The 266,189-nt window shown below is 32.6% G+C and overlaps 4 protein-coding genes across 11 annotated transcripts; 2 read left to right on the top strand and 2 right to left on the bottom strand.

The window, feature by feature from the left end:
- Nucleotides 1-6,211: 6,211 nt before the first annotated feature.
- Nucleotides 6,212-41,003, bottom strand: LOC127703265 (beta-1,3-galactosyltransferase brn-like). The gene is made up of 2 exons (XM_052207783.1): nucleotides 40,862-41,003; nucleotides 6,212-9,638 (listed from the first exon to the last, which is right to left on the bottom strand). Exon 2 carries the CDS (start codon nucleotides 9,555-9,557, stop codon nucleotides 8,502-8,504), a length of 1,056 nt encoding a protein of 351 aa, XP_052063743.1. The 5' UTR covers nucleotides 9,558-9,638; nucleotides 40,862-41,003; the 3' UTR covers nucleotides 6,212-8,501.
- A 21,125-nt stretch (nucleotides 41,004-62,128) lies between these two features.
- On the bottom strand, nucleotides 62,129-71,187 carry LOC127703264 (uncharacterized). The gene is made up of 4 exons (XM_052207782.1): nucleotides 71,064-71,187; nucleotides 65,641-66,003; nucleotides 63,683-63,709; nucleotides 62,129-62,839 (listed from the first exon to the last, which is right to left on the bottom strand). The coding sequence occupies exons 1-4, from the start codon at nucleotides 71,119-71,121 to the stop codon at nucleotides 62,775-62,777; spliced, it is 513 nt and encodes a 170-aa protein (XP_052063742.1). The 5' UTR covers nucleotides 71,122-71,187; the 3' UTR covers nucleotides 62,129-62,774.
- Nucleotides 71,188-89,483: 18,296 nt separating this feature from the next.
- On the top strand, nucleotides 89,484-261,659 carry LOC127703261 (TPR repeat-containing protein DDB_G0287407-like). Of its 8 annotated transcripts, XM_052207773.1 has the most exons (34): nucleotides 202,015-202,106; nucleotides 208,260-208,319; nucleotides 208,663-208,945; nucleotides 212,544-213,812; nucleotides 214,786-214,959; nucleotides 216,904-217,046; nucleotides 218,756-218,860; nucleotides 219,539-219,668; nucleotides 219,842-220,035; nucleotides 223,544-223,717; nucleotides 224,767-224,847; nucleotides 225,372-225,498; nucleotides 227,748-227,863; nucleotides 228,503-228,599; nucleotides 228,985-229,172; nucleotides 229,824-229,937; nucleotides 232,850-233,020; nucleotides 237,177-237,287; nucleotides 237,623-237,751; nucleotides 238,323-238,518; nucleotides 239,582-239,711; nucleotides 240,881-241,044; nucleotides 243,612-243,700; nucleotides 245,322-245,516; nucleotides 246,189-246,322; nucleotides 251,378-251,462; nucleotides 252,840-253,037; nucleotides 253,449-253,586; nucleotides 254,326-254,429; nucleotides 255,223-255,394; nucleotides 255,645-255,764; nucleotides 256,284-256,430; nucleotides 258,161-258,402; nucleotides 259,123-261,659. In XM_052207773.1, the coding sequence occupies exons 2-34, from the start codon at nucleotides 208,296-208,298 to the stop codon at nucleotides 259,289-259,291; spliced, it is 5,913 nt and encodes a 1,970-aa protein (XP_052063733.1). In that variant the 5' UTR covers nucleotides 202,015-202,106; nucleotides 208,260-208,295; the 3' UTR covers nucleotides 259,292-261,659. The 8 variants fall into 8 exon arrangements, with proteins under 8 accessions (XP_052063734.1, XP_052063737.1, XP_052063735.1 ...); XM_052207774.1 differs by lacking the exons at nucleotides 202,015-202,106; nucleotides 208,260-208,319; nucleotides 208,663-208,945 and adding an exon at nucleotides 89,484-89,814; XM_052207777.1 differs by lacking the exons at nucleotides 202,015-202,106; nucleotides 208,260-208,319; nucleotides 208,663-208,945; ... (5 more) ...; nucleotides 219,842-220,035; nucleotides 223,544-223,717 and adding exons at nucleotides 89,484-89,814; nucleotides 102,295-103,559; nucleotides 104,165-104,338; ... (3 more) ...; nucleotides 108,301-108,494; nucleotides 118,661-118,834.
- Nucleotides 130,324-158,080, top strand: LOC127703263 (TPR repeat-containing protein DDB_G0287407-like). The gene is made up of 18 exons (XM_052207781.1): nucleotides 130,324-130,490; nucleotides 131,216-131,326; nucleotides 131,719-131,847; nucleotides 132,974-133,169; nucleotides 135,201-135,330; nucleotides 137,560-137,723; nucleotides 139,276-139,364; nucleotides 145,337-145,531; nucleotides 146,042-146,175; nucleotides 146,698-146,782; nucleotides 147,980-148,177; nucleotides 148,640-148,777; nucleotides 149,735-149,838; nucleotides 151,852-152,023; nucleotides 152,244-152,363; nucleotides 152,886-153,032; nucleotides 153,577-153,818; nucleotides 154,824-158,080. The coding sequence occupies exons 1-18, from the start codon at nucleotides 130,353-130,355 to the stop codon at nucleotides 154,990-154,992; spliced, it is 2,661 nt and encodes an 886-aa protein (XP_052063741.1). The 5' UTR covers nucleotides 130,324-130,352; the 3' UTR covers nucleotides 154,993-158,080.
- Nucleotides 261,660-266,189: the final 4,530 nt, after the last annotated feature.

Below are 266,189 nucleotides of genomic sequence, written 5' to 3'. Positions count from 1 at the left end.
TTGGTCTCATGTTCTCTGAAAGGCTAGCAGATCCTCCTCCATATGGGACACCTGTTGTGTTAATCCTATAAAATAAGTTGATTAAGTTGTCAATGTTAATTTTATTCAGTATTGACTGAGTTTATAGAGTTATTGACAAAATTCCTATAAATATAGGAAGGCATGATAGTTCGAATCATTCTTCAGTTTTCTGAGTTATTCGTTAAGGTATTATTTTGTTACGTTGTTGGTCTTTAGAGATGTGTAATTTTGATTTGGAGACAACAATTCGGAGGCATTCAAACATTACATTTTATTTCTCAGTACAAAGTAAAATAACAAAACAAAACAAAAATCAAAACGGAAAGTCCTTTATCAAATCGCAAAATCAAAAGCTCAAAAACATTAAACGAATGGAAAACACCTGTCATATTTCTGACTTGGTACAGGCATTACCTTATGTAGAAAATGGTGGATTAAACCTGTTTTTTAGCTAGCTAAACCGTTCACTTGGACTGCATATTGACAACAATGTGTGAGCAAAACAAGCAGATATAATAGGTAAAAATGACACCAATTGCGGTACAGCAGTCAACCGTGTGTTATAATCTTAATCACTATAAAAAAAAAACCAACTATGTCAACAAAGAAAAACAAAATGGCATACAGACACTCTATGGACAAAGCACATAGGCAAAAATAAAAGACAAGAATACAAAAATGACCATAACACAATAACACAATGACGGGATTTATAAATACCGAGCCACGCCAAAAGGATCAAAAATGGATTAAGCAGTAAAAAAGAGGCGAAGATAACTTAGGGACATTCAAACTTACAAAAGTCGAAAATAAACTATAAACGACATGGCTAAAACACAAAAAGACAAACAACAAACAACAGTACACAAAACACAACAAAGAAAACTAAAGACTGAGCAACACAAACCCCACACCAAAAACTGGGGATGATCGCAAGTGCTCCGGAAGTGTAAGCAGATCCTGCTCCACATGTATGTAACACCCGTCGTGTTTCTCATGTTAGTACAAACCCGATGATCAGTATAATTCGGTAGGTCACATTCGGGGGAAAGGGAACGGGATTGTAGTTACGATAATTGGAACATATCCGTTGTCATCTGTGAAACAGATATTCCATAACGGTCAACCAACTCGTGATAGCGCCCTTAAAATTTACGAGGGGATGAATTCAACTTCACCACTTGGAACTCTTGGGTTAATAGTTTGGTTTAAAGGTTAAAAATATACAACGACAAATAAAAAGAACACTGTAACACTTATTAAGATGATAAACCATGTCAGTTCCTAGAATCCATACGTCAAAACCATCATGTTATTTGTGAAGTTGATACGGAATATTTATCAACAAGGTCTTGGTATCTTCCGATGAACTTGTTTAGAAAAAGGACGAGACGTTCGTTGACATAACCCTGTTTCATCAACTTTCTGTTCAGACACTGGTGACGTTTTGTAAAGTCTGAGAAGCAGCTGCAAGCTCTTGAATACCGAATGAGTTGGGAAATGTATATCCCATATGCAGGTGAAGTTGGTATATTGCTAAGGTTGTGGAAATTATATAATTTCAAAATTAAAATCGTCTCGTTTGTCATATATTATTGTACTGAGATGACCGTTAATGTCAAATTCGAGGTATAAGTATAAAATGAGGCGGAGGAAGCCGTGTCTTTAATTTTAGTTCTGAAGGATATATTAATGGAACCAAATCAGAAAATTCTGGATTTTTAAGGAAAAGAACATCGCCAATATATCTGAATGTGAAATTAAAGGATCTGGCTTCTTTGATCTTCTTGTTTTTGACGAGTGTCTGAAGGAACTACGACTCATATGTAAATAAGAAGAGGTGAGCAAGGAGAGACGCACAGTTCGATCCCATAGGAATGCCGAAAAACTCTACCTCTAACTATTTTAATCTTGCTGTCCTGTCAGTAGTACAACCATTCGTTGACACGGTCTTATGAAATATTGACAGCATAACTATATAATTGAAACAAGTGTTCTTTGATAAACATTACTGTGCGATTTACGTGCTTTTTTTTGTTCCACCGATCGTGAGATTGGTTGATTGTTGGTTGCTTAAAGTACAGTGGCAAATATTGCATGCATGTTCAGGACTATCCTATCGTGAGAAAAGGATCGATTGATTTTTGGTGTTTAACGCCATTTTCAGCACTATTGGCTATATCGTGGTGGACAACTTTCATTGATGGACGAACCCGGAGTGCCCGTAGAGTAACAACGACATTAGGCAGGAAATCTGGTAATCCTTGTCAATGAAGATTAGAGTCGAACGCACCTGCCACGTGCAGACTGCGAACATGGAACCTATGTTTTGACATGCCTGTGAGAAAAGGAAGGATGGGTACTAAACAAGCAGTTTACTCCACCCCCAAATTATTGTGCTTGTTTTAAGTCACAGTGGCGTAAACGATTATTGCTATTTGTTAATAACGGTTTTGAAAATTATTTGTTTTGGTTTTACTTTTACGGTTGTGTTAATGGCAGATCTTTGGTAGTCTCTTTAAATTTATTTCCCATATTACCGAGCCGGACGTCTAGTTTGGATTACCTGTTGACCACTAAAGGCTAAAATTAAGTTGACCTCCAATTGTGTTTGTTGTATACGTTGTTGGGTGGTTGTCTTGGGTTGTCTGGCCTACACATTGATGATACAGTTCAATAAATAACAACGTTGAACATACTTTTGTTCGCTATCCTTTTCATTGACATAACTATGTTTTGGATAGTTTTAAAAACTCTAATTTAACTCTTGTAGTCTTACACATTTTCATATGTGATTTTGGGGAAATTTAGATGAAACAATAGCCGTTTAACTTGAGTTCTATCTTAACCAATGAAGATCAATACAAACTGATCAAAGATACCAGACACAATATGGTACTCTTGACGCGTGTATCGTCTACATAATACTCATCAATTGCAGGTCAAATCAAAAACAAAGATGAAGATGAATTGCAAACCAAAATTTCGAAACATCGGGCAAATTCTATTTATCCCTTGAGGTAGAAAAACATTAGTGTTTAAAGTAATTTAATATTTAAGTTAGTTTGCATAAAACAAAACGTAGAAATGGTAGCAACACAGACGTGCTGGCTTATTGGCTAGTGAAACCCTTGGAGAAGAAACTTCCACCGCCAGTATAAAAAATGATCAAGCTTATATTTGGCTCGCCAGACGCGCGTTAAGTCTACATGATAAACATCAGTGGTACGCGAATCAATAACAGTACATTACTAATTAGCTATAGATCAGTAGAAAAAAATAATTTTTGGAAAGGAATAATTCGCTGCTTAATCTGTATTAAATGTTTGATATGCAATAACAATTAATAAGAGGGGTTGTTGTCTCACGACGTTAAACACTACACATCCAAATATATAACACACTGTATCACTTAAATTAATTTTGTAATCCTCTTTCAAGTTTCCACATGAGGCCATCACTAATTAATGACCGTATTACCTTTAATACACGAAATATATGCACTCTCATTATGAACTTTTACCTTCGATGGAACAAATTACAACTTCATCTCAACATGCAAAATAAATTCTAAATCTAATAAAAGATAAGCTATTAACAGTAGGTTTCTTTTGGTTATAATTAAAAACAATTGTCGGTTATCAGTAGTCCCGCAATGTGTGGGTTGGGAGTGTACTTGTTTAATATTCATTCATTATGTTCATTAATATATTGCATTTTAAGCATGCTGGAAGGTTGGGACTTGATATTAGCATGGTCAAAGTTTTTTCATTTCAAAGAAAATCACAACGTTAAATCGTACAACTCTGTACATTTTTTCTTTGCTTTTAGGCTTAATGTGGTCAAAATGCATTAACAGGAGCTGCAATATACGACATTACAGGTCTTACATTTCAATCTCGGATAAAACTTAGTGATGAAGGGAGATACCGAGAAACTCCATATTAGAGAAGAAACAATAAAGGTGCTGATGTGAAACGCAACGGTGGATGTTAGGCTGTTATGCTTATTTAACCTTGTTTGAATGGAATGATATTTCTTTTCTGAAATGGTTGAATGTTTTCAAATTACCGAGTCGACTTGAGAATATATCAATATTTATTTAAGATAGCAACGGTAGAAGTTACCATATCAGATTTAAAATATGTCGATGTATTTAATAAATCGAATAACAAACAATTTTAGATTCCTTATTGCTTTTCTTATCAGTATCATTCCCCATTCGTTATGACATTCTTTAATTTGATCAATGATCCGGATGCTAGTATTATATATTGATTTTTATATGTACTTCCTTTTTTGGAGCTTGTTTAATATGATAAAATTGGTTAATGTAAATTAAAGCATAGTTCCAATCATATTCAAAATTTAAAGGTTAAGACGATATGATATGCACATAAAATATCATAGAAGGGCGAAATACTGCCTTTATATTTCGCAAATCATTCTGAGAAAAATTACCTTAACGCTAGACCATATCCTATAAAAAACATTACACAAAAACTGACCTGTACTGTTTATCAGGCTCTGAATGATTCTGTTTGTACAATGTAGTTTTATTAGATGTCAAAAGAATTCACCGCAGCACATGGTGTACATGTATTTATATGAACCCTATATAACTACAAAAAGGAGGATGCAGTTCTAACAATAAAGATCATCTAGATGAACTTTATAACCAGAAATTAAAGAATTAAAACTAACTTTCATTCTACGTTTTTTTTTGTTTTAAGTACTGTTTCGAATAATATTTTTTTGTCAAGAAAAAACATATTAATCATGAATTATCTTTGGACAAAACATCGGTTAAAGAGCTCATCAGAGTTTATGATTTTTTTCTGTTATTGTGTAGGCCGACTTTAGAACATAATTTACTACATGTACAAATACAACTATCACATTGAAACATCATGCGGCTGTTGTCTGTCAATCAAAATGATTTAACCCATTTGAAATACCCTTATAAAGTAACTATTTCCCTGGACTGTCCACAATGCTCAACATCAAATAAATCTTGTTTTTCACAAAGTTCTTGTTTCCACTGAGCCTATTTACATATATGTAATTAAAGAATTAAATATATGACTTCGTCATAGGTGTGAGGCAAAGTTGACCTTAAATGGATTTGGCTATCATTGTAGTTTCTTTTTGATTATACAGCTCTTCAACTGTTTCGGTTCTTATACATCCTTAACTTTCAAATATTCGACATTGAGCGTTTCTGATGAAGTAAATCCAGAAAGCGCTTTGGACGGATGAAATTAAAAAAATGTTGTTTTCATTGTATATAGTTTATACGAAAAATATTCGTAATTCCTTCTTTTTTTTATTCCTTTACAAATACTCATGGATATGTTGTTCTGCAATAGATAATATTCTTATAATATAGACGGAAATAAGATCAACTATTGCAATCTGGCAGCATTTGCCTACTGGTTTGACAGAAAATGTTTATGTACAGATGTAGAAGGTTAACAGTCACGTTTGGTTATGTTTTAAGTAAAAAAAAAAGAAAGAATGACGACTATGTCTAGATTGTACTTATGTTTATTTATATACTAAATCTGTTCTCCTAACTACAAGGCACTGCGGATAAACATTCATACATATTTACTTTTCTAAAAACATATTTCTGAACTTTCTGTTGATTAATAAAGAAAGTATACGAAATAAAGATTACAACTCCCTCAGACAAATTTGGCATAAGACGGTTTTGGCTATTTCTTTTATGTTTCTTTTTGTCATATAGCTCTTCAAGTGTTTCCGGTTAAATTGTATAATATTTATATGGGGGTCACATGAATTGTTTCAATTTTAGTAGAAACCAGGTAGTCTCGGTATGGAGAGTAAAAAACCCGGCTTTTATCAAAGATGATAATGATGTTCACTGGTAACGCGATAATGCACTTTCAATAATGTTTTAAATTGCTACTAGTTATGATTACGATGTTGTCGTATAATAACGGAATCTGCAACAAGGCAAACATTCGAAAATTAGAACATTGCAAAACATTCTGCATGGCATTAGTTGCAAACAATTGATGATTTATCATTTTGAATAATTAAAAAAATAGGTCGTTTGTAAACTTTTCGAACGCTGAAAACGATTAAAAACACTGAACCTGCATCTAGCGACACAAAATTTCAGGAAAAGGTCTTGAACGTTATTAAAATAAGCCTAGTAACACAATCTCTTTCTTCATATATTTATTTTAAAAGAAAACAACAAAAAGCCAATTCATATAAAAATATTACAAAATGAGAACATAAAAACCTTATAAATACTAACTTAAGGTTGGCATAATTTACCATTGTTGCATTGCTTGAATAATAATCAAGATTTGAAATGAAACAGTCTGAATATTGCCGACATGTTATTTTATTTTTACATGATGCACATTTATGACTAATTTGCATATTTTGTGCCCAAATACCAGTTTTAGAAAAATCACAAAATATTACAACAAAATTACCTAAATAATCAATTCCGAAAAGAAGAAATATACACGATAAACTTTGGTGTATTTAATGCTTTTTCGAGCGAGGGTTGACCCTTGTTCGACAATAAAAATACTCTCCAATATATTTATTCAATTGTTCCTGTAGATGACATATGATGTCACATGTTCATTTTCTTAAAACTTTGTTTTAAGAAATCTATAAAAAAAAAGAAAAGTAACAAATATCAACTAGAATATCATCTTTCTAAACTCATTTGACTTTAAAGGATATAAGCTTATAATATCATCTTTACCATAACGTCATATACGTTCAACAAACTTATTTAAAGACAATTTATAAATATCAATGCCTTGGCTTTTCACGTTAATGTTATTCTGTAGTCTTTTTGTTTATTGTCGTATAATTTACAAAAGGATAATTGATTCTTCAAATTATTAACGAAACTAGTTGTTTACTTACGAATATTTTGATATATATGCATAATTAAAAGCCATTAACAGAAAGATTACTGGAGATTTGGATGTTACTGTAATCATTTTAATTTGATATTCCTTTATCATAACTAATGCACCTCATCAAATCGTCATGTCATACCTCGGATTATCGAATCATTGGAGCATTTTCTGATCATGATGAATGTCCCTTTTGAATATTAATTACAATAATTACTTAGTGAGTATTTAAATTGTTCAAAATGTATGTGTAGCATTTACGTCAGAATAAAGAATGCCCCTCAATACTAAGTCATTTCAAAGGAACTTTGTATGGAATTGCATGGCATTTGCAACTAATAAATATGGCAGTGTAATACTTTTGCTGGACTCTTGAATTTTACTCATATAAAGTATATTGGTCTGGTGAACTTAAATCGGCTGAAGAGTTACAGTAACTGGACTTTGGCATTCGGTATGGTCTACAATGGTATCTTGACTAAACTAAGATCTATCACAATGTTGGTTTCTCAATCAAAAAGATCAACTGCAAGTGAAATTTGATTTTAACTGACAGTATCTTATTTTCTTTGCTTTATCAAACCATTTTTTTTCAATTAAGCTTTGTCTGCTGTATCTACCATTTAACGACGGTTTCCTCCTAGAAGTGACCCAATCAGCCTTACACTTGCATGTCATTCACTGAGGGTACAATTGTCTGAATAAACAGTTACGTAGTAAGATCATCTTCCTAAATATGTTTAAAAAAAATTATTATATTTACAAAACGTAAAAAAATCACTTATTCAAATGGCCCACTCTGAAGTCTATATTCAATTAAAAATTAAGGTTTTTAATATCAAATACACACATGCATTTGCTATGGACATTTAAAATTTTCTATATCCGTCCCAATATTACAATTTTCTTACTTTTTGAGTTAATGAAGCACTGCAGGAAAAAGCTGAAATAGCCTGATTTTGAGATCTTGCCATTTATGTTTATATATATGTCAATGGGTAACCCCAAAAATATATTTCAAAACAAGATGTTTTTACATGAGGGCAGATAATTACTTTTATTTTATACTTAGTAGTAAATACATGTAAATTGTATGTGTAACACGACCAATGGGAATCGTGCTGTAACAGACATCCGTGATGATATCGACATCAGTCAGGTTGCAAAGCCTTAATCATCCCCTAATCTATATGACGTCTCTTCATCGATATCAGTCACGGTTGCAAAGGCTTTATCAAACCCTAATCTATATTACGTTATGTCACGTGAAAAAAAACATCTACTTCGGTTATATAATAAAGTGTATATGATATGTTTTTTTTTTTCAATATCACACACCCTATCAACCCTCAACCAATATAATCCCTCGAGCAGAGCTCTTGGGATTATATTGATGTCTCTGGTTGATACAGATGTGATATTGCAAATGCTATATAAAATTCTCCATCTATCCTTCCTTTCACCTTAAAAAAGCAAAAATATGCGGGAAACTGTTATAATATCAATAATTGCTATGAAGCTAAAATTGCTGACAATATCAAACTGAATGCTATACTTTATCAGTCGTTATTTGATGTATAAAATATCCTTCATCTGTTGTGAATAGATATGAACAGTATAATCGTAATGCCTCCGGAGAAAGATTTTCCATTCCTGAATCAAACTATCAGGTGATCCATAATTATGGGCCGCAAGACAGCTGTCAAGGTTATCACTCGCGAAGGTCAATACGAAACGGTCACTATGAGTGAGATTAATATTAAGTAAATAAGCAACTATACCAATGTAAACATCGTCCACATACAAATATCTGACGTATGCTAATGAGTTCTGTAAAATCATTGCTGTTTTCATCGATAATAGCATTGCACCGCCACTAATATATGGTGGATAATGAAGGAAGGGATATTCTGGTTTTGTCATGTACCATTGCGATTCGATATATCGGAATACCCTTGCATTGTCCACTCGGAAGCCTACGAATAAATCACTTTCTAATGTGGCATTTACTTTCAGAAATTCTGTTACTGAGTTTACATTAACGAAATAGTCATCATCGACAAATAATACATATTTTGTACCAGGACAAGTTCGTACAGCCCAATTAAATGCCATAATTGTTTTTATGGTGTTATTTCTATAGGCGTCGACAAAGTTTTCTTGCACTAAATCATGGTATTTGTCATTTTCACTTTGAACTAAAGCTTCTATTGTTGAAGAGTATCCTAAGAGAAATACGAGTTTGAAGGAATTAATGGAAAAGTTTCCCCATGTTGATCTAATGCCCATTCGATAACTAAAATGCGTAACATCAGACTTAACTAAAATCAACAGTTCTGGATCTTCTGAATTACCATTTGCTTTGCATATTTTTATTGGAGAATGTATATAGTGATATTTGTGAGGATTAATTTGTGTAACATTATGGAATGTACTTAGGAGGCTTTCGTAAGTGTATTCTTCAAACTCAGGAACACTTCTTGTTTTTCGACTAGGCATTTCTCCTGTAGCTCTCGCAAAAATTAGTATTGCTACTCCCATCAACAAGAGTATTGGAATGACTAGGCGACGACGAGGTACAATATAGCTCAGGATGATTTCGATTCGACCCCTTTCTTTCATTCTCCTAAAATGATGTACACCGTTTTCTCAACATATACTTCAAGTAGATTTTGGAAACAAATGTCCTATTTCGCTTTTAACCTGAAATAAAGTCTGCATTTAATACCATACAATGTAAAATAAGAAAATAGTTAACAAAGTCTCACATCCACATCAACACACAGTAAGGTTAAACTATGACTTTGAGTAGGGAACATGTGTGTAACACATAAGTACAGGAGACCAAAACATCAGATTAGCCAAACAAAATTATTTGAGGAAGTAATATACTATTACTTCGTTTTACTTAACATACATTAGGCCCGTCGTGAAATTTGGAAGTTTACGGTACATTGGTAGCATGAAAATAAGGATATTGTATCATTGAAATTTGTCGTTTCAAAATTTCGGAAATTATTTTTTTTAAAAAGGAAGATAATCCCGTCCTGCCAAGCTCTGATTCCTTGCTCGGTTTCAATAATATTTTTATTTTTTTCGGTTAAGGAGCTCTTCAAGATTTGAATACGATTTTTTTCTTTCAAATATTTCGCCTCGAGAATCAATGAAGAAATATTTATTGTCGAAATACGAATAGTATGCATCAAAATTAGTAGCGTTTATGTAATAACACTAGTAAATGAATTTTAATCATAAACGGTCATTTTGATCTTAACATCATCTGAAAAGCCCGAACAATAAATTATTCAGTCTTTCAGTCAATTATCAGACTTATCCACTGCGGTAAATTCATGCATAAAACATCTTAACTTAAGTGTTCCTTAAACTTAGATTTCACTAAGAATTCCCTTAGTTAGGTAAAATTCTTAAGTGGTATGCATAAAATTACTTAAGTCATCACTTAACTTAGGAATACTTAAATCGGAACCTTTCTCTAATTACCGTATGATATATGTTAGCTCATCGCATGTACTCATCCGTGTAAAAGTTTGTTTTGATTATTTACATTGATTGAACAATACATACTTTTATTAACTTGGTTTAAATGGATGTTGGTGTGTAAAACAATTAAAAAATACGTAACCACTTTAAATGTCCAAACAAATAAAAAATTGACGCATAAGAGAAAAAATATTTGTAATGCAAAACTTTCCCCTACTGTTACTAAAGGAGAGATGAAACGGGCTTGACAGGAAATTGATTGATGTATTGATGCTTGCCCAAAGTGAGTCCAATGGCAAATATATCATGCATCATCAGGGCGAGAACAAATAACCAATACCAATCTCTCTCTACACGATCCCAATCTGACCGTACGTGGTTGCGTACTTATACATCCTGGAAAAACGGACGCCCCACTTTGACAAGAGTTTTACTGCCGGTCGGAAATAGACCAAAGTGACCGTATTTCTATTTGTCAGTCACTCTTAGGGATAGGAGAAAATAACAAATATAAAGCAATTTAATAAGTAGAGAACATTAAATGAGGAGAGATTGTTAAGAGATCCAAAAGAAGTGGGACAACTTATGCATGGCGTGATAAATGTAAAATATAAAAAAAAAATCGAATTATCCACTAGCAATTTTTTTTATTGCAAACAAAACTTCAATTACATGAGGAGTCTCAAAATGGATACTCAACATTATCTTGTAGCAAATCATCCATCTAATAATGATATATGATAGTAAAATCTTCATTTAAAAAAGGTTCCAATTTGTCATATTTATTAAACAGATTTGTTCCATCTCTAAGGCACCGACCATTCATCTTTTATGGGTGTTGCTGGATGGAAGGCATGTTTATTTTCTAGAGACAACAATATATTTTTTAGTCCTAAAATATATTGATAAGATGTTTTGAAATCTATTTCGATTTGAAACTTTTTTCACTTCCTTTTTATAACAATAAAAAAAAGAGGGTAGGGTCAATTTTCCACGAAATCATAGCAAATCAGGGGCCTTTTTCAAAAGCCCTTCGATTTTTTAATAAAACACACATTATTAGATTCATATGTTTACTGTAAGGTATTATCAACATTTTTGCGTATTTCTGAATATTTCACTTTAAAGTTATCAACGCGTAAAGATAACTCAAAACTGCATGCATTCTGGCCAGATTTTAGAAAATTTTAGCAATTATCTAAAACTGACGAGAAGGATTTTCTTAACCAAAACCAAAATTTATTGGAAGTTATAACATACATTTCTTTCAGATACACCATAATTTATTTAAAGTTAAAGTCTTCCTTCTATGCAAAATTTGCAGAATATATAAGGAAATACAAAAAAATATTGAATACGGATTAAGTATAATGAATATATCATATATATAAACTTCGAATTCCACGGAGTAGGTCTTAAAAAGTTTTGATTTTGTCCCAGTTAGTGAAACAAATTTAGGGGAAATTTGCCCAATATATGTAGAAAAAAAAAAATTGAAAATTAAACCGATGTCCCCCCAAGAAAACTGGATTTTGCATGCCTAAAGACTTTCTTACAGTTTTTTACTAAAAGTTACAATCGATACCAGGCGATATATTTTATCAATCTAACATTTAATGTTATTTGTGTAAGCAGGCACGAACAAATCAAAAGAAAAATAAATGCATGAATTCCATGCGTGTAAAAACTGTGAGCACTTTTCGGAATACACACCAACGAGATTGAGAAATAAGGGAAGAATGAAATTATAAAACTACCCTCTGTTATCTCTTGGTTTTGTTGATTATAGGAGATCTTTCGATAATTACAATGATCGTTAATATTTAGCAATAAACAAACGAAATATCACTGAATATATTTATTATTCAATTAAATGGGAGCTAATATATCCATATTTCTGCAAAAAAACGCATACATTCGACTGATTTTATATATTTTAGAAAAGTTAAGGTAGCTCTATAGGTACCTTATACTTAAGTATAATCTTAGGCGTTTTCTTAGTATAAGGGGTTTTATGCATAACACTTAAGTTGTGTGGGCGTGACTTAAACCAACTAAGAATTTACTGAGGAAATACTTAGTTTAAGATTTTTTATGCATACCACTTAGGTAAAAAGGGCGGAGTTTCCTTAACTTAAGTGTTTACTAAGGAAAATCTTAACTTAAGTAGCTTTATGCATACGGGCCCTGATTATTCGATTGAGGTCAATTCAATAATGTTCAATATTTTTTTTTTGGACAATTTAGAATGATGTTGATTTGTACAGGTAAATAACAACTACTGAGCCTTCTGAAAATAGACTGAAAAATCTTAATTGACCGCATGCAAACTCTCTAAACAGTATTGAATTCACCGCATTAGGTAAGTCTCAATATTGACTGAAAGACTGAAAATGACTTAATAATTCAATGTTCAGTCTGTTAAAATTATTCAGACCATAATTACTGTTTCAGATCAAAATTGGTTTACTAGTGTTTCCACCATTGGGTCGATACCTCTGCTGGTGGACTCTTAGTCCTCGAAGGTATCACAAATCCAATAGACAGTACTTTGTAATTGGTTTGAGAATACGGATATTGAAATTTGCCGTTACAAATATATTTCCCTTATCGAAAGCTCTAATAAATTGCCCGGCTTTGGGTATTTTTTAATATTCTTTTCAGTTTTATCAGCTTTTGAATAAGTGTTTGATTTTCATATAATTTGGCCTCGAGTTTCAATGAAGAGACATTTGTTGTCAAAATGCATATCTTGTGCAGTAGAATTCTTGCCGTTTATGTTATTAACGGGTGGATACATCATTACAAGGAAAGTTCAAAGCGAATATATCAATGAATATTTCACTTTATGTACGGGGTCGTACTAATGGATGTCTATTATGAACTTCAACTATGGATGTATTTCAACTTTACATTCAAATAATGTGTAGTTACATGAGTGAATTATGCATATACAGGACATTCGGTGGTGACTTTTTGAAAAAGAAAAAGTGTAGCATAGAAATTTTGCAGATGAAATACAATGATAAAAGTATTTGTTTTGGTCAATAAAAATTCGAAAAAAGTAGAATCCATAATGACATGTATTAAAGACTCTTAAAAAGACATACGTGTTGACCTCCTCTGTAACCTTTAATTGAGACCGAGCACGAAGTTGACTACACTATGAAAAAGAGCTGTGTGCCATGTATAAAAAAAAACAACCTAGGTATTTATCATAATCGAATATATATTTATTGTTCCTTTTATTTTGACTGGCTGGAGCAGAATCTGCTTATCCTTCCAGAGCACCTGAAATCATCCCAGTTATTTATGTAATACTGTTACCCAGTTTTCAGTCTTCACAGTATGGTTGTGTAGACTGTTGCTTGTCGTCTATTTTTGAGTGTCATGGTTTGGTCTTTCCATCGACTTAAGATATCTGACAGTCCTTTTTTTACAATGTTTTAGACAAAAAACTATCTCGAATATACAACATTCATTGATGTTGGAAATTTCTGAGCTAATGAAATTTTAATTGCACTTAATACATTTTGCTATCGTTTTTGATTTCAGTAAACAAAAAATGAAAAACAAAAAAAGTTTTCGTTTTTCATTTTTGATTTCTCAAAAACCAAAACGAAAAAAAAAAGTGTTTTCGTTTTCGTTTTGATATCTTAAAACAAAATATGAAAAACAAAAGTGTTTTCGTTTTTGTTTTTGATATCTTAAAACAAAAAACTGAAAAATGAAAGTGTTTTCGTTTTTGTTTTTGATATCTTAAAACAAAAAACTGAAAAACAAAAGTGTTTTCGTTTTTGTTTTTGATATCTTAAAACAAAAAACTGAAAAAACGAAAGTGTTTTCGTTTTTGTTTTTGATATCTTAAAACAAAAAACTGAAAAATGAAAGTGTTTTCGTTTTTGTTTTTGATATCTTAAAACAAAAAACTGAAAAATGAAAGTGTTTTCGTTTTTGTTTTTGATATCTTAAAACAAAAAACTGAAAAACAAAAGTGTTTTGTTTTTGATATCTTAAAACAAAAAACTGAAAAATGAAAGTGTTTTCGTTTTTGTTTTTGATATCTTAAAACAAAAAACTGAAAAACAAAAGTGTTTTCGTTTTTGTTTTTGATATCTTAAAACAAAAAACTGAAAAACGAAAGTGTTTTTGTTTTTGTTTTTGATATCTTAAAACAAAAAACTGAAAAACAAAAGTGTTTTCGTTTTTGTTTTTGATATCTTAAAACAAAAAACTGAAAAAACGAAAGTGTTTTCGTTTTTGTTTTTGATATCTTAAAACAAAAAACTGAAAAATGAAAGTGTTTTCGTTTTTGTTTTTGATATCTTAAAACAAAAAACTGAAAAATGAAAGTGTTTTCGTTTTTGTTTTTGATATCTTAAAACAAAAAACTGAAAAACAAAAGTGTTTTGTTTTTGATATCTTAAAACAAAAAACTGAAAAATGAAAGTGTTTTCGTTTTTGTTTTTGATATCTTAAAACAAAAAACTGAAAAACAAAAGTGTTTTCGTTTTTGTTTTTGATATCTTAAAACAAAAAACTGAAAAACAAAAGTGTTTTTGTTTTTGTTTTTGATATCTTAAAACAAAAAACTGAAAAACAAAAGTGTTTTGTTTTTGATATCTTAAAACAAAAAACTGAAAAATGAAAGTGTTTTCGTTTTTGTTTTTGATATCTTAAAACAAAAAACTGAAAAACAAAAGTGTTTTCGTTTTTGTTTTTGATATCTTAAAACAAAAAACTGAAAAACGAAAGTGTTTTCGTTTTTGTTTTTGATATCTTAAAACAAAATATGAAAAACAAAAGTGTTTTCGTTTTTGTTTTTGATATCTTAAAACAAAAAACTGAAAAATGAAAGTGTTTTCGTTTTTGTTTTTGATATCTTAAAACAAAAAACTGAAAAACAAAAGTGTTTTCGTTTTTGTTTTTGATATCTTAAAACAAAAAACTGAAAAAACGAAAGTGTTTTCGTTTTTGTTTTTGATATCTTAAAACAAAAAACTGAAAAATGAAAGTGTTTTCGTTTTTGTTTTTGATATCTTAAAACAAAAAACTGAAAAATGAAAGTGTTTTCGTTTTTGTTTTTGATATCTTAAAACAAAAAACTGAAAAACAAAAGTGTTTTGTTTTTGATATCTTAAAACAAAAAACTGAAAAATGAAAGTGTTTTCGTTTTTGTTTTTGATATCTTAAAACAAAAAACTGAAAAACAAAAGTGTTTTCGTTTTTGTTTTTGATATCTTAAAACAAAAAACTGAAAAATGAAAGTGTTTTCGTTTTTGTTTTTGATATCTTAAAACAAAAAACTGAAAAACAAAAGTGTTTTCGTTTTTGTTTTTGATATCTTAAAACAAAAAACTGAAAAAACGAAAGTGTTTTCGTTTTTGTTTTTGATATCTTAAAACAAAAAACTGAAAAATGAAAGTGTTTTCGTTTTTGTTTTTGATATCTTAAAACAAAAAACTGAAAAATGAAAGTGTTTTCGTTTTTGTTTTTGATATCTTAAAACAAAAAACTGAAAAACAAAAGTGATTTGTTTTTGATATCTTAAAACAAAAAACTGAAAAATGAAAGTGTTTTCGTTTTTGTTTTTGATATCTTAAAACAAAAAACTGAAAAACAAAAGTGTTTTCGTTTTTGTTTTTGATATCTTAAAACAAAAAACTGAAAAACAAAAGTGTTTTTGTTTTTGTTTTTGATATCTTAAAACAAAAAACTGAAAAACAAAAGTGTTTTGTTTTTGATATCTTAAAACAAAAAACTGAAAAATGAAAGTGTTTTCGTTTTTGTTTTTGATATCTTAAAACAAAAAACTGAAAAACAAAAGTGTTTTTGTTTTTGTTTTTGATATCTTAAAACAAAAAACTGAAAAACGAAAGTGTTTTCGTTGTTAGTTTTTAATATCACAAAACAAAAACGAAAAATGACATATGGATTCAATTTCTGTATTTAATTCGCAGTATTTCTTGTTCAAACATCACAAATGTTTTCATTCTTTGATTCATAGTCATCGAATTAGAATTATGTCAACGTATTTTGATTACATATACGCAATATTTACAAATAATTCATTTTAAATGTAGGCACAATAGATCGCCTGACTTATAAACTTATGAATCGAAATAAGATAATTAATGAAAAAAAAAGACTTTCTGCGCCTGTCCCAAGTCAGGAGCCTCTGGCCTTTGTTAGTCTTGTATTATTTTTAATTTTAGTTTCTTGTGTATAATTTGGAGTTTAGTATGACGTCCATTATCACTGAACTAGTATACATATTTGTTTAAGGGCCAGCTGAAGGACGCCTCCGGGTGCGGGAGTTTCTCGCTGCATTGAAGACCCATTGGTGGCATTCAGCTGTTGTCTGCTCTATGGTCGGGTTGTTGTCTCTTTGACACATTCCCGATTTCCATTCTAAATTTTATTTCAAATTATCAACAAATAAACTTGTATTATTTAAATATTTAATGGATTACAAATTTAAATTATACAATGAAATGTATACGCAAACGTTCTTATAATCAATACAACCTCACCATGTATTCAATATAACATGTATGTGTAGCATAGGAACACCCAATAATAATAATAAAGTTATACACATTCCATACAATAAGGCATACAGTCTTACAGGTTTTAAGGGTTGTATTTGAATGCAAGGTTAAATCTTTTTTCGACATGTTCGAGTTGATTATTTTATTATAATGTTTTTTTACCATCTTTTATACGATATAGTTTTTCATTTGTATTAATATCTGACTTTTTGAACTGAAGAGTTAAGCCCTTTTAACTGCTTTTTATAGTTTGTTCTTATGTTGTACTGTTACACCACTGTCACATGTTAAGGGGAGGGTTTGGCACAAATAAACATGTTTAGCCATGGGCTATTTCTGCTCTTTGGTCAGGTTGTTGTCTCTTTGACACATTCCCCGTTTCCATTTTCTATTCATAGTTCAACCTAGCCACATTCTGTATGTACCTGTCCGAAGTCAGGAGTCATTTTGGAGCCTTTTTTAGCTTACTATGTGGTATGGTTTTTGCTCATTGTCAAATGCCATACGATGATCTATAGTTGTTAACTTCTAAGTCATTTGATCTCTGGTGGAGAGTTGTATCATATGTATTCATACTACATTTTCTTATTTTTATAAATTCAAAGGCACTAAATACTCCCCTCCTATCATTTATTATTTTCAACGCTTTTGTCTACATAAATGTGTCACGAAATGTCTTAAAAGCAAAGGATTTGAAGAAAGAATATGCGTTTTGGTATAAAACGATTGACGTGAGTTTATGCGATATACATATACAATACTCCATTAATCAGTAAACAGAAAAAGCCAGACAAAGTATTTATCATAAAAGTCCAAAGAAGTCGTAAGATATGTTGCATGGTAGATTAAAAGTATATTAGTAATTTATTTTCAGTTGCGGGTCTAGAATTTTGAAAAGGGCGGGGTATCATGGCAACGTTAGGAGTGGCATTTGAAAAAAAAGTTTATGCATTTACCATATATTTAGCTGCGGCCCAGCACCCCCCCCCCCCCCCCCCCCCCCAAAAAAAGAGAAAGAAACAGAAAGGAAAAGAAACAAATATAAAAATCCGCCTCTGACTTCATAAGTTGAAGCCCGGTAAAAATGATATATAAGCTGAAAATAAATCAATCATTTACAAATCTATAACTGTTTTCAGATGGTTTATTCAATTTCAAAAAATATTGTATTTTAAATAATACTTCAATTGAATAATGTTTAATTGTCATTTCGATGTATTTGTGAAGAAAAGGATTAACACTTTACCTTGGCTTCCTTGTTTGCTGGCAACTGCGTTTTCATTTGGAGTGAAGATTATTTGAATCTACATATTAATGGATAAATAAATCAAAATTCTCTGCTCTATAGATTTTCATAAATGGAGTCTAAAATATAATACAGCAAAGCGCAACAGTTTATAAGCAAAATAAAATGTCATTTATGCATTTGATTTTATACGGTTACGGTATCAAATGCATATATGAGATTTTATTTTGTGTTGTGAACTACTGCTTATAAGCTGTTACACTTCACATGCTATGTGATGTAGTGAAAGACAAATTCAAAAACAAAATTAAAAAAAGTTTTCTTTTAACAAATTTTATACTAATTCTATTCAAACAAGTTTAAATTACATTACATTTTCTGAAAGAGAGAAATAAGACCTGTTTGTATTACATATTCATTTTGAAATTTGTATTCAAATATGCTGTTGGAGATTACTAAGCGCAAATAAAATACAATAATTTTGAATTTCATGAATTAGTGCCTTCGATAATTAAAAATCGTCATCGAATACACTTATCATTATACCGATATTCCAAAAGACTCATTTCATTAAAAGTATATTAGTAATTTATTTTCAGTTGCGGGTCAAGAATTTTGAAACGGACGGGGTATCATGGCAACATTAGGAGTGGCATAATAGGTCATAATGACATGGCAGAAAACCACTATGTTTAATGTTTTATTATGATCGGTCTTTTCCTCCATTTTCGAGAAATATAAATTATTGACACCAGCAAACAATTTTGAATAGCATATTATACCTATGCGTCTTTTTTGTTTTTGAAATCTTAGCACTATGCCCGACGCGCTAGACCACTCGACCACCTAGGCTCTATAATAATAAAGCTTTCGGTGGCCGGGTGTTACCTTTCCTCGTCAGTTTTTATCTAGCGTCGTAACACAGTACATGATATATAAGGCATGAAGATGGAATTGTTACAGATCAGCTGGATTATCTATATATACAAGTCTAAATTGAAACAACGTTCAAACCTATGATTGCACTAAAAAGGTAAATAAAATATTATTTGACTTTGTTTATACATTTTTTAAACAAGTACAATGTTTAACAGAAAAAAAAACTTGAAATTCAGATTGAATCAGACAGAGTGTACATGTTTGTACAAGACTAACCTGCATTTTGAACATATATATCATGTTCTGGAGGTGTATTTGCAAAAATAAATATCAGTCAAGAGAATGTCAAATTTCTTCTCAAGACTGGTAATTTTTTGCAAATGCCCTTCCAGAACATAATATATCTGTTTAAATAACACTATATATCAAAAGAGATAGTTAAGTCAAACATTTAAAATTTAATTCCATTTTCCTTTGGATTTAAGATCTACGTCCCAAAATTAATCGTGGTTGTTGTGGAGGATCCGATGGGAGGCACTGAATTAGATAATTTTGTGTGTTTGTATTTTCCATGTAAGATTTATGAGTTAAATAGAAATGTATATTATGTATGGTCGTGGTCTTAAAAAAGAGCTTCCCATGCCCCCCTGCCTTTTGTTCAGGAATAACCCTTTTCTTAATTCTTTACTTGACTTGATTGAAGTTCTAAATAAATAGTTAATAGTAATACATGCAGATTCTCAATACATTGTAGATCTGGAACAGAAGAAGAATACACTGAAAAACAACAACTTCTTCAAGAAATTCCGTCTAAGCTGAAGAAGAAGACAAAGAACAGAAGGAAAAAGTTCAACAGAAGGACAAGGATGAACAATCTGCAAAACTTATCAGAAAAAGGGCAACGGAAGCCCTCACCCCAGTTAAGATCTCAAATGGTAGGCTGTATACATTGTAATGTATTTAGAATAAAACATGCAAAATAAAAAGAAACTCATCAATTTGTAGTAGGTATATATAGCAGCCTGAAATGATATAAAATAATATAAAAATAAGATGATGTGGTATGATTGCCAATGAGACAACTATCCTCCAAAGTGCAAATGGAGTAGATGTAAGCAATTATAGGCAACTGTATGGTCTTCAACAATAGAAAAACCCATACCGTATAGTCGGCTATAAAAGGCCCCGACATGAAAAATATGAAACAGTTCTATTGAGAAAACAAACGGCCTAATTTATAACAAAACAATTTACGAAAAACAAATATGACAGACATGAACCAACGACAACCACTGAACTACAGGCTCCTGACGTGGGACAGGCACATAAAGTTTGTACAGTACTATCAAAAATCTTATCCCTCACTATAACATTGAGAAGGATACAGTAACGATTAAGATTGTAGGCGCTCCAACGTTAATATTTGTTGTCACATAGAGTTCATACATGTATTTATATAGTGTACACAAGCTTAAGCTTTATAATATAAAAGGTTACATTCAAAGGAGTAAGTTTGGTAAAAAATTTGAAGTTGGTGAAAAGACTCGTAAGAAAGTCGATTTCTACCAAATTTAGGCTTAGGAAACAGAGCGCAAACTAAATATTCAAATCAGATAAAAAAAATCTTTCTTGTCGACGCATGCACTCTATTTGTCCAGTCCAACAAATCAATGGAAACTTACCTGTTTTCTTGAATTTGGTGGAAAATCAAAATGTGTGCAATTTGTGACGTCATGAAAAGAATGCTAATACGTAATTTTTCAACAAAAAATATATTTCCTACCTAGTCATTGTGTTAACTTATGACTCATTGAAATATTGGCCAATAAATCATAACTTGAAATTTTAGCTAGGAATAGGGGCCATTTTAGGGCCTTAACGAACCTACTCCTATGAATTTGTGGTTGGTCATATAAATTTTCAATTGAAGCAGGAGAATATCTGGCTACAATATATAAACCTTGTTTTGATTAAAAAAAACAAAATATACTAGTACTATTAGGTTATGTAATTGTAGATAGAAAGTAACGGCAAATGCTTTAACAATATCATGTTGAAAAGTAAAACTGTTACATTTATTTCTTCTTGTAGACAGTGAAGGTGTAACAGTAACACCCAGTAAGATCACCAAAATAAAGGGTAATGAATCCTTTATGTCGTACCTTAAAGATAAATGTGAAGTTGAAAAAGTTGAAAAAGAAATCAAAATGGAAGACGTTAACCTAAGGAAAGTAGAGTTGAATCTGGAGATGAACGGGAAGAGGGGAGACAGAAGATAGAAAATGACAAACAACAACAGCTATTATTGATGGAACTTATCAAAACTGTAAAAGAATCTTAAACGAAGCAAAATCAACTGCATCTTAATAAAAGAAATTGTTTTACTAAGTAGTCTATGTGATGATAAGAATGGATTGGAAATTGTTGAAAATGTATTATTTTGAAGAAAAGAATGACAATATTGTTACCTTATTTAGACTTATTTAATTGCCCATATTTAAACCACCGGACAGTCATCACTTTACGTCTGGTATAATTAATTTTAAAAAACCAAGATGGCCACTGTTGCTGAAATTTTTTTTTATTAAAGTTATATGTTGTAGGATTGCCAATGAGACAACTATCCACCAGAGATGTAAACAACTATAGGATAATATACTGCCTTCAACAATAAGCAAAACCCATACCATATGTCAAAGGCCCAGACATGACAAAATATGAAACAATTCAAAAGAGAAAACTAACAGCCTGATTTAATCTAAAAACTGCAACAGAAAAAAAATACATGTAAGGCAGGAAGCAACATATGTCAACTACAGAATTACAAGGTCACGACTTGGGATAGGCACATAAAGGGTTAAATTTGCTTGTGAGCATTGAACCCTCCTCCTTATTTAACCATTAAATAACAATTTCTAAATTCTCGTCTTAATTTCTTTATCAGGGGATGGAAGGGGTGGGATTTATTTAAGTTTTTCTGATTTTTTTTTGAAAAATTAGTAAATTCTATAAATTCAGAAATTATTGAGAGTAATGGGACAAGATGACTATCAAATTAATAAGAACTCTCATTCTGAAATTATATTAATTATAATCTTGCATTATGGCCAAGTAATGTCAAAATTATCGTATTAAGTGGCGTCTTGTTTATATTTTCTTAATCTATCAGGACAGAAACTAAACGTTTTGATCGGAAGTCTCACAATTTGCACTCATTTCATCACATCAAATAATAAAGATAAAAAAAAACTTTCAAGGAGACTTCTTTTACAAAAGCTATTTATTAAGATAATGGAATCCATTCTACTGATCAATGAAAAAACGCAAATGTCCATATACATTTATGCCTATTGGAGGTACTCTTCTAGGTTTGGTGGATTTAACCCAAAGAATGTTCCTGTTTCACTGTCATATAAACAAGTATGACAGTTGGTGAATATAGTTGCTACAACGTAATATTTGCCAACTGGCTGCAAGTACAACTTGAGGTTTTTCTTGAAATCAAGAAATGCAAATAAGGAAAGGACTTTGTCAAATATCCATTCAACAGAGACACGGACTGCTGACATGAGTTTATTAATTTCTTGTTCTTCAGCAGTAAGTGCTGCTCCTTTGTTTGTCGGAATCAAAAGGGACCTCAGAGGATACGCTCAGTCACCATAAAGGGAATATGGAGACCGCTCTCCTGCAGCATACCCGAGTCATGTCTCCTGCCTTCTATTGGCCCAAATAAATTCGCCACTAGTCCATTTGGTGCAACAACTGACTAGAACTTCAATTCATGCACACGCTTGTGACCGCTATACACAATTCGTTGATGCTTGGTTGGTCTACATATTGGCATTACTGTGCCATCAATGAATTCCCAACAGTTAAGAAGATGTGCCCCTCTCTCATGAATGAAATCTGCAAATGTACGAAGGTACTCTCCAGACAGCCACTCTTGATCAAGTGAAGTTAGATTTTGACTGGTATTGTCATAAATGATGTCTAGTGTCTTGGAAAGAATGTAAGATAATTTATACAACGGCCTTTAAAAAACTGGAGAGATATCTCTAAGTCTATTAGGATATGAAAGTCTTCTCAAAACTATACAAAGCCCTTCTGTGCCACTTGCCACGGTTCCATTGTTACATACAATTTTTGGTTGGATTCCCAAAGCAACACGCAGTCTATCAATGTCCTGTTTCTCAAATCGGAACATAAATCTGCATTGTTCATTAGTGAGAACCTCCAAATTATTTTTTTCTCCATTGTATACATTGCCGTGAGACTAGTTTATTTCAGTTGAAAATAAGGACCAACTCGTCGTCATCTTCAATAGCAGATAAAAAGAGAATCTCGGCAGAAGACACATTGAGCTAGAAGAAAGTGAGGATATAAGCCAGCCAATGAAATTGTTGTTTTCAAGACCGCAATTCAGTCCTACAAGTATCCGTACACGTAAAAAATAATCTCATGCAAGCACTAGATATTTATTCCGTGTACGTCTAGGTACACGTACCAGTACACGTGCGACAGCAAAATCTCAACATAAAATCTAGACGTTTCTTCGTGTACGTGTGGCTACAAATACCCGTACAAGTACAAGTTTCTAATCTCAACCTCTCTACTATTGGGAACGTCGTGTAACTAGTACTAACATCGTGTGCAATGCCATAGACTAAGTGAGGCAAACAAAGTCTTTGTAGTGTCAAGGCTAGATAGCTGCAGTTTTGGAATGGCAAAAGACGGAGACAACGGGTGTCATTCGGTATATCGAGGAAAGTAATCGTGAAAGAATATCTACATACAATACCAGCATTGCGATCGGATCGTTAATGCCATTAAGTGTAATTCTACTTCAAAATCTGTGAAAAATCTGCTGTATTTTCAAAAGGTGGAACAAATCAAAAAGAAGAAATGTGTCTGTCAAAATGAATCAACTTCCTTAATAATACTGTGCACTATAAAATGCAGTACTTTTTAAGAAAACACAAAGGGCGACACACAATCCTATGAAAATCATTAAAAAAATCACGTTTTGTATCTATCATGGTCACAATTCAATATATCACTGTATTTTGACACTTTATCTTTAGTGTATCAGAAAGTCCAGTAAGGTAAAAGTATTACTTGAAAAAGTTCACCTTTTTTTGAAAAAAAGTATAATTTTGTTGATTTTTAATAAATTGAACGTGAAAGACCAGGTGTGACCAAACTTAATTATTAGAAAACAAGATTCCTTGTACCAATTATTGGTCAAAGCGTGTAATTACCATATTTTGACCTGTTTTTATTTAAGTGGCAATGCTACACGTAACTAGGCATCCAAGATAATTAGACCGCAAGGAGCGTAAATTGTCGAAAAGTTGTCTTTGTATATATGATGCTAAACGCATCCACGATTGAGCGAAGCGAGAGGGGATCTGGTGGTTTTCCCCTGGATATATCTTAATGTGTACGTTTTGTTTTTGTACGGGTTAGATTAAAAAAGCTATATTATTTAATCTTACATGCAGGTGGATTGAATATGTTCTTTCCGTTAACAATATAAACTTTTCTGATTGGATCCCATTAACACCTCGTATAACCCCAATACAAATGAATCCGGACGTTGGCGCGTTCGAAGCGATAATCAGGACAACATTTGGGATGACAACAATTTCAAATGCCTTTCTAGAACTTACGTGAGTATATTTCAAAGTGTACATGAACATGGTTGTTTATCTAATCAATTATAAAGTTGTTGTAAGTTTCAGATTTTGTAAAAAACGTTAGATAAAAATGCTAGTTTTCAAACGCACAGGCATGTTGCAATTTTCTACATTTTATGAGGTAAACGTTGCTCAATATCTTTTCATACATTAACTTTTGTGTAGCAATACTTTAAGCAATGATAAATAACTACACGTAAAATTACCATGTGCCTCCAAATGTTCCCTAAAAGCCCAAATAAAGACGATATCGTTCTAAATACGTTCATCTTATACTGTATTGTTCGTTTCACCAAATATGTCAAGTTCGTTGCTCTCTTACAAATAATTACTGTACAATTCGTTGACAAAAACCGTCACAAATCCCTGTCTTTTTGATGTATTCGTGATGACAGCAGCACATTTTTTCTGTGTTTTATTGTAAATTTGTATCTATAACTCTTGTCAAAGTAGTCAACAATGAAATTATCACTCATCAAAAGCCATAATTGAAATGTTTTATCCAGCGCACATCTGAAGGCAATTTTTTATTGAAGACTAGGAATTTCCAAGTTATTCCAGATGAAATAAAGTTAAAAAAATATATATTACAGCCACTAAAACTTCAATATCTCTTACTTTCACGATTTTGAGCCTCTCTTAAATGCAGATGATGATCCAAGTTCGCCTAAACGAAAACAACCAGATGAGCTTGCTGTCCATTGTTTGCCGAATGCATTCGATTACGAGTCAAGTCCTTTCCAACTATTTTATAGTCAATTCTTATCTTGTGTTTTACACCATCGTATTAGGTTGGGTATAGGATTGACTTGCAAACATGTTTAACACCCCCGCATTATATACCGGTATCATTGACGGGGGGACCCATATTTTTTTTAGGGGAGTGTCACCAATGCTAACTTTCAAAACATTTCATTTTTTCTTTGATAATAAAGGTCATGAAGGTATTAACAAATGGGTAACCCATACGTTACAAAATTGATTAAAATTTCAATTTTTCTTTGATGACTGCGAGCAAAAGAGTAAACGAGCCCATGAATTTCTTAGCGTAAGCATAATGCAAGTGCAAACCAAAAGGGTTGACTGGGTTATAGGAAAATGGTCATATCTTGGTCTTTTTCCGAACAGAAATCCGATGGCTCGATAAGAGAGTGCCACGCCCTCTAAACGGTAAGAACCCTTTCAACAACTCTTTGAGGGGTCCATAGGGGCATGTTGCGAGGCTAAATTTCATTTTCTAAAATTCACCCCGACCAACCCTTATTATAGGACCTACATATTGTATTTATTGTTAATTTGTTCGCATCCTGAACATTCATGAAATGTTTGCCATTGGACACTTAAAAAAACAACGACCAGTCAATCATAATACACGTGCATCAGTGCTAATCCTTCTTGTCATTTCTGTCCTATTTTTGTCTTGCCTGCGACGAAAGCAGTATGCGAGACATAGGTATTACTATCCGGCGGCGGCGTAAACTATTTGTGTAAAGCTTTATATTTCAGAAGGTAGAAGAACTGGATGCTTCATATCTTGTATGCAGATACCTTATGTTACGAAGTTTTCGTCAAACATATGTCCATTGTCCTTGTCCATGGTTCGGCGACTGCTTGAAAAAAAATTGAGTTTTTTGTCATGTGAATTTGTCACTTATTATGAGTAATAGGATAACTATATTTGGTATATGGGTTCCTTGCAACGTCTACATGCCCATCAGGCAGAGTTCACCTGACCTCGACCTCATTATATGGATCAGTGATCAAGGTTAAAGTTACGAGATTAGGTCCGTTTCTCAAATACTATAAGCAGTAGGTCAACTATATTTGGTGTATGGAATGATTGTAACAGGTACATGTCAGTCTTGCAGGTTTCATCTGACCTTGACTTCAATTTCATGGTTTATTGGTCAATGTTAAGTTTTTGTGTTTTGGTCTGTTTTTCAATTAGCACACGCAATAGGTCAACTATATTTGGTGTATAAAAAATGTAAGGTGTATATGTCTGTCTGACACGATTTATCTGACCTTATCCTCATTGTCATAGATCTTTAGAAATGTTAAGTTTCTGTAATGCTTCCAGTAAAACCTTTATCTTTAAGACTTTCAAAATAACAACATTGGCCAGTAAAGCAGGCGAGACATTTCAGCGTTTGCACTCTTGTTTAAAATAAGTTTTAAAAAAAGCTTCCTTTTTAAAAGCTGAAATACTCAACTGCATGGTTACCCTTATCGTGCTGACTATTTTAAATATGGCACAGGTTTGGAAAGTCAAACTTGTTGTGTTTCTAAATACTTTCAGTTGCTGACTTTGGTAATGTTGGTTTTGTATTTGGCCAGAAATACAACCACGCTTTTACTTCGAATGATAAAGCACTCGGGTTATTCAAGAAAAAGTTTAGGTTTTCGATTACGAGACAAACGCATGCGTCTGTGTTCTTGATATTCACACGAGAAAACAAGAGCAATAACAAGTGTCCATTAAGAGTAGTTGGTTCTTCAGATTGGTGCTTATGATTTTTCATGAAGAAAAGGGGGTAAAATAAGTAAGAAGTCAAAATTTGAACGAAATTAATATACTGAAGAATGGGTATAGGGTTAAGATGCTAATAATATTCTGAACGAATGATGAATCATTTTGATTGTGGCAATACAGTAGTAAAACATTATAATGTTGGGGGAAATTAAGCAATTATGTTTATATCTTGCGCCCATTGCCATTACATTTGCGCGTAAAAATCATTACATTTGTGCGCAGATTTCTATTACATTTGCACGATTCATTTTACAGGTAAAACAGGGAAACCAGATAATCCATTTCTTTACGGTCATAGGTTTACCATAACTGTTTTCAACACCTAAGTTAGATAAGGTACCACTCATCGAATTTATTTTTGGACGGACATTTTCGGTGGTCAGTATGTAAAGAAAATTGTAGGCGTGCTTGACCAATGTGGCGTTCGTAACAAGAAAATTAGGACATACAAGATAGATTTGTATACTATTCCCATCCCATCCGACCCAAATAACCTTCATATATACTACGTGTACTTCCTCAGTTCTACAATAATTGTGCATATTGAATTTTGATGCATATATATATATATATATATAACTAAAAATTTGCGAAAGCAAATTTACAGATCTAACATTGTTTGGCTGATGTTTAGACGAGTTGTATATATATATATATATATATATATATATACAAGTCTAAATTGAAAACAACGTTCTAACCTATGATTGTGTTGGATAAAAACCGCAATTTTTATACGTGTGCATGTCAAACAAATTTTTTGGTAGAGGGGTCTAAATACAACACAAACAACATTTTCCAAAAGACCAAAAAAAGTGAAAAGTATATTTTAACAAATCGCATTTGACTAACAGGTCGAACAACTGATGTTCTTAAACCCTGCTGACTGCCATTGACGATTGCCAAATAAATTGATCACGAGATGTAACATGGATCTTAATTATTAATTTAATACCAAACAGAAAACAATAAACTTGCGGAGAAAGTATACCGCAAACATGAGGTGCAAAAATGTGTACACCATATCCGGATTTAGACAAGTAATGTCTTTTCAGTGATGTTAGGGATCGAAACGGTATTAGGAAGGCCATATAATTTACCTCAATTTAGAATAGACTCTTGAATTTAAAAGAGTCGAAATAGGATGAACGGATCATATAAACCCGAAGGAAAATATAATACAAGCCCAAACTAAAAAATATAAACAAGTCTAAATTGAAAACAACGTTCAAACCTATGATTGTGTTGGATAAAAACCGCAATTTTTATACGTGTGCATGTAAAACAAATTTCTTGGTAGATGGGTCTAAATACAACACAAACAACATTTTCCAAAAGACCAAAAAAGTGAAAAGTATATTTTAACAAATCGCATTTGACTAACAGGTCGAACAACTGATGTTCTTAAACCCGGCTGACTATATATCTATATAGAAATGAAGAAATGTGGGGATAGCAAATGAGACAACTATCCTCCAGAGTTAAAAAATTATGGGCCACCGTACGGCCTATGACAATGAACAAACATTTCGTATTGTCGGCTATAAAAGGCCCCGACATGAAAAATGTGAAACAATTCAAACGAGAAAACTAACCTCCTCATTTATAACAAACTAATTTACGAAAAACCATATCTGACAACGACAACCACTGTACTACAGGTTCCTGGCTCGGAAGAGGTACACATATAATTTCAAAGGCAGGATTAACGTGTTCTATCGATATGGAAAGGAAATCCTTCGTTCATATATTTATATACCATTATATTTTTTGAGATGTGCGTTGACGCAACTTCACACCATGACTTAATTTATATTCAGTAAAATTATGAAACAGAATACAATATTCGCAATTAGATTAGAGAATGGAAACAGGCCTAAGGCCACCAATGGGTCGTCAACCCAGTGGGAAAATCTCAGACCTTGAGGTGGACTTCAGCTAGCCCCTTAATAATAATGTATTCTAGTTCTGCGAAATGAACGCCACATTAAAGTCCGAAACATACAAATGAACTAAAACTTAAAAAAAAACACTAACAAAAGATAGGTTCCTGACTTTATTGATTATGACACTTCTTACATGTACTAAAGAGCTCTAATACTTCCAAGTGTATTTCAACTATGCAACGGAGATCGTATGTTGGCTTATGGTGGTAAATCATTTTTTTAACATGTATATTGTTATCGACATATGACAACATGTTTTAATACATGCGAAATTCATATGAAAAATGCAACTGCAATGTTTTCGCAACGAATCGTACAGTATAAAAAAGTGTACAAATAACGAAGCTTACACAATTTGAAAATAAACCCATGTGACAAAATGCATTTTTTGGTTTCTAGACAACACAAAAAACTAAAGTCTTAACAAATTTAATAAGTCTCAACTATAATATTATTCAAAATGTATGTTTTAAAAGATATGAGTCACGGGAAACCTGAAATTTTTAAGTATAAAAAATAGTGAGCATGCTTTTATCAGTGGCAAGGGCGTGCGTATTTTGATATTTGCCTATAAAGAAATAAAATATTTAAAAAGCCTTGCAGTACGAGATAGGTGATACAGCAAAGAATATATTGACGCAAAATATCCGAAGAATAAATATTGGAATTTCCTTAAAATTATAAATTCTTCTCTGTCTGAACTCCGTGGTACACGGTGCGTTCGATTCGAACGCGTCAACGTCCGGATTCATTTGTATCGGGTTATACGGGGTGGTTAATATTCCTGAGCGATAGATTAGACACCACATATACAGCTTACTCTGTCTCATTTTTATACATATACCGCGAATTTGACTACAGCGGTCATCTCAAAACCAAAGTTTACGACAAACGAGATGATTTCAATTTTGAAATTATAAATTTTCCTAACCTTAGCAGCAAATTACCAACTACATCCGCGTATCCAGTATACATTTCTTAACTCATACGATTTTAAGGAGCTTGCAGCTGCTACTCAGAGTTTGTAAAAGATTATCAGTGTCTTTGCAAAAAAATAACGAACCAGGGCTTTGTGAAGAACGTCTCGTCCTTTTTTTTTAAAAGTTCATACGAATGTATCAAGACCTAATAGATAAATATTCATTGTCTACTTAAAAAATAATACAGAATAGTTTTCAGTTATAGATTCTAGGTGCTGACTCTGTGTAGAATTTTATCTACTTCACAGTTTTACTCTTTTTGTCTATGTACTATTATGCTCCATATGGTCGTATGACTCTTGACGTGTTTCGGTATATGTGCATCCAGATTTTAGGTTTTTGGCTTTTGGTGTTCCCTACGCGGGTGGTTACAGGGTGTTATTCGTACACATGAGTTTTTTATGGTGTTGTTTTCATTTTGTTTACCCTTGTATTTATATTTTATTTATTTTGTATTTTATACGGAAAGTGTATATGTCATTATGCTTTACTATACTGACTGTATTATCAACTACAAAAACCCTTTGTTGACGTCTTTGTTTGATTTAATTGTATGTGTGTTTGAACGTTAAATTCAGTTGTGTTGTATGTCTGTTATGTTTGTATACACAGTTTTGGCTGCTGGGTCATAGTAATGGCCCCGTTAACCAATTATGTATGTTGGGGTCGCTCACCCAATTTGGCAATATTACGGAACATTAAACAACTGACATACAAGTGGGCATTTTAGTTAGTTAGAAACCAGGTTTAATCCACCATTACTTAGGTAAATGCATGTGCCAAGTCATGAATATGACAGTTGCTTTCCTGCGGTGTTTTTAAAAAAAATACGATATGAACTTACATGTATATGCAGGACGGACAAACGGACTTATACTGTTATAAGGCAACTAGTTGGTGTGGTATTATCAAATAATCTGATCAAGATCCTATAAATATCTTTCACGATCCAATCGCAATACTTGACCACCGTTACCTATTCTTTCACGATAATTTTTTTCGATAAATTGAATAACAGCCGAGGAGACGGCGAATCAATTCATGAAAGAAAATTGATAAGATAAAAACAAAAGGAAAGGAACGGCGTTTTCATTGCCTTCTTCATCTAATTCATAGTCCAATTAGATCTTTAAGGTGGAATTCCCTCACTTTAAGTAGAAGACGCCTTTAGCTCGGTTTGAGCGGATTTCTATGCTTTATTTCTATAATTCTTGTACGGTACAACGGTAGAAAACCACTGCTGGGTTATATCAACAAATTACAAACTGGCAAATAAATCTAACAAATTATGTCAAAAATTGCCAGACAATCTCAATGTAACATACAAAAACAATCCAACAGTTAGACAATCACGGGGCACCTTAATTTATTTCTTAGATATCTTAGATACATATATTCTATTTTACAATTTCCAATAAAGCAGCAGTTCATGTTTCCCAGGGACAAAGCAAAAGGTGTGCTAGAACACGGAAGTCCATTTAGGATCACGAATTCGAGTTATAGAATTTAAAAATCGAGATCAGAGATTAAATCGTTATCATGAATTATATATTTCGTTATCAAGAATAATGACTCGTTATGACGGTTGAATTCGCTATAACATACTTTTGCAATTCGGGATAAAGGATTAAATTCGTTATCACAGGTTTTTATAATTCGTGATCACGGATTGATTTTGTTCAATATTAAAAAAGATTCGTTAACACGGATTTGAAAATATATACATGTGATAACGGATTTAATTCGTGAAGGAAGAATTACATAAATGTGATTACTACGGAAGCACATTTAGGACCTCCAGAAAATATAATTCGAATTCGATATCACGAATTTAAATTGTTATCACGAATTCTAGAATTCGTTATCACAGATTAAATTCGTTATCACGAATTTATGGAATTAGTTATAACAGTTTTTGAAATTCGTAATAACGGATTAAATTCGTTATCACAGTTTTTTGTAATTCGTGATAACGGATCAAAAACGTGATAACGAACTTTATAATTCGATATTACGGATTAAAATCGTTCTCACGAATTTGAGTAATTTGTTATCAAAGTTGTTTTTGTAATTCGTGATTACTGATTAAATTCGTTATCACAGATTATTGTAATTCGTGATAACGGTTTAAAATCGTTATAACAAATTGTATAATTTGTGATAACGGATTAAATTCGTTATAACAATTTCTACGAATTTGTGATAACGAATTTAATCCGTTATAACTATTTATGAAATTCATTATAACGATTTTAATCCGTAATTACGAATTACCAAAAAAATGTGATAACAATTTCTACAAATTCGTGATTACTAATTCAACGTATTCGTAATCATTGATTTAATCCGTGATCACGAATAACAAAAAAATTGAGGTAACTAATTCCTCAGATTGGTTATCGCAAATTAAATCCGTGATAACGAATTACAAAATAAGTAAGTATGATTTTAATCAGTGATTACGATTCAAATCAGTGATCACGGTTTTTTAATTCGTAATCAAGAGTTGAAATTATTTTTTTTTTCAAAATGGGCTTCCAATCTAGATGGGTTTACAAAATGTAACAGTTGAGAATATATCTCTGGTATTGGGTTGGTTATCTACGGAAGCCCATTTAGGACCTCCCGAATATATAATTCGAATTCGATATCACGAATTAAAAATGTTATCACGAATTCTAGAATTCGTTATTACGATTTTAATCCGTTATCTCGAATTACAAAAGATTGTGATAACGAATCTAATTCGTTATTACGAATTACAAAAACTGTTATAACTAATTCCGGAAATTCGTTATCACGAATTTAATCTGTTATAACGAATTCTTCAATTCGTGATAACGATTTAAATTCGTGTTTTCGAATTCGAATATATATTTTTGGGAGGTCCTTAATGGGCTTCCGTAATTATCTGAATCCGTTTTGTGATATTCAACAATTTATCACCTGAGGTGTAATGGGCATTAAAATCGGGGCTATACTTTAAGGCGCAATGCATAGGTCTTGACATGGTAAGCAAGTATACTTATTGTTTTGTGGTCTCCATTAGTCGAAGGGGGACTTTAAAAAGAATAAGCGAATAACTAAACAGTAATAATGTGTTTGGATATTAGCAATAAGTTCTCTTCACTCATGCTTGGAAGAAAAACTCCAATGAAACTGGAATTTTTTGGCAACTTTTGAGTAATTATCGTCATAATGAATAAATAAGACATAGTTAAAATTCTTTAAAATAATATATATATATATAGTAAAGCTATTATATGTATTTTCTTTCGGATACAAATTAATTCATTTTGGCTAGCGTCGTCCGCGGATTTTATAAAAGTCAAGAACATGTAAAAAGGTAGGGCCGATTACCCCTCAATTTATTTCACACCAGGACCATTTTCAAAAAGTCTATCAATCTTTACTTCGATTCATGGTACCACAGCTCAAGTGGAATAAAGATATGAAAAACAAATATAGACTCTGTTAGGGAAACAAGTATTGGGGAAATTGGCTCTATTCTACCCATTCATAATTTTGCATCAAAATGCCTTCAACAGCAACATATAGCACTATATATTATTTTGATTTTAAGGGAATATGTAAAACTGTGACACAATGTATTACGTCATCTTAAATTTTCAATTTCCAGACAAATGTTAGTGTTTGACTCAATGAGTGAAATAAATTCTTGGGAAATTGGCCTCCCCCTACTCCCCTCTACCAAAAGGAGAAAAGGGTGCATACTCAAGGCTCATGTACCTCTAGCGTCTGTGCTTTTGGTTATTTCTGTGGTTGACACCTAAGTTTACCTAACCAAATCATGCATTTCTGCTCAAAATATCAAAAAGAAATTTTACAGAAATTATCTTCGATGACTTTACATTCACATAAAAGCAAAAAAAGGGGGGAAAATTCAAAGGAAAGGCAAAAAAAAAAATTAAGAAAAATATACTGAAATTAAAGGGAACTATATTTGTGGACAACGAAAATTGAGGGAAGATAACTGTGTACCCGGACCAATATACGTACATATTCGATTTGAACGGTATGATTTTGAAAAAGAACGGATATTGAGCAAATATAGCTATTGTGGATTTTCTGTGTTTTTTCTCTTTCTTTCATAATACTTATTATATGTATACATTTCTCTTTCAATTCTATAAATCGAAAAAGAAAATAAAAATCGGCAATCCATATTTACATCCGAATCAATTGCTTCTTCGGTAATATGATTATTAATATTTAGTAGTACGAGTTTTCGATGGAAGATCGCACCGCTTGCCAATAGCCATTAACTCGTTTTTTGGAATGTTATTTTCAGACTCTACATTTTATCATCCCAATAGTAATTAAGCTACGGAGAGGACATTGTAACTGGACTATCTGTCCATCCGTAACGCGGTCAAAACACACTTGTGAACATTGTAGAGGTTGCGTTTCTCAACAGATCTTCACTATACTTGTTGTACGTATTGAATAAAATTGACTGTTTTAAGTTGTTCCTTTGTTATTGATACATTTTCTCCGTTCCCGGGCATAACTGTTATGAAAAACACGTCTACAAAATGTAGTGTCTTGTCAGAAGCTAGAACTTGCTTACCCTGTCGGAGCATTTGTGTTAATCCCAGATTAACGGAGTCAGTTTTTTTCTATTCAAGCTTTGGTTTTCTTTGAGAAAATTACCCTTTTTCACTTGTCCCCGGATTTGTTTAATTTTGTTTCTTGATTTTCCCCTTTTGTTGATCTACGCTTCGGGTTTTTACTCTTATCTAGTTTTACTATGCGTCCCAATGATTATGTTCTTTTTTATTTCACCTCTGATCAAACATAGGGGGGTGTTTTGGATCCAATTATATCAGTAAAACCCCCGCCGCATTTGTTATGCGCCTGTTCCAACCCCGGAATATGTTGGTCAATAGCATATTATTTTCTCGGAATAATTCTTATTTTGCAATACTATGCTGCGGCATTAGATTTTATCTCTTTTTTTGTCGGGGCCGATCAGATCTCGCTGCTTGGTAATGACTACCCGACATAATTGAAGATCACGCGGTAACTCTGAATGTTTTTTTATGTGTTGCATTTTGTGATTTTATGCTTTATTTTTGTCGTGTCCATTGCCCGTGTCTGCTTTTTCTCAATATTGTCAAGTATGTTTTGTATTGGAATTAAAAACAAAATATAATCAAAATATGAAATAGGACTTTCGCTTTATCTAAAAAGTAAAATCACAAAAATACTGAACTCCGAGGAAAATTCAAAAAGGAAAGTTTTGTACAATTTGTAACTGAATACAGATTTAAATTGAACATAGCATGAAGTGAATTAAAAAAACTACCAAGTATAAAGTACATTACGAAGGAATCTGAGGCCAAATATAAAGGACTTTGTATAGACTTTTGCCGCCCTTGTCAATAGATATAAAACAATTGTCTGTTTAAATATGCACTACTTAGTTGGTGGTCCCTCAATTCTCCCTCTTTTTAAGCCATTTTCTCTATTCTTTATTTAAATTGCCCATTATTCTCTTTTCTTTACAAATAAGCACCCATTGTGCTATATTCTGTCTATTCTGTTAACCCTATCCCGACCCTCATTCATAACTAATTCAAACTAAAATTAAAGAATTTAAATCAGTAAATGGTTTACAACCAAAACAAGAAAAATATCGTTGTGGTAAATACATATAGGGGAAAAAATCCTTTCAATTCAGTTACTGGTAAATATTGTATAAAACCATTAATTACTACTTTGAGACGACCACTTACATCTTACCTGTCGTAGTCGTTGTCAACTGTAGGTGTACACAATTGTTGAAAAGGTGTATTAGACGTGTAAGGAAAGGAATGTAAATACTGCGCAATACCAATTCAAGTGGGGACTTTCTCAAAATGCAATTGCATTGAAAAGTATCCCGGAGTAGTATAGTTTAACTTTGTGGTGTGTTTGATATGAAGCGAACGGTTAACGTCGAATCCAATGTTTTTAAGACGTGCATTGGCCTTACATAGATCTTCACACATTCATTTGTATTTGTTTGATTTGGGAGTGCAAAATAAATTCACAAAAAATGTATTTAAGGGTCAAGAATGGGAATGGCGGATTTTACAACCACACGTCCAAATATATACATTAAATAATATGAGTAGAATATGTAAGGTTGTCTTGCTGCGCATCGTTTTAATGTCCAAGAAAACAACTTTCCACGAGCCGTATGTGATTCGTATTGTCTACTACTATCTGGGTATGAATGCAATGCATGGACAGAAGAACGGACGGATGGACCCATCCAACCATCACTATATACCGTCCAATTAAGAAAGCAGAGAGTATAGTGAATATTAGGTAGAATAAAATGAAGGAAATCGAGAAAAAAAAATGCCAGACATACAATTTAGCAAGCTTTGCAAGAGGTAAAAACGAATATTCAATTTTCAAAATATCCTTCTGACCCAAAGATAATAAGATTAACTTCTCCATATGAAACTTTAACGCCACTTTCAACAATATCTCAATTTAATCGTGGTGTTCTTTTTTGTTGGTGGAGGAAACCGTGATACCGAAACGTAAATTTAACATGCTTGAATAATGCCCAAAACTTAATTTACACAAAGCTTTTTAAACTTAATTCGATAACTCTTCTGTCCGAAAAACTAACTGACAAAAGTTGATAGAAAGAAAATGTCAGTATAAATGTGAATAAGAATAATTAATTCACACATTTTAACGGGTTTTTTTTAGGTTTTGTTCCTTTTCAGCATTACATTAAATTGCCAGAGTGAACTTCCTAGATAAAATAAAAAGATAAAGAGTATCAAATTGAAATAGCTTTTGTTTCATTCTTTTATTTTCTTTAATTGTCAAGTACACAAATTGCTAGATGTTTTTATTAGCATTTTAAGCTACACATTTCTCTAATCTAGAAAATAATATAAATTAAGGAGATGTGGTATGACTGCCAAAGTAGACAACTATCTACCAGAGACCAAATGACGCAAATGTTTGCAACCATTGGTCACCGTATGCCCCCCCCCCCCCCCCCCAAAAAAAAAAAAAAAGAACCCATCCCGTATAAATGCTACGAAAGGTATATCTTAAATAAATTTCAAATAAACGAACATTTTGAACAAAGATTGGCGTAGTGTAAAAAATCGGATTCGGATGTATTTTGAATGCAGTGTTTTTTTATTCATTTATTTTGATCACTTTGCAGATTTTCCTTGTAGTCGTTCAACAACATAGTAAGAAATGGGGGAACAACGATCTTAAACTTATTCGATCATTACTATGAACCAAGTCAATTTTATGATTATATTAATAATGATTGTTTTGTTTTGCTGGATCCTCCTCGGTGTAAATTGTTATTACTTAATTGTATAAAAATCATCTCAGCATTATGATCCATTATCAAACAAACCCATACAGGTAACTATAATGAATGACTACCTGGGCTTTTTGAGATAGTCCCCACAATAGCCTGTAGTGGTATTGGTATTTCACATCAGCGTCAAAATCGTATTGACTTTCCTAACACGTCTAATAGACATTTTCGAAAACTTATCGACACTGACGCTTACACCTATGCCTAGGACTACAGGTAACCGTTTTAGGTGGGGTCATCTCAAGGTGTAAAATGAGCACAGGCATTTATAAAAAAATATATACATAATTTACACTTTAATTAAAGGGGCACTAGCTGTCAAATTCATGTTCACCGATTTGACTAAAATTCTCATATTTGATTTATAAAATGTAAAACATTTATCCAAACTATTAAAAGTCTAAAATAAACAGTTAACATGACATGGGTATGATAACACGTAGCTTCGTTTCGTGTGTATTTTAGTCTAAACGCCATCTAATTAACTATCGAGTTGTCCCCCAAAACAATTCACGTGTTATCCATCTCTAGCTAAGGGGTTAAATTAAAGTTCACATGAATACGGATTCAATGAGGTCTAATTATTCACTTGCAAGTGAATAATTCATCATCAATGTTTCTTAGCTTATTTTGACAAAATTGAACCATACTGGCGGCTAAAATCGAATAATTATTTCACTATTTCACTTTCATTAATGATTGAACAAAAAAAAAAATCATATATTAGATTTTTTATGTATCTCGTAGCTAGTGCCCCTTTAAATACTGTATAAAAAATATTTTCAATGATTTGTTGATTTATTGGCTCTGCTTAGAAGCTGAGAATTGACCGATCTTCATATTATATTTTCTAAAAAATGGGAAGGCTTTGTGTAAATTAGTAGAATTTTCCACAGAAAGTCAGGATTCTACTTCGTCAAAATGATCTCTCATTAACGCCGATAATTTTTTCAATCGTGAAAATGGAAGCCATTGTAGAGATGACCCGCGCTGTCAACTTAGCTCTTGAAAACCGATAAATTTATCCACTTGGCATAATAACGATCCTTACATGACAGTTGTGTTAAAAAAACAAATGTATCTACTAGCTATAAAGCATCTTATGTACTTTTAGGACTTTAGAAACTATTGTTTGGTTGGTTGTCAGGGGGACATTTTGAAAGTAAATAAAAACATTAAAAAAATTTTATTTAAGTATTATGTGGAAGGGCAGACTAAACATTTGCAGAGGTTGAAGAATAATTAACCTAGATTACACACACAAAAATGTTTTTTTTTCAGTTATGCATTTTTAAGATCCACTTATAAAGTCATGGACTTTTTGTATAAATCTAAGGAGGAGTTAGTGAACAACATTTGTCCCACTTTTTTTTTTATACATTTCATAAATAGAATAATTAATATGCCTTAAGTTTTCACTAAAAAATGATTGAACGAAAGTAAAACAAAATACATCTAAGAAATACACTTCCAGTTTTAACATTTGAAAGGTATTTCACTTGACCCATATATTTCCTGTTTTGGTACTGTGATTGTGTAATGTTATTATATCAAAATGTAGCCTAAATCTATAAATGGATCTGAAGCGAGACTGATGTATCAATATTTTTGCTTTATACGTATTCAGGACAAAACAGTCAACTCAAAAACCGCTTGGACGTAAAAAGGTGTACCCGATTTTCTCTTTTGATAAGATGAATACCCATTTTGGTTATTTTACCCCAAAAAATACATGAAATGTAATTTACTGCTTGAAAAAGACCAATCAGTATAATTCGACAATTAGAAGAAAACAGTTGGAATATCACAAATCATCACTTAAAGAATTCAAAAACTGATGAGAGCACTTTGTGTTTTTAGCTCAGATTTTGAATAAACAATTATAGAAAACCAACTAACGAATAATTATAGAAAACCAACTAATGAATAATGAAGTATATTTTTTTCTACCTCTGCTGAGTCAAACAAAGTTTTACGAGGGAGGTTTTTTTCTTCTATGGGATATCCATCCTATTTGCAGGGTCGCCATATTAAAAATATATGCGTTTATTTTTAAATATAATTTACCTCGTTAATATAGTTATAAAATGTTAAATTGAATTCATTTAGTATATTTTTCCATTTTGATACGGTCCCTCTATTTTTATAGTCAGTGTAGGTATCGGTGTCGGTATAAGTGTCCGTGAAGATGACTTTTCGAAAATGTCTATTAAGATTGTTTATATCTTTTTCATTCATTGGCTTTATCTCCGTTTAAAAACTATTTATCTGATAACCGATGTGTACATGTATTATGATACTTCAACGGCCGGGCTAGTTTTCTTATCATTTAAGTAGTAACCTACCTTGTTAATGGGATATAGTAATGAAATATTTACATTTTAACCATCTTTATAGTATATTTCATTGTATAATCTAAATTTGTAATCCATTTGATATTCAAATATTACAATTGTATTTCTTTTTATAGATAAACGCAAGAATATTATAAAGTCTTTGTTTTACAAATAACCTTATTTCAATTCATAAGTCAGGCGGTCTATTTTGTCTACGTTAAATATAATACTCAAAAAAGGAGATAAAGCGATAATAAAACGCATTACGTGGACATGATACATCATTCTCGACGACTATGAAATGGAAACTTTGTTCATATTCAAACGAGAAATACCCAAGCTAAATACATTAATTGAAGCCAAATGTCGTTTTTCGTTTTTGATAATTGATATCGAAAACAAAAAACGAAAACACTTCCGTTTTTCATTTTTTGTTTGAAGATATCGAAAACAAAAAACGAAAACACTTTTTTTGTTTGTTTTGGTTTTTGAGAAATCAAAAATGAAAAACATAAACACTTTCGTTTTCCGTTTTTTGTTTTTGATATCTCAAAACGAAAAACGAATGGACGCAAAAATACACGAACCAATCAGGCGGTATATGCATTTACCGAAACATGCATGCACACATTATATTGATAATTGCAAAAATGATAATGTGACAAAACTTAAGATATTATTAAAGTAAACTATGAAAAATAAATCACTTTCTAAATTTTATAAGTTCGTAAGCGCTATAAAATACCCCCATGACAAAAAGTGAAATAATTCAAGAGATAATCAAAAGCCTGATTTATTTGCAACAATTAAAAAAATCAACTGCCGACAGAACTTAACTCAAGTAAAACTTATTTCAAATCTGTTACTAACGGTTATATATAAATACCTGCTTTTGAAGTCCTCAAGTTCTACACATAATATACGTCCTGAAATATGATCATTGCGCACACATCTAAAACAAGCTCCTGAAAATAATTACTTTACGTCTATCATTTACATCATCATCTTTAAATATATACGACTTAAAACTTTAAAATCTCAATAGAGAAAAAATGCATATTGATATTCTTTTAAACTATTTGTGACAAAACTAGTAAGAGGATGTACAAAAGTACGAATGTATAGATATGTGGGCATACATATTCAGGAAATAATTTACACATGTGACAATCAATTGAAAAAAAGCAAAGTATGTACATAACTGTATAAGTGTACTTAAGGAAATGAGAGATAATTAAAATTTCTTCACCACTATAATTTTTACAAATAAAATTGAAACAAATCCGGAAAATGCTTATACATGCGGAATATATACTTTGTACTTTTTAAAAATAGTTTTATAAACACATCATGTTTAATTCGGAGGTTTTATTCGGATATTTGAACCTTTACCTTAGGTCTAATCTACACGGTTACTTATTTCTTGTAATTTTTAAAATTCTTGTTTTATTCTTTTCCAATAACATTATTTGATACTATCAAATTTGCTCGATGAATAGTTAACAAAATTATCAATTATATATATATATATCTCGACCTTGTGACCATTTTGTGACATATATTGGTCATGAAACTTCCTCTGTAAAACATTTAAAAAAATAAACCATTGATTTTTTCTTCCTGCAATGTATTTCTCCCCATTTTTGAAACTTAATAAAATACATATTCATTTTTCAAGGATATCATTATTTTAATAACAACATTTTTAATCTATAATGTTTTTAACAGCTAACAGAACTTTTTCACTTAGGAAATACAAACTGCTTTTAAAAATATTCACATAGATATGAAAAAGTAAAAAAAATATATTAAAGAAAAGAAAAATAACTACAAAAAGATGAAAATAAAACACACACTTACACATTAGAAAATCAGTAAGTAAAAGAAATAAAAACTATCTTTACCTTTCGAAATTTATCATTGTCCTCTGCACTTAAATATTCGGCTCTGAGCGTTCCTGATGAAGGTTAATCGTATAGCTTGCATATGTCAATATGGAGTATGTATTTATCATCTGATGCATGTATACAACTAATATATATTGAAATCACTATTTATATTCCTACTCTTTTATTGGTTTTAGCTTTTCCGTGGATTTAATTTAATCTATAAACATGTTATTTATCGCAACACCCTATAAAATGAAAATTTAATATATCGTGAAATTATTTGTATATTATTTGATCTTGAGTTTACAAAAGCTAAATTGTTAAGTATCTATACAGTGCATTTATATACAACATGCGCTAAGGAACAGTGACTTTGCAAATCTGTAAAAGTCAACGCACGGCCTTCAACAATGAGCAAACCCATACCGTATATACAGATATAAAAGACCCCGAACCTTGATTGAATTAAAATAAACAATTTTAAGAAAATGCTTAAATTTAGAGATTAGCTAGATTACCTAATCTATCTAAGATTATATAGATTGATTGAGACGAAAATGCCGATTATATTGCCTTAAATAAAAGATTATGATACAGATAAGTAGGTTGACGCTGTTGTTACTTTCAACAACTTTGGCAAACGTAATAAAAGGCGAAAGACCAACTCCAAAATCTTCAATCCTAATCTTTATTATTTTGCAGTAATACCAAAACTTTAGATTTTTATACACGTTACACTACTATTCCCATGATCAATTGAAAGATCGACTACATGGTTTCTACAAACGTTGGGAATCGTAGATTCACAATCCTTGTTTTAGGTCATGAACAATCTTACTTTGTAAAGAACAATACTGATTTCATCAACAAATATATCGAAGATGATATCAAAATGCTGGATTTTTCATATCCGTTTCATATGAGTTAACACCTATTTGTGATGGAGTTCGATATCTACTTTTCTGTCAAAAATTTGTGAGCTATTTGTGTGGTAATAGTGTCGTATATCCTTTGAGATTGGATTAACCATTGTGCTGTCTTCACATTTTATTACATACTGCGGCGATATCTCAGTCTGTATGTTTTGTCCATATCATTTAGACCTCGGGAGAATATATTTAACAATTTTGGTTTTATTTTATTTTCCCCGGGAACAATATTGTCTAATACAGACCCAATGTATTTCAATATATAATAATTTTCATGTGGCACAACTGATAACCTCATTTTTGGTGTGTTTTCGATATGTTATTTTTTTCCATTCATTTGGTGTGTTTGAGCTTTTGCAATTTGATAAGGGACTTTCCGTTTTGAATTTTCCATGGTGTTCGGTTTTTTTGTTATTTTACGTTTTATCTCTATATTTTTTAAACCTCATGATAAAACTTACTATTAAATGATAGATATGATTTGTTCTATATGTTAACCAAAGAGAAAACCATTTTGGTTTATATTCTATATCCATATATCATACGTTATTGCTGCCTGTACCAGATTTCTAAAAAGGTAGAAAAACTCCTACATGTAGTAAGAAGGGAAATCGATACAGTCACGTCTGCTTTACCAAAACAGACGCATTTTTTAAAATTTTGTATAGTCAAGTTTAATGACATACATATTATTTACATTGTACGTGTATCCGAATTCCGGGTGTGAATTTGCATTGTGGTTGATGCGCATGCATGCATAGCAGCTGACGTTTACCCTATCGACGCAACCGGTCTCGCTCCTTTGGAGTTCATGTAATTCCACCAGGTTTTGTTTGTTACCTATTTTTGTCTCTTCCTAATCGATTTAATAGACTTGCATCTCGTTAAAAAAGAGAGGCGAAAGATACCAGAGGGACATTCAAACTCATTAGTCGAAAATAAACTGACAACGCCATGGCTAAAAAAGAAAAAGACCATCAGATAAACAAAAGTACACAAAACACAACATAGAAAACTAAAGACTGAGCAACACGAACCCCACCAAAACTGGGGTTGATCTCAGGTGCTCCGGAAGGGTAAGCAGATCCTGCTCCACATGTGGCACCAGTCGTGTTGCTCATGTAAGTACAAACCATGTAATAAGTCTAATTCGGTAGGTCACATTCGGGAAAGGGGACGGGATAGTAGTGACGACATTAGGAGCATATCCGTTATCATCTGTGAAACGGATATTCTATAACGATCAACCAACTCGTGTTGCGTCCGTAAAACTTATGAAGGGATGATTTCAACTTCACCACTTGGAACTCTTGGTTTAATAGCTTCCTCGTGAGCAGCAACCCTCTATCAAGGAAATCATGATATGAAATACAAGCCCTGGAATATCGTATCAACTGGGAGATATATACTCCGTATGCAGGCGCTGCTGGAATGTTGCTACATAGAACTATTAAACTATTGTCACCTTAATTCCGCAATAATGACAAGACGATAAATACCGAACTTATTATGTGTGACCGTAACTACTTGAAAGACTTTGTTCGCTTTACAAGTGAAGACAAATATACCTTCAATATGAATTATCTTCATAATTTGAAATGATGCTGCAAAAAATAAAAAAAAATATTATTTGAAATGATGTCGACATGACAATTTTTAACCGCCAAAATTAATTCTTACAGTGGCCGATATCAAATACTCAGATGATATGACTTTTCTGTATATTAAGTATTTTAGATAGGTTTCAGTAAGAGAAGCATTCTTTGGCAAAGTATTATCAAGTATTTTTTTTCAATATGCATTTTTTTTCGTTGACTGCTATACTTAAATTATTGAAGAAATTAGCTTTTCCTAGTCTTATCTAACTTTGAATCTTACTGTGTACATAATTTCATTTTGCACTAATCAGCTGATTAAGGATGTTTCCTTAAAGAAAAAAACAGTTAACACGCCCCCAAAAAATAAAGTGCCTCTTTGAGGTAGCAAAGTCGTAACTGGTTATTGTTATTTATAACTGAAGGTTTTGGGGCATTTTGTGTTCGTGTTTAATGAAAGGTCTGTGATGATGGTAGTATTTTTCTCTCAAATTCATCCACAGATTGTCTAGACGCACATCAATTTAGAGTGGTCGATTATCTTTCATGTCAGAAAATGATTATTATTACCTCTATGTTGCACATTCAGTTTGGGTATTAATGTTGTTAAATTATTGTTTTACTGTCATGCACCCAACATCGCCATGTTTTATACTACATTGTATGGAGACGAAGACCAAACTAGGATAAACATATTGAACTCGTCTTATTCCCTTTCTGGCGACAATTACATTAATTCCCCCAATTTATTAAAGCTTTTAAAATTTTTAACCTTAAATTTTGTAGTCTTGTACTCTTTTCTAATGGTCTTATGGGATCTTAACATTTTTACTTTCTTATCTTGTACCATTGCAAATAAGCAAACAACTCTGTATTTTATATTAATTTCATACGTCATTGTGGATAAATTTGGATGAGACACCAAGTGTTTAACATGAGTTCTAACTAAATCCAACAAAGATCAATAAAAGTGAAGTGCTAATTAAATCACAATACATGTCATTTGTTGAATAAAACAATTTGTTTCTTAAACGGTATTGAATGTTTAATATGTCATAAAAACTAATAGTCTTAGAGTTATTTTCTCACGACTTTTGACACGACACATCTCCCTACAGTAATCGTTTTATCACCATTTATAGTAAAAACAATGCCTGGACTTTTAAATTCTTGTATTTCAACATCCCAATTCTATATTTTCAAAAATTTTAATAGAAAAATAATAAATCTGAAAGTTATAATTCAAAGCATTGCTAGTAGTAGAGCCTAAGTATATTATCTGTTATTATTCCATCATAATATTTTGATGAATAAACCTACTAAACAAAATGATTTACAATGCAATGTAATTTCAGACATGATTTTACATGAAATAACTTAAATATTGTTATCATATCTAACAAGTATATTAATTTTCATTTGAAATTAAACAATTCAAACGTTATTCAGAAATATTTTGATCAATGATAGATGTTTTGTTATTTCTGAAATTGTTGAATATTTATGGAGTTGAGGAATAGACAGTTAGCATATCAATATCACAATATACAGCCTGGGAAACGCTGTCATCATATTTGAGATACTTTGATATATATATGATATTAGACCAAATAACAATCAATTTTAGATTTCTTATTAACTTTCATATCAGTATCATTCCATATTTGTAAGGTTCTTTTGTAATGTATTCAACGATTTGGATATAATATATTGATTTCAGTTGACATACCGTCTCGAAATTCATTTAATATGATACATGGTTATTAATGTTTCCCCATATATTGAAACTTAAAGATGTTCAGATGTTATAAGATATACATATAACATGAAAAGCACTTCATTACTAAACTTCATCTTAAAGTCACACTGAGGCCGTCAACATAAGGCGAAAACTTTTAGCTCACTGCATGCGATCCCTTCATAGTCTGTCTGAATCGATTGGTCAAAAAATCAGTGTATATTTCATTTCTTTCATTCGAAACAATAGAAGGGAAATTGGATTCAATACGATGCAGAAATGAGGAAACTTTTCTATGTATGCGTTAAAAGCGTAATATGACCTCTAAGTGTCTTTTCTGTTGTTGCTGTTACGACATACGCCTTTTTATCTACATTCAAACTTGACATACTTCCGGTTCTTTAAAATTCAATTTCAAAGTCACAAAAGGAAACGCTTTGCACCAAATCCGGAAGAGGTTATTTAATGTATAATCAAACTAAACAAAAAATGCATAAATAGAAATTAAGTAAACTGCTTCAACATTCATACATTTATCTGGGTTTCTTTTTTAAGTAAAATGCCTGAGCATTTTTCTTCAAATGACATAAAAACTATATGGATTTGTCAGATGTAGATTAAAATGTTAAAAATACATAAACTATGAATAAGATTAAGATTAAGCATGAAATGTTGTATAAAAATGAAAATTAAAGTCTCTCAAGAGTTAATAAAATTTGAACCTTGCTATAACCTGTAAACCATATAAACCTGTAAAACATACAAAAAAAAAAAGATAAATAACAAAAATACCGAACTCCAAGGGAAATTCAAAACGGAAAGTCCCTTATAAAATGGCAAAATCAAAAGCTCAATCACATCAAACGAATGGAAAACAACTGTCATATCCCTGACCTGGTACAGGCATTTCTTTATGTAAAAATGGTGGATTAAACTTTATCAAAGGAAAACACCAATGAATAAAGAAATAACAGATGCTCTAAATTAAAGATTGATTTACAGGAAATTACTGAAAACTGAGAAAAAACTCTAATTTAAAAATTAACCATGTTTCTAGTTTGATGAGCAGCTTTAATGAAACTAGTATAAAATATCTAAAGTTCCGTAATGTATGTGTTGGTGCAAGATAATGTCTTCAATCCATTTTAAATAAATTGTCACTTGTTATTTTAAAGCTATATTAGGTTCTGTCTTTAGAGAGTTAATACGGAAAGTTTTATCATTTTTTGTTTTGATTTACTTCATATAAGTATAATTGTGATTACTGCGTCAGTGCTGTAACAAATGTTGCTTCCTGAAACATTCAGAACAGTTTTTAACAGAAGCCGTTCTGTCGTTAAACAGTTTATTACAGTTCTACACTGGAACATATTTGGACAGATATATCGTAGAACAGGTAAAACAGGTTTCATCTTCAACCTGATGATATATCAACTTAATATATATGTAAGGAAAAATACTATTCACCATATTTAAGTTATTATATCATTGATAGGGCATATCCACGTATCGATCATCACGATGAGTTTAAACTTTTGTTTATAAAATCAAGCATTTTGTTATTACAATCTTTAACATTAACTTTGAAATTAGACTAAATCACTTAGAAAGCTTTGAAAAGTTATTGTCATTTAACGCCCAAACACTATTCAAACTCTGTTGTTAACTGAAGTTTGTAAAAAGTGTCATGGCTCGCATTTTACTATTTATAATCAAATTATATTACCTTTATAAATTACCGTAATGTCTCAAATGGAAGCTTAAAACATATACGATAGGATGTACATGTATATATAATATTACAAGAATGATGATTTAAAAGGGAAATAACGAAAAGAATATTGTAACCTCTAATATTCTTATACCGACAATGTATACATCGTGAACAAGAACATGTACAAATTAAAAACCAATTGTTCAGAGAACAATTGAAGGTCTTTCCACCCGAAACGATATATTTTGATATGAAAAATATTAAAACTCGGTTAGAAATGTAATTTTCAGCGCCATATGAGAGCTTATTATACGCTGAGTTTAAAAATATATGGTTTCTATACATTTTTGTGTGAAATAAGGGAGATAATTTGTTACTTCCGGTTTGAAAAAGGCCCTTCCGGTATCATTTGATAGTTTACTTGACACTGATTCAAAAAATATATGGTTCTATGTACTTTTACATTAAATATGGACAAGAAATAGCTACTTCCGGTTTACAAAAGGTTGATTTTTTCAAGGTCATATGGCTTGCAACTTAATGCACAAAGTACCATAGCTTTATCAGGCATACATTAAAAGTTAAAGCAAAGGTCAAAATCTAGAACGTCAAATCAAACTTTGACCTTGACCCCAATTTCAAGGTCATGAAACAAGGGCCTCAAATCAAAACACTCTAGGTCTCTACTATATATTGTTAATGAGTTATATTACCATACAGCTAATATTAGATATAAAAGGGGCGAAAACTCCCATTAAATGTCTACGTACCCTTTCAACTAAAATTTACGTGTTACGACATGTCGCAACTAACAATTCTGAAAAAATATTTTGTCGATACCTTTTATAATCTCAGAAAATAAGTGATAACAAGCCAAAATCAAAATTTAGAATATGACCTTGACCTTTGACCTTGACCTTATTTTCTTTTTTTTTGACCGAAGACCTCAAATCAAAAGACCTCAGGTCCCTATATGTTATGGTTTTTCAGTTACAAATGCACATCACTTATATCAAATGCATAAGGGGAAATAACTCTCATATGGAATCTCCGGATAGCTTCGGTCAAAATTAATCAAATCATCCTGAGGATATAACGAGCAATTTGGTAAAATAAATTAGTCGGTTTCTTATGCGGTTGCGACATATAAGTAATAACAAGTAAAACAGTGTTCGGGGAGGTAACTCTTACATCGAAAAGTTTTTGGTTACGCGGTGTCAGTTTCAAAAGCGTATTAACTGTTCGATATCATATACCATATGTCTAAGCGACATCTTGCGAAACAAAAAAACAGCAAAGGAAAAAAAATTAGGCGGAAGAAAAAAAATAATAATAATAATCAGAAGAAAACCAATAGGTCTTTCCACGGAAAAGTGGAAAGACCTAATAATAAAGATTTAACTATATGAATGATATTTTGGAAAACTCTCTTTCAAATACGAGTCTTATCTGAAAGTAGAATACATTCAACGGAAAGTACATAGCATTAAAAAAACAACACTAGACGCAATTATGGGGAGCAGTAGTTTACCGATGTTAAACTAGCATTAATCGATTGAGGAGACAAATCAAGGCAACATGTAAAAACTGAGGGAATCACATGAACTACAAAAGGAGCGAGACCAGGTGAGTCGATGGGTTAAGCGTCTCCTGTTATGCATGATGCATCATGCGCCATGCGAACCGGTCGAAATGTCACAATCTGTAAAACTACGTATGAGACAATTTTTCTATTATCTAAAGATCTAAAATTGCAAAAACATGTTGCTAATTAGTTGAGACACAGACATATCTTATCAGTCAACCAATCCATGATAGTGGCCGTAAAACTTCTGTAGTGTTGATTTCAGTCGTGCTTCCTCATAACTAACTTAAAACACTTTTATTGGAAGGAGTATACCCTGATGATGAGGTTCGTTTAGTATAAACATGGAAGAGCGTAAAAGAGAGGCGAAGGATACCAAAGGGACATTCAAACTCACAAGTCGAAAATAAACGGACAACGACACAGCTAAAAAGAAAAAGACAAACAAACAACAGTAAACAAAACACAACATAGAAAATCAAAGACTGAGCAACACGAACCCTACCAAAAACTGGGGTTGATCTCAGATGCTCCGGCAGGGTATTCAGATCCTGCTTCACATGTGGTACCCGTCGTGTTGCTCATATTAGTATCATATAAGGTATCAATTTAGATATTTAAACGTCTTATGGTGGATCAGAGGATATGCCACTGCCAAGAAATTGGAATTTGATAACATAAAAATTGAAATCAACACGTTTGTCATAGATTCCATTTGTGTCAATATCGAGAAAAGATCAAGATATAAAAGAAGACCTTCTAGTTTCATAGATATGAGGCTTATAATTTAAAATGTCAGACGCGCGTTTCGTCTAAAATCTGACCCCGTGAGGCTCGAATCAAAGAATTTAAAAGATCAAATGAAGTATGAAGGTGAAAACCATTGTGAACCAAACATTCCGAAAGGTATGTATGTTTAGCGTTTTATTGACAAAAATGAACGCTGCTGACTAAAGAAATAGATTTTCGCGTTGCCAAAGAATTACATTTATCTTATTCTATTTGGAACCGTTTAAATTATTACATTAAAAATCAATTCAGATATGAAAGGCATTTGATCGTGAATCGCAAGTTGGGTACTAGTATTTCACAAATATATCCGCTGCCTTCTGTTTGATAGTGTATAACTGTTTTCAAATCATACCAAATGGTCACATTTATAGAACATGTTGAATAGGAAAATGTACAAAAAATAATTTATTTATTTCTTTAAACTATGACATGCGCTACTTAGCCCTTATAACAAATTTAACGTATGGGATAGAGGGGAAATGGTATCATATTCTCTTTCATAACATTTTTACCGAGTCTAAAATCGCATGGCGGGTGGTGCATGTATGGTAGAAGAGGTTCGCCACGTGGACGAATCAGGTCTCGCTCCTTTTCGAGTTCATGCAGTTTTCTCAGTTGTTTTTACTTTGTTTGTATATCTTAAATGGATTGTTTCAAAAATCGGTAGATTATTGTTTATCTTATTTAAACGATATAATACAAAATATATACAAATCATATATAAATCGAAATGCGCATTTGTTTTTTGTTTTTTTGTTTATTATATAAGTTATTGAGGCGAGAACAAAAGTGATGCACTGTTTTCAAATTGAGTTTATCAATTGGTTTGATGTGTTTGAGATTTTGATTTTGCCATTTGATAAAGGACCTTCCGTTTTGAATTTTCCTTGGAGTTCGGTATTTTTTTTATTTTACTTTTTTATGTACATGTACTTATACGTTACTACAATTCAAATCTGTCTGTGTGTATTTGTTGTTATTTCAGAAATATAGCTCAAATTATAAATAATGGTTTTCTTTTGCAAGGTTTAAGATATCATAGTTTTATTGTGTACCATAGACAACGGTATCTGTGACACGAAGACTAAGGATTATCAATGAAATTAAATCAACACTTTAACAAAATGGTTAGTTTCAAATGTAAAATTCAAGGATTAAATGTGTACTAAAATAGTGGAAAATGTATTAAATTTTCAATATAATGTTGGTTGGTGTGACATGTGCAGGATTAAGAAAAGATATCACAGGTACAGAGTTGTCATGTAACGATAAACATGTCACAATTCTGTCGATCATCGCGCTTACGTTTTTGCATTAGAATTTAAATAAGTAAGTCGTACTCATTTTAAAATATGCTAACAGAATCAATATCTGCAGTGGTCCAATAGTATTTAATAAAATATTCTTTTTGAGATTGAGTCAACATGTTTAACGGGTTGGGGACAACCCGCCAAATGGGGAATAGTTTCCTAGATTACGAACTATCCTTCGAATGAGGGATACTTTCTAGCGTTAAAAACCTATTTTTTTTTAAATACACATTTTATACATGAAATGACACAATCATATTCATGAAAAATGCAGCAAATGTTCGATAGAATTAATAGCTTTGACCTGATTTACTAAGAAGTAAAAAGCCCATAAAATTTTCAAAACTACAGAAGAGTTTGGATAGCATGGGTATACTCAAATAACATCTTTATGTTTGAAGGTATTATGCAAAAATTAAAGTAGATCTCTAAAATTATGTTGTTACTATCAGGTAAGGTACAATATTTTCACAAAGGAAGCAAAAGGTTACATGTGGTATCGTGCTAAGCATCCCCCAATGGTGATTCAAATCAGGTATCGGGAAACAGGAAAAGTGATCCAACTTTACTGTCAAGCTGAAGACCAGATATGAAGTCATTCTGTTCAGTTAGAATGGACAAATGTGACAAATGTGTAGCGAAAATATTGAGTTCAATCAACTATGAAAAAATTCAATGAATCAACAAACGGAAATATGGGTCGACGGATTCGAAAAGCGCTAACACGTTACAACTCGGCATTGGTAAGCTTGCTGACGAGATGAATAGTTATTCTGTTCAGTGGTTCTGGGCATTTGTTTGAAGAAATTATCAAGTTCATTTAAAATATTGAAAATTTAAGAAATCAAACAAGTAGCAGCTGGCTGCAAGATCCAAAAAGGGCTCATATGTTACAGTTAATCACTGTCAAGCTACTGACCAAACATGTCATTCTGTTCATTAGTATCCTAAGTATAATGTAAAAATATGAAGATGCGGAATAGTTGTTACTGAGACAACTATCCACCAGAAACCAAATGACTCTAAGCAACTGCAGGTCACCGTATTGCCTACAAAAATGAGCAAAAACTCATACCGTATAGCTATAAAAGACCCCGAAATGCCAAACAACGAAAAACGAAAAACGATTGATGTACAAAACGATAAAATAAAAACACATATGATTGACACCGACCAATTACATCCACTGATTTAAAGCCACCTGACTTGAGAGGCACATACAGCATGTGGCGGGTTTTACATGTTAGCGAGCACTCATCCCTACCCTAATCTGGGATAGTAGGACATATTAAGATAAAACTATATAAATCAGTTAAAAATGGCTTGACTCATCAGATCGAAGAAAGCAAAAAAGAACACCAAACAAAAGACATAAATTACCGATCTAAGAGTACTCGCATACGTAAAGAAAACCATGATCTTGTGCAATGCCAAAATATAAGTATCGACAGGACGTTGAACCGTAAGTGTTCATAACTGTTTAAGAATCAGTTAAGTTTTAATACACCTTATCGCTATTTGTCCGCCATTACTGGACATCACAAAAGTTCCCGTAAAATTTTGACGTCATAATAGAAAATATCTGACGCCACAATGGAAAAGTGATTGTTGTATGACGTCAAAAGTTCAAGCGGGACAGATTCTCGGGTCAAGCGGGACAGCTTTCCAAATAGCGATAAGGTGTATTAATTTACAAGGCGTTAACTATTAATTAGACAAAACAATAGATGATGATTTTTTGTTTGTTTCAAACTTTTATAAAAAGGGAATAAATAAATAATATTTCGTTATTAACAGTCAGTTTTGTTTAATTTCTTCAAAACAAGCTAAAAGAACATTGCTGATGTACTATCTTGATCATGATGATTATAGGCTTGCAATTCAATAATTGGTTGTGCATGTGTTCAGTTTAGGGTTCATTCATTACAAAGATAAGAATGTCAAAGGAAACACCAGGAATTACCATTTCACTGACTTATCCGGTCCACAAAAAAATCATTCTTATACAGTTTAAACGATGGTATACATATACTTTTAATCTAAAACAAGCAATCACACACACCTAGAAAAATCGTCATTTTACGATCACACGCGCTTGAATGTTGATTTATATTTACATTTATGCTTATATCGGGTTTTATATGGCCGTCGGCAGTCTTGGGGGTCATTTAAATGTTTGATTAAATGGCGCCTAGTGAATTTGCCTTTAATAAAAGAACAGAGTTTCAATGTCCCCCGCGTTGCACATATTTTATATATCCAAGGTCAATAACTAAAAAAGTACTTTTTTGGTTCTTTAGAATAATTTCTAAATATCTTAGGAAAATGATGGCTTCAGAGCAAATGCAATGCGATTTCCGTTATGATTAATTTTTCCAAAGGCCATAACTCGTTTTAAATATTTGATAAGCACTTATTTTCGAAAGTGTCGAAGAACTTGCTGATATAAACCTATGATATAAGTTTCATAAAATTCTGGCAAGAATTGTACACATGAGAGCGCTAACAATGCAATTTTCCATATAATCAATATTTCCAAGGGGCATAACGCTTTAAAAAATAATTAATCGGCACTGATTTTAGAACTCATCATAACATTGATGATATAAACCTATAATATAAATTTCATAAAATTCTGGCAAGAATTGTACACAAAAGAGCGCTCATAAGGCAATTTTCCATGTAATTATATTTCCAAGGGGTATAACTCTTTTACAAATAATTGATCGGCACTGATTTTAGAACTCATCAAAGACATTACTGATATAAACCTATGATAAAAGTTTCATAAAATTCTGGCAAGAATTGTACACAGAGCACTAACGATGCAATTTTCCATATAATCAATATTTCCAAGGGGCATAACTCTTTTAAGGTAATTGATCGGCACTGATTTTCGAATTCGTCCAAGACATACATTGCTGATATGAACCTATGATATAAGTTTCATAAAAATTTGGCAAGAACTGTAGACCTGAGAGCGCTAACGATGCAATTTTCCATATAATTAATGTTTCTAAGGGGCATTATAGCTCTTTAAAAATAATTAATCGGCACTGATTTTCGAACTCGTCCAAGACATTGCTGATAAAAATCTATGTTATAAGTTTCATAAAAATCTGGCAAGAACTGTAGACCTGAGAGCGCTAACAAGACCGTACAGACGGACGCACAGACGGACGGACGCCCGGTATTTCCATGTCCCCCGCAACGCGTTTCGTGGGGGACAATAACAAAACTTAAGTTAGTACCGATGAAAACAATATTCAAAGATCTTTTATATAAGTCCGTTTGTGTTCTATCATGTCTATAAATCTTTAAAAATAAATTATAAATGGTACAAACCAGATTTTATACAGTGTATAAAAGTAGTTTCTTTTGCAGTGTATCTTAAACGTTCTAGCATATTATCCCTGAGAAAAGTGTGCCGAAAACAATGGTTTGACGAATGATTACAACATATCCTCCCCGCCTACAGTTGCGTTATAAAAAGGATAGAAAACTGCATAAAATCTGTGTTCAATACCTTCATATTCCTGGGATAAAAGAGAGCCTTATTGTCCTTCCTTTTTGTTCCTTCGTATACTGTTCACATGTACATACTGTTTCCTGAATAGCATATCATAGCTAAATTACTGAATATCCCAAAAGTTTGATAACCATGATTAAGTTTTGCTATTCTTTACCATGATATTTTTGTTGTATTTGTTGGTGGACATTATATATGCAGAGACAACAATTAGATTAATCAACCTAATTGATTAATTAACATGTTTTTTTATGGAAAAATATCATTAAGTTGCAAGTATAAGTTCGTATGTTACAACCATTTTATTTTTGAATTTCTTATAATCAGCGTTTTCGTTTGTCATTTTCAGCATGTACTGAAATGGGGGGAAAAGAGAAAACTTACAACGCGTTTTCAGTTTAAATAGTGCTTTTTTAATTAGGGTCTTTTGACACATTCATACGTAAAGAAGGCATACACGACTCGAATATTTCCACGCACATCAGTTGTCATAAATCCTAACAAAACTTTTAAATATCATTTAACGTGAGTGTACATGTTTTTGATAATGTGTGAGAGAATTTAGTCGTATCATGCGAAATATCAACCTTGATTTGGAACGGCGGGATTATGAACTCAAAATTGAAATGTTAGCTCTGTCAGTAGTCGTTATTGTACCTATCTATAAATGTTATAATATCATGCCTTGAGCTTTACGAATAAAAGGTCTACTTTACAAAGGTATATTTTAAATTTATCTTTTCTCCGTATTTATTATTAGCCTTGACTTGGAAGTAATCGGGGTGTTAATAAGGACCAACCACATATTTGATTGCTAGAGTGGTTACCATGGATTAAAAGATACGGGTTATAAAAACATATTTTATTTTTCACCCATATAACATTTACCCAGTTACATTCGAGTTTCATATTCATTGATATAACTTTCAGTAACTGTAATTAGATTAGAGTAATGTAAAAGAAAAACAATTCGTAAGATGAATTGACATTCAACTTTGTGTCATTGGTTAAATATCTAACTGTATCAAACCTAATTCGGTATTTTCACCATTAGTGACGTGGATGAGCCTCTTGATTTTGTTTCTGAATACAAGTATGCGATCTATAAAGTATTCAAATATCTTGATTGGCATAATAAATTAACGACCTTTTGGTGTTTTCGTCTTCGATGGTATTATATAACGCCATAACTTATCAAAATTAATAGTATTCGATTTTTTTATTTGACACATAAAGTTTCTTGATAAATAATATTAAACCCTATTCAAATCACTATAGGTTTTATCTACAATTTGCAAATATCTTAGAATCGCCCAACGTAAAGAAACGAAGAAGTATGTTTGTACAGACATTTTTTCGTGCATTCTGTGGAGTTTGCACCACGTTTGAAATATTTTAATGAATCATAGACATTAAACGAAATATTTTATGAATTACTTCCTTTTGAATATCTATCAACTGTGAATAGGTTTACTTCAAAGGTCAGGTGTCATTTCAACGTTCAACCTTTTCAAGGTATCAAGGTCTAATGCCATTTCAAGGTCATCATTATGTTAAATAGAACGTTAAAAAGTTTTAAAACGGGGATAGAAAATTAGGCAAGATAGAAAAAGTCAAAATACTTTTATTGGAGTTGTTTTCTTTAACATGGCGTGAATAACCTTTTTTGCGGTGTTGGCTTTGTTTTAATAGATAGAGAATAACTACAACAAAATGGTAATAGTGATCTGCATTACAAGATCTACAAATAAGTCAATTGACCGAAATCGTCAATCGACTTTTTATATGAGTTATTGCCCTTTGAATGGCGATTCTTTTCTATTTTTGTGTATTTGATAAAACTATAGTAGATGATAAAGAGGGTGGATGGCAGTTAAACTTCAAATGGCAAATCAAACGCATAATCGAGACGAGAACACGATAATGTGACATGAATATAAACCCTGCTTGTTAATAGACCAACACGTAGTCCACAGGAAGAAGTGTCACCCTACACATTATTCTGATTCTGAGCCGACAATCTTTGATCTTTATATACATGAGGTGTGTTTAACAGACAAGCAGCACATATCAACTTTTATGTCTGGTGTGACCTGGTCAGTGTTTGAACCCACGACCTCCCGCACTCGAGGCGAGCACGCTACAACGAGACCACCAACTCCTAAAATGTGTAAATGCCCTTGAATGATTATTTTACCCAAATTGTGTTTTAAAGAAACCTAAAGTAGATACAGAGAAACTATATACTACATAAATGATAAACAAAATAAGATCTTCATATAAGTCAACATAACGCAATCATCAGTCAACGCCCATAACTTCGCATTTTTGTTCGTTTTTTCTTATTATCTTGAAAACTAAAATGTATAAACAGTACCTAGGTCCGGCATAAATGATTAGCAAGACCAAATTTTGGCCTACACAGTTTCCATTCAACACAAATATACATGTTATTATTGAATTGTATTTTATGCAAAAATAAAAGGTGAAAAATAACCGTAACGGCTCCTTGGATCCTCTTGTTCTTAAATTTCACAAAAAGCACTTATAGGTACATATTTTAGATTAATTTGGATGACTTTTTATGAATTGAAATAACTATTTAAAATTACATATAAATTTTAGTTTACATGGTACATTACGTAACTAACAGCTATTTCCAAATTGAACGTTAATTGCACAACCGAGTTAAACGTTTCAGAATCTAAAGGATTGTGGTTAATTTCATTGTCGTACTAAAAAATGAAAATAACGTCACGTCATTGGTTGAATTAACATTGTTTAAAACGCTGTAAGCCAATTATAATCTTTCTGAGTACTCTTCTGAAAATACTAACCAGAACTCATGAAATTCTGAAACGGCGAAGTATGATAATAGAAGATTTGTCTGCTAACTTTTGGAAATTATATTGCACATTATTATCAAGGAAACAATGTTTATCGTTATGCATAATAAATTTGATTGATATATATGTCGTTTTAATAAAAAGTCGAATTTTAAATTTGCAAAATTGAATTAAATTTACTAGTTTAAACCTCCTTCTTGATAAGCAAATCAAAACAAACAATACTTTTGGAACATTTTATTAAAAAAAATGCAATTTTATTCATGTCATACAAGAATATATTGAAACATTGTTTGATAGGTGGTGCAATATTTTTATACAGAAAAACACTTTTTTACTGAGTTTCAACGTGTAAGTCAATACCTATATTTTGCCTTTCAAAAGAAACCAGTGTCGTCTTATGATTTACATACCAAAACCAATTGTCCTAAATACACTGAAAAGAGGACAGACAATACAGATGAGTACCAACCTGACACGTGTTTGCTCCTATGCGGTCGTGTACTTGGTTGAAAGACAGAAAGTACTAACTTAAAGTAAACTTAAACGTTTTAGATAAAGATTATCCACCAGTTTACATATACTATTTTTGACAAAAACAGATGTTCCAACATCCATAGGCCAATTAAACATTAAAATCCAATGCAAATTAATATTGGACAAATTAAAAAATAATCAAACCCTCGCCATTTTAACAAGCTTTTGTTATATTTACTTGAAGTTTATAATATATCAATACGTCACAAGGGTTTAGTGCGTGGGTTTTACCTGCTGATTCTTAAATAACATAAGTTGAATAAATACATTTAAATCAATTTAAGATGTCATATTGTACTTGTGATAAATGAGAAATATCTAAATGAGTCATGATTTTACCATTAAACATTTATATGGGTCATTTTTTTTCCCAAAAACTTCAATATATGAACGGTGGTGATTTTAAAATCCCAGTTGCACGGCTGTACCCAAACTCATTTTTGAGAACCCCCCTAGTGCAATACGTGCGAAACTTACGATAATAATTATAGTATTTACTTTAAACGGACATAAAATACACTCACAAAAACACACGTCCGTAAACTTTTAAAATATGTAACGTATACGACGCCATTTTTAAAAACAAAAATATTCTTGTTTCATAGTTTTATCTACCAAACTACACACTATATAATGTTTGAACCAAAAAACAACAAAAAAATGATTTAGAATATACATATGACTTTCGTTCAAACACATGCTAAAAATTCAAAATTTTAATCCAAAAGATATTGTGTTTTTTTTGTTTTTTTTTTAATTTGTTTTTTACTTAAGAAATCCAAAACAAACCAGAAAACGGACGGAAAACAAGACAATCAAGTTGGCCTAACTATGTACTTACATGTGAAGTAGTTGTATTCTATAAAGTTAAAATGTAACAAAAATAATAAAACAAAACTTTAAAACTAAAAAAAAAACCTACGTCTTCGGGATAGGTCTTACATTTTTCAGCTCTTTTATCAAAGTTATCCTGGTTTAAACTTTAAAAAGTCAGAATGTAATCTATATAACCTATTAATTTTAGACCTGACAAAGCTTCACCTTAAATGTAAACAATAAACTAATCATTTACATCAAATTCTTATCATTTCCCAAACCCACAAATGTCAAACTGTTACTTCTTTTATTTTTTAATAGTGTATTAGTCAATACCGACCAAAACTGAGACATACAGCAACATGAACCAAAGACACCCGGGTCTTTAATGTGCAAAAGTACGGACCAGAATTGGAGATGAAGGCAAAACGCTGTCATTGTAATCTAAAATTTGTACAAGGGAATATTCCGTTTTGATAATCCGAGATAACTTCTGACACAAAAGATAAAGCTCTATTTTTACAGGTAAATAAAAGTTGTAAGGTCACTCCTATCATGTAGGATAATAGCAGGAAGAAAACGGACAAGTACACAATTTTGACTCCTTGTGTGACCCCTTATATTAAACTATTAATGTCATTGAAACGTAATGATAAAAGGGTTAATACTAAATCTCTATATTTCCAAATGCTGAAAAATTGTCTCTGTGCCTGTCAATGACAAATCTTTATATTTTTTCTGTTGTTCTCAAATGACCTTTAATGAGGGTGTGGTAGGTAGTTTACAGAGAAGAGAATAATGGGCAAAAAATATAAAGAATAGAGAAAAATGGACCAAAAAAATAAAGAATTCAGAATAATGAGGTGCAAAAATATAAAGAATAGAGAAAAATGGGCAAAAAGTATAAAGAATACAGAAAAATGGCCTAAAAAACTAAAAAATACAGTAATAAAGCCCCCCCCCCCCCCCCAAAAAAAAAAAAAATCCAGACCTCTTTAATGTTCAAGTTTCTTCAAACATGTTCCAGGAGTCCTACTGGAAGTAGAAATAAAATATGGTTACATTCTGATATTCATGTCTTATGGGAATATCTCAATAATGATTTAATAAAGACTATTTACAATATTATATGACTGTGTTAAGTAAACAATAAATCACTATAATCAGTCGTTTTGACGTTTTCTAAACAAACATCCATAAATTGAACTAAACACGCATCCTACACAAACATCCATCAATTGCACTTAGTATTTGTATTAAAGAATTGGGGAGGGGGGGGGGGGGGGACACAACCTTACATTCTGTCTCAATTAAATGTTGGAATAATGCATTCATTTTTACTTTTTCACAATTGGCCACATTTAAAGTTTAGAAGATATATCTGTCTAAATGCTGCTTAATGTTTTGTGTGTTATCTTGATGAAAATTGATTAACAAATGAAATGACGTTTATAAGAGAAAAGTCGTATAAATCTAATTCATTATTTTGATCAATACACTTGTCTTACAACCGCAATGTATTTTTTATTGATCGAAAGACAATACTTTAGTGTTAAAGCAAGTTTCATATCGTGCATCGTGGTTGACCAATGACCAGAACTCTAAAAAATAAACTTGCTTTTAAATTAGCTTGATATTTGTCATATTATAATAACTTAATATACTATGATCGCAGACCACTTTTGGCTCTAAATTTGATTTTGTGTTCATACTGACCAAAACTTGTATCATTGATAGATAACATTGTAAATAAACTAACTAGTAAATAAATATGTAAAGAGAAATCTTACCTGATACCAAGTATACCAATATGTTGATAATTTTAGAAGTATTCAGGTTATTTCCTTAAAGTATTTTCACGCATGTCAAAAAATGTCCTTTAAAGTATTACTATTTGTTATCTTGTGCAGGACGCCTTGCAGAAAGTCTTGTTTTGGCAACATTGAATGTTTGTCTCAGATAAGATATCAAATCCGATGACATTTAATAAATCTGAATATAATTTGAAATAGATATGGAGTTTATTGATAAAAAATGGAATTTCCGCAATGTTAAAAGATTAAAGTGAATGGTTCTTATATATATATTTACTTTTTTCAAGGGGAAGGGGGTAGAAGTGCTTCCTGTCTTCATGTTTACAAGACATATTATGTTTCTGTAATTGCAGGGTAAAAAATCAAAGTAAAAAAAACAACAGTTTTTTGTTCCGTTTAGGAATAATTGAGAAGCTTTGTGTAAAAAAAAGTTAAACAAAAAGATTCGGAGTTTTTAATCAAAACGTAACACATCTTAAAGCCCCCGCCCCGCCCACCTGAAAAATGTAATAAAAACAAGAAGTAAAAAAATCCTGCAAATACACAAAAACACACAAAAAAAGAATAACAAAGAGCAGGAAAATAAAACGTATGTTTGGACATTTGAAGTAAGATAGCCAACTTTAATTTTCTTGTTTTTCCATGAAATTTTGATAACTAGCAACATGTCTATAGTTATTGAGAAATGATGTAATTCTTATTCTCAGTTACGGATAATAACCACGTGACTGTTTGTTAATTTCAATTTTATAACATGTAACGTCACAACATGCTCTCAACGCTGGACTTTTGTAAAACAAACATAAAGATGAAAAATATTCTACAATATAAAAATTATAAGATATAAGTAATACATTATAGAACCATATAGCTATAATGAGGTGTTATTATCGGAATCTACGAAAATTTTATCAAATTCAATAAAAATAAAACAACAAACAAGATGTGTCAGGGCCACACAATTTTCACCATTTGGTGCCTAATCAAATGGACCGGGTTCTGTAATAAGCGTGGGTTATTTGAAAGGAAACGCCTCGAGGGAAACGCAAACGAACTCGATCTGATACGCATCTTTTATTCAGCTCTATAACTAAAAGCAAAATGCAAAACAAACCAACTCGAACAGTTATAGATGTCGGAATTTGTATATGCCCCTAGTCAGTGACTGAGATGAAGATAAAAAGTAAACGTGACAGCTAAATATGATGAACCTTTTTGATAGAGATAGACTTCTATAGATTTTAACTAAGAGACTACGATTGTATAGGGACCTTATATATACAATTATGAATTAATGTAACCAATAAAATATAGTAATGCATTTTAACAATATGTACATAATTAAAATGTCTTTAAACGTTAAGGTTTTTTTTCACATTCAGTAATTAAAGACATTTTGAATTACAATCATCTGATGTCACATCTGGTGCTATAATAAAGTAGATGATGAGGACTAATGAGGGTGTGGATGGGGTTTTACAGAGTAGAAAATAATGGGCAAAAAATAAAAAGAATAGAGAATATTGCACCAGAATAATGAGGTGCTAAATTATAAAGATTAGAGAATAATGGGCAAAAGGTATTAAGAATAGAGAAAAATGGCCTAAAAAATAAAAGAATACAAAAATGAAAGACCCTCCATCCAGATCCTCACTGACGTGTTAATTGTCAAACCATACACCACAACACAGCGAGTGTGATTCTTTTACAGTTGGTGTAACAGCAAGTTCATACCCATTATATACACAGCAAACTTTAAGGATGCACAGTCTGAAAAAGGTATACATGTATGTCAATTATAATTGATATGTTAAAAACATATATTATATTTACTATTAACTCACTTGAATAAAGATCTTTATTTGTTGATATTCAAAACATGCTAATCAATAAATGATTCATAATAAAAGGATAATATTAATAATATCCTGTTCGATTTTTTTTCATTTTTGTATTATTCAAGCTAGAATCAATACTACACAAAGTATACATTTTCTTTAAACCCTCTGTTAGATGAGACAGTTAACTCTTTATGTTCAAAGCACACGTTTCTAACTGTTCCATTATTTTCTAAAGGGCTAAACAATACACGAATTATCTTGTTGCAGCAATGGTATTGCGTTCAATGCTAATATTATTTTACGTTGCTTACATTCGCATGTACACATATTAAGTATTTTTTTAATCTCCACCGAACTGCTGAATGTGTAAATAGTCATACCAATAGAGGACAAATACAGATTGACTACTCAATACAGGTATGACAATTATACTTCTCTAATCCTTACACACAAACAAATTAAAACCCGTATTGGCAATTTCGAAAACTTAATTCAAACGTTGAACAGCTGCTAAATCCAAAAGGTACCAAAAGTAAAGCCAAACCGGACAGAGAATCAAAGCTATGCATGCGGGAGATACATTCCTTAATTTAAATAAAACAATGCCCGTATTTGCATGCCAATACCGAAGTACTGGCTACTTGGCTGTGAGGCCATTGGAGAATGACAGTCCACCAGCAAACATGTAGGTATCGACCCAGTGGTACAACCCAGACAATTTAAAAAAAAACACCAAAAACTGACAACTTAAGGAAATATAAATGTTTCTTACCAATATTGTTTCCAGCGTTGACGGAACCTGAAACAACATCAAAAAGTCGTGATTCAAATATGTAAAAAGAGAAACACATACTCCATTAATTAGAAGCTTAAGGCCACAGTTAGATTTAATCTTCTTAATACATCTTTAATGATACAGATATGGAATTGCATAAACAACACAAAGGGCCAAATATGGTGCAGAATCTTATTACACTTTCGGAGCACCGGGGTTCATTTCGGGACCGGTTTTCGGTGGAGTTCGTGTAACTCAGTGATTAGTCTTCTTTGCAGTGTTTTATGGACTTTTTCGTCTTTTCGTCGTTTTTCGTTTGTCACTTTTTTTTCTACTAATGCCTTTTGAATGTCCCCTTGGAATCTTCCAAATCGTTTTTATCATCGATTTCCTATTGAAGAAAAGTGTAAGATATAAATCTTTACTGCTTATTACTCAAAACACAATATATATTACCAAAATAAAACGTTATATATACATGTAAAAAATGATACATAAATAAATTTAAATAGATAAATACATATTATTACTTTTTATTAGTATGCATCATTATTGTTAAATTTTTCGAAAGAAGATGGGGAGAAGAATTTGTGTATGTCTCTCAGAATTATGATTTTCTTCACAATTTAAGCAAGAAAACTATTTACTGGGTAATAAACTTTGAGTTATACACATGTATTATATATAATATTAGTACTGTCTCTGTAAAGATATGCAATCGGTCTTTGCATCGGAAATAAACACATTTATTCTAAAACCAGTTGTTGGCATGATACGGGGGACATTATGGGCGCCGCCATTTTTTCCCAGAATTCCCTGTTTTTATATGATGACGTCACCTCCGGATTGGGGCCATAGTCAGGTACTATTACTTTACATTAGCTAGAGGTATAGGGTGAGGGTTGAGATCTCACAAAACATGTTTAACCCCGCCGCATTTTTGCGCCTGTCCCAAGTCAGGAGCCTCTGGCCTTTGTTAGTCTTGTATGTTTTTTAATTTTAGTTCATTTATATGTTTTGGAGTTTAGTGTGACGTCCATTTTCACTGAACTAGTACATAATTTTATTTAGGGTCCAGCTGAGGACCACCTCCGGTTGCGGGATTTTCTCGCTGCTTTGAAGACCCATTGGTGGCCTTCGGCTGTTGTCTGCTCATTGGTCGGGTTGTTGTCTCTTTGACATATTCCCCATTTCCATTCTCAATTTTAATCGTTATTTTCTGACCTATTTGTCGATTACGTACTTTTTATGTTGATTGTGTTTTGAATAGCTCTGTAGTTAGTCTCATGTTCTCGTTAATTCTATACTTGAAGTACCAAAATCATACTTTGCAATATATACACAAAAAAACCGGAAACTATAATAATTCTACTTTTATTCAAGGAAATAATGTGCTTCTATGTTGCGACTTAATTACAAAGTTAATACCTTATTTTATTTAAATATTACGTTGCCAATATATGGCCTTTGTGTGTTGAAGTGGCTTATTAAAAGCAAGCACCAATCAATCAATCAATCAACCAAAAATAGGTGCGCTCGACTACAATTTCAATTGACAAGGATTGTCAGTTTTCCTACCTCACGGTCGGAGGTTCTCTCCGAGCACTCCGGCTTCCTCCAACCAATTAAGCGGACCCCCAAGAAATAGAACAATAGTGCTGGAAGTGGTGTTAAACACCAATCAATCAATCTATCAATCTAATTACGAGCGTCTCCTAGGTTAGCAGGATCATAAGGTATTTATGTTTAAGTTTTCTACTAGTGTGCTATCAGTACGCTCAGCACTTTTTGACATCATTTACCCACAAGAAGGTTACTAGTATTTTATTTGTTGGAAATTATAAAATAAGGCTTTAAGATAAAAGAAACATAATTTCTAGTTTACGGAGACAGCTCAAAACGATTGTTCACTTAAATTTATCAAGTGATTCACTAAATTCCTGTACTACACATACCTGTTACCTCAATATACGCCTGTTCCTCCAGCTTTGATCCATCTGAAAGTTCCAAAGTGCCTTTATATATACCAGTATCTGTATAAATAACCTTATCTTTCGGTATTTGGATATCCATAACCTTTGCACATGGTCCCTCCAATACTTCTGAACAGGATCGTTCTTGCATCTTACTATCTTTCCACGTTATGCTGTTGAAATCTGTTTCTAGGATGTCAACAAAAGCCGATGTAGTGTTTCTTTGTACAATCAATCTGTTGACCGTGGCTGTTTTTGAACTTTGCACTGACCGGAACTGGATATATAGATAATCCTGTCCATACGTTATTTTTTTTGTCGAAAATATCTTTAAATCAGAGGCCACTGAAACACGACAATGGATATAAATACAATTTGATAATAGAGAAACTGAATTTAAAATTGCCAGTAAGGTTAAATTGTACGTACACTTGTATTGAATGACTGACTGAGCCTTTGAGAAAGTCACTTACAGTTCTGCACGGAATTTTTTGTGTTGTGCAAACGAGTGGCTATTCTTAAGATGACTCCAGCCAGTGTTTGCAAAGAGACAGGGTCAGTTTCTCTGAATTTATTTCACATTTTGTCCACTTTGCTAATATTTCTATCATACTAAAACTCAAGTCATCACAAATAAGACTTTTTTCAAATTTTTTTTTAGAACAAACACTGGAGAAACTGATCAATGTTCTTTTATTAAGATAATTATTTAAATTGAACCGGTATATGTTATAGAACACATCATTATATCTATAGAATAAAAATAACATAAAAACCCCGAATAGGCCAAATTCGACATATTGAAGACAAAAAATTCCAAACCGATTAAAATAAAGGAATAAAGAACACATATAATAAAGGCAGCAAATAAATAGCAACGATGCTTGGCTTTCGGCGGTACTATAAGCTGTGACCGGTAGTCGATACGTGTATCTAAAGATCAGTGAAAAAAATTACAAGAAATATGAAGAAAAATTATAACACTAAATAAAGATTTACATGACTGTATCTATGCTCCTTTTATGGAGATCAAGACTAAAGAAATATTTGTATGGGTATTGGAAAATTTCTCAATTGGGTAGAAGAATGCTAGAGAGCTCATCAATGCATTGTGCAAGTAAAACAATCATTTTTCTTTTTAACAAACACAGAATTGTTATCTTCTCTTTTGAAGATGTCGTAGAAGTCTATTGAAAGATGTGGCTAAACGAAATGTATATAATATATTATATTGAAGTACAAAATCGACAAATTGTATTACCATATATACATTGTAATGACTAGTGGAAAGAGTACGGAAATTTATGTCAGACAATCTATAGCACAATGATTCTCTTGCCGGACAATCTATAGCACAATTGTTCTCTTGCCAGACAATCTATAGCACAATGGTTCTCTTGCCAGACAATCTATAGCACATTATCGCACCGCGGGTAAATTATCACGTTGTGATTGGTTTAACTCCGTCACGTGGTGACCCCCTATGGATCCGTAGGGGGTTAGTAAATTCCATAGTGGGTTCATGACGTCACGTCTACTGTTAATGGTGACGTCATCTATTGATGTTTTTGTATTTCATTGTTTGTTTTTCTACAAAACGCTGCAGAAAAAGTATCGCGTGCGATAAATTCGTTATACAGTTAACTACTGACCCCCTACGGACCATAGAGGGTGAATAAAATCCATAGGAGATTCGGCCTCATGGCCTCACCCCTATGGATTTTACTAACCCTCTATGGATCCGTAGGGGGTCAGTAGCGAACCATATAACTTATAATAGTTCTCTTGCCAGATAATCTATAACACAATGGTTCTCTTGCCAGATAATCTATAACACAATGGTTCTCTTGCCGGACAATCTATAGCACACTGGTTTTGTTGCCGGACAATCTATAGCGCAATGGTTCTCTTGCCAGACAATCTATAGCACAATGGTTCTCTTGCCGGACAATCTATAGCACACTGGTTTTGTTGCAGGACAATCTATAGCACAATGGTTCTGTTGCCGGACAATCTATAGCACAATGGTTCTCTTGCCGGACAATCTATAGCACACTGGTTCTCTTGCCGGACAATCTATAGAACACTGGTTCTCTTGCCGGACAATCTATAGCACAATGGTTCTCTTTCCGGACAATCTATAGCGCAATGGTTCTCTTGCCGGACAATCTATAGCACACTGGTTCTGTTAAGAAGTTCGATTCAACTAGATATATAACAGCTTAAATCAGTTACCGATAAAAATGTTAACCTTGTTCAGTAACAGCATATCATATATACTAGTATCACATAGAATTTCGAAAAAAACGCGTTTTGTATGGAACCTATATTTCAGCTTTTAACCGATTAGAATCTAATTTCATACTGTAATAAAAAGAATTAATTTTAAAATTTCATAATAATTATTAGTTATGAAATTAAAAATCAACAACCCACCCCCATCTTAGTGAAATAATCTTGCACTACTTTTCCTTGTTTTGTTTTAATGCTACACTTGTTACCGTTTTTATTATAATTATCCACTGACACAATAGTATCAATACGATATAGAATGAGTATTAAATTCTGCCGGTCTGGTTTGAATTTTTTTAACAGTAATAATACATTGAATTGAGCATAGAAGTACACGTTCAACTTCAGACCATGGAAGTAATGTATATATACATGTAATACACCAATGTTCATACCAATTTCATAACTTACGATTATATTCACAGATAAGAAAGATGTAATTAAACCATAATATTTTGTCATCGGATAAATATCTGCATGATGCAGAAAATTAAAACTGACAGGTGAAATTATCAAAAGGAAAATGTAAATTGTATACATACGCTGAAGGCCAATGGCGTGTTAGCGCTATCAAACGAGAAAATAAGAAAACCAGTGGTATCCACATTTTGGTCACGTACACGAGTGGAATTCAAATTGCCTTCATCAGTAAAAGAGTAATGTGAATGCTCAGAAAAAACACGTTATGTCTGTTTTTCATTAGATTTTTAAGCATAAGTTCTTTTGAATAAAGGGGTACATGTATGTGTGGTAATGGTCTTAACTGGCCCTCAATACCAAGTCCATTACAATGCATTACGTTATATAGTTATTGACCAAGCAAGTCGGTATATGTCATTTAATCTGCACGGCTCGGGTGACCCTACTTGACCCAAACGACTTAGGAGTCCGGGTTAATGGGTCATCCCGACCGTACAGATTAAATGACATATACCGATTTGATTGGTCAATAACTGTTTTAACACATGACACCATCAACTTACATAAACGTTTTGGAAATATTCGGACGATATTCAATCCCTGGCTTCTGGGAAAGTTTGTTTGTGGGATAAGGAAAGGAGAAAATACGCATTTTAGTAGTAAAATGTTGGTAACTTTTAAACTATAACTTTTTTGATATTCAGGCTTTCTCCTATATTGTTACAGTATTTGGAGAATTGTCTCTTTGATTGTTTCTTCAACTTACTAGTTTATTTTTGTCTGTTTTGGCACATACATGAATATAAATCTGTTTGAATTCGATCCATTACAATGCATTACGTTATATAGTTATTGACCAAGCAAGTCGGTATATGTCATTTAATCTGCACGGCTCGGGTGACCCTACTTGACCCAAACGACGAAGGAGTCCGGGTTAATTGGTCATCCCGACCGTGCAGATTAAATAACATATACCGATTTGATTGGTCAATAGCTGTTTTAACACATGACACCATCAACTTACAAAAAATTTTGGAAATATTCGGACGATATTCAATCCCTGGCTTCTGGGAAAGTTTGTTTGTGGGATAAGGAAAGGAGAAAATACGCATTTTAGTAGTAAAATGTTGGTAACTTTTAAACTATAACTTTTTTGATATTCAGGCTTTCTCCTAAATTGTTACAGTATTTGAAGAATTGTCTCTTTGATTGTTTCTCCAACTTACTAGTTTATTTTTTTCTGTTTTGGCACATACATGAATATAAATCTGTTTGAATTCGATCCCAAACTAGTCACTTAAAAGGAATTAATATTTAAAAAGTCGTAATAAATTCCATTTTGAATATTTTGAGAAATTACAAAAAACATTAACTTTTTGACGTTGAAAGATTGTTTTAAGATTTAAATTGTACACATACAGTCGTGAAGTGTTTTCGGGAATGAGAAGCACTTTCTATTTCATAATTTGAAAGGACAGTGTATACACAAAGTTGTTAATTGATCAACTATGCCGTAATTGCCAGGTCAGTGGCGGATTCAAAAGGGGGCGAAGAGGGCGTACGCCCCTCTTTGATAATAAACAATGATTAATCCTTAAAATCGTCAAACTTTTTTAAAGGACCACCCCTAAAGATAAGAGTACATTTGAACTGTGAAGTATATCGTACATCTGATGTAGTTAATGCACACTTTAGATGTGCATTATCCAGATTAAAGCACAGTAAAAACAAAGAGAGTTTGCATTTGTCATGTGTTAATAGATTGATGAATAAATATGAAAGAAAGTGAAACAGAACGAATTTTGTCCAACGTTTGGATTATAACGTTGAATGTTTCACCACAATGAGGCAAAATAAAAAAAAAAAAAACAGTTTTTGGTAAAAGTTTACAAAATCTTCTCGTTTTCAACCAAATTTAGGCTTGAAAATCAACAAGCTCAGTGTTCGACAACTAAATAATTTAGTCAGATATGAAAGTAATATTCGGAACACCTAAAATCACCCCAATTTTTGGTGGGGTGTGTGTTGTTCAATCTTTAGTGCATGTAGTGTTTTGAAGAGATTTTTTTTTTTTCGTCGCTTTCCGTTTTTTTTCCCATGGTTTTGATAGTCTCTCTTCGAATTATAAGTTTTTATTGTTTCTTTGGTATCTTCCTCTTCTTTTTTTATCTGCTTTTCACAATTAAGAACATTGTAGGGGTTTCTGAACGCTTCCTGTTATAAAGGGTTTGACGTTGATTATAGAAGGCGGCATTGTACATTGAATTTATTCACAACTTTTTAACGGGGCGATATCTAGACGATAAGTGTATTCTGACTTTGAATGTCATTGTTAAACTCTATATATTGCTACCGTTTTGTGGGTTTTTTTTCTTTGGGGTAGGGGTGGTACTGAAATATTGTTGTTTAAATCCCATTTGCTACTAATATATACTTTGAAACAAATTATCTGTCCTCTCCATAAAATTGAGAATGGAAATGGGGAATGTGTCAAAGAGACAACAACCCGACCACAGAGCAGAAAACAGCCAAAGGCCACCAATGGGTCTTCAACACAGCGAGAAAATCCCGCACACGGAGGCGGGCTTCAGCTGGCCCCTCAACAAATATGCGTACTAGTTCAGTGAAAATGTCTCTCAATATAACTGTTTCTGTTAAACAAAAAAAAACAAAAAAACACATGCGTCACTTACCTCTTCCAAAGAGAAGAACACACATCAATGGGAGAAAGTTGGTAATATTTGTCGCCATATTTCTTTGTAACCTGTATTTTGTAATAACTTAACTTAGATACTGTAAGTCACGTCATATTCAGTACACAAATTATTATCGTCTGCTGTGTAACCTTGTAGAAGATGTCTGTAATTTCTAGCACATTTATTTATCATGTTGCTCATGTTAAAGTAGATTTTAGATTTAATATTAGAAAACATTGTATTCAGAATGTCTTTCATTTACATTTTTCGAAAGTTGATTTTTCAAGAGGTCACCACGCATAAAATAATATTTGTTGAAATTAGATTTCTATCTTTAATTCATAGGATCATAGCTGGAATATGCAAAATTACACTGCATTTTCAAAATGTAAAAGTTTTTTTTTTTGCAGTATTCAATTGTGGATGTTTCTCCCTCATTGACCCGTCCGTTTGTCAAACTGACTAGGTGATTCTGTACCAGAGCTGGACAGTATAGGTCAAATAAATTTTCAAATTGTAAAACGGGATTTCCCCCAACTTTATTTACAACATGGTAAAATGTAAAAAAAACATTTTCAACTGAAATACCAAAAATTGCAAGGGTTTCAATTTTGAAACAAAAATGGTTGGCTCGAAAAGTTTGACTTGTGCGGTTGAAAAAAACCATTGGAAAATCATTTTCACATTTTATTTGAAATGAAGTGCTGCAATTCAACAGGTTAAATGTGCAATAAACATTCATGTAAATGGTTATTGTGACCCCCTCTCATTAAAAAACAAACAAAACAAAACAAACAAACAAAGAAAAACGGCAAATATTTCTATTGAATTTTGGTTATTTTCCGGCAAATATTTCATCATGACTAGAAAGTGAAAAAAAAAACAACAATAAATATTTCTGTCGGAAGGACTAATTAACAAGTGTCATTGTGGGCGAATTAGAAAGGGTCAAGCTCAGGACCTTGGAATATATTTGAATGCAGTTCTTTACATTTTAGAAGAGTAACAGTCTCCTGTTCTGTCTATCTGATTAAACTTTCACTATCAGAGAGGACATGACTGAGCACACTCAGAACAGTCAAATGCAAACCGTCAAACGGACGCACTTCAGTAAGTTCCACGGACAAAAAAACCAATAAGGCATTAAAAAGATAATAGGATTTGCCAAAAACATAGGACAATACAACAAGATACATCAAACCAACAACGTAACACCTGACTCCTCTTGAAGATAAAAGTTCAAAGTAGGACAGACGACAATGAACAACAAATGGTCCAGAAATCCAAGCGTGGGTACACAATTTGGTGGGATGAGATTTTGCGTGTGCAGAGACCTCTCCCATTCTTATATCTTGACAATATATCATGCTTGACGGCGACCATAACACTTGTGTTGTGTCAACAAAATACAAAAAAGTGAACAATTGCAAATTGTCTGTTTGTCATTTAGTTGTATTTTGTTTTTCTACTTGATATATTGGGTCTTTTCGACTTATGTTGTTTTATTGTCCTTTTTGTATCTGCTGCCTCTTATTAACAGGTCACTGCATTATTTGACCAAGAACATACTTAGTTTTCTCGTTTGAATTGTTTTACAATGTCATTTCGGGGCCATTTATAGCTGACTGTGCGGTATATGCTTTGCTCATTGTTGAAGGCCGTACGGTAACCTATAGTTGTTAATTTCTGTGTCATTTGGTCTCTTGTGGAGAGTTGTCTCATTGGCAATCATACCACATCTTCTTTTTATAATAACCCATACCGTATAGTCAGCTGTATAAGCCTCCAGGATGTCAAAATGTGAAACAATCTAAACGGGAAAACTATCGACCTGATTTATAGAATAACGACACACAAACAAGTATGACACACAACAATGATCGGAAGCCACTGAAATACACTGGCAGGCTCCTGCATTGGAACAGGCACACACATATTCGACAGGGTTAACATGTTTGAGAGCACTCAAACCTCCCCTAACCAGGTACAGTGGTGTAACAACAGAACATATTAAGAACAAAACTATAAAAATCAATAGAAAAGGGACCGACTTAAAAGATTGGTACTTAATACTCACAATGTTTTTTAAAAACCTTAAAATACACTATGTACTGATCTTAAGGTATACTCGCAATTACTGAAGGCTTATCCAAAGCACAATTTCCACACCATTGTTCTCCAAGACTAAAATAGTGATCAGTTCATAGTGAAAAGACGTTATAAGCAGTCTGAGAAATGCATGACCTTATGCAAAAATGCAAAAATATTGTCCAATTTTTCTTGACTTTTATATATATTCACAGTCACACTTTTCTTTTGTGCAATCGATAGTGCACAATTTGGACAAAAAATGATTCGGACTAGCGCATTAAACACTCTCGCTTTTGAATATATGACGTCGTCCGGCTTTTGAAAAAGGATGCCTGTTCAAAACATTTTAATAATAACTACGTTGTTTAGAGAACCCTTTACTCGGTTCCGAAATTCTTACTTGGTGTCAACTCAACGGAGAAAGAAACTTTGATATCATAGGCTTGAATGAACATCAAATATCGATCACAAGATAGCTATATATTGTATTTAGCATTTAAATTTCTTAAGACTAATTTAAATCTGTTCAAACAAATCTGCATGTGTAATTTTCTTATCTGTTTATCGTGAATCCTGTAAAAGAAGATAGTTTGTTTCCCTCTAAATTCCCCATACCATTAATCCTAACCCATATTTTATCTCCTATATCCATCGATACAACACATGAAGTTGACGAAGAAACAGATACAACTGAAGATGCTACAATCCGCCCATTCTTTACTAACTCCGACTGCAGAGGTGTATTTTCGTGTGACTGGACTGTCCAAGAGAAGAAATTGAGACCAGAATACGCCGCCGTAAACACTCCAGTCCCACCATTATAGCAGTGACCAGTATTATCATCAATATTATCAAACCGTATTATTTGTTTATTGCCGTAACGAATGTCACCTGCTGTTAACGTACAGTAGAAGGAACAGATCCCTGAAAATAGATTCAGTGCATAATAAATATGGTGCTAAATACCAGATTAATCAATATACTAGTCTACTTCAAGATGTATTTTATAATTACTGTCACACAAGAAAACCAATTAGATATCAATGAAGCTGTACTGCTTGTTTGCAACTGTATGAGCTACATTGAAGTATCCGATTAGATCAGGGGACGTAACAACTTCAGTATTGGTTAAAATTAATACCCTTTCTCATATAAATTCTCTTTCAAATTTTCAAATTGATTTATCTTATAATGTCAAATTAATGACCGAAGGAGATGGTACGATAATAGACATTTTTTATTAACTGTGTATTTGCGTTCAGGTGTCACAGGTCAAATTTATTCGTTCATTGTGTGTTAATTTACGTTTTTTGATTGAGTTAAGCCTTCCAATTGATATTTTATAGTGTGTTTTTCTATGTTGTGATGTTATACTATTGTTTCAGAAAAGGGAGAAGGTTTGGTACCATTACAACGTTTAATCCCGCTGCAAATGTTTGCACCTGTCCTAAGTCAGGAATCTGATTACAGTAGTTGTCGTCTGTTTATGTAGTTCATACTTGTTTCTCATTTCTCGTTTTTATATAGATTAGACCGTTGGTTTTTCCGTTTGAATGGTTTTACACTAGTAATTTTTTGGGGCCCTTTATAGCTTGCTGTTCGGTGTGAGCCAATGCTCCGTGTTGAAGGCCGTACCTTGACCTGTAATGGTTTACTTTTATAAATTGTAACTTGGATGGAGAGTTGTCTCATTGGCACTCATACCACATCTTCCTATATCTATTAATACAAATTGCTAAAAATGGAAAATCTTTGAAAACTTTGTAATATATGTTAATTCTAATGATACCTGGATGAGATGATAGTGTTTGGTCACTTTAATGCAGAAATTTCAGTTATTGTGAGAACAAATAAAGGTCACTATAGTCACATTTCACAAAATAAATTATTAACAGAGAGATATGTCTCGTATGTCTATAATTTTGTTAGTTTAATGCAAATATTGAAATTAAAATGGCAATACTTTAGCATGCAAACAATGCAAAATATTCAAACATGTCAAAGACAACAAAATATCTATGACTGAAGGTGCAGGGGCTTATAATCTCCGTTGAAATGAAGAACGAAAATGATAATACAACTTCAAACCATATACCACTGCTTTATTATAAGTGGTTCTCCTTACACTGACCTAAACACGTCAACTTTAACATATAAACTATGCGAAATTTTAAAGGCAATGTCAATGAACATTGACCTAGGGAACGGGACCATATAATCTCCATGGAAATGAGAAGTGCAAATCATACAACTGCATACCAAATATCATTGACTTGCCAATCGTAGTTTTCCTTAAACTGACCTAATCACAAACTTTAATATGTAAACTACGCAAAAGTTTCAAGATCAAAAGACCACGACTGAGTAGACTGGGCCAGATTTGCATATGCTTATACAACATCATGCCAAATATCATTTCGCGTTTACTAGGGGTTCCTTTTAAACTGACCTAATCGCAAACTAAAATAAAGATAAGAAGAATATGTGGTATATTTGCCAATGAGACAACTCCCCACCAGAGACCAAACATAGAAGTTAACAGCTATAGGTCACCGTACGATCTTCAACAATGAGCAAAACCTATACAGCATAGTCACATATAAAAGGCCCCGAAATGACAAATGTAAAAAATTTTCAAACGGGAAAACTAACGGCCTGAGTTATGTACAAAATAATGAACGAAAAACAAATATGATATACAGCAACAAACGACAACCACCGAATTACAGTCTCCTGACTTGGGACAGGCAAATACAGAATGTGGCGGGGTTAAACTAGTTTGAAGGCGCCAACCCTTCCCTAACCTTGGACAGTGTTGTTACAATACAACATAAGAATAAACTATAAAAATCAGTTGAAAAGGGCTTAACTCATCAGATCAATACAAAGCAGAAATACATCTAACAAAAACACAGACCGGACGTGGCAGGGTACTTATACATCCCCACAACAAAAAAGACACTAAGTACAGACCTTAGAGTACTACATGTAAACTGAGCAGACAACTTACGTGATGTATTTGAAGCATTTTGATTGTTTTTTAAAGTGACAATGCGACTTTTCAATGTTTCATTTTCAATAAGTAAACGAGTAATAGTTTTGTTGATGACATCCCCAGTCTCCTTGTATCGTTTATTCTCCGTCATAAGTACAGATATCAGTTTGGATAACTTTTTGGTTTGTGACTCAATTTGTTCCTGAACTTCTTCAAACAAACCTGTAATATAATGTAGTAACTACAAGTTTTATCAACAACATCCATTCATTCGTAAATGTGTATGAATGCTATATTTTGTGAATTTTTTTTTTCTCAGGAGGAAATTTTTTATTTCACTATAGTATGAACAATTTTGATTGTTTGATTTATTGCTGTCAGCTTGACGTCCAGTTGCAAATATTTCATGCACATTCTGGACGATAAGAAGTAACTGGTAAACAAAAAATAAAGGTGTATAGGTTTGTATGGAATATATTTTGAAATTCGACTTGAGAGTGGGAATTTTTAGACTATCACTAAACAAGATGTTGTTATGTTGGGTGTTGGGTAAGAACAGACATGTATATCTCAAATGCCGACTTTCGCGAACATCAAACTTTCACTTATAGTCACTACAACGGCCACCATACGTTTGTAAAATGACTGTTCTTGATTCGCCAGCCCTATCCCTTCCGCCCTTGGACATCCGGGTGCAACGTATTTGATCAAAAGTCCGATTATCTTGGTTTAAAAGACAAGTCAGCTCTGACTTCCAAGTCTCTAAGGCTTTTGAGTCTACGAATTGATGGCAAGGACTGCTCGGGAAGATCATGGATAGCTATGATTGATTTTCTGTTTTGTTTGAAAATAATCCATGTTACCAAAAGATGTATTTGGACTATCTGTTTGAGTTTTGCTGGTAAGTCAGTACAAATATGTCTCTTTTGTTTCAAATTTATTTTATTTTTAGAAATTTACCTGTGAAAATATAAACATCACAAAAAATACGTCACTTTTTGTGGCGTTGATCCATTCATGTGACGCGCAGTTTATACTTTGTTTAATTTGTGGTGTCCTTGTGTGCTGTGGTAAAGTCATGGGAGGTGTCCGTTGTTATTCTGCGGTTTACATGTTTACATGTTGACTGTTGTAATGTACTATTATATTATTTATTTATGAATTTTTTAACCTGAGTGTTCTTGCGTTTGTTTGTACTGTATTCCTGTCAATTAGTGTTGTCATTTTAGAGGTATTTTTAACATTGCCATATAATCGGGAGGTTTGGCTAGCCATAAAACCAGGTTCAACCCACCATTTCTTCTTAAAATGCCCCGTACCAAGTCAGGAATATGGCAGTTGTTATCAAATAGTCCGTTTCTATGTTTGTTGGCATTTGTTTTTGTTGCAGTTCAGTGTTTCTGTTGTTTCGTTATTTTCCTCTCATAAATGATTGTTTTCCTCGGTTTTAGTTTGTAACCCGGACTTGTTTTTGCTTATTCGATTTATGACTAGTGAACAGCGGTATATTACTTTTGCCTTTATTTGTTAACAGTTTATATTTATCTCGGCTGATTTCGGTCGTATCAACGACTTTTCTACTGTGGAACCGGCAAGATAAGAAGCAATTTATGTATTTTCCTCTGAAGCCTCGATTGATAAGGCAACGATCTTAGAAAGAAAAGACAGTGATAGGAACTTCTCTTTGTATTGTTTACTTAGAAATATTAGATCGTTTGAACTTCTTTATACAGATAACGGGATATCTCTATATATGATTTAGAAATGTTGAATGTGAAGAAAACATTTTCAGGATCTGGAATATCCGACAACAAAATTTGGAGGTAGGGATATCGAATAGTGTGTTTATTTGCCTGTTTACACATACATGTCGTATGAACAACAAATATTACGGACTCAGTTGTGTAAATAAACATCTACATACTTGTTCTTGCTTGAATTTTGGCAACGTCCTGTCCCAGTTTCCCAAAGAACTGATTTAGGGAATGTGCCTGATTTTGTGTCCATAATGAAGTTGAAAAGTTTGACGCTCCAGCTGTGACGAGCACCGTAACAAAAACGACCAAATACGCCATGTCAAAGTATAAGATTCCTCTGCATGTGTGTGTTTCTATGGTTCTTATGACATTATGAAACATTTTATCATTACAAGTTACAATATTTGCATTCAAATGATAACAATGTTATAGTTACTTTTGTTTTTAGGTACACTATAAAAGGGTTATATTAAAATGCAAGTAAATATAGAATGTAATACTATAATTACATGAATTATCCCGCTTTTCACTTGCATTTTCTCAATACCAAACGCACTATTTCTTATGATATTTTACCATTTTAAGCAAATATCAAATATATCATCTTGAAAATTTGAATAATACACAATTAAGAATGTGTAAATTCGTTTTAGATTTAAGAAAAATTAAGATAGAACCTTGTAATTATTTTCAGTAGCTAACTGCTTTACCCACTAAAAGCGGAATAAGGAATAATAATAAAACAACTACAAATTGACATTGGAACAAAAAAGCTTGAACCTTATTCATCAGAGTAGTAATGCTGGATTTTCAAATCCCAAAACGTCTGGTTGAAATAGTTACGTTAAATCCGATGTCCGATATATGGAGAGTGTCACAATCTCAGCACGTTACATGAACCCTTACAACAACTATTTGAGAAATTCCTGCATTGCCTATGTTATATATAGCGATTTATCCCCCTGGCATGATCTCATTTTTGTATCATTGCCATTCTTCCCCCGCGGAAAGTTGACAATACGTATGCATATAACCACTTTTCCCCATGCCCATATTTCTCCCACGATATGGATTTCACCATATATATACATGTATACATGAAAATTGCACGGCCATTTATTGTACATATATTCCGTATTTTCTTCAGAAATGACTAATCTCTGGAATGCTAAAATAACCTGTTTTTGGCTTGAGTTGCATAACATCTCATTGTCTACTAGATATTTCACTTTGCATTAGCTTTACGTATCCGATCCTCTACTCTGTTTATATCTACATGTTTGTGCAGCTGTCTGTGTCCACTAGCCTGTGCATGCCAGATAATATGGAGACTTCATCACATATCCACAAATCTGAGTTCATGTCTACATCGCCACTCGTCTGTCTAAATATCCATTAGTCTATACTCATGTCCAGCAGTCTGTTAACATGTCCACCAATCTGTGTTTATGTCCACAAATCTTTCTATATGTTCACCAGGTTTTGTGTATACTCACCAGTCTGTCGACATCCCTACAAGTCTGTATACATGCCAACCAGTCTGTCTGTGTGTGTCAATTTTACACAAGTCTGTCTACTTGTCCACCAGTCATTCGACATGTTCAACAGTCTATCTATGTGTCCACTAGTTACTATGGGGGAATAGGCATGGTCCTCGTTCCCTCCATCACGCTGAGTTGGGGACAGTTGTACCTTAGTCGTATTTGGCACAACTTTTTGGAATTTTGGGTCCTCAATGCTTTTCAACTTTGTACTTGTTTGGCTTTATAACTATTTTGATCTGAGCGTCACTGATGAGTCTTATGTAGACGAAACGCGCGTCTGGCGTATTAAATTATAATCCTGGTACCTTTGATAACTATTGTATCAATGATTGATCCAGTCCCCCTCCCCCCGGAAAAAATAGCATGGGAGATGGCTATAGGACACCTTTATGCTAAAAGTCTGCCCCTTAATAACAATCGTTTCGCCACTGGGTGTTAATGAAACAATAAACCAACGTAATCACACTTCAAGTTTGTTTGTTTACATGTGCATGTCCCCTTGTTTTGAAGTCGGATGTAGGCTATTCAATTTTGGGAGAAGCTTTCAACTAGACTAGAAGAGGGTAATCGTGCATGAAACCGATGGTTTATCAAACAAAAATAAATCTATAATTTATCTTCTTGAGGTACAAGTTTTCCAGCAATATAAATAATGGTGAACAAGTAAATTTAAATTCACTGCTTCGATGATAACAATAAATATGTTAAAACAATAAATCTTTTCTAGAATTATTTTAAAGTTTGTCTTTTATGTTTTCGATCCATTGCTTTTTGTATTTTTCTGTTATTACATTTGTACCTATTACATTTGTAACATGTTCGGATTAATAAACCTGGTCATACCGACAGCAGTTGGTAATTAAGATTTAAATGACCAATTACTCAATGTAAACATACAGAAGCCGATACCGGTTTTATATACATGCAATATTTAATATGAATTTTGATTCAATTTTCATACCGATTTAAATTAAAAATTGTAAGTAACTTATATAATTATAATTGTGTCAGTTTTCCAGCTTGTGCCTTTTTTAAATTAAATTAAAATTAAATTTTATATAAAAACAATATCATATGTACATGGTTGTCAAGCAATTATATACTGGTTTGTGAATATTAATAATCACAAATCACTAATCCTGTTCTAATATCAATGACATTTTCACATATTTTTTTTTCACTAATAAAGGATAGATTTTCACCGTAAAATATAACATACGGATCAAAGAAAATCTGGATGTAAACATGTAAACTCAAACAATATTGATATTTGTATAAATAGCTCACAGGTAAGTCTATTTTCTGACCTGTGAAAGAAACCATATAAATCAGTATTGATTTGGAAAAGGTTATCGGCAGGATGTTGCAGTAAATGTACTTCGTCAGAGAATGTAATGATTTTCCAAGTTTATTTTAGTCCATTCTTATTTGATTTATAGGGACGTTACTTTATTTTGTTTAAAAATTCTCAACAACGGTTTTTTATCAAACTTTTGACTGTAATGGTTCAGTGATGCGTCACTATAATAAAGTTATTTTAACATTCATGAAAGACCAATCTACTGTCATTTATTCTTTTCTTTTAATAATAGGTATACACTTTACCATGATCCTTTATTTTATTTTTCTAATTCATAATTTGTATACTATATTTGAGTCGTATTAAATTGTTTTAAAATTTTAGTTTATTGAAATTGACATGATTGCTCAAAACACACGCATAGTCTTTTCTCCCAAAAAATTTAGTTATGTTTAAGCCATTCCACATAGAAATATTAAAATGTAGTATTAATATTGACGAAATGTTATTTACATCATTATTAGATGTCATTTTGATATTGAATTTAGGAATTTGATCGGATTGAAGGAATCTTGCTAGTGTTTTGATTTCATCCGTAAACCCTTTAAAACAAATGAGGAACAGTTTGGGCCTCAGATGGTTGAATTTTTTAAAAATACTTTTAGTTTTATGTCAAATGTTAAATTGATAAATATATAGGCTACACGTAAGGTTCATAAATGATTTTTTATTTTAAAGGATTGATCTAAATATTGTGTAACTTTTTCTAGATAAACGACAAAGTATACTTCAATTTTATAATTATTATGAACAAATAATTGAAAGTACTGTAATTTTTATATTTCTACATTGTTCTCAAATTCATATGACACTTTACCTAAACTCAATACTCATGTCATAACTAAGTATATAAACATTTGTGTATTACAATTTATGGACAATAATTTTTGAAAGATTTGGAAGACACTATAGTTTGTTAAAGAAAAACGTAAAAATTGGATATTAATGCTCCGCCAACAATAATACGGGGGTATTCGTATGTCCAAGGGTGACTGGGGAATAGAAATCTGGTCTCTTTGATCTTTTTGCGAACGGCAGTCAATCCCTTGCCAAAGTGGGGCGTCCGTTTAGCTGTGCTGGATGTACATGTTCTCAACCATTCTTTCAAACCTGAATTTCAAATGCAAAAATAGTCCTTAAACACTAAATTATATATTATAAAGCAAGAGGGGCAGGATCTGCTTACCTTTCTGGAACACCTTAGACCACCCCGGCTTTTCGTGGGATTCATGTTGCCCAGTCTTTAGTTTTCTATGTTGTGTTTTGTAAACTGTTGTTTGTCTTTTGGTCGCTTTTCGTTTTTTTTATCATAGTTTTTGTCAGTTTGTCTTCGATTTAGAATATCCCTTTATTATCTTCCATCTCTCTGTTATAGAAGTTATAAAGAATATTTTACTCTTGAGAATTATTTCAATATTCTTGATGACAGAGATACATGTATGTTCACTCTCTGCAAGTTTAGAATGATCTATCATAAGCTACCCCTTAAAAATAAATTTAAAGTTTGCCAAACTTTGTAGCAGATTAATTCGAAACGAGAACTTGTCAATCCAGCAAGCTTTATGATATTGGGGATGCATTTCACTTCCTTCTTGAATGCCAAATGAGGAGTCGCGTGATATATATATATATATATTTTTATAAAAATAGCAAGTTGACAATCTGAACGCTTTTATCCCGTCAGATTTTGTCCTTCTATTATGGTTATCAGAGATTAAGCAACATCTTGCATTTCATCCCAATGTTCTATTTTTAGCCATGACAGACATGTTGGTTGATGGACCAAAAATATAATGTGTATCCTGGTATTTATGATGAATTTATTTACCACCACTGGGTCGATGCCACTACTGGTGGAGGTTTACTCCCCGAGGGTATCACCAGCCAAGAAGTCAGCACTTCAGTGTTGACATGAAACATCATTGATAAAGTCATAATTATAAGTTAACTGTTTACCAAACTTTGGAAATTTTTCGAAATACCAAGGATTTTCTACCCCTAGGAATTATATATTACCTTAGCTTTATTTGGTAGTGCAGGTCCTCAATGATCTTCAACTTCGTACTTTATATGTCCTTAATCACTTTTTTTTTATTCCAGCGCCACTGATGAGTCTTTTGTAGACGAAACGCGCGTCTGGCGTACACAATTTTATTTCTGGTATCTTTGATGAGTTTATTGCTAACTATAATAAAAATTTACAAAGCTTCAGAAGGTAGATGGTTATATGATTTTTTTTTAATATGTGATTTTCTCACTTATTATGCGTACAGTGAGATAACTTGTCTATAATATTTGGTGTATAAAATTACTGCTAGCTCTACATGTCTGTCAGACAGAGTTCATCTTTACATTACCTCATTTCATGGATCAGTGAACAAGGTTTTACTATGTCTGGTGAATAATTGTAAGGTGTACATGGTTAATCTGAATTTGACTAATATACATGGATCATTGATATTATTAAATTAAATGATATAACACAAGGAGATGTGGTATAATTGCCAATGAGATAACTATCAAACAGTCTAAATGAAGCAGATCTTAGCAAATACAGGTCACAGTACGCGGCTTTCAACAATGAGTAAAATCAATACCGTATACCGTATACACAGCTATTATATGACCCGCCATAACAAAATATGAAACAATTCAAAACGATAAAAGCCAACGGCCTGCAATGATTTATGACAGTTAAAACAATAAAAGATAAGTATGGCAGACGGCAACCAACTACAGCCAATGAATTACAGGCTCCTGGCTTGGGATAAAGCGCATATAAAATGTGGCTCGGTTAAACATGTTTGGGAGCGCCTAATCTCCCTCCTAACCCTAGACAGCGGTAAGAAAAAAACAGTAAAAATCAGTTAGAAATAGCTGACTCATCAGATCGACACGAAGCAATTAACATAAAGACATAAGACACAAAGTGCCGACATGACAGTACTCGCAATTACTTAAAGCTAGTTCAAAGCAACTAGTAAATAAATCATGGTTTCCTAAACTTAAATATCAATCAGTACACACCAAACGGTTTTGTGTAAAGACGTCATAAACACCGTAACGTACAATACCAAAATATAAATACGTAATATCGACAGGATGAAGGACCATAAGTTTTCATAAATGTACTGCAATACATACATTAAAAGTTAGGTTTTAATTTATCAAAAACAAAATAAATGTAAGTACCGATTAAGTTTTGTTTTACCTCTAGTAATTTTTTTTTATCTTATAAACTTTCAACATAAATGATTATATGATCAGTAAAGTAGGCAAATATATTTAGCGTGTATGCATCCTTATTCAAATGCATAAGGCAATTGGTTGTCACCTTACTTTACTTTAACTTTGGTTACAAAAAGTTTGTTAAGCCGTCCAGTGTATCAAATTTTACATAAGACTGGCTCATTGGACATATCTAAAGATTGATTGTTTGAAAATAACATCATTTCAGAACGAAAACAAATTAACAATTCGTACAAAAGATAGATTCTGCAGGCTAAGGCGGCTATCCAGTAGACAATATAATGTGCATTGAGTATTAACGTAATGATTCAGCCAGCCAAATATTGATATTTGATATTTGCAATAGACAGTTTAAACAGTTATAGATAGTCCCTTCTTATGTTGGAGAATTCTTAAATAAAGTTTGCTATTAGCATTAAAGATTACTGTACTTTCCTCGTTTGGAGAGGGTTAATCAATATTAAGTGGGTGAATAGATGAAAACTCGCGAAACAGTTTGTTTCTTGCAATTTAACGCTCACAATAGACGAAGAAATGTGTTTCGTCTTTAACCGAACACACAGGTAGATTAACTGAAAAGTTCCTTTAATGACCCAATTCAATTTCTAACGGAAAGGTTCCAGGGCGAATCCTTGCAATTGCTGAACGTTGTACCCTTGATAAATATCTTTTCATATATGGTTCCGTTGAGTATTCAGACTTAAAAGTTTTATACGTTTACAGTTTTGGCACTTCTGTTATCCATCTATCTTTGAAGTCATCCACACATTTTACGTTTGACTGTTTTTATTACGTAGTTTGTAAAAATGTTGTCGCTTCTGTTGTTAATCAAATTAATAAAAGTTACAAGTGTTTAGAATTGTTTGTATGCTGTTAAACCAAGCGTGTAGAGGCGTCACCACAAGCTTATCTAATTACACTGTGCATGAATATATACAGGAAGCAATTCCATATCTCCGAAGATAGCAGGAATCGGAGAGCATTTACTAATACCAATGAATGTCCTTATTGCTCTGTATTATAGTCTCTCCAGTGAGTCATAGCGCTTGATACCCCATATTCATGACGCATAATCCATATCCGGGCTGATAGTGTTGTCATATATTTTTGTGTATATATCGAAGTCCATATTTCCCATATGCAAGAATTTAGATGTTAATGACCCCTAATGATTTGCTAGCTGCCGCTGACGGCTCATGAACAAAACATAAAATACAATGTTTTCCGATAATGTAAGACCTGAATAACGGTATTTACCCACGTAATCTAGTTCTCTTTGCCCAGTCTAAAAAACAACATCAGATCTACTGGCAGACGTCTTACAAACGTACAATGGTTTTGGTTTTTTCAATGTTCACATTAAGAAGACTTTTCTTTGTCCAATCATGTAGAACGTTGAGTTGAATCTGTAAATCCTCACTTGAGTCCGAAATGAGAAAGACGTCATCCACTTAGAATTAACAACATTCTCTAATCATGTCGTTTCCAACAAACACTCTATGCGAAAGACCTTTGATAAGCGGCACTAAATAGCCAATGAATAACGCAAACAAAGTAGTTTCAAGATTGTCTCCTTGACATTCACCAGAATCTATCGAAAACCAGTCCGTGAACATCATTGGTGAAAGTCTAATAGCACTTTTCATATTTAAGTAGTACCCACATTTTATAACTTTGAGCATGTTCCCATGAATCCCCGCACCTCGTCCGACCACAGTTCGTCCGATAAAACAGCGAGGTTTACTGAATCGAATGCCTTGCTAAAGTCAACAAAACATAAATATGTGTCGAAGTTCATTAATTTTCTGTTTCTCAATATAGTACATAAAGAATAAATGTGGTCAAGGGAAGATCTGAGAAGTCGTTCAATAGTTTATTGTTTTCAAAATACTTCATCTGTCAACCAATTAGTATTTGACTGAAAACTTTGGCAACAGTTGACATAAGACTAATGCACCTGTAATTTAATGGGTCACGATAGTCATTTCTCTTTTTAAGTAATGGCAGATTATAATTTGGCACCAGGCATCAGCCTTTTTAAGTAATGGCAGATTATACTTTGGCACCAGGCATCAGGCACTATGCCATTGCATTCGAAAAGCAAACTATGTAGAGTTCAAGAAATACATAAGTTAGTTTCTCACTTTTCAAAAATTCATTTGGCAAATTGTCTATTCCGGTTGCATTCCCGTTTTTCAGATTAAGTAGTGCCCTTTTAATTTCTTCCGATGAAATTCACTCATTTACTTCCGTAATATATGCCCGACACACACAGGATATACAACGTACGAGAAAAGGAAACGTACCGGACAGAACGGATGTCGAACGTACATCCAACGGACGAGTACCGCATAAAACAGACACCTAACGGAAGCGTACCGGATAAAACGGATGAATAAGATAAGCGGAAAATTAAAGGCGGCAATAATAATACATGTTAATCACATACACGTGACCTTAAAATAATTAAAAAGTTTCCGTGTAACTGGTTTTAGTTTATTCTTCAAAATGCCGCCAAAGGGTAGGGGTGGAAAAGGAAGAGGAAAAAAATGTCAGAGAAAAATGCCAATAACGCCGCCTGACCATAATTCAGAAGTCGTGCCAACATTCATGACACTCAAGAAATCTGACATACCAATAATTGGCATTACTGACGCGAAATTTTCAATTGGCATTTATCCGTTTTACATTAGGTACGTATCCGTTTTATCCGTTATCCTTCCGTTCATGTCCGTTTCACATCCGTTCATCATCCGTTTTATTCGTTATACGTCCGGTAGAAGTCCGTTGGTGAATTGGTCTACCAGACCTCCAACGGATGTATACCGGACAAGTAACGGATACAAAACGGAAACGGAACGGACGAGTACCGGACGTTCAACGGACACTTCATCCGTTGGACGTCCGTTCAAAGTTTTGAACATGCTCAAAATTTTCCACCGGACAGAACGGACGTCGACGGATAAAACGGACGCTAAACGAACATGGAACGGATATGGACGGACGTCTAACGGATAAGAACGGACGTCTAACGGACATGAACGGATTGAAAAAAAGGTTATCCGTTCGGCATCCGTTCGCGCTATCCGGTAAGGTGTGACCGGGGCTTTTGTAAATAGTCAATTACCTTATCAAGAATTCTGACGCAACGTTCGGTCGAAAATATCACTAGGAATGTTCGATACATTTTATTTTCGAAAGTGTTTTTTTTTTTATCTCCAGAAGACAACAGAAATTGATTTTCAAATAGTGTCTGAGGATCTCTCATGTTTTCGTATTCACAATACTCTAACGGTTGCACTTCTATAAATACAGACAATGCAATATCCCATAGGAACTCCTTTTACGGCTAAAACTGTGCCACTATCACTATGAAGTTTCGTAAAAAAAATAATCCTGGAATGGAAAGTCCATATGCGCTACTGTTTTTTGCAAAGGTCAAATAACGTAGTCTATAAGGAGGTCTGATATAAGCTTTACCTCAAAATCGATGTTTCAATCAGTGTTGCTGTACTGTATAATCATATAGTCAACCATGGACTTTCCGTGGGTAGACACATAGGTTAAATTGTCTTTCGGAGGATCTTTGCGACCGTTAAACATGCAACAACTTGCATCTGGCAAGAAATCTAGAAAATGCTAACCAAACGCATTCTTTTGCTTATGTACGTATGTTCGTTTTGGTAAATTATCTAGCGAATCGTTAAAATCCTATCCGTCCGTTGAAATAGCCACAAATGAAAATGGGGTTCCCTGTGTTATAGAGATACAATTGCGAGAGTAAATGCTCATAAAACTCTTGAGAAATATTTCCTCTACCTAATCTCTAAGGTTGCAATTAGCATACACAAAAGTATAAGACTAAGTCCGGATCATTGTAGATTTTAAATATATCCCAAGTATATCATCTCTACTTTTGTCGAGAATGTTAATTTCAAAATATTCAAGCCTTATTCTCATTCCTGTTATTACCTATCCAAGTGTAGCCATTCATATTTATTGTCTGATTATCTCTTAAATGACTTTCGCATATGCCAATAATGTCACAGTTTAAAATGTATGTTTTCCCTTTAAATTCGTCTATTATCATTTTCACGTCTCACATTACAGCTACTAATTTTTAATTTTGTGTCATCTCTATTTGACTGGCGTTGCTATTTTTTTTTTCAATAACACGACCATTTCTGAGTTGTAGATTTGGAATAGATTTTACTAAGCGTCGAAAATTTGCCTATTGCAATCGTTCCTGGCGAGAACGATCGGGTTCTACATATTGTTTTGAAATCATCTAAGTACTAGTATATCTTTCAGTTTTCTTTTATTCTTTAGCACGTCAACTCGATGCTTTTCCTCTTGAAATGACACAATTAACGGTATTCGTTCTAGTTTGATTAACCATAGTTGGCGTACCGTCTGCTGATTGAGCATCAACAACGTTGAATTCTTATCCAATGGAATTTTTGATACCGTTAACGTATGCCTTCAGGCTCTATTGATCGTTATTTTCAAATTGGAAATGAAGAGAACATTTGCCTTGCAACATGCCACCTACGGATCCCTCAGAGAGTTGTTGCAAGGGTTCTTTAACGCGCAGAGTATAGCAGTCTAAGTACGCGAGGCATCGGGTTTAACATCCTCGTTTCGAGTGGACATGGCAAAGCTAGGTGGACTCCCCACTTTTACAAATGTTTAGATGCCAGACGGTAAAAAACTAGAGTAGACCATATTGATATCCCAATAAATCCGTTTGCTTTTTTTCATATCTTTTAAGAATTAAACGGGTGCAAGTGTTAATTTCTAAAAAGATTTCAACTATAATTGTCAATGATTAACGATATCAAAGGTCATAAGTGATTTCAAATAAATCGAATTTTGAGAGGTGTTAATATAACGGAATGCATATTGTCTGTTTTCATGTGATTAAAATTTCACAAGCCTCTTAACATTTTGCTGCAGATGAATACCAATGTTTTAAGCAGAAAATATGAAATAAAATATTATAGCCTCTGGTGAATATATACAAAATTTCGTTTCAGAGCAGTAAAAACGTTTGCTGGACTGCTGACAGAAACATGGGGGGTGGTTCTAGTAAAAAGGTAAGTCCTTTTTTCATTTCTTGCTTTTGATTTAAAATGTATCTTCATCGAACAGCGATGCTGAGAGATGATTGATTGACTGCATGAATTAAAAAAAAAACCAGCTTCGGAATTAGTCATATTTGAAGTATCATCGATAGGCCAACTAAAAGATGCATCTATAAGATACAAAACATGGTAAATAAGTAAAAAAAATACTTTAAAAAAACAGAGTAGTGCAAAACATCGTAAATTATGGATAAAAAATTTAACAGTTGTTTAATATATTAATGTACGCTAAAGATAAATGTTAATATTTTTCTTTGAATGATGATTAAGCAAGGTTACACCAACCATCTTAAAAAGATACAGATCTGAGTCTGCAAAACCAGTTGTTTCTGTGGAGAAGACTGATGAGCACTCAAATGCAAACAAGTCACAAGGTGTGCAGAACAATGAAAAAGACATAGTTATTTCAAATTACACGAATGGAGACGACAGTAAATCGGTAACGAATGGAGACGACAGTAAATCGGTTACGAATGGAGACGACAGTAAATCGGTAACGAATGGAGACGACAGTAAATCGTTAACGAATGGAAACGACAGTAAATCGGTAAAAAATCCTACACCGGACGTACAGAACAATGATAATAAGAACACAGTTGATGATCCAGGTGAGTATCTGGGACCCATATTCTGCATAGATGACTTCAATGTCAATACGCATGCTATATTCCTGTTATCGTAAAATATCAGCCACGAGCCACAATTTGAACCTTTTTGGCGAGTGAGAGAAGCGAACAAGCAAACAAGCTTCACATTGTGTGGAGCGACTGATATTTTACGATATCTACGTAGAAAACCCGATAATCTGTTAATCTTTCTATTACTTGTCTTTTCCCCCTTCCTTAGACAGTTTTACGCTTGACGACTCCTCACATTGTGACTTCGCTGATAACTTCGTCTCAGATATTGTGACATCGCTGATAATGCTTGTTCACGTCTGAAAGCCGTCATATGTGATAAGTACGGAGAGACTGAGCAGCGTGATATAGGCGAAGGGGAAAACAATAAGTTTATTCACACCACATTTAATTGGAGAAAATAAAGTAGTCCGAAACCCTTTAAAAACTACGGCTCATTGGTCAGATACTCAAACATCTTCACTCTTCGGTCTGAAGTCTTAATTAGTCCAATAGTTCACTTTTCCAACTGGGTAGCATCTGTAAAATAAGGAAGCCCACTTTATGTGGTCATCCGGTATCAAAATTACTAACAAAAGTTGTATGGTGACCTATAGATGATAACCTCTATGTCCTTTAGTTACTGGTGGAAAGTTGTCTCATTGGCTATCTTAATTAATACATCTTCTTAAATGTATAGAGTAGGTCACCTGGACATAAAGAATAAAGAATGACATATGTTTGATACGACTCCTTGTTAAACTAGGCGAAGTATATAATTATTTAATTTTCAAATAAAAACAACATTAAACTAAATCAATTATCTGAAAATAGATTCGTATTTTGATAAAGAAATGCCTAATAAATAGTTGATTACTCAATTGCAATGAACACTTTCTTCATTATTAACACAATAATTCTAATGTTTAACTTGATGATTTATACAAAATGATTCATGGCTTATGGATTACTTAATTAAACGTTATGCTGACCGTACTTTCGAACATTTTCATAAAAAAAAATCGGGGGGAAGGGGGCACTTCAATAATTTTTGGTAGGGATGAGCAGCTGAAACATCAAGTAACCCACCCTTTTCATACATTTTGAATAACAGAATAACAGTAAAATATACCCTTTCATATATTTGTTTACAAAAAAATCGATCCATCATGATAACGCTATTTCATTTGACCATTAACACCCATGTCAATTACCATCTCAGGCATTGTAATCAACTACCGAAATTCCCGACCACAATTCAATGCATTCTCTCTCTTGTTCTTTCGAGAGTCAATTCGAATTCAGATTTTTTTTGCCTTTATTGGCATCATGTGCATGCCATTCTTTTTACCGACCTGAAATTGAGTGCACAAGTTTTTCATTCTTAATTTGTTTCGAGATCGAGTAAAAGTACGTTTTTGATTGTTTTATATTGAAAACTAAGTTTTTTCCGATTGAACATTCCTGAAACGCAATATTTATATGTATTAGTACTTAAAGTAAATGATCCGTGAGCAGTTACATAACTGACTACGTTTCCGGGCGCAGTAATATGCAGTTTCTTTTCTACTCATGATTTAAATTTAAATATCGACCCTATTCGCAATTGCAAAACCGGCTGTTTTTCCACATTTTTACTAAGTTTTTCCATTGATAATTGCGCAAAACTTTTTAAGGCGTGGCAAATTTCATATGCTTAGATTGTTTTGATCCGTTTGTCAAACTATTTTATGCACCTGGGAATTTTGTAAACGGCATATGCCAAATTAATGATCGTATATTTACCGGCTTTACTTTTGGACTCAGGGCTCCTTTGATCAATGGTTGTTAGTTCTGGGCTCCATTAGTGTAAACATATTTTATTTTTTATAGTCTTTTAAACAACAGCAGAAAACTTTGAACATGTTGAATTTATCAGAGTTTCACCAAACTGCTAAAAAAATTTCCCTGAATTCTGTGGCGAAAAAAGGTGTCCTGATGATATATTAATAGGGATTGCAACACTTATTTATGGAAATAATGGTAAATCATAGTATTTTATATTTTATACAGGTAAAAGTGTTTTGACATCACTGATAATTGTTTTGCTGGTGATATTTGATATGAAATTATTTCATGACTCGTGATAAAAGAATTAATCTTGTACTTGTTCTATAAGGAAAGCACGTTCACGCGTGCATAATTCTTAGTATACGGCAAATGCCTTTGGCGCTTTGATTTTATAGAAGCGAAAGAAGTTTTATTGTATAGATTTTAAGCAAGTTGATGTATCAGCAGGGCATCATGAATCAATTAATATTATAGATAACTGGACCGATGTCCAGTTTTTACAGAATCCCTGGTGTATATATACATGCATATGAACATGAACCTGTACCGAAGAGGAAATGTAACCCATGTACATTTTTATTGTCCCCCGAGCGACGCGTTGCGGGGTGCATAGAAATACCGGGCGTCCGTCTAACCGTTCGTTCGTTCTTCCATCTGTCCGTCCGGTCTTGATAGCGGTCTCACGTGTACAATTCTTTCCAGATTTTTATGAAACTTATATCATAGGTTTATATCAACAATGTCTCGGATAAGTTCGAAAATCAATGCCGATAAACTTTTTTTAAAAGAGCTATGCCCCTTGGAAATATTAGTTATATGGAAAATGTCATTGTTTTTTTTTTAACAAAATGTCATTGTTAGCGCTCTCATGTGGACAAATCTTGTCAGATTTTTATCAAATTTATATCAAGAGTTTATTAAACCAATGTCTCAGACAAGTTTGAAAATCAGTGCCGATCAAATATTTTTAAAAGAGGTATGCCCCTTGGAAATATTTATTGTATGGAAAATTGCATTGTAAGCGCTCTCATGTTTTATCAAATTTATATAAGAGGATTATATAAGCAATGTCTCGGACAAGTTCGAAAATCAGTGCCAATAAAATATATTAAAATATATTAAAAATTATACCCCTTGGAAATATTATTTATATTGAAAATCGCATTGTATTTGCTCTCAAGCCTTCATTTCTCTAAGATGTTTGTAAAAAGTTTTAAAGAACAAATAAAAGATTTTTTTTTAGTTATTGCCCTTATAGATAAAATATGTGCAACGCGGGGGACATTGGAACTCTGTTCTTTTATTCTCCACAGATCTGAAGGGAAATTGTATCACTAGCTCTTATTACTATCGGCAAATACGTTATTATGTGCTTCCTATTTTCTTTGATATATTTTTTTAATTTTATCTTTAAAAAAAGAAAGAATATAAAGGTTGAATTGTGACTGTTCCGAATACACGATTAATGTACGTAGATGCACCAATTTCACTTAAACGAACCGTGCACATAATATAGATATAGGAAAGGGTACGATAAGGGTTATTTTACTGCCCCTTGATTCAGAAAATGAAAAGGTAGTATAAATCTATCAAAAAGCATCCTTCATATGCATGTCATGTATCAAAATATATATTTTTACATGAATGTGTGTCTTATATATTTATTCTAGAGCTTCACATTTTATGCATTCAATGCAAACATTTAAAAAGAATGCAAAACAAAGTCCATTCTTTACTTTTTTTTATCTTTAGAAACAATGCCTTACTCAAAAAGATAATTTAGTAAATTAAATCAATACAACAATGTTAATGTGGTTTAAATTGTGTAATATCCAATTTTGCTAAAATAACGTGTAAAATTGCCAATTTATGACAATGTTTTATGACGTCTTATATGAAGTGACATCGAAATTGAGATTTATGTTATATTACATGTATAGAATACCCAGAATAACCCACCATTATATTCTTATTGCAATAAAACATAGTAAAATTATTTTTTAAAGAACTGCATTTTAAACTTCCTCGTGTCAGATAATACCTGTTATCATACCTTCTTATTTTAAGGTCATCTTGACCTTAAAACAGTCCATTTTAAAGTGAACCGGTGTTGAACGTCATTCAATATTGCCTTCTTCCGCCCTTAAGATGGAAAAGATTGAAGCTGCAGCAACAGTTTGATCCCTTAAACTCCTAAGTATCATTCACAAATGATCTAGTTATGAATCTGCTTTATTCCATGAAGTTATTCATCAACACAAAAGAAACAGAATTCAAAAGTTATTTTTAAATCAATGTTTACATGATACATTACAGGGATAACAGGAATCACAAAAAAAAACCGAATCGTACAACAGAAAATTTAAAATACCGACTCCTCCAAAAAAGGCATGCAAGTCTTAGATGCATGATTTTTTAAAATTTTTATTAGTTGTTATTGGCTTTGCACTAGCTGTACTGCGAGTCCTCTCAGATCTGTACTTAGTGTGTTTGTTGTGGGGATGTATAAGTACCCTGCCACGTCTACTCTGTGTTTTGTAAGATGTATTTCTGCTTTTTATCGATCTGATGAGTTAAGCCCTTTTCAACTGATTTGTATAGTCTGATCTTATGTTGTACTGTTACACCACTGTCTCAGGTAAGGGGAGGGTTGGCACGCCTTCAAACTAGTTTAAGCTGCCACATTCTGTATGTGCCTGTCCCAAGAAAGGAGCCTGTAATTCAGTTGTTGTCATTTGTTGCTTTATATCATATTTGTTTTTCGTTCAATATTTTGTACATAAAGCAGGCCGTAAGTTTTCACATTTGAATTGTTTTACATTAGTCATTTCAGGGACTTTTATAGCTGAATTTGCAGTATGGGTTTTACTGATTGTTGAAGGCCGTACGGTGACCTATATTTGTAATTTCTGTGTTATTTGTTCTCTTGTGGAGAGTTTTCTCATTGGCAATCATACCACATCTTCTTATTTTCATAAACAAGGACAAATACTATAACTACACGGTCAGATAACCTGACTTACAATGTATCATAAAACTAAAACACACTACAAAATCCGCACAGTTCATGCAATTACCAACAGAATGACATCTAATTTGAGCACAGAATTAAAAAAAACGATTTTAAATCTGTAGCGTTTATTTTGATTCATATACGCTTTTTGTTTGTTTTTGTAAGATTTGTTTGACTACTGTGGAATCATTTATTTTCGTGGGTACCAATTTTCGTGGATTGAGGAAAACTTGCATTTTCGTGGATATTTGATTTCGTGGTTTTGCCAAAGTTTGCATATAACTTTTTAGAAAATTTGTAATTCGTTGAACGCTTAATTTTGTTTTTGAATCTTTGTCCCATGAAAGTGACATATGGAAGAAAAACTTTGAAGAGACCGTTGCATCTATAGTTGTCCGTTGTGATTTCAAAAATATACCGTTGTCCAGCTGTTCCATTTAAGAAGTTTCTTCGCGTATTTTATTTGTTGATGAATTTAGGTCTGAAATCGAATGCATAAGACATACACATCGACTGAAAATTAAATGCATGTCGACAGACATAAATCACTCAGCGCAATGCTCATTGAACACAAAACACAACTAAAACTGAAAAATTGGTTGTTGAATTCATAAAATAAATCCGATTGCATACTATGTAATATATACTGAACCATGAAAATAATATTTTATATTTTTCGTTACGATTTACCAAACATATTTATAGGGTGTCCGACAAATGCAGTGACAGATTAGTGTGGTCTACGTATATTTGGGTGACCCCTTTTAAAACCATACATGAATTTGATGAACAAACTATTGTTATCTATTTATTTTTCATAAACTTTGCCAAAAGTGACACATAGAGACAAACTTTGGAAAGACCGTTGCATCTATAATTGTCCGCTAAGATTCGAGTCTACCATTGTTCACCTGTTCCATAAATGTCTAATTGTTGAAGAATTAAGGTGCGGAATCAAACGCATAAGACTTACACATCGACTGAAAATTAAATGTGTTGTTGAATTCTGAAAATAAATCATATTGCATATTATTTATATACTGAACCATGAAGAAAAACATTCTAAATTTGCCGTCATGATTTTCCACAATATTAGGGTGTCGGACCAATGTGGTGACGAAGTAATTTGGTTGTCGTTGGTTCATGGCTGTCATATGTTTTTCGTAAATTGTTTTGTTATTATTTAGGATGTTAGTTTTCTCAATTTAATTTTTTCATATTTTTCAAGTCGGGGCCTTTTATAGACGACTATATGTTTTTTTTTCTCATTGTTGAAGGCCGTACGGTTGCCTTTAATTGCTTACATCCATTTCGTTTGAACTTTGGTGGATAGTTGTCGCATTGGCAATCATTCCATATCTCCTTATTTTTATATAGACATAAATCACTCATCGAATACACAAAAAAACAATAAAATTAAAAAATGGGTATAAAAAGGAATAAGATTGCATACTATTTATATTTTATATATTGAACCATGAATAAAATACTATATTTTCTGTCACGATTTTCCACAATATTCGGGTGTCGGACCAATGTGGTGACTAATGAATGTGGTCTGCGAATATTGGGGTCGACCCCCTTTGAAACCATACAAGGCATGCACAAATTGTAAGTTTGCTTTTTGTTTTTTTTGGTAAATTTTCCAAAAGATGTTCTATTAATGTCACGCAAGTAGCTTTCTCTGTTTATTTCATTTGTGGTAGAATTTAAGTCTGGGATCAAATGCATAAGACCTACACATCATCCGCTGAAAATTAAATGTAGACAGACATAAATCACTCATTGAACACAAATAAAAATAATAAAATTGAAAAAATCGGTTGTTGAATTCTGAAAATAAGGCCTGTTGTATATAAACTGAACCAAGAAAAATAACATTGAATTTCTAAATTTTTTCCTTCACGATTTTCCACAATATTAGGTGTCGGACCAATGTGGTGACGAATTAATGTGGTCTGCGAATAAATGGGCAACCCCTTTTAAAACCATACATTCAAACATATGTTATCTTTTACAGAACTTATCAAGACGATTTATTGTCGGTGCATTTCCAAATGGCCTTGTAGTTGCTTCGGAAAACTTGATTTTAATGTCAATGCATATCATGGAGGTTGCACAGCTCTATGTTTTGTGTCATGTGCATACAGTGGTAAAGGGGAGGCATCAAATACGGAACTAAGGCTTATACGATCTGGATTTGACTGTAACCATGTTGAAGTCAAATCTATTGCTAAAATGCATGCTGGTGATTTTGGAGCTAATAACTCACAATGTGTCGATGAAGACGGAATGTTTATTGCAGATTGCATGTTTGGAACAAATGATATTATGCTGTTAACAAACGTTTCTCGTTATGGAAACCTTAGAAATGGCGTTTTTATGGAAATGGAAGAGGGGGAGATCAAATTACACTTCCGGTAAATGTAAATGGAGGACAAGACGAACGTGCATGTGGATTGTCACTTGTCTTATGCAGTGGAAAGAATGAAAAAACATTCACAAGTGCATTATACTTAATAAGATTAGGTATGAGAGGTAACAACTTCCAGGCAAACGTCCTGTCAGGAGAAGACATATTTAAGTTTGGGGTGAAGGACGATGGACAACTGACAGTATCTGGACCAAATGGTAGTCATTTTGCATTATTTCATAACAGAAATAATTTAATATCACATCCGGGTTATACGTTCGTAAGTCAGAGTCAATATACTGAAGGAACTGAAGGAGGCATGTTGATGGAAAACCTAACAGGGCATGCTACATTGATAATTCTATGTTCCAGTAGTAACGGCACTGAGGATTCTACAGCATCTACGGTATACCATTTATCTGTCGACGATGGAAATATTATATCAACCAAAGAGCTATCTGGTTGTCATGGATCTTCTTATAAAAAGTCGGATGTATGGACATTTGAAATTGTTGCTGGACAACTTCTAGTGACCGGGCCTATCGGTCCTTGCAAATATGGTGTACTAACAAACATCAAGGCTCAAAAGGGAGATCTGTTACGGTCAATTAAACAAGACAACTGTTTAGCTACAGGAAATCAGACTAAAACAAAAGGAAACGTGCAAATGACATTAGACAATATTAATGGAAATGTCAACAAAGCATTGGATATATGCATTATGATGAATCACAAGATAATTCGAACCATTCCCGTGAATGAACTAGACAAGAAAGCCGATCAGTATACATTTTCTTACCAATGGAAAGAAGACGAAAAGGTGGTTGGATATCACATGATTAGAGTGTTTGCAATAAGAAAACATGTGAAATGTAAGTACTGTCAACAATGCAGTCACATATCATAGGTTTATATCAACAATGTCTCGGATAAGTTCGAAAATCAATGCCGATAAACTTTTTTTAAAAGAGCTATGCCCCTTGGAAATATTAGTTATATGGAAAATGTCATTGTTTTTTTTTTAACAAAATGTCATTGTTAGCGCTCTCATGTGGACAAATCTTGTCAGATTTTTATCAAATTTATATCAAGAGTTTATTAAACCAATGTCTCAGACAAGTTTGAAAATCAGTGCCGATCAAATATTTTTAAAAGAGGTATGCCCCTTGGAAATATTTATTGTATGGAAAATTGCATTGTAAGCGCTCTCATGTTTTATCAAATTTATATAAGAGGATTATATAAGCAATGTCTCGGACAAGTTCGAAAATCAGTGCCAATAAAATATATTAAAATATATTAAAAATTATACCCCTTGGAAATATTATTTATATTGAAAATCGCATTGTATTTGCTCTCAAGCCTTCATTTCTCTAAGATGTTTGTAAAAAGTTTTAAAGAACAAATAAAAGATTTTTTTTTAGTTATTGCCCTTATAGATAAAATATGTGCAACGCGGGGGACATTGGAACTCTGTTCTTTTATTCTCCACAGATCTGAAGGGAAATTGTATCACTAGCTCTTATTACTATCGGCAAATACGTTATTATGTGCTTCCTATTTTCTTTGATATATTTTTTTAATTTTATCTTTAAAAAAAGAAAGAATATAAAGGTTGAATTGTGACTGTTCCGAATACACGATTAATGTACGTAGATGCACCAATTTCACTTAAACGAACCGTGCACATAATATAGATATAGGAAAGGGTACGATAAGGGTTATTTTACTGCCCCTTGATTCAGAAAATGAAAAGGTAGTATAAATCTATCAAAAAGCATCCTTCATATGCATGTCATGTATCAAAATATATATTTTTACATGAATGTGTGTCTTATATATTTATTCTAGAGCTTCACATTTTATGCATTCAATGCAAACATTTAAAAAGAATGCAAAACAAAGTCCATTCTTTACTTTTTTTTATCTTTAGAAACAATGCCTTACTCAAAAAGATAATTTAGTAAATTAAATCAATACAACAATGTTAATGTGGTTTAAATTGTGTAATATCCAATTTTGCTAAAATAACGTGTAAAATTGCCAATTTATGACAATGTTTTATGACGTCTTATATGAAGTGACATCGAAATTGAGATTTATGTTATATTACATGTATAGAATACCCAGAATAACCCACCATTATATTCTTATTGCAATAAAACATAGTAAAATTATTTTTTAAAGAACTGCATTTTAAACTTCCTCGTGTCAGATAATACCTGTTATCATACCTTCTTATTTTAAGGTCATCTTGACCTTAAAACAGTCCATTTTAAAGTGAACCGGTGTTGAACGTCATTCAATATTGCCTTCTTCCGCCCTTAAGATGGAAAAGATTGAAGCTGCAGCAACAGTTTGATCCCTTAAACTCCTAAGTATCATTCACAAATGATCTAGTTATGAATCTGCTTTATTCCATGAAGTTATTCATCAACACAAAAGAAACAGAATTCAAAAGTTATTTTTAAATCAATGTTTACATGATACATTACAGGGATAACAGGAATCACAAAAAAAAAACCGAATCGTACAACAGAAAATTTAAAATACCGACTCCTCCAAAAAAGGCATGCAAGTCTTAGATGCATGATTTTTTAAAATTTTTATTAGTTGTTATTGGCTTTGCACTAGCTGTACTGCGAGTCCTCTCAGATCTGTACTTAGTGTGTTTGTTGTGGGGATGTATAAGTACCCTGCCACGTCTACTCTGTGTTTTGTAAGATGTATTTCTGCTTTTTATCGATCTGATGAGTTAAGCCCTTTTCAACTGATTTGTATAGTCTGATCTTATGTTGTACTGTTACACCACTGTCTCAGGTAAGGGGAGGGTTGGCACGCCTTCAAACTAGTTTAAGCTGCCACATTCTGTATGTGCCTGTCCCAAGAAAGGAGCCTGTAATTCAGTTGTTGTCATTTGTTGCTTTATATCATATTTGTTTTTCGTTCAATATTTTGTACATAAAGCAGGCCGTAAGTTTTCACATTTGAATTGTTTTACATTAGTCATTTCAGGGACTTTTATAGCTGAATTTGCAGTATGGGTTTTACTCATTGTTGAAGGCCGTACGGTGACCTATATTTGTAATTTCTGTGTTATTTGTTCTCTTGTGGAGAGTTTTCTCATTGGCAATCATACCACATCTTCTTATTTTCATAAACAAGGACAAATACTATAACTACACGGTCAGATAACCTGACTTACAATGTATCATAAAACTAAAACACACTACAAAATCCGCACAGTTCATGCAATTACCAACAGAATGACATCTAATTTGAGCACAGAATTAAAAAAAACGATTTTAAATCTGTAGCGTTTATTTTGATTCATATACGCTTTTTGTTTGTTTTTGTAAGATTTGTTTGACTACTGTGGAATCATTTATTTTCGTGGGTACCAATTTTCGTGGATTGAGGAAAACTTGCATTTTCGTGGATATTTGATTTCGTGGTTTTGCCAAAGTCTGCATATAACTTTTTAGAAAATTTGTAATTCGTTGAACGCTTAATTTTGTTTTTGAATCTTTGTCCCATGAAAGTGACATATGGAAGAAAAACTTTGAAGAGACCGTTGCATCTATAGTTGTCCGTTGTGATTTCAAAAATATACCGTTGTCCAGCTGTTCCATTTAAGAAGTTTCTTCGCGTATTTTATTTGTTGATGAATTTAGGTCTGAAATCGAATGCATAAGACATACACATCGACTGAAAATTAAATGCATGTCGACAGACATAAATCACTCAGCGCAATGCTCATTGAACACAAAACACAACTAAAACTGAAAAATTGGTTGTTGAATTCATAAAATAAATCCGATTGCATACTATGTAATATATACTGAACCATGAAAATAATATTTTATATTTTTCGTTACGATTTACCAAACATATTTATAGGGTGTCCGACAAATGCAGTGACAGATTAGTGTGGTCTACGTATATTTGGGTGACCCCTTTTAAAACCATACATGAATTTGATGAACAAACTATTGTTATCTATTTATTTTTCATAAACTTTGCCAAAAGTGACACATAGAGACAAACTTTGGAAAGACCGTTGCATCTATAATTGTCCGCTAAGATTCGAGTCTACCATTGTTCACCTGTTCCATAAATGTCTAATTGTTGAAGAATTAAGGTGCGGAATCAAACGCATAAGACTTACACATCGACTGAAAATTAAATGTGTTGTTGAATTCTGAAAATAAATCATATTGCATATTATTTATATACTGAACCATGAAGAAAAACATTCTAAATTTGCCGTCATGATTTTCCACAATATTAGGGTGTCGGACCAATGTGGTGACGAAGTAATTTGGTTGTCGTTGGTTCATGGCTGTCATATGTTTTTCGTAAATTGTTTTGTTATTATTTAGGATGTTAGTTTTCTCAATTTAATTTTTTCATATTTTTCAAGTCGGGGCCTTTTATAGACGACTATATGTTTTTTTTTCTCATTGTTGAAGGCCGTACGGTTGCCTTTAATTGCTTACATCCATTTCGTTTGAACTTTGGTGGATAGTTGTCGCATTGGCAATCATTCCATATCTCCTTATTTTTATATAGACATAAATCACTCATCGAATACACAAAAAAACAATAAAATTAAAAAATGGGTATAAAAAGGAATAAGATTGCATACTATTTATATTTTATATATTGAACCATGAATAAAATACTATATTTTCTGTCACGATTTTCCACAATATTCGGGTGTCGGACCAATGTGGTGACTAATGAATGTGGTCTGCGAATATTGGGGTCGACCCCCTTTGAAACCATACAAGGCATGCACAAATTGTAAGTTTGCTTTTTGTTTTTTTTGGTAAATTTTCCAAAAGATGTTCTATTAATGTCACGCAAGTAGCTTTCTCTGTTTATTTCATTTGTGGTAGAATTTAAGTCTGGGATCAAATGCATAAGACCTACACATCATCCGCTGAAAATTAAATGTAGACAGACATAAATCACTCATTGAACACAAATAAAAATAATAAAATTGAAAAAATCGGTTGTTGAATTCTGAAAATAAGGCCTGTTGTATATAAACTGAACCAAGAAAAATAACATTGAATTTCTAAATTTTTTCCTTCACGATTTTCCACAATATTAGGTGTCGGACCAATGTGGTGACGAATTAATGTGGTCTGCGAATAAATGGGCAACCCCTTTTAAAACCATACATTCAAACATATGTTATCTTTTACAGAACTTATCAAGACGATTTATTGTCGGTGCATTTCCAAATGGCCTTGTAGTTGCTTCGGAAAACTTGATTTTAATGTCAATGCATATCATGGAGGTTGCACAGCTCTATGTTTTGTGTCATGTGCATACAGTGGTAAAGGGGAGGCATCAAATACGGAACTAAGGCTTATACGATCTGGATTTGACTGTAACCATGTTGAAGTCAAATCTATTGCTAAAATGCATGCTGGTGATTTTGGAGCTAATAACTCACAATGTGTCGATGAAGACGGAATGTTTATTGCAGATTGCATGTTTGGAACAAATGATATTATGCTGTTAACAAACGTTTCTCGTTATGGAAACCTTAGAAATGGCGTTTTTATGGAAATGGAAGAGGGGGAGATCAAATTACACTTCCGGTAAATGTAAATGGAGGACAAGACGAACGTGCATGTGGATTGTCACTTGTCTTATGCAGTGGAAAGAATGAAAAAACATTCACAAGTGCATTATACTTAATAAGATTAGGTATGAGAGGTAACAACTTCCAGGCAAACGTCCTGTCAGGAGAAGACATATTTAAGTTTGGGGTGAAGGACGATGGACAACTGACAGTATCTGGACCAAATGGTAGTCATTTTGCATTATTTCATAACAGAAATAATTTAATATCACATCCGGGTTATACGTTCGTAAGTCAGAGTCAATATACTGAAGGAACTGAAGGAGGCATGTTGATGGAAAACCTAACAGGGCATGCTACATTGATAATTCTATGTTCCAGTAGTAACGGCACTGAGGATTCTACAGCATCTACGGTATACCATTTATCTGTCGACGATGGAAATATTATATCAACCAAAGAGCTATCTGGTTGTCATGGATCTTCTTATAAAAAGTCGGATGTATGGACATTTGAAATTGTTGCTGGACAACTTCTAGTGACCGGGCCTATCGGTCCTTGCAAATATGGTGTACTAACAAACATCAAGGCTCAAAAGGGAGATCTGTTACGGTCAATTAAACAAGACAACTGTTTAGCTACAGGAAATCAGACTAAAACAAAAGGAAACGTGCAAATGACATTAGACAATATTAATGGAAATGTCAACAAAGCATTGGATATATGCATTATGATGAATCACAAGATAATTCGAACCATTCCCGTGAATGAACTAGACAAGAAAGCCGATCAGTATACATTTTCTTACCAATGGAAAGAAGACGAAAAGGTGGTTGGATATCACATGATTAGAGTGTTTGCAATAAGAAAACATGTGAAATGTAAGTACTGTCAACAATGCAGTCACATATCCAATTTGTTTCTAAATGAAAATTACATAATGCCAAGAAATTGAATATTACGTACATGTATACGACTTCTTAGCACTACTGTAATTGTATCTACCTACTTGTAAATTGAAATAAAAATAGAAAAAAAAATAACACGCTCGAGAGATAAATGTATGATCAATGAAATAAGATACATTTTATTCGTTCCTGGTGAGAGACCAATCTTTATGCAGTATTATTGAGACAAGTGTATACATGTATTTAAAAGGCAACATCTGTTCATCTTTTATTCGGAGGCATAGTTTTTTTCTGTCTATGAAACAAGTGTTTTCATATTTATAAAAATAAAGCTGCATTTCTTTTCTCAATAACACGCAGACATTTTTATTTTTATTTTCAATGGAAAAAAACCTGTTTTATTCACTTTTCTTCTAGAACAAATTATGTGTTTCGAGAAATTCAGAATCAAACTATTTATTTAAAAGACACTTAATGTTCCGTTTTTAATTTGCGTGAATGCACAGCATACAATACATGTAATACAAATGATATTATGCTCATACAGTAAAGACACCATTGTTTCGTCATCTTTTTAGCTGGTGAAGACATATACATTGAACTATCTGGATCACCATGTCCTTTAACTAGACAGAAACCAGGAGTTATATACGCCCTTAATTGTGGAGGATCCGCATACCAAGACCTCGATGACATTGTATATTCTAGCGAGCATAAACAGTTTGCTAACTTCAGTTATGACTTTCTTTGTGGTAAGTATACTTTTGATAACAAGAATTAATATCACATATTAAATTATTCTTTCTCTGTGTATTCATTGTATTTAATTCATTTATTTACGGGTGAGTTGGTAAGGTAAATTTATTTTATTGTTATTTCTAAAAAAACGCAAAAAAAGGAAGAATTAAACAAGTCATATATAGCTCTTCAACCGCTTTGGTTCTTATATATCATTGACTTTTAAATATTCGGCTTTTGCGTTCTTGATGAAGGTAAATCCAGAAAAGCGCTTCGGACCCATGCAATTTATAAAGAAATGTTTTTCGTCTTTTAAACAAATACTACGTTTACGTGTACATCTTGTCAAACTGAAAGTATTAGAAGTTTCTGTTTCAAAGAATACTACACAAAAAAAACCCAATATGATTTCATTTAACATTGGTAAGGAGCTTACTTTTAAACTGAGACTTATAGAACGTTATAGTAGTCTCAGTTTTAAATTATTAGAGTAAATGCAGTTTTTGATTTTACATTAGATTGAATTTTAAAAATTTTAAGGTAATGTTACCAACAAAACTCTGTTTCTTTGCAAGGATACCAAACTCCTGGTTTGTATAGGAATAGAGGGAGGTCACTGGTGCATTAGATTTGAGATTTGTAAAGATCAAATTATTTTAAATGTTGTTGTCTTTCGCCATTTAGACAGTGGTAAACGTCGCAGACATAACTTTTATGTCATAAAACATACTCTAATTTTAAGTTGAACCTGTAAATACAATGATTAGATTACTCTTATATAAATACTCAATGCAAAAATACTTATAACAAAAATTAGATTTACAAGAGTATGAAATATTACAGGAGTGAGAAGTAAAGCAATCGGAGAAGTTAAAACGCAGGCAAACCTACCTGCCTCACTGTTAAAGTCACATGACGGCTTTCTGTACGTGATTAACAGGACAACGTTTACTCAAGATGAACATGATCAACGATTTCATTACGAGGTAAGGATTTTTAATGTGTACATGTATATCACCACTTACAACTCCAAGAAGTTATTATTTCAGTGAGAAATAAATTTCAGTTTCAATTAGTGAACTATTATGTTGAGTGTGTTTTCCCTAATTTTATCCTTCCTCAGCACCTCGATGGTCTTGTGATAGCGTGTTTGTCTTCGAGTGCACGAGTCGTTGGTTCAACTACTGGCCTGGTTAGACAAAGACTTGAAAACTGTAAATGGTTTATTTTTGCCATAACGACAGAATACATCAAGCTTAATTACACATGTACAGTTTCAAGTATGTTCCCTAAAATATTTCCTTTAAAGTCTTTTCAATTACATCAACTCTACAAAACGCAAACATAAAAAATTATATAACTATAATTTATTTTAACAGTTATGCAATATTTAAATCACCTAGGACAGATTGTAATGACTACCATTTTTTATATATATATATTCTTTTTGTGTAGGGGATAAATATTTAACCATATGTTGTTCTATTCTTATACAATATTTTATATATTCAGTACTACCTTTCACAGAAGGTTTTTCTCTTGAATTCATACAGCTATAAATATAATATTTTAAAATCAACATTATATGTTGAACTATTTATATGGGTCAAAAATTTCTCTAATACCAAAAATTACATCCCTTGCATCAATCTGTTTAAGGGTAATTCCACATTTTAATAATAAGTTTTGAAGTGCAATCCAAATATTTTTACTGTTATAAACATTCCCAAATGATTTGCAATAAGCTTTCTTTGGTTTCAGTGCAAAAAGTACACATTTCTATTTCTGTTAAAACACATTTATAAAGAAAAGAGTTTGTACCTATAATTCTATGTAATAACTTGAACTGTTTGGTATTATTAGCTCTTTGTAGTATGTTTCTTATTTTCAAATATGTTGGCCTCTAGCAACATTGAATATACTTGAATTGTCAAAATGCACATCTGGTGCAGTGATATTGGTACCTTTAAACGTTCACTTTCACTCTCATGGCTATGGATAAGTACTTTTTGTAGGTAAATAATACGTGTATACTCTGTGACTCAGTTGAATTATTATCAAGAAACGCTATGTATTTCATACATGAGGGAAGTGTTAGTGTATGTTTTGGACCTTTAAAATTTTTAACTTATTTTATTCAAGCGTCATTGATGAGTCTTTTTTTTGACGATAAGCGCGTCTGTGGTACAAAATTTTAAGCCTGGTATTTCTTTTTAGTTCATTGTTATTTCTTTGAAAGTAGCCAGAAGGCCGGGTTATAACGGGGGACACATGTTATTTTATCAACTCTCTAAATACAAATCAAATAAAAAATATCTCTTTTTTGCGTTCCGGTTTCTAACTTATAATAATTATTAATTTGCACTTAATAAAGGAACTTTCAAGACTGGTTAAGGATGAACTTACGCATAGGCATACAATTGAACCCTTTTGAAGGATAATTTACTCTACCTGTTTAAGAAATACATTATACGGATGCCACCATAATTTGGTTAACCGTTTTGGAATATCTTTTTCTCAGATGACAACAGACATGTTCCACTTGTTCTAACCACAACCCCGTTCTCCTTTTCTCAATCGTCGTATTACCGCATGTGACACAGAACTGGATTTGTAATCACATAAGCAACAAGACGGGTGCATCAGTTGGAGTGGGAACTACTTACCCTTCCGGAGCGCTTTTTTTCACTCCCTTTGCTTTTGTTGGGTTCATGCTGTTCAGTCGTAAGTTTCCTTTGTAATGTTTTGTTACTATTGTTATCTAAAATGTGTACGTGTTAATACCAATATAAATTATTTTATAAACTCCAACTAGACATATTTGAGCTGTTTTCTGCTCTTTGGTCGGGTTGTTGTTTCTTTGACACTTCCCCGTTTCCATTCTCAATTTTATATACATTTTGTAGTGCATAAAACTAACCATTCTCACTAAATTCATATATTGTTTGTAATTGTTTCACTCGATAGGTAATTATGTAGCATAACAAACAGGACATTTCACTTTTTTGCCCAAATCAATTGTTGTCTGTTTTTGGCTTTACGAGATTTATACCCATTAGTATGTATTTTCAGATAAAAGACCTACCAAATGGGGAGTTCACACTACGTTTACACTTGACAATTATTCCCAAAGAGATGAAACTAAATGGTAAAGCAATTGGTGAAATTCTTCAAAAGGTAAGTTCCCTTTTCATGTTTTTTGAGACCATTTTATATTTAAAAGTGAATGTTTTTTTTTTCTTATTTTGTTTATTTTCAATTAAAAGACGTTGAAAGTCGAAATTACTAATGACAGGAAATAAGTCTTTCATTATTCCGAATAATTTTATTTCAGTTAATTTTTATTGGTTATAGTGTATCATGTGAAAACATAAAATAACACTTTATAATAATGTGCGCGTCTGGTGTGCTTTACTGGATTAATCTCATCAGGAATGCTCAAACAACAGCATATAAAAATCAGGATTGATAAATACTTACACAAAACATACTTAAGATTTAAATGTCCGAAAGACACTGAAAAATAATTGCACAATCCCTATAAGGTCAACTTTGCGTAATGGAGTTGGATAGTACTTTCTAAAATAATTCAAAATTTATTAACGAGCACTTAGTAAAAATATGTTGTAAAAAAATGAAGAAGATGCAGTTCGTAATAAGGTTTCAATCTTCAATATTTTGATTTCATTTCTCGTTCACAGAAAATCTTAAGTACACAGACGCCAAGTGATCTGAAAGGACCTACGTGTTACTGTGTTGATATCGATGTTCAAATAGAAAACAACAGCTTAGAATTATACAGCAAAAGTAGAGATGTATATAAGCATGCAGGTAAGATAATCATATTAAAACATTTAGGAAACAGATCTCATAATACTAAAGTGCATACATTTTTTCGATACATGTATTTCCACTACTGTCGAAAGGTTTATATCTGATATTTTAAGATATTGAAGGAACACAATGTATTTTATAGATAGCATAGGCGCCTTTGCACTACTTGACAAAACGTATAAGGATGAAGTTATCTCTGAGACTATATTAAAAGAAGAAGAAACAGAGAAACAGAAACTTGCTGACCAAGTTTTACCAATTGATACAGTGACAAGTAGAAAAGAAATGACTGTAGTTGGCTGGTCCCCTAATCTGCTGCAGAATGCAAGTGGAGAGGTATGTCTTATTAATGCATTTGTAGCCATTATTGCTATTTTGACTTTGCAACATTTTACACGCAAGGAGATCCGTACTATAATTGACAACGTGATCGCTTGAAATACCAGGTTGTGATGTAATAATCAATTTTCGGTTGAGACATTAAATATTTCTTGTGTGATTTGTCGGTTTATAATGTCCTTTAATGACAGCCAAGTAGCTAACTTTTGGATTAGCTTATAATATTTTGTGGAGTAGGCTTATCTCGCCCCTTACAAAACAATCTGAGAAAAACAAATTAGTGTTTTGAGGTAGGCTGATGTTTTTACAATATTGTTATCACATGATCATAGATTGTAATAGAAAAAATGAACACGATCGGTCTCGAGGCAAATTTTGAGGAAGGAATTCAATTCATTTGAAGACTTTTCATTTGAAAAACAATTTATGTTATTTTCTCTTTTTATCAAAAATAGTTTACAAATGCAGAATTTTTTTTTGATCGAATCACACATTTTATAACTTAGCCGTATAAGAGGAGATAACTCAGAATATGAATATATCAAAATGAATGTAAAGTATTTTTTCTATTTTGTGTTATAGAAATAAAATAAATATTCTATAAAATTATTTTATAAGATCTATCTTCTGATATGTTTTTTTTTCAAAATTCGGTCATTAAATACTAGCTTTTCCCCTGTATAATCCTTATAAAATGTAATAATTGTTCATAACCTGTAGATTGTAGACAAGCTCGATGAACATTTTGCGGTATAAACTACATTTTGTCATAGTATGAAAATTATGTCATTTTTGTTTGTGTACACCTCCATACTGTAAATTATCAACACATGAAATATGCAATACAAACGAAGGAGATTAAAAAAACACAAGGCATATTTTTTATAACTCACAAGTCTGTATAACTGTAGTATATTCAAAATGTCTTCCAACTTTAGTTTTCTCATTCTTATACGCCTGTCATTGACATTTCGTAAACATATGATATAACGATGTAAGTCTGTTCAGACGTCAGATGAAAAATAGTTTTTGTTTTGATTACATTTTATGAATCTGAAATGGTATCAGTGAATGAAGAGGGGGTAGACAGCTAAAAAAGGATGTGGGAAAAGGGGTGTTGGAGGTGGGTGAAGAGAAGAGGTGGTGGGTGGTGGGAGGCAAGGGGTTGGGAGGTGGGAGAAAGAGGGGTGGGAGATTGGAGAGAAGAATGTGGGAGAAAAAAAACAGAGCCGAGTTTGTATGGCCATATATCCTCTCAGAAGATTTTCGTTAATTGTTCATTGTTTTTGCATTAATCAGGCCATTGATTTTCTTGTTGAATTGTTTCACATTTTGTTATGTTGGGACCTTTTTAAATAGCCGATTATACGATATTACATTACTTCAACATAGTCACTGGAGTAGGAGCTGTGGGCAAAGGGAGCAGTTGCCTCCCAACACTGAACACGAATGAGGACAGTGAATAACTCCTAGAGTATAGAAACACTTTTTAAATTTTTTGCCCGTCACTCTCACAAGCCTCCCCTGCCCCTGCCCACACTTTTGAGTTCACTCTTACGCCGCTGATTGTAGTTGCTTTCATCCACGTCATTTGGAATCTGGTTGATAGCTGTCGCATTGCCAATCATGCCACATCTTCTTATGTTTATAAATAATACCAAACAAGTACTCGACAGACTACTTAACTCTGAAATATGAGAGTCCTTTTTTAAATGAAAAAAAATTAAAGTTTAGACATCTTTGCATAAAAAAAAGTATACAAGATTTATATCAACTACATTATATGGACGGTCAACTAGTCTACACAATTATAGCACTTGTTAAGAAGTTGACCGTTATGCGAATGACGTATTCGCACTCCTAACACTATTTCGACATAACAAAACACATAATGTTTTACTATGAAACACATGGAATGGAGTATTATAAATCAATTATATGTGAAGGTACATATTCCGTAGTCTCCTTAATAAATTTTCCAGTTACCAAATGGGATACTACAGTCTGTCGATACCTATATGTTGGTATTGCACAAGGTCGTGTTTCTCTCTGACTGTTAATGACGTCTTAACACTAAATCCATTTGATGTTGGATGTGTACTGATTGATATTTACGTCTTAGATACATGATTTTTTTTTGTTATTGACTTTGAAATAGCTGTCAGTAACTGCGAGTACTCTCGATCTGTATGTTGCGTCTTGTATAAATACCCTATCAAATCCGGTCTGTGTTTTTATTATATGTTTTCTGATTTGTATCGATCCGATGAGTTAAGCCCTTTTCAACTGATTTTTATAGTTTGTTTTTATTTGGTGCTGTAACACCAATGTACCTGGTTAGGGCGAGGGTTTAGCGCTCACAAACATGTTTAACCCCGCCACATTCTTTATGTGCCTGTCTCAAGTCAGGAGCCTGTAGTTCAGTGGTTGGTGTTGGTTCATGTCTGTCATATTTGATATATTTGTTTTTCTTCGTAAATTTTTTTGTTATTTACTAGACCGTTAGTTTTTTCAATTGGACTGTTTCAAATTTTTCAACGTCAGGGCCTTTTAAAGCCGACTATACAGTATGGGGTTTTCTTATTGTTGAAGGCCATACGGTTGCCTATCATTGCTAACATCCACTTCATTTGAACTTCGGAGGATAGACGTATCATTGGGAATCATACCACATCTGCTTATTTTTATACCTCTACTTACTAAAGTGCAAATATTGGTGCTAGCAATTTGTGTACCTACAAGACTACTACTTGTACATTTCATAGGTACAATTAAGCAGTGGGAGAAAAACTGATGCTACAGGACGGGAGCTGGGAGATTCGGGGGTATGAGGTGGGAGTTGGGAGACTGGGGTGCGGGAGGTGGGAGAGAGTACCCCGCTGTCCATCCCCTCAATAAGTGAAAGACGCTTACTTAGATTATAATATATGTGTGTTTGAAGGTACATTTTAACATATCGTGCGCTAGCTCGGGTATGTTGGAATCTATTTACTTCAACGTTCAAAGTTTATGATATTGTTGTGATTGGTAAAAGTAAGCTTTTATTCGATTTTGATATTCTTGTTCGTATGGGACTTTTTATGTACGATTTAAGTTATGTTTTCGTGCAATTAGTCGATTATCCGCAAAAGGACTTACTAAAAACTTTACAGTATTGTAGGGATTTGGCAAAAGTTTTCTAATTTGTTTTGCTAGAATTAAGGCAATTTGTCACTTGTAGCGCACTTAAGCTAGTTTTCTTTAAACAATACACGTTAAATCGTATACGTTCACGCCTCGTGTACGGAAGGTTGCATTTTCGATTCACGACCTGTTTCAAACCAAAGTCTTAAACGTTGGTATTTGCTTATTCTCTCCTTAGCACGCAATGCTTTGAAGTTAGAGCATAGAATGATCGGCTCGGAGTCAAAATTATGGTTATGGATCCCAATAAAATGACATGCCATCCTGTGGACTGTTACCTTGTGAACTAGCATGTTAATATCCGGATTAGTGTGGCGTCTATTTACAAAGCAGGGTTCATATTTGTAATACATTAACATGTTCTCGTTATGGTGTGAACGTGATATTTACAACCGGACGTGAAATACAAGTCCACCATCTTAATAAAATATCTGCAAAAAATATATGAAATCCAAATTGGTACCAAACTGTGAACTTGTTAAATGAAACATGAAACTCTTTTACGCTTGTCGGTTAAAATAGACAGACCATGACGTGTAAAACTAAATCTTAATTCCGAACAATCTAGGACAAGCTATTTGTTTTCAAACTTAATAAGTTTTATTTTAATGATTGCAAGTAATATTTGACACCACTAGAAAACTGTTCCTTTGGCTCCATTATACGGTGTTTATATATCCAATTCAAACTCGTTCGTTATGCCCGTGTGTGTAGTGATATCATAGATTTTTGACGAACGTAATCAATGAATCACTGGTAAATTATTAAGTCAGGGATTTTGTTATCATAAATTACTTAAAACATTTACTAAAATCTTCCATAGATACAAAGATTTGATTAGTAAATTTGGCTGTACCTAAATTTTATGGTAATATTGTACTAAAAGCGCGGAAATCATTACGCGATCCGTGTAAACTTATTAGTAAAGGTTATCTTATTAATGTTGTAATAAGATCTTTGAATATTGTTTACATTGGCACTAACATCGATTTTGTCATCAACAAATTAAAACATAACTAAATTGTTATTCTTTTCAAATGGTTTTTGGGATGTAGAAATACACATCCACGTTAATGTTCTTTTTAGAAATTGCTTTATCTATATATAACATGATACCACTTTATTATAAGGTTATATCCTAACAATCCTACTGCCTGTCGATACTTTAATTTTGGCATTGCACAAGTCATGTCTTCTTTGAATGTCCATGGCGTTAAAACACTAAATCCCTGGGATGTGTTTTAATTGATTTAAGTCTCTGATGCATGATTTTTTTATTGTTAATAGTTTTTGGCTTTTATCTAGCTTTCAGTAACTGCGAGTACTTTCAAATCGTACTTTCGTGTTAATTTGCCCTGTTGACACAATTTGTAATGCATTTCTGTAATTTAATGTTTACTTATTTAGTGTCATATCTAGTCTCATTTTTTTTTAAATATGTACCACCTTTGATAAGTATTTAGTATGATGATACATTTTCACTTCTGTACTCGTACTCTGAACAACAAATTTATTAATTTTGTAAAAAATGTTTACCTCCGTTCTCCTTACAAAAAAAATATTATATTTAAATCTACCTGTAACGTCTATGTTAAATAGGCACATAAGTTTTAACATTGTATTGATATTGTGTCATAGATCAAACTTATTTGTTCAGTGTATATTTACTTGTTTTTGTTTAAATGTCTTTTTGATCGAGTTAATTTCAATTGATATTTTATACTTTGTCTTTTAATGTTGTAATGTTACACTACTGTCTCAGGTTAGAGTGAAGGTTGGCGCCTGTTAAAACGTTTAAACTGTCTGCATTTTTATGCACCTGTCCTTAGTCAGGAGCCTGTTGTTCAGCGGTTGTCGTTTGTTGGTGTGGTTCATAGGTGTTTCACGTTTCTCGTTTTTTATATAGATTAGACCGTTGGTTTTCCTGTTTGAATTGTTTTACATTAGTCATTTTTGGGCCCTTTATAGCTTGCTGTTCGGTGGGAGCCAAGGCTCTGTGTTGCAGGCTGTACTTTGACCTATAGTTGTTAACTTTTTATACATTGTGACTTGGATGGAGAGTTGTCTCATTGGCACTCATACCGCATCTTCTTATTTATAAAGTATGTTTAAAACACTTACATTTTGGCAATATGACGACCTGCAAATGTTAAAGGGTGCACACGACGACCAAAAACATAGGCCAAAGTAAAGTGGAGTTACATGTAGGCCAAATTGTAATTTATGATTGGTCTATCAAATCAAAATGAATTAACAAAACTTCCGTATTCTAAAGTTTCAATCATTCTACGTGATTTATAAAACCTGGACTCCCTCACATGTATTGCTACCCATATTGAATAGTCAATAGATGCCTAAATCACCTATTTGTAATGCACTAATATACACTTGCTTTTCAAATTAACGATCACGTTGTTATATTTGTTTTAAAATTTTTGAACAGAATGGAGACATGAAGCACTGGAACACACAAGGTAATATGAAAGTATCAGATAGAGGAGGGTTTAGTACTGAAGCCAGCTTTGTGACTGGACACATTTGGTGTTCAAAGTACCAAGAAGTAAACCTATTGGAAAATTTCAGTGCAGAGTATCTTGATACAGCACCAGACATACAGGTAGGATTATTATTTTTATAATCTAGTTAACATAAAGGTATTAAGTATGTATATTTGTAGCACATGTAAAACACTTTTTAATGATTACTTCTGAAAAAAACTACCGTATACATATAAAAAACTAACTTACATTTCATTTTTTCCAAACTACCTTACACCTCGGAAAAAATGCCTTTTACCTCAAAAAAAAACTACCTCTAAAAATTTCCTTAGACCCTTAAAAATAAACACACTGAAAACTAACACACAAGTTCCGTCGCTCATTGATAAGTAGGTCTAAAAGGCGCGATACCTAAGTAAAGTGAGAATTAAGTCAAAAGTCTATTGAAAATACCGATAAAGACCAATAAAAATTTATTTTAACTTAAAGTCTATTCAATCAATCAAATAAAACCACAAAAGAAAGACATCATTCTTTATGTACAGACAATTCATTGTTCTTAAATATTTTGTCATATGCTGTCAACACAATGCCGCACGCTGCCTTCTGCTTATTAATGACACCTTTTAGAGCATTGTGTTATGATATGCATACACAAGAGACACATCAATGACTACATTACAAATGGAAGTCCTAAAAGGGGGATTACTTTCGTGTAAGATAGAAAACCATTATTTACATTAAAAATTTACTTAATCGAAAATAATTTTATGATATTATTGTACGACATTAAAACATTGATGATAAGAAAAAACAGCGTTAACGCATCAATTTGTATTAAGGTATTTGAAATGTACAAAGAAGGACATATTGGCGGCGGATTCTATTGTTTCACAGCACAACTGTTGTCTGAAGATGGAAAGGTATCTTATATGTTATATATTGAGTTTTTTTTTAGGTTGAATATAGATAAAACTGAATCTGAGAGATTATAAAAAAGATGCGCAAGATACCAAGGGGACATTCAAAACACATCAGTAAGAGAGAAACTGACAAGGCCATAGTCGATGAAAAGACAAACAAGTTCTTAAAAAACTTAGAAAAACTAAAGACTGATCAAAATATGTGGTTAAAGTATAAGTAATTGCTATTCAAAATCGGTTCCCTTTTCGCGGTTTGATTGGCAAGAGAGAGGTTTAAATTATTTTTCACCCATTTAGATAACTATCTACACGACTAGTTTCAAAGCTGCACAAAGAAACTTTAATAATCTATCTTAAATACATGTTGTTGTCCAAAGAACAAACATTTTTTTTCAATATTTCGAATGATGTACAGTTTTTTTGTTGGATCTATTTCAAAGTCAGAAGGATACCTGGGAATATTTTTGGTCTACCTTTCAATGATCAATAGACACTGCTTATATTATGTACATGTGTAAGTTACCGTATTGTACTGTTATAGGTATTAAAAGAGTATACAACTGGAGAGATTGGTACTCTATATTTTTCGAATGCTCCATGGCATGAAGCTTCTGTTCTTTTTTCTGATTATGGACCTGGAGTAAGGATTGTGGCATTTACATCTAAAGGTAAGACTTGTTCATTTGTAACTTATTTTACCCTAAGTGCCGATATGAACACTTACCATCATTGGTGTCTGTCGTCGTATTTAGACTTTTTAAAAACTCCCTGAAACCAATTGGCATTTCAAACCAAACTTATTCACAATCACCCGATGGGTTTGTAGTTTAATATTTTTCATTGAAGTTGTCACTGAGGTACAACATTTAGAAAGATAAAAGTGGAAGGTTGAAACTGGCAAACTGGTACTTTTTTACTTAATCGAATTTGCAATGATTATTAGGTAGTACTACATATTAATGACAAATAATGTTACAACTGGTCTACATTTAACATTATTTAATGAAACTGTTGGATTTATAAAACACCACAAAATATAGTTGTTTCTTCTTGTTCAGTCTTTGATGCAATTAATAAAATACTGTTTTGTTAATTTACGTACAGAAACAGTTGTTCTTTGTGTTTCGTTATAGATATATTGATATAACAATTGCATATGTTTGATAAGTATATTAATATAAGGTACAGATTGCATAGTAGTTTCGTGATGAATGACATATGTTGACATGAGTATGGAATTTTGGCTTGAAAATGTAATGAAAATAGCTGTTCATTGGAAGGTTTCACGCATATACATTGGTGACGTTTTTTAGTCTTTCGAAATATATCGCAACTTTCGAAATAAGTTATAGAGATAAGATAAAGAATGTCTACTTATTGAGACTGGTTAATGACATTCGAATGTTTGATATCTAAAATCTTAAATAAATACCAGATAAAATAAACTTAACAGTTTATAAATTTAGGGAAAATTCTTTATCTTTATTTTATATAAACACCAAAATTAAAAATGAAAAGAGTAAATAAAAAGTACAGAAAAAATTAAATATTAGTAAATAAAAGAAATTGAAAAACAAACCAAGCTTGTCTAATTCTTAAATCTCAAAGTTCACACAAATTAAGTATTCATAATGGAAACTGCTTATGTATGCATTCAAAATGAAACTATTACATCCACCTTCTGAGGTTAGCAATGCATTATTGCAACTACACATTTCATTTATCCCATGTGGTGCCAACGTCTATAATTTTCTTATCCAAAACCTTTCCCGGGTGATTATCTCCTTCCTAGACCAAGCAGTGTTGTGGTCAATAATTTTTAAAGTCCTTCGATTAAAAAGTAACTAAGTGTAGTCAGGGGATCTCAAAGGTCTTGCTTACATTCATAATCAGTACGATGACCGTTCATGCATTTGTGAAATGGCTGTTCTGACGCTCTAATATACTGTTTACACATTTACACTGTAGAAGACACACAGTATGTGTGGTCGTGCTAGTAAATATGCAAACTTTGGTGTATATCGTACCAGTGGGTGACTGATAAAAGTCTGGGTATTTGCTTGCTTGAGGATCCGACATTCAAGATACAACACATTATCTGAAGAACATGAAATCCTTGAACCTTCTCCACCTGAAATAATCCTTGTCTTTCTTGACATAAAAAATAACATTAAACTAATGACTCACATTTCAGTGCGTAGTTGCATCTCATATATCCTAGTGGATTAATGAGATTTGAACATCAGTAAATTACTGTTGCCGGTAAATTATGTAGGCGGGAAATTGGCGTCTGACATAAACCGTCAGGTATTTTTTGGGTTTTAAGCCACATGCACATGCACTTGTTTCATAATAAAACTTAGCCATTCAAGTAGGTAAAACATATTGAACTTTTTTTTTAATTTGAATTTTCATATGACTTTAATTGCCACTTGACAATAAACAACCAGCAATCAATCATATAACTTTAAGTTTCAGCCGCTTGGTATTGCTCAATATCTGCGTCTCCGTGTAATTTATGTTTATTGTTGTTTGACAATCATTGTTTAGCCATGATATTTGCCTTTCATTCGTCGAATTATGATCTTTGATTGCTCCATTATCTCCCAACAGTTTTATAGTAAAACATTGCTATAATTGAAAGTAAAACATTGATACTGTTTAAAAATATGCCTTTGCATGTCGATAGCAAACTTAATACGGATTTGTTCGTTTACATGTTTTAGATACTCAATGATTGATATACAGGTAACGTGTGCAGACTATTGTTCTGTTTTCGGCTTACAAATTTACGTTGTTTCAGTAATACATCGTTTTTATTAATTATATAGCAAAAGACGATAAAGGTTGGGCTGGTCATTATGGTCCATTTATGTCTGCAGCACGAATTCGAGTTAGAAGAGAGAGCAATCCAGCTGAAGACGATAGCTTTACAGATATACTCCAGGTACATTTTGTATGTCATAAAATAACCATAATTGCATGACAGGATACACCCAGAATTAATGAAATATTTGTTAATAAGTGGTATTTTTATCAGTAAAACACCTGATTTATTTAAAAGCTTTTTATGGCTCTTTATAGCTTGCTGGTCGGTGGGAGCCAAGGCTCTGTGTTGCAGGCTGTACTTTGACCTATAGTTGTTAACTTTTTATACATTGTGACTTGGATGGAGAGTTGTCTCATTGGCACTCATACCGCATCTTCTTATTTATAAAGTATGTTTAAAACACTTACATTTTGGCAATATGACGACCTGCAAATGTTAAAGGGTGCACACGACGACCAAAAACATAGGCCAAAGTAAAGTGGAGTTACATGTAGGCCAAATTGTAATTTATGATTGGTCTATCAAATCAAAATGAATTAACAAAACTTCCGTATTCTAAAGTTTCAATCATTCTACGTGATTTATAAAACCTGGACTCCCTCACATGTATTGCTACCCATATTGAATAGTCAATAGATGCCTAAATCACCTATTTGTAATGCACTAATATACACTTGCTTTTCAAATTAACGATCACGTTGTTATATTTGTTTTAAAATTTTTGAACAGAATGGAGACATGAAGCACTGGAACACACAAGGTAATATGAAAGTATCAGATAGAGGAGGGTTTAGTACTGAAGCCAGCTTTGTGACTGGACACATTTGGTGTTCAAAGTACCAAGAAGTAAACCTATTGGAAAATTTCAGTGCAGAGTATCTTGATACAGCACCAGACATACAGGTAGGATTATTATTTTTATAATCTAGTTAACATAAAGGTATTAAGTATGTATATTTGTAGCACATGTAAAACACTTTTTAATGATTACTTCTGAAAAAAACTACCGTATACATATAAAAAACTAACTTACATTTCATTTTTTCCAAACTACCTTACACCTCGGAAAAAATGCCTTTTACCTCAAAAAAAAACTACCTCTAAAAATTTCCTTAGACCCTTAAAAATAAACACACTGAAAACTAACACACAAGTTCCGTCGCTCATTGATAAGTAGGTCTAAAAGGCGCGATACCTAAGTAAAGTGAGAATTAAGTCAAAAGTCTATTGAAAATACCGATAAAGACCAATAAAAATTTATTTTAACTTAAAGTCTATTCAATCAATCAAATAAAACCACAAAAGAAAGACATCATTCTTTATGTACAGACAATTCATTGTTCTTAAATATTTTGTCATATGCTGTCAACACAATGCCGCACGCTGCCTTCTGCTTATTAATGACACCTTTTAGAGCATTGTGTTATGATATGCATACACAAGAGACACATCAATGACTACATTACAAATGGAAGTCCTAAAAGGGGGATTACTTTCGTGTAAGATAGAAAACCATTATTTACATTAAAAATTTACTTAATCGAAAATAATTTTATGATATTATTGTACGACATTAAAACATTGATGATAAGAAAAAACAGCGTTAACGCATCAATTTGTATTAAGGTATTTGAAATGTACAAAGAAGGACATATTGGCGGCGGATTCTATTGTTTCACAGCACAACTGTTGTCTGAAGATGGAAAGGTATCTTATATGTTATATATTGAGTTTTTTTTTAGGTTGAATATAGATAAAACTGAATCTGAGAGATTATAAAAAAGATGCGCAAGATACCAAGGGGACATTCAAAACACATCAGTAAGAGAGAAACTGACAAGGCCATAGTCGATGAAAAGACAAACAAGTTCTTAAAAAACTTAGAAAAACTAAAGACTGATCAAAATATGTGGTTAAAGTATAAGTAATTGCTATTCAAAATCGGTTCCCTTTTCGCGGTTTGATTGGCAAGATAGAGGTTTAAATTATTTTTCACCCATTTAGATAACTATCTACACGACTAGTTTCAAAGCTGCACAAAGAAACTTTAATAATCTATCTTAAATACATGTTGTTGTCCAAAGAACAAACATTTTTTTTCAATATTTCGAATGATGTACAGTTTTTTTGTTGGATCTATTTCAAAGTCAGAAGGATACCTGGGAATATTTTTGGTCTACCTTTCAATGATCAATAGACACTGCTTATATTATGTACATGTGTAAGTTACCGTATTGTACTGTTATAGGTATTAAAAGAGTATACAACTGGAGATGATTGGTACTCTATATTTTTCGAATGCTCCATGGCATGAAGCTTCTGTTCTTTTTTCTGATTATGGACCTGGAGTAAGGATTGTGGCATTTACATCTAAAGGTAAGACTTGTTCATTTGTAACTTATTTTACCCTAAGTGCCGATATGAACACTTACCATCATTGGTGTCTGTCGTCGTATTTAGACTTTTTAAAAACTCCCTGAAACCAATTGGCATTTCAAACCAAACTTATTCACAATCACCCGATGGGTTTGTAGTTTAATATTTTTCATTGAAGTTGTCACTGAGGTACAACATTTAGAAAGATAAAAGTGGAAGGTTGAAACTGGCAAACTGGTACTTTTTTACTTAATCGAATTTGCAATGATTATTAGGTAGTACTACATATTAATGACAAATAATGTTACAACTGGTCTACATTTAACATTATTTAATGAAACTGTTGGATTTATAAAACACCACAAAATATAGTTGTTTCTTCTTGTTCAGTCTTTGATGCAATTAATAAAATACTGTTTTGTTAATTTACGTACAGAAACAGTTGTTCTTTGTGTTTCGTTATAGATATATTGATATAACAATTGCATATGTTTGATAAGTATATTAATATAAGGTACAGATTGCATAGTAGTTTCGTGATGAATGACATATGTTGACATGAGTATGGAATTTTGGCTTGAAAATGTAATGAAAATAGCTGTTCATTGGAAGGTTTCACGCATATACATTGGTGACGTTTTTTAGTCTTTCGAAATATATCGCAACTTTCGAAATAAGTTATAGAGATAAGATAAAGAATGTCTACTTATTGAGACTGGTTAATGACATTCGAATGTTTGATATCTAAAATCTTAAATAAATACCAGATAAAATAAACTTAACAGTTTATAAATTTAGGGAAAATTCTTTATCTTTATTTTATATAAACACCAAAATTAAAAATGAAAAGAGTAAATAAAAAGTACAGAAAAAATTAAATATTAGTAAATAAAAGAAATTGAAAAACAAACCAAGCTTGTCTAATTCTTAAATCTCAAAGTTCACACAAATTAAGTATTCATAATGGAAACTGCTTATGTATGCATTCAAAATGAAACTATTACATCCACCTTCTGAGGTTAGCAATGCATTATTGCAACTACACATTTCATTTATCCCATGTGGTGCCAACGTCTATAATTTTCTTATCCAAAACCTTTCCCGGGTGATTATCTCCTTCCTAGACCAAGCAGTGTTGTGGTCAATAATTTTTAAAGTCCTTCGATTAAAAAGTAACTAAGTGTAGTCAGGGGATCTCAAAGGTCTTGCTTACATTCATAATCAGTACGATGACCGTTCATGCATTTGTGAAATGGCTGTTCTGACGCTCTAATATACTGTTGACACATTTACACTGTAGAAGACACACAGTATGTGTGGTCGTGCTAGTAAATATGCAAACTTTGGTGTATATCGTACCAGTGGGTGACTGATAAAAGTCTGGGTATTTGCTTGCTTGAGGATCCGACATTCAAGATACAACACATTATCTGAAGAACATGAAATCCTTGAACCTTCTCCACCTGAAATAATCCTTGTCTTTCTTGACATAAAAAATAACATTAAACTAATGACTCACATTTCAGTGCGTAGTTGCATCTCATATATCCTAGTGGATTAATGAGATTTGAACATCAGTAAATTACTGTTGCCGGTAAATTATGTAGGCGGGAAATTGGCGTCTGACATAAACCGTCAGGTATTTTTTGGGTTTTAAGCCACATGCACATGCACTTGTTTCATAATAAAACTTAGCCATTCAAGTAGGTAAAACATATTGAACTTTTTTTTTAATTTGAATTTTCACATGACTTTAATTGCCACTTGACAATAAACAACCAGCAATCAATCATATAACTTTAAGTTTCAGCCGCTTGGTATTGCTCAATATCTGCGTCTCCGTGTAATTTATGTTTATTGTTGTTTGACAATCATTGTTTAGCCATGATATTTGCCTTTCATTCGTCGAATTATGATCTTTGATTGCTCCATTATCTCCCAACAGTTTTATAGTAAAACATTGCTATAATTGAAAGTAAAACATTGATACTGTTTAAAAATATGCCTTTGCATGTCGATAGCAAACTTAATACGGATTTGTTCGTTTACATGTTTTAGATACTCAATGATTGATATACAGGTAACGTGTGCAGACTATTGTTCTGTTTTCGGCTTACAAATTTACGTTGTTTCAGTAATACATCGTTTTTATTAATTATATAGCAAAAGACGATAAAGGTTGGGCTGGTCATTATGGTCCATTTATGTCTGCAGCACGAATTCGAGTTAGAAGAGAGAGCAATCCAGCTGAAGACGATAGCTTTACAGATATACTCCAGGTACATTTTGTATGTCATAAAATAACCATAATTGCATGACAGGATACACCCAGAATTAATGAAATATTTGTTAATAAGTGGTATTTTTATCAGTAAAACACCTGATTTATTTAAAAGCTTTTTATGGCTCTTTATAGCTTGCTGTTCGGTGTGAGCCAAGGCTCCGTGTTGAAGGCCGTCCTTTGACCTATGATTGATTACTTGTTACACATTGTGACCTGGATGGGTAATTGTCTCATTGGCACTCATACCACATCTTCTTATTTATATGAAGTAGTGTGCTTATTTCTGTCTATGATCATAAATGTTATAAATTGTGTATAAACAAACATATAAAAATAAGGACATGTGATAATGCCAAAGAGACAACTGTCATTAAATCAAAAGGATGTAATGTTATACATTGCAATTTGACGTGTGGACTTCAACAATGAACAAGAACCATACTGTAAAGTCAGCTATGAATGTCTCCGATATGAATGAATGTAAAACAAGATAAAAGAAAAAACTTCGGCCTTATTTATTTCACTGAACAAAACACACATACGACAGATAGCAGCAAACAACAACATCTGGAGTACAGGTTCCAACTTTGGTACAAGCATATAAAGAATATGGCGGGGGTTTAGCATGTTTATGAGTGATTAACTCTCCCCGAACCTAGTACAGTAGAACAATACAGCATACGATTAAAATACCGAATTACTTACTACTAAACTGATGATACAATCGGCAACTGTCAGTTCACCAACAGAGGTATCGACATATTAATTTTCTAATCTCTATTCCAGGGAGACGGTTCTGCTAAACGGCCAATCATGGATAAACTGGTGACAACTATTTTAACAGACAATCAGGACTTGTTGGAAAACTTTGCTGAGGAAAAAAGTATGTACTTTTGAAATGCTAATGTATGTATTCATTTGAATAAGAATATGTATTGCTCCTTATGTATCTAATGTAAAGGTAATATGAACATCAGTCATATTATGTTTCAATACATTCTTATATCATCTGACATGAAAACTTGTGCAAGATTTATATTAAACGACCCAGATGTTACAAGACTCTTTCGACATCTTATTTCAATCCCACAGACAACAGACAAACAAATTTAGTTCTTGTGTCAAATATATTATATATATGTTGTGTACAAGTCATCATTTTGTACAAATTATAATTTGTACAAAAAAATTGTACAAATTATAATTTGTATATTGACTTTGTGCAAATTGTAATTTGTACAAAAAGTGCTTGTACAAATTACAATTTGTACAAAATTTGACTAAAATTCACTTATAACTTGTACAATAATTTATAGTACGGATTTTGTTATAAAAAAAGCATTGATACACACTATAGAATTTTTATTCAATGACGATCATAGACAAGACAAGACAAGACAAATACTTTATTTAAGTCTAACCACTTGTTACATATAAAATATAAAGCATAGTACTGAGGAATTGGTATAATGACAATATCCCCAACAGCAAGTTCTTATAATTTCCGTTTCGTTTTCTTGGTTAGATATACGACTTGGATCTGTTGGTCAGACAGCGCACGCTTCCAGGCACATATGATTGGTGTATCAACGTCAGTGTCATCCTGATTGTCACTGGGGCTAATTTCTATTACACTATCAGAATTGTCACAGGGGCCAATTTCTATTATACTATCAGAATTGTCACTAGGGCCAATTTTTATTATACTATCATGATTGTCACTGGGGCCAATTTTTATTATTCTATCAGAATTATCACCGGGCCAATTTCTATTGTACTATCAGAATTGTCACCGGGGCCAATTTCTTTTGTACTTCAGAATTAACTGGCATGCATGTATCAATTACATTTCCTGTCTCCACCTTGGTATTTTTGTATTTTGTAAATAAGGTTCATTGTGTGGTCATTGAATAAAAATTCTATAGTGTGTATCAATGCTTTTTTTATAACAAAATCCATAATATAAATTATTGTACAAATTATAAGTGAATTTTAGTCAAATTTTGTACAAATTGTAATGCACTGTTTGTACAAATTACAATTTGTACAAAGTCAAAATACAAATTATAATTTGTACAATAGTTTTGTACAAATTATAATTTGTACAAAATGATAACTTGTACACAACATATATATAAATAAACAAGTCTAAATTGAAAACAATGTTCAAACCTATGATTGCGTTGGATAAAAACCGCAATTTTTATACGTGTGCATGCAAAACAAATTTCTTGGTAGAGGGGTCTAAATACATCACAAACAACATTTTCTAAAAGACCAAAAAAGTGAAAAAGTATATTTTAACAAAAATGCATTTGACTAGCAGGTCGAACAACTGATGTTCTTAAACCCTGCTGACTGCCATTGACGATTGCCAAATAAACAGATCACCAGATGTAACAAAATAGATCTTATAATAATTTATTACCAAACAGAAAACAGTAAACTTGCGGAAAAGATGGTATACCGCAAACATGAGGTGCAAACATTTGTACACCATATCCGGATTTCGACAATTAATGTCTCTTCAGTGATGTTAGAAATCGAAACGGTATTTGGAAGGCCATATAATTTACCTCAATTCAGGATAGACTCTTGAATCAAAGGGGACATATATATATATATGTCCCCTTTTTTTTTACCGAAACGAAAAACTGACCCTCTATAGTCGATGAGGATCATGTAGCTCGGTTTATTGTTTTAATGAAAAGTATGTTTTATTATAGTCTTTTAGTCCTTTTTGATAAATCTTAAATTATCTTTATGTAATTGTTTTGTTATGAAGTCTGATTTTTCATTTCAACTATGATGTTGTCATAGTATTATTTTCTATATGTTGGAAATCTGATAGGAGCTTTAGATCAGGGTTAGCCTTTATGTTAATTCAGAAAAAAAGATATACATGTAAGTCCGAAAGTACAGGAAAAACAGAAATTATATTCTTGACATACGGAAACACATACGCCTTTAATAAGCTCTAATTTGTGATGCAGACGTAAAATTTTATGCAAGGATGACATTTATTTCGTTTGGGGCTCTAACAGTTAGTCACCCATTTTTGTTGTTGAGATTTTGACCTTATATTGCAAAGGATTGAATTTTGTGTTATCGCTATTTTACCTAGAATACTCTGACTTAAGCATGTAATTTTTTCATAGAAATGCCTGTTGATAAGACCTTTGACAATCAAACAAAGATAGCAACTAATCATGATTTTGTACCATCAAAACAATGGCAGAGACAAAGACAAATGCGCAGAAAGAGAGAAATAAGAGTTTTTGTGTCAAGTACATTTAGAGATTTTAGGGATGAAAGAGAAGAAATAATCAAAAAAGCATTCAGAGAGGTAAGAAGATTCAGCTTATATGAATGTGTTATAAACAAAGAATTTCAAAATCTCACGAGTCTTAAGCTTATGGCTAGATATTATCATTTAGACCCGATGCTTTATGCCAATTTTAGATGCATTTTATTATTTTTCTAAATATATAAACAAAATGGCAAATGTAAATACTACGTCATAATATATATTTGTCACAGATATAATGTATTGGAGTAAAATCACATAAATTATTGACGAAGTGTAAAAACTATAAATAGTATGCTATTTAAAGTCAAATTCTGTGATCGAATTTTGCTGTATCGAGTGTATCCACTAATTACTACAGACTTATATTTCTATGTTATGGAAACTATTGACTGGTTTTTAGTTGATATGTTAGTTTTTACACATTTTACGTAATGGACGTTTTACAGAATGCACCAAATTTCTCAGATTTAACATTAATCACACGAACAGTTTATATCCAGCAGTTATTAGGATTCCTCTCCCGGAATAAGCTTTTATCATTGTGTCATGATGGTATCATTGATATGACTATTTACACGTAGTTCAATCATTTTGAATGGCATCAACAATCTATAATTTTGGGAGAAATCCAGACTATAAAAGACTATAAAATATGAAATAAGGCTATTTCTTAAATTTGGTTTCAGATAAACCGAATGTGTACAGATCGAGGAGTTTTCTTCACATATGTAGATCTTAGATGGGGTATTACAAAAGAACAAACAAGTCATGGAAAAACTATATTAATTTGTTTACAAGAGGTATTTATGCAATTTAATTTTAGTTATGTTTATTCATACAAGGGGGTAAGTTACACTAAGAGCATGTTTAGCCTCAAATGTGAGGTATCACTATGAGTATTTAAGCTTAAATCTAATTGATAAACAGTTTCACGAAGGGTTAACATTGGCCCCAAGATTTAGATATTTTTTTAACTGCCCAACACTTTAAATATTTTACATAGAACTAATTGTGATATAACTTTGAATACAAAAAAACTTCTTTTTGGTACACCACGTAATAAATTTCAAAGTAATGACCCCTTAATTATGTATTGTTTTGTGCCGAATCGTCAGTTTTGGTCTAATATTACTATAATTCATAACACTGTTTAGCATAGTTTACATAGCCCCCACAACTGATCAAGAATATTATCGTGTCTAGGGAATTTATTAACAGATTGGAATCTTTTGATTACAGAACATTTTTGATCGTATGTTGCGGCAAATGTTTTCCTGGTATCTTGACAATATTTACGAAATGCGCTTACTTTGTAGCCTATATAAAAAGTACTCTTCAGGAGAATCACATTGTGGTCCTTTACATAAATCGACACATATTTGTGAACACGTGCAAATACCAAATAAATATTTCAATAGGAAGTTTTGTATAATCAGACATAGCTAACAATGGTGGTATTTTTTTGTTGGTAATTGCTGTTTATTTAGACTAGTTGAAAGTCGTCAAAAAATTATACATTTTACAACATGACCGAAATGGCTATAAATGGAAGATGGTGGTAGAATACAATTGTGTTATAATCTTTGGAAAAAGAAATCTGACAGGACAGAAATGTTTAGGATGTTGATATCTACTTTTTGGCATTTCAACATCAAAGCTGTTAAACGATTTCTAATGGGAGTTATTTCCCATTAGTGACGAATTTTACCAACCTGTGTTTCCTTTTTGCTGATTATCTGGAAAACTAAATTATAAAGAGAGAATCTTTAAAAGCAAAAACGATGAGCAAGACGAGATTTGCAAATAGGTGGAAATTGTCAGTCAACTTATTGGAGAAACTGTAGGTTGCACTTTGTAAATTCAGCTGTTTCTCAAACCACATCTCTTTTGGGGAGATATAAAATATTCATAGATAATTTGATTTGTTTACGTACTGGTTCCCGGATATGATCTCTATGTTTCATCTCATAGAGACTTAACTTGGGACTGTTACCAGTATAAAAACATATTGTTGCGGTGAAAATTGAATTCTGAAGTAGGCAAAAAAGTGGAGGTAGGGGTAGTGCAGAATTTTAGTATAAGTTTAAACTCTAACAAGTTCAGGGCATATAAAATATTGAAAATATGCCGAACAGCCCTATGTTTTGACGTGTGCATAAAATAGTAGTGCATATCAGCTTTCCATTCTAAGATATAATTTTTGACGAAACTTCATAGTAAAAGTGGCACAGTTTTAGCCGCAAAGGGAGTTCCTATGGGAAATTGCATTGCCTATATTTACAGAAATGCAACCTATATTGGGTGAAAAAAGAAAACATACAGAACTTCATCAAATCTTGTTTATCTCAGAGATTTTAATGAAATTAACTCAAATATGCAGTTTTATAAATATTTCATGAAGATTGAGAAAATCCTGGGCCTTAACTATGATGACTCAGCATAAATTCACAGTTTACAGTATGCATAGTTTATTTAAAGCCCTGAATGCAAAATAAATGCATAATATATGCATATTTGTAATTTAAATTGTTTAGAAGTGCTTAAATTTACTCTTCGCAGTCATTGAAACTCATAGATCCTGAATATTATTGGTGGGGTGTTTTTGTCCTGTTGATAACCCAAAAGTAAGGTGTAACACCTAAATGTGCTTTTTGTGACCACGGCATAAAAAAATACAAGCTAGAAATACAAAAATACCTCAATAAAACTTCCAATAGTGTGTTCTATCTTAAATATGTACTTAATATTCCATATTGCTAGAAACAGCAAAATAATTATGGAAATTTGAGGCCCCAGGGGCAAAAAACAGAGAAAAATGCCAACCCCCTGGGTCATAAAACAGATAATTTAACTTGTAAATGCTATGATTTTATTATTTTAAAGGTCTTTTGTATAGAAAACAATAAATTTGCTTGGAAGTTATGCAAAAATAAGATGTTAGCAGTCATTTGTATAAAACTTTTAGTGAATTCATACAGCAGACTGGTATTTTCATACATACATCTTTTGCAAATATGGCTTTGTTTAAACACTTCTAGTTCATATGTTAGCTAAATTATGTTAAATATATGGTTAGAGATGATGCTGTTGTGACAAGATTTTTAAACTGACCATTTGAGGCAGAAATTGTGAACCTTCATCGACAAATAGGCATACAGTAAGATGTGGAGAGGCATGATTGGATACTTTATATAATCTTGAATGTTGGAATAAATAACTACTAAACATTACATTTATAGTATTCTGAAATGCTTTCAATTTGTTATCAGAATAGGTTCAAACAGGTTCTAGACATTTCATGTCAGAAAACATACACATAGGGTAAGCTGGCAATTATTTAAGTCTTGTTTTCAAATTCTTTAAAAAATTGAAACAGGGTTGGGGGTATAAAATGTACTGTAAAAGAAAACTTATATGCAGTGATTTCTATTAGACTATAATTCTGATAAATAAGTATTGTTGTGAGAAACAGTGTTTTTAGAGAGTTTTCTATTTGAATAAATGCTAGTATAGGTTGCACTTTGTGAATACAGCTGTTTCTCAAACCACGCCTCTTTTGGGGAGATATATAATATTCATAGATAACTTGATTTGTTTACGTACTGGTTCCCGGATATGATCTCTATGTTTCATCTCATAGAGACATAACTTGGGACTGTTACCAGTATAAAAACATATTGTTGCGGTGAAAGTTGAATTCTGAAGTAGGTAAAAAGTGGAGGTAGGGGTAGTACAGAATTTTAGTATAAGTTTAAACTCTAACAAGTTCAGGGTATATAAATGTTGAAAATATGCCGCACAGCCCTATGTTTGACCTTTGAATGAAATAATAGTGCATATCAGCTTTCAATTCTAGGATATAATTTTTTACGAAACTTCATAGTAAAAATGGCACAGTTTTAGCCGCAAAGAGAATTCCTACGGGAAATTGCATTGTCTATATTTACAGAAATGCAACCTGTAATGGGACTTCCCAATTTCTTTATTCTTTAATTTTTTACACCATTTTTCCCTATTCTTTATTTATTTTGCAAATATTTCTCTATTCTTTATATTTTAGCGCCCCATTATTCTATATTCCTAATATTGTTGTCTATTTGTTTGCACTTTATTCTACTTTTTTTACAGTGAAAATGTTCCAAATCAACAAGAGAAGACTCACAAATAGGCCAACACAAATAGAATTGTCACTCTACTTTTTGTAGGAATTATTGCCCTTGAAGGTTGAAGAACAAACTTTAATCAGAAAAAATAATCAGCAATACAAGATCATAAATGTTTGTCTAGTCTACAATGTTGGAAAGTGGACTTTGTTTAAAATGCACACGAATCCAAGTGAGTGACACAAGCTCGTTAGAGACTCTTGTATATTTGATGTCCATATTCCTCCATCAACTGGTTTATTTTTTATGTTTTAGATCGACAGATGTCGTCCGTACTTTATCTGTCTCATGGGCGACAGGTTTGGATGGTGTCAAACAGAGGACAAACCAGATGAAGTTCTGAATATGTCATATGATTATGCAATTGAAAACAATCCAAAACTGAAATGGATCGATAAATTTAGATATGATACAAGTGTTACTCAAGTAAGCAAAATGACATCTAGTAAATATTTATATATCTATTCAGTTCATGTAGTTATACCGACTACTTACAATATTTACAGTAAAACAGTATGAAAAGCTTATTTAATAGAAGTCTATGTTGGTAACAATTTAAGTACAAATATAACAGTTATGTAAGAAAAAATTCAGATAACACAATTTAAGTTTGCCTCACCAAAATTGAATTGACAAAAATTTTCGCTCCTACATCCTGGCACATTCTAATCTACATATCTTAATAAGCATTCTTTGCATGCATAATTCAATTTAATGAGTAAATAGTTGTTTTACTACTAGTATATTGTTGTTTATCTTCTAATTTTAGGGGCCAAAAAAGTAGCGTTATCATACCTTCTTCTTTAATCATGTAAATCTAATGATAAATGTTTAGTGTCTTCTTCCTAGTCGTCGTTTATGAAATATTGCTCACTGATGTTCAAATATTCATATCTTGTTAAATTCAATATCATTAAAGGTTTTGCTTTGTTCTTGAAGAAATTGTTTAACTGTCTGGTAAATGTAAGTGATCTTTCAATCATATGGGCAATACTTTATTTTTGGATTAAAGTACAGTAATATCGTAGTGTCATTTGTTTATTTCATAATCCCAGTCTATATGTATTAGTTATGTACTACCAGTTATTAAATTAATACATTAAATTAATAAAAAATAAATTTCAATAATCGTAGCTTACTTATTTGTACAGTTAGAGGTGTTTCATGGAGTTTTGAACGATCCAGATATGGTGAAAAATAAGTGTTTCTTTTATCTTCGAGACACTCCTTCAAAGGAAGATTTTACAGAGAAAGATTATAAGGTAAACGTCATTTCTACCAAAAAGGAATGTATACACTTGTTGACACTAAATGAAATACTTTAATATTTAAAGTTAATAAATCAAATACCTAAAATATGGTATTTAAAGCTTTCGTGTAGAATGTGTATATAAAAAACTATGTATGTTAAAAACTTGACAATGTTTTATAGAAGAAAGCAAATTTTGTATATTTTTTAAGATTTAAATTACGTTGTATAATCTTAAAGGGAATTGTAGTATGAGACACATGCGTTAAAATTAAAAAAAATACATATTGATAAGGGTTGATGATATCATCACTAATGCAGAATGTTTTGTTTAGGATTGCAGTATTCTAAAGACATAGTTATGTGTTTTCACTGTTCTGAAACGATTACATATAATATTTTTAGCACCTAATATCTGAATCGGACTGGCATCGTGAACATCAAGAGATGTTGAAAGATCAAGTGACTAAGCACAAAGATTTAAATGTGAGAACATTCAAAAAACCATTGGAAGTGTCTGAATATATTAAAAAGGTAAGTTGTTTTTATTGTTTGCAAAAACCGCATGCAAATATTTCTAGACAAAAATATCTGATCAATTATGTTTTTAGAGGAAAATCGTTTTCTAGTTAGATTTTAGTTTTTAAGTGGTTTCTTATCAATAAAATATTATGCAAAAGATTGATTTTGCTAGACTTGCATCTTTCCAATTACTGAAATCTTACACACATACGAAAAAACAGCATTATAAATATGTTTCACAGTTCTCGTGGTTATTTAAGCTGATATTTCATTTTTCGACATTCTTTTTGTCATGGGTTTACAACTATAGGTTGAAGTTCTAGGTAGGATTTACATTTTGTTACAATAAAAAATGTATATACAAATTAAGTTTAATAACGTGTGTTTTAATGGAATATGTTTTAAGACATTTGAAATAGATACCTATAAAATGTTGCTCACATATTGCAGCGTATCAGTATTTCACGGATACAAAAACAAAAAAAGGTAGTTTAAAGAATACATGTAGGTATGGGTCAAAATACGTACATATATAAAATTTAAAAAATTAATTTATTGTTGATATTCTTGATTTGACACATGTGCATGGATTCCTTGACGTAACATTACTGTTATGAAAGTATATGCACTTTAAACTCCTTATTCTTATGCAATCTTCATGTAAAAAGTTTTTTTCATTTGCTCCAATTTATCATGAAATCCACACTTGACATGTCTTGGTCGCCAACTTGAATTGCTGAAATTCACATTATTCGATTAATAAATGTACAATATAATTGAAAATAAAACATAAACTGCCTTTAAAAAGGCCGTTTCAATAAGATTTTATCCAAATATGAGTCTTACAAGAAACGAAATAACCTTCGGTATGACAGTTTTCATTTGTCTGACGATATGTTTTGTCATGGTGTTTATGCGGCTAAATGATTCAAGTTTTGAAGAATTTTATCTTAAATATATACATTTGTACAAACTCTGATATACAATTTCTTTTTGTAGTGCATTGGAATTGAAATAACAGTACTGTAGTTGAAGATTTGCCCCTGTCAAATCGTCAACTTACGACGACAACTCTTCAACTACAATACTGGTATTCATTAAAACAAAATTGGATCTGTACAAAAAGTATTGATTGCAGGATTTAAAAAAATGCCTTGATGATGATTTTCCAAAAGGTACAGAGCTTACCAAACTTGAACAGCAGAGAGAAGCACATGCAGCATTTTCATCAGCAAGATGTAGAGTTTATATTGGAAGTCAAGATTACTTTACGGAAATCAACAGCTATAGAAGTCAAAATCTAACCCAACCTTTTGTACTACTTGGAGAATCTGGTGAGTACCAGATACACAATGTTTTTTTCTGATTAATTCGGATGTTCAATTTCACCTTGAGTTTTTAAATCACTAACCATTTGTAACTAAATGTCAATCACTTAACAAGAAACCCTTTTAACATCCTATTTGACAGGCAACCGGTGTGAGTTTATAGTAGTTAAACTAGTTTTTACTCCTGGACATTTGGCCAGTTAAACTTTGAGGTTATTTTGCATACTATAATTGATATAATTATTCCCACATTTGGTCATCTTGTTCAATTTTTTAACAACATGTCATTTCAGAAGTCAGTTATTCCCTACTGTTTGTGATCATGAAATATTTTTACCATACGGATGATGGCTAGGTTCGATTTGGTAAACGTTTAAGCTTCTTGCAGATTTTGAAAATTAAAGGATTAACTTTTCGAAAGTTAAGGGACATTTAAAATCACAATTTGAGGCATATTATTTGCCCTTATTTATTTGCCTTCTTTAATTTCAATATGCAGATACCAGACTTATCTTGCGCTTCTATCCAACTGCTTATTTTCAAATGCCTGTATCATTTATGTGTGGTATTTTGTGTACAATTAGATTATTTGAAGTAACAGATAAAGTTTGAGTCTAGTTCTTGCTGTGACCCATGGCCAAGGAAAGTTGCAAGGAAATGTTATCTTTACGTAGTTTTTTTCTGTAATGTAGGAAACAATTGATTAGGTATTGGCTATAAAGTCATATCATAAGAAGTCGAGTTTCGTGCTATTTGAGCAGTGGTTCTAGCATGTAAGACATTTCTTCAAAATAGTATTTCCCATGGCTTTAAATTCTAAAAAATATCGTCATTTTCAGAGTTAGATGAGGGTTAATTACTCATCCACTATAGTGTATGCCTAGTCACTTATTAAAACTTATCAACGTATTTTTAAGAAGTAAAACGACGTGTGTCACATGTGTAACAGGACCTTCCAACCTTTCAGGAGCATTTGTAGGAAATCTAGGTGTTTTGTTGGGTTCTTATTGCTCAAGCTTTAGTTTTCTATGTTTGTCTTTGTCTTTTTTTACAATTGCGTTGTCAGTTTCTCTTAGACTCACAATTTTTTAATTGTCCTTTTCAAAAGAGGGGCGAAAGATACCAGAGGGACATTTAAACTCATAAATCGAAAATAATCTGACAACGCCATGGCTAAAAAAGAAAAAAAAACCAACAGACAAACAATAGTACACAAAACACTCAATAGAAAACTGAAGACTAAGCAACACGAACCCCACCAAAAACTTGGGGTGATCTCATGTGCTCCGGAAGGGTAAGCAGGTCCTGCTCCACATGTGGCACCCGTCGTGTTGCTCATGTTAGTACAAATCCGGTAAATAGTCTAATTCGGTAGGTCACATTCGTGAAAATGGAACGAGATTGTAGTTACGACATTATGAACATATCCGCTATCATCTGTGAAACGGATATTAAATGTACCCTTCTCCTTCGCCTCCTTTTGCAATATTCTGACCCGATTACTGATAGAAAGAAATGGCCAACTACATAAGTAAGAAGTCTCTCTTAGTATGAAGAAAAATTCAGACCTTCATCACATTTACATCCTTGTGACATAGTGTAGACCCATATTCATATTCCTACCAGTCCATTGAAGAGGACATTGTATTACATTTTGAAATACCCGTTTAATGCTTGTGTATTAAAATGTTTTGACATGTCTTCAACAAATCCCAGTAAGAAAGTATTAACAAAAATACCGAATTCTAAGATAATTTAAAAAAAGGGGTCCATAAAAACAAACAAAAATCAAACACTAGTCATAAATAGTATAGATACACGTTTTGCGTACACTGTTTCTTATAAATAAGGATATGACATAATCCCTCTCTTCTAAGTAACTACTGCTCTTCTATAATACACGTACTTTCATCAACAAACAAATACGTGTTTTCAACATTGAGAAAATATGTGAAAAATATCATTGTATCTCATTTTTAAAAATCCTTTGCTTAATGATTACTTTTTAAACGAATACTTTTAAAAATTCATCTTAAGGTTGTGGTAAATCTGCTCTGGTTGCTAACTGGGTGAAGCAGGTTGAAGTAGCAGAACCGACAACATTCATGTTTGTTCATTTTATTGGCAGTTCTGCTGACAGTGCAGATTACATTAAGTTGATAAGACGGTAAGGACATTAAAATTTATACAAGAGTTTTTTTGTCGAGCCTGCGCCATCTAGAGAGACATAGCGATCCTAGATTATGTCGTCGGCGTCGTCAACATTTAGGTTCAGTCTGTGGTAAAAGTATTTTTTAGACATTAATAACTTTGTCAAACCTTCATGGAATTTTATGAAATTTTGACAGAGGCTTGTTTATGACCAAAAATAAGTATCCAGAGCAAACTTTTTAAAATATTTATTTTGATTTTTCTGTATTTAAATGATAAATGGACTTATTTTTTTACAGTTTTCACTCAGGCTCTGTCTGAGGTTTACGTTTTTCAGTCATCAATAACTGTCAAACCTTCATGGAATTTTATGTAATTTGAACAGAAGTCTGTTAAAAACCAAAATTCAGAATTTAGAGCTAAATTTTATTTTTTAGTATTTTACCGATAAATGGACTTAGATCTTTGTTACATTTAACAAGTCGATACAGTCTGGGGTTAAAGATTTTTACACATCAATTACTTAGTCAACCCTTCATATAATTTTACGAAACTTTGGCAGAAGTTTTTTTATGATTAGGAAATAATGTCTGAAGCAAATTTTTGAAAACATATTTCTCATTTTCCTTATTTTTCTAAAAGATGGACGTAGATTTTTACTGTTAACATTTGCAGACAGTCTGGGATTAAATTTTTTTGACATGATTAATTTGTAAACCTTCATGGATTGTTATGAAACGTGGACAGAAGATAATCTTCAAGACCAGGAAATGACATCTAAAGAAAAAGTTTTTTTATATAAATTCTATAATGTACTGTTAAATGGACTCACATTTTGACTTTGACATTACACTTTTATACTGACAGCATCTATCGCAGGCGAGACACAGGGTTACGGGAAACCCCTTCCGAACTTTTTATACTCCTTCATTTTAAATAAGTAGGTTTGTTACAACCTTGCTTACGGTCAATTCAAAAGCAACTGTTACAGTGAGGGAATAGTAGTACGCAAGTAAAACATATGTCTGATTGAAAAAAATGTACATCTATACATACTAACATTCATCACATTGTTCTAATTTCGAGAATGAATGAACATGGTTACGCTTTGCTTAAGTTCAGAAGTAACATTGATGCAATATAGAGAAAGCATTTCGTCAATCAGTTGTTAATGAAACGGTATTTCAAAGTGAAAAAGACCAATACGAACATTGAAAAAAAATCATATAATAAGTCATTGAATCTCATTAAAGTTTGCTCTATGGTATATATCGTTACAACTAATGATGTGAGCTCCGATTTACTGATTATCATCGGCAAATGAGGAACAGCTGATGCAAAGGTTGACCAAATGTCTGCAACAAAAAAGCATGGCATAGTAAAATAGTGGTCATACAAAGTCTTGCAATATATACATAAATGTAGAAATCAGTCTATGGTTCGGTCTCTGTATCTTAATGCTTTACTATTTGCCCGTCTGATTATAGTCTTTTCCCGAACCATCCTTCCCCAAGAGCTGCGTGTGATCCTTTACTAAAACCATCTTGACGTTACTAATTTGCACATGACTATTGTATTTATAGGAAATAAAGTGGGTTTTTTTATTCAATAAAGCTAATCAAAAAATGTATCCTAATTAACAGACTTATACGTAAACGTTGTCACAATGTTCGAGTCAATTGGGACGAAAAAGATGCTTATCATGTCAATACCAGATCAAAGTTGATAATTCTTGTAACCCGTCATTATGTTCCGCTACAATGGCTTCGATAACGCCTAAATACCTAGTCATTATCAAATCCTCAATCAATTATTAGGAATAAGTAAGGGATTTACCTATCTCGATAAATTAAGCTGCCTGCTGATTGGTCCTCTATCGCACAGGACACACATCAAAATACAAGATTCCAGAATTGGTTTGAGTGTGTAAAGAGTTCAGACCCTTGGAAGTAGGTGAGATCGATTACGGAGAGGGACTGAATTATTTGGGTTATACTTCAAAGTGTGAACTAACCAATGTTTTTCTTATAATAATCAATGTGAATGATTTACTATTTTTGTTAGTTTTCTGTCTTATTTTTAATACTTGTGAATTTGTATAAAAATGTGATATGTTATTAAAAGAGTCTTTTTTTAAATTTCATTCATGAAAAAATATGTATAATCAAACGAGTCCGGTAATATTCATATTTTTTAACTGTTACTTTTGGAACTGAAATCTCATTATCGCTATATGTGTTTACAGGCTATTTGAAGAAATAAAAGTTTTCTTCAACTTTGACCAGGAGATTCCGTCATCTGATTCTATCCTTATTCATGAGATTGGCAAGTGGCTTAGAATGGCTGGGTCATTGACAAAAGTTGTCATTGTATTTGATGCTTTAAATCAGCTTGACTCTGGCGAAGGAGGTAAAATAATATCAAATGTACTGACAGACCGTGTTATATAAAAAGATTTGATGTCAATATTTAATTCAGGCGTAGAAAATCAATGCAAAACTTTTGATGTAAATGAAGTAACGCATTTGCGTAATCATTGTTTATATAAACAAGCAATGGTATACTTGATATATGACATTGTCGGGTTTTCAGGAAAATCGTGGCCCAAACTTAAAGAGATAAAGTTGAGATTGTGAAGATTTTCTCGTATTAACTTGTCTATTCTTACGTGCACTTACCTTTTTTTCCTTTACTTATAAATGCATTTGGTATGCACTTTTAAAAATTAATTATCCCAATTACAGATTATTCAGAAATCCACAAAAACTAATAGTAGGTACTTAGTCATTTGTGTCCTACCAATATTTAGTCTGCTAATGAAACAAAGTCGTGTTGTTTCCGACGTCGTCGGCAATTATGGTTTTAGACTTGTAATTATGACAGTTTGAGAAGAATCAGTAATAATTTGAAAACGACAAATTTTATTGACAAATCTCATGTAATGGAGGTAAGTTGGCCGCGCCTCTCAGCCATAGCCCATTCACTTTGAAAAATGTTCATAGTTATCATGGAACACAAGCGAGAAATTTATCTGAGTCTACCTTGTTAATTTATGATATTTATAGATTCTGAATCTGTGAGAGAAGTTCAGTAAATGAAAAAGACCTAATAAAAGGTTTCAACATAAAAATTCGTTTATATAAAAAAGTAGGAACAAATACCCTAAGGGAAGAGGGAAAAAGTATCATAATGTTACACTGTTAGGATCTTTGTAAAGAGAATATCGAAGGAAATATGACGACAGTTATTAAATAATTCATAGATACTTATAAGATAAAATCATTGCATGCACTTAAAACAACGAGAATTAAAATAAAAAGAATTAAAAAAGATCTACAAAGAAAGCGTTATATCGAGATCCTAGTTGTTTAAAAAATATATGATAAACAATTACCTTTATTTGTCTATTTTAATCGATTACTAGATTTGAACATCTGTTAACTACTGTCACTTTGATTGTCCTCGTGTCCATAGTTGTAAATAAATTCATTGGTAATAACAAGCGTCCGTTCAACACGAATTTGCATTTACATAAACCCATATTTGATTGACCTACATGCGTAGAAGCTTGTGGGTACTTTTTGCATCTGTCAGACACTTACAAGATATTAGCAGATAGATTTCAATTTCAATATGTTGAATGAACATTAATTTTTCGTTGCACATTTCTCTTGTTCTACTGAACACAATGACTTCATATTTGATCAGCAGCTTGTAAGTGACAAATTATAAGATATAAGCGATTTTCGGATCTGTCGGACACCTACTGTCTGTTTTGTGATAGTGTGAGTGGGTTATACGAAGCACTACAACGCGTGCATTCTTGTTTTCGTTAAACTTCTGAAATGCCCTTCGCTCGTTTGGCTCAGTAAATGTCAGTGTTTTAAAAGTAAATAATTGCGCAAATTCATCTCACCATACGATAATTATCGTTTAACAATAGCGTTATCATCTTATTTAGAGTTAGAGGGAACAGAGCATGATCTAGATTGGATACCGTCAGAAATACCACCAAATGTTTTTATTATAATGTCAACACTTCCAGGAAGGGTAAGTCAGTATTTCATGATAATGTCATAGTGTAGTTTTTAAAGCATGTTTTTAACGACGAGCGCGTGCTCTTCATCTTGGAAACAATGTCTTTGAGGAGTCTTCACAAAAAATAATTTTGACGACATCGGAACGCCCACCCTTTCTCGATGTCAACAAGCGATGCAAAACTTTCTACAAATATAGAAATACGGTCAGAAAGTCAGCGTGGTTTGTTACATTTTCACATAAAATTTTAAAAGAACAGAAATATAAGTATGGTGTTGTGCATAAAAAAAAGTTGAAATATTGACATGGTGTACGACTGCCAACGAAGCAACATTTAACCGTAAACAAAGAATCTGCATGTCATCGTACGGCCTTCAACAAGAGCAAAATCTATATAGTATGTTTTAAAAGGCATCGAGAGGTTCAGCACACTATCATGTTTGCGTATTATTATATTTTGTTACTGTCATCAGTCTCTTTTAACTTGAAATATCTTCATTTTTAAGAAATGAACATTTTTGGTAATAGTTAGAAATATGTTTTATTTAACAAAAACAGTTATCAATATAACAATTTTCAAGCAAAGAATACATACTTAACAGTCACATCCAACATTTTAATTTTGCACATTTACATTCTTTATCAAATCATGGGCACGAAAAAAACATTTAAAACAACCACTGTCTTCTAACCTGTAAATTTTGTTTATTGTATTTGTTAGCGAGAAGAGGATATCTATCAATCTCTTTCATAACATAACATAACATAATTTGATGATTTCCGGAACTCTTGTCGTCTAACATATTACCTCGGGGGCAATGTTTTCTATTCTGATATGTTCTTTTTACTTATTTTGCTATTTGTTATTTTTCCATTTTCTATTTTAACTATCAATGTGCTAACCGCATGTACAAAAGAAAATATCAGCATAGACACGTTGAAAAAAAATTGAATAAGAATATTTTATAGACTACCGGAACTCGAGCAACACGTTCTACTAAATTGATTATTTGTTTTACATAGAACAAAAACCGACACTTCCGTCTTAAACTTGCAGTGAGAATATATTTCTTTTTGCTCCGTGTTGAAGGCCTCACTGTGACTGCTTTTTTTTTTGCTGTGCATGCACTGATTTTGTGTTATTGATTGATACCCGGCAATATCCTTTGATTTTCTAATACTTCAATAAATTACTGTTTTCCACCTTTGGCCATAGATGAAAATTGGTTAATAGTAACCTGGACCTATAATTTCGACCTTGTATATATATATCGGTCTATGATGTTATCCCTCAATGTGACATGCTTTGCGGAGATGCCTTAAATCTTTTATTCTGTGCAATATATACAAAGAAACTTTCACACATCTCTCCGACCTTTGTAAATGAAAGTTTACTTTGAAAAATTTTCAAAAGACAATCTATTAATTTCATGGTGAATATTTTATTTGACATTCAATTTAGACCTTGAATAACGCAGTTGTAATTTCTGCACGCCCAACACAATGTACCAAATTTGAAAATGGTGAGTAGACAGGTTTGTTGGTGTTACACAGATATTGATTTTCCTTTCAACGATGATAGCTGTTTTGTGGAATCAATTTCAAAACACTAAATAAGGAAATAAGTTTTCTTAAAAACTATGCTTACAAACGATGTGAACTATAAGGACTTGTTTCAATATAAACAAGAAGTATATCAGAATAGATCACATATTTCTAAAGTTGTTACCACAGATTCCTAGATACATCTACATGAATGGTACATTTCTGTACTCAAAGTATTCAACACATTTTTTGTGTCAACAAGAGTGCACAAGCTGAAATGTCTCACCTGCTTTACAAATAAATCATGACTCACATTGATTTTATGTTGATGTTCCTAAAGATCAAGTTTTACTTCAAGTACAGCAAACACTTGTGTGATCAAATTAGTGATCCGTCCGTCCGTCCGTTCGTTCAGGTTAAAGTTTTTTGTCAAGGTAGTTTTTGATGAAGTTGAAGTCCAATCAACTTGAAACTAAGTACACATGTTCCCTATGATATGATCTTTCTAATTTTAATGCCAAATTAGAGTTTTGACCCCCAATTTCAGGGTCCAGTGAACATAGAAAATAAAAGTGCGAGTGGGGCATCCGTGTACTATGGACACATTGTTGTTTCTTTCTAATATTATTTGATTAAATCTTTAAAAAAAGTTGTTTTAGAATGGAAACTGTGAAAAATGTTTGCATTGTTGCAATTAATTGACCTTAAAGTGTAATGCTTTATTTAGGTGTACATATGTATAATGTTAAATTATTAAATATCCGAATTTTTAGTCCAGCTGCTTACTCTGGTTCTGAAATGCAACAATTTCACCTTCAATGGTGCACATTACCTTCAAATAAACGGAACAGCGATGGGGACGAAAATGGCTCCGTCTTACGCCGATATTTTCATGGGCAAATTAGAGAAACAAATCATTTCAACATCTTTATCTAAACCTCTGTCTTGGTTCCGTTTCATCGATGATGTTGACATGAAATGGATTTAATCACAACAAAAACTGGATGATTTTATCAAACATGCAAACAACGCCCACCAGTCAATTGAATTCACACATGACATTTCCGACTCTAAAATATCTTTCTTGGACACAACTACATCTATAAAGGACGGTGTCATATCAAAAAACCTCTACTATAAACCTACAGATAAACATCAGTACCTTTCTCCCCAAAGCTGTCACCCAATTTTTGACCAAACGAGGTTATAAGAAATTGGATATAGACGAGGGGTTTGTGCGTGCTAACAATAACAACCGCAATGACCTATTACAGTACAAACAGAAAAGGCGAAGCGAAATAGTTTCGTCTGTTTTAACATACAATCCCGCCTTTACTAACCTTTCCCATTTCATCCGTGCCAATTGGCAGATTATTGCCAAACGCCCAAAATTATCCAAGATATTTCCCAAACCTCCTGTCTTAGCTTTTCGGAGACCCAAAAGTCTAAAAGAATTATTTGTGAGAGCTGATGTCTCCTCTAATAAAAGTATACACTATATATTGCAATGTAACTTGTAAAACCCAGAATGTTGTATATCCTTCATCAGTGTCGATGTTGCATGCAGTATGTTTGCGAGAATCAGACAGTTTAACAAACACATGAATTGTCATCTTAGTGACTACACCTGCAAGCCCGACCTCCCCATAAGTCGTAATTTGAGATCACCTGGGCACACCCAAACTGATCTCAAAAACTTTACCATGACTCTCATAGTCCACAACTTCGGTTGGTCAAGGGCCGACAGACTTGCTCGGGAAAGTTTTTGGATAAGAAAGTTAAGGACAGTTTCCACAGAGGGCATGCATGAATAAACATAAAATTAGTCCCTACCAGCACTTGTTTCCTGTAACGCAGACTTCAGTACAGGAATCTCAGTTTTAAGGAATTTATTTCTCCTCCCAAACATCAATATTGAAACAATTTACCAGCGTATTGATTCGTGATAACTTGTATGATATTCAAGATTATTATTTCAATTCGACTACCACATGTCAAGATAAGAATCTCTTGACATCTTACTGATGAAGGATATTAGTTTTCCGAAATATTTAATATTTGTTCGTAATTTTACTATTTTTTTGGTGATGCTGTACCCTTTTAAACTTGCATATTTATAATGTATATATATAAGTTTATACTTTTGGTAAGTACTTACTGTAAACAGGACAGGACCAGTCACCCAAATGGGTATAACACCCTTTTTGGGATATGGGATTCGCGAATTTTGTATTTCATATACTGAGCAAAATAAATATGGACTTGTTGTGAGTTTGGAAGAAAAACCTTACACTCATATGTATGTGTTATTAGGTAAATTAGATGAGTTATATGTTTGTACCTAGGACCTGATGAAGTTTTTCCATAAGAGGGGGGAGGGTTAACTGTTGACAAATTATAATCATGACCAATCAACCAATAAAATGTATTGCCTTATACAGGTGTTCTCCTTTACAATTAGGCCATTAATGTTCATGCCAACAAATTCAACAATCATACTTTTTAGCACCAATAGTTCACCACCAGGTTACATGTTCACAATTTGTCGGTTTAATGTCAAATGAACGCAAAAGGATAGCCAGCCATTACGAATATACCATAACTGATAACATTTGGCTGCCTTAAATAATACAATCTATGTTTTATATGCAATAACTCTACCTTCAACTTTGTATATTCGACAATATGTCTGTTGTTCAGGAACATGGTCGTACTCATCAGAAGTATAGGCGGCACAACAATGGCGACACTGACATTTATGTTGTCCGATTTTGGCGCCAAATTAAAGGGAAACAATTCGCGCCTGACAAAAATTACCGTATTGCACCAAAATAATCTAAGTTTTGCTTTGTAATTACAAATAATTATACGTTAAACAAATTAATATTCAGATATCGTCCAATCATATAATTGCACACATTATTGTATAATAAGCAATTAATAGAGAATTCACAAAAATGAAATTAATGGAATGCATTGAAATCAGACCATATGGGGTAGAGGGGTAAAACAAATGTCCATAACTTTTTTAAAGCCTTGTGACCCCTATTTTATTTTACATTAAAACCAATATTTTTATCCTTAAACTTAAATTAGAAAATGGCAAAATGTGGACATAAATCTAAAATTAAAATGAATTTTAAGTCTAAAACAACCAAAGAAAACGATTAGATTTAGAATTTTAATGTTTTTTCACATGATAATCATACTGACTTAGTTCTCAAAGTCTTTGAATTTGATGAAGCGCTTATTGTTCTTTGCATTTTTTGATTCAGCATAAAAAGATCTACAAAATATGTGAAAATAAATTGTTTTTACCAGAGATCCTTATTAGGGTGTATCAAACAGTTTTATTTTCAGTCTGAGTCAATCGCAAGGTTCCTCTGATATATTTTGTAAACTGTCCTTATTTTCTATTAGTTGTTTGCTCCTTTCGAATCTTCAATCTCTTCTCTACAAATGATATGAATGTAAACACAAACCTGACACACAGTATAACAATAAGAAGATGCGGAATACTATTGCTAATTTGATAATTTTCCGTCGACAAAGGACAAACATTTGAACAGTTTATACTACAGCAATCAAATAAATATAAAGGACAACCAATGACAACCATTTGATGACAGGTTACTTGGGACAGACACCTGAAGACTTTGGTGGGGTTTACAGGCTTATGAGCCTTCAGCCTCGATACTTAATCTGGTGTATCCATGAACTAAGTGTAGTCATTTCTGAGCCAAAAACAACATTGCCTTCCAAAAAAATTAAAAATAGTATTTGTTGCCGTTATTGTAACACAGTTTCTCGTGTGAAACAGAACTATTCAAAATCAAGTCAAGGGCAATCATTTTTGCTACTTTTAGCTTTATTTAGTACGTTTTTCTGAGTTACATTTTCGCAGAACAATTAAAACAGTCTTGATTATCTAAAACAAAAATATCATAAATGTATTTGTAACTGATATGATTTGATTTCTATTAAATAAAATTCAGATAGATATTTACTGAATTTGGCCATTAATTGTGATTCATAATAATACATGACCAGGTTTACTATTAAAGGGGAACAATTTTGGCCTGTACAAATACACACATTCTATTGATAAACTTTATTGCCAAAGCGTACATATCGGAACTTACAGCTTTAATCATGTCTTCACATTTCAGTTAGTATATTTTGCATAATTATCTTTATATGTGTATTTTTTTTTGTTAGTGCTGCTGCTTCATGGGATATCTAGCGTTTATATTTTGTCATGAAATTGCATTTAGTATAGTTATTGATAGTTCCTGTACCCTTGATTTCCTTTTTTTTAAGTTTTGTCAAATTATATTTACATGTGTTTTCTGGACAATTAGAATAATTAAGAAGAACAGAACAAGGGGCACAAATACACTCGCTGATATTAACATGGACAATGTCTTTTATATATGCAGGCAATGACAGCGTGCGATCAAGCTGGATGGCCAAGTATGAAAGTACAACCACTACAAGACTCACAAAAGATGCAGATTCTTACTGAATACCTGGAAGGAATTTATGGTAAAACTCTGAACCAACAACAAAAGGAAATGATTGTTACCGTTAAACAAACATCAAATCCTTTATATTTAAAATCGCTACTAGACGAGGTGAGTTTCACGTGTGTCATAATAGCGCGAATACACAACTTTGTTCATTTAAATATTGATCAGTCATAAAGCTTGTATGTACCAAGTAATTTCACTTATGAAATATATTTACCTGAACGGGTAAACGTATAAGACCAAGATTACTTGCAGAGTCTCGTCCATTGTTAAAATTCATGTTATAACTAGTTTAAATGCTTGTTGTTTTTTATTAAATGATGGCCGTTTACCATCAAAATGTTTGATTGGTCATTCATGCAACATTATCTAGAGCATCTTTCATCAATAAACGTTTTGAAAACTGTATAAACCTTTTTTTATTTACACTTGATGTCAGGGACCGCCATGAGAAGATAAAGTAAAAGACGTTATTATTTCATTACTGATTATTATAATTATTAACTAACAAGTATGAAATACTCTCAGATGTAATTGATAATGATGATATCATTAATCATGTTTAGCATTGCTGAATATTTTGTAATACACATACAAATATAGAATATATTTTAGGTGCGAATGTATGGGTCATTTCGAACACTCACAGTAAAAATCCAAGAGTATTTGTCTGCAGATACTCCGCAAGACTTGTTCGCGAAAATTTTAGACAGACTCGAGGAAGATTTTGAGCAGGGAGATAGTGCAAGGTACAGTTTCAAACTATATATTGATGGTGGTCTCCTGTACCTGGTAATAAATAAAATCATCATTGTTATAAAAAGATTAATCATTAATTTTATGTTACTTACTTATAAGATCCAGTTGGGATGCTGAGGGCAAATTTTAGTATGACAGCAACCCCATATTCACCGAATTTGTACTTGCATGAGCAACATGACGGATGCCACATATAGAGCAGTAGCTGCTTGTCGTATAGGAGCATCTAGGTTCACCTCCTGTTTGAGGTGGGACCGTTTTGCTCAATTTTTAGTCTTCTATGTAGTGTTTTGCGAACTTGTTTGTCTTTTCATCGTATTCGTTTTTGGGCCATGGCGGTGTACATTTTACTTCGACTTATGAATTTTGAATGTCCTTTGGTATCTTCCGCATATTTTTTATTCAAAATATATTGGTTTTTGTTTTGTTTTCTAAATTAACGTTAGCGTTTATTTTCATTAATTCTTTTGTAGAAACGTCTTTACGGTTAATTTTAATTTTTATTTTTACAGGACCCACCTTGTACGTGATACAACAACTGCTTTATGGTGCGGAAATAAGGGAATGTCAGAGTCCGAAATAGTTGAGCTCTTGGACGTAAGTATACGCTCACAAATCAAAACTATTGTTGGAATGAAAAGTTTCAAGGGTTATGTCCTTGCTTGATACTATTCGAAATTGTGAGTTTGTGCTTATCCACCGTAGAGGTAATTATGTATTGTACAAACTGGATCAACAACACATTGTCCACCGTGTTTTTGCATTTCATTCTATTTTGACTGGTACATGTTAAGATTTTTGTTTTCGCTTGCTAAGAAATCATTATAAAACATGAATGGTTTTTCAATATGTCATTTCCCTGTTAAATAGAAAAATACATGTATATAACAATTGTATTCATTTCAAGTAATGTTAGACTTCATTGATTTTGATTTATTTATTCCGTTTACCTGTAAGTTCCTTATAATTTTTTTTGACATAATATGATTTGATACCATAGCTCCACAGGTTAGATGCCTTTTCGGTACCACCTTCCGACCATCAAACTTCAATATAGAACGAAATTTTGTTACTTATTACGTTTCCAAAACATGGTTAAAAATGTAAGAAGTGTGTAGTGTCATTTACCTATTACAACTAGAAAAAAACCAGCTGTGTACTTTTGTATTGATTTCATGTATCTTTTTAAGTTCACCTGGGCCAAATTTAACCAAACTTGACCACAATCAACATTGGGGTATCTTGTTTTAAAATGTTTTAAAAGTGTGTCCGATGACCCCGGTGCCAACCAAAATGGCTAAAAATAGAACACAAGGTTAAATATTATCTTAAAATCCGCTTTTGATAGATATAGTCTGAAACAGGCAAAAATGTTCATCATATTGAGATTTACCATCTGTCCTTTTTTCAGTTTATCATTTATGTTTTGTTATGACTATTATCTTGAAAACTAAAAATGATAGCAAGAAACTGTAAAATACAAAAATTATCAGCTAGATAAAAACGACAAATAATTCAAATAGCTGAAGTTGTCAGTCGTCTCCTCATTGGAGTTATTGCCTTTTATTTACGATTTCTTCCATTTTTTGCGTTTTTGCTTTTTATCTTAAAAATTAATTTTAACTAAAATAGATTTTTGAAACTTTAAAAGCAAATAAATTATCAACATGACAAGATCTTCAAATAAATCTTATTGTCGAAATTGTCAGTTGACTCCTGATAGAAGTGATTGCCCTTAAATGACAATTTGTACTATTTGTTTTGTATTATTGCATATTATTTTGTATGTTTTAGGTTACAAGTGCTGTATGGTCACCTTTCTATCTATCACTTTATGAAAATCTGGTAAATCGGAATGGATTGCTGAATTTCTTTCATGACCATCTTAGACGAGCCGTCGAAAAAAAGTACTTGTCTGATGCTGAAGCTAAACGGAATGGCTACCTACGTCTTGCCAATTTCTTTGTTTCAAAGGAAACAAGTAACAGGACAGTATGTATTTTATAAATACCTATTTTATATTTTTTTTTCTATTTTGTTTGTTTTGTTAAAACGTGTATTAGTTTCTTCGTGACTACGATTAATATTATATACAGGAGATTTTTCTGCCTTTGAGAAAAATAGTGAAATTAATATTTGACACAGATTGCAAATCCCTCTTTGCACTCGTATGAATATTATGTAATAATTTTATTGCTGTCCCACCTTTCTTTCCAACAATTGTGAATATGCAATAAACTACAGTGAATTCATACATTTTCGTGTGTACCAATTTATGTGAAATGAGGAAAATTTTGATTTTTGTGGATATTTGATTTCGTGGTTTTGCCAAAGTATACATACAAGCCTCTAGAAAATTGGTACTTCGATGAACATTTATACGTTCTTGGTTCACAAAAAATTGATAAACCACGAAAATTAATGAATCCACAGTAGCTGTAAATGTTTTATCAGGTTGAAGAGCTACCGTTCCTTTTAACCAGAGCCAATGAGTTAGACAGACTTAAAACTACAGTGTCGGATCTAGATGTTTTCTATAGGCTTTCAGACAATGAAGATGGTATCTTCGAGTTAGTCAAAGCATGGAAGACGGTAAATATTGAACATTTTCAATACAACTTAAAATCAAACATTTAACAGCAAATTTGTTTCAGTATTTATTGTTAACTTGCTTAATAATTGATAAGGTTTGATTTGATTGTGATTGATTGATATTTAAAGAAGGTAGGTTTTCCAATGTGACCTGATTGGACGACCTTTTTTGTACTCATATGAAACAAATTTCCAGCAAATGAGAGGCGAAAGATACCAAAGGGACATTCAACTCATAAGTCGAAAATAAACGGACAACGCCATGCCAAAAAACGAAAAGACCAAAAGACAAACAACAGTATACAAAACACAACATAGAAAACTAAATCCTGAGCAACAAGAACCCAACCAAAAACCTGGGGCGACTTCAAACTGGACCTATGTTAAACGTGAGAATTTCATCATTCTCTCTGCCAACTTCCAATTTTCTGTTGTAGCATACCCACTGTCGTCCAGTTGTGTGAAATTTACATCTAAGTCTTTTAGTTGATACGTTACACGTGTGTTTGATTACGTTATACGGAATTCATATATAGGACTACGCTCCAGACGCAAAAACTGCGCTGACAAAGTTATGTTAAAGAATGATTGAAATCTACACAACACAAGTTTTACGGTCACCATTACAATTTGGTTTTCCAATACTGTGTCTATTCTCAACTTACAACAGACATGCTTTCGCGGTCTTAAATCTTCAGAAAACAGAAGAGAGTCTGTCTAAGTTGTGTCCAATCCCTATCTGTGACACTGAACTGAACTGGTATTTGCATGGCGAGTTATGTATAGCTTGAAACCCTTGTCCTGTCGACGCACCGGGCTTATGTTTTATTCGTTACATTGCACCTGTTGTTGCCGTTAATGTAAACTACAAACGTGTAATGAAGGCATATATATCAATTCATTTAGACAATAATATTTTACACATTTATTTATCATAATGATCATGTTTATATGTAGCTTGGTGGATTTTCACTGTCGGGAGAGGCATACATGTCTGCATTAGCAAAGGTTCCGAAGAGTGTTATATTGGAAAATGTCCCTTATTACTGCAAACTGTACAGGTAATTCATTAAAAACCACCATTGTTGTATAAAAGGGGCACTAGCTACGAGATATAACAAAAATGAGATACGATTTTTGTTTTGTTCTATCATCAATGAAAATCAAATTGTGAAATATTAATTCGCTTTTGGCAGCCAGTTTGGTTCAATTTTGTCAAAATGAACTAAGTAACCTCGCTAATGAATTATTCACTTGCAAGTGAATAATTGGACCTCATTGAATCTGTATTCATGTGACCTTCAATTTAACCCCTAAGCTAGAGATTGGTTACGCATTATTAGGCGTGTTCAGCCATTTAAAGGAAAAGAATGTCATCATTGAAAGTGAAACAAAGGTGAACCATTTCTTTGACTGATTCGATCCACAAAAAATCATTCTTATACAGGTAAAAATGATGATTAACTTATTTGTTTATGCCCCCGCCGTTAAGTGTCGGGGCATTAAATGTTACCCTTGTCCGTCCGTTCGTCCGTCCGTCCTTCCGTCTGTCCAAGCGAACGTTTCCAAAATTGTTTTCCGTTCTCTAACTTTAGTTTGCCTCAACCAAATGTTATTAAACTTATACACAATGCGTATTACCACAAAACGCAGAGCAAGTTCAAAATTGGGTGGCGTCACTTTTACCGTTATGAGTTATGCCCCTTTATAAGCATAACAATTGCTGAATTTTTCGTTTCCGTTCTCTAATTTTAGTTTGCCTCAACCAAATGTTATAAATCTTATACACAATGCTTATAACCACAAAACACAGATCAAGTTCGAAATTGGGTGGCGTCACTTTAATCGTTCATGAGTTATGCTCCTTAATAAACATAATAATTGCTGAATTTTTCGTTTCCTTTCTCTAACTTTAGTTTGCCTTAACCAAATGTTATAAAACTTATACACAATGCTAATTACCACAAAACACAGATCAAGTTTGAAATTGGGTGGCGTCACTTGAACCGTTCTTTAGAAATGGAAAAATTGCTAAATATATCGTTTCCGTTCTCTTACTTTAGTTTGCCTCAACAAAATGCTATGAAACTTATACACAATGCTTATAATCACAAATCAGTCTTAACTACGTGAATCCTGCTTCTGTATGTAGAAGTTGACTCATGCATATTTACAAGCGGGGGCACCTGTGTCCCATAGACACATTCTCTATTTATTTAACCTATAACATGAAATCAAACAGACCTAGAAAAATCCATTTACACGTGGTCGATATGTATTTATATTTATATTTATGTTTAAATCGCGTTATGTGACCGTCGGCAGTCTTCGGAGGTCATTTCGATGGTTAATTAGATGGCGTCTAGACTGAAATACACACGAAATGCTGATATATATTATCGAATCCATGCATTGTTAATTGTTTATTTCAGACTTATTGTATTTTGTTTGTTATAAATCAAATATGAGAGTTTGAGTCGAATCGGTGAACATGAATTTGACAGCTAATACCCCTTTAAATCAGATGTAAATCCATTAGAATCTAATTTGATAAACTTGTTTGTATTAAAAGATATAAATGGAAATACAATTTCATTCACTGAATATGTATAAACAAATATGAAAATTAAACTGCCTTCCTTTAATATGTAAGAATATGAATAAAAATAACCTAAATGAAACATGGAAGTTTAAAATCGCTAATTCCACACGGAAACACTAGCAATATTGTCTATTTCTGACTGTTACGAAACAAGGAACTTAATAACTTATTTCATGTCATTTAAAATATAACAGTATTTTGATAAAAAAAAGATTGAATAGTACAGGTATCAGATACATTAATGTACTACCAATGTTTGGTAAGCATACAAAAGACAAATCTGGGAACAACACAACCTTTATAAGACTGATTCATTACAGCCTTTTCTGTATTTGCCCATTGGAATGAAACCTGTATTTATATTAGGAGGGTAACAACATTGATATTTGCATGCATATGTCATCCAATTGTGGCATTCAATTAAATATTCACATATTATTATAACTAAATATATGCATAAACATATTATCAGAAATCTTGGAAAGTTTTTCCTAAAACTGGGATTAATGGAAGCAGCTAAGACAGTATACGAGACTCTAATAAAGCAACTGGAGATGAACTTCGGGGAATCACTTGGAACTATTGTATATGATGCATTTGGTCAGAGTTGGGAATATCGCTGTAAACATCCTGATGTCATTACGGTAATCTAAGTACATTTTTGTAGAGTATTTTGTTTACTTTAATTATATAACTTAGTAAGTGGTTAATTACCTGTTTAATTTCACGCTCTTGAATTCTATGAATTCCCTTTTTTGTCTAGCATACCGCCCACGTGTGTCCTTTATTCTTATCTTGAATGTACGTGCATTGTTTAGTGTTGGACGTTATGGAAATAACAGTCATATATGTTTGTTGTTTCAGGGATTACATGATCTAGGAACTGTATATCGTCAACTTGGAGAATATGATAAAGCTGTTTCAGTGTATAATGATGCTATTAATCGACAAAATAGAATTCGGTCGCCAAGTCAAAAACTGAAGGTATGATTACTTATCTTTTTATGAATAAAAGTAGATGTGGGTTACATGTCTAAAAGACAGCAATGTAAGGGAGAGAAACTACCACAAAGACATACAGTCGGCAACACATGTACACAAAACATTAAGGTTTCTAAAAATACTGTCTTTAGTACAATTAATTAAATTCCAAAACGGACTTATTTATAAAAACAGTCTTGAACATAATGTCAAAAAGTGTTACAATAATTACATTTAATTTTATAAATTCCTTCAAAAATCGCTGTTGGTATACAAATGTTAAAGAACACGATTTTGTGTTTCTTAGTAGACATATTTTTCATACACATGTGATTTCAACAATATTGACCTATATGTTGTTGTACTAGTTATTTCTGAAATACATGTTGGCAACACTATAGAATAATAATTATGTAATTCTTATAAAACCAATAACTGTGGAATAATTGAAATATATCGTGTATATTAGGGTTCTTTGTTTTGATATATTTTGTTGTATTTGTTTTTTTTTGTAATATCTATTAGTTGTGTGAAGGACTCATTGGCTTGTCCACCGTTTACATTCACAAGGAAGACATGTTTGAAGCTAAGATATTAATGACAAGAGCTTTGGAACTTGCAACCTTTGTCCTTGGAAAGAAGCATCATTTTGTAGCTGCTATTTTGACAAAGGCAAGATACAATTTATTTTAAATATGTTTTAAGTTGGTTTTTTACCACATTACTTATTAAACTGAATTACAATGGCGTGTTCAATAAATATTGTATTATCAGATCTGTTTGTTTTAGATATTCTGGGTTAGCTCATATAGTCAGTTGAATATTTTTTTAATTCAGATGTTTATTTCCGTTGTGTATTTGGCAATGTAATTGTGTTTTTATAAGAACAACATTGTATTAATAGTATACGAACTTCTGATTGTTTTTTTATATATATATACTTTAAAATTTCCAATTAAAAGTGATTAATAATCGCCCCAAGCCACTTAACAGGGTTTTCACAAGTTTTCTATCAGTCATTTTAGTAGTTTATCATGCATTAACATGATTCAGATCCTTTAAAGTTGAATTGTGTCGCTGTTAACACATACAAAAACTCATCAAAGAGTTATATTGTTACCTATACCATATTTGTATCTATATAATTCTGTATATTTGTTGATGTTTTCACTTCTTAAGATCATCAGTTTTTTCATCCTTTGCTATTTCTTTTCAGCTTGGACAGTTGTCTTACAAACAAGGTCGTGTAGAGGAGGCACTTGCCTTTTACATGCAGGATTTGAAGGTTACGAGAAGTGAAGTTGGTACCAATCATCCACGCACGGCTGTTGTATTAAATGAGATCGGACTGGTATATGATGATAAGTCTGACGTCATGGCAGGGCAATTGTATGAAGCCGCTTTGTCCATAATTCTAGAAACATACGGCAATAACTATTTAGGAACAGGATCCATACGGTTTGTAATCATTTGTTTCATTGATATTTTATAGAAATCAATTTAAATATGTGAAAAAATGGGTATATTTTAACCATTACTAAACACTATTACCTATCCAGGTCCATAATACAAAGGCTAGTTGTAACGGTTCACTTGGGATGAGGAAGCTTTGGAACAAAGGGTTCCAAGTGGTAAAGTTGAAGTCATATTTTTGGAAGTATTGCGGACACCATCACGAGTTTGTTGACCATTATGGAATATTTGTGCCATAGATAACCAAGGATATTTTCTGATCTCATTGTCGTATTCACAACCCTGTACTCTTTTTTCTTGAGTGTGACCACCGAATTACATTTATTACCCAATGTGTACTTACCACGAGCATCATGACGGTTGCTACTAGCGGAACAGATTTTTTTTACCTTTACGGAATATCTGAGATCACCCAAGTTGTTAGTGGTGTGCGTGTTGCTCAGTCTTTCTCTATGTAGTGTTTTTTGGATTTGTTTGTCTTTTCGTCGAGTTTTGTTTTTTGCCATGACTTTGTCAAATAATTGTCGACTTTTGAGTTTGAACGTCCCGTTGGTATCAGCTGCATATTTTTTTTTAATGTGTAGGCTTCTATTCTTTAACGCCAGGTGATTAGAATTGCAACCATAGGGAAGACCTTGTTTATATAATATATAAAAGATAATATAATACATTATTATGATATTATTTTAAAAAAAAACTATTGAAGACAAAGCAAATTAAAACGAACCCCAGCCACAAAACTGAGGTTGAACACAGGTGCTTTTAGAAACGTATGAAATTTTAGTCGCTTGTTCATAGTAAAAGATAATAAAAACTCAAGACTTGTTGAAGGCCGTACAGTATCGTATAGTTGCTTACATCCACGTCCTTTGGTCTTTGGTGGATGGTCACTGTAGTCTCATTGGCAAGCAAACCATCTTCTTAAGCACATCTTCTTATCTTTATATCCATAAACATGTAGACGTTAATGCAGTGTGATTTTGTTGCTAGGTACAATCTAGGAGCTTTCTACTTTGGAACCAACCATTTTGAGAAGGCAAGATTTCAGTTTACAGAGTCGTACAAGATACTTAATATGTTCCTAGGAGATAATCATCCAGATACAAAGGCTTCGAAAGAGGCACTAAATACTGTGTCAGCAATGACAAAAACGAAATAGTATTGGATGCGATTTACATGACATTGTAAACAGTTGTATAACAATTAATGGGAAAGGAATACCGGTATGACAGTTTTTGAATGTTGATAACTAACATGATACCAAATTTTAATTCAACATAGTATTTTATCATTTAGACAATTCAAATGACAGAAATAGTATTCCAGTTTCTCTCTACCTACTCAATATTTGTCAAAAAAAAAACGCAAAAAAGGGTATTGTCATCATTCAAGTGCAATAATTCCTTTAAGAAGTTTTGAATTTAGGTAAAAAGTGAATCTGAATAATAATGAAGAAAACATAATGGTATTTCATGCCTCACTGGGAATATTTGTCAAGTCTTTGATTTGATAAAGATTTAAAAAACAAGCATTATATTACTCTAAGTGATAATTAATTTAAGCAAATACAGTGTGGAATTTACTATAAACGGATCTACGAAATCATATTTTTTTTGTGTTTTTGTGTCTGTGTAAATTGATGAAATCGGGAATGCAATTTAAATACTCAACCATGTACATGATGTAGCATTTCTAAAGCTGTTTTTTCCATAAAAATTTCAGTTCACTTTAGTTTATAATATTTCTATTCATATCATTACTATAGCTTCAATTAACTACTGTTTAAAAATGCGTGAAGAATGACTACTATTTCTATGAGGGTCTGGATAGTGGATGGTCTACATTTATCTGTATTATTTGCATTTTTATACCATTTTTTTCAGTTCTTTATTCATTTTGCTAAATAATCACTATTCATTAAAATTTAATACCCAATTATTCTCTCTTCTTTATAATTTTGGTCCATTTTTCTCTATTCCTTATTTTTGTTGCCCATTATTCTGTATGTTTTACCCTTTTTTTCTCTGTATTGAAACCCCATTCCCCCATCCAGACCCTCTTATATAGTATAAACAAATGTGGGATAAAACGAAAATCGCACAAGACTGAAGCTTTCAAAAGGCCAAAACAATAAACATTTCTTTTTATTGAAAAAAGATATTTTACATAGAGCGTTGATGTTATGCTACGTACATGTTAACATTTATGTTTTTTCTTACTGTAGTTTTAAATAACATTATTGCAAAAACTAAACAGTATAATATGGCAATACAAAATTGATGTGATGGTAACATAACAATGTGATGGTGAGAGATCAGAACATTCGCAGAAGAAGCTTTTTGATAAAATAGTTTCCCTGAAATTATGGTCACATAAACGTAAAGCTATGTACATATGTTCATTGTGAAGTGAACATTTGAAACTATATGAGTACGAGTTTGGCGCACATTTTATGGTCACAGAACATGGACATAAGATGTTATATGGACACATCTTCTCTCTGTTCACTTGATAATCATATGAGATAAAGCAAACTTAGATGCAACCATTTAGGCAGTTAAAATTAGATGCTTTGAAAGAAACATGTTTAAATTGATGCAATATCGACAAAAATATTTAGTATTATTACATTTTTTTATTAGTTAACTAGTGTTTACTGTTATTATAATTTTTATACAACTTTATTTTTGTAATAATGAAGCAAGTTTCCTACATTTACTACTGGAAAAGCTACCAAATATCCTACATGTATATAATTACATTTACTTTTGATGTTAATCTCGAGTGTTTTAATATGTTGCATAATATGATATACATTTTAAATTTTGTTTGAAGTGTTCCATTAGTTGTTAGGCTTTCTTATGAAAGTTTTCGTTCTCACAGTGAATACTATTATATAGTCATGATCTTTAATGTTTACGATGGTGACGGCATAAAGCGTATGGGTCCTCTTGTCCTTTATTTTATATAAGGGTGATCGCATCAGTGGACAAATATATGGATAAAAGCAAAATTCACTGATCAACTTTACATTTTAGGCATTGAGTACTGCATAAAGTTAAAGACCTTGCATGCAAACAAAAGACATGATTTTTTTCTCGTAACATGTCTTTAATAATATCGACGATTTATGTATAAATTGTATGTCCCTTTTACTTATACTTTATAATTGAGATTCATAACTTTTGATTTGCAATATTGCTGTGTGAACCTAATAAGTAACGAATTGATTAAAATATTATTGTGCTTATGGTACATGTGGTATGCTCCATAATTAAAAAAATGATTATATACTTTAGTGAATTTAATATGTGATTATCATTACTTTGTATCCTTTGTCATTTGCGTTATATGTTGGAATGTGAATATCGTTTTAGTGAATTTTGCAAGAGAGTTCCTTTCAGAACTTGATTTGTGAAAATTATTTTGTTTTGTATCTGCATTAAAATTGGTACCGGCATGAGCATAAGGATATTGTTTTAATGACATTTTCTGTTATAAACTTTTGGAAATTATACTAAGTTTAGAGATATATCTCTATAGCTCTGACACCTTGTCTGAATTTGGATACTACATTTAGTCCCATTTGGTGTTATCGGCTATTCAGCGTTTGTTTTAAGTTTTGAATTTTCTAATATGTTGGCCTCTAGCATCACTGGAGAGACATTAGTTGTCGAAATGCGCAATGCTGTAAAACTGGTCCCGAAATTGTTAATGTACATGTACATGGAAACCTGTGACAAACTGGTTAACATATTTCAAAAATGTATTGATGGGATTGATTCGCGAACAGGCCTTTTTAAACTATGAGTGTTTTGCTTATTTCAAGATGGTGCCGACTTATTATCAATAATATGATTTAATAGAGTTGTTGGGGTATGCACCAGACAGGCAAAAAAGCAGGTTAATTACACCAGGTTTTCTACAATAGTTAATTGTCTATACCATTTTATATTCTGAAGAGACCCTGGTCTAGACTTTAAACATACAATCATTGATATGCCATCATGAAAATTGTGAAATGTTTCAGTGCTCTGCACGTAGATTGCAAGTGTAGCGGTACGCATATATTAGAGTCTAATATTTTTGTATTATTTTTTACTACTACGCAATGATACTTATACTTATACTTATATTTATATATTTTATTGTATTAATGAATTATAAGATATAGGTTTGTTTATATGGTGTTTTTTTTATTTAGTATTCTCTTGTTTCTGTATTGTTTCAATAAATACTCTACCGATGCATTTGTATTAATTACGCCTGTTCAGTATCTAATATTTGCATATAGTGTTATGCACAAGGTAAAGTAGACTAATGAAGACATCTCAGTATGTTTTTTACGTTATGTGAACGATGTTTTGGCATATATTTATATATAAGAATCTGCGTCTGTCATTCTGAAGCTGTGTGGTTTTTGTGTAGTGTAGTTATTCGGGCCTTTCGATAACACATTTCGCAGAGAAGTGTTATTAACTATGTTCAAGTCACTAGTAAATAACGTTCACTGCCGGATTGTTTATGAATGGGAAACTAGCACAGGTGCAATCAGGAGGTTTAGACTTTAAGACGTTAATATTGAGATCCTGCAACAAGTGTTTGTTATTGAAAATTTTAGTCGCAATTGGTTAGGTATAGGTATTAGAGATGATAAGTACAGACTGATCTTTGAAATAAGGAGGTATTGATATAATGAAGGATATTGCCAAAGTTGATGGCATTGAGACCTTTGTGAGAAAGGACAGTTTTAGAAAGGAACTTTTCTTCTTTTCATATTTTCCTATGTGAACTGGTCTGAAAAGTCTGTGACTAGCAATATTCAAAATGATAGCTTGCTGTAAGTTTGTATTGGTTTGAATGGGGGTTTTCCAAGCATAAATTGTACAGATAATGAAATTTTGAAAAGGGTAGTGAATCAAGCTTCGTGCGAATGTGATGAATACCCAACGGTTTTTGTATAAACTGCAGAAGGTCATCAATAGAGACATCATGAAGAGTAGGTAATGTATAATGACGATGACCATGGCTGTGTCTACGTCGAGGAGTTGAAAATGTTCATCATATTCATCGAGTTACACAAAGGACTAGATAGAATACCTATACCATCAATTTTGTCATTGCAACCATATGGTGCCGCAGTTCCCAATTCTTGAATCCAGTAGTCTTTCTTTTGTTTACAGAAAGTTGCAAGATGAGGATTGTTAGTCATGTGGTATGTTTGTACGATGATGCGAACTGGCATAGAAAGGATTGAATGATCAGACTAATTAATATGCTTGGAAAACAATGTAATTTGCATTGTTGTTAATACAAAAATAAGAAGATGTGGTATAATTGCCAATGAGACAACTCTCCACCAGAGACCAAATGACATAGAAGTTAACAACGATATGTCACTGTACGACCTTCAACAATGAGCAAAACCTATACCGCATAGTCAGCTTTAAAAACCCCGAAGTGACAAATGTAAAACAATTCAAACGAGAAAACTAACGGCCCGATCTGTGTCTGATATGTGGTCGAACATCTGTTTGAATAGCCTCCTTTTTGTTTCACTGACATATACCAATCCGCAAAGGTTACACTATAGCTGTAGACGAGATTTGTTAATTTACAATTCTTATAAATTCTGTCAAGATGTGTTAAGGGGTTCAAACGATGGAAATTTAAAAATTGTGTGATTATCAATTTTTCGTCAGTTGAAGTTATATAAAGTGATATTTTTTGGACAAAGCGGCATTACTCAGTTCTATATTGGTAAACACTGTATGTGTTTTACTACTATGGTTGTTTTTCGCTTTGTTACAGGTACCCAATACAAAAAGATGCAACAAAAATGAAACAATTGGATGCCTATGCGATATTCAAAATCTGTGTAAAGAAACAGAATGATACATTTTGAAAAGTCAATATGTATTTTGATGAAGAATTCCTTTTTTTAACTTTTAAAATTTTGTTGGAATGCCTATATACAATGTAATAAAAAAAACATTAACAAACAAAACAAAAAAAACAACTCCAAGGTAAATTCAAGCAGGGTAATACCATAAAAACCGAAAAACCAAAACGTAAAATGTTATCAATAAACGGAACGAATGTAAAATAACTGTCATATTCCTGACTTAGCACAGGCATTTTTCGAAGAAAATGGTGGGTGGAATAAATGAGCACTCAGGTTATCCCACATACAAAATATATCATTTGACAAGGATGAGATTTTGGCGAATCATAAGTCCTTCATACCTTCAATGAACATTACATTGAACAGCAAATCTGAGGACATACCTTTCACAAAATTACGTACAAACAACGGTACATTGCCGGCTCATCTGCATGTTATACAAAGGAATTGTCCATTAAATTGACAAAAATTATGTCTGCAGTGAAAGAAGGTCTTCAAAATTACTTTTAAACTGTTAACTCGCGTAGTGGTATTAGGCTAACATTAAAAATATCTTTGTTTCCACTTCCCGACTGAGGTTTTCAGGGTATGGGCAGGTAGGTAGGCAAATTATTTTATTTTATTCCTTCATATGGTTTTCTATATTGAATGTGTACAAAATTCAAAGTAGATAGATTTTAAAGCATGATTCAGACCATTTTTACCAAAAGCTTTTATCCTTTATACATGAACAGAGGTTAAAGACCAAGCAAATAAAAATGCACTCAGTGGGTTGAAAGATTGCTTCAGTTTTTTTTTTATTAAAGATACCACATCATTGATTGTTTTGCTGCAGATTAATTGGATTGTATTGTTCAGTTTCAGTCTGCGCCAAACTCTTTTGGTTTTTGTCTGACATTCGGTCAGACAGTGTTATAGGTTTTGTCTGACCGAACAGATTTTTGTCTGTCAAAAAAAATCAATTAATTAAGCTTATTGTATTGTTTATGTTTTAAATGTACCGTGTTGTTTTCTGGTGATATTCGTGGTAAAAATTGCCTTTCAGTCATATTACATTTAAAGGCCTTGAACATACTTCTGACAGACACATGACAAATTTAGATTTAATTTCAGTTAACTGAAAAAAAACACAGTGAATCTGGTAGAATTGCAAAGCCATTTCAAGCAATTCTGTTCAGACCAGTACATATTAAAAATAATTTTATTTCTTGGGGTTTGGGATTTTATGGTATTGTCATTTTATATCTTACAAATATAAAATGACAATATTATAAAATTCCCCACTCCAAAATTAAACATAATAAAAATAAATGTATGTAAAGTAAGTATACATAAAAGTATTTGCAGTTTCACTCTTTCCCCCAGATAGTACCCATTATTTAAATATATTTAAATGGCACTCCCATCTCAGCTGTTCATGAGATTGAAATTCTTTGCTGGCTATAAATAACAAGATACAGGAAGTCATTAATTTAGAGATTTCTCATATTTTCCCGCCAAAAAGCACATGGCTCCCAACAAATGTAAACACACAAATTGTGCATGTGACCATGATTTATTTGCCGGATTACTGCTTTTCTTGATTAAATCTGGATATATATATATATATATATTCAATTTAAGGTACAGTCAAGCATTTGCATTTATAGAATAGTTTGCAAATATATTTTTACTTTCAACTTGAAGAAACTTGGTCATACGATGTTTGCCTTGTTCAACCATGCGAGACAATGTAAATAAATGGGAATGGGTAAACCCCGAGGATTTGCATGTTGTTCATGAAAGATGGGAGTATACGATATCATCCGAAACCACTGGGTTTTAAATGAAACCGAGATTTGTTGACAAGTAATTTTTTTTTATTCCTGGTTTTAAACTAAATTTTGACTAGCCCAGTCTGACTACTCGAGAGGGTAAAAAAAACTACTGGACACGAACAGCCAATAAAATTTTTCGGGTCGCAGTGATTTTACCGGGTCGGTCGTGGGAGGGGAAACAAACAATATTTCATTTTTGGCCTTAACCATATGTGGATTCTAAAAAAACTCTAAAGAATGTCTGGATAATTTCAAATCTCGATCTTTCTCTGAAATTAATTCTATCAAAACCTTTGATTTTTCAACCGTTTATACCACCTTCCCCCATGTCAAATCCAAAAATCGTCTAAAAGAAATAATCCACAATGCTTATCAATATAAAAATGGTAGCATACGCTATAAATTTATTGCTTTGGGATACCATACGACACATTTGTTAATAGTGAATAAAAAGGTAAAACATGCTACACCGATGAACAAGTGATCAGTATGCTGGAGTTTCTAATTGACAACATATTTGTTGAATTTAGAGGTAGATTTTTGCAACAAATTATCAGCATACCTGTGGGAACGAACTGTGGTCCTCTCCTTGCCGACCTATTCTTATTTTCATATGAGTCGGAGTTCCTTCAGACACTTGTCAAAAACAAAAAGACCAAAGAAGCCAGATCATTTAATTTCACATTCAGATATATTGATAATGTGCTTTCCATTAACAATCCAAACTTTACTGATTTGGTTCCATTAATATATCCTCCAGAACTAGAAATTAAAGAAACAACAGACACGGCTTCCTCTGTCTCATTTTTAGACTGATATCCTGAATTTGACTTAAGCGGTCATCTGAGTACCAGAATCTATGACAAACGAGACGATTTAATTTTCTCCCACCATAGCAGCAATATACCAACTTCACCTGCATATGGGATATACATTTCCCAACTCATTCGGTATTTAAGAGCTCGCAGCTGCTACTCAGACTTTACAAAACTGAATGGACAGAAAATTGATGAACCAGGATTATGGCAAAGTACGTCTCGTCCTTTTTCTATAAAAAGTGCATCGGAAGATACCAAGACTTTGTTGATGAATATTCCGTATCAACTTCACAAATAATACATGATGGTCTTGAAGTACAGATTCTAGGTACTGACGTTGTATATCATCTTAATTACGTGTTATAGTGTTCTTTTCATTTATCTTTGTATATTTTTAACCTTTACTGTTTAGTCCATTTTTGGTAATATCCCTTTGGCGTGGCTGACTATTTATACATCCCGCCATTGTGTTATTGTGCTATGGTCATTTTTTGTATTCTTCTCTTTCATTTTTGCTTATATGCTTTGTCTATAGAGTGTCTACATGCCATTTGGTTTTCTTTGTTGACATAGTTGTTTGTTTTATAGTGATTAAAATTATAACACAATGTTGACTGCTGTACCCCAATTTTTGACATTTTTACCTATTATGTCTGTTTGATTTGCTCACACATTGTTGTCAATATAATGGAATTTTTATGCGACTGTCATACAAGTGAGAGGTTTAGCTAGCTATAAAACCGGGTTTAATCCCCCATTTTCTACATAAGGAAATGCCTGTAGCAAGTCAGGAATATGACAGGTGTTTTCCATTCGTTTGGTGTGTTTAAGCTTTTGATTTTGCCATTTGTTAAGGGACTTTCCGTTTAAAAGCCAAAGGCTCATTTATTATTACATTTTTGTATATTGAAATTAAATAACCTGAGTTGATTTCAAGCGATATCCAATTTTCTCTCGTTATGAAACCTATGAATCCATGTCATTCTTGATATATGTTATTGCAAACACAAAATATGTACACCTATTCCTTCCAGTCATTATATTTAATTAAGATAATGTGTCATATATAAAGGTACGTGTATGACGTTCGCAATAACTTAATCACATCTAAAAGACTCTGGACCAAACTTCTATTCCTTATAAAATAAGTCCCTCCGCAGTGACCTCCGTTAGAATCTTCGTATACAATTCTAAAGGTCTTCTAGGCAAAAAGGTAAGAAAATCGCGATACAGATTTGGCAAACTCATACTTTTATATACATTTGTAATTTTGTAAGATTTTCGTTTGATCATCCCTGTGTTACCTATGAGAGATTGATGTTTGATAATGTTTGTGTTTGCCAATAAACCATAAATAAGTGTGGAAATTGTTTCATATTTGTTTATTTAAATCACGCGTTGTTATGTCCCGTCTACGATAGTAGGAGAACATTTGGTTTTCTGGTCTGTTTATACGTCTGTCCGTTATTCCGTTCATTCGTCCCGTAGCAGATTAAAGTTTTTGGTTAAGGTAGTTTACAATGAAGTTATGATCACAACAACTAAAAACATAATACACATGTTCATTATGATTAGAACGTCTTAAATCATGCCAAATTACTATTTTGGTCCCTATTTTACATAACATGGAACTTTAAAATGTGAAAATGGGAAGGGGAACTGTGTCCCATGGAGACATATTTGTGTTAATCTTCTTAATTCGCGATCTAAATATCGACCCGTTAGACATTTCAAACATGATGAGTTACATATCAATAAAGTAAAATATGTTAATCAAATAACCTCAAAGCATTGATTTATAAATTGTTGGTAACCGGCAATTGATCACGAGAAATTATGTTATACATAGCTATAGGTATCATTGTCCAAGTACTGAAACTTATGGTCGGTTTAAAAAGTTGTAATTTAACTTGAAAAATGATTGCTTCGAATCCGATCTTATCAATATCTAGCTGATACGACCGCGTGTTGCTGCAGTTATTCATGAATGAACTTATTACTATGAAACTGTATTTAAAGTATAATGAGAACAGCTAACATGAAATATGCCAGTAATCGAGTATTTCCAATCCATCGTCTACAGAAATAATCAAAAATTGGCAATTTGTACTGCAAATCTGCTTATGTTGATTTAAAACTCAAGCTTAATGTTAAATTATAAATAACGCTATAAATTAAGGCGACAAACTAAAAAAAAAATAAAAAAGATTTAACAAAATATATGGCAATATTTTTATATATAATTCATGATTTCTATGCTGTTGTACCCTTAATGGAAACCGATTCAAGAATGATTTTCGTTCAGCAATCAATGTTTAAGCAAATACAAGTAACTTCATTGGTATACAATAAAATTCCTTTGAAAACAAAAATAATGCAAATCATTGCATTTTTTACTTATATAACAAAAGGAATACTGTCGTTTAGTAATAAAACATCAATACATATAGAATAATACATGGCAAAATCCGTATCGCATACTGTATCACCACGAGAAACCAATATCAGTCCCGAGGGCTGATATTGGTCTAGTGGTGATACAGCATGCGATACGGATTTTGCTATGTATTGATCTGTTTATCATATATTTTAAAAAAAATCATAAGGGTACAACCATTTGATTCTGAGGTGGGGACCTGGCAGAATTTGGAAATAAATATTCTGGTCCCCATTTAGGTGAAAATAAATAATCTTGCCTTATCACACATGAAAATAAATATCCTGGTCCCAAAAATCATTTACAAACTGTCATTTTAAGGTATCCAATATTTACAGAAAGCCCGGAAAGAAGTATTATCAGTGGTTGTTTTTAGGGATACGCAGTGAAAGTCCTTTTGACCAGAATAAATATAATTTTGTTTATGAAATCTTTCGCTCGCCAGAAATTTTACCATTTTGGATAATAACACCCCTTTTTCCTTGGACCCACCCTCGATTGTAATGGTATTATATTTTCGTATTAATAGAATATATATTCGAGACTTCATTTTGAATGCACTATTTGTTTTAAGTTGTATGTGTATCCTATTAAAAGGGGATCTGTATCACAGAAGATAAATTACTTTCGGGGTGAAAAGTTGATTCTGAGGGGTGACGAAGAGGGGCAGATTTTGTGTCAATTTAGGGTTGAGCAGAAAATAAATATTCTGGGACTGGTCTGAGTGAACATAAATAATCTGGCCGACTTTATGTTTGAAACAAATATTCTGACCTCATCAAATTTGCCAGGATCCCCTAAAAACAAAATGTTCGTCCCTTAATAGACTGCTGCTTAACTCTCTTGCTGGCGCTTATTTAGTGTGGTTACATTTTGTATCATTTGAAAGAGATGCGGTAATGAATAAGTGATTGCATAAATTAGATATAGGGACACTTGTGTCACTCCGGCAGAACACCATTGTCGTCTCCTGAAATTTCAAGCGGAAAACAACTGAGGAGTTGCGGAAACAATCTCGAGATGTTCCAAAAGGGGTGCGATACGAAGTATACGATACGGGTTTAGCTATGCGATACGGGGTATGCGATATAGGGTAGATGATACAGACTGGAGAAAATAACCTTCATTAAATATACAAAATGTCTGTATTGAGTACTAAATATATGATAAAGACAAATAAATTATATTAATTTGTTGTTTAATATCTTTTTTCTTTTCCATTATAAGAAATAAATCAGTTACATATAGATAACAACAGGTTGCATTTATTGTTAATGTAACTTTTGAAGGTTAATTTCGTATTGGTTAGATACTTGGCGAAGACAATAAAATATACGAACTGTGTTGTAGAAATGAAGTATAAAAGCAACACCATCCGCTAACGAAACTTATAACAGCAAAAGTCTATAGCTAGTTGTATATTAGTATTCGTTTTCAAAATCCAGTGACTATATTGAAAATGTTTGCGGCCTTGTCGATTGTTGTATACCAAGCAGGTCTTATGTGTTTACGGTAAGTAGTAGCTTTTTTATTTAAATAATTGATTGATTCTTAGAGAAGTAGCCAGGTGGCTGCATACCGTCAGGCATTCAAATGACACAACTTTTCTTTTGCTAAACATACGTAGTTTCTTGTCATTTAGTATGTATTGCATTGAGGACAATATGTCTTAAGTTAGCAAGGTATGTAAACCGGCTCTGTAATATAAATAGTATATATATTTATTATATTGATACACATCCTTTTTCGGGTTCTTGCCGTATATGTTTAATGAATATATTATTCCTTTTCCTTTTATTATCAATGGAAGAAGTTAAGTATCATATCAAATTCAAAACCATGCATACATGTACCTTTATTCCGTATGATTATTACATGTAAGCCATTTGCTGGTACCTAAGTTGTAAACTAAGTGGAATTACTATTTTCAATTCCAACCTTAATGTACCCAAATTAAGTCGTGATGTTGCTTTATAATACCAAAAAGAGTTTACAACTTGTGGCATTAATATTTAACAGAGCGTTTAACATGCATCGATAACAACAAGTTAGAGAATTGAAAGAATCTACAAAATACCTACAAAGATATAGCATTTGTAAAAGACTGTGATATTATGAATATAAGAAAAAATACAATACAATCCATGGCCATAATCTATTCATACATGTACAAAATGTATAGCATCAAATTCAGATATTTATTTTAAAGTCTATAAGAATCTACTAAATGGGGTCCGCTCGACAGTCCGACGCCCCTTTAGTCCGACGGTTCGATAGTCCGACGGTTCGATAGTCCAACAGCTCAATAGTCCGACAGTTCGATAGTCCGACAGTTCGATTATCCGACAGGGTGACACATTATTATAAAAGTCGAGGGCATAAATATTCTTATATTTTCTTGTCCGTCACACTTAGAGTGTTTATTCTGGCCTTTTAACCCATCTAAAATTATCTTAGCTATTTCTCTTCTCATTTGCCACTATGATCTAGCGTGAATTATACTAACAATACGCACGTGTCAATGTGCCAAACCAAACATAAAGTGTACATTTTTATTTGAACTTCTGCAATTTTCAAAACTATTTGAACCTTCAAAGAAAAGGATTGGCTTCAATGTTTCCCGTCTTTTGTTCATATACGTACTGGCCTGGTGTAGTTCGATAATTGAGATAGACAATCGAACGCGCCTCAAGTCAATCAAACATGTAATGTTTTGATTTTTTTAAACTATTAAACAGTGCTTTTTAAATAAAAATAAAATCAAAATGCTGATACTTAGATTAATCATAAATCGCATACAATCACACACAAAAAAAAAACTGTCAACAATATGTATATAAATATTGATTACACGAAACCTCTCAAATTTTTGTTATGGCTACGTTGTCTAAACCAACTGACCTATAGATGCACGTAATAAACCTTACACTACGAATAATTTTCTGCATTAAATCTTAATAAAGGTTTCATTGTTTCCCACATAACTAAGCAAAGTAATTACATTATTTGAGATGTATTCTCCTTTTATTCGGGAACTTCAAAATTCAAACAAAACTTTTTCATGGTTGTAAAAATTCTTCTTGTTGAGGAATCTGTCATTTAAGGGACTTTTAAAATTGCCATTTGAATGTACTTGTAGTCAGAATACCAGGGAAAATGGTCTTTATGTATTTTCACAAAAAACAAAGGTTCTTAAATTCTTTTAGTTTTAAAAAATATATATATAATATAAAGCATTCAGATTTGAAACCTCATAGCTGACAAAATTGAAGACGTCAGTATAGCGATTTGACGGTATAAACAGACGGAGAGAACCAAAATGCATGAATTTCACACTTTTTACGTGTGAAGCACAGGAAGTGTCAAAATATGGCACTGTACTACTTTTGTAGAAATGTCAGTATATTTTTTTTTCTAAATTGACATCTTTGGTATGTTGAAAGTTCCCATGAAAAGTTGGTATATAAAGGGCTCTGCTGTCCCTTGTCCATTGCATCTCAGAAATGGCTGCCAGGCTCAAAGTTCTTATATACAACGGTTTCAAATACCAGAAAAACAGAGAACCATTCGTGCTATATACTGGCGATGTTGGAGGCAAAAAAGCAGATTTAACCTACAGACAAATGTGTTCAACTTAGATGATCAAACACCAAACATCGTAATTTTGCAGAAGGGCCACATATGCACGAGTAGGACAATATTGTTATCGGAGTTGATCAAACACTAGTCTAAGAGTCTTTGCTTGATGCCATTCGCGAACTTTTTCTTTTAGTTTTTCGACGCTATCAATCAAATTATATTTTTCAAAATTTAACACTATAAGGTATGGGGAAAATCTGGATTCAGAATATTTTTTTTTTGTCATCTGCAAGACCACAATATTTTTTTCCATCAAATTGGGGATCATAATATTTTTTTAGGAAAAAAACATACCCCCCCCCCCCCCCTTTGAAGTTAAATGGTCGTTCCCTAACAATTTTGCAAGAAATGTGTCATGAGCAGGCTGGGATTGATAGCATATTCCTGAATTCAACGGAATCCGTTCCTGAATGACATGCACTCGATTTGCGCACGCACCCGCAGTGCCTCATGATATTGACGAAGTCTCTATTCACGGACACTGGAAACGGACATTGTCGGAAGATAGATTCCTGCTGTACAGAAATTAACAATGATTGGGGTGTTCTAATCTATTCAACACATGAAAACTTGAGAAATATATTGCGACGGGACTTTTCAAACGTGCCTAAGCCAAATGTACAATTCTTTACAATACATGGAAGGTACCGGAAAAGGGTACTGTGAACCGTCTAATGATTGATCGCAACAGAGGATACCACTTACATGTATTGCAAATATTGATAGTCAAAATTCGCCAAATCGCAGAGCGCAGATGGCGCCCAAGAAAAGTCATTTGTGACTGTGAGTTCGCTCTGTTAGCAGCAGTTGAAACTGATGTACCACACGCTCAGATAAGTGAGTGCTATTTTCACTTTAATCAGAGTTTGTGGCGAAAAGTCCAGAACTTTGGTCTTGTGGCAAGTTACAGACGACAACCAGCAGTAAAAAGGGTAGTCCGCAAAATTATGGCCACTGGATGCCTACCAATTGCTGTTGTGTGCCCGAATTTTCGTCTTTTGAAAACATCCCATAGAATTCTGAGACTCAGTAGTTGATATGCTGAACTGAGGGACTTTCTTCATTACTGAGAAAGAACTTATTTGAACGGGTTGTTTCCTCCCCAGATGTGGAATTGTAATGAAAGCTGATATATGAACAACCGAACAAACATCAGCGTTGACAGTAAAGAGTATATTTTGCTTTTTACTAATTTTGCTTTTCTCCTTTTGTTTTTATATATTACAATGAAATTAAAAAAAAAATCAATAGAAAAAAAAGCAAACATAGTTAAAAGCAAATGAAGATCAGGAAATATATGCTTTATAGATACAGAATAATTCGGTCTAGCGGTAATGAATCACTATAATAGCACTGAACCGTCGGACTATCGAACCGTCGGACTATCGAACTGTCGGACTAATAAACTGTCGGACCACTATTTAACCGTCAGATTATTACTACGGTCCCCAATAAATCAGTTTTAAGTCTTTGCATTTTTTGCATTTTTCGAGGTTCCTAGTACTTTTGCATTTCAATTCTTAAAACTGTATTTAATTAAGTGAATATACCACTATTAGAGATAATACGTTATGCATGATATTGGAATAAAAGCTCTTATTACGAGAGGGGCCTCGGTGGCCGATTGGTCTAAGTAGTGAAGAGAAAAAAGTAGTCGAACTACTGTGTCACTAGCCTTTCAACACTGAAGCTGTGATTTCGAATCCCGCACGTGGCAGGTGCGTTCGACGCCAATTCTAATTGACTAGGATTGTCAGTTTACCTACAGCAAAGTCGGTGGTTTTCTCCGGGCACTCCAGCTTCCTCCACTAATAAAACCGGACCACCACGATATAGCACAATAGTGCTGAAAGTGGTGTTAAACACCAATCAATCAATCCATCGATCTGATTACGAGCGTCTCCTAGGTTAGCAGGATCATAAGGTATTATTTTTTTAAAGTTTTTTAGTAGTGTGCTATCAGTCAACTCTGTTCAGCACGTTTTGACATCATTTACCCACAAGAAGGTTACTAGTATTTTTTTGTTGGAAATTACAATATAAGGCTTTAAGATAAAAGAAAAATACTTTCTAGTTTACGAAGACAGCTTAAAAAGATTATTCACTTTAATTTGTCCAGTGATTCACTAAATTCCTGTACACGTACCTTTTACCGCAATATATGCCTGTTCCTCCAGCTTTGATCCAGCTGAAAGTTCCAAAGTGCCTTTATTTATACCAGTATCTGTACAATAAACATTGTCTTTCGGTATTTGGATATCCGTAACATTTGCACATGCTCCCGCCAATGCTTCTGAACAGGATCGTTCTTGCATTTTACTATCTTTCCACGAAATGCTGTTGAAATCTGTTTCCAGGATGTCAACAAAAGCCGATGTAGTGTTTCTTTGTACAATCAATCTGTTGACCGTGACTGTTGATAATGTTTTCACTGACCGGAACTGGATGTATAGATAATCCTGTCCATACGTTATATTTTTTGTAAAAAATATCCTCAAATCAGAGGCCACTGAAACGCAAAGTTAACAATGGACATAAATAAGATTTTATAATAGCGAAACAGAATTCAAAATGTTTGTTTGAGAGAACGAACTACATAGTCACCAAGGTTAAATTGTACTCTTATATTGAATGATTGACATTTTAAGTAAGTCCCTCACAGTTTTGCACGGATTATGCAAACCAGTGGTGGTACTTAAGATGATGTGAAAAGAAGTTGACTTCAGCCAATATTATAAAGAGACATGGTCAGTTTCTCTGAATTAAGTTCACACTTTTGCCATTTTTTAGTATTTCTATCAAACTAAAACACATGGCATCACAAACAAGACTTTGTTTTTCGTTTATTGTTTTGTATAGTTTTTTCTTGTTTTGTGCTGTTGCACCACTGTCCCAGGTTAGGGGGAGGGTTTGGCGCCATCTAACTAGTTTAAACCCGCTGCATTTGTATGCACCTATCCTAAGTCAGGAGCCTGTTGTTCAGTGGTTGTCGTTTGTTGGTTCCTGTTTGAATTGTTTTACACTAGTCATTTTGGGGCCCTTTATAGCTTGCTGTTCGGTGTGAGCCAAGGCTCCGTGTTGAAGGCCGTACTTTGACCTATAATTGTTAACTTTTTATACATTGTGACTTGGATGGAGAGTTGTTTCAGTGGCATTCATACCACAGTTTCTTATTTATATTGTGATGACTAGTGGAAAAAGTACAGAAATTGACGCCAGACAATCAATATCACAATGGTTCTCTTGCCGGACAATCTATAGCACAATGGTTCTGTTAAGAAGTTCGATTCAACTACATACACGTAACAGCTTAAATCAGTTTACGATAAATTAAATGTTAACCTTGTTCAGTAACAGTATACATATATATCACATATAATTTCGAAAAACGCGTTCTGTATGGAAGCTATATTTCAGCTTGTAACCGATTAGAATTTAATTTCATACTATTATAAAAGGAATGAATTTTAATTTTCATATCAATTGTTAGTGACAAAAGTGAAAATCAACAACCCACCCCCATCTTAGTTAAATAATCCTGCACTGCTTTCCCTTTTCGTTTTAATGATACAATTGTAACTGTTTTTATTATAAATTCTCCAGTGACACAATAGTTTCAATACGATATAGAATAATTCTGCCGGTTTGGTTTGAAATTGTTTTAGCAATAATAATACATTAAATTGAGCATAAAAGTACACGTTCAGACCATGGAAGTAATATATATATATAAAATGCCTCGATGTGCATACCAACTACATAACTTACAATAATATTCAGATAGAAAAAATATAATCAAACGTATAGCATAATATTTTGTCATGGGATGAATATCTGCATGATGTACAAAATTAAAATTGACAGGTGAAAATATCAAAAGGAAAATGTAAATTGTATACGCTGATGACCAATGGCTTGTTAACGCTAAAGCAAGACAACCAGTGTATTCATAATTTTGTCACATATTCAAATTGCCTTCATCAGTAAAAGAGTAATGTGAAGACTCAGAAAAAAACACGGTCGGTTTTTTATTAGATTCTTTAGCACAGGTTCTTTCGAATAAAGGGGTAGGTGTGGTAATGGTCTTAAAATCAAGTGTATTACAATGCATTACGTTATAGTTATTGACCAAGCAAGTCGGTATATGTCATTTAATCTGCTCGGGTCATCCCGACCGTGCAGATTAAATAACATATATATACCGATTTGATTGGTCAATAACTACTTTAGCACATGACACCATCAACTTACATGAACGTTTTAGAAAAATTAGGACGATATTCAATCTACGGCTCCTGGGAAAGTTTTCTTTTATGATAAAGAAAGGAGAAAATACGCATTTAAGTAGTAAAAGGTTGGTAACTTTAAACTATATTTTTTTTATATTCAGGCTTTCTCCTAAATTATTACAGTATTTGGAAAATTGTCTCTTTGATTGTTTCTGCTAAATTTATTCACATTTTTTTCATAAATTTCGTGACGATCAAAGTGTTTTTTTTTAAGTCGACAAGACAAATAACGATACATGAACAACATAAGCTTTGAGGCTTTTGAACTGACATTAACGATTTAGAACTTGACATATTGTTTAGACACCTTTCTAATATTGAACACTTTATGTTTCCGTCTAGATGTTTTAAGTGGTTTTTGTCGTTTGATTGCTGTCGTATTGGCGTTTAACCCGCATCTAATACAATCGTAGTTCCTTATGATGTAGTGTTAAATCGGTGTATGACAAATCATAAATTAAAGGGTTATAGAGTATAGATTAATTGCTTTTCTTTCCCTAAAGAACATCCTCAGAGGAAAATAAATCGAAGAGAGGTGTACTTAAATGAATAGTGCAAAGAACACAAAAACAAAAAAACGTTACATTTTTCAATATTTAACTCCCCCACTTCCCTCCACCCTCATAATCTTTATTCAGTCTGAAGACATGTCCCTTCTAAACGAGGTCTGATTGAACTCAAAATTACTAGTTTATTTTTTTTTCTGTTTTGACACACATGAATATAAATCTCCTTAATTCGATCCCAAAATAGTCACTTAGATGAATTAATGTTTAAAAACTCGTAATGATTTCAGTTGTGAATATTTTGAGAAATTACATAAAAAAAAATGAACTTTTTGACGTGGAAACATAGTTTTATGATTTAAAATGTACGTATACAGTCATAAAGTGTGTTGGGGAATTAGAAGCACTTTCTATTTCATAATTTGTACAAAGTGTATACAAAAATGTTAAATGATCAACTATGCCGTAATTGCCAGGTCAGTGGTGGATTCAAATGTAGGCGAAGAGGGCGTACGCCCTCTTTGATAGGAAAATATACAATCATTTTTAATCTTAAAACCGTCAAATTTTTTTAAGGACCATCCCTAAAGATAAGAGTAAATTTGAATTGTGAAGTATATCTGGTGTAGTTAATGTACACGTTAGCTGTGCATTATGTTATATAGATACAATGGATAAGCGTGGATTCTTGAAAAAGAAACCATGAGCCCGGAGGGCGAATGGTTTGTTTTTTATGAATCTACGCTTATCCATTGTATCTATAACTTAAACTATTGTGTTAATTTCTTTTCAAAATTAAAGCCTTTTCTTAATTAGAAGGTATTGTAAGTGAGTTTAAATAACCATGTTATCGTGTCCAACGATGCATTGATAAATCTCAGATCACAATTAATTGGTTAACAAAATACAAATATAACACTTCTACCTTTAAAGATCTTTATATTACCAGGCATATGAATATTATCTGTTTATACAAAATAAGACATATTCGAAATTATTTCTAATAAAATTGAAAATGGAAATGGGGAACGTGTCAAAGAGACAACAACCCGACCAAAAAGCATATATAAAGTATATATAATAAGTATGTTATCGAAACTTTTCTAACACTCTAGGCACATCACGATTTTCTTGCATAGGAATTTGCGAACAAACCTTTGTAAAATTATGTAGTAAAACAGATGAAATCATACTATATTTATAAAACAAAAATTGACAAATAGAATGTAATCATTTTTGTTTCAAACATATGAAATAGCCGATAATAATATATAAAAAAACGGTAAAACTCGCTATTATTACAAAAATATCCGCTATAACTTGCAAAATTAGAAAAAAACAAGGATAGCTTAAGAATTGGAACAACAGAGAGAATACAGGGATTCGAACCTAAACCGACAAATCCCGATCTTTAACGCATTGATTTTAACCATGCTAACCTCGCGGCTACCAACTCATACTATACGACTGCCTATTGTGTCTATATAAAGGTACAAGCCCTGTGTGTCCTATGAACCGATGTATATCAGATGTTCATTTAAATATATAAAATAAACATCTATAGTGTAACCCATTGGTAGCCGAGAGGTTTCGTCGGTGTGTTGATGTCAGTCACACATAACAGATTTCAAGGAAGGGTTCGGTTCCAAGTGAAGGCATATAAACATTACAAAAATTAAAGGTAAGTTTTTAAATTAATTCCATTAGTGAACAGAAATCAGTAAATAAGCCAATTCAAACTTAATGAAATTAGGCACACAAAGGAAACAATTGAATATAATTTGGTGAGTCAATTTCAGCGGCAGATTTAGGAAGCGTTGATTCTAGAAAAAGAATCCACGGTAAATGAATAGGCTGACGTCACCACAATGGTTTAACTGTGCAGATTAAAACAAAGTAAGAACAAAGAGATTTTGCTTATGTAAAAAGATTGATGAATAGATATGAAAGAAAGTGACATGGAACGAATTTTGTCGAACGTTTGGAATATTACGTTGAATGTTTCACCACAATGAGGCAAAATAAAAAATGAAACAACTATATTTTTGTGAAAGTTTACATAATCATCTGAATTCCACCAACTTTAGGCTTGAAAATCAACAAGGTCAGTGTTCGACAACTAGACAATTTAATCAGATATGACAGTAATATTCGAAGCACCTAAAACGACCCCATTTATGGTGGGGTACTTGTCGTTCAATCTTTAGTGCATGTAGAGTTTTGTAGAGTTATTTTTCTTTTTCGTCGCTTTCTGTTTTTTCCCTATGGTTTTGATAGTCTCTCTTCGAGTTAACAAGACTCACCATAATCTCGACAGTACTTATCTGTACTTAACTGTGCTCGACTTCGGTCTCGATTTACTTAATACATCTGATTTAGTACTGAATATGGTCTCGACAAATGCTCGACCAGTTTCGACCAGTCTCCACTCAGTCTTGACCAGTCTGAATTGTTTTATTGCTGTTTTAAAGATTAAATGTATAGGTATCTATCTGAATATAGTCCAAACTGAAAATTGTAGCTTTTTTTTTACCTACGAATTAAATCATAGAATTGGACAGAAATAAACCAAACTACCAAAACAACCTAGCATTCTTTAAGATCAATATATAATTGAGATAGCTGGATAGTTTTATAAAAATCCAAGTCGATTTGGAAAAGTTATAAAAATATTTTAAGGTGACTATCTGAATTTAGTCCTAACTGAAAATTCTAGCTTTTTTACCTATTAATATAATTAAATCCTTAAATTTGACAGCAACACACTGAACTACCAAACCACCTGGCATTCTGTAAGATCAATTTATAATTGAGATAGATGTAAAGTTTTATGAAAATCCAAGTTGATTTGAAAATGTTATAGAAATAATTAAAGGTGACTATCAGAATTTAATCAGAACTGAAAATTCTAGCTTTGTTTTTACCTATTTATTAAATCTTTTAATTTGACAGAATGAACCAAACTACCAAATAACCTGGAATTTTGTAAGATCAATATATAATTGAGTAAGATTGGCTGATTCAGACCAGTCTAGACTAAATTTTAAGGTCAATACATAGTTGAGACACGTCGAGACTGGTCAAGACTGAGTCCAGACTGGTCGAGACTGGTCGAGACAGGTCGAGACTGGTCGAGACCGTTTTCAGACCATATTAAAATTATGAAGTACTCAATCAGACTTATTAAGTAAAGTCGAGACCAAAGTCGAGTACAGTTAAATACTGTCCAGATAATGTCGAGTCTTGTCAAGTAAAATCTGTGGTCGAGCACAAAATATGGTCTTTTTAGACTCTTAGTAGTTTGTAGTGTTATAGAAGGCAGCATTGGATAATAAAATTTACTAAATTTACTTATAGCCTTTTAACGGGGCGATATCTATAGACTCTGAAGTTCATTATTAAACTCTATATCTATATATTGCTACCGTTTTTTGCGTTTCTGTTTTTGTTGTTGTTTTTTTTTGGGGGGGGGGGGGTAACTGCTGTGATATTGTCGTTTAAATCCCATCTGCCTGCTACTAATGGTATAGAACCACTAATTCAGGCCAGGTCGGAAAGAACATAAGAAAGTAGTACATATCTAAAACAAAATAGCTGTATCTTTGTTAATAGGTGAAATAAATGGGTAGTTTTGTTATCAAATGAAAGCTTGGTGACTTGTGATCACTGTAGAACCCTCGTTGAAAGTCTCTTTTGAATAATAAAGAAGTATATAACATTATAATAGGAGGGCACATTTGCCCTGTTGTTTAGATCAGAAGTACCTGTTTTTGTACTATCAAACTTCCAGGTACAAGTACGCTCTAATATGCAATTAAAGGTATGTTGAATATTTCAGGTCAAGTCAGGAAAAGGAATAGTTTTGACATGAAATGACTGCCACTTTATTTGAACTTAAGACAAAGTAGCCATTAATGCTTGAAATTGCAGAATTTAACACAGAAAGCAATGGGGTTTTGAATTAGATGTTTTATACCTAATATAGATTTTGGAAAAAAATATCTGTCCTCTCCATGTCTCTCAATAATTCAGAGGCGTATTTATGGGGGACCAGAAAAAAACTGGTTAATTATTATGGGAATCACTGAAGCATGACTGGAGCGGACCCCCTCTTATGGCAGTCAGTGGGCCGCCCTTTATAAACATTACTGGATCCGCCACTCAATATAACTGTTTCTGTTTTTAAAAAAACACATGCGTCACTTACCTCTTCCAAATAGAAGAACAAACATCAATGGGAGGAAGTTTGTAATATTTGTCGCCATATTTCTTTGTAACATGTAGTTTGAAATAACTTAACTTAGATAATGTAAGTCACGTCATAGTCAGCATATCATATGACACAAAGCATTATCGTCAGTTGTTTAACCATGTAGAGGTTTCTGTAATTTCTAGCACTTAATCATGTTAAAGTAGATTTCAGATTCAATTTTAGAAAACATTGTATTTGGAATGTCTTTGATTTACATTTTTTCTGTTCTATTTAATGCATAGGATCATTGTTAAATTCCATAGCTGGAATATGCAAAATCACACTGCATTTTCAAAATATAATTTTATTTTGCAGTATTCTATTGTGGCCATTTATTCCTAATTGACCCGTCCGTTTGTCAAACTGAATAGGTGATTCTTTTCTCCTGGTCTCTACTTCAATTTTTGTTCCAGAGCTGGACAGTATTAGTCTAATTTTCAAAATGTAAAACGTGATTTCCCCCCAACTTTATTTACAACGTGGTGTAAAACAAACTGTTCACTTGAAATACCGCAAATTGAAAGGGTTTTAATTTTGAAACTTAAATGGTAGGCTGGAAACGTTTGACTGGTAGGGTCAAGCGCAGGACCTTGGAATATATTTGAATGCAGTTCTTTACATTTTAGAAGAGTAACATTCTCCTGTTTTGCCTATCAGATTAAACTTTCACAATTAGACAGGACATGACTGAGCACACTCAACACAGTCAAATGTCAACCGTCGAACGGAAGCACTTCAGTAAGGTTAGTTCCGCGGACAAACAGTAAATAAGGCATTAAATGATAAAAAGATTTGCCAAAAACATGGACCAATACAACAAGATACATTAAACCAACAACGTAACATCCGACTCCTCGGGAAGATAAAAGTTCAAATTAAGACAATCGACAACGAACAACAAATAGTCCAAAAAAACAAGTGTGTGTACAAAATGTGGTGGGATGATATTTAAGCGTGTGTAGAGAGTAGTAGAGCGTTGACAGTTCTGCCCCACTTTCACTTTCGAGCATTTTTCCAACAAAATTGAAAATGAAAATAGGTCATCCATCTATTTATGGAATAAGTAAGAATCCGGTTCTAACCCGTTTTCATAAAAAAAAACCTAAACCCTAGTGACAGTTCTGCCCCACTATGCAGAAAGGTGTTTTTTCAAATAGGACTAAGAGGTGTTGAAATTAAAAAAAAACTATAATAAAAGACATGGGTATAGTAAGTAATTATGTCTAACATAGTATATGCTGTAGTGAGTGCAATGATGGTTAATTTGGGATCAGTATTAACTAATATGGTAGACGTCATACAGCATGACATAAGACACACTTTAGGTCCGTTAAGTAACCAAATCATTAATACTTTCGAAGTCATTAAGTCTAATATCGAAGAAGACGTTAGGTTTGATATTGAATGTACGATTGAAAACTGGAAAGTTAACATGGCATTTCACCAACTCAATGAGATTTTATATCAAAGCCAGTTTACTGCTCCGGCCATGAATAAAATGATAGATGTGTTGTTGGATGATTATGAAGAAGAGGACATCGAAGATGTGGAATTATACCACATGGTTAGAACGGAACTTAATTTGGTAAATCGTTCGACAAGTAATAAATTCAAGTTAATTCATGTTTAACATTTTTTAATCACATCAAATAGAAAAAAACATCATAAAGACGTGTGTATGTTAACTATTAAGAATATAATGGCTTCTTTCATTGATCTGAATGCTTTTGAGATAAAAGTAGAAGAACAAGATGAAGAAACCATAAAATGGAGAGACCTTCATATTGGGGTGATGTACCAAATTATAGAAGTGACTAGAGTAATTGGAAAATTTGGTAAGAGTTGTATACTAACCTTGAAAACAAGGGTACGAGACATAACAAGGGTATGGGCATGTAGTGGGTTAAACAAAGAGAAGGACATTTTTGAAGGGCCTACGTAAAAAGTACTGGTTTTAAAATAAGTAAAAAATCTAGCAAGAGTATTTTTCATATGACCTGGCTAGATTGTAAATGTGACCTATCAAACAGTCCCACCTCCTAAGTGAATACCAATTCATTTTTAATCTAGCAAACACTAGATTAAAAAAATATTGATGTGTGTTACGTGTTTTCCTTAGGGAGTCGTAAGTGTTGTTTTTCAGTGTAGTAAGAGTCTAAGCATGTAACAATACCTGTAAACTCTAGGTCACTAATGTCATCATTATCCAAAGCTTTACTCACGGCATCTTCGATCTTAAATATTGAGGTTCTAATGAGTTGTACGGTATCTTTATGTTTTTTACATTTGTTATGAATACGTTTGGATAATACAGTTAACCCCATCGTTCCTAACGAATTAATGACCGCTAGTGAACTTAAAGGAATGCAAGCAATGGCTCCGATTCCTGTTGCGCAGTGCTGAGTGCACTGGTTGTACAAATAACGTTTAGAACAGAGCATGTTCCTAATGCGATGGAAAGTACCTTGTCTAGTCTGTTGTATGTTTTTAAAATTTTGGTGTATTTAAGAATCTCTACGTCTAAAAGGTGTTCAACGGATATAATATTGTCTTCCCGATACGTGTGCTTGTGGGAGTCTACGTCATCCATTTATTTATAGCTACCAACCTAAAAGAGGAACTTGACTTAAAGGACTATTGGGGCCTTAAAGCAAACCACTACCGTGTTTATCAGTTTTATAAAATTTACCATCATGTTTTAAATACAACCCACCACCATAGGTGTTAAGGAGTTGACCTGGGGTAAGGTATAGACCATTACCTTGTGTTTTACAAATGCAAACATTACCTCCACGTTTAAGGTAGAGACAGAACCAACGACTTTTCTCATGGCAGCACTACCCAAACCACTCAAAGCACCTACACCTAAAGCGGGGAGTACTGTTTTAGCTAACATGGGAAGAGCTCGCATGGCTAATCCGGCTAACATTAAAAAAAAAACACCTTCCTTTTGCATGTTTTGTTTGAGTTGTTTTACTCTCAACTCCAAGACCATACCTACTTTACCACTTTTTAACAGTTTGTTGATCTTTTGTATTTGTCGCTGAGTGAGCAACATCTTATCGTTTTCCCGTTAAATTAGCATGCAATAAACGAATACTAACAGGACAACCATTCTTGACTGCTTTTTTGTAATTTATGTGCTTGACCTTGTGTCAAATTTAAACCATACGTATGATAGTTCATTTATTTATACCTACCAAAGATTTCTTTTTTAGGGAACTGGTTTAATTCCTTTAAAAAAACCACGGTTTTTACGTGTTGAAGGGGTTTCAGTAGCGAAGAACGTTGCATGTAATACGTTTTAGTTACAAAAAGTTTTTTTTAAATTCATCATACCCCATGGTCCTCCAAACACGCTTTACACTGACCGGTGACTAGCACAGCATGGTTCAGGATCACCTGGTGTACAAAGTTGTTTAAACATGTCTCACACTAACGCTTTACTTCTTACATAGGTGTAATCATGTGTATTGTCTTCAATGAAGGCTAAACAACATTCAAACGAACAAAAAGGTTGAGGAAGCACCACATACTTTTGATTGTCTACCATGTAATCCATTACTGTAATGTTACTCCAATACTTAGAAAACGTGCATTAGTAATGTTTGTCTACGGGACAAAACACTGAGTCAACGTCATATTTTCATTTACACACGCACCAATAACATCTCTTGTTGTGTTCCATATTAAGTCATTAGCTTTTTTAGCTTTAAGGTGGTTTATATTTCACGAAGATGAAAACAAATGATTAAATGTTCACCTCTCAGATCGATGGGATTTCCATCTTGATCTGTCAAAGTAGTACTCATACGATTGACGGTTTTCAATGACTGGTAAATAGACCAAGTTTTTTGGAGTTTGAACGATTTTCATACCAGGGGATAAATTTGGAAAGAAACTGTAGATGGTGGGTTGTTGTGATCCATTTACGTAGCTACCACTGATGATATCACTATTAACGAGAATGCTGTTGATGCTGATGATGTTGACAATGCTCTCACCCTCTGTGTAACCGTTTGTAGCTCGATTTTGTTTGTAATTTTTTCGTTCGAAGCCTAGTACTGTACTGATGCTATTGTCAACATTAACATCGACTTGATGGTTTCTAGCTAAAGTAAGTGTTGCCCTTAGTGTACTGTGATTAGCACCGATGTGGATTTTGGTAAGGTGTTTGTTGAGTTGTAGATTTCTTTGTAACACGTCGTTGATGTTTTCAATATAGTAAGAGCCCGTGTTTAACGCAATGGTAAACCAGGTGGCACCATTATCATTAGAATAAAGAAAGGTATTGTTCCCTGCATGAATATTTGGGAAAGAGTAGTAAGTCTCTAGGTTGACTAGAGCCATTTCAGAACTCTTTCTTTTTTTTAAGAGAATGGGTGGATTGAACCTGGTATCGATTGTGTTGTTATTAGCAGAAACAATGAAAGAAAAACTTTCCCTAGGTGCTGTATTTTCAACGATGCGTTCGATAAGGGCTTGTTGGAAAGTAGGATGTTGTGTACTCGCATCATTTATTTTAAGTCTTCTGGCCTTCTAACGAGCACGGAGTTCCAATCGTCTTTCGATAACATATATCTTCTGTTTGATAAATCTTCCACAGTTAGATTGTTTTTATTAGAACTAAGTATATACATTCTTACTTCTTTCACATTTCGTCTTTAAGGTAATTTTTCAATTTTGTAATTGTTGTTGTTCTAAGCAATTGCAAAGACCCTCAATGATCGTTTTCACTTTTACCAAGACATCTTCAACATTACAATTTGTGTCCACTTGTATGCCACGAGGATGAAGTGTTACTAAATGGTCAAACGTGTTTGCAAATACTCTTTCGAAACGTTTTTCTCTGCTGTTCTTCCGCGATTCATAATACGATTAAAAATAACGTCTTGTGGAGCCGTTAAAAGAATGAGCACATCGGATTGACGCGTCCACCAATTATAGTAATGATCTGACAGGTTAAACGATCCCTCTTCCATCCTTTCTTTTAATTGTTCTACGAAAATCTGTCAACCACACAATAACCCCCGTTCTTCTATAATCATTGGAAGTGTTGTATTCAAGATGGGTCGAATTAATTCCTTTTGTGCGAGTAAAATTTGATACTGTAATGCAAATACATACTCTAAAACACCTGTTTTCTTATGAACCATTTCAGTGTAAAATTCTTCTAAAAGCGTATACTGTTCTGGTAAACACAGTGTTTTGTTTCTTTCGCTAACGAATCTATCAATGTACTTTTACCAATTCCAATTGGTCAATCAATGGATACTAAAAAACTCATTTTGTTTACTTACTAAGTTGGACCTCTTTAATTTTATAATGTCCATGTGCCAGGGTGTTGCTACCATCGGGTAAGATGTACCGTTTGTCATCATCAGCTGAGAGAGCTTTTTTACGACACTCAAGCGAATAGATTTGATGTCCACGACTTCTAATCATCTGCATGGTTCGATAACTATCTTTGTTAGTATCTAAACATGTTTTGTAATCGGCAAAGGTTAGTCCATTTTTCACAGAAGCCTTTTTTACCCCTTTAGCTCTCTTTGATTCGGTGTCACCAACCTTAAAAGCATACAACTTTGCACGTAACCCTTAAAAACTCACGCATTGGTTTACCACCACATTCATCTTTAAACATCCCAAGAACTTAGGATTTAATGGTGTATTTATTCCAGATGAATGATTCTTAGAGTAATTCGACGTGTCAAACCACTGACGTCCATGTTCGTTCATGTCTTTGTAAACATCTGGATTTTCTACATTACAAATAATGCTGTCTGTATCGGTGTAGCAGATGGTCGTTTTGTCTTTGTAGGTTGGTTTCAGGTATTTGTAAACAAAGTCTGTCATTAAAGTCTTCGATAAGTCAAGAATCGAAAATCCTAAATAAATCAGTTTGTCAAATACTATCTAAGTCTTATGCATGTAAAAGGCTGCCAAGTGTTCGCTGAAAACAACCAGACGATCAAAGTTGGGTTTAGCAATGAGTTTCAAAGCTTGTTTTTCATTGTTAACCAACCGAATGTCCACTCTGTTTCTAATGTTCTCCATTGTCTTGCCAAACACCGAGTTGTTCATAAGTTTAAAAAAATCCCTTTCAAAATCCGTCTTGGCATTAGCTCGAAGTGTGGTGTTCAAGTCGATATATTTTTTCAACCATGGTCTTTGATTGAACTTAATCACTCGGTGAATCTTCTTCAGCTTAAGTCCAAATTCGAGGTATTGTTTCAGGTTGACATAGTGAATGATGTACTTTTCTTTGTTTCCAAGATTTGGCACTAACTTCTTCACTTTCTTAATAAGTAAGGTTTCATGTGCTAAGGGGTAATCGTTATGGTAATCGTGAAGTTCTTTAGGATATTCCAAATCTACCTCCAACACATATCCTTGATCGTCTTCAGCTGTAAGTGTATCCAAAGCTGGCATCTCTTCAGGTGTAATCCATGTAAACCCATCGGTAGGTAAGTACTTGCCAATCCATACAAGTTGTTGGCATCCACATACATCAAGTGACTTGTTGGTTTGTTGGCATCATATTCTTTCATGTAGGGGTTGTTGGCTTTAGCATAGCGTTGAGTTGCAACGGTGATTCCACCCCTAATGCCTTTCTCAAACATCAACAGCATGTCTGGGTCAGTAAGAAGGTCATGCTTAACACCGGTAATCTTCAATGCTGCATCATAGGCAAGGCCTGGTGCTGTAAAATACCACGCAGATAATTCTTCAAGCAAAGATCTCTAAAATTCTCAAACATATCACATAGAAGAAGCACGTCCGTCTTCAGGTACAGATCGTGGTACTCTCTCATGCTGGTCATTCCCATTTCCTTCCACACTTTCTGTGCATGTTCATAGTCTGCCTTGCTCACATCCTCATTCTATTAGTTAGGGGAATGTAAAACTTTTTCTTAGATGGTAACTTAGTGGTCTGAAGTTTCTCGAAACTATCCATATAACCATAGGGGTATACACCTTTTCGCAAAAGCAATTCAACATTCACAGATTGGATCGATGATGCGTCCAGAGGTATATCGTAACCTTCATCCATGACTTTGTTGGTAAACGTAATGTTACATCCGATAACCTCTTTCACTTTTTGCGAACACCCTTTGAGTATTTCTGGAAGTCTCTCTGGTGGTACATTATCTTTTTAAAAATACAAAATTTCATCCTGGTATCTATGATGAGTTTATTTGTACATCATGAGACCATCAAACACAATGGATCCAACTTCAATCTCTTGTTCTGTTAAATAATCAAAAGCAATCATCAATGCTTTGTTCTCTAGACTACACATCACATAATTTACCGTAGTACCATCAATGTTGTAGTTTGTAAGTCTGTTATCATTTGACTGTTTGGCTAATGCATACAATTCTGGTCGTAGTTTAACAATTGACTGCATAATGTGTCTCATTCCACTGTAAAATTCTTTGTACCAACTTGGATCATCAGGTGTTAATTTCACACGTCTCCCGTTAATAATAGCTAGAAAATGTGCCTTAACTTCGTCCCATGTTTCATTAGTTCGTGTCATCCAATTTGCCATGTACTGTTCCCTGTTTTCAATGAAATCATCAAGCCCATCGCATTTAATACCATTGTCATGACAATACCATGATAACAATGTGAGATGTGCATTCTTCATATCAATGTCATACCTGATGTCTGAACACAAGGTGTGTCTGATTTTCCGACTCATGTTTTGAATACCTAGTTTTTCTAATATCTACCAAATTTATGTTTTTGGTAATACTTCATCACACATTCACCTCGCTTGTTAACCCTTGACAAGTAATCCTTCATTTATGTTAATTGTGCATTCTTTTCCATCTTAACCCCGTTAATGCATCGACTTCCCAATTCAAAATTATCAGGGTGAGACACAATGTATTCCATTTTACGTTTATCAATAACTTCACGTAGTTGAATGATTGTTTTCTGAGGTAGATGGGTTAACCTTGTACAGTTCAGGATCTAGCGGTAGATCACCAAACATGTTTTCCATATTTTCAAAATCTTCACGAGGGGTTGCTTTAACAAATTTTTCTAAACTTGTATTCATAAATTTAAAGCTGTCTACAAATCTCAAATGTTGGTACAGTCGTTTCTTTTCACCATCCTTCTTTGTTGTGTATTCACCGACTTGAATGCTTTTGGTGAATGAAATGTATTTCTCATCGGTGTTGGAAATACATGAAATTGGTCCTTCTGTTACACCACAATTTTTAATGAAAAAGGTGACTGTCATACCCAGCTAAATTATGAAAATACACGGGTATGAACTTAGGTACCTTGTTCTTCAAGTTACACTCATTGTGTGCTGCACCCCTGTTCTTACCGGTAAAGTGACAGTCATCTCCAACTTTATCGTCTCCTAAAGCGTTGTCACAAAGCCAACACAATGTTGCAGCCTTGTAATCACTCTTATCCTCCGTCGTCATTACCATCGGTTTTTTAAAGTCATTCTTAGAGTAAATATCTTTGATTTCTTTCTCAAGTCTTTCAACAAAAATCTGCGCTACATCTTCTCCTTCTTTTTGCAAAGTGTAAAGTACCGGCTGCTTAGTAAAAACACTTTCATCAAAGCATTTTATGTAATAACAAAACCCCGAAGGTGTATGCTTTTGATACACTTTAGTGTGTGGTTTGTTTGCAATTGTGTCCTTTGGTTCGTATTCTACTTTTTCATTAAAACATTCAAAATCTGCATGAACCACAAAAGGAACTCTCATCGATCTGGCGTGGTTCTCAAAGCTTTGGTAGGCTCCTTTACCAGGCATCTCAATCTTAACTGCCTTGTGGTTAACGCAATACTCTTTATGTTTCTTCAATGCCTCTTTGCTATGACGGTGCTTTAAACACCTGTAGCATAATTATATCTCACCGTCATTGTCCGAGATCTGACTCGAAATCATCCGGGACATGTTCTTGATGTAGCAGTAGTGTTTTATCCCATCACCTTTATCATCAACAAGTTGCTCAGTTTACTTCTCTTTTCAGCAACATCTGAAATTCGTAGTGGAACTATCTCATTGTCATTATTGATTCCATACACATTGACTGCCAAGGTAGGGTTGATTTTCTCAAACTTGCTAACATCTTTAAGGCTTACAGGGAATTCCAATCCTTTCAGGTTTAATTCATTGTTCCATCTACAGTACTGAGTCCACCTATTTGTATGCCTTTGGTCTACCTCCTCATGATGTATGGCTGCAAGTATTGCCCATTTAAAACACTTATCATCTCTGTTTTGAACATTAATCACAGCTTTCTTGTCTTTGATCCATTTTGGTAAAGATACATACTGCGAACCGGACATCGGTGTGTGTTTGTTGATCTTAAGTTCCAATTTCACAATTTCCTTCAATGTCCAGCCACTCTTTTCAGAGGTCCACTGAGCAATCCTTTCTCCGATCTTTTGTTACATCTCTTTCAAAGTTTCAATGAGGTCAGTGGCTTCTGTTATAATTCGATTTCCCGAATGAAAGTTTCTCTCATTCTCATCGTCCTCTTTACCTGTGGGGTTGATTTTCACGAAAGTACAGTGTAACACCACATTAATTTTAACCCCTTTCGAATGCTGTCCATCCTTTTCCCTCGTGTTACCTCAAGAAAGGTCTGGATGTCCATTTCAGCATCCGATGTCATTTTCCAGGTAGTCAATACACCTTTTATGGATCTAAGGGGTTCATATACCCAAATCATGGACTCTTGATTTTTCCTGATTTTCTCACCTACCTTTGTTAACAGTTGATTTTTAGGTAACCTACTAATACCTTTCAACCCATGTTTTTTCACCTCGATCATGATTTCTTTTTTCGTCGCTGGTTTAGGAATACGCTTAAATGTATGTTCCGTCTTCGTTTCAATCAAATCTAGCAGCTCATCTTTCTTCATTCTAGAGTATCTTTTTAGACCAGCATGTTTAACCATACTTCTGTTTTACCGTTTCAACAACAATCATATTCATTTTATTTCTATACCCATGTCTTTTATTATAGTTTGTTTTTTCAATTTCAACACCTCTCACTCCAATTAAAAAAAAACAACATTTCTGCATAGTGGGGCAGAACTGTCAACTCTCTAATACTGTAGAGACCTCTCCTTTTCGTATATCTTGACAATATAGAATGTGTGACGGCGACCATAAAAATTGTGTTGTGTCAATAAAATACAAAAAAAGTGAACAATTGCAAATTGTTTGTTTGTCATTTAGTTGTATTTTGTTTTTCTACTTGATATGTTGGGTCTTTTCGACTTATGTTGTTTTATTGTCCTTTTTGTATCTGCTGCCTCTTATTAACAGGTCACTGCATTATCTTGACCAAGAATATAACCCATACCGTATAGTCAGTTGTATCAGCCTCCAGGATGTCAAAATGTGAAACATTTTAAACGGGAAAATTATTGACTTGTTTTATAAAATAACGACACACAAACAAGTATGACAAACAACAATGATCGGAAGCCACTGAAATACACTGGCAGGCTCCTTCATTTGAACAGGCACACACACATTCGACAGGGTTAACATGTTTGATAGCACTCAAACCTCTCCTAACCAGGGACAGAGGTGTAACAACAGATCATATTAAGAACAAGGCTATAAAAATCAATAGACAAGGAATCGACTTAAAAGATCGGTACTTAATACTCACAATGTTTTTTTTAAAACCAAAAATACACAATGCACTGATCTCAAAGTACACTCGCACTTACTGAAGGCTTATCGAAAGCACAATTTCCACACTATTGTTCTCCAATTCTAAAATATTGATCAGTACATAGTGGAAAGACATTATACATGTAAGCAGTCTGAGAAACACATGACCTTGTACAAAAATGGAAAACTATTGTCAAATTTTTCTTGACTTTTATATATATTCATAGTCATACTTTTCTTTTGTGCAATCGATAGTGCACAATTTGGACAAAATATGATTCGGATAAACACTCTAGCCTTTGAATATATGACGTCGTCCGGTTTTAGAAAAAGCCTGCCTGTCCAGAATATTTTTAAAATGACGACGTTGTTTAGTGAGCTCTTTAATAGGTTCCGAAATTCTTACTTGGTGTCAATTCAACGGGGAAAGAAACTCTGATATCATAGGCTTGAATGAACATCAAATATCGATCACATGATAGCTATATATTGTATTTAGTATTTTAATTTATTCAAACTTATTCAAATCTGTTCAAACAAATCTGCATGTGTAATTGTCTTTTCTGTTTATCGTGAATCTAGTAAAAGAAGATAGCTTGTTTCCTTTTAAATTCCCCATACCATTAATCCTAACCCATACTTTATCTCCTATATCCATCGATACAACACAGGAAGTTCAAGTAGATACAGACAAAACTGAAGATGCTACAATCCGTCAATTCTTTACTAACTCTGACTGCAGAAGAGTATTTTCGTGTGACTGGACTGTCCAAGAGAAGAAATTGAGACCAGAATACGCCGACGTAATCACTCCAGTCCCACCATTATAGTAATGACCAGTATTATCATCAATGTTATCAAACCGTATTATTTCTTTATCGTTGTAATGAATGTCACCCGCTGTTAACGTACAGTAGAAGGAACAGAACCCTGAAAATAGATTCAGTGCATAATAAAGATGATGATCAATATGTTAGTCGTAACAACTTGAGTATTGGTTACCGTTTGATGGTTGTATAAATAAATCTTCAATTTTGAAAAAAAGGAAATAAATATATTAATCTTAATGCACATTCTAGTCATCTGCACTTGAAAATGCCAATTTTATAAAATCCTACATTTTTTAAAACTAAATTAATACCCTGTCTCATCTAAGTTCGCTTTGAAATTTTCAAATTAATTTATCTTATAATGCAATATTATTGACTGAAGGGGGAAGGTACGATAAGTTATAGATATTTCATATTTTTTGGATAGTTTTTGGATAATTTTCCGGTGTATCGTAAATCATACCATAGCTTTTGTTGAAACCATCGGCAATAACCTCACGAGACGAAGTCGAGTGAGGTTGCCGAGGGTATGGTATAATTTACGATACACCGGAAAATAATCCAAAAAATATGAAATATCTGTTTTAACCTATCGCATCTTTTGCTGTTTAAAATTGTATATTTCATATATTTTTGTTTATAAAAAAGAAGATGTGGTATGATTGCCAATGAGGCAACTCTCCACAAGAGACCGAATGACACAGAAATTAACAGCTATAGGTCACCGTACGGCCTTCAACAATGAAAAAAGCCCATACCGCATAGTCAGCTATAAAAGGCCCTGAAATCACAAATGTAAAACAATTCAAACGAGAAAACTAACGGCCTAATTAATGTACAAAAAAAATGAACGAAAAACAAATATGTAACACAGCAACAAACGACAACCACTGAATTACAGGCTACTGACTTGGGACAGGCACATACATACAGAATGTGGCGGGGTTAAACATGTTAGCGGGATCCCAACCATCCCCCTAACCTGGGACAGTGGTGTAACAGTACAACATAAGAACGAAGTATAAAAATCAGTTGAAAAAGGCTTAACTCATCAGATGGATACAAATAGAAATACATATAACAAAAACATAGAGTGGACGTGGCCGGGTACTTGTACATCCCAACAACAAAAAGACACTAAGTACAGATCTGAGAGTACTCGCAGTTACTGACAGCTAGTTCAAAGCCAATAACAACTAATAAAAAAAAATCATGCATCTAAGACTAAATTATCAATCAGTACACATCCAACATCCAATGGACATAGTGTAAAGACGTCATAAACAGTCAGAGAAAAACATGTTTGTTTACTTTAAAAATAATTTTGATAAGAATCAGTTAAATAATCCTTTTCGGGACTTACACACAAAGCTCCGCCTTCTTTCTAAAATAAGCACGGGCTTCTGAAACTGCGGGAATATCAGTTAGACTTGATTTTTCGACAGCGATGGATGCACATTTACATTGATGGCGGATAACGTTATAGAGTGAGACGAAAACATGTTGAAGGAATTAGATTTTCTGGATATGAATGCAAGATAAGTCAGATTTTCTGATATTTGGAAGCTTTCTGGAATCCCAGATTTAGGGTTATTTTTTTTTTTTTTTTTTTTATTTTATCTTAACGTTCGAAATGTTTTATTTTTTTAATATTAATTTCTAATAACGAGGAAATTAATTTCACAAGAATCTTTCTGAGAATTTGGATGAATCATTCCACGTTTTGATTTGTACCAGAAGCTTTTAAAGTCGTACATTAATTAAAAGGGATTTCAAAATTATCACGATTATAATCACATGTTGACTATAGGTAATTTATACAAAAAGTTAAGCTTCATTTAGAGTAACCAGACGCTATCTAATTTTAACGGTCCAACATTATTGTTATTACTTAAGCAACCTCGTAAACACGGGTGTCATTCGGTTTATCGAGAGAATTGATCGTGAAAGAATAACTAACGGTGGTCAAGCATTGCGACCAGATCGTGAAAGATCTGGTATCGGATCGTGAATGCAATTAAGTGTAATTCTACTTCAAAATCTATGAAACAATCTGCTGTAGTTTCAAAGGGTGGAACAAATTAGAAAAAAAAATTATGTCTGTCTAAATGATTCAACTTCCTTAATAAAACTGTGCACTTAATAAATGAAAAAATGCAGTACTTTTTAAGAAAACACAAAAGGCGACACACAATCCTATGAAAATCATTAAGTAAAAATCACGTTTTGTAACTATAATAGTCACATTCCAATATATCATGATATATATAAAACTTAATCTTTATATGTCAGATAGTCCAGTAAAATATTTTTATGTTATTACTTGAAAAAGTTCATATTACTTTTGCTAAAGTCTATTTTTGTTGATTTTTTATCAAAATTGATCGTGAAAGATCATTCAACGCATTATTTGGATCGTGAAAGACAAGGCGTGACCACCCTTAATGATCAGAAAACAGCATTTGTTTACCAATTGATATACTTGTAATTGGTTGAAGTGTGTAATTACTTTCTAAGAACGTAAATCATTGCTTTAATTTTTGTTGGTGATATATATATTTTTACCTATATTTAGACCTGTTTTCATTTATGAGGCAATGCTACGCGTAACTAGGCATCCAAGATAATAAGACCTACAGCAGCGTAAATGGTCGAAAGGTCAATATTGTTTATTATATAATACATAATGCGCGTAATGCATCCACAAACGGGGGAAGCGAGAGGTGGTACGATGGTTTCCCCCGGAAATATCTTAATGTGTGCGTTTTTGTTTTCGAAAGGGTAATGGAGATGTATAAGTCCACTCTGTGTTTTTGTAACTTGTTTTTGCTTTGTATCGATCTGATGAGTTAAGCCCTTTTCAACTGAATTGTAAAGTTTCCTCACCTTAGCAGCGATTTACCAACTTCATCCGCCTATGAAGTATACATTTCTGAACTCATACGATTTTCAAGAGATTGCAGCTGATACTCAGATCTAGTTTGTAAAACGTTATCAGTGCCTGCGCAAACAATTAATGAATCAGGGTTTAAGGTGTTGACTCTGTGTAGCATTTTATCTACTTTACAGTTTTATCTTTAATTGTCTTTGTACTACTATAGTATTATGTTCCATTTGATCGTATGCCTCATGTCGTGGTTCGGTATATGTGCATCCAGCTTTCTGATTTTTGACTTTTAGCGTTCTTTATGTGGGTTGGTCCAGAGATGCGATAAGGACACATGAGAATTTTTATAGCGTAGTTTCATTTTGTTTACCCTTGTACTTATATTTTAATTTTTATGAATTTTATCGGGTAAGTGTATATGTCATTATGAGAGGAGACCCTTACGGAGCCCCTTAAGTGCCAAGTAAATAGATTTTTTTTCGTTTGCCGGACATTTAAGCTGGTGCGCACTAGTTTGAAAAGTCGTGCACATGACATCTAATAACAGGTGCGCATAACTTTCAAAATCTGGTGCGCTCGACTTTTAAACTGGTGCACACGAGTTTGAAAGTCGTGTGCACTAATTTGAAAGTTGTGCGCGCCAGTTTGAAAGTCATGCGAACTAGTTTGAAAGTCATGCACACAAGTTTGAAAGTCATGCACACAAGTTTGAAAGTCATGCGAACAAGTTTGAAAGTCGTGTGCGCCTGTTCTTGAAAGTCTTGCACACCATCTTTGAAAGTCGTGCGCGCCAGTTTGAAAGTCGTGCGCACCATTTTGATAGTCATGCGCAACAGTTTAAAAGTCATGCGCTCCAGTTTCAAAGTCATGCGCACCAGATCTTGAAGGTCGTGAACACCATTTTTGACAGTCGTGAGCACGTGTTTGAAGTCAAGCGCGCCAGTTTGAAAGTCATGCACACAAGTTCGAAAGTCGTGCGCACGAGTTTTCAAACTGGTACGTGCAAGATTTAATATCCGGCAAACGAACATATTTATATTTTCTTGACACTTAAGGTAGTACATAACATTACAGGGAGATAACTCTGTAAAAATCAGCCGAACGTTTTAATCACGTTCTGTTGTTAAGGAAATATTAAGCTTCACAATGATCAAAATTAGTGTTTGTCAAACTGCTATATATCCATTGAAATTTTTCCGATAAAGTGTGTGGTTCAAGTTTTTTGAAATTTTTATAATTTTGTCAAAGGATCAAAATAAATATTTTGTCAAAATTTTATGAAAATTAAACGAGCCAAATTAATTTTAGTCAAGGTGTTTGGTACCACCTTAAGGGGCTCCTTAATTGTGCTTTACTATACTGGCTGTATTATCAACTACATAATTTTTTTTTTGGCTGGCGTATTTGTTTGATTCAATTGTAAGTGTGTTTGTTTGGTGTGAGCCAATGCTCCGTGTTGAAGGCCGTACTTTGACCTATAATGGTTTACTTTTTCAAATTGTGACTTAGATGGAGAGTTGTCTCATTGGCACTCATACCACATCTTCTGATATCTATTGAACGTTAAATTAAGTTGTGTTGTATGTCTGTGATGTATGCTACTGGATGCCAGATATGACCACGTAAACCAATTAATTCTGTTAGTGTTGCTCCCCTATTTTGGCAATATTACGGAACATTAAACAATTGTCATACAAGTGGGCGTATAAGCAAGCAAGAAAACCAGATTTAACCCACCATTTGCTTAGGAAAATGCCTATGCCAAGTCAGGAATATGACAGTTGTTGTTCTGCTCTTTTGTTTTAAACAATGTTTTTTCAAAAATCAGCCATGACTATACATAAAAATTAATGGGCATCAGATGAGACAATCTTAACTTTTCAAACAAAATAAAACTTAAGCAGGACGGACAGACACCCTTATATTGTTATAAGAAAACTAGTCGGTGTGGTATTATCAAAAAATCAAATCCAATGGCATTGAACCATTATAGTCCTATTCACAAACAAAAGTGAAGCGGAATAAGTCATGTAAATCCAATCTGTTGATATACCGATTACAAGCATAAATAATCACTTGTTTAAAGAAAGATTCGAGCGTTTTCGTGGATTTTTTGCAATAACGTATAAGCGGCAACAGATCTTCCACGATCTTTTTCACAATCATCCAAATGCGGTACCCGATCTTTCACGATCCGTAATATCATTTTTTTACAAATATTACGGTTACCGTTTTTGCAAAGTTTCTGAATAAACTAAATCAAAATAACTTTAAAAACTATTTCAAACAGTATTATTGAACGATATTTCTAGGAGAAAAGTAGTTTATGCATTAAAAATTTGAAAAAAAATCATGTTTGTTTACATTTTTATTTCTCTGAAATTTCGAAGAGCAATCTGCCTTTTGTAGTTTTGTAAAAACGGTGTATATTTAAGTCTTGATTTTTCTCGGATACTAATCAGAATGTTGAACCATTTTGACAGACAGTTTTGTTTTCCAATATTTTTCATAATAATTGATTGAATAAGATTATTTACTGACGGAGCATGTGTCTTCTCGATAATATTTCATTCACGATCCTACATCAGAACTTTCACGATCTGATCGCAATGCTTGACCACCGTTAGTTATTCTTTCACGATCATTTCTCTCGATAAGCCGAATGACATCCGTGGTTAAGTCTAGATGTCAGCAGTGTTTAACAAATCTGGTGCGATTCCAGGATTTTGAAAGGGGATCCAGCAAGCCAACATTTTGAATAATACTTTAAAAAAGTCTTATGTATTTACCATATATAAGCTCCTTAAAAAGGGCGTGTCCATGCTCCACCCCCCCCCCCCCCCCCCAAAAAAAAAAAAACGCCTCGGCAAACTTAAACCTATACATGTAGCTGTACAGTGGAGCCTATGAGGATACAATCTAAGTACACATTTCAATAACTGAAAATCAACTGATATTTTCCAGTAATAAATATATGTTTATATATAAATATAATCTTAACAAATTTATATATTTTTTAAACTTTATTCGTTTGTTTGTTGTGAGAGCGAATTTTCGTTTGTTTAAAAATATAGGACAACGGAGTTGGTGTACGTGGGTTCGATTCCCACCCTAGGCATTCATTTATATCGGCTGGTGCAAAGCGGGCAGTTTAGCTTAGTGGCCCCGCACTGACTCTGTTGTTCCTGTGTCAAAAAATTCATGAGGCCACGGCCAGGTCTTCCTATCTTTCTTTTTCTTTTCGAAGACCATATACAACAAAATCATGGTATAATTGTGAAAATTATACCATAGATAGCTATGGTATAATTTTCGGTTATTGGGGTTTATACTCGGGTTGCATTCCCATATGTTCCATTGTACAGCTATAGGTTAATAAATTTTATCAGATATTGCCCAAAATGGAAAATCTTTCAAATCTTTGAAACAAAAAGTTTATTCTAATGATTACTGGTTTAGATAATAGTGTTTGGTCACTTAAATGCAGAAATTTTATTCATTGCGAGAAAAAAAAATGGTTACTAAAGTCACATTTTACAAAATAAATTATTAACACAGAGAAATGTCTCGCCTGTCTGTGATTTTTTTAGTTGAAGGCAAATGTTGAGATTAAAACATTCAAACATGTCAAAGACAAAATACCTATGACTGAAGGTGCAGTACCCAATAATCTCCGATGAAATGAAGACAGAAAATGATAATACAACTTTAAACCAAATACCACTGCTTTATCATACGTGGTTCTCCTTACACTGACTTCAACACAACTTTAACATATATAAACTATGCGAAATTTTAAAGTCAATGTCAATGACCATTGACCGAGGGAACGGGACCATAGAATCTCCATGGAAATGAGAAATGCAAATCATACAACTGCATACCAAATATCATTGACTTGCCACACGTAGTTTTCCTTAAACTGACCTAATCACAAACTTTAATATGTAAACTACGCAAAAGTTTCAAAGTCAAAAGACCATGACTGAGTGGACGGGCCAGATTTGCATATGCTTATACAACTGCATGCCAAATATCATTTCGCGTTTACTAGGGGTTCTTTTTAAACTGACCTAGTCACAAACTGAAATAAAAATAAGAAGAATATGGGGTTTAATTGCCAATGAGACAACTCTCCACCAGAGACCAAACATAGAAGTTAACAGCTATAGGTCGACGTACGATCTTAAACAATGAGCAAAACCTATACCACGTAGTCACCTTTAAAAGACCCCGAAATGACAAACGTAAAAAATTCAAACGGGAAAACAAACGGCCTGATTGAACGAAAAACAAATATGATATACAGCCACAAACGACAACCACCGAATTACAGTCTCCTGATTTGGGACAGGCAAATACATAATGTGGCGGGGTTAAACTAGTTTGAAGGCGCCAACCCTCTCCTAACCTTGGACAGAAGTGTTACAGTACAGAATAAGAACAAACTGTAAAAATCAGTTGAAAAGGGCTGAACTAATCAGATCAATACAAAGCAGAAATACATCTAACAAAAACAGAGACTGGACGTGGCAGGGTACTTATACATCCCTACAACAAACAAAAGTATAGACCTTAGAGTACTACATGTAAACCGAGCAGACGACTTACGTGATGTATTCGAAGCATTTTAATTGTTTTCTTAGGTGACAATGCGACTTTTCAATGTTTCATTTTCAAGAAGTAAACGAGTGACAGTTTTGATGATAACATCCCCAGTCTCCTTGTATCGTTTATTCTCCGTCATAAGTACAGATATTAGCTTGGATAACTTTTGGGTTTGTGACTCAATTTGTTCCTGAACTTCTTGAAACAAGTCTGTAATAGTTACGAATTCAGTTAAATTGGCGGAACATGATAGGTGATATATCTGTATTCCAAAATATTTAAAACTCTACGAATTCACTTTATAATGCAGTAATTACAAGTTTTATCAACAGCATATATTCATTCATAAATGCGTACACATGCTATATTTTTATGAGTTTTTCTTTCTTAGGAGGAAATTATTCATTTCACTATAGTATGAACAATTTTGATTGATTGATTTATTGCTGTCATCTTGACGTCCAGCAAATATTTCATGCACATTTTGGACGATATGAAATAACTGGTTAACAATAATTCAAGGTGTATAGGTTTGTAAAGAATATATTTTGAAATTTGACTGGGGTTGAGAGTGGGAAGTTTTAGACTATCACTAAACAAGATGTTGTTATGTTATGTGTTGGGTAAGAACAGACATGTATATCTCAAATGCCGACTTTCACAAACATCTAGTTTTCAGTTAAAGTCACTACAACAGCCACCATACTTTTGTTAAATGACTGTTCTTGATGCGCCAACCCTATCCTCTCCGCCCTTGAACATCCAAGTGGTTATGCAACGTATTTGATCAAAAGTCCGATTATCCTGGTTTAGAAGACAAGTCAGTTCTGACTTCCAAGTCTTTCAGGCTTTTGAGTCTACGAATTGATGGCAAGGATGGCTCGGGAAGATCATGGATAGCTAGGATTTTTTTTTTTTTTTTTAAAACAATCCATGTTACCGAAAAATGTATTTGTACTATCTGTTAAGAGATTTGATGGTAAGTCAGTACACATAGGTCTCTTTTGTTAAAAGTTTTATTTTTATCTCGGCTGATATTGTTTGTATCAATGTCTTTTCTACTGTGGAGCCGGTAGGATAAGAAGCAATTTATGTATTTTCCCCTGAAGCCTCGATTGATAAGGCGACGATCTAACAAACCGGGTCTATAGTAGAAAAGACAGCGATAGGAACTTCTCTCTGTATTGTTTACTGGGGTGTAGAAATATTAGATCTTTTGAACTTCTTTATACAGATAACGGGATATCTTTATATATGATTTAAAAATGTGGAATGTGAAGAAAATATTTTCAGGATCTGGAATATCCGACAACAAAATTTGAAGGTACATGTAGGGATATCGAATAGTGTGTTTATTTGCCTGTTTACACATACATGTCGTATGAACAACGATTATTACGGGCTTAGTTGTGTAAATAAAGATCTACATACTTGTTCTTGCTTGAATTTTGGCAACGTCCTGTCCCAGTTTCCCAAAGAACTGATTTAGGGAATGTGCCTGATTTTGTGTCCATAATGAAGTTGAAAAGTTTGACGCTCCAGCTGTGACGAGCACCGTAACAAAAACGACCAAATACGCCATGTCAAAGTATAAGATTCCTCTGCATGTGTGTGTTTCTATGGTTCTTATGACATTATGAAACATTTTATCATTACAAGTTACAATATTAGCATTCAAATGATAACAATGTTATAATAATTACAAAATCAAATCAAATCACATCAAATATTTTATTATAGTCTCACCTCTCTACATGTACAATACAAACATGAATACAATATCTACAGCATGTTTTAATTAAAAGTACAAAACAATCTTAAAAACATTCGAGAGCCACTCTCAAAAGAGTTATGAGAGACTTTTACATAAAAATGGACAAATCGATAAAAATAAAAAACACTTTTTTTTTTTTATCTATATAAAACATTCTTTCTTTGAATTAAAATATCATGGCAGATTTTGGCAGAATAAAAGCACAAATTGTCATTACATGTATATTTCATTATAATACGTTATTTTGATTGGGTAACAGTAATCTCGCGTCATTCTGAAATTAACCTTCATTTCAAAATGAAATGTAACATTCATGATGACACGAGCTTCCACAATAAAGTGCACAGGTAAATAAAAGAAAAACTTGATAGAAATCGTGTTTTCGTGATCCTAGGAAAAAAAATGTAATTATAAGTATTGAATGCTTCTTTTAGTAATTTTATAGGGTTGTAAAAGCGTTGACCGTGCGCACATTTTTAGATACAAAATGTACTTCGGTCAACGCTTTTACAACCCGATAAATTTACAAAAAGAAGCATTCAATTCTTAAGTAACTTTTGTTTTTAAGTACACGATAAAAGGGTTATATTAAAAAACAAGTAAATATAGAATGTAATACTATAATAACATGAATTATCCCGCTTTTCACTTACATTTTCTCTATACCAATCGCAAGATTTCGTATGGTATTTTGCAATTTTAAGCAAATATAAAAAAAGGCATGCTGCCGGTTTGAATAATACGCAAAAATGTGTCAATTCATTTGAAGGTTCGGAAAATTTAGAAACCATTGTATTTTTTTTTCAGAAGCTACATGTACATGTGTATCTGCATTACTTACTTTTAAAAATCGGAATAAGGAATAATGACAAAATTTGAAGCTTTCAATTAGACACGGGAACAAAGAAGCTTGAACCTGTATTTTTATGCCCCACCTAGGGGCATTAGGTTTTTCGGTCTGTGCGTCTGTTCGTACCTTCGTTCGTTCGTCCGTCCGTCTGTCCCGCTTCAGGTTAAAGTTTTTGGTCAAGGTAGTTTTTGATGAAGTTGAAGTCCTTAGTACACATGTTCCCTATGATATGATCTTTCTAATTTTAATGCCAAATTAGAGTTTTGACCCCAATTTCACGGTCCACTGAACATAGAAAATGATAGTGCGAGTCGGGCATCCGTGTACTATGGACACATTCTTGTTTTCAACAGTTATTCATTTGTCAGAATCCTGAACCGCCAGGTTGGAAGATGCCACAATCTCAACACCTTAAATGAACCTTTGCAACAACTATTTGAGAGGTTCCTGGATGGCCTATTGTAATGCTAAAAGTTTGCCTCTTGATAACAATAGCCATATTATATTCTAATATATTTTGCCCATATTGAACACTCTTTTTCATGAGCAGCATAACCCCATGCCCTTCATACCAGTCGATCCAGAGTCTTCAGAAATTACGGGTTAATACATATCGTATTTATAATTAATTTGTTCTCATCATAATATGCATGTCATAATTGCCACTGTAGGTTACAATAAAGCAAACAATTTGTAATCACAGTTTTGTTAGTTTGTCATGTTTCCTTGTCTTGATGTCGTATGTAGGCATTTTTGAGAGAAGCTTTCAACTTGACCGGAAGAGGGTATTCATGCATGGAACAGGTGTGCCTTAGGTATTAGTTTTCCAGCAATATGAATAATTGTACCAATTGTAATGAAGGCACTGCTTAGATGATAACAATAAAAAGGTTAAAACAATACTTCTTTTCTAGAACTGTCTTACAGTTGTCTTTTTTTGTTTTCGATCCATTGCTTTTTGTATTAATCAGTTATTACATTTGTACATATTAGCATGTTCGGATTAAGTATTAGATACAATACAAAGGTAACAAAGAAACAGGCCGGTAACAACCGTTGCCGGATAGTTTTTCTGCACGAGTAGTCAGGTCAAGGTCCGAGGCGATAGCCGAGGACCTTGACCTGACTACAAGTGCAGAAAAACTATACGGCAGGTTGTTTCCGGCCTGTTTTTTTGTTACTTTTGTTTTGTATCTGACTTGTACGACGTTTCAAGAAAGTAATAATACATTTTGCAAGACTAAACATTTGAGAAACTTAGATAGCCATAAAGCAGTAAATGTAAGTTATAGTATAAACACACTTTTTTTTTTTCATTTCCCTTCAACCGAGAGTTTTTTTCAAGAAAAAAATCAGGAATCTAATAATTTGATAAAAAAGAACCATATCAAGTAAAAGATGAATGTTGTACACATTGAAGACTTTTTAAAATGCAACTTCGTAAAAAAGTAATATATTAAAGAAATATTTTAGTGGTAAGTAAGCTAACGTTTGATTTTTATGAATGAACCGGAAAGCGGGGAGGGGGCCTAATTTAATTTAAAAACAGGCTGTGATCTTTATTTTGATGAAAAAATGCAGAATGTGCCATTCCATCCTCCCATTCCCCCTTTAAAAAAATCGTAAAAATCGCACGTTTGTTGCCAAATACATGAATTCAATATTCAGTGGTGGGGGTCCCGGGGGTTGTAACACCCCTTTTTTGAACGATCAATACATTTAAATGGGGACATATAGTTGGACCCCCCCCCCCCCCTGTTTTGTCCTGAATTTGGAACCCCCTTTTTTAAAATGGCTGGATCCGCAACTGATATATATGTATATATAAATTCAATAACAATATAAATGTATCAAAAGAATGAATTTCCTACTTCATTAGTGAATGAAATGTTATGAAAAAATGGATTTTGTCTTAATATTATATATATTCAGGCACATACTTTGATCTTTTTTTTAAATTCATGCTCGTCTCTAGATCTGCAAGTGTTGATCGGGATTAAACACGTGCTACTATATGGTCCAATCGCAGCTTACCGTCCAAAATTGATGACATAAGTTGAATGAGTTTCTTCTAGATTTGCTGCTTATTTGGACGTGTATTACACGAACACTTTTTTTTATAGGATCAATCGTGCATTGGTGAGTTGATAGGGATTTTATCTTTTGATAAGATTTGATTTTTATTTACTTATTTCCTGTCTTTTTTTATTGAAATATGAACGTCGGTATCATCATTTCTTTACTTTCAGCATTGTCCAAAATACTATTCATGTCCATATATCGAAGAAAACATTTATTGACCGATTATTTTGCTTCATAAATGGGGCGGTAAGTTCTTTTCTGAGTATATTAGCTATTTACTTTTCAACGCCATCATCCAAATATTTTTGTTTAAATTAGCACTATACGGTATTAGGGAAATCAGGAATCATGCAGAACATTAATTTGTTATCTCCTTGACCATAGTAAATTTTTTCTCATAAAATTTGGGATCAAAATATCTTTTTTAGGAGAAAACCATACCCCCCCCCCTTTTTGAAGTTAAATGTCTAATCCCTTAGTGTACTGATATGAATAGTATTTTACTGAAAATGTTTGAAAAAAGATTTTGATGCTAACGTAAATATTTTGTTTAATAAAAAGACAGGAAATATGTCGGTGAACCAAAAAGTTCAAATCTAATTGAAAGTTAAAGTGTCCATGAACTCACTGATCATGCACGAGTGAATCTATTCATAAAAAGTGTCCGTGTAACAACTAAAAAGAGTCCGTGTATCATCTAAAAAGAGTCCGTGTAACACCCGTTAATGTACTGTTTTTCTATAGCTCTGCGGGGGGCAAAGTCGTACAATATACCTGGTCATACCGACAGCAGTTGGTTTTAATTTAACTGACCAATGTAAACATACAGAAGCCGATACCGGTTTTATGTACATGCAGGAAAATGTGAATTTTGATTCAATTTTCATACCGATTTGAGTTTATAAAGTGTAAGTAACTTATTTAAGTATGATTGTGTCAGTTTTCCGGCTTGTGCCTTTTTAAAATTAAATTAAAATTGAATTTTGTATAAAAAAACAATATTTACATGGTTGTCAAGCAATTATGTATACTGGTTTGTGAATATTAATCGCCAAACCTATTCTAATATCAATGACATTTTCACATATATTTTTGTCACTGATAAAGAATAGATTTCCCCCGTAAAAAATAACATACGGATCAAAGTTAATCTGCATGTAAACATATACAAACAATATTGATTTTTGTATAAATAGCTCACAGGTAAGTCTAATTTCTGACCTGTGACAGAAACCATATCAATCAATATTGAATTTAAAAAGGTTCTCGGTAGGATGTGGTAGTAAATGTAATTCTTCAGAGAGTCAGTTAATGATTTTCCAAGTTAATTTTAGTCCATTCTTATGTTATTTAAGAGGACGGCACTTTGTTTTGTTAAAAACTTCTCTGCAACGGTTTTATATTGAGCTTTTGACAGTAATGGTTCAGTGATGCATATTATAATAAAATCATATGAACAATCCACGTTTATTCTATTCTTCTAATAATAGATATACACTTTACCATGATCGTTTATTTTATTTTTCTAACTTCTAATTTGTATACTATATTTGAGTCGTGTTGTTATAAAATTTTAGTTTATTGAAATTGCCATTGCTCAAAACACAAACATTGGTATTTTCTCCTAAAAAATATTTAGTTAATTTTTAGCCATTCCACATAGAAATATTAAAACATAGTATTGGTATTGACGAAAAATAATGTTCTTCACACCATTATTAACTGTCATTTTTTTTTTATGATGAATTTTGGTATTAAATAGGGTTGAAAGAATCTTGCTAGTGTTTTGATTCAATTCATGAACCCTATAAGTCAAAAGAGGTATAGCTTGGACTCAGATTGTCGATGTTTTTTTTTAAATTTCGTTTAGTTTTGTGTCAAATATTTTATTGACAAATATAGGCTACACGGTTCATAAAGGATTTTGTTTCTATATAGGGCGTATCTAACTGTTTTCTAAGTCTAGATAAACATCAAGATATACTTCAATATAATAACTATTATCAACAAATAATTGAAATTACTGAAATTTTTTATATTTCTACATTGTTCTTAAATCCATCAGACACTTTACCTAAACATAATACAGTAACTCATGGCATATAATGTAACTTTATATGTTACGTTTATTTAACATAATTCTGGACAATAATTTTTGAAAGCATTGGATGATAATATATTTTGCCAAAAAAAAACAACGTAAAAATTGGATATTTATGTCCCGCCAAAATAATACGGAGGTATTATGATTCGTGTATGTACGTCCTACGTTCGTCTGTCAAAGGGTCACTTGGGAATAGAAATATGGTATATTTTGTCTTTTTGCCGACAAGTAATAAAAGCCTTGGCAAATTCGGCGTACGTTTGGCTGTCTTGGGTGTATATGTACGCAACCACGGCCGGTCCGAATGATGACTTTGAATCCGATGCCTCGTGTAGAGTGAGAGTGCCGTACCACGCTTATGCACGTTGTGAATCATTGAAACAACTCTTTGAGGGGTCCGAAGGTGGCCTTTTGCAAGGCATAATTTCTCCCTTAAACTTTAAAAAAACAAGGGCTGTAAACTGTGTTATATTGTGTATAAGTTTATGTTGCAAATAACAAACACAACACATTGTCACTCTGCATGGTTGATGTATATAGCAATATTTTTAAACGAGTGTGGTCTCTATCTATCATATAGTTTATAAGACATTTTATGATTGCAATTGGCTAAAAAATACAGTTGGAATCTGTTAAACTGAGCCATTCTTTCACACTTGGATTTCAAATGTAAATATAATCCTTAAACACTAATTTATATTTATCTAAAGTATGTGGAGCAGGATCTGCTTACCCTACTGGAGCACCTTATATCACGCAGCTGATTTTCGTGGTGTTTTTAATGCTCAGTCGTTAGTTTTTTATGTTGTGTTTTGTAGACTGTTTTTGTGTTTTGGTCGTTTTTCCAACTTTTGTTTGCCTTGGAGTTGTTGTTTGTCTTCTACTTATGAGTTTGAATATCCCTTTATTATCTTCCGCCTCTTTTTTACAAAATTTATAAAGAATATTTTACTTTAGAGAATTATTTCCTTGTTCTTGATGACAGAGATGTGTTTGCTCTCTGCAAGTTTAGAAGGGTCTATCATACGCTACCCCTTGAATATAAAAGATGGCAAAACTTCCAAAGAAAAACAAGAAATTGTCAATCTAGCAAGCTTTATGATATCGGGGATGCATTTCACTTTCTTCTGGAATGTCAAAATGAGAAGTCGCGTACTATACATATATATTTTGAACAAAAAAAAAGTAATTTGACAATCTGAACGCATTTATTTTGTCAGATTTTGTCCTGTTATGGTTATCCGAAAATGATTTAACATCTTGCATTCCATCCCAATATTCTAGTTTTTGCCATGATAGCCATGTTGGTTGATGGAAAAAAATTATAATTTGCTAACTATAATTAAGACTCATAAAGAACCAATTTCGTAAAGTTTGGTTAGAATGGGTTCAGTGTATCCTGAGAAGACCTTTTAAAAGGTTTACAAAGCTTTATATTTCCGAATGTAGATGGTAATATGATTTTCTCACTTATTATGCGTAGTAAGATAAGTATAGTTGGTGTAAGGTCACTGCAAGCTCTATACCTGTCTCACCGTCAGACAGAATCATCATAAATACCAGGATTAAAATTCTGTACGCCAGCCGCGCGTTTCGTCTACAAAAGACTCATCAGTGACGCTCGAATCGAAAAAGTTAAAAAGACCAAATAAAGTACGAATTTGAAGACCAGTGAGGACCTAAAATACCGTAAGTTTTTGCCAAATACGCGTACGGCTTATGTAATCGAAAAATTCAAAGTTTTGTTAACAGTTAATTTATAATTATGACCATATCAAAAATAATGAATGAAGTGCCGACTACTGGACTGGTGATACAGAGTTCAGCTGGCCTTGACCTCATTTCATGGATCAGTGATCAAGGTTCTGCTTTCGTATTCAAATCCGTTATTTCAAGACACTGGATGATTACGCGAATACAGGTCAATTTTATTGTTATATGGAATAGTTGTAGATGCAGAAGTCCGTTTGACCTCATCATGAATCATTGGTCAACGTTACTATTAATGGTTAGGCGTGTTTCTCAGATATATATTTATATGCAACTGATTAACTGTTTATGGTGTATGGAATGATTGTTAGGTGAACATGTCCGTCTAGTAGGTTTAGTCTATCCTTGACCTCATATTCATAAATCATTGATATCAGTAATATAAAACAAGGTGATGTGGTATGAATGCCAATGAGATAAGTACCCAACAGTCTAAATGAAGCAGATTTAATTAAATATAGGTCAAAGTACGGCCTTCAACAAATAGCAAATGTCATACCGTATAGACAGCCATATGAAGCCCCGACATGACAAATTGTGGACTAATTCAAGCAAAAACACCAACAGCCTGATCTGATTAATGACAGTCAAAACAATAAACGAAAAACAAATATGGCAGACAGTAACCTACGACAACCAATTTATTATAGGCTCCTGACTTTGGGACAAGCGCATATAAAATGTGAAGATTTAACATGTTTGGGAGCACTGAACGCTCCTTCTAACCTTATACAGCGGTGTAACAGCACAACAAGGAGTAACAAATCAGTTAGAAATGGCTGACTCATCAGGTCGGCACAAAGCGCAAGAAAACCTTAATAAAAAGACAAAAGACACAAAGTGCCGCTATGACAGTACCTACATTAATTTACTTAAAGCTTCTCCAAAGTCATTAACAACTAATAAATAAAACATATTTTCCAAGACTAAATTGTAAATCAGTACAAACCAAACGGTTTAATGTAAAGACGTCATAAACAGTCTCAGAATAGCATTACGTTGTACAATACCAAAATATAAATAGTAAATACATAACCTCGACAGGATGATGGACCATAAGTTTTCATAAATATATATAATATATAGCAACTCACACTTTTAGTTAGGTTTTACTTTATCAAAAACACAATCAATGTTAGTAACCGTTATGTTTTGTTTTACCTCCAGTAAAATCTTTATCATAAAAAAATGTCAACATAAATGATTAAATGATCAGTTAATTAAGTCGGCGTATCTTTTTAGCGTGTGTGCAATATATAAGGAAATTAGTTGCTCACTTTCTTCAACTTTGGTTACAAAAAAAAAAATGTTAAACCGTACAGTGTGGCAAATTTTGTAAAAGACTTGCTCATTGTCGTTGGATATATAAAGCTTGATTGATTGATTTTTTTTTATTGCTAAACGTCCAGAGAAAACTGAAAATTTCGTCATATTCAGTAGAGTAGTGCTTGGTATGTGCTATTTTATGACTTAATATTATATTCTATGTTTGATGATACTTCAATTGTACATATTATGTGCAAAATAAAATATGAAAAAATCATTATTCGTTCATGCTTATTTCATATTTTATAAGTTCCATTGATAAGTTATACCTTCATTACCTGCTACACACTATATCAACAAATTAATCACTATCAAAACAATTCCCGATTGTCCCACATTTGAACTTCCCAATTGTCCCACAAACATATTCCCGATGGCCCTACAAACATATTCCCGATGGTCCCACAAAATTTCCTTTTTTTTTTACCTGTAATTTCAAAAAGTGGGACAATCGGAAAGACACCATATTCAGAACGATAACAAATTATCAATTCCTACAAAAGATAGGTTCCGCAGGCTAGATTGTCTACCCCAGACGACATACCTAGATTGTCTACCCCAGACGACCTACCTAGATTGTCTACCCCAGACGACATACCTAGATTGTCTACCCCAGACGATAGGTTCCACAGGCTAGATTGTCTACCCCAGACGACCTACCTAGATTGTCTACCCCAGACGACATACCTAGATTGTCTACCCCAGACGATAGGTTCCGCAGGCTAGATTGTCTACCCTAGACGACCTACCTAGATTGTCTACCCCAGACGACATACCTAGATTGTCTACCCCAGACTATAGGTTCCGCAGGCTAGATTGTCTACCCCAGACGACATACCTAGATTGTCTACCCCAGACGATAGGTTCCACAGGCTAGATTGTCTACCCCAGACGACATACCTTCCAGAATCCACCTATTGAATGAATTGATAATTTGTTCTTGTCCGTCATATGATGAAACATTGAAGGTGGTCAGTTGCTAGGCAAATTTTATACCTCAATCCAACATAATCCCATTTTCCAGTTACATTCAGAAATTTCCCTCCAAACACGCCGAATGGAGAAACTTTTAGACTACCATTGAAAATGGGTCATGCTGGAAATGAATTTGCATTGTAACATGCCATCTACGGTTCACGCGAAGATTTATTGCAAGGCTTTTTTAAAGTGCAGATATTATAACACTCTCCCTACGTGAATCATCGGATTTAACGTCACAATTTCGAGTGGATGTGGGAATATAGATTCTACCACTGCATCGAGTGTGATACGATATTTATCCACTCGAGACAGTTAAATTTTCAAATTTAAAACGCGAGGCTCGCCGATCGTTTTAAATATTTAAAATTTAACTGTCGAGAGTGGATAAATATCGTATTACACGAGATTTGGTGGTGGAATCTGTTTCTCTAATGATTTTCAAACAATACGCCACCACACGTTGATTAAATTTTTTTTTATACAATGGGTGCAGAAAGGGATAAATTGACGAAGAATTAGAGAAACATATTTATTCAACTCAAAAAGTCAAGTGGACATATGTTTAGATGCCAGACGGTAAAAAACTAGAGAAGACCATATTTATATCCCTAACAACCTGTTGGCTTCTTTTCGAACTTTTAAAATTTAAACGGGTGCAAGTGTTAATTTCTAAAATATTCCAACTATAATTGTAACTGCATAATTGATTGTATCAAAGATCATAAATCAGTACAAATAAGTTTGAAAGGTGTTAATATTGGTTTTTTTTTTTCAAGTGAGCTTCTAAAAATTTTGCTGCAGATGAATATCAATGTTTTAAGCAGAAAATATGAAATCAAATAGTATAGCCTCTGGTGAATAAAAATAAATCTCTTTTCAGAACCGTGAAAACCTTTGCTGGACTTCTGACAGAAACATGGGGAGTGGTTCTAGTAAAAAGGTAAGTCTTCTTTTCATTCTTGCTTTGATTTTAAAAGTATCTTCATCGTACATCGATGCTTAGAGAAAATTAATCGACTGCATAAATTAAAAAAAAAAATAACCCGAGTTTCGGAATTAGTAGTATATGAAGTATCATCGATGCACCAATTAAAAGTCACATCGTATAAGAGACAAAAACATAGTAAATAAGTAGAAAAAATACTTTAAAAACCCAGAGTTAAATAGTATATCAGAAGTTATGGATTAAAAATTGAACAGTCGTTTAAGATATTACTGTACGCTTATTACAAGAAAAATCAAATTTTAATATTTTTCTGAATTTCAATGATGATTTTTACAAGGCTACACCGACCATTTTAAAAGGATACAGAACTGAGTCTGCAAAGATAACTGTTTCTGCTGAGAAGAAAACTGATGAACAATTGTCTAACTCTAACGGTCCAGAGGACAAGAAAAAAATATTAGCTAAAAACGATTCAAACGAAGAGAAGTCATATGATGTGCGGAACAGTGAGAAAGACATAGCAATACCAAATAATACGAATAGAGACGACAGTATATCGGTAAATAATCCCACACAAGATGTACAGAACAACGATGAGAAGAACATTATTGTTGATCCAGGTGAGTATCGGGGACCCATATTCTGCATAGATGACTTCAATGTCAATACACATGCTATATTTCTGTATCGAGTATATTACTATATATATTTTGAATTACAGAATAACAGGAAAATATACCTTATCATATGGTTTTTTTACACAATGTCTACCTGTAGCTATCATGATTACGCTAATTCATGGAGAGTAAAATCGTTCCCTCTGAGAAACCAAGCTATATGCAGTATCATTCAAACGAAGCGTATACATTTATTTGTAAGGCATCGACTATACATCTTTGATTCGGAGGTATTTTTTTTTCTCTCTTGAAAACAAGTGTTTTAAAATTTCATAAAACTTAACTACAGTTTGTTCTTCAATAACACGCAGGAGCATATTTTCAGTATTCATTCTTGATATATGGAAAATTCCTTTTCAAGCCCCTTCGAGCTTTGATTTTGTAGAAGTGATAGAAGTTTTATTGTATACATTTTAAGAAGGTTGATGAATAAGAAGGACATCATCTATCAACTAATATAAAGATACATGGACCTATGTCCAGTTTTCACAGAATCCCCGGTGTATATATACAGATGTACATGCACATGAACATGTACCGGAGAGGAAATGTAACTCATTTTCATTTGGATTCTCCGAAGAACTAAAGGAAATTGCATCACCTTTTATTACCATAGTCGAATAAGTAATTAAGTGCTTCCTATTTTCTTTGCTGATAAAAAAAAGATATTTAAAAAAGGATTCCAATTGATGAGTTTAAAGGTTCCAATGTGTCTGTCCCGAATACGCGATTAATATAGACACTTAAACGTACCGTGCATAGAATATAGCTATAGGAGAGGGTATGATCAGGGTTATTTTGCTGCCCCTTGATTCAAAAATTAATTTTAAGGATGTACTTAGATGAGTTTTAGGAACTTTTGACAGATGTTTGGACTCCTTGGTTTTTTTCCTACGATACAGGGTAAAATATTTTGTCCATAACACCCATTTTGCTTTTCATATGAGACTTCAATAGCTCATACATTTTTGTAAATGGTTATTGACTAAAATTTAAGCAGATTCTAGATTTCTTTTCTTTCGATTTGAGACCCAAATAATACTAATGCAAATATAAGGCAAAAGTCCGAGTCAGCCTTTTCCCACCATTTGTTAAACATTAAATATCTCGAAAAGGAGCTCCATAACCTATCAATATTTTTAGCTTAATTTGTTTCATAAATAATGCTCTTCTGACTTATAGTATCAATTTTAAATTCTAGATTTTTTTAATTTCACCTAAGTACATCCTTAAGCTTGTGTCATTAATATCTTGAGAACAAATGCCTTACTCAAAAAAGATATTTTGCTAAATTACATTTTATTCAAAAATATTTATATGGGTTCAATTGTGTAATATCCAATTTTTTCAAAATTATGTGTAAAATTGCCAATTTATGACAATGTTTTATGACGTCATACATGAATTGACATCGAAACTAATGTGTATATTCTAGTATAAAGTACCCATAATACACCATTTTATTCTAATTGCCATAGAAGATAGAAAAATTATTTGTGAAAGGACAAAATTTTGAAATTTATTGGATCAGATACTACCTCTTTTCTCATCTTGACCTTGAAAAATTCCATTCTAAAGTAAACCGGTGGGGAACATTATTCAATGTTCTTTCCTCCGCACTAGAAATAGAAAGTTTGAAGCTGCAGCAACAGTTTGATCTCTTGAACACTCAGTTTCCTTCACATATGATCTAGTTATATGTAATTCATCCACTAAAAGCAGCATTCAAAAGCCATTCTTAAATCAGTGTTTATATAGTAGAGAATTGATAAGAAGTAGTGGATTCGTAAACGATAATCAACGAGCGACTTTAGTCGCAAGTTGATTATCGTTTCCGAATCCACTACTTCTTATCAATTCTCTAGCTTAACACATTTCTAGTAAAACGACTGTCTGTTTTACGTTTTGACAATGAATCAACGATATTTCATAAAAATAGTTTCGTATTTTGTCTTTTTTATTCTATAATAGCTGGAAATGATTATATCCACACGGTTCGCATCTATATTTGGACATTTGACAAGTTAACATAAGTTTAAGATAACTTAAATGGGGTGTTAGCTCCCCTTTTTAACACCAGATTTTATTTTTGTATAAACATATTTCATTTAATGTTTAATCATTACAAATTATTTAAATTGAATAGATTTTGGTATATTTAATTTATTCAAAAAGACATATATTAATATACAGAATTTATTTATCTTGTTTTGAAAAGTTAAAAAAATTTAATTACCAAAATTTAGAACCTTCAAAATTTATATATATAATATTAAGCAACTTGATTTGGTATTTTGAAGACTGAACACCGTTAAGCCGTTCTTATTCAAATAAATATTATTAGCGTTGATGCCATACATTTGCCATTTCTTAATGCTCAAATTCGTGTTGCTTTCCTAAAGTATTAAAATTATGTGCTTACGATTTAAAATGAACTTATGTTTAAACTGTTTCCGTTTCATTTAGTTAAGATTATTTTAACGTTATTACATTTGGCATATATCGTTCACCGGTCAATACACTTGTTTTATCTGTGGTACGCATTCTGAATCCCCATCAAAATTGCTCTTGCTACGGATGTACAATGAATAATTATGCTAATTTTATAAACTTACCAACAAGCTGTTCATAGCCGTGATCGTCTAGTCGTTGGTAACGAATGTCATAACGGTAATATTAACAGTGCAAAGTTCGAACCTTGTATCCGGAATGAAATTTTTTCATTGTAATTTTTTTCTGGACCAAAATATTGTTTGAATCCTAGAACATGTAGAAGTATTATATATTTCATTTTCATACAATGGCGATGATTTTGTTTCTGTTTTTACTGTCAAAGAAGTAGTTTTAACCCATTTCTTAAAAAAAAAAATAACACCCAAAATAAAACAAATTCAATAAACATGAACACACCAAGATATATTTATTTCATTAGATTACAAAAGCGAATTATCAATGAGACAGAAATACAGTTAAATGACATGTATTAACAAGTAAGCGCTTTAAGAGTACTATTCATATATTGATTGATGTCAGCCATCGTGGTCTAGTGGTATCATGCATAGACTGAAGACTCTATTGATTATGAAGAAAATAAGCGCGGGTTCGAATCCTACACATGCCACTCGTTTTTAAAAGAGGATAAAAGATCGTAAGTTAAAGGTTTAAAGTTATAATATAAGTTCTATTAAGTTAATACCGTGGTCAGTGGATTCTTAAAAAATAATCTACAGTAAGAACAATAGACTGACGTCAAAGAAATGGGTTGAATGATACATACATTAGATAACAGGAAATATATTTGCAGACATTAAGTTTTTTAATGTTTAAAAACGTGTATTTTAAGATTTTTTGTTCATATTTATAGTCTTTGTTTGTGAGACGTTTTTCTGGGATACTTTGAAGTATACCTATATTTTGTTTGGGTTTTTAATATTGTGGATAGTAAAAATGAATGTTAGTTGACTCTGATGATTTACAGTCTCTGATGTTCCATGTTATGTAATTACATAAGCGTTAACATGAAGAGTGTTATCTTTTACAGAATTTATCAAGACGATTTATTGTCGGTGCTTTTCCAAATGGCCTTGTAATTGCTTCGGAAAACTTGACTTTAATGTCAACGCATATCATGGAGGTTGCACAGCTCTCTGTTTTGTATCATGTGCATTCAGTGCTGAAGCAGAGCAATCAAATACTGAACTAAGGCTGATACGATCTGGGTTTGATTGTAATCATGTGGAAGTCAAATCTATTGCTAAAATGCATGCTGGTCATTTTGGAGCTAATAACTCACAATGTGTCGATGAAGACGGAATGTTTATTGCAGATTGCATATTTGGAATAAACGATATTATGCTGTTAACAAACGATTCTCGTTATGGAAACCTTAGAAATGGCGTTTTTGTGGAAATGGTAGAGGGTGAAGATCAAATTGCACTTCCGGTAAACGTAAATGGAGGACAAACCCCACGTGCATGTGGATTGTCACTTGTCTTATGCAGTGGAAAGAATAAAGAAACAAGCACAAGTGCATTATACCTAATAAGATTAGGTTTGAGTGGTAACAACTTCCAGGCAAAAGTCCTGTCAGGAGAAGACATATTTAAGTTTGGGGTGAAGGACGATGGACAGCTGAACGTAGCTGGACCAAAAGGTAGTCAATTTGGATTATTTCATAACAGAAACAATTTAATATCACATCCGGGTTATACGTATGTAAGTCAGAGTCAATATACTGAAGGAACTGATGGAGGCATGTTGATGGAAAACCTAACAGGGCATGCTACATTGATAATTCTATGTTCCAATAGTAACGGCACTGAGGATTCTACAGCATCTACGGTATACCACTTATCTGTCAACGATGGAAATATCATATCTACCAAAGAGCTCTCTGGTTGTCATGGATCTTCTTATAAAAAGTCGGATTTATGGACATTCGAAATTGTTGCTGGACAACTGCTAGTGACCGGACCTACAGGTCCTTGCAAATATGGTGTACTAACCAACATCAAGGCTCAAACGTCAGATCTGTTACGGTCAATTAAACAAGACAATTGTTTAGCCACAGGAGAGCAGACTAAAACATTTGGAAACGTGCAAGTAACCTTAGACAATATTAAGGGAAATGTCAACAAATCATCGGAATTATGCATTATGATGAATCACAAGATTATTCGAACCATTCCTGTCAATGAACTAGACGACAAGAAAGCCGATCAGTATATATTTTCATTCCAATGGAAAGAAGAAGAAAAGGTGGTTGGATATCACATGATTAGAGTGTTTGCAGTAAGAAAACATGTAAAATGTAAGTACTGTCAACAATGCAGTCACATATCAAATTTGATTCCAAATGCATATGTATTAAATAATGTAACAATTTGATTACATTTAATTGAATGTAAGTTACCTGTATACGACTTGTTAGCACTACTGTAATTGTATTTATCGCTATTTTACGTATTTTCCCTTTGATCTTGCTGACTGATAATTTCCTTTCTCAGCGGTGTCGATTGATATGAAAACGGAGTCGAGTGATATGAAAATTATCGCTAGAAACTAAGGGAACACGTGCCGTTGTCAAGGAAATTAACAACGTCTTCATAGGTAAAATAGCGATAAACAGATTATCATTGGTCATCTCAACTCGATTGCTTTTCTCACTTTCGCCGTACCGGCTCAAGCGAGAAAATCAATCTCGTTGAGATAACCAACGATAATCTATAAATACCTACCCGCAATATTGAAATAAAAACAGAAAAAAAGGACACGATCGAGAGATTCATGTAAGATCAATGAAATAAGAAACATTTTTATCCTGGTGAGAGACAAATCTATATATGCAGTATTATTCAAATGAAGTGTATAATGTATACGTGTATTTGTCAGGCATCCACTATTCATCTTTTATTCGGAGGCATTGCATGTTTTTTTGTCTTTAGGAAACAAGTTTTTTTTAATTTCATTAACATAAGTCTGTATTTTTTGTCTCAATAAAATGCGCATTATTTTTTAAAATTTTCAATGGAGAAAATCATTCGATTCATTTTTTTTTTCTAAAAACAATTATGTGCTTCGTGAAATTCAGAATCAAACTATTTATTTAAAAAAAAAGCTCACTCAAACACACACACAGACACGATGAAAGTATTTTAAATCGTATTTTACACAATGTTCCTTTTCAATCTGCTTGAATTCTCAGCATACAATATAAGCATATAATAATAAACATACTTAATACTGTGTGCTTATAGTAAACACAATGTTCGTCATCTTTTTAGCTGGTGAAGATGTATACATTGAATTGTCTGGATCACCATGTCCTTTAACCAGACAGAAGCCAGGAGTTATATACGCCCTTAATTGTGGAGGGCCCGCATACCAAGATCTCAATGACATTGTATACTCTAGCGAGCACAAACAGTTTGCTAACTTCAGTGGTGACTTTCTTAAAGGTCAGTATAATTTTTATTTTAAAAATTAATATCAGGCATAGAATTATTATTTCTTTGTGTGAACTCATTGTATATAATTCATTTATCAACGAGTAAGTAGGTAAGGTAAAATTATTTTTAATATTATTTCGTTAAAAACGCAAAAATAAAGAAGAGTAAAACTGTTATGACTTTTGGTCATATATATCTTCAGGTGTTTTGGTTCCTATACATCCTTGACTATCACATATTCGGCTTTTACGTTCCTAATGAAGGTAAATCCAGAAAAACGGTTCTGACGCATGGAATGTATTAAGTAATGTTTTTCCTCCTTTAAACAGAAAACTACGTTTATGTCAATGTGTATATTTTGTCTAATTGAAAGTACTATAAGTTTCTGATTCAAGATATGCTTCACGAAACATAAACTTATAACGTGCATGAAGTTTTTAATTTTACACATTGATACATCCCGCCATTGTGTTGTTAATTATGCTTTGTTCATATTTTGTATTCTTGCCAATGTGCTTTTTCTATTGAGTGTCTACATCCCATTTTGTTTTATCTTTGTTTACACTGAGATTAAGGTAATAACACAATATTGACCGCTGTTCCGCAGGTTTTGACTGTTTGCCTATTATGTCAATTTTGTTTGCTGACATATTGTTGTCAATATTATGGAATTATACGCAACTGTCATATAAGTGAAATGGTTTAGCTGTAACTATAGAAACCATGTTCTACATAAGGAAATGCCTGTACCAATTCAGGATTATGTCAGTTCTTTTCCATTCGTTTGATGTATTTGAGCTTTTGATTTTGCCATTTGGCTTTCCGTTTTAAAGTTTTAAAGTTTCCTTACAGTTTGGTATTTTTGTTAATTTACTTTTTGGAGTACTTAAGGTACGGTTCCATACACAACACGGTTTTTGTAAGGTTACAAACTCCTTGTTTGTGTCGAAATTGATGGAGGCAACTACTGCATATAAGAGTTGATTTTTGTCGAGCCTTCGACTTTAGTCGAAAAAGCGAGACATAGCGATCCTACATTCTGTCGGCGTCGTCGTCGTCGTCGTCGTTGTCGTCGGCGGCGTCCACAAATATTCACTCTGTGGTTAAAGTTTTTGAAATTTTAATACCTTTCTTAAACTATCCTTGATTTCTACCAAACTTGGACAGAAGCTTGTTTATGATCATAAGATAGTATCCAGAAGTAAATTTTGTAAAAATAAAATTCCATTTTTTCCGTATTTTACTTTTAAATGGACTTAGTTTTTCTGCCGGGAAACATTACATTCACTCTGTGGTTAAAGTTTTTAAAATCTTAATAACTATCTCAAACTATCCTGGATTTGTACCAAACTTGGACAGAAGCTTGTTTATGATCATAAGATAGTATCCAGAAGTAAATTTTGTAAAAAATAAAATTCCATTTTTTCCGTATTTTACTTATAAATGGACTTAGTTTTTCTGACAGGAAACAATACATTCACTCTGTGGTTAAAGTTTTAAAAATTTTGATAACTTTCTTATACTATTTTGGATTTGTACCAAACTTGGACAGAAGCTTGTTTATGATCAAATGCTAGTATCTAGAAGAAAATTTTACATTCAGTCTTCAGTTAAAGTTTTTAAACATTTATTAGATTCATAAACTATCCTTGATTTTTACCAAACTTGGACAGAAGCTTCTTACAATCAAAAGATAGTATCAAGAGGAATATTTTTATTGATTTACTTCCTCATTTTTGTTGAGCCTGCGATTAACAGAAAAAGTAGGCGAGACACTGGGTTCCGGGGAACCCTTTCGAATTTTTTTATATATAAAGATCAAATTATTTTTAAAAGTTGTTGTTTTTCGCCATTTAAACAGTAGGAAACGACGCAGACATAGCTTTTGTGTCATAAAGCATACTTTGATTTTAAAAATTGAGATAAGATTCACATTTGTATGAAATATTACAGGTATTAGAAGTAAAGCAAGGGGAGGAGTTAAAAAGCAAGCAAAACTACCAGCCTCAATGTTAAAGTCACATGACGGCTTTCTGTATGTGGTTACCAGGACAACGTTTACTCAAGATGAACATGATCAGCGATTTCATTATCAGGTATGGATTTGTCCTGTGTACATATGTGTATCTGTACTAACAACTCCAAGAAGTTATTATTTCAATGAGAAATACATTTCAGTTTCAACTATTGATCTTCAATGTATTATGTTGAGTGTGTTATCCTTAGATTATCCTTTCTTAGAACCTCGATAGTCTTGTGATAACATGTTTGTCGTCGTGTGCATGAGGTCATGGATTCAACCACCAACCTAGCTTAGCCAAAGACTTGACAACTGCTGCTTCCCCATTAGAAATACGACGTTTAAAAGCCAGAGCAAAGATTTGTTAGCTCGACGACAAAAAACATGTGACCGGATTGATAGACATGTTTTATATTTTTCTGCTTAACCTTGTGAACTAGCGCGTTAAAGTCCACGTTCAGTATATGCTAGTCTTGTAAAAATCGGTGTTCCTATTTATTTTACATTATCATGTTATTTTGACTTTGCATGTAATAGTTGTCACTGAACGATAAACATACTTCTATCATTTACCACTCATCCATCCAAACTTTAACTTTTTTTGATCCCGTTTTGTTTTATTTGCTCTTCAACGTTTGTATTTCTAATTTTTAAATATTTTGGCCACCAGCAACATTGAAGATACATAAATTGTCGAAATGCACATTTGGTGCAGTGACATTGATACCGTTAAACTTTTACTCTGATACAGACCTATGAATAAGTACCTTTTTGACCTATACTTTCATACTCAGTTGAATTATTATCAAAATACGCTATGTGATTCATGCATCGGGAAATGGTTAGTATATTTTCGTCAAGTTCTAGAGACCAGAAAAGGTCAATTTATCAACACTTAGATTAAAAATGAAATAGAAAAATACTTTTTTCGCGTTCCGATTTTAAATTCAAATTTACCATTTAATGATGCAACTTTGGAGAATGCTTAATAATTCTTATTTATAAATGATATTGTAGTCTACCTGTTTTTGAAGTATATAATACGGATGCCTCAAAAATTTGGACGACCGTTTTGCAATATCTGTGTCTCAGATGACCACAGATATTTTCCGTTTGTCCTAATCTCAACCTGTTCTAATGTCATAAATCGTGCCCAACCGATTGCGGCATATAACATGAAGAGTGCCACAGGTCGAGCAGGATAAGCTTACCCTTCCAGAGCACCTTAGGTCACCCCCAGTTTTTGATGGGGTTCATGTTGCTTAGTCTTTAGATTTCAATGTTGTGTTTTTTTATACTACTGTTTGTCTATCCATCTATTTCTTTTTAAGCTGTGGCGTTGTTAGTTTCTTTTGACTTATGAGTTAAATGTCCCATTGGTATCTTTCACCTCTCTTTATTTATACTTGCATGAGCAATACGACGACGGGTGCAACAGTTTGGACAGGAACTGATTACCCTTCAGAAAGGCATCTGTTAACTTCCAGTTTTTAGTGATTCGTGTTCTTTAATTGTCAGTTTAATGTGTCATGTTTTGTTACTGTTGTTTTGTAAAATATTATATACATGTTAATACTATATAAATAGTTTATAAACCCAAACAAGACAAACATTTTGCAAGCTCAAACTTACCATTTTCAACAACTTGCAATTTTGTCACTCGATTTGTAATCATATAATGCTGTGGGGAAAAAAATGGGATATTTAATTTTTTTCCAGAATCAATTGTTGTCTGTTTAATGTATTTACAAGTTTTATATACATTATTATGTAATTTATTTTCAGATAAAAGACTTACCAAATGGGAATTTCACACTACGTTTACACTTGGCAACTATTCCTAAAGAGTTGAAACTGAATGATAAAGCAGTTGGTGAAACTCTTCAAAAGGTAAGTTCCCTTTTCATGTTTTTAGAGAACATTAATTTTATATTTAAAAATGAATGTGTTCTTTTGATTGTTTTAAAAATTAAAAATGTTTGGAAATATCAATTCCGTTATTCATAATGGTAAGTCTATTTCTCATGGTTATTGTGCACGTGTATTAAAGAAAAATAACACTTAAACCATTTTGTTGTGTCTGATGCAGTTTTCTGGATTAACCTTCATCAGTAATGATAAAACACAAAATATTGAAAATCAGAGTTGACAAATATGTAACCACGACACGACCTATATTTTAAGCACAAAGATTCCGAAAAAGAATAGCCAATAGATATAAGAGGATGTAGAATGAGTGCCAATGAGACAACTCTCCATCCAAGTCATAATTTGTAAAAGTAAACCATTATAGGTCAAAGTACGGTCTTCAACACGGAGCCTTGGCTCACACCGAACAGCAAGCTATAAAGGGCTCCAAAAATGACTAGTGTTAAACCATTCAAACGGGAAAATCAACGGTCTAATCTATATAAAAAAATCCAAATCCATATTTGGTCACGTTTTCGAGATGTAATAAGAACGTTCTAAACAAAACAGAGCAATTAGTAAAGATATGCTATGAAACAACATAAAAGATGTTATATTTAATAATTAACCATTTTTTTTCCTTTTATTTAACGTTTACAGAAAATCTTGAGCTCACAGAAACCAGGTGATTTGAAAGGACCAACGTGTTACTGTGTTGATATCGATGTTGAAATAGAAAACAACAGCTTAGAAGTGTATAGCAAGAGTATAGATGTATATAAACATATGGGTAAGAGCATTGCATTTAAAACTTTTATGAAAAAAAATCCTTGAATACTAAAGTGCATACATTTTTTCAAAACATATATTTTGACTACAGTAACTGATAGAGTGTAACTGTTTTCCGATGTCGATTTATATCTAATATTTTCATGAATTCGAAGGAACAAAATGTATTTATAGATCGCATAGGTGCCTTCGCACTACTTGACAAAACGTACAAGGATGAAGTTATCTCTGAAACTACAATAAAAGAAGAAGAATTAGAGCAACAGAAACTTGCAGACCAAATTTTACCAATTGATACAGTAACAACTAGAAAAGAAATGACTGTAGTTGGCTGGTCACCGAATCTTCTGCAGAATGCAAGTGGAGAGGTATGCCTTATTAATACATATGAAGCCATTTTTGCTATTTTGATTTTGCCAACACGAAAGGAGTCAATGCTATAATTCACAAAGCGATGGCTTGAAATACCAGGTAGGTTGTAATATATATAATCACTTTTGGGTTGTGACGTAAGTTATTTCTATGTACGTACGTCTATATTGTCGTTTAATTAGAACTAATAAGATGATATGTTAGCAATATAAGTATTCATTTAAAGTAGTATGGGAGACTTCCGTCATCATAGATTGTAGAAAAGCAAAAACCGATAGGTCTAGAATTTGATTAAATAAGCAACCTTTGAGGCAAGAATTAAATTCAATTTTAAGACTTTTCATTTGATGAACAACATTATGTGGTTCTCTCTTATAATCATTAATAGTTGACAAATGCAGAATATTTTTTTTATTGAAACACAAATTTAACAACTTAGCCATATTAGAGGAGATTATAAAAAGATAATAAAAAAATAGGAGATTTGTCATTGGTTAGATAGTTTTAATTTTTAATGAAATCTTTGAAAAGTAAAAAAAGCCAACTTAAATTTTTAAAATGTGTGGGCTTATTATTCCACCATTTCCTTTTATTTGTATTCAACTTTTTAATATCGTGCACTAATTATAACTCAGGTATGCTTGAATCGATTTACGTCAAATATTATAATGATATTGTTTTGATAAGTAAAAAATAAAATCACAAAAATACTGAACTCCGAGGAAAATTCAAAACGGAAAGTCCCTTATCAAATGGCAAAATCAAAAGCTCAAACACATCAAACGAATGGACAACGACTGTCATATTCCTGACTTGGTACAGGCATTTTCTTAAGTAGAAAATGGTGGATTAAACCTGGTTTTATAGGTAGCTTAACCTCTCACTTGTATTACAGTCGCATAAAATTCCATTATATTGACAACTATGTGTGAACAAAACAAACAGACATAATAGGTAAAAATGTCAAAAATAGGGGTACAGCAGTCAACATTGTGTTATTATCTTAATCGCTATAAAAAACAAACAAATATGTAAACAAACATTTACCATGGCACAATAACATAATGACGGGATGTATAAGTACAGAGCCACGTCATATGTAGCAAAGAAACACAAAAGACATACAGACAAAGCATATAAGCAAAAGTAAGCTCTCGTTCGATTTTGATATCATTGGTTCGTTGGGAATATTGATGTATGATTTCTCGAGTGCAGAAGGTTGTACGTTCGATTCACGACCTTGTTCAAACCAAAGACTTAAAGGTTGGTATTTTCTGCTTCTCTGCTAAGCACACGATGTTTTGAAGTTAGGTTAGATCGAGCCCATATTATAACTATATGTCCGAATAAGATGACACGTAATCCGGCAGACTGTTTCCTTGTAAACTAGCAAGTCAACTTCCGGCTCAGTGAGTCCTTTATTTACAAACCAGGGTTCATACATAAAGATGATATTTACAACTGGACGTAAAACACTTGTCCATCATCTTAATCAAATTCTATTTTATTATTCAGATGTAATCTCCCTTTTGCTTTCGAGCTTCTCATTTGTGCAGCTGTATACTGTTCTGTCACATGCTTTATGTTTTTAAGTAATCCCCCTTTTGATTTCAAGCTTCTCATTGGTGTAGCTTTGTATGTTTTTATTTCGCATACTTTATGTTTTGTTTAAACAAGTTAATTATTTGCCGGTTATTGGAATTGTTTGAGATGATTGTTGTTATGCACTGGTTTGAATGATTATGTTTGTTTCTGTGGATATTGCTTTATTTATTGCCATTTTGCTCTGACCAAAGGGTAAAATTTAGCTTTTGTCTTAATGTATAGTGTCTAAAATCAATCATCCGTAGTAAACCTTTGAAGTAAATTTCTCCTTTATAATAAATGGGCTAATGATTAACCCTTTACCCGCACCAACATATAACAAATGTCGTTTGGTAGATCTGTTCCGTGACCCCATGGTTAAACCAATAATACAAATTTAACTTACAAAATATGATGGAATTCAATAAAAAGGTTTAGAAAACTCTGTTAGGCATTACCTACAGGGAAATGATATTTGAGAAGTACGGTTGATGACTTCAATCGCCTGTAATTTCAGCATTCAGTGTTACTAAGAATGAAAGATTGGCCAAAAAAAGCACCAGCTAAGGTTGCATTTCTGTAAATATAGACAATGCAATTTCCCATTGGAACTCCCTTTACGGCTTAAACTGTTACTTTTACTATGCAGTTTCGTAAAATATTATATACTAGAATGGTATGCACTACTTTTTTAATCAAAAGTCAACACATAGGGCTGTGTGACATATTTTCAACATTTATATGCCCCGAACTTCTAAGAGTTTAAACTTATACTAAAATTCTGCACTACCCCTCACTTCACTTAAGGTCTTTCCCAGAAAACAATTCCACCGCCTACCATGTGCATTTACACTGGTAACATTCCCAATTTATGTCTCTATGAGATGAAACATAGAGATCATATCTGGGAACCAGTACGTAAACAAAACAAAATATCTATGAATATTATATATCTCTCCAAAAGAGACGTGGTTTGTGAAACAGCTGTATTTACAAAGTGCAACCTATAAGTAACATTAGATAACATATAAATTTCTAATCGTCTTTATCCACGTCCAAAAATGACTCTTTTATTCCTAAAAATAGGAAATATAGAAAAATTTTTAAAAGAAAAAAGGTCAATGACTTCAAAGTTCCTTAATCATGTGTTTAAAATTCTCTTGCAAAATTGCCGTTTACGACAGCATCAAACAAGATCGTATTTGTTCGTAAATAAAAATATGACTTAATTTTTGCCAAACTATATATGGAGTGTCAATTGCTTTCAAACTGTGAATTGGTTAATGAAACATGTATGAGACCTCCTTCACTCTAGTCTGGTATAAAAAAAAAGAAGGACTTCTCCACCATGACCTGAATATGCAGAACTCAAGATACGTTCTTAATTCCGATATCTAGAAAAAAGTAAAATCACAAAAATACTGAACTCTGAGGAAAATTCAAAACGAAAATTCCCTAATCAAATGGCAAAATCAAAAGCTGAAACACATTAAACGAATGGAAAAGGCGTTTCGTTTTCGAACTGTTAACTATTTAATAAGTTAAAGGAGTGGATGGTTGAAAGTGATTTCAAACCACTAGACAACTGTTTTAACCAACAAAACTTGTTTAAAACACATCCTTGTCGGCTATATGACCACTTGCAAATGTTAAGAGTGCACTCAATTCCCTTAAAAATTGACACTTGATTTAGAATTTATGACGGGTCTTAAAAATACCATGTGTTACAAACACACCCGTATTCCAAATTTGCATTCATTCTACGTGATTTAAATGAAAACCTCGAGTTCCACACATGTATTGCTACACATATTGAATAGCCAATAGACGACTAACATACCCATGTTTAATGTACTAATATACGCTTGCTGTTCTAATTAACGAACACGTTGTTATATTTGTTTAAATTTTTGTGTACAGAGTGGAGACATGAAGCACTGGAACACACAAGGTAATATGAAAGTATCAGATAGAGGAGGGTTTGGTACTGAAGCCAGCTTTGTTACCGGACACATGTGGTGTTCAAAGTACCAAGAAATAAACCTATTGGAAACTTTTAGTGCAGAGTATCTCGATACAGCACCAGACATACAGGTAGGACGAATGTTTTTTTTATAATATGGTTAAAACATAAATATATCAAGGACTGTATTAGGCATATGTCAAACACGTTTTAAGGATTGCTTCTGTATAAACACCTTATACATTAGGAAAAATTTCTTAAACTTCTGAAAAAAATAGACTGTTGAATTTATACCTAGTCTTAATTTTAGTTATCTTTCTGAAAAAAGGACAAGACTTAAAATCAAGTATTTATTTTAGAAAATGAGGAAAACAGTATACTTAAATACATCTCTAGGTGCAGATTTCGGAAGGGCTCACCTTTTAGAGCCTCAATAGACTTTATACAAGTCCCAATCCTAACGTTGTCTTTCCTGATGGTCCTCGCTTTTTCAGAATCGAGCTTCCCCACATGAATTCCCAATATGCTTAATTTAATAATTTACATTATAACAAAACATTTGCACAAAGTTCCTGGAGTTTGTAGTCTGCTCTCAAAAGAAATTAGAAATAATTTACTTAATTTTTCAACATATTAATGCATTTGCAAGGTCGATTTGGAATGATCAGAATAGGATTATTCCCTGTTTACCAAAAAAATTCCAACTGACAAATTACTCACAGGTTCCATTGCCCATTTACAATTCGTATATAAGTAAGTCCAAAAGGCCACATAATAATCATAGTAACAATTAATTCGAACGTCAGGACGTCTCTGTTAAGTATAACCAAAAACACCAATATTGAATTATTCGAATTTATGCAACCAAACAAATAAAACAACAAACGGAAGACATTATTCTTTGTGTAAACACACTTTATCGTTCTTAAATATTTTGTTTAATGCTGTTAACACAAGACCACTACTATTTGGAGCATTGTGTCATGATATGCATGGACAAGGAACATATTCATGACTACGAAGAAATGAAAGTCATAAATGGGGTAAAACTTTCTTGCAAGATAGAAACTCTTCATTTACATCACATGTTTACCTAATCGAAAATAGTTTTGTTATGTTAAAACGACATTAAAATAGTGATTATAGAAGCGTTAGCATTAGTCCATTAATTTGCATTTAGATATTTGAAATGTACAGAGAAGGGCATTGTGGCGGCGGATTCTATTGTTTAACAGCACAACTGATGTCTGAAGATGGAAAGGTATCTTACATATTTAGGTTATTTAGGTTGAACATGGATAAGACTGAATCTGAGATTGACTAAAGAGGTGCAAGATACCAAGAGAAGATTCAAAACGCATCAGTCAAAGACATACAGAGAACGAAAAGACAAACAAGTTATAAAACAATACTTAGAAAAGACTGATCAACACAAACCCACCTAAATATGTAGATAAATGTAGTGTTATTTCTATTCCAAATCGGTTCTCTGTCATGATCTGATAGACAAGATAGAGGAATATTCTTGTTTGATTTCTAATATACCCATTCAGATTATTATTTTCAAGACAAGTGTCTTACAAGCTACACAAAGAAACGATAAATAGCCATCTTTTATACAAAACAATTGTTTTTCTCAAAGTTTTGAGTATTGTACAATTAGCTTTCTTGAACTATTTCAAAGTCAGAGATGGATACCTGAGATACTTTATTTACCTTTCAATAAACTATAAACACTGATTATACTATGACATATGTGTAAGTTACTGTATTGTAATGTTATAGGTATTGAAAGAGTATACAACTGGACAGATTGGTTCTATTAATTTTGCGAATGCTCCATGGCATGAAGCTTCTGTTGTATTTTCTGGTTATGGACCTGGAGTAAGGATTGTGGCATTTACATCTAAAGGTAAGACCTGTCCATTTGTAACTTATTTGTCCCTTAGTGTCAATATGAGAACTTTTCATTATTGGTTTCTGTCGTCGTATTTAGACTTTTGAAAATTTACTGAAACCAATTTGCATTTCAAACCAAACTTATGCACTATCATCTCATGGGTTTGTAGTTTTTGACGTTGTCGCTGAGTTACCAACGTTTAAAAAAGATGAAAGTGGAAAGATGAAACTGGCAAACTGGTCCTTTTTCCTTACCTGATTTGCAGTGATCAGTAGTAACATATAAATGGGAAATAATGTTACAACTGGTTTACATTTAACCTAATTAAATGTGACTGTTGGATTTATAAAACACCACAAAATACAGTTGTTTTCCCTTGTTCAGTCTTTAATGCAATAAATGAAATGTTAATTTGTTCATTTTCTGGCAGAAATAGTTGGCCTTGGTGTTTCTTTATACATTTTTAACAATTGTATATGGTTATAAGTATATCAAAAAAGCTACAGATCGCATAGATGTTTCGTGTCAAATGACATATGGAATTTTGGCTTAAAAATGTAAAGAAAATAGCTGTTCATTGGGAGGTTTGGTTTCATACATATACATTGGTTGCGTTCGAAATATATCGGAACTTTTGAAATGCATTAAATATCAAACATAATTAGGTTTGATATTTAAAATCTTAAATGAATACAAAAAATTAACAGTTTATACATTTATGGAAAAGTTCTTTCTTTATCTTTATTTATATTAACACCAAAATTAGAAATGGAAAGAGTTAATACAAAGTACAGAAAAAAGTAAAATATCAATAAATAAAACAAATTAAAAACCAAACCAAGCTTGTCCAATTCTAAGTTAACGCAAATAAAGTAGTCACAATGGAGGCTTCATATGTATGCATTCATAATGAAACTGTTACATCTAGCTGCTGTGGTTAGCAATGCTCGATTGCAACTGCAAATTATCATTGATCGCATAGTGTGCCAACTTTTATAATTTTCTTATCCAAAACCTTTTGCGAGTGATTATCTCCTCCCTAGACCAAGAAGTGCTGTGGTCAAAAATGGTTACAGTCAGTCGATTACTATATGCATACGTGTTGTCAGGAGATCTCAAAGGTCTTGCTAACAATCAAAATTAGTACGATGGTCGTTCATACATAAAATGGATGTTCTGACCCTCCAACATATTGTTTACATATTTAGTACGCTGTGGAAGACACGCGATATTTGTGGTCATGGAGGTAAATTGGCAAAATATGGTGTCTGTTTGTATTTTCACACATCGTTGTCAATATAATGGAGTTTTATGCGACTGAGAGGTTTAGCTAGCTATAAAAACTGGTTTTATACACCATTCTACACTAGAAAATGCCTGTACCAAGTCAGGAATATGACAGTTGTTATCCATTCGTTTGATGTGTTTGAGCTTTAGATTTTGCCATTTGCTTAGGGACGTTCTGTTTAGAATTTTCCTCGGAATTCCGTATTTATGTTATTTTACTTTATACCATCGGAGTTTTGCGAAATATCTGGACATGCAGTATTTGATTTTTTTATGACCCTATACATTCAGGATGAAACACATTATATGATGAAATTGAATTCTTTTGTCCTTCTTCCCCCTGAATCAATCCTTGTCTTCTTTGACGTAAACACATTATTAAACTAATAACTCACAACTTAAGCTTGCATCTCATATATCCTAGTGGATTCATGAGATATAAACATTGGTAAACAACTGTTGCCTGTAAATGATGTCGGCGAAATTGGCGTCTAACTTTTTTAATTTTTAACACTCAGGTATATTTTTGTTTTTTTATACCACATATATACAGATAGACTTGTTTCATACCTAGAGATTTACCTAGAAGTCGAACGTAAGAATCGGTTTAAAATACTCATTTTCTTTTGTAATACTTTTGATTTTGAAATTGTCACTCCATTCGTGTTTTTGCAGTGAGTATCTCTAAGTTAAAACATGCTACAAAGGGTTTGTTCTTTCTGTTATATATTGTTTTAAAGTGGTTCACATTCTTTTCAAGCAGATGATAAACTGAATCAATTTAAAATATTAATACAATTTGAAAGTATAACAACGATGTAATTTGAAAATATGCCTTTGCATGTCGAGGCAAACATTAATTTTGTTCGTTTACTCAATGATTGATATAACTGTAACGTGTGCAGACTATTGTTCTGTTTTTGGCTTACAAGTTTACGATGTTTCAGTAATACATCGTATTTATTACTATATAGCAAAGGACGATAAATTTTGGGCTGGTCATTATGGTCCATTCATGTCTGCAGCACAAATTCGAGTTAGAAGGGAGAGCAATCCAGCTAAAGACGATAGCTTTACAGATATACTCCAGGTACATTCTGTTTGTCGTAAAATAACCATAATTGCATCATAGTATATGTTCAGAACTAATGAAAAAAAAGTGGTAGTCTGGAAAAAACTCACATAAGTATTAAACAACTAATTGATTTAATATGTTGAAAGAGTGTGCTAATTTCCGTCTTTAATCATAGTATGTTATAAATTGTGTTTAAACAAAAATATAAAAATTGAGACATCGACAATGCCAACGAGACAACTATCATTATATCAAAAGGACATAATGTAATAAATTGCAATTTGAAGTGTGGACTTTAACAGCAAACAAGAACAACGCTGTAAAGTAAGGTGTGGATAAAGGTAAGCAAATAATAAAAAAAACCAACTGTATTGATTTGATTTAACAACACTGAACAAAACACAAATATGCCAGATAACAGCAAATGGCATCCTCTGGAGTACAGGTTCGTGCATTTGTACAGGCAGATAAAGAGTATGGCGATGTTTAATATGTTTATAAGCGACGAACTCTCCCCGAACCTGGGACAGTACAACATTCAACATAAAATTAAACTACTGAAGTACTGACTATTGAACTGATGATACCATCGAAAACTGCCAGTCCACAAACAGAGGTCTAGACATATTAATTATCTGCTGGTCTCTATTCTAGGGCGACGACTCTGCTAAACGGCCAATAATAGACAAACTTGTAACAACTATTTTAACAGACAATCAGGACTTGTTGGAAAATTTTGCTGAGGGAGAAAGTATGTACTCTATTAAATGCTAACGTAATTCGTACGGGACACTTACAGTCACTTATTGTTCTGTTTGGAGTTTTACCTGATATTCCAAAAGGGTCATCTTTATTATTATTATAAATAGTTAAAGTTTTTTATATGGAGGTTTGATTTTGTTTTGTTTCGTACACTATTATCTTAGAATAAACAAGATTTTATTACATAAAGCGTGTCCTTGTGTATTTAAAATCCTACCAGTTGGTATTAAGACTTCAAGACTTTCAAGCTTTATAAATTTACTTTTTTTTAAATGTTCATAGTGATTAAGAGTCCACATGGTTTTAAAAAATGCAGATGACGAATAAGTCGCTACTTAGCTTAGAATACTCTTAATCTTTAAATTTTTCCGCAGAAATGCCTGTTGACAAGGCTTTTGACAACCAAACAAAGATAACAGTTAATCACGATTTTGTTCCATCAAAACAATGGCAGAGACAAAGACAAACGCGCAAAAAGAGAGAAATAAGAGTTTTTGTGTCAAGTACGTTTAGAGATTTTAAGGATGAAAGAGAAGAAATAATTAAAAAAGCATTCAGAGAGGTAAGTAGAATCAGGTGTTATGAATGTAATACTCCCCCCCCCCCCAAAAAAAAAAAAATAATTTGTTATAAAACAAAAGGATTTCATAATCTCACGACGCTTAGTGCTGGAAATTATCAGTTTTTGCCATTATCAGTTGCGTTTTATCGCTATTTCATTATTTTTCCAAACATGTAAAGAAATTTGCAAGTGTAAATACGACGTCATAATATATATTATCACAGTTATTATGTCTTGGAGTAAAATCACGATAACTTTTTGAAGATTGAATGTCTAAAAACTAAGAATCATATTATATCGGTAAAGGCCACTAATTTCTACAGCCTCATATTTCTATCTTATGTAAACTAATGACTGGTTTTAGTTGATATGTTAGTTTTTACACACTTTATGCAATGTAATGTTTATATAATGCACCAAATTGCTCCGATTCAACATTCATCACACCAACAATTTATATCCAGCTTTTATTAGGATCCCTTTCATTAAAAAAAAACATTAATTATGTCATGATGGTATCATTGATATGACTATTTACACGTAGTCCAGCCATTTTCAATAGCATTAACACTGTATATTTTTTGGGAGGAATCCAGACTACATTCGCATATGAATTATGAAAATAAAACTATTTTTTAAATTTGGTTTCAGATAAACCGTATGTGCACAGATCGTGGAGTTTTCTTCACATATGTAGATCTTAGATGGGGTATTACAAAAGAACAAACAAGTCATGGACAAACTATATCAATCTGTCTACAAGAGGTATTTATACATTTTTTCTGTCATATTTATTCATACACGTAGAGCATGCTTAGCCTAAAATGTGAGGTACTTGTATTACAATTTAGGATTTAAGCTTGAATATAATTGATATAATTGTGCAAAGGCCCACCACTGATCCAGAATATTTTAGCGTTTAGGGAATGTATTTACATATTGAAAACTTTTGATTACAAAACATTTTGGATTGTAGGTTGAGGCAAAGTTTTTCCTAGTATTTTGACAGTATTTTCGAAATAAGCTGACTTTGCAGCTTATATAAGTAGTACTCTTCAAGAGAATCACATTGTGAACCTTTGTATAAATCGACACATTTTTGTGAACACGTGCAAATACCAAATTAATATTTCAAAGGTAAGTTTTGTATAAGTAGACATAGCTAAAGCTATTGGTAATTTTTTTAGGGTAATTCTTGAAATTTAGACTAGTTGAAAGTCGTTACCAGTTATGTTTTTTTACATACAAACACACACACCAGTCTTAACGATGACGCCATATATATAATAAAGTTTCTGTGTTTGATATTTGATCACTTCAACTTTAAAAGAAGACCCTTTCCTGTTATTATTGAACCCAAGTTTATTTTTGTTATCTATCCATACTTTTCGTGTTTTGGTTAGATACATCTTCTTGCCTGTACCAAGTCAGGAATATGACAGTTATTATCCATTCTTTTGATGTGTTTGAGCTTTTGATTTTGCCATTTGATAAGGCGTTTGAATTTTCCTCGGAGTTCCGTATTTTTTGTGATTTTACTTTCTATATGTTTATCAAAGTAATGTTAAGAAGTCGACTTTTGTCACTGAAAGCTCGACATAGGGATAGTGATCCGGCGGCGGCGGCGGTGGCGTTAGTTAAAAGCTTTATATTTTAAAAGATCTGGAACCTTCATACTTTGTATATAGATGCCTTACAGTTTCCGTCTGTCATATTTCTATTGTCTTTGACCTCATTTTCATGGTTCAGTGACTACTTGAAAAAATGTCAAGATTTTTACTATTCTTAATTTCTCTCTTATTATGAGTAATAGGATAACTATATATAGTACAGACTGTATGTGCGTACCTTGCAAGGTCCTCATGCTCGTCAGACAGTTTTCACTTGATCTCGACCTCATTTCATGGATCAGTGAACAAGGTTAAGTTTTCGTGGTTAAGTCCATATCTCAGATACTATAAGCAATAGGTCTCCTATATTTGGAGTATGGAATGATTGTAAGGTGTACATGTCCACCTGGCAGGTGTCATCTGACCTTGACCTCATTTTCATGGTTCATTGGTCAATGTGAAATTTTCCTGGTTTAGTTTGCTTCTTAGATACTTTATGCTAAAGATCAACTATATTTAAAATATGTATTGATTGTAAGGTGTACATGTCTGGCTGGCAATAATCATATGACCATGACCATGACCTCATTTTCATGGTTCATTGATCAATGTTAAGTTTTCCTGGATTATTTTTTTTCTTCGGTGTGCAATAAATAAATTATATTTAAAGCATATTTGGTGTATGGAATGATTGTAAGGTCTACATGTATTTCCAGATTGGTTTATTTTACCTTGACCTTATTTTCTTGAATCATGTTAAATTGATGTGATAGTTGTAGTAAAGCTTTATGTTTTGGACTGTCAATATAATATCAATTGCAATGGTTGGTAAAGAAGGCGAGACATTTCAGCGTGTGCACTCTTGTTTATATGTGTTGTATCAAAGTAAGTCTTGAAAACGTTGTAAATTACCAGAAAGTTTCTTCGACATGTAATCTGTACATTTGTAGTTTACCGGACCAATAGTGGCCATGTGAATTTTTCTCATCACACGACATCTGTCATGGGTCGTCATCTGGTAACTTTTACAAAAATCTTCTTTCTAGTACTACGGGGCCTATTCAAACCAAATCATCATTATGGGGGTAACTAGTTTTAAAATGTGACAAATAATCTCGTCTGCCAACCAACAAGGCCGCACTGGCTAAAAATAGAAGATGGTGGTAAAATGCAACTTGTGTTATGATCTTTTGGAACAAATCTGACAGAACAGAATGTTAAGGATGTTGATATATATCTATTGGCATTTTAACATCAAACCAGTATGACGACTTCTTATGGAAGTAATTGCACTTTAGTGACGAAGTTTGTGTTTCCGTTTTGCTGATTATCTTAAAACTAAATTAGACAGAGAGAATCTTTAAAAGCGAAAGCGATGAGTAAAACAAAATTTGTAAATAGGTTGAAATTATTCAATGTAATAGGAAAAACTGTATCAGGAATACATAATTTCTATATTAGTTAATTTTGTAGATCATTTTTCTCTTTTCTTTATTCATTTTGCTAATTTGTTTTCTATTTTTGAAAATGTGGCATCCTATTATTCTATATATCTAATATAATTGCCTAATTTCCTCTATTCTTAGATTTTTACCATTTATTCTGCATGTTTTAACATTGAAAAATGTACCAGATCAACAAATGTAGATTCACAAGTATAGTTGTCAGTCTACTTTTTGTAGGTATAATGGCCCTTGAATGATGATTTTTAAACATTTATGTGTTTTTCTCAAAACTATATAGTTATAGTAGATAGAGACAAACTGTAAGCAGAAAAAATTATTAGCAATCCTAGATAAAAAAAAATATGTCATTAGTTATTGTCTAGTCTGCAATATTAAAAAATGGACATTGTTAAAAATGCACATAAATCCAGCTGAGCGACAAAAACTCATTAGAGCCTATTGAATTTGTTATCCATTCGTTTGATGTGTTTGAGCTTTTGATTTTGCCCTTTGCTTTGGGACTTTAGAATTTTCCTGGGAGTTCGGTATTTTTGTTATTTTACTTTTTTGTATACTTGTTGCTCATATTCTCCCATCAACTGGTTTATTTTTTATGTTTTAGATCGACAGATGTCGGCCGTACTTTATCTGTCTCATGGGTGACAGGTTTGGGTGGTGTCAAACAGAGGACAAACCAGATGATGTTCTGAATATGTCATATGATTATGCAATTGAAAACAACCCAAAACTGAAATGGATCGATAAATTTAGATATGATACAAGTGTTACTCAAGTAAGCAATAGTACATTTAGTTAACAATTTCTATGATGAATTTGGCTATTTGTTTTAGGTATTTTTGTCATATAGCTCTTCAACTGTTTCGGTACTTATACATCCCTCGGATTTCAAATGTTTGGCATAGAGCGTTCCTGATGAAGGTAAATCCAGAAAAGCGCTTCGGACGCATGAAATTATTAAACGTGTTGTTTTCAATTTTTTACATCACTGGGTCGATACCTCCTCTGGTGGACTATCAGTCCCCGAGGGCATCATCAGCTCAGTAGTCAGTACGTCGGTACTGACATGATTTATAACAAACTTTTCTAAAATTGTCCGTTTATAAATTTTGAAATTATAAAGAAACTAAGGTTTCAACTCCCTCAGGCAAAGTTGACCTTAGATGAACTTGGCTATTTGTTTTAGGTATTTTTGTCATATAGCTCTTCAACTGTTTCGGTACTTATAAATCCCTCGGATTTCAAATGTTTGGCATTGAGCGTGCCTGATGAAGGTAAATCCAGAAAACTCATGAAATTATTAAACGTGTTGTTTTCAATTTTCTATACAGTCTGCTGACAGTATTTAAAGTAAAACATTATAAAATGCTTATGATAACACAATTGTAGTCTACCTTAACAGAACTGAATTGACATTGATTTTCGCTCCTACATTACTTTTTTGTTCTTTTTGGCTTATAGCTCTTCATCTTATTAATTAGCTTTGGACTTTTCAAATATTTTGGCCTCGAGCATCACTGAAGAGACATTTACTGTCCAAATGCGCATCTGGTGCAAAAAAATTGTACCTTTAATGGTATGACTTCCACTGGGTCGATAGCTTTAATGGGTAACTATAAGTCCTCCAGGGAACATCCATCCAAGTAGCCAGTACCTCGGTACTGGGATGCAAATACATATATTTTTTTTTGTAATTAAAATTTGCTGTTATAAAATTTAACCAACGATTTTAAATTAAGGAATATATCTCATTCATGCAAAGCTCTGATTCTATTCCGGCTTTTGCTATACTTTTGTGTCCTTCCTGGATTAAAGCTCTGCATCTTTTTGATAAACCTTGTTTTTTTTCAAATAGTTTGGCCTCGCACATCATTGCAGATACATTTATTGTCAAAATGCGCATCGGGTGCAGAGTAATTAGTACCATAATGTTACTACATCCTGTAATGTTTGAACCTGCCCATTCTGATCTAGACATCGTTATAAGCATTTTTTTACATTCATAATTTATTGTTCAATGACAATGAGCACACAATGCATTTGACATACACATTTCACTTTTGCTTGGCCTTTCTTCTTTCTGGCACTAAATGAAATAGTTTAGTTTGAAGCTCTTGATTTAAATATGAAAAAAAACAAAACTCTAAGATATTAATAGTGATAATCGACAGACGTATGTCTACTGAATATCCTAAGATTCGTTTTGGGTTCTTTTACTACATGTATATAAATATAAATATTTTTTTATTTGCGATTTTAGGGTCCAAAAATGGATTATCTTACATTCTTCTTTAATCTGAGGATAAATTTAGGGTGTCTACCTACTTGAGGTTGTCTATTAATTATAGCTCAGTGATGTTCAAATATTGATTTATTGTTTAGTTTTAATCAATAGATGTAGTAACTTATCTGCAATTTAAGGGATTTTTTAATTTCCTGGTATTTTTTTAGCTCACCTGACCTGAAAGGTCAAGTGAGCTTTTCTCATCACTTTGCGTCCGTCGTCCGTCGTCCTGCGTCCGTCGTCCGTCGTCCGTAAACTTTTACAAAAATCTTCTCCTCTGAAACTACTGGGTCAAATTTGACCAAACTTGGCCACAATCATCATTGGGGTATCTAGTTTAAAAAATGTGTCCGATGACCCCGCCAACCAACCAAGATGGCCGCCATGGCTAAAAATAGAACATAGGGGTAAAATGTAGATTTTGGCTTATATCTCTGAAACCAAAGCATTTAGAGCAAATCTGACAGGGGTAAAATTGTTTATCAGGTCAAGATCTATCTGCCCTGAAATTTCCCGTTGTTCCCGTTGTTGGGTTGCTGCCCCTGAATTGGTAATTTTAAGGAAATTTTGCCGTTTTTGGTTATTATCTTGAATATTATTATAGATAGAGATAAATTGTAAACAGCAATAATGTTCAGCAAAGTATGATATACAAATAAGTCAACTTGACCAAAATGGTCAGTTGACCCCTTAAGGAGTTATTGCCCTTTATAGTCAATTTTTAACCATTTTTCGTAAATTTTTGTAATCTTTTACAAAAATCTTCTCCTCTGAAACTACTAAGACAAATTTAACCAAAATTGTCCACAATCATCATTAGGGTATCTAGTTTAAAAAATGTGTCCGATGACCCTGCCCGCAAACCAAGATGGCCGACATGGCAAAAAAATAATACATAGGGTAAAATGCAGTTTTTGGCTCATATCTCTGAAACCAAAGCATTTAGAGCAAATCTGATGGTATAAAATTGTTCATTAGGTCAAGATCTATCTGCCCTGAAATTTTCAGACCAATCAGGCAACATGTTGTTGGGTTGCTGCCCCTGAATTGGTAATTTTAAGAAAATTTTGCAGCTTTTGGTTATTATCTTGAATATTATTATAGATAGAGATAAACTGTAAACAGCAATAATGTACAGCAAAGTTAGATCTACAAATAAGTCAACATGACCAAAATTGTCAATTGACCCCTTAAGGAGTTATTGCCCTTTATAGTCAATTTTTTACAATTTTCATAAATTTTGTAAATTTTTGTAAATTTTTACAAAATATTTTCCACTGTAACTACTGGGCCAAGTTCATTATAGATAGAGATAATAGTAAGGAGCAAGAATGTTCAGTAAAGTAAGATCTACAAACTCATCACCATCACCAAAACACAATTTTGTCATGAATCCATCTGTGTCCATTGTTTAATATGCACATAGACCAAGGTGAGCGACACAGGCTCTTTAGAGCCTCTAGTTATAATCTTTCTTTCATATCGAATTTTAAAGCCCAAGCCTCGGCAAAGACTTTAAAATTGACAATTTAACTATGAAGATTAGATAAATACGATTATCCACGAGTAACTATGTGATGATCTGTTTCTCTGATGATTATCAAATAAATTTTCATTTTTGATAAACGAAAATCCTCTTCGAGTCCCTTCCACTTTCCACAAAGTTGTAAATTTCATTAACACATGTTTGCACATTTTGATTCATCCAGTGAGCTGATGAAAATTATGACCCTTAAACCCACCCAATCATCTTCTCAGATCATCTGCAACCACACGTTGATTAATTTTTTTTTATACAATGGGTCCGGAAAGAGTTTAAATGCCAAAAAAAACTAGAGTAATGTATATATCTATTTCAGTAGTCTATCCTAAATTGAGGTAAATCAAATGGCCTTCCAAATACTTTTCGATCCCTAACATCACTGAACAGACATTAATTGTCGAAATCCGGATATGGTGTAAAAAATTTAGCACCTCATGTTGTGGTTTACCATCTTTGCCGCAAGTTTATTGTTTTCTACTTGGTATTAAATTAATATAGAGATCCATCTTGTTACACCTCGTGATCAATTTATTTGGCAATCGTCAATGGCAGTCAGCAGGGTTTAAGAACATCAGTTGTTCGACCTGTTAGTCAAATGCGTTTTGTTAAAATATATCTTTTCACTCTTTTGGTCTTTTGGAAAATGTTTGTGCTGTATTTAGAACCCTCTACAACGAAATTTGTTACATGCACACGTATAAAAATTGCGGTTTTTATCCAACGCAATCATAGGTTTGAACGTTGTTTTCAATTTAGACTTGTTTATATATATATTTATATATATAATACAAGCCCAATATATATATATATACATATATATATATAAACAAGTCTAAATTGAAAACAACGTTCAAACCTATGATTGCGTTGGATAAAAACCGCAATTTTTATACGTGTGCATGTAAAACAAATTTCTTGGTAGAGGGGTCTAAATACAGCACAAACAACATTTTTCAAAAGACCAAAAAGTGAAAAGTATATTTTAACAAATATATATATATAGTGTTGTTTGTTAATACTATTTACCGCAGTCTATATGCATCGGTTGTGAGCTTAATAGTTATTCAAGTCATTGAAATAATCTTAACTTAACTATTTGTGCAGTTGGAGGTGTTCCATGGAGTTTTGAACGACCCAGATTTGGTGAAAAATAAATGTTTCTTTTATTTTCGAGACACTCCTTCAAAGGAAGATTTTCCAGAGGAAGAGTATAAGGTAAACGTCATTTGTGCCATGATATATATATTTGACATCACCAAGTGAAATGCTTAAATATTTTAAGTTGATAAATCAAATATGCTAAGTACAGTTTTAGTGTAAAATTTGTTTATTTGCCTGACACCTTTTTATAGGAGAAAGCACGTTTTGTTTTAAGATTAAAATTACGTTGCATACATTACTCTAAAAGGGAAAATTGACAAGGGTTGATGCAAGGATCAGAAATGCAGAATGCTTTGTTTTAAAATTGCAGTACTCTAAAGACATATGTGTGTTCACTGTTCTTGTTTTGCAATCAATTTGTTTTGAATTTTTGCGTATAATATTTGTAGCGCCTGATATCTGAATCGGATTGGCATCGTGAACATCAAGATTGGTTGAAAGATCAAGTGACTAAGCACAAAGATTTAAATGTGAGAACATTCAAAAAACCATTGGAAGTGTCTGAATATATTAAAAAAGTAAGTTTTGTATATTATTAACAAAATCCTTTTGCAAATACTTATAGATAAAACATATTAAGGAAGATCGTTTTAGTGTCTAGTATTTAAGTGGTTTCTTAGGGTTTAAAGAATACATGTAGGTATGGGTCACTATACGTACATACATGTTCAAAATGTGATAAATCTAATGATGGTTGCTCATGTTCCTTGATTTGGCATATTTGCATGCAATACCATTGCGTAACATTATTTTAATGAGAAAGTGTTTGCATTTGAAATGGGTTAACGCCTTGTCAATAAGAATTTATACAAATTTGAATCTTTCAAGTAACGAAACGTAGGATATGACAGTGTTCATTTGTATGACGTCATGGTTTGACATGGAGTTTATGTTCCAATATCCAGAATTATACAATTTTACAAGCGGTTTTGTACATTTTCTTTTTGTAGTGCATAAAAATAGAAATACCAGTACTGTTGTTTAAGATCTGCCGCCATCAAATCTCCAATGGGCGGTGGCAACTTTCCAATTTCAGTACAGTTTTTCCTTTAAATATTACATTTCATCTGTAAAACATATCGCTTGCAGGATTTAGAACGATGCCTTGATGACGATTTTCCAAAAGGAACAGAGCTTTCCAAACTTGAACAACAGAGAGAGGCACATGCAGCATTTTCATCGGCAAGATGTAGAGTTTATATTGGAAGTCAAGATTATTTTACAGAAATTAACAACAATAGAAGTCAAAATCTAACTCAACCTTTTGTACTGCTTGGAGAGTCTGGTGAATATCAAGATACAATATGTTTATTTTTCTCATCAATTAGAATGTTCAATTTCAACTTTCGATTTTTTAAAATCAGTAAAAGTTTGTACCTAAATAGTTGTCAATCAGCCAACAGGAAACTCCTTTAGATGCTAATTGAGAGGCAATCAGGTTGAATTTGTATTTGTTAAACCAGTTTCTTCTACTCCTCAATAATTGACTAGGTACACTCTGTAAGTTATTTCGCCTACTATAATTTAAAATATTATTCCCGAACTTTGTCCTCTTATTCAAGCACTAAACAGCACGACATTTCAAAAGTAAGTTATTTCTTACTGTTTGTGATCATAAAATATTATACCATAAGGTTATGGCGAGGTTAGATTTGTGAACGTTAAAGCTTCTTGTCGATTTTGAAAACTAAAGGATTAACTTTTGGAGAATTACATGACATTATAATCATAATTTGAGACATTGTCCACCTTATTTATATGCCTTCTACAATTTTATATATAGATGCCAGCATTATCTTGGGCACCTATCCAACTGTGTATTCTCAAATGCCTGTATTATTTACTAGGAACTTTGTATAGTCAAATAGCAGATACGGTTTGAGTCTAGTTCCGGTTGTGAACCAATGGACAAGTTAATTTGCAAGGAAACAATATCTTTCCTTAAATTTTTCTGTAATGTATGGATTAGTTAATTAGGTAATTCCCATAAAGACCTATGAAAATGTAAGAAGTTACAAATCAAAATTGAGTTTCATTCTAGTTGAGCAGTGGTTCTAGCATTTGAAACATTTCTTCGAAATACAATTTCCCATGGCTTGTAATTTTAGAAAATATCGACATTTTCTGAGTTAGAAAAGAGTCAATTGTCCATCCGCTATTGTGTAATGACTGATAACTAATGCCCTTCAAGGTGACGAACTATTCATTTTTTACCAATAGGTCAAGTCGGGTCACAACAAACATTCATATAATTACCGTTTTGTAGAAAATCATTGTATCTCATTTTCAAAACTCCTTTGCTCAATGAATTTTTTTTCAAATTAATAATGTTTTATATTCATCTTAAGGTTGTGGTAAATCTGCTCTGGTTGCTAACTGGGTCAAGCAGGTTGAAGAAGCAGAACCGGCAACATTCATGTTTGTCCATTTTATTGGCAGTTCAGCTGACAGTGCAAATTACATTAAGTTAATCAGAAGGTAAAGATAATTGTATGCAAGCCACAACTTAGAAAGATTAAATACTTATTCATTTGAGCACAAGTTAGTTTGTTACAAACTTAGCTTGATGATGGTCAATTCAAAAGTAACTGTTACAGTGATGGAATATTAGTACACAAGAAAAACATGTGTTATATTGGGGTAAACAGGAATTTATACAATCATACAAATATTTATTATCTCGTTCTGATTTTATAGATGAACGAATACGGTTAAGTTTTGCAAAAGTAAAGAAGTAACATTTATGAAACATATAGAATTCATTTGGTCAGTCAGTCGTCAATACCACAGTATTTCAAAGTAAAAAGACCAATACGAACATTGAACATATTTTCGTATAATAAGTCACTTCATGTCATTACAGTTTGATTTATGTTATATAAACTTACAACTTTAGGCATAAACTTTGATTTACAGATACGCATTTGCAAACCAGGAACAGCGGATGCAAAATTTGACAAATGTGACCAACAAATAAGCATGACATAGTTACAATGTATGTGGAGGCCATGCAAAAACTTCCATTATATAAAATCAGTCTATGGTTCGCTCTCTGCATCTTAAGTTTTTACTTTTTTGCCGTCTATTCCATTTAATGATAGTTATTTCCACAAAACATCCTTCCCCCAGAGCTGCGTGTCATCCTTTACGAAACCCTTCTTAACATTACTTGTTTTTGCACATGATTTTTACATTTATAGGAAACAAAGTGTTTTATTATATTTAACAAAGCTAATGCAAAAATTGTATCCTAACTAACAGACTTATACCTTTATGTTGGCACAATTTTCCAGTCAATTGAGATGTAAAAGATGGTTAAAATGTCAAAACTAGACCAAAGTTGATAGTTCATGTAACCCGAATAAGTCAGTCCTTATGTTCCTTTACAATGGCTACATTTGAGCTAACTGATCATTGGTTCTCTATCGATCGGGCACAAATCAGAATACAAGATCCCAGAAAAGTTTAGAGTGTATGAAGAGTTTAGACCAATGGAAGTGGGTGAGATCGATCGATCACGGAGAGGGACTGAATTGTTCGGGTTATATTTCAAAGTTTAACCTATTCAATATTTTCTTATAGAAATCAGTTTGAATGATAAACTTTTGATGGAACTAAAATCTCATTATCGCTATATCTATTTGCAGGCTATTTGGAGAAATTAAAGTTTTCTTCAACTTTGACATGCAGATTCCGTCATCTGATTCTATCCTTATTCATGAGATTGGCAAGTGGCTTAGAATGGCTGGGTCATTGACAAAAGTTGTCATTGTATTTGATGCTTTAAATCAGCTTGACTCTGGCGAAGGAGGTAAAATAATATCAAATATAATGATAGACTGTGTTATATAAAAAGATAAGGTGTGAAGACATGTATTTCATTTAGGTGTAGATAATCAATTTAAAACTTTTGAAATAAATGAAGTATCATTGTTTATATACGCAAGCAATGTTATACTAAATATACGACTTTGTCGGGTTTTCAGAAAATCGCGTAGCTCAAACTAAAAGAGATATAGTTTCGATTATGAAGCTTTTTCTCGTATTAACATATCTTTGCTTATATGCATTCATCTTTTTTTTTCCTTTACTTACAAATGCATTTAGTATGCACTTTTAAAAATTAATTCTCCCATTTATAGAATATTCTAAAGGCCCAAAAATTTATTCTAGTTAATTAGCCATTTGTGTCCAACCAAAGTTTAGTCTGAAAATAAAATCAAGTAATGATGGCGAGACTAAGGTGTGTTGTTTCAGACGTAGTTGGTGTTTATGATAGTTTAAGCTTGTAATTTTAGCAGTTTTTGGAGAATCACTATTAATTTGAAAATGGAATTTGGTAGGCTGAAGAATTCTATTATTAAATCTTATTGCAATGGAGGTAATTTGGCCACGCCTCTAGTCATAGTCCATTGACTATGGAAATTGTATAAAGTTATCATGTGAAACAAGCGAGGCATTTATCTAAGTCTACGAATATATTTTGCGATATATATATAAATTCTGAAACTGAGAGATATTCTGTAAATGGAGAAGAAAACATCAAAGATTTTAGCATAAACATTTGTTTATATAAAAATGCCCTTTGGGAAGAGAGAGAAAGCATCATAATGATACACTGTTTTGATACAAAGATTTTTGTCAAGAGGATAATAAAAGGATACTATGAAGGTCATTAAAAAATCATAGATACTGGTATGATAAATTCATTTCATGCAATTAAAACAATGAGAATTAAATTAAAAAATCCAAAAAAAAATCATCTATAATGAAAGCGTTATATCGAGATCATAGTTGATTAAACCTTATTTAATAGACAAATTCTTGTTTTTTACCTTAAAGGGGCACAAGCTGTCAAATTCGTGTTCATCGATTTGACTCAAATTCTCATATTTGATTTATAACCATGTAAATAGATATAAGAAGATGTGGTATGAGTGCCAATGAGACAACTCTCCATCCAAGTTACAATTTGTAAAAGTAAAACGTTTATCCAAATTATAAAAAGTCTAAAATAAACGATTTACAGGGCATGGGTTTGATAATATGTAGCTTCGTTTCGTGTGTATTTTAGTCTTGGCGCCATCTAATTAACTATCGAGTGGACCTCCAAAGACCTCCGATGGTCTTATAAGCGATGTAAACATAAATATTGATGTACACAGAAAGCGAACTCGTGCAATTTGATTTTTCTTGGTCTGTTTAATTTCATCATATAGATTAAAAATATAGGTTAATCCTCGTTTTTACTTGTATAAGAATGATTTTTTGTGGATCGAATGAGTCAATCAAATGATTTACCTAAGTTTCACTCTTAATGTTGACATTCTGTTCCTTTAAATAACCGAACACACAAAAAGACAAAATTAATACACGATAATAATATTAAAAATTTAACAGGACAATGCTCGTTTAATACACAGAATGTTACAATTGAATGAGTTCGCACTTTTGTAGAATGAAACGGTTACTTGCATAAAGTGAAACAAGAAAATATACAAAAATGAAAATGTTGATAGTTCAATATTTCTTAAAAACAGGAATATTGTCATAAGCTTACTTTAACATATTATGGCAATAAACCACTCTAAGGTCTATATTGTATTCACCTTGTCCGCCCTTTATTTATTCTGCGCTTAATTATATGGATTTGATGTGTCGTGTCTATGATTATGTGGTAAATCTCGTAAGATTCAAAATAAATATATATAAATATTTTGTTTTTCCCGTCCGTCCTGGGAACAGTATATCTAACAATACATTGTATAACAATACATATTTTCCTGGTCCGTCTAATCAATATTTTCGCATCACTTTTTCTCAGATGCTACTGTACATTATAAACCCATATTTGATTGACATACATGCGTAGAAGCTTGTTAGAACTGTCTGATTTGTCAGATATTTAGATCTTATTTGCCAATACTTTTCATTTTCAATATGTTCAAGTCAGGACTATGACAGTTGTTTTGTATTCGTTTGATGTGTTTAAGCTTTTAATTTTGCCATTTGAATTGCCTTGGAGTTCTGTATTTTTTTGTTATTATACTTTTGAATGAACTTTAAATTCTCGTTGCACATTTCTGTAGTTCTACTGTAAATAATGACTTCTTATTTGAACAGCAGCTTGGAAGTGATAATTTATAACATGTGTGCGGATCAGTCAGACAAGTACTGCCCGTTTTCTGATAGTTTGAACTACGTATACGTAACACGTCAGCACGTGCATTTTTGACTTTGTAAAAGGTCGAAAATGCACGTCGCTAATTTTGCTCGGTAAATACCAGTGTTTGAAAAACAAATAGTTGCGCAAATGTATCTTACTATATGTTAATTATTGTATTCATTGTATAGTAATTGCGTTATCATCTTATTTAGAATTAGAGGGAACAGAGCACGATCTAGATTGGATACCGTCAGAAATACCACCAAATGTGTTTGTTTTGATTTCAACACTTCCAGGAAGGGTAAGTCAATATTTCATGGTATTGTCATAATGCGAACTCTTTCTACTTCTTGCTGTAAAAACAGTAATGAGTTATGTGTTCAAATAATGTTTCTATGTTACCTACATTTGTTCTACTACTACAAAATTTAAAAACATTCTGACAGCTTTATGGTCGCCATCATGATCTAGCAGACAAATACACACACAATTTCCAAACTATACTTGACAATTAGTAGTTTTATGCTGTGTTTGTCTTCTTAAAAATCATAACGTTTGCCTCAATAATAAATAATCGAACATTTTAGAAAGATAACTCAGAAAAAAATATAATGCGTAAATGTTGACATTGTCGTCTCTGATGAAGAAGTTCAAGAGTATCGTGAATTAAAGGCCTTATTTGTTAAGTAGTTTGAGTTTTAATCCGAGTAAATCTCAAGGTTCCTCTGCTTAATTTTGTACACTGTGCTATTTTTTTTTTTAAATTGCTTTCCTTTTTTTGGAATCTTCAATCTCTCTAAAAATAATCTGAAAGTAAACAAAAGCACAAACCTGGCATACACAACATAGAAATAAGAAGATGTTGAATACTATTGCCAACGAAATAACTTTTCGTCGACAAAGGACAAACAATTGAATAGTTACAGGTCACTGCATGACCTTCAACCATGAACAAAACGCATTCCTTAAAGTAGGCCAAAGAAGGTCCCGATATGACACAATGGTATCCAATATAAAAGGAAAATTCAATGGCCTGATCTTTACTACACCAATAAAATAAATTTATAAGAGACAACAACCTATTCCAACCAATTACAACCACTTGATGACAGGTTACTTGGGACAAAGATCTAAATCATTTGATGGGGTTTGATGTCCTGCGAGATTCCAACTTCAATACTTAAAATTGTGTATCTATGAAATAATTTACTAAGTGTTTAAAGTAACTTCTTCTGAGCCAAAAACAACATTGCCTTAAAAAAAATGAAAACATACAATAGGGAATGTGTAGTGTGTGTTGCCGTTATTTGTGGTAAGATTTCCAGTCTGAAACAGAAATATCTAAAATCAGGACAAGGGTCATAAATTTGGCTACTTGTAGTTTTATATAGTACATTTTTTTTTTATTTCGCATTTTCGCAGAACAATTAAAACAGTCTTGATTATCTAAAAAAAATAGCATAAAGGTACTGGTCAGTGAAATGATTTGATTTCTGTTTTAATGAAATTGAAACGGATATTTACTGAAATTTGTCATTATTCGTGATTCATAATAATTGATGACAATTAAAGGGGAAAGTTTGGACCAGTGAAAATAAACACATTCTATTAAAAAAAACTTATTTACAAAACATACATATCGGAACAACTCATCACATTTCCTTTGAGTATATTTTGCATAATAATCTTTAAATGTGTGGTTTGTTTTGTGTTGCTGCTTCATGGGATATCTAGCGTTTATATTTTGTCATGAAATTGAGTTCAAAATAATTATTTATAGTCCATGTACTCTAAATTTCCTATTTTTAGTTTTATCAAATTACATGTGTTTTCTGAACAATTAGAATAATTAAGAAGAACAGATTAATGGGTACAAATATACTCGCTGATATTAATATGGATAATTTCTTTTACATATGCAGGCAATGACAGCTTGCAATCAAGCTGGATGGCCAAGTATGAAAGTACAACCACTACAAGACTCCCAAAAGATGCAGATACTTACCGAGTACCTGGAAGGAATTTATGGTAAAACTCTAAACCAGCAACAAAAGGAAATGATTGTTTCCGTTAAACAAACGTCGAATCCTTTATATTTAAAATCGCTACTAGACGAGGTGAGATTCACGTGTGTCATAATTGGGGGTTGCACAACTTACTTCATTTTAACATTCATCAGTCATGGGTGTTTAGAATCCTGTATGTACCAAGTGATTTCACATATGAAATATTGATGCCCTAAATAGGTAAACTTATAAGGCCAGATAACTGACAGAATAGTTATCAAAGGTACCAGGCTTATAATTTGATACGCCAGACGCGCGTTTCGTCTACATTAGACGAATCAGTGACGTTCAGATCAAAATACTAAGAAAGCCAAACAAGTATAAAGTTGAAGAGCATTGAGAACCTCGTCCATTGCTTAATTTCTTGAAAAGGTTAGTTGTAAATATTTATTTTATTTTTATTGATTGGGTAATCGTGCAACACTACAAAAATATATCTAAGGCATACTTCATCAATACAAGTTTTGAAACCTTTCTACACCTATTATTTACCCCTAATGTCAAGGAATGCTACAAGAAGAGATAAACAACATATGTTATCATTTCATTAATGATTATCATAATTATTATAAACAAAAATGGGACATTCGCAGAAGATTTAATTGATAATGCCGTTATAATTTTGGCATGTTTAGCATTGCTTAATCTGTTGTATTCCTGAGAGCATTTATCAAAATAATCCGTAAAAAAATAAAACACACACTTAGATAGAATATATTTTAGGTTCGTATGTATGGCTCATTTCGAACACTCACAGAGAAAATCCAAGAATATTTGTCTGCAGATACTCCACAAGACTTGTTCGCCAAAATTTTAGACAGACTCGAGGAAGACTTTGAGAAGGGAAATAATGCAAGGTAAAGCTTCAAACTATATATTGATGGTGTTCTCTTGTCCATGGAAATAAATAAAATCATCATTGTCTGAAAAAAAAAATTGTCATTGATTATTTCATTTTTCTTTTTACTTATAATATCAAGTTGGGATATTTAGTTTGAATGAAGGTATAATAGCAACTACATTTTCATCGGATGAGAACTTGCATGAGCGACGGGATGGATGTCGCATATGGAGCAGAAACTTGTTACCATTCAGGAGCGTCCGGGTTCACCTCCTGTTTAAAGACAAATCCTTCTATTCAGACCTACCACTAATATCTTCTTTATATTTTATTTTTACTTTAGGCTAGGTAAAAGCTTTAAAATAGGCAAATAAAAAAATGAGGTCACCGACCTCGTTTTCGATTTGAAACGCCATCTTTTTCATGGAATTTGGAAATCGGGACCTGTAGTCAATATCAGTGTAATATTTTATAAAAAGTCCGTATCCCATAACAATTGTTTGTTTAGTTAACCTAGTTGTAAACTATATGATTGATATTACCATTTTCTGAGCGAAAATGATAACGATAAGTTGCTATAATAATTTTCCCGCCTTTTGTTTTGCGATCTATTAAAAAATCAAGATTCATAAAAATTGACCAATGTTTTCTCGATGAGAATTCAATAGAATATATCTAAGACATCTAAACAAAATAAGGAAATAAAAAGGTAGGGTCGCCGAAATGGAAAAAGAGATATTTCTGAAAAGGGGTTAACAATTTAAATTGGCGGGAATACATTGCGCCAATGTTAAAAGCAACGTCGAATAACGTTAGACCGGTTTAGGGGATATTCTTACAAGTTATGGACAATTCAGTTCCCGTTATTTGATGTTTTTGTGGTTTGTTTGTTTTCAACTACACTAAATGCACATTGATATATACATGATGGTACTTATTTTTCAGTTATCACAGCCACGAAATATAAAAGCGGTGGGAGGAAAACAATCCGTTGTACAAACGAATGATTCTATGAAAATTTCGATTTAGGTTAATAAGAGTGTTTATGTCTTGAACAGAAAATCTTCTTGAAATAGTTTATATAATTTAATGAACAGCGATATTAAAGTAACAAATATATTAATATTGACAATAAAGAAAGTGAAGGGAAATAAAAAAATGTCTTACGTTTTATATCATAGTATACTGAATTACTTCTAACATAAGCTCTTGTTAATATGCTTATGCAAAAAAAATAGTACATGTGTTTCCGCTAACCCTACCTACCCTAATTAGTAGTGCCTACTCTAACACTTTGTATGCCATTTTGGAACAACCACTGTTAAAGTCAGACTGATTCCCTTGTAGTAATCAGCTAAAACATGTTTATAAAATAAAATTATATTGCCTACCTACCTACCCTATTTTGTTACAGCACGTTAGCGGAAACACATATATTATTTTTCTTGGCCTTACGCTGTATCGAAAAACGGTATATGTATTTTCGTATACGTACTCTGCAAACCAATTTTGCCAGCTTTTTCTTTAAAATATGCCAGGCATTATACAAAACTTTTGGAATATGATTCTTCAAAATTTGTTATGAGTGTGATGAATATCTCAAATTTAGCATGTTTTCGTAGAATTTTATAATTCAGTCAAAGTATATCTGAAAGACAAGACAGAATTTTACCTCCTATATAATTTTAATTTCGGTTAAGAATGTTATTCCTTTTCATTTTAGCGATAATTACTTAAAATAAATCGAAATCAAGGACCCCGTTTACACTAGAAAAAAGATCAGTTGTTTCTGAGATCGATCTTTAGTATATTGTAAATTGGAAAGATCGATCTTCAGTCGGACTTAAAAAACCATATCGAGGCGTGTTTTTAGATCGATTTTTCTAAAAGTGAAAGTGTTATATTTAGATATGAAAATAAATCTGCTCATGGTCAGTTTGGTATATTCTTATAAATGATTGCCTTTCATGGTTTAATCCATATTCTCAAATGATTTGACAGAACGTGAAGATAAAAATTCGACGTTTTTGTGTCATTCTTCTGAAAAGATAAATCCTGTTTCTTTTCTGCAAATTCCTCATCTTCAAACGAAATCACCGTTTTACGTAACATTATTCTCACATTTATTTGTTAAATGACTTGTGACATATTAATCAAAAAGATTATTAATAAATGCAGAAGCATATCTAATGAACCAACTATTTCCTTATTCTATTTTCTACGATTTTTTGTGAACGAATTGGTTATACCGAATATTTTTAGAAGATCGATTCAATTCCATGCAAGTGTTAACGGGGTCTAATTAACATAATTTCTGTTTTAGATCATGCATCCATAGGCATTTATGAATTAATTACAAGTATCGAAATACTCCGTAATGTTGCTCGAACCTCAGTCTAAGTATACTCATTCAGCTGTCATCCGTGATTATCCTTGGAACCAAGTCCGACCTATTTTTTTCAAATCAACTCTTGCTAAATGATTTTTTTTCATATGTATTCCTCTTTAATTCTTCATTACGTCAACTATTAAACACAGACACGATTTTGTTTTTCATACAAAATTTGCGCAACTGGTACCTAAATATGTCGATGTTCCATTTCACAAGCTTCAAAACTCAGCAAATCGAAACAGAATGGTCAAATAAAAAAAACCTACAGTGATAGAAGCCCATATGTTAACTTCTATAGATGTACTTTATTTTACACGTATGCGTCGTTGGGTTACTTTATGGTTGGCGTTTATCTGAAATCTATTATTATATGCGTGTAAAAATGTAAGCGCTGTACACATTTAAAATACGTCAGTGCAATTAACAATATCCATATATATATATATATGGATATTGTTATATATTACGTCACGTACATTACGTACATATGCATATGTATGTACGTAATGTACCTATTGCTAACGATACATTGAATTTTGATGGCATGATTGGTGATTTATTTTCTTAATGATTTGTGGAAATATAAATACAATTAAAAACTTACTATAGATATTGACTCGAGAGAATATATTAGTCCATATATGTATGAAGTTAGGGAAATTACTATTATATTATAATTTGATTGACCCATCTTGTTGTCAAATATCCGGATTCGGTTTTGTTTCTTGACAGTCGTTTTTGTGTGTTTTTTTTTTTGTTAGATTGCTGTATAGTTGACTCCCTTTTTATTCATATGTTTTATTATTTGCTGTTTTGATGTTTGTTTCAGCTACACTAAATTCACATACACATAATTTATTCATATATCAAATTCAGGCATACCCAACTTTATCAGTCCTATTCAATGACCGATAACTCTGTCGATAAATATTGGCGGGTATATCATGTTGAAATGTATACAATCACAAGTTTTTGTACACAAGTTAAAATTTCAATATCGGTTTTAATGCCTGGATTTTGCTTAAATTGAATTCAAAAAATAAATGACAAAAATCATATGCAATGAAGTCTCGTTTTCTACAAGATAATAAACAAAACTATTAAGAATAAAATTTGAATTACAGTAATTGTTTCAAAACAATTATTGTGTAACATTAATATAAAAAATTTTTAAAACAAAAGTCAACTTTTCGAAGAATTTTTCATAATATTGATTTTTTATTAAAGTTCTTTATGGTATTTATTTCTTCAGATGTGTACACGGGTAAGAGAAAATAATAATTGGTACATTACAGAAAACGTTTGTATATAACAAAATCTAAACTCTTGAAATACATGTGTACACTGGATGTTATGTCACCTGAAGGCTTTTGGTTTGACACGATTCCTTTACGATACCTAACAATTTGTTGTTATGTAACATTATAACCTTAATCCGACTTCACCTGTTCGTCAAGGGACATTAACTGTAAAAGGTACAGAGCATTTATCCGTATTGTTGGGCATTATTTTTTCTCTCAAGAGACGAAAACATTTTATTCTATAAAGAATTTATACATATTTTTTTTTTTCAAAATTGAAATAAATTATACAGAAAAAGGGAAAAAAAAGGTAAAAAAGTGAAAAATAATTTTATAAATTTCAGGGTTAACTATTTTCTTGGAACAGTATATCTGTCAAAATATATGTTTCTACTATTTTTTTCATTTCACACTTCAATTAATAAATTTTGTATCAATAAATTTTGAATTAAAATGTATTTAAATATCACCAATAAAAATAACAGAAACAGCACAGATTCTGCATGAAAAATACACGATGATTACAAATACATGCGACACTCCCAAACACATCCGCCATTTTAAAAAATCCCGAAAAATTAACTTTTTCAAATCGATGTGGGACGTAATTTGCCTTCGAATTAAACTGTTTTAAGTAGAATACTTCGCCAGATATATGTTAAAATATACTCAATCGAGTTGCAAAGTTTTCCTTTATTTATGCAATTTGTGAATTTGAAGTACAAGTAGACTGGGGTCGCTAGATTTAACATTGAGTCAACGGGGAAATTATGAGAAAAAGTGCGATTTTTACGAATGTCCAGGGACGCAATTTAATCAATAATTAAACTGTCAGAACCAACATTGTTTGGTAAATTATGTTCGAATACGAAGGATTAAGTTGCAAAAGTTTGAAAATGGGTCAGATTAAGAGAAAATTGAACTTTATTGAAGAACCTATGCATTTTATATGGGGCAATATAACACAAAATGACGGCTTTCCTACGTCACCAAAGTCACGTGATATCTTACTAAGTTGGATATGAACACGTCTATAATATGAAGACAATTTCATTTATTTCGCGGCAAATCAACCTATCAAATTATCTCTCCATCGGCTCAGAGGGAATAATTCTCATAAACATTTTCAGTTTGCGGAAACCACGACGTCATAAACCGCTGACAGCATGATACTGTTGCGCTTGTATGTGCGCATAAACAATAGAGGGATTTTTCTTTAATGTGGGGTTCGTTTTTCTTCGACTAAGGTGTTTTTATTCCCCCTTGGTATCTTCCACTATTTTTTATATCGAATATTATCTTTTTTGTTTTCTTTTAAAGACTAACACTTATACCTTTACAGAAACATCAATACCATATGTTTTATTTATTTTTACAGGGAGCACCTTGTACGTGATACAACAACAGCTTTATGGTGCGCTAATAAGGGAATGTCAGAGTCTGAAATAGTTGAGCTCTTGGATGTATGTATACATTGACAAATATAAAACAATGTTTAGTTTAAAAAAATTTAAGTGATTTGTTATTACTTGATGGTATTTGAAATTGTGCGTTTGTGCTTATCCACCATTGAGATAATTGTGTGTTGTAAAAACGGGTTCATTCTATTTTGAATGGTAAATGTAAAGATTTTTGTTTTCACTCGCTGAGAAATCATTTTTAAAAACTTGCAAAATGATTAAAAAGTTCAGATGTTAAAGGGGCTCTAGCTGTCAAATTCATGTTAACCGATTTGACTCAAATTCTCAAATTTGATTTATGACAATGTAAAACATTTATCCAAAGTATAGAAAGTCTTAAATAAACAATTTACAAGGCATGGCCCCGAGAATATGTAACTTCATTTCGTGTGTATTTTAATCTAGACGCCATCTAATTAATTACCGAGTTGACCTCCGAAAACCTCTGATGGTCATATAAGCGATATAAACATAAATATAGATATACATTGTAAATAGAAAGTGGACTCGTGCAATTGGATTTTTCTAGGTCTGTTTAATTTCATATTATAGATTAAGAATATATGTGAATCATCGTTTTTACCTGTATAAGAATGATTTTTTGTGGATCGAATCAGTCAATCAAATGATTTACCTTTGTTTCACTTTCAATGTTGACATTCTTTTCTTTTAAATAACTCAACACGCACAATGCATGCGTTATCAATCTCTAGCTAAGGGGTTAAATTGAAGTTCACATGAATACGGATGCAATGAGGTCGAATTATTCACTTGCACGTGAATAATTCATCATCAATGTTTCTTAGCTAATTTTGACAAAATTGAACCATATTGGCCGCTAAAAGCGAATTATTATTTCACTTTCATTAATGATTGAAAAAAAAATCATATTTTGAATTATATATCTCGTAGCTAGTGCCCCTTTAATGATAGAAACAATCAGAAAGTAGCAACAATGTTCGTAATATTGAGATCAACATTCTGTCCTTTAAACAATTTTCATCATTTTTGTTTCGTTTTGGTTTGTATTTAGAAAACAATAATAGAATGATAGGAACTGTAAAAATACAAAAATTACCATTAAGACGAGATCTTAAAATAAGTCTACATAGCTGAAGTTGTCACTCGTCTCCTACTTGGAGTTGTTATCTTTAGATGACGATTTCTACCATAATGATTGTTTTCGTTATTGCTCTTTATCTTGAAAACTAAAATATATTTATAGAAACGTTAAAAGCAAAAATGATCGACAAGACAAGATTTTCAAACAAATCTTATTCCCAAAATCGTCAGTTAATCCTTAAAGAATAGAAGTAAATGCCCTTAAATGACAATATGTAATTATTGTTGATGTTATTGACTATTATTTCAATGTTTTAGGTTACAAGTGCTGTATGGTCACCATTCTACCTATCACTTTATGAAAATCTGGTCAATCGGAATGGATTGCTGAATTTCTTTCATGACCATCTTAGACAAGCCGTCGAAAAGAAATACTTGTCTGATGCCGAAGCTAAACGGAATGGATACCTACGTCTAGCGAATTTCTTTGTTTCAAAAGAAACAAGTAACAGGACAGTGTGTATTTTATGAATAAATATCGTATATATGTATGGTTTTAATTTCGATTTTGTTAAAATGTGCATTTAGTTCGTCGTGGCTACAATTATTATTATATACTTAAGTTTGTTTCTGCCATTTAGAAAAGTAATGAAATATGTTTATTTTCATTGATTCCCTTATTATTTTTCCAACAATTGTAAATATGCAATACACTACTGTGTATTTATTTATTTTCTTGTGTTTTAATTTCGGTGAAATGTGGAGAATTTGGATATTCCTGGATATTTGATTTCGTGTGTTTGCCGTGTATGCATACAAGCCTCTAGAAAAATTATAGATTTATGATTTCACCGTTTACTCGTACCTAGAAAGTGGTTTACCACGAATAACAAAGAATACACTGTATCTTTAAAAAAATTTTATCAGGTTGAAGAGCTACCGTTCCTTTTGACCAGGTCTAATGAATTAGACAGACTTAAAACTACAGTATCGGATCTAGATGTATTCTATAGGCTTTCAGACAATGAAGATGGCATTTTTGAGTTGGTCAAAGCATGGAAGACGGTAAATATTAAACTTCATGAAAACAATTTAACAGCATTCAATATTTATTGTTAACTTGCTTCATAATTAATACGATTTGATTTGAAACGCTTGAGCGCTAGATATTTTGAAAAGGTTGGTTTTCCAATGTGACCTAATTGGACGACCTTTTTGTACTCATATAAAACAGATTTCCAGCAAACTTACTTCTAAATATCAAGGAAGAGACATATTAAGGATGTAAGGTCATTCAATTGCCTATATTTCAGTGAAAGTTTGAATCTCATGTACTCCATAAACCTTAAATTAAAGACCTAACCTAACTTTTTATTACAAGTATCGTAGCCATTTTCGTGATATTGATATAATTGGACGACTTCAACTGAACCTATGACAAATGTAAGAATTACACCACAAGTTTTACGGTCACCATTAAGATTTGTCTGAGTTTATACCTACAACAGACATGCTTTCGTAGTCTGAATTCTTCAGAAACCAGAACAGTAGTCTGTATATTTTCAAGCTGTGGCCAATCCCTATTTGTTTAAATTTGACAGAGCAAGTATTTGCATGGCGAGTTATGCATAGCTTGAAACCCTTGTCCAGTCGACGCTACGGGCATATGTTCTATATGTTACACTGTACCTATTGTTGGCTTTAGTTTTGAACTACGAACATATAATCGAGGCATATTTTTAGATTCGTTCAAACAATGATATTTTACAAAGTAATTTATCATAACGATCATATTTATTTGTAGCTTGGCGGATTTTCATTGTCAGGAGAGGCATACATGTCTGCATTAGCAAAGGTTCCAAAGAGTGTAATAATGGAAAATGTTCCTTATTACTGCAAACTGTACAGGTAATTTATTAAAAATCACCATTAAGATACTCAATCAGATTCAAATTCATTTGAATCAAATTTGATAAGCTAGTATATGTTATAAGATGAATCGATATATGTACAAACACAATGGAACTGCCTTCTTTAGTGGTTTAATTTGCAAGTATATCAATACTAAATGACGTTAAAGAAACATTGAAGTTTAAAATCGCCCATTCCACACGGAAATACTGGAAACATTAGCTAGTTCTAACTGTTACGAATCTAGAAAACCTAACTGTATAACTTATTTTATGTTATTCAAAATGGTACGATATTTTGAAAAAAAAGAATGAATATCATAAGATACTTTGATTCATATATTTTCGTGGGAACCAGTTTTCGCGGATTGAGGAAAACTTGCATTTTTGTCAATATTTGATTTCGTGGTTTTGCCAAAGTCTGCATAAACCTTATAGAAAATTTGAAATTCGTTGAGCATTTGATTTCGTGGTTCACCTGTATCCACGAAATCCACGAAAATTGGTATCCAACGAATAATAATGAATCCACGGTACATTAAAGTACTACCAATGTTTATTAGGAATAAAAAAGACGGAGCTTGATAGAACAAATTCTATTAACAGAACGGTTCATTACTGCTTTTTTCTGTGTTTGGTCATTGGCTTAACACCTTTTATTAAATCAAAAGGGTATCAACATTGATATTCGCATAAATGTGTTACTGTATTGTGGCATTAAACTAAATTCTCATATTTGTTTAAATCGTTTATTTATATTTAATTTTATATGCATATCTATCTATTGTCAGAAATCTCGGAAAGTTTTTCCTAAAACTAGGATTAATGGAAGCAGCCAAGACAGTATACAAGACTCTAATAAAGCAACTGGAGATGAATTTTGGGGAATCACATGGAACTATTGTATATGACCCTTTTGTTCAGAGTTGGGAATATCGCTGTAAACATCCTGATGTCATCACGGTAATCTAAGTTCAGAGTTGTAAATTGTCGTATTTCCAATTGTTAAACTTTGTTTACTTTTTAAATTATATATATAACTGAGCAAGTGGTTCTTTAATTGTTTAATTTTCACGCTCTTTAATTCTGGGACATCCCTTTTTTGTCTACCATACCATCCACCACGTGTGTCCTTTATTCTTATCTTGAATGTACTTGTCTAATTTAGTTTAAGACGCTGTGAAATAACAGTCATATGTGTTTGTTGTTTCAGGGATTACATGATCTAGGAACTGTATATCGTCAACTAGGAGAATATGACAAGGCTGTTTCAGTGTACAATGATGCAATAAATCGACAAAATAGAATTCGGTCTCCAAGTCAAAAACTGCAGGTATGATTACTTATCTTTTTATGAATAAAAGTAGATGTGGGTTACATGTCTAAAAGACAGCAATGTAAGGGAGAGAAACAACAACAAAGACATATTGTCGGCAACACATGTACAAAAACATTAAGTTTTCTAAAAATACTGTCTTTAGTACAATTAAATAAATACCAAAACGGACTTATTTATGAAAGCAGTATTGAAAACAATGTCAAAAAGTGTTACAATAATTACATTTAGTTTTATAAATTCCTTCAAAAATCGCTGTTGATATACAAATGTTAAAGAACACGATTTTGTGTTTCTTAGTAGACACATTTTTCATACACATGTGATTTTAGCAATATTGACCTATATGTTGTTGTACTAGTTATTTCTGAAATACATGTTGGCAACAGTAGAATAATAATTATGTAATTCTTATAAAACCAATAAATGTGGAAAAATTGAAATATATCGTGTTTATTAGGGTTCATTGTTTTGATATATTTTGCTGTATTTGTTTTTTTTTTTAATATCTATTAGTTGTGTGAAGGACTCCTTGGCTTGTCCACCGTTTACATTCACAAGGAAGACATGTTTGAAGCTAAGATATTAATGACAAGAGCTTTGGAACTTGCAACCTTTGTTCTTGGAAAGAAGCATCATTTTGTAGCTGCTATTTTGACAAAGGCAAGATACAATTTATTTTGAATATGTATTAAGTTGTTTATCTCATTATTTATGAAACTGATTAACAATGGCATGTTTGAAAAATATTGTATTATCAGATCTGTTTGTTTTAGATATTCTTGGTTAGCTCTTATATATAAATATATATATACTTTAAAATTTCCAATTAGCATGATTAATAATCGCCCCAAGCCACTCAACAGGGTTTTCACAATTTGTCTATCAGTCATTTTAGTAGTTTATCATGCATTAACATGATTAAGATCCTTTAAAGTTGAATTTTTTCGCTGTTAACAAATACAAAAACTCATTAAAGACAATAAATAATAAATCATTCTTCCAATCTGAATATCTGTCGTTTAAATTGCATAGGCTTGTATCAGATATGTAGACCAGGCATGGGGTAATGGAAATTTGTAATTGTAATGCATGGTAAAGCATTACATTTTTCCAAGTAATTGTATGTAATGTGTAATGCAGGAATTTTTGCATTACATGTAATTGTAATTTAATGCATTACTTTAGCAAAAAGTTGTGTAATTTCATGCATTACATGGCATTACTTTTTCACATACCACATCTTAAACATACATCTATTGTTGGAGAATTGACTAAAGCAGAATTTAAGATTTTGATTAACTAAGAATATATTAATCATTTGAATATATTCTTATTTCAGTTTATTTCATACATGATTTTCATACATTTTCCTGTATTAAAAGATTAATATTTGAACAGCATTACTGTTGTCATGAGATCAAAGAATAAAAGATAATTAAATTTTGTTATAAAACACAAATTAGTTTGTTTGACAATCAATATTTTCACCATTTTGACAATTGTTCATTAATTAAGCTCTATGTTTATTATATAATTAGGAAAGAATTTCTCAGTAATTAAACATTTTGATTGAAATAAAAAAAAAAAGTATATTTATAAAAGTAAAGTCAACATTAAGTTAAAATAATTAAAAATGTAATAGCCTTATTGAATAGACTTTTAACACGTATATATAAATTCAATGCATGGAACAGTTATTGCATATGCTAGTATCTTTTGTGACTTCATGTCGTTTTTCAAAATGTAAAATTTTTCTATTCACTCAACCCTTCCCTCCATGGATTTATTTTTTACATACTTGATTTGCATTTGATTTTTTCAATAAAAAAATCATCAGGTTTAAAGTGTTAATGCATTGCAAAAACGAATATTTCATCAATAAATTCTAGTCAGATATTCTCATGAATATCCTTTTTATATAAGTTACAAATTTTATTAAGTCTGATACAGATTTTTCGTAGGCAAGATGTTTCAACTGAGGCACTACACAGGCGTCAAAAGGAGTCATTATGGAGGAAAGGGGGTGGCGTCAAAAGGAGTCATTATGGAGGAAAGGGTTAATAATAAAATTTACAAATGTAATTTGTAATAAAATGCATTACTTTGCAAAATTAATTGTAATATAATGCATTACTTTGATAAATGATTGTAATTGTAATTGTAATTTAATGCATGGTTTTGTCAAAGTAATTGTAATATAATGCATTAAATTGCAATGTAATTCGCCCCATGCCTGATGTAAACATAGAAATAGTCTGCGCGATATTTCTTATTTGATAAGAGTTAAGTAGTTTCCTATACCATATTTGTATCTATATAATTCTGTATTTATTGATGTTTTCACTTTTTAAGATCATCAGTTTATTCATCATGTTGCTATTTCTTTTCAGCTTGGACAGTTGTCTTACAAACAGGGTCGTGTAGACGAGGCACTTGCCTATTACATGCAGGATTTGAAGGTTACGAGAAGTGAAGTTGGTACCAATCATCCACGCACGGCTGTTGTATTAAATGAGATCGGACTGGTATATGATGATAAAAATGACAACATGGCAGGACAATTATATGAAGCCGCTTTGTCCATAATTCTAGAAACATACGGAAATAATTATCTAGGGACAGGATCCATACGGTTTGTTATCATTTGTTTCATTGATATTTTGTAGAAATCAATTTAAATATGTTACAAAATTGTGTCAATTCTAACCATTAACAAAAACTATTACCTATCTGGGTCCATAACACAAATGATAGGAGTGATAACGATTCACTTGGGACAAGGAAGCCATTAAACCAAGGGTTCCAAGTGGAAAAGTTGAAGTCGTTTTTTGGAAGTATTGTGGACACCATCACGAGTTGGTTAACCATTATGGAATCTCTGCTGTGCCACAAATTGTAAATTATATGATATGATCTATCTGTCCTTACCACTATCCTGTACTCTTTTTCTTTATTGTGTCCATCAAATTATATTTATCACACCGAATTTGTACTTTCCACGAGCAACATGACGGGCGCCACTAGTGGAGAAGAATTTGCTTACTGTTCCGGAGCGCCTGCAATCGTTCAAGTTGTTAGTAGGGTGCGTAATGCTCAGTCTTTAGTTATCTATGTAGTGTTTTCTTGACTTGTTTGTCTTTTCGCCGACTTTCGATTTTTGAATTTTCGATTTTTGAGTTTTGAATTTCCCCTTGGTGTCCGCTGCATCTTGTTTTAAATGTATTATCTTCTATTCTTCTACCCCAGGTGATTATACTTGCAATCCTAAAGAAAACCCTGTTTATTTGAAATATTAAAAGTGATGTTATACATGTTAATAATGTAGGCGCTAATGCAGTGTTATATTTTTCAGGTACAATCTAGGAGCTTTTTACTTTGGAACCAACCATTTTGAAAAAGCACGATTTCAATTTACAGAATCGTACAAGATACATGATATGTTCCTAGGAGATAATCATCCAGATACAATTGCTGTGAAAGAGGCACTAAATACTGTGTCAGCAATGACAAAAACGAAATAGTAGTGAATGAGATTGACATGACATTGTAAAGAAAATTCTAGAAATCAATGGGAAAGAAATACAACTGTAACGTTTTAGAATGTTGAAAACTAACATAATACCAAATTTTTATTTGATATAATATTTTATCATTTAGACAATTCAAATTACAGAAATATTATTCCAGCTTCTCTCTATTTACTAAACAGTTTTCCCAAAACACAAACAGGGGTAAAAATCATCATCCAAGGGCAATCGTTCCTCAAAGAAGTTTTGAATTTATGTAACAGGTGAATCTAAATAATAATGAAGAATAAACAATGACATTTCCTGCTTCAGTTATTGGGGAATATTTTTTATTAAAATTTTCTTTGATTTGATAAACACTTAAAACAAGCATTGCAATACTCTCAGTGATAAATCTAGTGATAAATCTTTTCAGCAAATACTGAGTGGAAACTAATATAACCAGATCTACTAAATAATATTTTTGTTTGTTTATGTAAATTGATAAAATTGGGAATGCCATTTAAATACTCAACCATGTAGCATTCCTTCAGCTCTATTTTTCCATAAATATTTCAGTATAATATTTTAATGCATATCATTACTATATTTGCATAATTTAAAGAGACATAACCACAATAAAATATTATTTCAAGAATAACAGTACTGTAGTTGAAGAGTTGACGCCGTCAATTGGCGATTGGACGGTCGTAAATGCAGTTTTTACTGGAGACGCGTAGCGTAGATGGTAAAACGGATATTTGCGACCGTCAATTCTTGAACTATAGTACTGTTACTCCGATCTAATGCATTAAAACAAATGTGGCTACGTAAATGTGAAACTAATCATACATGTTCATTGTGAGAGGAACTTTGATTTAAAGTTTGAAACTGTTTTATGGTCACAGAGCATGGACATGTGATAATGCGAGTGGGCAATGGTCTCCTATGGCATAAACTATGTTAACTTGTAACTGGTTTGTAATTACATGTCATTTAGAAACTAAGAATACGGCCAGGTAGGCTCAGTTCAAAATAGATTTTATACAAAAGAGCTTTAAATCAATGTAATATTAACAGAAATATTTAGTACCCTAATAATTGATATTATTTAGTTTACTATTATATTTTTATATAACTTTATTTTTGTGATATTTTTTTAATGTCTTTCATTTATAACTACCACATATCCTACATGTATAATTTACATTAACTTTTGATGGTAATACTCAAACAGTGCTGCATAATAAAACAGTGTTGCATAATACAATATATATTTTGAATTGGTGTGAAATTTTGGTGTGACTGAGCGATGAAGTATTCCATTAGTGTGTTCCCTTATCAGTAATAGAATATCGTTCATATAGTGGAACACTATTGGGTGTATGACGATGTTGACGGCATAAAGCTGATCGGTCATCTTATCCTTTATTTTATATAAAAGTGATTACATCAGTGGACAGATATATAGATAAATGTAAAATTCACTTACAACAAAATAACCGTCTTAGTTTACATTTTACGCATGTCATTAGATGTAAACGAATTGAACAAGATATAATTTTGTCAAGGATAAAAGTTTCAAAACAAACACTCAAATGGAATGCTTCAAAATTAGACATGTGAATATGTACTTTAGTGATTTTTTAAACTTCAGTACTGGCAATACAAAAACGGATAATTATTGTTTTGATGACATTTTATGTTATAAAATTTTGGAATTAATACTATGTTATGGAACATCTTTCTCATCCATAGCTCTGATTCATTGTCTGAATTTGCATACTACATCTGGTCCCAGTTGGTTTTATAACCTCGTCGGCATTTGTTTAGGTTTTGAATTTTCAAATACTTCGGCCTTGATCATTACTGAAAAGACATTAATTGTCGAAATGAGCATCTGCAGTAAACATGTACCAATTATGATATTGTACATGTACATGGAAACCTGTGACAAACTGGTTATCGAATTTCAACAATATATTAATGGGCTTTATTTGTGAAAAGACCTTTCAAAACTATGAGTGTGGTGCTCATTTTAAGACGATGCCGATTTATTATCAAGAATATGAACTAACAGAGTTGTTGAGGGTATGCACCAAACAATCTTAAAAAAGCAAGTCGATTTCACCAGGTCTTCAACAATAGTTGATTGTCTGTACCATTTTATATTCAGAATAGACCCTTATCTAAGCTTTTAACATACAATCATTATGCGGAATAAAATTAGAGTCTCTGATATTTTGTATTATTTTTTACTATTCTATGATACTCATATTTATGGTTATTCTTTTTGTGAATTATGCGATGTAGGTTTATTTATATTTTTCTTTATTTATTATTCTCTTGTTTCTGTATTGTTTCAATAAATACTCTACCGATACATGTGTAGTAATTACGCCTTTTCAGTAACTACTATTTGCCTACAGAGTAATGCACCAGGTAAAGTAAACTAATGAAGATATCTTAGTATGTTATTTCATGCTAAGTTAACGCAGGTTTTTGGCATATAAGTGCCTGCGCCTGTCATTCTTAAATTGTGTGTTTTTTGTGTGTTAGCGTAGACTGTCGTTAATCTTCTCGTCGTTTTGTTTGGTATTATCTGTTTTAATTGACCGTATGGTTTTTGATTGCCACATTGGTCTCTTCTCTTCTTTTTAACATGCAAATTGTTCAGAAAAAAAAACATGAAAAATATAAATGAAGTCCTTTGCAATAGTCGCTCAATATACATCAATGATTGTGGGTATGAAACTTTTATACTTTTTTTCGATTGATACTATAATTCTCATACACATAGTTGTGAAAATTTAAATCACTGTAGCAAGCTGAGGAAGTTTGATGTTTTCAAACTGATAGGATGAAGGAATAAATGTAAAAAAAAATGTTAAATCATCTTAAAAGTAAAAATAACTCAAAGGAAAATTCAAAACGGAAAGTCCCATATCAAATTGCAAAATCAAAAGCTCAAACACATCAAACGAATGAAAAACAACTGTCATATTCCTGACTTGGTACAGGCATTTTCTTAAGTAGAAAATGGTGAATTAAACCTGGTTTTATAGCTAGCTAAACCTCTCACTTGTATGACAGTCACATAAAATTCTATTATAATGACAACAATGTGTGAACAAAACAAACAGCTTGCTGTTCGGTGTGAGCCAAGGCTCCATGTTAAAAGCCGTACTTTGACCTATAATGGTTTACTTTTACAAATTGTGACTTGGATGAAGAGTTATCTCATTGGCACTCATACCACATCTTCTTATATCTATTAAAGGTAAAAATGTCAAAAATAGGAGTACAGCAGTCAACATTGTGTTATAGTCTTAATCACTATAAAAAACAAACAAATGTGTCAACAAAGAAAAACAAAATGGCATATAGACAAAGCATATAAGCAATAATGAAAGACAAGAATACAAAAATTAACCATAGCACAATAACACAATGACGGGATATATAAGTACCGGGCCTCGCCAAAGAAATATTACCAAATTTGGACTAAACAGTAAAGGTAATAATTTACAAAGACAAATAAAAGAACACTATAACACGTAATTAAGATGATAATCAACGTTAGTACCTAGAATTTATACTTCAAGACCATCATGTATTATTTTTGAAGTTGATACGGAATATTTATCAACAAGGTATTGTTATCTTCCAATGAACTTTTTTTTAGAAAAAGGACGAGACGATCTTTGATATAACCCTGGATCATCAACTTTCTGCTCAGACACTGGTTTTATAAAGTATGAGTAGCAGCTGCAAGATCTGGAATACCGAATGAGTTGGGAAATGTATATCCCATATGCAGGTGAAGTTGGTATATTGCAACTAATGTGGGGGAAATTGATAACTTAAAAATTAAAATCGTCTCGTTTGTCAAGGATTCTGTTACTGAGATGACCGCTTATGTCAAATTCGAGGCATAAGTCTAAAAATGAGGCGGAGGAAGCCGTGTCTGTTGTTTCTTTAATTTCTAGTTCTGGAGTATATATTATTGGAACCCAATAAGAAAAATTTGGATTGTTAATGGAAAGAACATCATCAATATATCTGAATGTGAAATTAAACGATCTGGCTTCTTTGATATTCTTGTATTTGACAAGTGTCTGAATGAACTCCGACTCATATGAAAATAAGAAGAGGTCGGCAAGGAGAGGCGCACAGTTCGTTCCCATATGAATGCCGACAATCTCTTGAAAAAGTCTACCTCCAAATTCAACAAATATGTTGTCAATAAGAAACTCCAGCATACTGATCACTTGTTCCTCTGTGTATCATGGTTTACCTTTTTGTTCACTATTAACAAAATATGCCGTATTGTATCCCAAAGTAATAAATTTATAGCGTATGCTACCATTTTTATATTGAAAAGCAATGTGGATTATTTTTTAGACGATTTTTCAGTTTTACATGGGGAATGGTGGTATACAGGGTTGAAAAATCAAAAGTTTTGATAGAACTATTTTCAGAAAACGATATGACGTTTTAAACAAAAGTACTTGGACTATTTCAACAACAGTTCAAATAGATACCTCCATTTCCATTTACAGTGAAACGGAGGTTATGGTTTTATGAAGTATTAAGGGTGTTTAGTAGAAAAACTAGTTGTTTAACCAGGTTATATCAAAAGTTGATGAGCATATGTATACGTTTGTACCTTTGGTTTCATATGCATGCGCTATTATAGTGTTCCAAATTTTCTTGAACAAACAATCTGATTTACTGGATTTATACAGCATTTATTATGATTTTTTTTTGTATGTGCCATTTTGAAAAAAAGTTATGCCAAAACGAAAGTATAAAAAACATCAGCGATCGATGCCAGATAAAGGAACAAATTTATCAGAAAATTCTTATTCAGATAGTAATCAGAGTTGACTTTCTGGGTTAGTTGAACTGTCGTTTTACTGTTATGATTGGACTTAACCAAAAGCACACCTTGCGGACAAAAGAGAGATGAGCAAGGGCCTGAAACAGTTATAACAAACTCAAGTGAAATGGTTTTTACGATCTTCTTTCTTCAAAAGCGCATATGAAAGTCATATACAATTAATAACAATGTAATAGTATATAATGAAAATAATAGAAACATATAATTCATATAAATTTCCAACATAAATGATCAATTAATATTTTGAGTATTGAACTAAACAAACTTTACGTTAACGCATGAGCATATGTATATTAATAGACGAACACGTATGCTTATAATATTTCTAATAAATACAAGCTTACTTAGCATTCAAATATGTGAGCAAGATGCGGACTAAATCTTAAACGTATGAGCATAATGCGTGACCTAGTACTTGAACCTAACACTACTGCAACAACAGCCCATGAAAAGGCCGTGAAATGTCTGTGAAATATCACAGGGCCGTGAAAACCCCGTAAAATACCCCGTGACTTTTGTAAAAAAAAATATTTCTTAAGGCCGTGAAAAATATTTGATGTTAGAAAAAGACCGTGAAATTTCAATATCCCGTGAAAAGGCCGTGATAATTTGTCCTTTCATGCTTAATAAAAATATCACGGACTTTTCACTGGTTGTTGAAACCAGTGAAAAGGCCGTGATATTTTTCATGTCAATTTTTTCTTATCCTAATTCAGATTTAAAACATCCCATGTGATTATTGTATTAAATATGGTCTAATTATTTCCACTCACATTTTTCTAAATATCCTATAAACTTTTCATTATAAATATATGTCTGTTTAAATATTATTATATGCAATACTACTGTAATAGGAATGGATTATTTCCCTTTTCATTACTTAATTATTTCAGGCTGTTAATTGATTTGCTTGATAATATTTCATTTAATTTGATTTATTCTATTTAGTATTCATATATTGAGCACGACTGACATTTGAGTTCCTTTATTTATTCGGCGTTTGCGATAATTTTGCAATGTTATTTATTTTTGCTTACCATTTTGAAAGAAGTTATTTAAACGAAATAATTAAAATATTTGAATATGAACTAAATGCCTAAAGACGGGTTGCCTGTCTGAGTGCGATGCACAATAAAACAAACTACGATAAGACGGGTTGCCTGTCTGAAATTAAGCTGCATATATGCAAGCCTAGTGGCGTCATGATGGCTAAGCTAACCTGGTTTTGGCATTAATGTTTGGAAGGGTTTTTGTCTAAATGTTATTAAGATGTTTTGATGTGTTAAATGTTGAATTGAATATGTCTTTACTTTCTTTTCATTAAATGGTTATTTGTTTTGCTGCTTTGAGTATTATTTGAAGTGCCTTGGAATATACCCCATACATTGTATCCAGAACCATCCCCTCTCATTTGGTCCGGCGAGGCGGATACAGTTGTTCCTGGGGTATATTGTTTATAAGTTTGATTCATTTTTTAAAATTTATATATATTTCTGGTCATGTTTCGATTTGAAGAAAAACCTTGTTTGTTCGATGGTGTCAGCATTGATGTTACAGATTATGTGGTTCATTTTGAAACTGTTTCATTATGGAATCAGTGGACTGAGTTTGAAATGGCTTGTCAACTTATCATTAATTTGAGAGGTGAGGCTCAGACAGTTTTACGTTTTCTGGAAAAGAAACATATGCAAGATTATCAGTATTTGAAAAAAATGTTGGTTCAAAGGTTTAACCCCAAGGAAAGGGAAGCATATTTCAAAATTGAACTGAAAAATTGTACAAAAAAGGAGAGTGAAAATATTTCTGAGTTTGGTCAGCGGTTCAAAATTTTGGCACACAAGGCATATCCTGAGAGTTATTTTGATTTGAATTTGTATTTGGTTGATTTATTGATTTCAAAATTGGATAGTGAAATGGGGAAACATGTCGCTTTGAAACACCCGAATTGTTTGGATGATGCAATAATTTTGGCACTTGATTACGAAACAGTTTGTCTTACAACTGGCAATT

Source organism: Mytilus californianus, unplaced genomic scaffold, assembly GCF_021869535.1.
Source record: "Mytilus californianus isolate M0D057914Y unplaced genomic scaffold, xbMytCali1.0.p SCAF_5, whole genome shotgun sequence".
Taxonomy (NCBI): Eukaryota; Metazoa; Mollusca; class Bivalvia; order Mytilida; family Mytilidae; genus Mytilus; species Mytilus californianus.
The sequence above is the reverse complement of the archived record's forward strand: the minus strand, read 5'-3'. Positions and strand labels throughout refer to the sequence as shown.

What these genes read in the sequence shown, in the direction of transcription:
- LOC127703265 (XM_052207783.1), bottom strand. Translation starts at nt 9,557, where the DNA reads ATGAAAGAAAGGGGTCGAATCGAAATCATCCTGAGCTATATTGTACCT.
- LOC127703264 (XM_052207782.1), bottom strand. Translation starts at nt 71,121, where the DNA reads ATGGCGACAAATATTACCAACTTTCTCCCATTGATGTGTGTTCTTCTC. An exon ending in TGTTCTTCTCTTTGGAAGAG is followed by an intron (nt 66,004 to 71,063) that starts GTAAGTGACGCA and finishes GTCGTGTTTCAG; the next exon opens with TGGCCTCTGATTTAAAGATA. An exon ending in CAACGCTGGAAACAATATTG is followed by an intron (nt 62,840 to 63,682) that starts GTAAGAAACATT and finishes TACCTTTTTCAG; the next exon opens with ACTGTGCATCCTTAAAGTTT.
- LOC127703263 (XM_052207781.1), top strand. Translation starts at nt 130,353, where the DNA reads ATGGGCGACAGGTTTGGATGGTGTCAAACAGAGGACAAACCAGATGAA. An exon ending in TGTCAACACTTCCAGGAAGG is followed by an intron (nt 139,365 to 145,336) that starts GTAAGTCAGTAT and finishes TTATATATGCAG; the next exon opens with GCAATGACAGCGTGCGATCA. An exon ending in TAGTCAAAGCATGGAAGACG is followed by an intron (nt 148,778 to 149,734) that starts GTAAATATTGAA and finishes GTTTATATGTAG; the next exon opens with CTTGGTGGATTTTCACTGTC.
- LOC127703261 (XM_052207773.1), top strand. Translation starts at nt 208,296, where the DNA reads ATGGGGAGTGGTTCTAGTAAAAAG. An exon ending in TGCAGAATGCAAGTGGAGAG is followed by an intron (nt 220,036 to 223,543) that starts GTATGCCTTATT and finishes TTTTGTGTACAG; the next exon opens with AGTGGAGACATGAAGCACTG. An exon ending in TGTCTGAATATATTAAAAAA is followed by an intron (nt 237,752 to 238,322) that starts GTAAGTTTTGTA and finishes TATCGCTTGCAG; the next exon opens with GATTTAGAACGATGCCTTGA.